Genomic DNA, 277,035 nt, shown 5'->3' on the forward strand with positions numbered 1-277,035 from the left:
CTGCAAATCCCAAGGAAAGTAGGTTCGTTCTGCTACAGATCATGGGACTTAAGTCAGCAAGCAAGGGGTGAACCCTTAAACCTGGTGGAGGGCTGTCACAATGCCGTACTGCTTTCATTACTGTGGTTTTGAAATGTAGTTTGAAATCGGGAAGAGTGATTCTTGCCCAAGTGATTCCAGCTTCGTTCTTCTTGCCCAAGATTTCTTTGGCTCTTTGACATATCTTGTGGTTCCACCCAAATTACAGAATTCCTTTTTCCCCTTCCCTGAAAAAGACCATTGGAATTTTGATGGGGATTGCATTGCACATATAGGTCATGTTGAATAGTACGGATATTTTAACAGTATTAATTCTTCCAACCCATGGACAGGGGATATCTTTTCATTTATTGGTGTGGGCTTCAGTTTCTTTCCTCAATATCTCATGGTCCTAGCCTAAAGATCTTTCCCCTCCTTGATGACATTTAGTCCAATTATTTTGTTTCTTTCTCTTTCTTTCTTTTTTTCAGAGAAGACTGAATTCTTTTACTTAGCTGTAAACAAGTTAGTTGCAACATAATTTCTTTTCCATGTGGAGAGCTCCCGATAGGTTCTTAAACAGTAGGAAAACATTTGCTGTTCAATTTCATTGAGAACCTTCCACAGAAACCATCCCAACAGAGTGAGAGTATCACAATGTTTCAGTCCCACTCTAAGTGTACTATTTTAAAGTACACTTGAAAGTTTAAATGTGTACAAATTCAGAGGTGTAAGAAACTTCAATAGATACAGAGTTTAGGAAGGTGAAGGCTGTGAATGTCTCTTTTCGTTCAATGCATCCTTTTTTTTTTTTTAAAGATTTTATTTATTTATTTGACAGAGAGAGACACAGCTAGAGAGGGAACACAAGCTGAGGGAGTGGGAGAGGGAGAAGCAGGCTTCCCTCCGAGCAGGGAGCCCGATGCGGGGCTTGATCCCAGGACCCTGGGATCCTGACCTGAGCCGAAGGTGCTTAATGACTGAGCCACCCAGCACCCCTCAATGCATCCTTTATATTGCACTCTTCACACATAAGCAGCTGTTCCTGCTATTTCCTGGGCCAAAAAAGAGCAGATCGTCCAAGGAATGGAATTTACTCTGGCATTCTCCTGGGTATGACACCTTTGTAAAGCCAAATGCCAAGACACAAGCATCTTGGGGCAGTACTCCAAAACTACAGGCTTTGCTTTCTTTTTTTTTTTTTTTTAATTTTATTTATTTATTTGAGACAGAGAGAATGAGAGAGAGAGCACATGAGAGAGGGGAGGGTCAGAGGGAGAAGCAGGCTCCCTGCCGAGCAGGGAGCCAGTTGCGGGACTGGATCCAGGGACTCCAGGATCATGACCTGAGCCAAAGGCAGTCGCTTAACCAACTGAGCCACCCAGGCGCCCAGGCTCTGCTTTCTTGATGGTGGCAAATGGGGACCTTAGTCTTGCTTCCCATGAGTAGACACTAAAGCCATTGTGCTTATCTTTGCTTCTCTTCTGGTTGAGTGGACTCTGCTTATTCCTTGACCCATAGTCTGTGGGGGCTGGGCGTTGCCTCCCAAGCAGCATCTTTGGTGCCCACAGAGCAGAGCTCCCTTGCCTCTGACCCTACAGACTGGACTAACTACTCCCTGCCTCCCCGGTGCCTGCTTCCACCCCTCAGGGCCCCGCCAGGGCAAAGCATTTCATTCTTTCTGATGCCATGGGACATGGGAACCTTTTATTTCTTTTCCAGGTAGTTTGCCATAGGTTCTTTGTTAGTGGATAGAAATGCACTGATTTCTGTAGATTGATTTTGCATCCTGCAGCTTCCTTAAATTTGTATATTAGTTCTGACAGTGTTTCATGGAGCCTTTGGAGTTTTCTCTATAGAAGATCCTGTCATCTACAAACAAAGAGAATTTTACTTCTTCTTTTCTGGCATGAATGTCTTTTATTTCTTTTTCTTGCCTAATTGCTCTGGCTAAGACTCTCAGTACTATGCTGAATAGAAGTGAGGATGAGCACCCTTGTCATGTTTCTGATTCTAATAGAGAAGCTTTCAGCCTTTCACCACTGAGTATGACGTTAGCTGTGGGCTTGCCATAGACAGCTTTCCTTCTGTTGAGGACCAGCATGGTAGATAGTTTTCTAATCTTGTATTTCTGTATACAAATTTGTCTTTGTACAAAAAAATGCCCACTGATTAGGAAGGAGAGCACTCCTGCATGTTGGTGGGAATGTAAACCGGGGCAGCCACTCTGGAACAGGGTAGAAAGGTTCCTCAAAAAGTTAAGAATAAAACTACCCAGTGATCAGCAAGTGCTCTCCTAGGTATTTACCCGAAGGATACAAAAATCCTAATTCAAAGGGATACACACACCCGGTGCTTACAGCAGGATTATTTACAATAGCCAAACTATGGAAACAGCCCAAATGTCCATCAGTTGATGAATGGATAAAGATGATGTGGTGTATATATATACATATAATGGAATATATATATGTATACATAATGGAATACTACTCAGCCACAATAAAGAATGAAATCTTTTCATTTGCGACAATGTGGGTGGAGCTAGAGTGTGTTATGCTAAGTGAAATACGTCAGTCAGGGAAAGAGAAATACGCTATGATTTCAGTCATGTGGAAATTAAGAAACGAAGCAAATTAGAATAGGGGAAAAAGAGAGAGAGGCAAACCAAGAAACAGATTCTTAACTATTAAGAACAAGCTGATGGTTGCTAGAGGGGAGGTGAGTGGGGGAATGAGTGAAATAGGAGATGGGGATTAAGGAGGGCACTGGTTGTGATGAGCACCAGGTGTTGTATGGAAGAGTTGAATGAGTATATTGTACACCTAAAACTAATATTACCCTGTATGTAAACTAACTGGAATTTATTTTATTTTATTTATTTTATTTTTTAAAAGATTTTAATATTTATTTGAGAGGGAGAGAGAGCACAAGCAGGGGGAGAGGCAGAGGGAGAAGCAGAATCCCTGTGGAGTAGGGAACCCAATGGGAGGCTGGTTCCCAGGACCCCAGGATCATGACCTGAGCCGAAGCAGGCCCTTAACTGACTGAGCCACCCAGGTGTCCCAACTAACTGCAATTTTTTAAGAAACCTAAAAAAATGTGCCCACTGAACTGCAAATTTTTAGGACACCTAAAAAAATGTGCCCATTTTTATGTCACTGAAATAGTTACACTGGCGTAAGATCTAGACAAGTTCGTATGTGCCTCTTGTGATGATGCAATATAAAACCCAGGAAGCATTCTTGCCACAAAATATAACCTGAAACTCTTCAATATTTGAGATTCATTTTACAAATTATAGGAAATACAGGGTTTAGAGAAGCCAGTGAAATGACGCCATAAGGAAACAAAGTCAGAATGTGGGCGTTCTACTGGACATCATGTCTGATCTGGTCTTTTCAAAGAGTCTCATGAAAAAAAATTGAGGGGGTAGAGGGACTGTTACAGAATGAAGTATTTTGCTTACTGAGTTTTCAAAAATCGAACACACCCATGTATCTAGCAGCTAGATCAGGAAACAGAACATTGCTGGCACCCTAGAAGTTGCTGCCCTCTTCCATTTATAAATTTCTTTTCTTTCTAAGATTTATTTATTTGTTTGAGAGAGGGGAGGGGCAGTGGGAGAGGGAGAGAAATCCTCAAGCAGACTCCCCGCTGAGCTCAGACCTGACATGGGGAGCAATCCCAGGACCCTGAGATCATGACCTGAGCCAAAATCAAGAGCCGGCTGCTTAACCGACTGAGCCACCCAGGTGCCCCCCATTTATAAATTTCTAATGTTGAATCACCTTACTTTGCTGGGACAATCGGAACTTAGTCACGGTGTACTGTCTTATTCTATATACTGTTGGATTTGGGGCGCCTGGGTGGCTCAGTCGTTAAGCGTCTGCCTTCGGCTCAGATCATGATCCCAGGGTCCTGGGATCGAGCCCCACATCGGGCTCTCTGCTTGGCCGGAAGCCTGCTTCTCCCCCTCCCACTCCCCCTGCTTGTGTTCCCTCTCGCTGTCTCTCTCTCTCTGTCAAATAAATAAAAAAAAAATCTTAAAAAATTATATATATATATACTGTTGGATTTGGTTTGAGAATTCCTTGTCTAGCATTTTTCCTCTATGTTCATGAGTATGATTGGCCTGATACTTTCTTCTTTTTGTACTTTTCCTGTTATTCCTATTTCAATTTAAAGGTTATGCTAACCTCAGAATGAGTTGGGTGGGGGATATTCCCTCTCTACTCTATGGATGACTTTGTATGTTTTTGAGATGATCTGTCTTGAAAATTCTGCAGAACTCTGAAAAAACTGTGCAGAACAGAAGACACCCCAGGACAGAACTATAGTGCCAATCCGACCAGGACCCCGACTGCAATGCCAATGATGGATGCCACAGGGAGGCCTGTGGTGCTTCTTCCATCTGAAATAAGAAGAAAAAGGGAGGGCAGTGAGTCCCAAGTCAAAGCTGGGGAAGCCAGGAGGGGCGGTGGGGGAAGGGCCTGGTTAGGGAGGAAGGAAAGGCCACTGAGGTCTGGGTGGCGTGTGTTTTCTCACCACAATGTCCCCACCCCCTTGACCACTGCATCGTTTCTGTTCCTCACGGTGAAACCCCTGGACTTGCTTCATTCTTCACTTTGTCCCCCCACCCCGGGCCCAGTGCCAGGGTCCTGTTCATTTTCCTCTCACATTATGCCTCTTCCCCTGGATCTTCCTTTCCATTTCTATCAATGCTCTTAGAGGGAGGCCCTTACCTGTTCACTCAACACTGATTAAAGAGAATAACATTAGCTGATGGCTTTTGAGGTCGGCCCTGCGCCAGGCACATGGGAAATACTTTATGTTTATCTCATCTGCTGCTTCCCTGTCAATGAGGGGCCAGGTGTCATCCCCACTGTGCAAAATGAGCATCTGAGTGTGTAAAGGGCTTCAGAAATCAGTGGGGGTCAGAGAGCTGGAACGTGATCAGACGACACTTAATCCCAATTCCCGGAGTCATTACAGCTAGTTACAAAACTGTTAATAACAAAAGAACAGTAGCTGCTAAGTTTGCTTGAGGCTGAATCTGTAAATGATGCTGTCTCAATTTCATCTCATGAAATCATTTTAACAACTGTCACAACAGCCCTAAGATCCAGCTGTTCTTTCCAGTTTTAGAGATGAGGAGACTGAGGCTCAGGAGGTTGAGCATCTTGCCCGAGGTCCAGTAGCTGGTACATATTAGAACCAAGATGCTAGCAAGATCCGTCTAATTCTGGGGAATTTTATCCACATTGCCAGAGAGGCTCTGAAGGTGGGTCCCACCTCCTCCAGGCCTGCATCCACTTCACACCTCCGCCAGTAAAATATAAAGAGAAGAAGAGGGAGAGGTCGAGGGTCACTCACAGTTCACATTCAGCCTGATGGGGTCACTTTTGCTGGAACCGACTCAGTTGGAGACCTCACACTGGTAATTCCCGGCATCCTCCCTCCTGACCAGGTCTATGGTGAGGGTGCTGTTGTCCTGGGACAGCTTCATCCTCTCTGTGAGCTTTAGACTCTGGCCATTGAAGAACCAGTGGATGGAGACCCCAGTGTTATCTGTGGAGCAGGTCAGGACCACAGAGTCCTTATCTTCTGTGACTGCGGTGTTGCTGGCATGGAGAGAGGGCTTGGATATTGGCTCTGTGGGGAAACACAGGATGTCACTAAATGAGAATGGGCCTGGGGCCCAGGGCTACTCTCCTTCCTTTGAGATCTTGGACACTTCAAGGGCCCTAGCGAGCTCTGTAAAGGTGCCCCCAGAGGATGGCCCTGCAGAAGGATGAGTGTCTTTGTTCAGGTGACGATCTGTAAGGAGAGGGCTTTACCTCCCCCTCGGACCCTCCCCCATGTGTCTGCTCTGCCTGGACATCACTGTAGTATCAGCACCTGGAACCTCTTAGCCCACGTGGCCAACAACATCACTATCATGAGGAATTTTTTCCCATGGATTTCTGTGTGATTTTCTTGAACTTTTATGACTTTAGAAGATCAGGCCTCATTCCTTATATACATTTCCAGGTATATTGGGTGGGTGGGGGGGAAGACACACAACCCTTCTATCTCTGTGTCCAAGGCAGCTTCATATAAAGTAGGGAAGGCATTTGCACTGTTTTATTTACTAGGGAATGAAAGCCGCTTGCCCCGTCTTCATTACCTCAGGAATCAAAGAGTTTTCAATCTACAGGATTTCTCACTCTGAAGAAGACTTTTACTTACAGATCTGTGGATTGACTCTCATAGTGAAAAGCTTCTGTCGAGTGGCGGGTACTATATACAGAATACTGGCACCCTTCCAAATAGAAGGAAACTACTGAATATCATAAAGGCCTTACACGAAACGCCCAGAGCTAACATCATCCTCCATGATGAAACACTGAAAGCCTTTCCTCTAAGATCAGGTAGAAGATAAACATCCCACTTTCACCACCCGTATTTAACACAGTACAGAAGTCCAGGCAAAAATAATTAGGAGGAAAAAAAACCCACAATGCAATCAAAGTGGAAGAAAAGTAAGTACAGTTATGTCTGTTTGCAGATGACATGAAATTTTATATACAAACCCCTAAAGATTCCACTAAAAACTGTTGAACTAATAAACAACTTCAACAAATTTGCAGGATACAAAATCAACATACAGAAATCACTGTGTTGCTAACACTAACAATGAAAAACACAAGAAAGAAATAGGAAAAGCATTTTATTTGCAATAACATTAAAAAGAATCAAAGACTTAGGAGTTAACTTAATTAGAGTCAATAGACTATATACGGAAATCTATAAAACATTGCTAAAAGAAATTACAGAGGACACAAATAAATGGAAAGACATCCCATGTTCGTGGTGATGAAACTTAGTCTTGTTAAGATGACAGTGTTATCCAAAGAGATCCACAAATTCAGTGTAATTCCTACCAAGTTCCTTTTTTTAAGATTTCATTTTTAAGTACTCTCTACACCCAACGTGGGGCTCAAACCTACAACCCCAAGATCAGGAGTCGCATGCTCCACCAGCTAAGCCAGCCAGGTACCTCCATATCAAATACTTAAGGAATTGCTTTGCAGAAATAGGAATTTCCAAAAATTCACACAGAAATTCAGGGGCCTCAAATAGCCAAACTTATTTTGAAAAAGAACCAAGTTGGGGTGCCTGGGTGGCTCAGTTGGTTAAACGACTGCCTTCAGCTCAGGTCATGATCCCAGGGTCCCGGGATCGAGTCCCGCATTGGGCTCCCTGCTCTGCGGGGAGCCTGCTTCTCCCTCTCCCACTCCCCCTGCTTGTGTTCCCTCTCTCGCTGTGTCTCTCTCTGTCAAATAAATAAATAAAATCTTTAAAAAAAAAAAGAAAAAGAACCAACTTGGAGGACTACTACTTCCTGACTGCAGAGCTACAGTAACTGATAATAATGGGGTCTGGTATAAAGACAGACACAGAAACCAATGGAATAGAATAGGCACCCCGGAAACAAACCCTGTCACATGTGGTCCAACGATTTTCAAGAAGTCTGTCATGACCGTTCAATGGAGAAAAATATCTACTCAACCAATGGTGTTGGGAACACTGGATAGCCATGCAAATGAATGAAGTTGGACCCGATCTTACATCATGTACAAAAATTAACTTAAATAGGTCAAACATCTAAACATTAGAGTCAAATAGTAAAAGTCTAAAAACAAACATAATGCAAAAATTTATTGAAACTGGATTTCCCAATGATTTCTTAGATACGACACCCAAAGCGAAGACAGTACAAGAAAAAAATAGATGAATTGTATTACATCAAAATGGAAAACTGTGCATCAAAAGACAGAATCTGGAGAGTGGTAGTACCAGTTATGGAATTAACAGGATATAGGGATGAAATGTACAACATAGGAAATATAGTCAATGGTATTTTAATGGGGCTGCATGGGGTCAGATGGGAGCTACATTGTGTTGAATAGAGCATAACATAGAGAGTTGTCCAATCACTATGTTGTACACCTGAAACTATGTCACACTGTGTGTCAACTAAAGTTCACTAACAAAGAAAATGTGAGAGCAATCCATGGATTGGAAGGAAACATTTGCAAACCATATCTGTAAGAGGTTAATATCCGGATTATATAAAGGACTTCTGCCATTCAAGAACAACAAAAAGCAACTTGAACCAGAGGCTCCTTCTTCTTCCCCATTTGCAAAGCCCCATTTTATGCATGGGGCTTTCTGGAGCCGAGAAGCTCACTCCCCACATTCCAGGCTGGACCCAAGGTCTGCCATGAAAAAATCAGAGAGCAAGGGAAGGAAGCATCTGCAGACATGTAATGGGAGAGTTCAGGGACAGATTTCGGATTTGTTTGTGACCTAAGCTAATGTCAATAACTTCTAGGCTCTTTGCTGAAAGCCAGACAGACCCTCACCACAGCGATCCAAGCAGATGCTCCAGGGATCCACTTACCAGAGACTGTGATTGTCTTGACTGTGGTCTTACTGAGGCGAGTGCCAGAGTTATAGGCGAGGCAGGTATACGATCCACCATCATTGGCAGTGATGTTGGGGATAAAGAGCTTCTGTGTGAATGGCTGGGGCCTCCCATTGATAAACCAAGAATACTGTGCAGGCGGGTTAGAGGCTGCGTGGCAGGAGAGACTGAGGGTGGCCCCTGGATGGTAAAAGGAGTCTGAGGGGGAAATGGTGGGGGCGTCCGGGCCATCTGGAGCAAACAGAATAAAGCCACAGGTGATGCAATCCGAGGGAAACCGAAGTTCCTGGTCTGTATTAGGGCCACAGTGTCCCACTAGGCTGGGTCCCAACCTCATTTTAAAAAGTCCAAAGCCCCCTGTGTTCACTGAGCCTGGGTCTGAGACATTCACCTGTTTCCCATCATAGTCTGGTGACCCTCCCAGGTAGGAGCAGGTCATCCCCTCCTAGTCTTGGCTTAGGCTGAGTCTGCCCAGGTTTGCCGGGGACAAGAAGCCATGGCCAGCCTGGGGGTGTAGCTGAGATTCATGGACTCGGACCCCAGAAGGATGGATGTGGCCTGGCCCCCGGCATGTGGATTTGGGCTGGCAGCCCGGGCCAGGTAGGAAGGGAGTTACTCACAGAGAACATTCAGGGTGAATGGGTCACTACGACCGGCACTCACTGGGTTCCGAGTTTCACACTCATAGGGTCCTGTGTCATTCCTTGTGACATCATGTATAGTGAGAGTCCTGTTGTCCAGGGACAGTTCTAGTGTGGCGCTGGCCGGGAGGCTCTCATTGTTTACTGACCACAGGTAGCTTGTGCTCTGAGTCTGAGGTCCACACGTTAATACAATAGAATCCACATTCTCCACGGGATCGGAGTTGTTGCTCGTGATGTTGAATTTGGGTAACTCCGCTGTGCAGACAACAGAAAGAACATTGCCCTGGGTGGTACCTGTGATTCCTCCACAAGCATCTTGAATCAGAGTTGGCATCTCTCACCTCTCAGCCAACCTGAGGCCTTCAAAGACTAGGCAGATGTGTGTAGCTCAGGACAAATGCATGAGCATCTGAGCGCTAGGAGAAAGTAAAGCCCCTGCTCTGTGTGCTGACAGCAAGGCTGTCTCCAGAGTCAATTACAGAGCAGCATTTGGTCCTGGAAGACACAGGACAGAGTCAGAGACAGCCCCGGACCTCTCCTGGCTCTGCACTGACCTGCCAGCCCAGCCTGGGGATGGGGGTCTGAGCAGAAATGACACCCGGGGACAGCAGGAACAAGCCCGGAGGTCAGTCCAGTACTCAGGTCCCAGGGCCTGGACGGCAGCTCTGCCCAGCTGTTTGATAATGAGTGACATGAGGCAGTGACCCCATCCATGGCAGAGCCGAGTCCAGTGACCAAGCAGAGAGCGAGGGGATGAGCAGGAAGCAGGGGTGGTGAGGGAATGAATGATGCATCATCTCTTCAGAGAGGCATCCTGGGTGCAGGATCCTAGCAGATCTGGCCACCAGGCTCCTCGCCCTCCAGCGGGAGAGACACCCGCACCGTTCACTCCTTCCCTCCTAACAAAAGCAACTGAGTTGCTCCCAGTCAGCTCTGCTCAGGAGCCCTAACCCCATCCTGGCACAGACTCTCCAGGGTCACTAGAATCAGCAGCCCCAACACAGGGGTCTGGGCAGGGGCTTTCTGGGCTGAGTTCTGGTGGGGATCCCAGAGGCCCCTCAGGACTTGTCCTGCCTGGGGCGCGCAGAGTTCTAGATCCCTGAATCTGGATTCTGGGAAAGGAATTCTAATCTAATTAAGTTGTCCCCACTGTGTGTGTCCTGTACTAAATGCTCGAACCCCCCACAGGACATAATGCGGAAGGGAATGGAGGCCCAGTTCAGGCCTGTGAATCCTGTTGTGTGAAGTAGAATCCACCCCACCCAACACCAGAGGTGAGAGAGGAATTACTCACGGAATACGCGCAGCTGTCCTGTTCCTTCATCAACTTGAAAATTTCTCTTTATGATTTGTATGGTGTAGTATCCTGTGTCCTTCAGGTTGATGTTCTGGAACAGCAGGGATCCATCTGGGTATATTGTCTCTCTGCCGCTGTGTGCAGGCCCTGGGGCAGTTACATTTCTGTCTACTGCATATGATACAATTTGACTGCTGGGCTCTACAATTTCCCCTCGGAACCAGCCATAGCCTATAGGGTCCCCAGGCAGATTGTGGACGAGCAGAAGAACATCCTTCCCTTCAGCAACATTGGATGGCACTGATTCCACAGTGACTTGGGCAGTGGTGGGCGGGTTCCAGAAGGTTAGGAGTGAGACTAGGAGGGAAGGGAGAAGACGGATCAGTGTTTGAACCTATGTGTTGGGAGGGAAAGCTGGGGTTCTGGAGAGAGAGCAGGTCCTAATCCCCCAGCCTCGGGGTGTGTATGTGAGTGTGTCTCCTGCTGGTCAAGGTCAGGGGCACGACCACACTACTTCAGGGCCTCTGAACTTACTTTCTCTGTTTCCAACCCTCTTCCTCACATGTCTGTCTTTCACTCCCTCCCTGCCCTCAGATACCTGCTCCCACTCAGAGGGTCCTGGGGAGAGGTCTGCCCTGAACGCCTCCTCTAAAGACCCTCTGTCTTCACGTTCTGACCTTTCCCTGCTCTGTTCCCTTCCTGGTGCTTCTCAGTACCTGACATCACATTCTAGACGTCTCTGCGTGTCTGTCTTCCTCCCCATCGAAGTGAGCTCGGGGAGGGCAGGGACTCGTCTGATCTGTGCTGTACCCCAGGGGTGGGGCAGGCTGCAAATACCCGGCGCTGAATGAACGTGTCCCCAGGGCTCTCCAAGTCTGGCATTTGTCTGTCATGATCTCAGGTGGGTGGGAAGGGGCAGCGATTAGGGTCCCTGGTTGTTGTGATCAGTTTTTAGAATTCAGTCCTCAGTGATGAGTAACTTGGGACACAGCCCTTGGCTCCCCACTTCCAGATGATGAGATTTTCCTGTTGCTGAGCCGGCTCCCCCGTCCTGCCCTGCTCCCCTGTCCCCTCTCAGAGCTCTGTCCTCCCCGGGAGACCCCAGCCAGCCTCTCTCTCCCATCCTCCCGCCCCCTCGCAGGGGATCATCCCTCTCACCTGCCAGCAGGACCTCCTGCCAGGGGACGCGTCCTCCTCGGGGAGGGGCCGACGGGGGCTCCATGGTGCCTGCTGCCCGGTGCGTCCCTCCCTCTGGGGGAAGAGCTTCTGCTCCAGAAACGCTCAGGAGCACTGCCGTCCTGTCCTGTCAGCTCTGCCGTCCTTCCTCCCTCTGAGCTGAGCGGCCTCTGGGGACAGGAGCGCTGGGCGGGGTCACGTGGGCCGGAGGTGGGTCCGCCTCTCCCTCTCCTGAGCCCACGGAGGGTCTGCAGATGCTGTGAAAATGCAGATTCTGACTCAGCAGGTGTGGTGTGGACCCCAGAGTCAGCCTCTAACAAGCTCCCAGGTGATGCTGATCGTCCTGGCCCGGGGAGCACACTCTGAATAGCCAGACAGAGGGGGATCCGGTTCCCTTAGAGGATGGCCCCTCTCCCTACTCCAAGTTAGTCTCTGCTATGTCCTGGCCTTGAGTCTGTGGGCACCACACACAGAGCCCCAGGGTCCCCAAATCCAGGGGATTATTTCCGTTTGTAACAGAGAATCCCAGCTGGGCACCGGTCTCCCCAGTGTTCTCTCCGCTCTGGGGAGGTTGGATTGACTCCTGGTAGTGAGGTCCCAGTGATGACGCTGGGGTGAGAAAGGAGCAGGCCAGGTGATGACTGGTGAGGGACGCACGGCCATCCTTGGGTGTCCCCAGCCCGGCCTCTGCTTCCAGGGACAGAGACCCAGGACCAGGTGTCTCAGGAGCTCAGTTCCCAGGTGGGAAGGGGGTTTCCTGTGTGTCCCAGGAAGAGAGGACATGGTGGGAGGTTGGGTGGCAGGGGCCCCCAGGAAGGTTTTGAGGAGACCCTTCCTCAGGGTCTGTGGCTGAACTGTGGCCCCGAGACTGTCCATGTGCCCTGAGCGTCCTGGGCAGCCTGTGTGCTCTGCCTGGGGGACTTTCTCGTGGTCACCCTGCCTCCCCCATGGGTGGAGCCCGGCAGGGAATGGGGAGCTGCACATGGACCCCTGACAGATCAGGGTGCTCCTAGGGCCCAAGAAGGAGCGGGCAGGACAGAACTGGCACGTGGGAGCGACCCAGAAGTGTCTGTTGGAGAAAGGGATGGAAACCAGGCTCCTTCTCCACGTCCTTAGCGGAAGCCCGCTTCAGGGTTTAACGTCCTGTGTGTTGTCTGCATGTCCCTATGTCGCCCCCTGGAGGCTATTCTCGGGGCTGCACCAGGGATGCTGACGAGGCTCCCAAGGATGTGAGTGGTTTCCCTCCTGCATTTAATGAGTATTTACTGGGCTTCGTGACGTGTCAGGCCCTGGGCTGGGTCGTGGGAGCTCCACCGAGAACAGGACAGATGTGGGTCCTGGACTCGTGGGGTTTCCCTTGGAACAGGGCCACGGGCAGTCAGGAAATCATGGCACTGAGGAGTCAATTAGAATCGAGAGAAGGGCCAGGAAGGGAAAGTGCCTGGTGCATCGGAGCATGTCAGGGGGGCTCAGCTGATGGGGGGTCCCATGGAGCACTCCTGGGAAAGTGACCTTTTGTCTGAGACCTGAAGCGTGAATAGACTTTCGCCCTCTAAGGACAGAGGTGTGGAGGGACGAGCTGCCCATAGAGGGACCAGTCTCAGCGGGCAGATGCCTGGTTGGCCGGAGGGGCTGACGGGGTCCAGTGTGGGGAGCCTGGAGAGCCAGGAGGACGGTGACTGGGTGAGGCTGGGGAGGGTCAGACCCTGCTGGGCTGTGGGTGCTGAGGAAGGCGCCCAGGTGTAGAGCAGCTCTGCCGTCCTCTGGTGGACTGTGCAGGAAATGCGGACGAAAAATTCCCTCTATCCAGTTTTTTTTTTTTAATTTGTACATTATAGACGTATAATTTTTAACCACTTTATTGAATTATAGTTGACCTATAAGAATTTCAACATATTGAAAGTATACAATTTAATATGTTTTGCCACGGGCATGCAGAGAAGTCATTCCTAGGTGAAGATACTGAATATGTCCCTTCTTCTCCAAAGTCTCCTCATGTCCTCTTTATTCTCTTCATTCCCACCCCTCTGACCCTCCTTCCCCATGTTCCCATGAAACCTTACATTAGCTTTTGCTGTTATAGATTAGTGTGCATTTTTTAGAATTTTGAAAATTTGAATCATACAATACGATTTGGGACCACAGTCAACATCTTTACTCAGCATGGTTTTCAAAAATAACTCATTGCTCCTTGTTATTGCAAATCTCCAGTTTTTTCCTTTTTTATCCCTTAGTTGTATGACATTGAAAGGATGCAGAAAGTTTTTTTTTTTAATTCACTCATTTATGGACATTTATGTTGTTTCCAACTCTGGGCGATTACAAGTATACCTGCCAGGAACTTTTGTGCAGGAGTCTTAGAAGCGGGCATGTGCTTTCATTTCTCTGGGGTAGAGTTCCACCCAGGAGTGCAGTGAGGGGATCGCTGAGGAGGCACAGGTTTAGTTTTTTGAAGAACACGCTACACTGTTTTCCAAAGTAGTTGCAATTGTACATTCTCCCTAGCAATGTAGGAGCGTTCCACTTGTCCCCCCGCCCCCCATCCTCAACAACACTTAGTTTGGAAAGTGTTTTTAATATTTTAGCCCGTCTACTGTATGTGAAGTGGCATCTCAGTGTGGAGTTTTAGTTTTGACTGTGAAATCATTTTTCATTTTCTTTTATCGTTCTTTTACTTTATGAACAGCTCATATGAGATCTGTCCTCTGAATAGTGTTCCACTGTATGTATTTACAGCATTTTCCTCAATCATTAGTCTGTCGATGGACATTTAGGTTGTTTCCATATCTCGGCTACTGTGAATAGTGTTGCAATGAACACAGCTGTGCTAATATCTCCTCAAGATCTTGATTTCAGTTCTTCTGGAGAAATGCCCGGAAGTGGGATTGCTGGATCTTAGTGTAGTTGTATGTTTAATTTTTTGAGGAACCTCCATACTGTTTTCCGAATGGCCACGCCAGTTTGCATTCTCACCAACAGGGTGCAAAGGTTCCAATTTCTCAACATCCTCACCAACACTTGTCTTTCCCCTCCCCCCAATAATAACCTTTGCAACCTGTGTGTGGTAATATCTCATGGTGGGTTAGATTTCCATTTCTCTTTTTACATATACCCAACTGCCATAGAAGAAATATCTACTCAAGACTTTAACCCATTTAAAATCAGGTTATTTGTTTGTTTGTGTCTTACTATCCAGCTGTAGGAGTTCCTTACATATGTGGGATATTAACCCCTTATCTGATACATGGTTTGAAAATATTCTCTCCCAGTTGGTAGGTTGCCTTTTCATTGTGCTGATGGTTTCCTTAGCTGGGCAGAAGCTTCCTAGTTTGATATAGTCCCACTTGTTGATTTTCATTTCTGTTGCATGTGCTTTTTGTTACCATATGCATGAAGTGATTGCCAAGACCAATGTCATCAAGCTTTTCCCCTATGTCTTCTTTGAGGAGTTTTATGGTTTGGGGTCTTATATTGAAGTCGTTCATCCATTTTGAGTTGATTTTTGTGTATGTGTAAAGTAAATGTGCAATTTCATTCTTTTGCTATGTGGATATCCACTTTTCCCAACATCATTTGTTGAAGAGACTGTCTTTTCCCACTGCGTATTCTTAACACCCTTGTCAAAGATCCGATGACCATATATGCAGGAATTTATTGAGGGCTCTCTGTTCTGTTCCATTGTTCTGTCTTTCTGTCAATACTCTTACCTGACTGAGACTGGCTCCAAACTCACGTTTGGCTGCTCACACCTCAAAAATCAACCCATGAGGGACAAGTGATGGTAGGTGAAGAAAGGTTGCTTTAATCAGGAAGCCAGCATGCTGGGAAGACAGTGGACTAATGTTTCAAAGATCATGTTCCCGGTCCAGGGGGTTTGGGAGTGGAGGGTGCTTTAAAGGGGAAGGCATGAGAAAAAGGGAGGGCGGCTGTGTGCAGGAGAAGCAGGTGCCCAAGCAGCTGGTAGTATGCGGACATGACCCTGAACAGACTTGCTGGCACCCGGGGCAGCTATTTTCCAATGTAGGCAGGCCTTATCTCCTGGGAAAGTTTGGTCCTTCACTCCTCGAGGCCAGTGGTCTGCAAATCCCAAGGAAAGTAGGTTCGTTCTGCTACAGATCATGGGACTTAAGTCAGCAAGCAAGGGGTGAACCCTTAAACCTGGTGGAGGGCTGTCACAATGCCGTACTGCTTTCATTACTGTGGTTTTGAAATGTAGTTTGAAATCGGGAAGAGTGATTCTTGCCCAAGTGATTCCAGCTTCGTTCTTCTTGCCCAAGATTTCTTTGGCTCTTTGACATATCTTGTGGTTCCACCCAAATTACAGAATTCCTTTTTCCCCTTCCCTGAAAAAGACCATTGGAATTTTGATGGGGATTGCATTGCACATATAGGTCATGTTGAATAGTATGGATATTTTAACAGTATTAATTCTTCCAACCCATGGACAGGGGATATCTTTTCATTTATTGGTGTGGGCTTCAGTTTCTTTCCTCAATATCTCATGGTCCTAGCCTAAAGATCTTTCCCCTCCTTGATGACATTTAGTCCAATTATTTTGTTTCTTTCTCTTTCTTTCTTTTTTTCAGAGAAGACTGAATTCTTTTACTTAGCTGTAAACAAGTTAGTTGCAACATAATTTCTTTTCCCTGTGGAGAGCTCCCGATAGGTTCTTAAACAGTAGGAAAACATTTGCTGTTCAATTTCATTGAGAACCTTCCACAGAAACCATCCCAACAGAGTGAGAGTATCACAATGTTTCAGTCCCACTCTAAGTGTACTATTTTAAAGTACACTTGAAAGTTTAAATGTGTACAAATTCAGAGGTGTAAGAAACTTCAATAGATACAGAGTTTAGGAAGGTGAAGGCTGTGAATGTCTCTTTTCGTTCAATGCATCCTTTTTTTTTTTTTAAAGATTTTATTTATTTATTTGACAGAGAGAGACACAGCTAGAGAGGGAACACAAGCTGAGGGAGTGGGAGAGGGAGAAGCAGGCTTCCTGGGGAGTGGGGAACCCAATGCGGGGCTCGATCCCAGGACCCTGGGATCCTGACCTGAGCCGAAGGTGCTTAATGACTGAGCCACCCAGCACCCCTCAATGCATCCTTTATATTGCACTCTTCACACATAAGCAGCTGTTCCTGCTATTTCCTGGGCCAAAAAAGAGCAGATCGTCCAAGGAATGGAATTTACTCTGGCATTCTCCTGGGTATGACACCTTTGTAAAGCCAAATGCCAAGACACAAGCATCTTGGGGCAGTACTCCAAAACTACAGGCTTTGCTTTCTTTTTTTTTTTTTAATTTTATTTATTTATTTGAGACAGAGAGAATGAGAGAGAGAGCACATGAGAGAGGGGAGGGTCAGAGGGAGAAGCAGGCTCCCTGCCGAGCAGGGAGCCCGTTGCGGGACTGGATCCAGGGACTCCAGGATCATGACCTGAGCCGAAGGCAGTCGCTTAACCAACTGAGCCACCCAGGCGCCCAGGCTCTGCTTTCTTGATGGTGGCAAATGGGGACCTTAGTCTTGCTTCCCATGAGTAGACACTAAAGCCATTGTGCTTATCTTTGCTTCTCTTCGGGTTGAGTGGACTCTGCTTATTCCTTGACCCATACTCTGTGGGGGCTGGGCGTTGCCTCCCAAGCAGCATCTTTGGTGCCCACAGAGCAGAGCTCCCTTGCCTCTGACCCTACAGACTGGACTACTCCCTGCCTTCCCGGTGCCTGCTTCCACCCCTCAGGGCCCCGCCAGGGCAAAGCATTTCATTCTTTCTGATGCCATGGGAAATGGGAACCTTTTATTTGTTTTCCAGGTAGTTTGCCATAGGTTCTTTGTTAGTGGATAGAAATGCACTGATTTCTGTAGATTGATTTTGCATCCTGCAGCTTCCTTAAATTTGTATATTAGTTCTGACAGTGTTTCATGGAGCCTTTGGAGTTTTCTCTATAGAAGATCCTGTCATCTACAAACAAAGAGAATTTTACTTCTTCTTTTCTGGCATGAATGTCTTTTATTTCTTTTTCTTGCCTAATTGCTCTGGCTAAGACTCTCAGTACTATGCTGAATAGAAGTGAGGATGAGCACCCTTGTCATGTTTCTGATTCTAATAGAGAAGCTTTCAGCCTTTCACCACTGAGTATGACGTTAGCTGTGGGCTTGCCATAGACAGCTTTCCTTCTGTTGAGGACCAGCATGGTAGATAGTTTTCTAATCTTGTATTTCTGTATACACATTTGTCTTTGTACAAAAAAATGCCCACTGATTAGGAAGGAGAGCACTCCTGCATGTTGGTGGGAATGTAAACCGGGGCAGCCACTCTGGAACAGGGTAGAAAGGTTCCTCAAAAAGTTAAGAATAAAACTACCCAGTGATCCAGCAAGTGCTCTCCTAGGTATTTACCCGAAGGATACAAAAATCCTAATTCAAAGGGATACACACACCCGGTGCTTACAGCAGGATTATTTACAATAGCCAAACTATGGAAACAGCCCAAATGTCCATCAGTTGATGAATGGATAAAGATGATGTGGTGTATATATATATACATATAATGGAATATATATATGTATACATAATGGAATACTACTCAGCCACAATAAAGAATGAAATCTTTTCATTTGCGACAATGTGGGTGGAGCTAGAGTGTGTTATGCTAAGTGAAATACGTCAGTCAGGGAAAGAGAAATACGCTATGATTTCAGTCATGTGGAAATTAAGAAACGAAGCAAATTAGAATAGGGGAAAAAGAGAGAGAGGCAAACCAAGAAACAGATTCTTAACTATTGAGAACAAGCTGATGGTTGCTAGAGGGGAGGTGAGTGGGGGAATGAGTGAAATAGGAGATGGGGATTAAGGAGGGCACTGGTTGTGATGAGCACCAGGTGTTGTATGGAAGAGTCGAATGAGTATATTGTACACCTAAAACTAATATTACCCTGTATGTAAACTAACTGGAATTTATTTTATTTTATTTATTTTATTTTTTAAAAGATTTTAATATTTATTTGAGAGGGAGAGAGAGCACAAGCAGGGGGAGAGGCAGAGGGAGAAGCAGAATCCCTGTGGAGCAGGGAACCCAATGGGAGGCTGGTTCCCAGGACCCCAGGATCATGACCTGAGCCGAAGCAGGCCCTTAACTGACTGAGCCACCCAGGTGTCCAACTAACTGCAATTTTTTAAGAAACCTAAAAAAATGTGCCCACTGAACTGCAATTTTTTAAGACACCTAAAAAAATGTGCCCATTTTTATGTCACTGAAATAGTTACACTGGCGTAAGATCTAGACAAGTTCGTATGTGCCTCTTGTGATGATGCAATATAAAACCCAGGAAGCATTCTTGCCACAAAATATAACCTGAAACTCTTCAATATTTGAGATTCATTTTACAAATTATAGGAAATACAGGGTTTAGAGAAGCCAGTGAAATGACGCCATAAGGAAACAAAGTCAGAATGTGGGCGTTCTACTGGACATCATGTCTGATCTGGTCTTTTCAAAGAGTCTCATGAAAAAAAATTGAGGGGGTAGAGGGACTGTTACAGAATGAAGTATTTTGCTTACTGAGTTTTCAAAAATCGAACACACCCATGTATCTAGCAGCTAGATCAGGAAACAGAACATTGCTGGCACCCTAGAAGTTGCTGCCCTCTTCCATTTATAAATTTCTTTTCTTTCTAAGATTTATTTATTTGTTTGAGAGAGGGGAGGGGCAGTGGGAGAGGGAGAGAAATCCTCAAGCAGACTCCCCGCTGAGCTCAGACCTGACATGGGGAGCAATCCCAGGACCCTGAGATCATGACCTGAGCCAAAATCAAGAGCCGGCTGCTTAACCGACTGAGCCACCCAGGTGCCCCCCATTTATAAATTTCTAATGTTGAATCACCTTACTTTGCTGGGACAATCGGAACTTAGTCACGGTGTACTGTCTTATTCTATATACTGTTGGATTTGGGGCGCCTGGGTGGCTCAGTCGTTAAGCGTCTGCCTTCGGCTCAGATCATGATCCCAGGGTCCTGGGATCGAGCCCCACATCGGGCTCTCTGCTCGGCCGGAAGCCTGCTTCTCCCCCTCCCACTCCCCCTGCTTGTGTTCCCTCTCGCTGTCTCTCTCTCTCTGTCAAATAAATAAAAAAAAAATCTTAAAAAATTATATATATATATATACTGTTGGATTTGGTTTGAGAATTCCTTGTCTAGCATTTTTCCTCTATGTTCATGAGTATGATTGGCCTGATACTTTCTTCTTTTTGTACTTTTCCTGTTATTCCTATTTCAATTTAAAGGTTATGCTAACCTCAGAATGAGTTGGGTGGGGGATATTCCCTCTCTACTCTATGGATGACTTTGTATGTTTTTGAGATGATCTGTCTTGAAAATTCTGCAGAACTCTGAAAAAACTGTGCGGAACAGAAGACACCCCAGGACAGAACTATAGTGCCAATCCGACCAGGACCCCGACTGCAATGCCAATGATGGATGCCACAGGGAGGCCTGTGGTGCTTCTTCCATCTGAAATAAGAAGAAAAAGGGAGGGCAGTGAGTCCCAAGTCAAAGCTGGGGAAGCCAGGAGGGGCGGTGGGGGAAGGGCCTGGTTAGGGAGGAAGGAAAGGCCACTGAGGTCTGGGTGGCGTGTGTTTTCTCACCACAATGTCCCCACCCCCTTGACCACTGCATCGTTTCTGTTCCTCACGGTGAAACCCCTGGACTTGCTTCATTCTTCACTTTGTCCCCCCACCCCGGGCCCAGTGCCAGGGTCCTGTTCATTTTCCTCTCACATTATGCCTCTTCCCCTGGATCTTCCTTTCCATTTCTATCAATGCTCTTAGAGGGAGGCCCTTACCTGTTCACTCAACACTGATTAAAGAGAATAACATTAGCTGACGGCTTTTGAGGTCCTCCCTGCGCCAGGCACATGGGAAATACTTTATGTTTATCTCATCTGCTGCTTCCCTGTCAATGAGGGGCCAGGTGTCATCCCCACTGTGCAAAATGAGCATCTGAGTGTGTAAAGGGCTTCAGAAATCAGTGGGGGTCAGAGAGCTGGAACGTGATCAGACAACACTTAATCCCAATTCCCGGAGTCATTACAGCTAGTTACAAAACTGTTAATAACAAAAGAACAGTAGCTGCTAAGTTTGCTTGAGGCTGAATCTGTAAATGATGCTGTCTCAATTTCATCTCATGAAATCATTTTAACAACTGTCACAACAGCCCTAAGATCCAGCTGTTCTTTCCAGTTTTAGAGATGAGGAGACTGAGGCTCAGGAGGTTGAGCATCTTGCCCGAGGTCCAATAGCTGGTACATATTAGAACCAAGATGCTAGCAAGATCCGTCTAATTCTGGGGAATTTTATCCACATTGCCAGAGAGGCTCTGAAGGTGGGTCCCACCTCCTCCAGGCCTGCATCCACTTCACACCTCCGCCAGTAAAATATAAAGGGAAGAAGAGGGAGAGGTCGAGGGTCACTCACAGTTCACATTCAGCCTGATGGGGTCACTTTTGCTGGAACCGACCCAGTTGGAGACCTCACACTGGTAATTCCCGGCATCCTCCCTCCCAACCGGGTCTATGGTGAGGGTGCTGTTGTCCTGGGACAGCTTCATCCTCTCTGTGAGCTTTAGACTCTGGCCATTGAAGAACCAGTGGATGGAGACCCCAGTGTTATCTGTGGAGCAGGTCAGGACCACAGAGTCCTTATCTTCTGTGACTGCGGTGTTGCTGGCATGGAGAGAGGGCTTGGATATTGGCTCTGTGGGGAAACACAGGATGTCACTAAATGAGAATGGGCCTGGGGCCCAGGGCTACTCTCCTTCCTTTGAGATCTTGGACACTTCAAGGGCCCTAGCGAGCTCTGTAAAGGTGCCCCCAGAGGATGGCCCTGCAGAAGGATGAGTGTCTTTGTTCAGGTGATGATCTGTAAGGAGAGGGCTTTACCTCCCCCTCGGACCCTCCCCCATGTGTCTGCTCTGCCTGGACATCACTGTAGTATCAGCACCTGGAACCTCTTAGCCCACGTGGCCAACAACATCACTATCATGAGGAATTTTTTCCCATGGATTTCTGTGTGATTTTCTTGAACTTTTGTGACTTTAGATGATCAGGCCTCATTCCTTATATACATTTCCAGGTATATTGGGTGGGTGGGGGGGAAGACACACAACCCTTCTATCTCTGTGTCCAAGGCAGCTTCATATAAAGTAGGGAAGGCATTTGCACTGTTTTATTTACTAGGGAATGAAAGCCGCTTGCCCCGTCTTCATTACCTCAGGAATCAAAGAGTTTTCAATCTACAGGATTTCTCACTCTGAAGAAGACTTTTACTTACAGATCTGTGGATTGACTCTCATAGTGAAAAGCTTCTGTCGAGTGGCGGGTACTATATACAGAATACTGGCACCCTTCCAAATAGAAGGAAACTACTGAATATCATAAAGGCCTTACACGAAACGCCCAGAGCTAACATCATCCTCCATGATGAAACACTGAAAGCCTTTCCTCTAAGATCAGGTAGAAGATAAACATCCCACTTTCACCACCCGTATTCAACACAGTACAGAAGTCCAGGCAAAAATAATTAGGAGGAAAAAAAACCCCACAATGCAATCAAAGTGGAAGAAAAGTAAGTACAGTTATGTCTGTTTGCAGATGACATGAAATTTTATATACAAACCCCTAAAGATTCCACTAAAAACTGTTGAACTAATAAACAACTTCAACAAATTTGCAGGATACAAAATCAACATACAGAAATCACTGTGTTGCTAACACTAACAATGAAAAACACAAGAAAGAAATAGGAAAAGCATTTTATTTGCAATAACATTAAAAAGAATCAAAGACTTAGGAGTTAACTTAATTAGAGTCAATAGACTGTATACGGAAATCTATAAAACATTGCTAAAAGAAATTACAGAGGACACAAATAAATGGAAAGACATCCCATGTTCGTGGTGATGAAACTTAGTCTTGTTAAGATGACAGTGTTATCCAAAGAGATCCACAAATTCAGTGTAATTCCTACCAAGTTCCTTTTTTTAAGATTTCATTTTTAAGTACTCTCTACACCCAACGTGGGGCTCAAACCTACAACCCCAAGATCAGGAGTCGCATGCTCCACCAGCTAAGCCAGCCAGGTACCTCCATATCAAATACTTAAGGAATTGCTTTGCAGAAATAGGAATTTCCAAAAATTCACACAGAAATTCAGGGGCCTCAAATAGCCAAACTTATTTTGAAAAAGAACAAAGTTGGAGGACTCCTACTTCCTGACTGCAGAGCTACAGTAACTGATAATAATGGGGTCTGGTATAAAGACAGACACAGAAACCAATGGAATAGAATAGGCACCCCGGAAACAAACCCTGTCACATGTGGTCCAACGATTTTCAAGAAGTCTGTCATGACCGTTCAATGGAGAAAAATATCTACTCAACCAATGGTGTTGGGAACACTGGATAGCCATGCAAATGAATGAAATTGGACCCGATCTTTCATCATGTACAAAAATTAACTTAAATAGGTCAAACATCTAAACATTAGAGTCAAATAGTAAAAGTCTAGAAAAAAACATAATGCAAAAACTTACTGAAACTGGATTTCCCAATGATTTCTTAGATATGACACCCAAAGCAAAGACAATAAAAGAAAAAATAGATTAATTGTATTACATCAAAATGGAAAACTGTGCATCAAAAGACAGAATCTGGAGAGTGGTAGTACCAGTTATGGAATTAACAGGATATAGGGATGAAATGTACAACATAGGAAATATAGTCAATGGTATTTTAATGGGGCTGCATGGGGTCAGATGGGAGCTACATTGTGTTGAATAGAGCATAACATAGAGAGTTGTCCAATCACTATGTTGTACACCTGAAACTATGTCACACTGTGTGTCAACTAAAGTTCACTACAAAGAAAATGTGAGTGCAACCCATGGATTGGAAGGAAACATTTGCAAACCATATCTGTAAGAGGTTAATATCCGGATTATATAAAGGACTTCTGCAATTCAAGAACAACAAAAAGCAACTTGAACCAGAGGCTCCTACTTCTTCTCCATTTGCAAAGCCCCATTTTATGCATGGGGCTTTCTGGAGCCGAGAAGCTCACTCCCCACATTCCAGGCTGGACCCAAGGTCTGCCATGAAAAAATCAGAGAGCAAGGGAAGGAAGCATCTGCAGACATGTAATGGGAGAGTTCAGGGACAGATTTTGGATTTGTTTGTGACCTAAGCTAATGTCAATAACTTCTAGGCTCTTTGCTGAAAGCCAGACAGACCCTCACCACAGCGATCCATGCAGATGCTCCAGGGATCCACTTACCAGAGACTGTGATTGTCTTGACTGTGGTCTTACTGAGGCGAGTGCCAGAGTTATAGGCGAGGCAGGTATACGATCCACCATCATTGGCAGTGATGTTGGGGATAAAGAGCTTCTGTGTGAATGGCTGGGGCCTCCCATTGATAAACCAAGAATACTGTGCAGGCGGGTTAGAGGCTGCGTGTCAGGAGAGACTGAGGGTGGCCCCTGGATGGTAAAAGGAGTCTGAGGGGGAAATGGTGGGGGCGTCCAGGCCATCTGGAGCAAACAGAATAAAGCCACAGGTGATGCAATCCGAGGGAAACCGAAGTTCCTGGTCTGTATTAGGGCCACAGTGTCCCACTAGGCTGGGTCCCAACCTCATTTTAAAAAGTCCAAAGCCCCCTGTGTTCACTGAGCCTGGGTCTGAGACATTCACCTGTTTCCCATCATAGTCTGGTGACCCTCCCAGGTAGGAGCAGGTCATCCCCTCCTAGTCTTGGCTTAGGCTGAGTCTGCCCAGGTTTGCCGGGGACAAGAAGCCATGGGCAGCCTGGGGGTGTAGTTGAGATTCATGGACTCGGACCCCAGAAGGATGGATGTGGCCTGGCCCCCGGCATGTGGATTTGGGCTGGCAGCCCGGGCCAGGTAGGAGGGGAAGTTACTCACAGAGAACATTCAGGGTGAATGGGTCACTACGACCAGCACTCACTGGGTTCTGAATTTCACACTCATAGGGTCCTGTGTCATTCCTTGTGACACTGTGTATAGTGAGAGTCCTGTTGTCCAGGGACAGTTCTAGTGTGGCGCTGGCCGGGAGGCTCTCATTGTTTACTGACCACAGGTAGCTTGTGCTCTGAGTCTGAGGTCCACACGTTAATACAATAGAATCCACATTCTCCACGGGATCGGAGTTGTTGCTCGTGATGTTGAATTTGGGTAACTCCGCTGTGCAGACAACAGAAAGAACATTGCCCTGGGTGGTACCTGTGATTCCTCCACAAGCATCTTGAATCAGAGTTGGCATCTCTCACCTCTCAGCCAACCTGAGGCCTTCAAAGACTAGGCAGATGTGTGTAGCTTAGGACAAATGCATGAGCATCTGAGCGCTAGGAGAAAGTAAAGCCCCTGCTCTGTGTGCTGACAGCAAGGCTGTCTCCAGACTCAATTAGAGAGCAGCATTTGGTCCTGGAAGACACAGGACAGAGTCAGAGACAGCCCCGGACCTCTCCTGGCTCTGCACTGAACTGCCGGCCCAGCCTGGGGATGCGGGTCTGAGCAGAAATGACACCCGGGGACAGCAGGAACAAGCCCGGAGGTCAGTCCAGTACTCAGGTCCCAGGGCCTGGACGGCAGCTCTGCCCAGCTGTTTGATAATGAGTGACATGAGGCAGTGACCCCATCCATGGCAGAGCCGAGTCCAGTGACCAAGCAGAGAGCGAGGGGATGAGCAGGAAGCAGGGGTGGTGAGGGAATGAATGATGCATCATCTCTTCAGAGAGGCGTCCTGGGTGCAGGGTCCTAGCAGATCTGGCCACCAGGCTCCTTGCCCTCCAGCGGGAGAGACACCCGCACCGTTCACTCCTTCCCTCCTAAGCAAGAGCAACCGAGTTTGTTAACATGTGGACACTGGTCTGGTTTCAGGGGCAGAGTCGGGAGGACAAGGCAAGTCCTTTCCCTGACACCCCAGTGGGAGTGACAGCAACACAGCAGGAAACAATCAGATCTCAAGTCCAGCACAGGGAGGTGAGGATGGGCCACCTGAGGGTCGCCGGATCATTCTGCCTCTGATTGCTGATGCAGGTCATATGGTTCTAGAGTAAACATGGAGTGAGCCTCCAGTTGCCGTCACTGCCCAGACCAGCATCCCTCCCTCTGCTGGAGGAGAGGACGGGGCTGTGTCTGCACACAGAGCCTGGGTAACTCTGATCTGCTGCTCACCAGTCTGTGTGACCCTGATTCAGTGACTGTGTCTCCCCGTGCCTCAGTTTCCCCTTAATGCAATAGGAATAATGGTAGATGATCTCTACTTGCCATGCTTGTGAATTAACCTTTAAACGTCCCGAAATACCTGACCTCAATTTGGTCTATAGCCGCTGGCCAATCAGATGACGGCTATTCCGCTTGTTTCCACAAGAGAAGGCTCCCTGGGCCTGATTCTTGGTGGAGGGGGAGATGCCAGGACGTCTCTCTGCTCTGTTCATTCCTGGGGGCGCTGCCCTTCCACTGGTGTCCCCCAAGCCCTCCACAGCAGTTGGCTAATGGACTGGGGACTTTTTTTTTAAGATTTTATTTATTTACTTGAAAGACAGAGAGAGAGCATGAGCAAGGGGAAGGGGAGAACCAGACTCCCCTGCTGAGCAGGGACCCTAACCAGGACTCGATCCCATGACACTGGGATCAGGACGTGAGCCAAAGGCAGTTGCTTAACTGACCAAGCCACACAGGTGCCCCTGGACTGGGGACTCCTGTGCCTGTGCTGTCCATACTGGGTCTCAGGTGAAGGACCAGGCTCTGCCCTCCCCAGATGTGGCTCTTGAGACTGAGCCCTGGCTGGTGACCAGCTCGGGCAGCTGGGAAATCATTGCTCCCAGGCAGCTCTGCCCAGGAGCCCTAACCCTATCCTGGCACAGACCCCCAGGGTCACTACAGTCAGGAGCCCCAACACAGGGGCTTTCTGGGCTGAGCTCTGGTGAGGATCCCAGAGGCCCCTTAGGCCTGGTCCTGACTGGACCCAGCAGGGTCTTTCTCAGATGGTCCCAGAGTCTGGGTTCTGGAAGAGGAATCTTAGGATGTTTGTCTCCACTGTGTGTGTCCTGCACTAAATGCTTGAATCCTACACGGGACATAATTCAGAGGGGGATGGAGGCCAAATCTCGGCCTGTCCATCCTGTGTGTGTGTGAAGTAGAATTTATCCCACCCAACACCAGAAGTGAGAGAGGAATTACTCACGGAATACGCGCAGCTGTCCTATTCCTTGATCAACTTGAAAATTTCTCTTTATGATTTGTATGGTGTAGTATCCTGTGTCATTCAGGGTGATGTTCTGGAACAGCAGGGATCCATTGGGGTATACTGTCTCTCTGCCACTACGTGCAGGCCCTAGGATAGTTACTTGTGTGTCTACTACATATGATACAATTTGATGCCTGGGTGCTATACTTTCCCCTTTGAACCAGGTAAGACCTACAAGATCCCCAGGCAGATTGTGGACGAGCAGAAGAACATCCTTCCCTTCGGTAGCATTGGGCGGCACCGATTCCACAGTGACTTGGGCAGTGGTGGGCGGGTTCCAGAAGGTTAGGAGTGAGACTAGGAGGGAAGGGAGGAGACAGATCAGTGTTTGGACCTATGTGTTAGGAGGGAAAGCTGGGGTTCTGGAGAGAGAGCAGGTCCTAATCCCCCAGCCTCGGGGTGTGTGTGTGAGTGTGTGTCTCTTGCTGGTCAAGGTCAGCGGCATGACCACACTACTTCAGTGCCTCTGAACTTAATTTCCTCTGTTTCCAACCCTATTCCTCACATGTCTGTCTCTCCCTCCCTCCCTGCCCTCAGATACCTGCTCCCACTCAGAGGGTCCTGGGGAGAGGTCTGCCCTGAACGCCTCCTCTAAAGACCCTCTGTCTTCACGTTCTGACCTTTCCCTGCTCTGTTCCCTTCATGGTGCTTCTCAGTACCTGACATCACATTCTAGACGTCTCTGCGTGTCTTCCTCCCCATAGAAGTGAGCTCGGGGAGAGCAGGGACTCGTCTGATCTGTGCTGTACCCCAGGGGTGGGGGAGGCTGCAAATACCCGGGGCTGAATGAATGTGGCCCTAGGGCCCTCCAAGTCTGGCATTTGTCTGTCATGATCTCAGGTTGGTGGGAAGGGGCAGCGATTAGGGTCCCTGGTTGTTGTTATCAGTTTCAGAATTCAGTCCTCAGTGATGAGTAACTTGGGAAACAGCCCTTGGCTCCCCACTTCCAGATCATGAGATTTTCCCGTCCTGCCCTGCTCCCCTGTCCCCTCTCAGAGCCCTGTCCTCCCCGGGAGACCCCAGCCAGCCTCTCTCTCCCATCCTCGCGCCCCCTCGCAGGGGATCATCCCTCTCACCTGCCAGCAGGACCTCCTGCCAGGGGACGCGTCCTCCTCGGGGAGGGGCCGACGGGGGCTCCATGGTGCCTGCTGCCCGGTGCGTCCCTCCCTCTGGGGGAAGAGCTTCTGCTCCAGAAACGCTCAGGAGCACAGCCGTCCTGTCCTGTCAGCTGTGCCGTCCTTCCTCCCTCTGAGCTGAGCGGCCTCTGGGGGCAGGAGCGCTGGGCGGGGTCACGTGGGCCGGGGGCGGGGTCTCTGCCAGGGCCCCTCCCCTGCCCTCCCCTCCCATCCTGACTCCCTTGTCCCCTTCCTCCCCTTTCATTTCGGTCTTCATTGCGGTTCCCTGGGAACAGCTGAGGCCTCTCCGTCTTCAGCTGTGGTTTCCCACCATATGCGAGAGCGCGCACACGCCCTTGTTTGGACAAACACAAGCCTGTGGCGTTGGGGTCCGGTGACCCCCACAGCTCGGGTTCAGGGTGCAGGGTCAGCGCCCCCACAGCCCTCTCTCCTCCCCGTGTGGCTTTCCCTTCAGGAGCCTGGGGGCTGCCTCAGGAACCCTTGTCACAGGGATGTCACCCCCACTGTGCGCTGGAATCACCTGGGGAACTTTATCAAGACTGTGGATGCCCAGGTGACACCCAGAAATGCTGCTTCCGCAGATGCCCAGCCGGGCTGAGACCCCATGATGTGGGGTGGGGCCGCCTCTCCCTCTCCTGTGCCCACGGAGGGTCTGCAGACCCTGTGAAAATGCAGATTCTGACTCAGCAGGTGTGGTGTGGACCCCAGAGTCTGCCTCTAACAAGCTCCCAGGTGATGCTGATCGTCCTGGCCCGGGGAGCACACTCTGAATAGCCAGACTGAGGGGGATCCGGTTCCCTTAGAGGATGGCCCTTCTCCCTACTCCAAGTTGGTCTCTGCTGTGTCCTGGCCTTGAGTCTGTGGGCACCGCACACAGAGCCCCAGGGTCCCCAAATCCAGGGGATTATTTCCGTTTGTAACAGAGAAGCCCAACTGGGCTCCTGTCTCCCCGGGATTCTTACAAGTCTCGGGAGTTTGGATTGACTCCTGGCAGCAAGATCCCAGAGATGACCTTGGGAGTGAGAAAAGGGCAGGCCGGGTGATGACTGGTGAGGGACCTACGGCCCATCCCTGGGTGTCCCCAGCCCGGCCTCTGCTTCCAGGGACAGAGACCCAGGACCAGGTGTCTCAGGAGCTCAGTTCCCAGGTGGGAAGGAGGTTTCCTGTGTCCTGGGAAGAGAGAAGGTGGTAGGAGTTCCGGTGGCTAAGGCTTCCAGGAAGGTTTTGAGGAGACCCTCCCTCGGGGTCTGTTGGCTGAACTGTGGCCCAGAGACTGTCCATGTGTCCCTGAGGGTCCTGGGCAGCCTGTGTCCTCTGCCTGGGGGACTTTCCTGTGGTCACTCTGCCTCCCCCATGGGTGGTACCAGGTAATGAGTGGGGGCTGCACAGGGACCCCTGATAGATCAGGGTGCTCCTAGGGCTCTAGAAGGAGAGGACAGGACAGAACAGGCACATGGGAGGGACCCAGAAGGGTCTGTTGCAGTAAGGGATGGAGAACAGTCTCCTCCTCCACCTTCTCAGCTAAAGCCAGCTTCAGGGTTTAATGTCCTGTGTGTTGTCTGCATGTCCCTATGTCATCCCCTGGAGGCAATGTTGGGGGCCACACCAGGGATACTGATCAGGCTCCAAAGGATGTGTGGTCCTGAGCCCTGGGCAGAGGTGAGGGACTGGCCAGCTGGGTCCTGGTCCCTGCGAGTCCTAGACTGCCGGACTCCATCTCAGGGCAGAGTGAGCCCAGGCAGAGTACAGGCATTATCCAGAAGATTCCTACTCCTGTGTCAGGAGAATTGTCCACCCAGAGGGATGGTGCTCCCTCCACAGGAGCTCTCTGTCCTTAAGATTTCAAGGAATGACCTTGTAGGGTCCCTTGAGACTTTGGGGAAAAGGCACCGGCCTGAGAGGCTGGACACCACAATGCCCTGTCTCCCCATCACTACAGGGAGGGGAGGCAGGAATGCATCCAAATCATCTGTGTCCCTGTCTCTGCTCTGCTCTAGGTCTCCCCATAGGAACGAGTTGCTGGAGGCGGCTCCATCCGGAGACTCAGATGAGGGATCCCAGGGCTGCCTCTGTGAAAGGGGAGGAGACCCTCAGCCCCGGGAAAACACAGGCACATCCTGGTTTCTTCTGTCCTGCCTGCCCAGGACTTCCCCCCTTGTTCCCCAGGACTCCTTGGGCTGCTGAGAAACCTTCAGGGAGACACAGCAGGAGTCCCCACAGACCAGGGGCCCTCAGGATGAGGACTTGCCTCTGGACGAGTTTGGAGGTCAGTGTAAGGCTCTGAACTCCCCTGGTAGTAGCTGCACCTGGGGTGGTGATCCAGAGTTTGTGGCAGGTCAGATCTCTGAGAGAAGAGGAAGGACACAGGCTGCCCACCCAAGCCCTCTGGGGAGAGAAGTCAGTCACAGACAGAGATGGGAGGGGGGTGTCCATGTTCTGGGAGTGAATGGGGGTCTGACCTCTAACTATAGGAGGCCCCTGTCGTCCCTCCTGAATCTAGGAGGGGGAAAGCCCTGACAGCCTTACAGGGACAGCCTCGGGCACGTGCTGCCCCCCTCCCATGCTGATGACAGCGCCCTTAGAGGACGACCCTTCTCCCTACTCCTCTGCTGTGTCCTGCCCTTGAGTCTGTTGGCACCACACACAGAGCCCCAGGGTCCCCAAATCCAGGGGCCCCCTGGTATCACATGGGGGTGACATTGTGTGGTTTCCCTCATGCCTTCAAGGAGTATTTACTGGGCATTTGTGACTTGTCAGGCCTTGGGATGGGTCGTGGGAACTCCACAGAGAACAGGACAGATGTGGGCCCTGGACTCATGGGGTTTCCCTTGGAACAGGGCCACGGGCAGTCAGGAAATCATGGCACTGAGGAGTCAATTAGAATCGAGAGAAGGGCCAGGAAGGGAAAGTGTCTGGTGCATCTGGACCATGTCAGGGGGTCTTAGCTGATGGGGGGGTCACATGGAGCACTCCTGAGAACATGACCTTTTGGCTGAGGCTGGAAGTGTGTGTGAGTGGACCTTTGCCCCTTGAAGGACAGAGAGTATGGAGGGATGACCTGCCCACAGAGGTACCAGTCTCAGCAGGCAGATGCCTGGCTGGCCAGAGGGGCTGATGGAGTCCAGTGTGGGGAGCCTGGAGAGCCGAAGGACTGTGACTGAGTGAGGCTGAAGAGGGTCAGACCCTGCTGGGCTGTGGGAGCACTGAGGAAGGCTCCAGGCTGCGGAGAAACTCTGCCACCTTTGGTTGACTAGAAGGGAAATGTGGAAGAAAAAGTCCTGCTATGCAGTTTTGTATTTTTAAAAATTTGTACTTTAAGTAATATTTCATATATGTATATATAATTTTTAACAACTTTTTTGAGTTATACATGACATATAAGAAACTCAACAGGAGTGCCTGTGTGGCTCAGTTGGTAAGAGTCTCCTTTTGGTTCAGATCATGATCTAATGGTCCTGGGATGGAGCCCTGTGGTGGGCCCTTGCTCAGCACGTAGTCTGCTTCTCCCTCTCCCTCAGCCCTACTTGTGTTCTCTCTCTCTCTCTCTAAAAATAAGTAAATAAATCTTTAAAAAATACTATTGGGAATGATTGTTAATTTTGTTAAGTTTGATAATGGTATTGCGGATATGTAGAAGAATATCATTCTTAGGAGAGGCAGCCAAAGTACTTAAGGATATCGTATCTTGATGTGTGCAACTTACTTTGAAATGGTTAAAAAAAAGAATCAGGAAAAAAGGGGAATAAAAGGAAAAAAAGAAATAGTTCAGAAAAAAAAAGTAAATGTGGTAAAATGTCACACTTTGAAACTAGGGAGGGGATACAGGTATTCTTTGTATTATTTTCCCAACTTTTCTGGATGTTCGAAGATCACCATAATAGAAAGTTGAAAACAGGGAGATGTGTAAGAACGTGACTTGTTGCAGCAGAGGTCATGGAAGGTGGCATCAGGACAAAGATCTGAAGGATGGCAAGGAGCCAGGCATACAAAGACTAGAGACCACAGGCAGAGAGAACAGTAAGTGCAAAGGCCCTAAAGTAGGAAATAGTGAAGCATCTTTAAGAAGCATAATGACTAGGACATATTCAACAAGGAGGAGAATGGTAGGAAATGAAGTTGGATGGGTTGGTAGAGTCTGGAGCATGTAGGACCCTGTAAGGACTTTAGCCTTTATTCTCCAGCTTATTCACTGGAGGAAATAAAGCCTGACCTTGGCATGATACGTATTTTTAAAGGATCTTTCTGGATTCTGTGTGCAGAAGAGATACACCACAGAAAGGCTAAGGGGACCAGTAAGGAGATTGTTGCAATTTAATCCAGGTGAGAGACACAGGTGTCTTGGACCAGAGTGGCCATTGGCGGAGGTGGTGACAAGTGGTCGATTCTGGGTATATGTTGAAGATGGAGTCAAACAGGATTTTCTGGAAGATTATATGTAAAATGCAAGAGAGATAGAAGAGTAGGGATGACTCCAAGGCTGTTGGCCTGAGTAGCTGGAGGAAGAAGTTGCCGTTTATCTTGAAATGAAGAAGACTGCAAGAGGAACAGGCCTGGGGTGGAGGTTGGGGGAGACGAGGAGGGATATTAGGAGCTTAGCTTTGGTTATGTTAAATTTGAGCTTATTGGACATCCAAATACTGATGATAAATAGGTATTTGGATATTTGAGGTTGGAGAGGTCCTGGATGGAAATAGAAATGTGGAAATAATCAGCATGTAGGTAGTATTGTATTTAAAGCCTTAAGATGGGATGGCAGGGCGCCTGGGTGGCTCAGTTGGTTAAGCGACTGCCTTCGGCTCAGGTCATGATCCTGGAGTCCCTGGATAGAGTCCCGCATCGGGCTCCCTGCTCGGCGGGGAGTCTGCTTCTCCCCTGACCCTCCTCCCTCTCATGCTCTCTGTCTCTCATTCTCTCTCTCTCAAATATATAAATAAAATCTTAAAAAAAAAAAAGATGGGATGGCAGCATGAAGTGCAGGTGGGGGTGGGTAGTAAAGAAAAGAGGGCTGAGAACTGAGCCTCAGGGCACTCCAGGGTCTAGACAGTGGGAAGATGACAAACATGACAAAACAGTGGAAACTTCGGGGAGCAACCGGAGAGGCAGGAGGAAAGTCAGTTGTGCTAGCAGGTAACACGTGCAGGTGTAATTCAGGTGAGATGAATGCTGAGAATCAGACATTAGCTTTAGCAACATGGAGGCTACCTTTCAAGGAGTTCTGCCAGAAAGGGGTGGAAGGCTTAGGAAGGAATGGAATCAAGACAGGATCTTTTTTTTTTTAAATAGGATGAGAGAATTGGTAGCATGTTTGCATTCTGATGGGAATGAGTCAGTAGAAGGGAACAGTGAGCTCCAGCTGACAACATCCCAGTCTGAGTAGCAGGAATCCAAGAAGAATGACCTCTAATGACCCACCCATGTGGGCATCCCCTCCCCACCCTTGGATGCAGGAGATACAGCCCCTTCCTCATCCTCTTCAGGAGCTAGGGCATTATAGACTTTGGCCATGTCTGTGCTCCTGACTAATGCACACCAAATTAAATGGAGTCTGACCCAAACAGAGTCATATTGAGAATGAGCCAAAAACACTATCACATTAGGCAGGAAAGTACTACACGGACAGAATCTGTGACAACTGTGATTCCTTTTTTTTTTCTTTTAAAGATTTTATTTATTTATTTGACAGAGAGAGACACAGTGAGAGAGGGGAACACAAGCAGGGGGAGTGGGAAAGAGAGAAGCAGGCTTCCCGCCGAGCAGGGAGCCCGATGTGGGACTCGATCCCAGGACCCCGGGATCATGACCCGAGCCGAAGGCAGACGCTTAACCGACTGAGCCACCCAGGCGCCCGACAACTGTGATTCCTGAGTAGTCACCCCATCTGGTGTAAACTGGCCTGCAGATTGGTGATAAGAAGGGAAGCTGGAACCCCTGAGCGTGAGGGGAAGCCATCAGATGGATGGGAGCCTGTGTCCATTCCAGCTGCCTCCATCTTGGCAGTGTGGGTGTCCTGCTGGTGAAGCTGGCGTCCTTTGGCACAGAGCTAAACACACACCTGGCTTAGGAGTCGGAGGAGCTGAAAGAAGGTGCACGGCAAGGTGAGCCAGCAGAAGAGCAACAACTGGGGAGAACCGCACAAGCGGCCGCCTAGATCTTCGAAGTAAAAATGCAAGATGGCTGCTATTTCCGGCAAAAATGTCTTCTGTGGCCCAGCCTCACGGAAACCTCTGGGGAAGGGAATTTTGGGAGTTGTAGTTCAGCCCTGCCAAGTCGGCCTGTTACAAAGTCACCTCAGCTTTCACAGGCCTGAGCACCCTGCCCTGGCTGTGCGTTCTTGGGACCAGTAATTCCACGAGGGCAGGGGTGAATGGCATTCATATTTGGGGCTTAGCACAGGGGAGGGGCCCAGGGAATAATCAGTGAATTAATCAGCAGTTCTTGAAGAGACACGGAGTCCTAGGTTCTCCATTTATTTTTTTTTATTTTTTTATTTTTAAAGATTTTATTTATTTGAGACAGAGAGCATGAGAGACAGAGAGCATGAGAGGGAGGAGGGTCAGAGGGAGAAGCAGACTCCCCGCCGAGCAGGAAGCCCGATGTGGGACTCGATCCCGGGACTCCAGGATCATGACCTGAGCCGAAGGCAGTCACTTAACCAACTGAGCCACTCAGGCACCCCCTAGGTTCTCCATTTAAATCAGAAACCTATCAGGGCACCTGGGTGGCTCAGCCGTTAAGCGTCTGCCTTCAGCTCAGGTCATGATCCCAAGGTCCTGGGATCGAGCCCCGCATTAGGCTCCCTGCTCTGGCCTGCTTCTCCCTCTCCCCCTCCCCCTGCTTGTGTTCCTTCTCTCGCTGTGTCTCTCTCTGTCAAATAAATAAAAAAGAAACCTATCTAACAGTATCATAGACTTTTATTACCTCCATGTGTGTGGGAAAATATGGACCCCTCCATGGCCTGAAGGGGATCAGGATATGAGACCCCCAAAACTGCTACTTTGGCATAAAGGTTATTTTGAGCTGAGGCCAACTGCAAATCAGCAGGTGTAGGAAGAGTTATCCATCCTCCCCTTATCTGCCTTAAAAGCAGGGCGCAAGTTTCCCCTGCGAAGGTGTGTCCCCATGCTGTACCAGAAAGAGAAGAGCAACGTGCGTTCCACCTGAGACAGGGAGTCAGCAATGAGACAAGTCTGCATAAACAGACCTCCCTACAATAACCCTATTGTCCATTCTTGCCCCCATTTATTTGTTGGTTGCTTCTTCAAGATTTATCATACCCTAAAGCTGAAACCTCCTTTCCTTTGTTAAAATAGTATAGAAGCCCCTGAGTCTAACTGCTTCAAATTTCACTTCTTTTCTGCCAACTCCTGTGCACATAAATACAACTGACTCTTGAACTGTGAAGATCTATTATATGTGGATTTTTTCAATAAATGTGGTACAATGCTGCAAATGTATTTTCTCTTCCTTATGATTTTCTTAATATCATTTTCTTTTCGGGGCACCAGGGTGGCTCAGTTGCTTAAGCAGCTGACTCTTGATTTTGGCTCAGGTCATGATCTGTGGGTCGAAGGATCGAGCCCCACATCGGGCTCACACTCAGTGAGGAGTCTGCTTGTCCCTCTCAATTAGCGTTGGCTGTTTTAAGTAACAACTCTCCTGATAATGAATGGCGAGTCATCAGAGGTCATGGTTACTGTTAGGATAGTTGAAGGAACACTAAGTGGGAGCACCCACCAAAGCCTCACTAGGACCCTTTGAGGAGAGTGGCTCTGTCCTGGAATTACAGTGTTGAAACTGAGGCTCATCTGGTCATAAAGGCCAGGGAATGATGGATTGGGATCCAGGCTGTGAGCTCAGCCACTTTCTGCAGTGCAGCTCAGGGCCATGGGGTGCATTCCCTCATTCACATTCAGACATTCTACCCATTTCTGTATTGTAAATATTCGGGAATATTTACAATCCAGACCCATGTGGCATGATACAGATGCACACAGAGTATATAAGAATATGGAAACCCAGACAAGGGGCAACCAGTCAAGGGTTAATCCAGTCTGTAAACATCTGAGGTGGCTTCCTGGAGGAGGTGACACTGGAACTGAGTCTAGAAAGGGATAGATGATGTTGGCAGAAAGAATTCCATGGAGAAAGACCTGGAGGGGAGAGAATACTTGATTCCTTGGAAGATAGATAAGAATAGGTAAATATGGAAATGCATAAGGAAGAAGGGAGTTCACAGAAAAGGAAGTGCAAATGACTCCTGATGCTTAGCCCTTTGATTAGAGACTAGAACTTAATTATTCCAACCACTAAAAAGAAAGGAGAATTGGGGGGCGCCTGGGTGGCTCAGTCGTTAAGCGTCTGCCTTCAGCTCAGGTCATGATCCCAGAGTCCTGGGATCGAGCCCCGCATCGGGCTCCCTGCTCAGCTCCCTGCTTCTCCCTCTCCCACTCCCCCTGCTTGTGTTCCCTCTCTCGCTGTGTCTCTCTCTGTCAAATAAATAAAAATCTTAAAAAAAAAATTAAAAAGAAAGGAGAATTATGTAATGTGATCAAGGTGCTAAATATCACTACAATGGCAATCATATTATAATATTTAAATGAATCAAGTTAATAATATATTGTACACCTTAAATTTATACAAGTTATAGGTCAAATATAGTCAATAAAAGGGGGGGGGACAAAGAAAAACAAAGTCTCCTCTCAACCCAGAAAACCTCTCCACAGGTGGAAGAGAAAAAAAAAATAAGAGTTTTATTTTTGAATAAGCATTAAACCAGAATGTGATGTGCATCACAGGTGACCCACTAAGAAATTGCACAGAGAGAAAGCTCACCCCCTTACATGGCCAGGCAGATACAACTTATTACATACATCTTCTCAGTCTGAACACTAACTAGTCCTCAAGCTGGAGGACTTGACAGCCCCATTTGTCACACATAGTTCATCCTAAATTAGCCTGGTTATTGGGGGGTGACCATCTGTGTTAGTTAATTGGTTTTATCCAAAGGAAAAATAAACTTTTCCTATCTTTTTTTAAAAGACTTGATTTATTTATTTGCGAGAGAGCATGAGCAGGGGGAGGGGCAGAGGGAGAGGGAGAAGCAGATTCCCCACTGAGCAGGGAGCTGATGTGGGGCTCAATCCCAGGATCCTGAGATCATGACCTGAGCCAAAGTCACTTAACCAACTGAGCCACCCAGGTGCCCCTAAACTTCTCATATCTTTATGACTGGAGGTAGTTCGGCAAAGTTGGAATGAGGTGCCCCCACCTAAATTAGGCTCTTACCCTTCCCCAGAAACTGGGAGATAATCTGGGGGCGCTATCTTTCTTGCTGATTCTGTTTCAAAGACATGGGTCCCATGTCCTTGAAAAAAACATCCCTGAGTTGTAAAGGGCACAAGAAGCCTATTTAGATATTTTCAAGATTTACATACATCTCGAAGGGACAGAGAAAGCATTTACTTACAACTACACATTTGCTAAAGAAAATACTTCTGAAAGAAAGCGGCGGTGGGGGGGGTCTCTTTTCCTTTTTGCACCAGGGAAAACTAATTTTTCTTTCTCTATTTGTATTTACCCTTTCAGGGGTGACTGCAGGGAGGAAGTGGTGTGTCCTGTCAAATGCTACAAAACAGTAGCCTGAGGAGCGCCTGGCAGGATGTGGTGACCTTGGTAAAAGCAACTCTGGTGGAAGGGGAAGATGGAGAGACGGACAGGTGAGTGGAAGGAAGAAATGTATCCAGAGAATGGAAGATGCTTGTCTGAGAAGACAACAGGCAGGATAAGGAATGCAAGACCAACAAAGTGATTTTTTTTTTCAATGAGTGGCTTCAGAGGATGTGTAAGATGGGGATACAGCCAATGCAGATGGGGGAGTAGAAGGCTGGCAGGATACAGGCTGCCTCAGCCACCGTTACCCCAAGAAGCACCATCTTGGGGGAATCTCTTGGAGGAATGGCCATTTTAGGTTCTATAAAGTTCAAGTCTACAGAAAAAATAACAGTGAAGATTTAGGTTCAGGGTCAGGGTTCAGCCAGGTCAGGGTCAGGAATTGGTTATGAGAAGATATTCATGGTCAGAATGTGGGTTTGGATGGGATGAGAGCTTGTGATTCTGGGGTCAGATTAGAGGTCAATGTCCAGAACACAGAGACCAATCTTCAGACACTATAAACCTGAACTTCACTCCATGTCTTCCTACTGTCTATTTCTCCTTCTCCATTCTGTAAGTTTCTTTTGCTCCCATATTTCATTTTTCTTTCTCCCTCTTCCTCTCTTTCCACCTCTCTCTTCTCCTTAAGCATGAGGAAGACAAGAAAGGGGTAAAGAAAAATTATCTCCCTCACCCTTATTTTTGCAACTCATGCCTGCAGAATTTAAACAGCTTTAAAAGTTGGTTCTTTGTTGATTGAAATTGACTTTAGACCCAACACTAATAATTTAGAAATCAAATGAGCATAATTTGGCTCAAGTCTCTTCAAATAAGTAAAATCTAAATTCCAATTCCTTTGTCTTCTGGAGTAGCCCACAGTTGATTTTTTTTTTTTTCTTTTTGCAATGGATCAGTTACTTGTATTCGATTTTTAAAATCTTGTGACTGGTCTCATAAATATAATGGGGCAAAAACCTTACTTCCTGTAAGGAAATCAGGCTTGACTAATCCTCATGCTGGCACTAAAAGAAGGAGAATTGCATGTTTGTAAGTGCAGATACATTTGAATATCAAAATAGTAGGGACAGTAAGTGATAGGTCATAGAGGAAATAGTCATAACTTATAAAAAGGCCAAACCATTAAAAACACAAAAGAATTATGCTAGAAATTAACCCTAGCCTTTTCCCACCAAAGTCTTCCAGTTGGAAATATCAAAATCTAAAATGACTCCTGGGTGATTATAGTTAGAAATTAATGAGAGTAAGAGCGTCTGTTTCAAACCCAGAACACTTTTTATGGAGTATTTTACAATCTCCAATAGAAGAATCACAGTGCAGAACTCCAGGTTTTGGAGAAAATCCATGTCTCCCTATGCAGATACTGATTTGGAAAGGGACTCCTGGCTTGTCACTGGGCCCGGGCGGAATCTGGATGCCAGGTGCCCTGGACTAAATGTGTGTGTCCCATCCCACAATATGTATGTTGTAGTTATTTATTTATTTATTTATTGAGTGCGTGAGTGACTGGGGGGAGAGGCAGAGGGAGAAGGAGAGAGAGAGAGAGAGAGAGAGAATCTCAAGCAGGCTCCATGCTCAGTGTGGAGCTTGACATGGGGCTCAATCTCACAACCCTGGGATCATGCCCTAAGGTGAAATCAAGGTCAGATGCCTAACCAACTGAGCAACCCATGCACCCCAAGGTGGTAACATTCTAATGAAAATCTCAGGCCTAAGAACCAGGGAGCCAGTGGTATAAATCCCAGTCCAAATCTGAAAGCCAGAAGAGAATGGGAGGGCTGATATCCGAGGGCAGGAGAAGACAGATGTCTGATCTCAAGCAGAGAGCAAATCCCTGCTTCCTCCACCTTTTTGTTCTATTTAGGACCTCAGTGGATTGGAAGAGGCCCACTTGACTGGTGTGGGCCATCTTTGCTCAGCCCACCAATTCAAATGCTATTCTTTTCTGGAAACAGCCTTGCAAAAACACCCAGAAATAATGTTTTACTAGCTATGTGGGCATCCCTGAGGATAAAATCAACCATCACAGCACCCTTATAGGAAGCAGCCAGAGCTGCTCAGTTTTCCTTCAGCCACGTGAAGACACAGTGAGAAGTCTGCCATCTGCAGCCCACAAGAGGGCATCCTGATCTTGGACTCCCAGCCTCCAAAACTGTGAGAAATAAACTTCAGTTATTGATAAGCCATGGTATCTTGTTGTAGAAGGCCAAACTGACAAAGTCACCTGGCCACAAACACCAAGGGCATTGTGACCTGAACTGCACGTCACATGCTGGGTGCAAACTACCAAACCATGACATTGGGTGTGCACAGCAGCATCCGTCATCCACGGAAAAGATGTGTATGGGATTAGATTCAAGTGGGGATGGAAGGTACAGGCGTACACCTCAGCAGATGGCTCAGATGCCCACGGTACCTGCTCCTGATGCATCTCCCTTCACCTACACCTACGGACTCATGGATATTCCCTGTGATCTGTTTACAGAGAAGGGGAACAACAGACCAGGTGTATGGACGGATCTGTATGATGGGCTGGCACCAGGCAATAGGTAGATGCTGGGTTAGCATTGCACCCATGTGGCCTTGAAAGAGTGATGTAGGGAAGTCCTTCAGGTGGTGAAACTTCAGGGGTCCACCTTGTGGGAGAGAGGGATGTCCTTAGGTCCACTTATGCATGGATCCACATGAGCCACCTGATCAAGGACTTGGAAAGAATAAAAGTATAAAGAGAAAAAAAGAAAAGAATAAAAGTATAAAATGAAGACAGGGAGGATATGTGGAGGTCCTCTGGGGGTGGGCACAGAGTGTGAAGATGTTCATGACCCATGCTGATGCCCACCAGAACAAAGGCACTGAGGAATGGCCATGTGGGCAGGTGTGGAAGCTCCACATGGTTACAACAAATAGGCTAGCTCTCCGCAAGGCCGACCTGGCTGTTGACAGTACTCAGTGCCCAAACCAACAGAGGCAGAGGCCAATGACGTTCTACAGCAGGACTACCCAAGACATGCCCCGTCATGGAGAGGACTGAGCTTTATCCTCACAGGGGGATAGACACATACCGTGGGTTCCCATTTGCCTTCCTTGTACACCCAATGCTTCCTTCAACACTGCCGTTTGGGAACTTAGAAAATGTCTTTTCTAGTGCTGTGGTATCCCATGAGGTAGTGAGGTCATTAACTCACAGCCACGGAGCTCACTGATCTTCCCAGTGCCCCATTTACACAGAGACAGTTGGCTTATCAGAGTGATAGAGTGGCCCATGAAGGCTTATGAGGGCACCGGGCGAGAGACGGTACCCTGGCATCCATCGGGAATGTACATCTCAGACCAGCGGTCAGTCTATTGTGCTCCATCCCCCACAGCCAGAAGGCAGGAGTCCATGAGACAAGAGCAGAATAAGAGAGAGCCGCTACCACTACTGCATACTCCCAGGGACCACCCACTTAAAGAATTCTTGCTGCTAGTCTGTAGCCTTGGGATTGGTGTGGGTGAGGAACCCATCGCAGCTCTAATCAACTGGAAGCCATGTCCACAGCCCAGCCGTTTTGTGCTTCCCCACGAGGCAAAGAGGAGGGGCATTCTGCTGATCACCAGATGGAACGTGACTGCCAGAGGGAGGTTGGGTCGCTGGGTCAGGGAGGACTGTGTTTGGCAGCCAGGTGACACGTGAGGGGTACATCTTCCTATTTCCATGGCCAGTGGCCCTGCTCCGTGGAAAACTGCAGACACTCAATAAAGATCATCAAACACCCAAACCTCCTAAGAATGAAGACTTATGCCCCACGACAATTGCTTAAACTAGGTGTTGGCAGGTAGTAAGCCGATACGGAATGGGTGGGGGAAGAAGGAGCATCCTTCCGCACACAGGACCTTTGCAGCTTTGTTTTTACTTTATTTCCTGGCCCCCGTCTGCCTCTCACCATGGCATATGAAGAACTGGCTATCGCCGTGGGCGTACAACTCATTGTCACCAGCACACCATGTTGCTGTGATTACATAATGGGTGGGAATGGTGTGTCCTCTGTACTGAGGACTCTGGTTTTCATCCGGACAAGGAGAAGGCATGGATGTGAGGAGGCAGAGCATGGACCGGGCCGGACACTTGGTTTCCTTCTCCCCCTGCTCTGTGCTGTGGGTGCATATCTATGGGGCTGCATCGCAGGAATGCCTGTCCTCCAGCTGGGTTCAGTCAAGAGGAGCCCCAACAGGAGACCAGAGGAAGGACACTGAGTAAAGCCGGGGTGCTCATTCCCCAGCTCTCTCCCTACGGTGTGGGCTGGGTGGCTTTTTCAGCCTAAGGTCAGAGCATGTAGCAGGCAGCCCTCTGAAAACCTCCCCCACATACCCTTCCCCCTACAGATTCCAATAATGGTAGACTTCTCCCCCTTCTCGGGCCTAGGATGGCTACAGAGACCCAAGGAGATCAGCCTCAGGAAACTGCACAAACCTTCTATGTCAAGTTTCTCAGGTAGGATGAATCCCTCTTTGTGCTGGGGCCCTGCCTGCTAAGAGGGTAACACCACCTCCCCCAGGTCATGGTGGTGCACACCTACCTTTGACCCGAGCATCCTGAAGGCTCTGCTACCCTCCACGCTGGAATGGGGACATGCACCAGAACAGTGAAGGAAGGTCCTGAGATGGTGAATCTCTCACCGGGCTCCTCCCCTCCCCAGCCAGATCTCTGCGTGTCCTGCCCACCCCCTCCAAACACACACACAGAGAAATCCCATCATTCAGGGAAAGGACGATGTCTTTATTACCAGACACATGTGGCCACTCTTGACCTCTCCCAGAGGTCAATTTCAGCTTTCCCCAGCTGCTTCTATATGTTGTTATCAGGCCATGAGGTATGTGGGTGTGCTGAGGGATGATGATTCACGGAGAGGACAAGGAAATAATTCAGTGTCCAAGGCTGTTTGGTTATGAGGTCAGAAGGAAGGTTGGTTTAGGGGGTCAGCAAGGAGTTAAGAATCATAGGGGAATGGGGTCAGCAGAGAGGCATCCCACACCAGAGGGCTAGGGATAGTCCAAGCCCCACCACCCAAGCCAGTAAGGGCACGGGGGCTGCTCCAGCTTGGAGAATAACATCCAGCTTTTCCTCAGGGTTCTCAGTCACAGAGAAGACCCCAATTTTCCGGACATGGTTCAACAAGGAGCTGGAAGCTTGGGTCACGCAGCCCTGAACGTTCAATTCAGACTGTATCCCACCTACAGAGTGAGTCAGAGAGGTTTCAAAAGACAGCACACTTAAAGTCCCAAGACCCAAGAATCCCAGATCCCCCCGGCCCCCTCAGACCGGGAGACCGCGCTTAGTCGTCTCCTCCCTCAGACCTAGAAATCTGAGTTTCCAGGCCCCCCACCCTCAAACCCTTGAGTCAGGGCCTCAAGTACCCTCCCACCTCAGAACCACTGAATCCAGGCCCCCAACCCTGCATTCCTGGGGCCCGGCCCTCAGCACTTACCCTCCTGGATCTGAATGTAACCACTGTAACACTGAGTGGTGCCACTGGGACACATAACATTTTGGGGGTTTTCTGGGCAGGATCCAAAGATGTTCACACAGACGGGACACTGCAAATTTCCCAGGGCAGGGGCAGCTGAAAAGTAGAGAGAAGGTTGGGGTGCACAGCTCGGCCCCTAGCTGGAACCATGCTCCTCGATCCCCGGAGTCTCTGTGTCTCCCCATCTCAGGGTGTCCCCGGTCCCACCCAACCTGCTGGGCTTCCATACCCGGACGAGGGAGAGAGTTCAGCAGGACGCTGGTATTGCTGGCCCTGTTGCACCTGTTGAAGGGGCAGAAATGGGCACAGGAGGCCACCAGCACTCCAGGGGCTCCCGAGTGTACGGTGAGGTAGAGGTATCCTGCCTCTTGCCCTTGCTGCAGCCTTTGCTTCCTCCTATGATTGATTTGTGTCCTGGGGGGAAGGGGCGAGAGAGCAAAAGCTGGGCTGGGGGAGTGGGGCTCTGATGACCAAAGGCAGGAGGCAGAGCCAGGGGGGCTCCCTGACGCTCAGCAGGCAGGCAGAGGGTGAGTGCAGGTGCCTGAGTTCTAGAGCCCGGGGCACACCGAGGGCAGGGGGAAGGCGGGGGCCAGGGCCAGCTCTGCCGTCCTTCAGTTCTTCCTCAAACGCCGCCTGCTCAGGACAGCCTCCCCGGAGCGCCCGCTTTCACGCGGGAACCTTCACGTAACTCCCTACCTCCTTTCCCCACGGGGTTGCTCTTATCCTCACATCCGTATCTTTACTCTGTTTTGTGTTTGTGGTTTGTTTTTTCGTCCCCACTGGCGTGTAAAGCCTGAGGAAGGAGGATGGAGGGGTCCACAGTGCCCCACAACAGCTGCCTGGCACACGGCGGGGGCTCAAGAAATCTCCAACGAACTCGGTGAGCTTACCCTGTGCTGGCTCTGTTCTTGCCCAGCGCCCCCACCCCGCACGGACCGTGACAACCCCCCAGCAAGGGAGGTGGTATCACTGCTGTCATTTCTCCCTGTTTCCAGAAGGGCGAACTAAGGCCCAGAAGAAGGAAGGCCTGAGCTTAGAACTTGAGGCATGAGGGGAACCCGGCAGGAAATTCAGGGGACAGGACCCAGGGTGGGGACGCTCGGGACCCTGAGTGCAGCCCACGTACCTACATCGACGAGCAGAAGTGTCTCCTGACACACCTCCCCAACGTTACAAAGCTCGTAGTGATCTGTGGTCCACCTGAGGGGCGTCTGAGACAGGTTTTGATTGCTGTACAACATGACCCCCTGTTGACAGGTCAGACTAACTGGGGAGAAGGAGTTGCTGTGTAAGGGTCTGTGTAAGCCAGGGAATCAGCCATGGCCGTCCCTCCAGGTCCCATGCTTGGGAAGGTGGCCACATTCTTGGGTCATTCTCCAGGTGACCCGGCCACAGAGTCTCTCAATATCAGATTTAGAAGGGACCTTGGAAGTCGGGGTCCCATTCACATTCTTTAACCTTTTTTTTTTTTTTTAAGATTTTATTTGACAGAGAGAAACACAGCAAGAGAGGGAGCACAAGCAGGGGAAGTGGGAGAGGGAGAAGCAGGCTTCCCGCCGAGCAAGGAGCCCGATGCAGGGCTCGATCCCAGGACACTGGGATCATGACCTGAGCCAAAGGCAGACGCTTAACGACTGAGCCACCCAGGCGCCCCATCTTTACCCTGTTTTTGCCTGAACACCTGCGGAAGCCTTTCTCAAGGGTCCTTGAGGAAGGCCCCTCCTCCCTTTGGGTGTGACAGGCACCATGGCTCTTCCTTGGCCTACGTCAAACTCTACTTGCCCTCTCTGGTGCTCGGGGCCCTCATCTGGATGAGGAGGGTAGCCTGCCACTATATGTATGTGTATATATATAAAGATTTATTTATTTATTTGAGAGAGAGAAAGGGGGGAGGGGCAGAGGGAGAGCGAGAGAAAGAAACCCAAGCAGACCCACAGCTGAGCGTGGAGCCCAACGTGGGGCTGGATCCCACAACCCTGAGATCACGACCCAAGCCGAAGCCAAGAGCTGGACGTTCAACCCACTGCACCCTCCGGGCGCCCGCACCATATATTTCTTTCCAGACCGAAATGCTCAGAAGCCTAGTGTGCACTGAGCGTCTACCACGTGCTAGGCTGTGGCAGTTGCTGTGCATGGACCAGCCCACGAGTCTCACAGGGAGCTCCCCTCGCCCGGATTACCTCATTTCCTCACGGCAACCTCCAGTGTAGATGGCTTAATCATCATCATCCCAACATCAAGTTGGGAAACAGAGGCAGAGGACTTGTGCAGGAGGCGCAGAAGCTTGCCCCATGTCCCAACCCAGGTGACTGGCAGAGCTGAGCTCAGAACGCAGGTGTTCCGGCTCCTTGGGGCAGGTGCCGACCATCCTCGGCCACCTCCAGCCCTCCGAGCCCTCGGGAAAACCACGAGTCTAAACCTTCTCTTTAGACCTCACATGGCCAGCAGGGATGGGTCCCTCGATGCAGAAGCACCCGGGCTGGGGAGGAGGCATCCACAAACGTGGCACCTTCACCACGGCCCCTCGAGGGAGGCCTGCTCATCTCCCAGCTACGCAGATGACAAAACCGCCCTCTGCTGCCTGCTCTGAGCCTCATCCCACTCCCTCGCCCAGCCCCCAGCCCCCCGTTTCCCCATCTTGCTCAATGGCACCTCCTTTCTTGCAGCTGCACCAGGAAAATATTGCTGCCACTTTGGACAACTGCCTTTCTCTTAGGTTGCACCCATCAGGAAATCCTGTGGCTTCAGCCGCAAAATACCGCCAGGACCTTGTGGGCTTCTCACCAGCTCCACTGTTTCCCCCAGAGACCACTGGCCCTCACCTGCTTCGCCCCGATTTCCCGGCCCCACCCCCAGCAGCCATGGGGGAATCCTCATAAGGGGGTAAGTCCATTCATGGCCCTCCTCTGCTCGGAAGACTCCAAAAGGTCCCCATCCCTCTCAGCATAAAATCCCTAGTCCTTAAACTCTGCCGCCAAAGGCCCAGGGATCTGGTCTTAATAACCATTCAGATCGCTCGCGTCTCCTCCCTGTGTCCCCCACCCCTGCGGGGCTTCTTGCGAGCTGATACTCACCACCGGGGCCGCAGTCCTCGCTCATTTGGATGGGCCCGAGTTTCTGAATCCCGTTGAGCAGGTTGCAGCCTGCTTGGGACGTGCATCCTTGGACTCTCAGAACGCTGAAGCTATCCCCAGTGGACCGGGGCAGGGAGGGAGATGCTGCTAGGACCACCCCGCCCCCGGGGGAGCCGCCCTCCTCAGGTCCCAGCTTCTGTCCCTCACCAGAGAACCCGATCTTGGTCCTCAGACTCCTCCTCCTGCTGCTTTAGTGCCCCACATCCCATGGACCACAGGGGACCCCCTGTCCTGGCTCACCTTCCCTGAGCCCGATTGCCCCACGGTAGCAGTGCGTGCTCCCAGCTGGGCAGGTCGTTCTGTGGCAGACTCGCAGTGTTCTGTAGACAAGCAGACTGGACACCTCAGGGAGCCCGGGCCTGGGGAGGCGAGGAAAGGGCTCTGGATCTGATGGGGGCCTGCTCTCCACCGCCCCCCCACCCCACCCCGCCACTTTGCTGGTCCCAAGAAGCAACCTCCCCAGTCTCCCACAAACGCGCCCTCCTTGGCTCCTCTCTTGCAGGCACGCCAGGGCATCAGGGACAGGTGGCAAGGGAGAGAGCAAGGGCCAAGGGGTGGGGCAAGAACCCCGGAGGGGTCACCTGGGCCTGAGTACAGGAGGGGGCGCGGCGGGGGAGGATTCAGCCACAGGTTCCACAAAACAGTCCGAGCACACTAGAGCCCGGGGTTCACAAACTATTCCAAAGAGTAGAGAAACAGGAAACATTGCCCCAAACCTGATCTGGGGATACCAGACAAGAAGGGTGTGGTCCATGCCACTAATAATGTTGTGTGGTCACACAGAACTACATTGCTGGTGAGCAAAGCGCAACACAGAGCTGTGCAATCACTTTTGTATTCCTGACTAATGTCACACTGTGTGTCAACTAGGCTCAAGTTTAAAAAAAAATTTTTTTTTTTTAAGTTCCAGGCTAATTTCACTTTGGAAGAGGAACTGCCAAAACCCTAAATAAAACATGAGTGAATCAAATTCTAACTCGAAGAAGAAAAAGGAGGAGGAGGAGGAGGAGGAAGGAGCCTGCACTAGGTTAAGGCCAAGCCCGAGTCTAAGTGAGGTGGCTGAACACCAGGAAATCCCTGCGGTTTGCGGCTCCAGGACCAATAGAAGAAGGGGTGCTGAGGGAGGGAGCCCCAGAGAGAGCAGACAGGGAGTCGGGAGGGAGGAGGGATCCAAATGGTCGCTCCCTCTGTGCTCACTTCCACTCCTCAGCCCTGCTGCTCCCCTGCGCCCACCAGCCCCTTCCCTCCCCCCCTCCCCCCTCCCACCTGCAGTGGAGGGTAGGTTCCAGAGTGGGAGGTTGGTGGACAGACTGTTGCAGTTGTCCTTCTCCCGGCACACATGGGTGTAAGAGAGGACAGTGAGGCCAGGGCCTGCACTATGCTCCCTGATGAGGACATCCTGATCCGCCACTGAGGTGCAGCCCTTGTTGATCACCACGCTCACTCGGGGTCCTGCATCAAAAGAGAGTCAGGCCCTGGACTCCTGGGTCTGAGGGAGGAGGGGCTGGGGATCAGGCTTCTTGGGTCAGAGGGAGGAGGGGGCTGGGGGCCTGACCCCTGGGTCTGAGGGAGGAGGGGCTGGGGGCAGGACTCCTGGGTCTGAGGGAGGAGGGGCTGGAGGCCTGGACTCCTGGGTCTGAGGCAGGAGGGGGCTGGGGGCCTGGACTCCTGAGTCTGAGGGAGGAGGGGCTGGGGACCTGGACTTCTGGGTCTGAGGCAGGAGGGGGCTGGGGGCCTGGACTCCTGAGTCTGAGGGAGGAGGGGCTGAGGTCTGGACTCCTGGGTCTGAAGGAGGGAGCTGCAGGCTGGATCTTGGGTCTGAGGAAGAAAAGGCTGGGGGCCTAGACTCCTGGGTCTGAGGGAGGAAGGGCTGGGGGTCTGGACTCCTGGGTCTGAGGCAGGAGGGGCTGGGGGCCTGGACTCCTGGGTCTGAGGCAGGAGGGGCTGGGAGTCTGGACCCCTTGTGTGAGGGAGGAGGGGCTGGGCGTCTGGACTCCTGGGTCTGAGAGCCTTGACTCTTGGGTCTGAGGGAGGAAGGCTGGGGGCCTGGACTCCTGGGTCTGAGGGAGGAGGGGGCTGGTGGAATGACTCCTGGGTCTGAGGCAGGAGGGGCTTCCGAGTCCCTACACAGAGTACAGTAGGACTGGGCAGGAAAGAATGCTTCTCCTGTAGAGGGTGGGAGTCAGGCTTGGGGCCCACAGGGCCTTCCTCACCGTTTTCAATGAGGATCAGCGTATCTTGGCAACCCCAACCATCCTCACATAACTCCTGGCCAGTTGTCCACTCAAGGGGCAGTTCCGATACATTCCTCAGAGACTTATGTGTCCCCCGCTGACAGACCAGGGCCTGCACTCCTGAGATGGGAAGAGAAATCCATCTGAGCCCATCCTCCAGGAAAATGCCCTCCCAGGTCAGGGTCCTCACTCACGGGGCAGCATGAGGGTGGCACCCAGGAGAGCCAGCTGCAGGGCAGGGCTCATGGTCAGGGTGGCTGGAACTCTCCCTCCTGTTCTTTTTCTGGGTACCCCACCCTTTTATATCTTGCCAGGAAAGGGCGGGAGGGAGAGCACTGATAGAGGAGGTCTGAGTCTACCCTCTGAGTCTCACTGGATAAGAAATCCGGGTCTCCCCTCCTTCGCCGGACCCAGGAGTCCAGGCTCCCTGACCCCCCAACACTTAGAAACATCCCGGCCCCCAGGCCCCACTGGTCCAGCTCCCCAGCCCCCTTTCCTCCTGTGCCCCACCTGGCAGGTGCCCACCCCCACACTGTTTCAGGGTAGTTTGGGAAGGAGGTTTCCTCAGGGCAGCCTGGCCACCTTCTGGCCCCAGGTGAGGATGTTGGGGATATGGTCCAACTGCCTGTGAGGACACTGTGCAGTGGGGGCTGGTTACTCCCTACTCGAACCTCTGCCCACTCCTTTCTCTTTCTTACATTGCTTGCCTTTTTATTCCCATTTTCCCCGATGTTCCCTCCTGCTTTCTATTCCTCTGTTCTCCCCACTCCTGAAGCAAGAGGAGCTGGGGTTCCTTCCGTCTGGGGAGGAGAGAAGGGTAGGGGGTGGTTGTGGAAAGTGAGTTTCTGTCAAAGACAGGATATCCCTTGACAAAGCAGAGTTTCTTCCCTGGGATGTGCCAACAACCAGCTCTGTAGAGAAACAGCATCAGTGCAATGTGCCTTGTAACAGGGGCCTATTTCTGTGTATAAAACTCAGACTTTGAGCTACCGATCATTTAACAATCAGCTCGCAACATTCTGAAATGTTTAGCCAACGGCTTTTGCAAGCCTGTACAAACCAGCTCCAGCACGCTGGGGAGGAGAGGGCCAGGGAAGAATAGGAGCCTTGGCAGTGACCGCAGAGCCGACAAGTGGGTGTATGAGGAAGAGGAAGGTAGGGTGGGGTGATGGCAGCAGCAGAGGGGGGAGAGAGGTGAACGTGTACCTTATAATTCTAAGTCTCTTCTTGACATCTTTATACATTCTGTTTTATGTTTGCAAGTGTAACGTTGCCACGCGGGCAGAGACACGATTCCTACCGCATCTACACCACTCATGGGACACACAGTGAGTACTCAATATGTATTGATTGACTGAACAAACGAATGAAAGGTGGGGGAAGGTGGGAACAGAGTATTTGCGTAGGTCGTGCACCATGGGAACACTACTCCCTCCCCAACGAGTCCCCTTGTTGCCGTGGAAACGGTGCCCTCTGGAGATGTGTGCAACGTGGAGCAGTGTTTCTGGAAGGAGAGGAGAAGGAAGGATAGGCAAAGACACACAGAGGGTCATAGGTGGTCAGTGAAACGTCTTGCTTTTAGTCCACAAATATTCACTGAGGCTGGGCTCTGTGCCAGGCACCATCCCCATTGCTGGGGGACTCGGGAAGACCAACAAGAATGAGGCCCAGCTTTTGTTGAGCTCACACCCGAGTGAGAGAGAGAGACACTGAGCAAACATGTGAGTGTGTGCGCGCGCGCACACACACACGCATACACGCACAGGGTGCTGAGTGCTGGGCAGGGTGAAGACCAAGTGATGTGAAAGAAAGTGAGTGAACTGGATCAGGGCAGGCCTCCCGGAGGAGGTGAACTATGAGCTGAGAACAGAATGCAAAGAAAGAGTTTGTCATGGAGGGCATGTGGGAAAGGCATTCCAGCCAGAAGGAAGAGCAGGTGCAAAGGCCCTGAGGTGGGGCCACTCTTGGCTTATGTGAGGATTAGAAAGAAAGCAGGTGGTTCGGCTGCAGAGAAGGAAGGGGGAATCGATGGGTGCTGAGGGTAGAGAGGCTGGCAAGGGCTTGGCAATGCAGGCCTGAGTCAGGATATTAAGGCAACTTTCCTGGGAGTCCCACATATTTCAAGGGGCAAATGCAAGGCTGGGCGTGGAACTATTTAGCAAAAAGGCTTACAGTTGTAGGTGTGTGAAACTCTGCTACCAGGCCGGATCTTGTTGCTCCCTGATTGTGAGGCCTTGGGTCATTCATTTCCCCTCTCCCAACTGCCTCATCCTCTTCTGTAAAGTAAGGCTGATGATTATCGGCACCTCATGGGTTGCTCATGGACCCAGAAGCTCAAGAATGAGCAAAGAGGGGGCGCCTGGGTGGCTCAGTCATTAAGCGTCTGCCTTGGGCTCAGGTCATGTCCCAGGGTCCTGGGATCGAGCCCCGCATCGGGCTCCCTGCTCAGCGGGGAATCTGCTTCTCCCTGTCCCACTTCCCCTGCTTGTGTTCCCTCTCTCTCTGTGTCTCTCTCTGTCAAGTAATTAAAATCTTTAAAAAAAAAAAGAATGAGCGGGGAGGCTGGGTTCATTTGAGAAAGACCCTGCAATGCAACCACGGGTGTAGACAGTGACTCTTCCCCTATACCAGAAAAACTGGGGGCCACTGATCCGGGGGAGTTGGGCACTGGCCAAAGGCATAAATGCTCAGGCCTTGCAGGGATTCTTCGGATGATGGCTCTGGACAGACATGAACCGCTGCCATGAAGGAGGTCAGGGCTCCTGCACCGTCCTATAATATAGTTCAGGGGGACCTGGATCATCTGAGTTTCTAGAGAACATCACACTGCTCCACTTCATTGACAGATTTATGTTATTTACTCAGACACAGTGAACAAGAGGTAGCAAGCACCCTTGATGATTCAGGAGGAAGACATGTGTGTGCCAGAGGGTGGGCAATAAGCGCCCCCGCCATCATGTTGGTGTAAATCCTAGGGGCCCAGAGGTCCAGGGCATGTCCCCCAACAGTAGCCCCCCTGTATCAGCGGAAGAGACTTTCCAAAGCCCTCAGTGGACGTCTGAAACTGTGGGAATACCAAGCTCCATATGTACTATGTGCCTTTCCTGTCCATACATACGTATGATAAAATTCGATTTATAAATTAGAGGCAGTAAAAGATTAATCACAATGACTAATAATAAAATAGACCGATTATAAGATACTATAATACAAGTTGTGTGCATGTGGTCTCTCTCTCAAAGTATCTTATTGTGCTGGACTCACCCTTCTTTGTGTGATGACAGGAGATGATAAAATGCCCACCTGATGGGGTGAAGGGAGGGGAATGATGCAGACCCGGTGACCAGTGTTCAGCGAGTCCTGGTCTTCTGACCATATGTCCGAAGGGGGATCATCTGCTTCCAGACCACGGCTTACTACAGAGGTGGGGGAGGGGGTGCCGCTGTACTTCTTCTGAGACAATTTGCTACACCTTTAGAAAAAAGATCCCTTAAGATTTGGGGTGGGGAGGGGCGCCTGGGTGGCTCAGTTGGTTAAGCGACTGCCTTCGGCTCAGGTCATGATCCTGGAGTCCCGGGATCAAGTCCCGCATCGGGCTCCCTGCTCAGCAGGGAGTCTGCTTCTCCCTCTGACCCTCCCCCCTCTCATGCTTTCTATCTCATTTTCTCTCTCTCAAATAAATAAATAAATAAAATCTTTAAAAAAAAAAGATTTGGGGTGGGGAGGGGGGGCGGATGTAGCACATTTTGACATGCTACTCCTACTCATTTCTGAGCAAACCCACAAGACTGCCAGTTTGGGTTTTTTTTTTTTAAGATTTTATTTATTTGACAGAGAGCACAAGCAGGAGGAGCGGGAGAGGGAGAAGCAGGCTCCCAAGACGGCCAGTTTTGAGTAGATCCTAGAGTAGGAAGGGACTCGAATGAAAGGCATGTGACCCAACAGACCCAACGTCGTCAAAAGCTTCTGTGATATAAAGAGATAATAGGATAATCACAGTGAGAAACTCAGGGTTTGGAGCAAAGATACGTCTCCTTCTACAAATAACTGTCTTCCATTTAGAAAGCAGCTCCTGGGGCACCTGGGTGGCTCAGTCAGTTAAGCGTCTGCCTTCGGCTCAGGTCATGATCTCAGGGTCCTGGGATTGAGCCCTGCATTGGGCTCCTGCTCAGTGGGGAGCCTGCTTCTCACTCTTCCTCTGCCCCTGCCCCCGCTCATGCTCTCTCTCTCTCTGTCAAATAAATAAATAAATAAAATCTTGAAAGCAAGCAAGCAAGCAAGCAAGCAAGCAAGCAAGCTCGTGGCTCCTTACTGTGTCCCAGGGGAGTCTGCATACTGGACTCTGGGCCACCAAGGGCATCCTGACCTGCACTGCACATCACATACTGGGCATGCACAGCAGCATCCATCATCCACGGGAGAGGTGTGTGTGGTGTGAATGGGATCAGGCTCTGGCAGGTCCGGAGGGCACAGGCGAATGCCTCAGTAGGTGGCTCAGATGCCCATGATGCCTCCTTCTACTGCCTCTCCCTCTGCTTGCCCCTATGGGTCCATACCCTATGATCTGTTCACAGAGAAGGGATGGAACAGACCAGGTTTATGCACAGATCTGTGCGGCGGGCTGGTGCCAGGCGGTGGGTAGCTGCTGTTTAGCCCTGCACCCCTGTGGCCCTGAATGACGTAGGGATATCCTTCAGGTGGCTAAACATAGTCACCTGAGGGCCTCACTGAGGGCCACACCGTGGCAGCGGATCAGCCGGAACCGTGAGGCACAGGTGGGAGTGAGCCTGCTGTTTTCAAGAAGCGTCTGCCTGAGAAGGGCTCATCAAGAGGATGGGGTGCAGCTGGGACTGGGGGTGATTCCAAGTCTTCCAGGTAGCCGGGGTGGGTGTGGGCAACCAAGGGAGAGCCATTCCAAGCAGAAGGAACGACGGGGCAAGGCCAAGGAGGCAGGAAACGCCCGGACACGTCTTGAGAATGGCTGCTGGCGGGGAGGGGGCCTGGGCTGATCAGGTACCTGCGAAGCCAGACCGAGGGGTTGGCCTGTGTCCTGAGGGCAGGGAGCCATGGAGGGGTGCGAAGCCCGGAAGGACGCTCTGCCAGGGAAGCCTTCTGACTGCCCATCCCTTTTCCATGTGGACATTCTCATCTTTTGGTCGCTCCTTTCCCCCACGTTTGCTCTCTAGGGTCATCCGAAGGAACCAACTGACCCCAGCATCAACATATTCACCTCTGCTACCTCGGTGGGGATGCTACAACCACCTCAGCATCCAATATGGCGCTCTCCACCCGCACTTCTGTCTCTGCCACCACCAGTGATCACTTGGGCAACTGTAAAATGATCACAGGACTCGCCTTACCTGTACTCCAGCTCCCCCCCACCCCACCTCCCACCCCCAGAGTTCTCTCTGTGCTGCTCCCATGTGGTGGAAACCAAATCCCCAAATGTAGTTTTGTTTCCTGATCCGAGTTATTGTATTGGTCATGCTCCCAGCAGGATAATGGATGCTACACCCAAACTGGGTAATTTGAGTAGAATTTATGGAAGGAACTGCTGTTTACAAACGTTAAGGTTGGATCCAGGGAAACACAAAGGGTGGTGCAGGAGTTGGGAGTCATCCTGTATTTTAGATATATCGTTTGTTGTGACAATATATAACAAAGAGTCAGGACCACTGGGAACGCAGGTCAGGTTGTGCACTGCACAAATGCTCTACACCTAGGGGGTGCCATGCACTTTGCAGATAACATAACTTGTAGGGAAAGGCTCAATACTGAAACAGGGAGAGAAAGCTCCCCTCTACAAAAACCCACACCTGGACACAGGCCACGCACATTTATGATATGCTGCTAAATGTTTAACTGCTTCCCTGAGGGGAGAAATAAAAGCTCTGATTTGTAGTGTTTGCCAATTTCCATGTTGTAAATATTCCCACTATGGCTGATTTCAAGCTACCATGATGTCTCAGACATGGAGCTGGCAAGAAACGCCCTGTGGCAACCGTTATATGATATTTTTACCACACTGATGCAATAGATGTATATAAATAATCTCAAGAGCATAGGTAATACTTGGGGCACTTGGGTGGCTCAGTCATTAAGCATCTGCCTTCGGCTCAGGTCATGGTCCCAGGGTCCTGGGATCGAGCCTCACGTCGGGCTTCCTGCTCAGCGGGAAGCCTGCTTCTCCCTCTCTCACTCCCCCTGCTTGGGTTCCTGCTCCTGCTGTCTCTCTCTCTGTCAAAATAAATAAACAAAATCTTAAAAAAAAAAAAAAGAGGTAATACTTAAAATGCAGTAAGATCAAGAGGAAGGGACAGATTTTTAAGTATTTGTTACCTTTGTCTTAATATGATTTGGTTGTAACTTCACATAATTTAATTTTTAATAAGGTTGTGTTTAGCCCTGGCTTGCAAACTTCCTGAAAATTTAAACACTGGTCTCATAAACCAGGCAGAGTCAGTTCCAGCATGACCCACACCCCACAGCCAGCCAGTGAGTATGCAAATATGGGCTTGGCTATATACCCTGCCCTGAGCGTGCTCAAGGATCCCCTGGGCTCTCAATCCTTTTTTTTTTTTTTTTTTTAAGTGGGCTCCATGCTGGACTTGACCTCATGACTATGAGATCAAGACCTGAGGTGAGATCAAGAGTCAGATGCTTAATCAATGGAGCCACCCAGGCACTTAGGCTCCCAATTCTTAAAGAACTGATTCTTGTCCTCCCTTCCATCTCTGAACCTGTCAGGGTACCCTCACCTCTGGGTGGGTGGGTGGGGGACCAGGTGTGGTCACTGCCAGAAGCAGGTGCAACCCAATATCCAAGGTGTGTGATGTGTGAGCATTGGGACCATCAGTACTGTGGGTCTCACTATTATGGCTGGAGAAGTCACCCAACATGACCAAGGGGCAGCCATGCGCAATCCCCAAGATCTAAGAAGGCCAGAATCCCCCTGGCAAGAGAGCAGTGGGAAAAGGGAAAGCAACGGATACTGGCTCTCACTTTGATTAAAATTAAAAAAAAAGAAACTGGAGCCAAGTATACAAAAAAACAAAATTCTTTCCATGATCTTACAACCAGCTTGTGACCAATCAGATGAGACAACTAGAAAACTCAATGACCAGAGGCATCAATTTGTCTGACTTTTTGTAACTCTCTCTTTTTTTTTTTTAAGTTTTATTTAGGTAATCTCTACACCCAATGTGGGGCTCAAACTCACGACCCCGAGATCAAGAGTTGCACGCTCCACCTACTGAGCCAGCCAGGTGCCCCTGACTTTCTGTAACTTTTAAAAACTTTCCAGTGAGAATGATTAATTAGGTTACTCAAATTTACATATGGACCCAGTCAAGAACCAATTAATAATTTTCAATCCCAAATACATTTAGGCTCAAATTGAAGATAAGTTCATATGTGTACTTCCTGTTAAGGCATTCTATTTGGTTCTATCCAACCTGTCCCATAGCTATCCCTCACCAGCAAGAACAACAGTGGTCACATCTCATATCTGAGATTTTTCTTTAACGCTACTTTTCCCAGGCCCAACAAGAAATGGTTATTTGGGTTTTGCAACAACATATTATGTCTGTTACCTACGGACGCATACAAAACCATCCCAAAAAGGGGCACCTGGGTGGCTCAGTCGGTTAAGCGTCTGCCTTCGGCTCAGGTCATGATCCCTAGGTCCTGGGATCGAGTCCCACATCAGGCTCCTTGCTCTGCTGGGGGCCTGCTTCTCCCTCTGCCTGCTGCTCCCCCTGCTTGTGTTCTCTCTCTCTCTCTGTCAAATAAATAAAATCTTAAAAAAAACACACAAAACAATAGCCATTTTATCTGTGCACAATCCTGTGGGCCACCAATTAGACTGGGCTTAACTTGTGCTTCTGCTGGTCTCACCTGGAGATGCTCATATGGCTGCATTTGTCTGGTAATTTGATTGAGGCTGGATGGTCTAAGATAATATCACTCATGTGTCTGACAGTTGGTGCTGGTGAGCTGGGCCTCTCTGTCTACGTGGTTTTTCATGCTCAACGTTCAGCCAGATTTCTTTAGGTGAGGGCCCCACGCAGCAAAATAGAGGAAGCCCCAATGTGCAAATGCTCATGTTTGTTAAGTTTATTCTAAACTTATTGTCTCATTGGCTAAAACGAGTCACACAGCCATGCCCAGCTTATTTTATTTTTTAAAAGATGTTATTTTTTTAAGTAATCCTATACCCAATATGGGGGCTCAAATTCACAACCTTGAGATCAAGAGTCATGCTCTACTGACTAAGCCAGCCCAGGTGCCCCTGTGCCTAGCTTTCAGGGATAGAGAAACTTACCCCGGCTTTGGATGGGAAAGGCAGCAAAGATACACTGCAGAGGGGTATGTGAACAGGGATGGGAAGAATCTGTAGCCATTAAGCAATTTATACTGACTATATAAGAGTTTTAGTTGAAGGGGTGAGTGTGTTTTCTGTAGTTGTCTCCTGACACAGAGGGCTGGCCATTTTATAGAATTCTCTTTGGCAACTTGAGTTGCAGGGATTTGGGAACACTTCACTCAGTCAAGGAACCTCTGATGGATCACCTTAGGATCTCAATTACCTGAGGGCAAATGAATTCATCAACTCTCCTTCTACCTCTTTGTCATCTTTGCTCTTAAGAATTTCCACTGGGGGTGGGGGGGCGGAGCAAGATGGCGGAGGAGTAGGAGACCTGGATTTCGTCTCCTCTCAGGAATTCAGCTGGATAGGGATCAAACCATTCTGAACACCTACAAACTCAACAGGAGATCGAAGAAAAGAAGAGCAACAACTCTCTCATCAGAAAAGCGACCACTTTCTGGAAGGAAGGACGTGCGGAGAAGTGAATACGAGGCGATATTCGGGAGGATAGACGGCGGGGGAGGGGCCTCCGTCGGCCGCTTCTGGCAAGTGATAGAACCACGGAGCACAAAATCAGAACTTTTAGAAGTCTGCTCCGCCGAGGGACGTCACTCTGGTGGCTAAGCGGGGGGTGGAACCCTCCAGGACAGTGTGGTCTCAGGACCCTCGGGGTCACAGAAAGACCGGGGGTGCCTGAGTGCGGCCGAGCTCCCAGGTAACGGAGCCGGGAAGCCGGCTGCAGAGGCGGAGCCCAGGCGCGGGCTCTCAGCTCTGGGTTGCCATACACCGTGATCCGCGGCACAGTCAGGACCCTGCTCCTCCAGCAGGGACCCAACAAGCGGCAGATCCGGGGAGACTCACCTTCCTCCCCCGGGAGGAGCCGCGCGGGAGTGCACCGCAGGGATCTGCTGGGTTTGGAGACAACACCCGGGGTCGGGTGCCAGAGGATAGAAACGCGCAGTCGCAGGCCGGGTGAGCACGGAGTGCGGCCGGAGAGCGGGGAGACGGGAGTGACTGGCGGCTTTTCTCTGGGGGCTCACTGAGGAGCGGGGCCCCGAGTCCTCGGCTCCTCCGGGGCGGAGATTGGGAGGCCGCCATTTTCACTCTCCGCCTCCAAAGCTGTACGGGAAGCTCGCAGGGAACAAAAGCCCGGAGAGCAAACCCGAGCAGATGACTTAGCCGGGAGGGGGCAAGGGCAGGGCCATTCCGCCTCCGGCAGAGACATTTGGGAACCACGGCAACAGGCCCCTCCCCAGAAGATCAGCGAGAACAGCCAGCCAAGACCAAGTTTACCGATCAGTGAGAGCGGCAGAACTCCAGCGCTAGGGGAATACCGCACATAGAATCCATGGCTTTTTTACCATGATTCTGTAGTCTCTCAAAGTTAATTTTTTTTTAACTGTCTTTTTTTTTTTTAATTTTTCTTTTTCCCTTTTTCAACCATCTTATCAATCCCTTTTTTAAAAAAACATTTTTATTTTTCATTTTTAGAGTCATATTCTATCCCTTCATAGTAGTTACCTGTATTTTTGGCATATATATATATGTTGTTCTCTCTTTAAAATTTTGAGATAGTTTCTTCTAACAGATCAAAATATACTCTAAATCTCTAGTGTATGGTTTTTTTCTACTCCCCTGCCTGATCACATTCTCTCCCTTTTTTTCTTTTTTTTTTAAATCCTCGTCTTTCTTCTTTTGAACAACTTCTTATCAATTCCTTTTATAAAATTTTTTATAATTCCATCTTTACAGTCATATTCCATCCCTTCATTATATCAACCCTTATTTTTGTACATATATAAGTTTTTCTTTCTTTAAAATTTTGGGAGGCACTTTCTTCTAACAGACCAAAATACGCCCAAAATCTAGTGTGTGGCACTGATCTATGTACCAGCCTGATCATATTTGATCACATTCTGTTTTTTGTTGTTTTGTTCTGTTTTTGTTTGTTTTTATCTTTATCTTTATCTTTTTCTTTTTTCTCTCTTTCGCTTGCTTTTCCCACTGCTTCAGGTCTTTTCTGATTTGTTTAGAGTATACTTTCTGGGGACGTTGTTACCCTGTTAGCATTTTGTTCTCTCATTAATCTGTTCTCCTCTGGACAAAATGACAAGACGGAAAAAATCACCTCAACAAAAAGAACAAGAGGTAGTACCGACTGCCAGGGACCTACTCAATACGGACATTAGTACGATGTCGGATCTAGAGTTCAGAATCATCACTTTAAAGATACTAGCTGGGCTTGAAAAAAGCATGGAAGTTATTAGAGAAACCCTTTCTGGGGAAGTAAAAGAACTAAAATCTAACCAAGTCTAAATCAAAAAGGCTATCAATGAGGTGCAATCAAATATGGGGGCACTAACTGCTAGGATAAATGAGGCAGAAGAGAGAATCAGTGATATAGAAGACCAAATGATGGAAAATAAAGAAGCTGAGAAAAAGAGAGATAAACAACTACTAGATCACGAGGGCAGAATTCGAGAGATAAGCGATACCATAAGACAAAACAACATTAGAATAATCGGGATCCCAGAAGAAGAAGAAAGAGAGAGGGGGGCAGAAGGTATAATGGAGCAAATTATAGCAGAGAACTTCCCTAATTTGGGGAAGGAAATAGGCATCAAAATCCAGGAAGCACAGAGAACCCCTCTCAAAATCAATAAAAATAGGTCAATACCCCAACATCTAATAGTAAAACTTACGAGTCTCAGAGACAAAGAGAAAATCCTGAAAGCAGCTCAGGAGAAGAGATATGTAACCTACAAGGGTAGAAACATTAGATTGGCAACAGACCTATCCACAGAGACCTGGCAGGCCAGAAAGGACTGGCAGGATATATTCAGAGCACTAAATGAGAAAAATATGCAGCCAAGAATACTATATCCAGCTAAGCTGTCATTGAAAATAGAAGGAGAGATAAAAAGCTTCCAGGACAAACAAAAATTAAAGGAATTTGCAAACACGAAACCAGCCCTACAAGAAATCTTGAAAGGGGTCCTCTAAGCAAAGAGAGAGCCTAAAAGCAACATAGACCAGAAAGGAACACAGACAATATACAGTAACAGTCACCTTACAGGCAATACAATGGCACTAAATTCCTATCTTTCAATAGTTACCCTGAATGTAAATGGACTAAATGCCCCAATCAAAAGACACAGGCTATCAGATTGGATTAAAAAACAAGACTCATCGATATGCTGTCTGCAAGAGACTCATTTTAGACCCAAAGACACCCCCAGATTGAAAGTGAGGGGGTGGAAAACCATTTACCATGCTAATGGACACCGAAAGAAAGCTGGGGTGGCAATCCTTATATCAGACAAATTAGATTTTAAACCAAAGACTCTAATAAGAGATGAGGAAGGACACTATATCCTACTTAAAGGGTCTATCCAACAAGAAGATCTAACAATTGTAAATATGCCCCTAACATGGGAGCAGCCAATTATATAAGGCAATTCATAACAAAAGCAAAGAAACACATCGACAACAATACAATAATAGTGGGGGACTTTAACACCCCCCTCACTGAAATGGACAGATCATCTAAGCAAAAGATCAACAAGGAAATAAAGACTTTAAATGACACACTGGACCAAATGGACTCCACAGACATATTCAGAACATTCCATCCCAAAGCAATGGAATACACATTCTTCTCTAGTGCCCATGGAACATTCTCCAGAATCGATCACATCCTAGGTCACAAATCAGGTCTCAACCAGTACCAAAAGATTGGGATCATTCCCTGCCTATTTTCAGACCACAATGCTTTGAAACTAGAATTCAATCACAAGAGGAAAGTCGGAAAGAGCTCAAATACATGGAGGCTAAAGAGCATCCTACTGAAGAATGAATGGGTCAACCAGGAAATTAAAGAAGAATTTAAAAAATTCATGGAAACCAATGAAAATGAAAACACAACTATTCAAAATCTTTGGGATGCAGCAAAGGCAGTCCTAAGAGGAAATTATATAGCAATACAAGCCTTTCTCAAGAAACAAGAAAGGTCTCAAGTACACAACCTAACCCTACACCTAAAGGAGCTGGAGAAAGAAGAGCAAATAAAGCCTAAACCCAGCAGGAGAAGAGAAATAATAAAGATCAGAGCAGAAATCAATGAAATAGAAACTAAAAGAACAGTAGAACAGATCAACGAAACTAGGAGCTGGTTCTTTGAAAGAATTAACAAGATTGATAAACCCCTGGCCAGACTTATCAAAAAGAAAAGAGAAAGGACCCAAATCAACAAAATCATGAATGAAAGAGGAGAGATCACAAGCAACACCAAAGAAATACAAACAATTCTAAGAACATATTATGAGCAACTCTATGCCAGCAAATTAGATAACCTGGAAGAAATGGATGCATTCCTAGAGATGTATCAACTACCAAAACTGAACCAGGAAGAAATAGAAAACCTGAACAGACCTACAACCACTAAGGAAATTGAAGCAGTCATCAAAAATCTCCCAAAAAACAAAAGCCCAGGGCCAGATGGCTTCCCAGGGGAATTCTACCAAACATTTAAAGAAGAATTAATACCTATCCTTCTGAAACTGTCCCAAAAAATAGAAATGGAAGGAAAACTTCCAAACTCGTTTTATGAGGCCACCATTACCTTGATCCCAAAACCAAACAAAGACCCCGTCAAAAAGGAGAACTACAGACTAATATCCTTGATGAACATGGATGCAAAAATTCTCACCAAAATACTAGCCAATAGAATACAACAGTACATTAAAAGGATTATTCACCATGACCAAGTGGGATTTATCCCTGGGCTGCAAGGTTGGTTCAACATCCGCAAATCAATCAATGTGATACAATACATTAACAAAAGAAAGAACAAGAATCATATGATCCTCTCAATAGATGCAGAAAAAGCATTTGACAAAGTACAGCATCCTTTCTTGATCAAAACTCTTCAGAGTATAGGCATAGAGAGTACATACCTCAATATCATAAAAGCCATCTATGAAAAACCTACAGCGAATATCATTCTCAATGGGGAAAAACTGAGAGTTTTCCCCCTAAGGTCAGGAATGCGGCAGGGATGTCCACTATCACCACTGCTATTCAACATAGTATTAGAAATCCTAGCCACAGCAATCAGACAACAAAAAGAAATAAAAGGCATCCAAATCAGCAAAGAAGAAGTCAAACTCTCACTCTTTGCAGATGATATGATACTTTATGTGGAAAACCCAAAAGACTCCACCCCAAAACTGCTAGAACTCATACAGGAATTCAGTAAGGTGGCAGGATATAAAATCAATGCACAGAAGTCAGTGGCATTCCTATACACCAACAACAAGACAGAAGAAAGAGAAATTAAGGAGTCGATCCCATTTACAATTGCACCCAAAACCCTAAGATACCTAGGAATAAATCTAACCAAAGAGGCAAAGGATCTGTACTCAGAAAACTATAAAATACTCATGAAAGAAATAGAGGAAGACACAAAGAAATGGAAAAACGTTCCATGCTCATGGATTGGAAGAACAAATATTGTGAAGATGTCAATGCTACCTAGAGCAATCTACACATTCAATGCAATCCCCATCAAAATACCATCCACTTTTTTCAAAGGAATGGAACAAATAATCCTAAAATTTGTATGGAACCAGAAAAGACCCCGCATAGCCAGAGGAATGTTGAAAAAGAAAAGCAAAGCTGGCGGCATCACAATTCCAGACTTCCAGCTCTATTACAAAGCTGTCATCATCAAGACAGAATGGTACTGGCACAAAAACAGACACATAGATCAATGGAACAGAATAGAGAGCCCAGAAATGGACCCTCAACTCTATGGTCAACTAATCTTTGACAAAGCAGGAAAGAATGTCCAATGGAAAAAAGACAGTCTCTTCAACAAATGGTGTTGGGAAAATTGGACAGCCACATGCAGAAGAATGAAACTGGACCATTTCCTTACACCACACACAAAAATAGACTCCAAATGGTTGAAAGACCTCAATGTGAGACAGGAGTCCATCAACATCCTAAAGGAGAACACAGGCAGCAACCTCTTTGACCTCAGCCGCAGCAACTTCTTCCTAGAAACATCACCAAAGGCAAGGGAAGCAAGGGCAAAAATGAACTATTGGGACTTCATCAAGATAAAAAGCTTTTGCAAAGCAAAGGAAACAGTCAACAAAACCAAAAGACAACCGACAGAATGGGAGAAGATATTTGCAAATGACATATCAGATAAAGGGCTAGTATCCAAAATCTATAAAGAACTTATCAAATTCAACACCCAAAGAACAAAGAATCCAATCAAGAAATGGGCAGAAGACATGAACAGACATTTTTCCAAAGAAGACATTCAAATGGCCAACAGACACATGAAAAAGTGCTCAACATTGCTCAGCATCAGGGAAATCCAAATCAAAACCTCAATGAGATACCACCTCACACCAGTCAGAATGGCTAAAATTAACAAGTCAGGAAACAACAGATGTTGGCGGGAATGTGGAGAAAGGGGAACCCTCCTACACTGTTGGTGGAAATGCAAGCTGGTGCAGCCACTCTGGAAAACAGTATGGAGGTTCCTCAAAAAGTTGAAGATAGAGCTACCATACGATCCAGCAATTGCACTACTGGGTATTTACCCCAAAGATACAAATGTAGGGATCCGAAGGGGTATGTGCACCCCGATGTTTATAGCAGCAATGTCCACAATAGCCAAACTGTGGAAAGAGCCAAGATGTCCATCGACAGACGAATGGATAAAGAAGATGTGGTATATATATACAATGGAGTATTATGCAGCCATCAAAAGGAATGAGATCTTGCAACGTGGATGGAACTGGAGGGTATTATGCTGAGCGAAATAAGTCTAACAGAGAAAGACATGTATCATATGACCTCACTGATATGAGGAATTCTTAATCTCAGGAAACAAACTGAGGGTTGCTGGAGCGGGGGGCGGGGTGGGAGGGATGGGGTGACTGGGTGATAGACACTGGGGAGGGTATGTGCTCTGGTAAGCGCTGTGAATTGTGCAAGACTGTTGAATCTCAGATCTGTACCTCTGAAACAAATAATGCAATATATGTTAAGGAAAAAAAAAAAGAAGAAGATAGCAGGAGGGGAAGAATGAAGGGGGGGAATTGGAGGGGGAGACGAACCATGAGAGACGATGGACTCTGAAAAACAAACTGAGGTTTCTAGAGCGGAGGGGGGTGGGAGGGTGGGTTAGCCTGGTGATGGGTATTAAAGAGGGCACGTTCTGCATGGAGCACTGGGTGTTATGCACAAACAATGAATCATGGAACACTACATCTAAAAAAAAAAAATTATTTGTTGCTGAAAAAAAAAAAAAGAATTTCCACTGGGGGGGGCGCCTGGGTGGCTCAGTTGTTAAGCGTCTGCCTTTGGCTCAGGTCATGATCCCAGGGTCCTCGGATCGAGCCCCGTGTCGGGCTCCCTGCTCAGTGGGAAGCCTGCTTCTCCCTCTCCCACTCCCCCTGCTTGTGTTCCCTCTCTCACTGTGTCTCTCTCTGTCAAATAAATGAATTAAAAAAAAAAAAAAAGGAATTTCCACTGGGTTTTTTGATAGTTAAAAAAAAAAAAAAACTGAACCTGGGGTGCCTGGGTGGCTCAGTTGATTAAGCATCTGACTTCGGCTCAAGTCATGATCTCAAGCCATGACCTGGGATTGACCCCTACATTGGGCTCAGTGCTGAGCACAGAGTCTACTTGTTCCTCTCCTTCCCCCACTGCTCCTCCCGCCACTGATGCTCGTTCTCGCTCTCTCTCTCAAACAAATAAATTAATAAAATCTTTAGGAAAAAAAGCAGATAATCTTCTAGATCTAAGGAAGGCTAAATCTAATGTTTTCATTAGTCTTAAATTTTCTGAACCGTGTCAACTTGGCCCTGCTGGTTTAAAATCAGAGCAATGGGCAACCATTCGCTGTGTTTAATTTATCAACAGTGATCTACACCTCGTCATTGGTTTAAAAATAAAGAAGTGTTCTAATCCGGTATGGTGGCCTTTATAACTTTTAAGACCAAGCGGCCATCTGAGTGTCTCCATAGCCTGTCCCAGGGACAGAATATCCAGCCCACTTCCACGGAGCTGCACAGCCTCGGGTGGGGTCTTTGAGTCCCTCAAATGACCATGATGGGGGCAGCACACTGAACCCCCAGAGACTGTCACTGTTTACAAGTCCTCGTGGGAAGGGAAAGGTCTGAGTGGTGTGGACACAGGGCTGGAGGAGATGAAGGTGTTGAAAGGGGACAGATCAAAGGATCCAAGGGAGCTGAAGGGAAAGTCAAAGGGCCAAACAGGAGGAAGGAGGAACAGGGAAGGATGGCAGAGGAGGAGGTTTCAGATGTGCCAGATTGCTGAATTCCCAAGGTGCCCCAATTAGCCATTAACATTCCCAAGGGTATCTCAGAAAACCTCGCCATTTCTGAAGCTTTGGAGCAAAAGGAGGGCAGAATGGTGAAGACTGTGGTCAGCGGGGCAGGGGGCAGGAAGATGGCAGTGGCCCATGGGATGAGCAGACTGTGAGGAAATCTTGAAAGGGACAGGGGAAATTGTCCCACAGCACTACTTTCCTCTCATACACAATCCCGGGGTCCTAGAGGAAAGGGAGCCCCACTGGCACGTGGGAGAACTGCAAGGTTCCTGTCAACACAAACAGAGCTACTGGTGTCCAGAAGATCTGGAGCACCAAGAGCCAAATGGTAAACCTGGGCCTCTCGGGGGCACCTGGGTGGCTTAGTTGATTAAGCCTCTCCCTCCGGCTCCAGTTGTGATCCCAGGGTGTTGGGATCAAGCCCCGCATGGGGCTCCCTGCTCGGTGGGGAGTCTGCTTCTCCCCCTGCCTGCTCCTCCATCGCACTTGTGCTCTCTCTCTCTCTCAAATCAATAAAGAAAATCTTAAAAACAAACCAAAAAACCAGAAACCCAAAACGTGGGCCTCTTGGTCACCCAGCTGGTAAACAGACTGCAAGTTCACGAGACATGCCTTGTGTTGTGAGAAAGGAAACCATGGTTCTCCTATAGAGCTTCCATATCAATAGTTGCTGGGATTCGTGCAACAGCTAGGAACCCTTCCTGCGTGTGAGAACGTGATGACAGAGAATGACTCAGTGCCAGGTTATAACAGGCTGGTGGGAAGCAGACAAGCACACACTCACCATGTCCGATAACGAGTCAATCATGTTCCCTATCAAACTTTGGGTCATGGAGTTCATGGTAGAAGCTGTAGCTACCTTTGTCCTGCATAAAGTAAGAAGGTATATCCCAGGTTTGTTCATGACATTTCTGGAGAAACAATGGAAATTCATGGATTGGTTTAAAAAGATGAGCCAATTTCTATTGAAGAGAACTCTTATGTCATTGACAAACTTATTTCTGTTGTACATAATATGACTGACGGAAAATTCTTGATAAATACGCCATATTGTTTTGCACACAAGATGTTTTCTAAACCGAATGATGTGATTGTGGTTTAACTACTTGTCTACCTGTATAATCTGAACTTTCTGTGAGAATTCTTGTCATTGAAAAACTTATTTCTGTTGTACACAATATGATTGATGGAAAAAAAATTTTTTTTTACAGAAAGGTCTTGATAAATATGCCATACAGTTTTGGAGACAAGATGTTTTCTTAACCGAATTTAACTACTCGTCTACCTGTGTAATCTGGACTTTCTGCGAGAATTCTTGTCATTGGAAAACTTACTTCTGCTGTACACAATATGATTGATGGAAAAAAAAATTTTTTTTACGGAAAATTCGTGATAAATATGCCATATTGTTTGGACACAAGATGTTTTCTAAACTAATCATTGAGCACTACATCAAAAACTAATGATGCGCTATATGAAGAATTTATATAAACCTACGGGTTTTTACCTTCATCAAATCTTTCTCCTCCCGCGCTCAGAGCACATTTCAGGTTCCTCCTGAATCTGTGCCTCCCAGATTTCAAAAAAAGTTTTGTTTTGCTTTGCAGCCTCAGTTCTTTCTTTTTTGGCACAAAGGAGCAAATAAACTTCTTATCAACAAATGGAGTGTCTGCAGCCTTATTCCCCAGCCCTAGGCTGACTTCTTTCTCCTGTGTGGCTCAGGCTCTGTGGCCAGGATCCGAGGAGGAGGAGGGAAAAACCACAGTGGATGAGAAAGAGAGCTCCATGCCATGGCGTAGGGTGGGCTGGAGAGGGAGGGGTCCGCGGCCTGGCTGGGATTTGCTGCGTGGAGGATGGGGGTGGGGATGGTTTCCAAGACGTAATATTGGGGGCTCAGCATCCCAGGGGGCTTTGGAGAGGACTCCTCTCTGAAGACTTGGAAAACTGGAGTCTGGGCTGCTCTGAAGCTTCAGCCTCCACATTGGAAACACAGCTTGGAAATGGCAACCTCGAACTCAGGCCCACAAGCCCCAGGCCCCCGCCAACAAAGAGACATGGGGGACTGGTCCATCCTCATGAATCTGTCTGCTCCCTTGGAGACCCCCACCCAGGGGTCTGTAAATATGCTTTGTAGCCTGGCAGGCAGCTGTGAGAGCTGGACGCCCCCCGCTCCTGGGGGCCAAAAGCCTTTCCCACCACCCCATCTGCACAGGTGACTTCACACACAGTTTGGGGATCCCATGGCTGGTGTCACACCCAAGGCACCCTTGGTGGCAAATGCAGGAACTCTGGGGGCTGTCTGCTTGACAGTTTCAAAAGCACCTACTAGTAGAAAGGCCCTTTTATTTATGAAGAAATAAAACTGGCTGCCAAGTGCCCTGAACCCCACAGAGCTCCCCCCCTCCCCTTTCAAGTTGACCCCCATCCAAGGCTCGGCAGATTCTGCCCCCTTTTCTCATTGCATCCGGGCTCTGCCCACTCTGAGGTCACCCGGCCTCAGTCCCCTTCCTGACGGACTCCTGTCCTCCCTGTGCCCCGCAAACTGCTCTCCCCATGTCTTCCAGTTACATCAAAACCCCCTGGAGGATCTTGATAATGAGTCTATGAGCTGAAGGGTCCTTGGGGAAGAAATGAGACCTTTGCCTTCTAGAAGAATCCCGAGTGACGCTGAAACTGCCCGACACAGGCTCTGCTTTGATCTGGACCCTGGGAAACCCTGGCCCTCCCTGCCCAAACCAGGATCCCTCAACCCCGTTGCCTTTCTTTCCCTTTGTGCCCTCCACCCCCTCCATTCCCCCCAGCCAACCACACTGCTCCTGACCCGAGACCCCTTCCTCCCAAGAATGGCCTCTGGCCTCTGCGTGATCCCTGTGCCCCACAATCCTTCCTGGCTCTCTGGACTCAGCTCCCCCACTGGACTCTAGCCTCCCCCTCCCTCCACCTCCTGCCCTATTCCCGCCGATCATCAGGGCCCCTCTGCCAAACCTTGAGCCCCCGCGCCCCCGTAGTCTCTGTCTGCAGTTCTCTGGGCTTCTACCGCTTAATGGCTCCCCAGTCGGCCAGGAGCTCTCCCAAATCCAGTGCTTTGTCTTTAGTGTCAGGGCACTCATCTCCATAACCATCTAACCTGTTTATAAACCTCTTCACGGGCCTGGCGCCCACAACCCCCTAATGGACTTCACTGTGCCCGAAAAGAGGTGTCTGTACGGATGCCCAAACTTCTCAGACTCTGGGAAAATGCTTTTCTTCTCCCTTCTAACTTCTGGAGGCTGTCCTCATTCTGGGTTCTGGTCCCCCATCACACCCATCTTCCCTCCTCTCCCATCTTCTCTTTTCCTTCCTAGGCCAACACTCTCTCTCTCTCTCTCTTCAGATGACAGACCACCCAGATAGTCCAGAGTCATCTTTCCATCTCACAGGTGCAGTGTCTTTGCCAGGGAATGGAACATTCTCAGGATCCAAGGATAAAACTCAGGGTAACTTTGGGGGCAGTTTTCTGCTGTACCACAGTACTAAAGAACCCCAGTAATTTTCTCTTCATATTAAAAAAAAAAAAAAGCTCGGGGCGCCTGGGTGGCTCAGACGTTAAGCGTCTGCCTTCGGCTCAGGTCATGATCCCAGGGTCCTGGGACCGAGCCTCGCATCAGGCTCCCTGCTTGGTGGGAAGCCTGCTTCTCCCTCTCCCACTCCCCCTACTTGTGTTCCCTCTCTTGCTGTCTCTCTCTCTCTGTCAAATAAATAAATAAAATCTTTTTAAAAATAAATAAATAAATAAAAATTTAAAAAATTAAAAAATAAAGCTTTAAAAAAACTACCCAGTTGCAGTCCTGTGTCTGTGATCATGGTAACATGCCATCCCCCCACTTGTATCTCCTCATGCTCCCCAGTCCCATTGCTTCCCATCAGAAACAACACCTTTGCTCCTTCTGATTTGCTCTTTTGCTGTTGGCAGATTATTCCAAAGAGGAGAACCTTTTCCTTTCACATCCTCTTATTCAAAGCAGACCAAATATCCAACAAAGTTTTGTCTTTGTAACAAAGAAAATACTGAATTCCACTTGGACATCACAACACTTGATACCAAAGGCTCTTGTCAAAAGTTCTTAGACATAAACCCAGGTAATCTCAGCCTGAGGGAACCAGGACAAATAAAATTGCCTGACCATGAAACATTTGCAACTGTCTATGTATGTGCATTCGGGCTCTGTGCTAGGCTGTCATCTGTCCTTTGCTGGAAACAATGCCATTTCACACTGGGACAAAACTGTTCTCATTAAACCCATGCACTATACCTTGCTCCCAACGTTGTTTTTCTACTCCCTGATTTCTCCTACCCAAGGATCATTCATGTGGAAGGATGATTATCTTTCCTACATAACTTTCGTTTTTTTAAGATTTTATTTATTTATTTACTTGAGAGAGAGAGAGAGAGAGAACATGAGTGAGGGAGGGGCAGAGCAGAGGAAAAGTGAGAAGTGGACTCCCCACTGAACAGGGAGCCTGATGCGGGGCTCAATCCCAGGACCCCGGGATCATGACCTGAGCCGAAGGCAGACACTTAACCGACTGAGCCACTCAGGCACCCCTATTTGGGATGAGATGCTTCTCCGTACCATCCCCAAATGCCCAAGGGTCAGGAGGAAGAGGAAGGGAAGGGAGATGAGACCTAACGCCCCAGTGACTATAGGGAGTTGAGGGGTTCAGAAGAAATGCACGGGTGTGCCAGTTAGGGATAAAGGGGTGGAGGATGTAGAGGTATCGATGGGGGACAATCAAAAGATTCAAGAGAGCCGAAGAAAACATCTAAGCTATAAAAAAGGATGAATAAGGATCAGGGGATGATGAGAACGGAAGTCTTAGATGAGCCAGGTTGGGGATTCCATGTTGCTAGAAATGCCCAATGAAGTCCCTCTGTGTCCTTAGGAGATGTTTGCCATTTCTGGAGATACTGAACTGATTTAGTGCCATAGTTGTAAAGCACAGTCAGTGACAGAAGAAAAGATGACAAACTACAGAATAAGATGACAAACTACCCATGGATTAATAGATAGTCAAACCAGAGAGAAAAAAGTTTGAAAAGAGGGGCACCTGGGCGGCTCATTAGGTTGAGCTCCCCCAGCTCTTGATTTCGGCTCGGGTCCTGGGATGCAGCCCCACATCAGCCTCCCTGCTCAGTGGGGACTCTGCTTGTCTCTCCCTCTGCCTTTCACCCTGCTTGTGTTCTCTCTCAAATAAAAGAAAAAAAAAATCTTTAAAAGGAAAAAAAACTTGAAAAGAGCAGGGAAAGAGTTCAGCTTGCTCAATCTCCTTCCTCCTGAAGGAAAGGGGACCAGAGCAACTGCTTCTTTGAAAATCCATCCTCTTTAGGAACAAAACCATGTCTCAGAAGACTTCATATTGTTAATATGTCCAAACCCCCAAAGTGATGTACACATTCAATGCAATCCACGTTAAAATCCCAATGGCATTTTTGGCAGGAAGTAGAAAAAAAAAATCATCCCTCAATTCATAACCCCAAGGAGCCAGAACAATCTAGAAAAAGAAGAAGTAGGAGGCTTGTACATCCCAATTTCAAAACATATTACTGAGCTACAGGAAACAAAAGAGTGAGGTCCTGGCATAGACACAGAGACACACATAGACCAAATGAACAGAACAGAGAGCCCCTAAATTTCAGAGCCTTCCACACATGGCCAAATGATCTTCCCCAGGGTGCCAATCCCATTCGAATGAGAAAGGACAGTCTCTTCAATGAAAAGGCTTGGGAAGACAGGATATCCACATACAAAGAAGGAATCCGGACCCTTCCTTTCCACCATACACAAAAATTAACTGAAAATAGATAATGCGTCTCAACAGAGAACCTAAGACCGTGACGCTGAGAGAGGAAAAGCGGAGAAAAGCTTCATGACATTGGACTTGGCAATGATGTCGGGGATATGACACCAAAAACACAGGCAACAAAACCAACGAGAAAACCAGGGCCATTTCAAGCTTACAGACTGTTGGCCCTCAGGAGAAACAATCAACTGAGTTAAGAGGGAACCTACATAATAGTAAAAGGATTTGCAATTCCTATGTCTATTAAGGGATTCAAATTGAAAAGATGTAAAGAAACTCTACAATTCACAACAACAAGGAAAACAAACTACCCAAGTAAACAACGGGCAAAATACTTGAAGAGGCATTTCTCCAAAGATACGCAATGGCCACCAAGCTTCTGAGAACAGGCTCAGCACCAGTAATCATTACAGAAAACAAATCAAAGAACAAAGACATATCATGTCACACCCGTTAGGATGGCCTCCATCAAAAACAATAACCAAAAGAACCCAAAACCCAAAAACCGTAAAACAACTTGTGTTGGGGAGGATCTGGAGGCATTGGAACCCTGGCCCCATGTCAGTGAAAATGTAAAATGGCCCATTGGCCGTGGAACACAGTGCAGAGTTTTCTCCAAATGAAGAAATAGACTTACCACATGATGGAGCAATCTCACTCCCGATGTTATATCCATAAGAATTGGAAGCAACGTTACAAAGGATACTTGCACATCCCCGTTCGTTGCAGTGTTCTTCTCCAGAGTCAAGCACCCACATGTCCACACACAGAGGAATGGATAAAGAACGTGTGGCATCTACATAACAGAATGTTATTCTATCTTAGAAAAGAAGGTAATTCTGGACCTTCTGCGAAGTGAAATGAACATGTCACAGAAAGACAAATACCCTGTGATTCCTCTTATATGTGTATCTAAAGTAGTGACATTTCAAAAACGGAAAGAACTGTGGGGGCAGTGGGGCAGACGGGGAGGAAACACAGAGCTGTGGGTACAGATCCTCAGTCACAAAATGAACAGGTGCTATAGAGATGCGTTGTACGGCAATGAGAATATATATACCCCTGCATGTACACTGGTTCATGGCTAATGGTAGTAAATATAATGTTATGTGTTTTTTACTATAATTTTTAACAGATTTCTTTAAGGGAGAAACCGGGGTAAAGAACCCTGGGGCCTTTGAAACCTTCCTGCCTTCAAAGAGGAAGTTCTGGGTGTGACAAATACAAAGTGTTGGTGGGTGAGGTTCATTTCCTGTTCTCAATCAGGCCATTTCACCCTAGATGGTTGCTTGTGGGGTCTCTGAGCCCCTCAAGAGCCCACAGTTGGGAAGAGGCTCAAAGCTCCAGTGATTATCGGGAGATAATCGGGAGATATCGGGAGAAGGGCCGGGCAGGGATGGAAACAGGGGTAGAGGAGGTAGCAGTGTGGAAGGGGGACAGATGAAGGGATTCAAGAAAGCTGAAGAATCAGGCGCCTGGGTGGCTCAGTTGGTTAAGCAACTGCCTTCGGCTCAGGTCATGATCCTGGAGTCCCTGGATCGGGTCCCACATTGGGCTCCCTGCTCGGCAGGGAGTCTGCTTCTCCCTCTGACCCTCCCCGCTCTCATGTGCTCTCTCTCATTCTCTCTCTCTCAAGTAAATAAGTAAAATCTTTAAAAAAGAAAAGAAAGCTGAAGAATCTAAAATGTGACATTAAAAAAGAAAAAGTAAAAAGGGGGTGCCTGGCTGGCTCAGTCCAGAGCATGAGACTCTTGTCTCTAGGTGGTGATCTCAAGCTTACTTTAAAAAATAAAAATAGAAGTTCTTGGGTGGGTCAGTTGGTTAAGCATCCAACTCTTGATCTCAGCTCAGGTTTTGATCTCAGGGTTTGTGTTCCAGCCCCGCGTTGGGCTCCATGCTGGGCATGGAGCCTATACTAAGAAAAATGTGTTTTAATTAAAAATGAAGTTTAAAATAATGGAAATCAAAAAAGGAAGAATGAGGACAGGGGATGGTGTGGAGGGAGACACCTTAGATGAGCAGGTTGGGAAGCTCCTGTGTCAGAGGCTCTATGTGGCCATGGAAGCTCCCTTGTGTTTAAGAAAACCTTTGCCTTTTCTGAAGATACTAAATAGAATTAGCACCCTAAAGGGGAAGCGTCTAGCAGGCAGTGCAGAGGAGAGAGGAGGAGAGTCCCTCATGGCGTTAACAAACGGTGAGGGCAGAGGACACTTTGCAGAGGCACAAAACATGTTTCTTGGTTCCTCCCACTTATGGGCTCCAGGATAGGCATGGAGGGAACCCCTCCGAGCGGGCAGAGCTGCAAAGTCACAGGAAAGGGACCAGAGAAACTGCTTCTTGGAATATCAACCATCCTCACCCAAGAGAGCCAGCTGGTGCTCTGGGGCCTGTCCTCTTTCTGGGCTCAAGGGTACCATTGGGGTTCACATTAAGAGACAGGATTTCTTACCACAGTTTTTGACCCCCACGCAGCCCTGGGACGTGGTAGCCACGCTGGGCTCACCAGGCCTGGGCTTACTGAGCGGACCTTCCCTTTTTGTACGAGTCTGCAGCTTGGGTCCACGAAGCCCCAGCCTCCCCCCTGCCAGTAGCCTGAAGGACCTTCCGTGCAGGGGCTGCCCTCCCAGGTACACGTGGGCAGGGATGAAGGCACGTGATGAATCTGAAGACCCAGAGGAAGGGCCTGGCTCAAGAGAGACCATGGAGGGGAGAGGGTGTGCGTGGAGCAACCACTCAGTGGGGCATCTCTCCTGGGGCCACCTGGAAATGTGCAGCCTGCCGTGTTCTGGCTCTTTTGCCTCATCATTCAAATGAGGTCTTTACAGAGGTAAAGAGCTACATGGAGGTTTGAGTCTTCATGATCCCACCACACAATTACAAGAAAGGGGATCTACCCCCAGGAATGAAAGGACAGGGAGACCCACCCTCTCTACTCACACCCACCTCCCCTCAAACCTGGAGCGGCCAGTGCGCCTGAAGCCTGGGGGCCCATCATGCAGGGCTTTGGAGGCCACATGAGGGACCCTGTGTCTCATTCGAAGTGCAGTCGGACGTGTCTGAAGAGACTGTTTATTCGTTGTTTGATCTGTTTTCTAGAAGCGACATGATCTATTTACATGACGTTATTCTAGTGGTATCGCTCTGCTTGCGCGCAGAGAAGACCCCAGAGAGAGGAGACGGTGGAAGCTGTCATAGGCAGAAGTGACCCCCAAGGATGTCCACACCCTGCTCCCCAGCGCCTGTGAATACGTGACTGGACAAGGCAACGGGGAATTAAGGTTGTTACCAGGCTGGCCTTTAAATGGGGAGACGGCCTTGGGCGATCCCTGTGGCTCTGTGTCAGGCTTCGGACCTACAAAACTCTAGGATTAACACGTTGTGTTGTGTGAAGCCACCGCGGTTGTGGTCATTTGTTACGGCAACAGGAGGAACCTCACGCCCTGCAAGGCTGGTTAGACCCTGCCAGGTCCACGGAGGAAATGACAATTTGGACTCATGGTCACGGTGGAGGAGAAAGTGGTAGAGAAATAGGAGAAATGGCGGGGCAGGTGGGGACTCATGGACTCATGAGTCACGGTGGAGGAGAAAGTGGTAGAGAAATAGGAGAAATGGCGGGGACCTGGAGAGGTGTGGGTGACAGATTCCACGTGGGGCAGGGGGACCAAAGACTCAAGAGTGACTCTCATGATTCTTGCTGCGGCCCCCACGTGGCGGGAAAGACCTTCAAGAGAAGGAGATGTGTGCAGGCTGAGCCTGTGTGGAGACGGGAAGTGAATGCTGGAATTATGTGTGCAGTTAAGGCGCTGAGAGGGGGCGCTGGGACGGGTTCGGCTTGATCCCAGCTTGTGCGAGAGGCCAGAGAGGAGAGGTGGGGCCGTCCATCCAGCAGGACACGATCCTCACGGTGTCCACCGGGGCCTGGAGGCATCCATCAAGCCCGACGTGTCCCCCACGCACTTGAAAAGTACATCCAGTGGGGTGCCTGGGTGGCTTAGTCAGTTAAGTGTCTAACTCTTGATTTCCGCTCAGGTCATGATCTTGGGGTCGTGGGATTGAGCCCCACATCAGGCTCCACGCACAGCAGGAAATCTGCTTCTCCCTCTCCATCTGCCTCCCACCCCCCCGGTGCGCACTCTCTCTCTAATAAATAAATGCAATCTTTAAAAAAAATTAAAATAAAAAATAAAAAACTGAACCTAAAGAAAGATTTACTATTACTTTGTGTACATCAGTGAATACAATTTTAAACCCACACTAACTCTGAATGCCTGCTTTTGTATTACTTTATATAGAAGTGGGTTGGGGCCATACAATGCCAAAAACGAATTAAAAACACACATGGCAAATAAAAATGCCATGCTCCCTCCCTGACTAGGGTCAAGCAAGCAGATACATACAGGCAATTTACTTTAGAATAGAAAAGGAAAAAAAAAAAAAAAAAAGCCCCTCATCTAAGCTTGTGAATTCTGGTACAAACTTAAAAAAACCTTCCAGGGAGCTATATGTGGAACAACGTCCAAAACCCACTCTGAAAGGGAAAACATTCAAATTCCAAGAAACCAGGGCAGAGAGACCTTGTTGAAGACACAGGACATTCAGTAGAGACCCTAGAAAAATTATACCTTAGGAGCAAGGCTAAACCAGCCCTAGAGTGAAGTCTATACCCAAGCTAATAAAATTTAAATATTCTATATTATTCTATACTACATATTCTTAAATATTTCCAGATATTAGCAATGAACAACTGGAAAGTGAAATATTTTTTAGATACCATTTGAGGGGGGTGCCTGGCTGGCTTGGCCGGTGGAGCATGCGAGTACACTATTCTGTACTCACTACTTCAACTGCAACACACATCTCTCTCAATCTATGATGGCTTGAATTGTGTCTCCCCCCCTTCCAAATTCATATGTTGAGGTCCTGACCCCCAGTACCTCAGAAAGTGACCTTATTTAGAGATAAAGTCTTTACAGAGGTAATCAAATGAAGATGAGGTCATTAAGGTGGGACCCAATCCCGTATGACTGGTGTCCTTATTCAAAGGGAAAAATCTGCACACAAACACACATAGAGGGCAGAGGATGTGAAGACTCAGAGAGAAGACAGCCATCCACAAGCCAAGGAGAGAGGTCTGGGACAGATCCTTCCCTCCCAGCCCTCAGAAGGAACGAACCCTGCCAACACCTTGACTTTGGGCTTCCAGCCTCCAAAAGTGTTATGATAATACCTTTCCGTTGTGTAAGCCTCCCAGGCTGTGGTACTTAGTAATGGCAGCCCCAGAAAACAAATCCACAGGCCAAGAGTCAATTTAGGATGATCTTCACTACAGGAGCTAGAAGCCAGCTGTGGGGTCAGGCCTGGAGGCAGGGCAAGTGCTAGTCAGAGAGACGGGAGGGGATGAGGGAGGATCCCAGGGCCTAAGGGACAGGGTCCTTGGGACCAGAACTACCTCTTCATATTTATACTAACTATTCTTAATGTTTTTGTTAATAATATATTAATAATTGGGGCACCTGAGTGGCTCAGTCGGTTAGGCGTCTGCCTTCGGCTCAGGTCATGATCCCAGGGTCCTGGGATCGAGCCCCGTATCGGGCTCCCTGCTCTGTGGGAAGCCTGCTTCTCCCTCTCCCGCTTCCCCGCTTGTGTTCCCTCTCTCTCTGTGTCTCTCTGTCGAATGAATAAATAAAATCTTTAAAAATAATAATAATAATATATTAATAATTATACTTAATATTAACTGTCCCCAACTGAAAGTTTTTAATATATTTTTATGTAAAATTAAGAGCTTTTACTAACACCATTCTGACTGAGGCATCTTCTCTATTAAAAATAAATATTCATTTATAGCTTAACTTCTAGGAATAGTACCAATTCTGAAAGTACACAAAGGGTACTTTATTTTGTTTGGATGCTGAGAGTTGAGGGGGGTAGTGACTTGGATTGCTGGGTCCAGATGACAGTAGGCTGGGACCTGGACCCCTGAGTCTGAGGGAGGAGAGGACCAGGGGCCTGATTCCTGGGTCTGAGGGAGGAGGGGGCTGGGGGCCTGGGCTCCTGGGTCTGAGGAAGGAGGGGGCTGGCAACATGGACCCACAGATTCCTGAGAGATGAGAGAACTGGGGGCCAGGCATCAGGGACCCAGTATTTGAAGTGAATTTCTTACTATCTTTTCTCGTACTTTGCTCCTGGAGGCCGTGCCAAAACCACAGTGAGCACTAAAAACTGTCTATCCTGTAAGTCTGTTCCTTGTTAAAGGGCATCAATCAAGACAGTCCCTTCGGTTATTCTAAGAACTGCCAAAGCTTCCAGAATGTGCCAGCCAGACAGTGAGGACAGAATCAGCCATGCTCACTACCATCATACAGAGAGACCTCCTCCCCTGAAATCTGTGGGCACTGCCCTGGTCAGGTTGCTGGGGGCAAGGATGGGATTGGCCATGGTCCTTTTGTAAGGTGCTTCATCCCTTCCTGCCTCCTAATGATCCCAACGCACCCTGTCCTATAGCCCCAGGATGTAAAGGCATCTGGCACCTAAATATTTCTCATCCCCTCCCGGAATCACATGCCGATTCTTAGTGTTTGGAATGTTAAAACATGAAATAATTGGGGGCTACGATATAACCTAATTGTAACTCTTTTGTCCTGGGTTATTTCATCTTTGAAAACATTTTTTGGTGGATTCTAAAAGGCCATAATATTCTTCCTGATCTAGCTAAATTGCTTTCTCTTGTATTTGTATTAACTCTCCCTAGTTTTTTTTAAAGTTCTAATTGTGCTATTTCCTCTATTAAAAATATTCATTTACACCACAGCACTCACAGAAACAGCACCAAGTCTGAGAGTACACCAAGGACCCCTTTGCTTCATGTTACATATAGATCTGGACAGCTTACATATGTATGAAACAGAGTTTTCAGCCACGAACAAGAAATCCGAATGAGGGCGCCTGGGTGGCTCAGTCGGTTAAGCGACTGCCTTCGGCTCAGGTCATGATCCTGGAGTCCCGGGATCGAGTCCCGCATCGGGCTCCCTGCTCGGCGGGGAGTCTGCTTCTCCCTCTGACCCTCCTCCCTCTCATGCTCTCTGTCTCTCATTCTCTCTATCTCAAATAAATAAATAAAATCTTTAAAAAAAAAGAAAGAAAGAAATCCGAATGAAAGCCACATCTTCCCGGTGGCAGTGGCACGGCCACGTGGGTGAGCTACAGCGGCAACCTGCGCCCTCACAGTCACTGCTCATGCCCACAGTCAGCGGGGCTGGAAGTGACTCTGAAGCCGGTATTTCTCTGTTCAGCCTTCCAGGAGGGGGCCGGCGCTGTGACGCGATCAGAGGGAGACGCCCGGCCTGGCCAGGAACCGCCGCGCGTGAAGGTGACGAGGGCAAGCTGCCTCCCAGGGACCACGGCCATCGGGCGGGTGCTGCGGCAGGGCCCAGGCTGGGAACACGGGAGGCGATTTGGGCAGGGAGAGTAGTTCAGTGGAGGACAGCCAAGGGTGTGACCTCCTAGCCTGGCTGGAGAAGCAGAGACTCCACCGCCCAACGAGAGAAAGCGATCAGGGAGGCCGTTTGAGGACGCACCGCCCGCCCTGCTTTGCTCACTGGGCGCTGCGAACACAGCGACCTCGCCGCAGCCCCAGCACGCTCGCCACTCGCCATTCTGCGCATGCGTGCTTTCTAGGCCGGGCCCCTCCAGGGCCAATGGGGTGCGGCGTTCCTTCGGGTTCATCCAATGAGCGCATCAGATGCTTTCACATTGACCAATGGGGCTTCGAGTAACCTGCTGGGCGAAGCTGGCCCCGCCTTCCGTGTGTCCGAGAGACGAAGCCGAGGCTGAGTGGAACGAGAGGGGCGTTCCGGGCCGTTCCTTCAGCACCGTGAGGTTCTTGTGAGGTTCTCTGAAAGCCAGGTGGAATTTGGGTCCCTTAAGGAGAAAAGGACCCAGATTCCTGGGTCCTGAGGAAAGAGGAGGGGTGGGGGGGGGCAGGACTCCTGGTCTGAGCGGGATGGAGGCCAGGGGGCTCAGAGTCCTGCGGCAAATGGCGGCTGGAACCCAAAGCCCTGGATCCCTCGGTAGAACAGGACTGGGATCTCAGAATTCCGAGTTCTGGGGGGCCGAGAATCCCGGGGCGTGGGAGAACATAGGCTTGAACCAGGCCTCCTGAGCCTGAGGCCGAAGGGGCGTCCGGGCCGCACCCGGGACCCCGAGGCTGGAGGGTGCTGGTCGTTGAACTCCTCTGTCTTCGCAGAATACGGGTTTGGGTCGCAGGGCTGCAGCTGGGGAAACTGAGGCACAGTAAACGTGCCAATGTGCTCACACTAGCAGGCCAGCCAGGGCCACCCCGACAGTGGAGGCCTCGGCCTTCCGTCGCGCCGGCTGCGCCCCGCAGTGACAGTTCTTGCCAGAAGGTCGATGCAGCCTCGCTGTGGGAGGCCGAACAGCCCCCCTTCTCTCTCAAATCGCAGATCCGTAGCCGCTCTTCCAAGCCGCTCAGAAAGACGCCATGGGAACCCGTCGTGTCCAGGGTTTGCTGTTCCTCCTCCTCCTCCTCCTCGGGGCCCCCTCCTTGGCCTGTAAGAACGGGGGTCCCGGGGGGCGAGCTGGTTCAGAGAGGATGCACCTCTGGGGAAGGAGGACTGGGGGGGGGGGGCAGGTGCTTAACGTGGTCTCATGTCCTCCCCAGCGGAGCAAAAGTTGCACTGTCACAAGGGCATATGGATGAGTGTAGAAGAGGACCCACGGAAGACGTTTAATTGGACCACAGAGAACGTTGAGACTTGTGACAGTGGGTCATTGTGCCAGGAATCCCTTCTGATGATTAAAGCAGGTAAAGCGAGAAAGGGCAGGTGGGTCGGGTGGGAGGAAGGGTATGTTGTGGCAGGGCTGTGCCCCTCCCCTGGGGCCAGGCCATAGGCCCACCATCCCCTTTCTTTCCTCCTGTCTCCGAACAGGGGCCAAGACAGCAGTTTTGGGCACTAAGGGCTGCGTGGCAGATGGGACACAGGCGATAATGTACGTCCAGCACTCCCCGCCCCCAGGCATAATCACCGTCTCCTACAGCAGCTACTGTGAGGAGCCCTTATGCAACAGCAGGCAGAACTTACTGGAGCTGTGGAAGGAGGAAGAGACCCAGGGGCCGTGGGGAGGTGAGACGTGCGCACTGAGGGAAACTCGGTAACCCCTGGGAAGACGGCGGGTCTTCCTTCTCTGTGTTCCTACGTGGCTCAGGCCCCATGGGGCCAGACACAGAAGAACCTCAGAGCTTTTGCCTGCCTTTTCCTAAACGGTTACCTTGGGGTCTAAACACAGCTCAGAGCACTGGGCTGTCAGTGAAGGCTGAGGTGTCAGGTTGGGTTTTGTGTTGATTAGGCAACAAAGTGTCAGCGGAGGTTTCCAAGCAGGATGGTGTGGCATTACCAGTCTGGCAGTTACTGCTTCCCCGATCTGGCCAGGCCCTACGGCAATCTGGCCCTGCCCAACTTCCCAGCTCACTTCCTTCTCTTCCTTCCCTGTTTGTTGTGTTTCAGCTGGGGCCAGTGGTCAAAATACTTAACAACGGGGGCGCCTGGGTGGCTCAGTCGTTAAGCATCTGCCTTTGGCTCAGGTCATGGTCCCAGGGTCCTGGGATCGAGCCCCGCGTCGGGCTCCCTGCTCGGCGGGAAGCCTGCTTCTCCCTCTCCCACTCCTCCCCCTGCTTGTGTTCCCTCTCTCGCTGTCTCTCTCTCTGTCAAATAAATAAATAAAATCTTTAAAAAAAAAAAACTTAACAACAGATATGGTACTGGCCAATCAGAATGGATGCTGGCCATAAAAAGAACCGTCCACCCCTATCTGTGCCTACCAGCTGAATACCAACACTGCAGTGTCTCACAGTCCCCGAAATCCACCAAGCTGCTCACACCTCCCAGCCTTTGTCCTTGCTGTTTACTTTGCTACCCACCCCAACCCCCATTTTCACTCCGCTAACCTCTGTTCACCCTCCACCTCAACTCAGGTGTCCACTCTGTGAAAATAGTTAGCAAATTCTTCCAGGTGGTTAGATACCCCTCCATTCCTTTGCCATCATACCTTGGACACAGGGCCTGCTGAGATGTACTATATTACTGGCATGTCCTTCTTCTAGATGGTGATCTCAGTGGCAGGAACTGTGTCCTTTTCATGTCTGTCTCCACACCTAAGCACACAGTTTGGAAGTCATGTGGGATGGGTTCTGATAGCAAAGAGTCAGTTGGAGAGGCATGGCAAGGTTGCAGTGATAGGCCTTGATTGTGGGGCTGTCAGCAGCAAAGACTTGGGGAAGAGAGGGAAGCAAGAAGAGACAAGTCCAGGGGCAGGACATACCCTAATTGCCCTCTGTTTCTCCCTCTAGCTCCCAGTATGTCTCCACGCCTCCACTGCCCAACCTGTGTGGCTTTGGGGACCTGTTTGAATGCTCCTTCTCTTCCCTGTCCCAATGATACAATTCAGTGCTATCAAGGAAGACTTCAGATCACTGGAGGTAAACTGAACATCCGGTGGTTTCAGAGGCTGGAAAACCAGACATCTGGGTGGATCCCAAGGGGTTCTGACACTCGGGGTTTGGGGAATGAGGAAGGACGGATTCCTCTCTGATTTCCTAAAACATCCATGTATCTCCCCATCCTTTCTTGTTCCATAGGAGGCATCAGCTCATTTTTGGAGGTCAAAGGCTGTACATCCATAATTGGCTGCAGGCTGATGTCTGGGATCTTTACAGTAGGGCCCATGTGGGTGGAGGAAATCTGTCCATATCAGTCTCTCCTTCAACCCCGAAATACTGAAAATGGGGCCACCTGGCTTCCTGATTCGGTTTGGAGGTTAGAACTAGTGCTGCTGATGTTACTGCAGTAACTTGTCCATTGTTCCTGAGGAGGTGCTTCTTGTCCTGGGCCGCAGGACACCCCTCCTGACTGCTGGCCATCAACAAGTTGAGGAGCAAGTGGAGAGCTAAGAACAGAGAGAGTTCCTGTGGATGTATTTTATATTTCCAATAAAGTTTCTGCTGTGATTGGTGTATAACCCAAGACTAGAAGTGGAATTTTAGTGCTGAAAGGGCCCTTAAAATTCATTGTCTCCAACCCACACATTTTGCAGGAAACAGAGATCTGGAAAACTTGAGCGTCTCACACTGACATAGCTATGGGCAAAGCAAGACCAGAACTTCGATACTTGGACCTAAAGTCTGGTTTTCCTTTCACTCTGATTGGTCACTTTTTCTTGTTAGCTGGGCAAGAGATCAGCATTAGCCTCCTTCAGAGCACTCTGAGCCCAACCGTAAGGCCACAGTTCGCTGTTTTGCTCTAATATTTCCCTGGGAGGTATGGCAGATTTTGAAAAATCAGACTCCACGTTCTGTTAAAACAGACCCCATCTCCTATGTCCTGTCTCTTGCCCCTTTACATCATTCCTTTCCTTCTCTGCTGCTTACTTCATGCATCTTCAGTGGACACAGGGCACTTAAGAGGCAGCTGGGGCTCAGCAGGGTATGAAAACTGGGGCCTAGGATTCTTGGGGGGAAGATTTGTTTTTAGTTTCTCCTGCTTATTATGCAAGAACACACAAAACCCATCTTATTATAAAAGACTCCAATGATATAGGAGCCACATAGGAAAAAGTAAAAGGTGGGGAGAGGATAAGGGGGAATAGACATTTATTATTTTATTTAAATAGTTTTATTGTGGTTTAACTGACATAGCCAGGGGTGGAAGAAGACTTAATGAAAACTACTGACTCCTACAAAGGACAAAGGACAGGGGAGTTTGGCCATAGTATAGTCTATCCAAGTTCTTTCTAGAAAGTTTTCTGGTTCTAAATCAACTCTTTGAGTTAAAGACGCACTCCAGCTAATACTTTATCTTGGTCCCTAGGCATCCAGTTTCCCATCATGTCAGTTTGCAGGAGAAAGCACAAACAAATCAAATTTGAATTTAATGAGGGGGCATTTAAGTCTCTGAAATAATAAGCATTCAGAACCATGACTGGTAAATGCCATCTAGGGCAAAAACAAAAACAAGCCAACTAGATGTTTCTCATAGAAGAATGGCTTTCTTTTTTTTTTTTTTTAAGATTTTATTTTATTTATTTGACGGAGAGAGAGAGAGACAGCTAGAGAAGGAACACAAGCAGGGGGAGTGGGAGAGGGAGAAGCAGGCTTCCCGCAGAGCAGGGAGCCCGATGCGGGGCTCGATCCCAGGACCCTGGGATCATGACCTGAGCTGAAGGCAGACGCCTAACGACTGAGCCACCCAGGTACCCCGAAGAATGGCTTTCTGATTGCACTGAAGAGAGTTACAAGAGAAATCCCTGAGTGAATGGAAGAATGATACAATTTTCCAAAATCTGGAAATTTTGTGGATTGTTTTGGTATTTTAAAAATTATATGTATCATATGCTGAAGAACTTCAGCGGCACGGGCAAATTTCTCAGGCCGCAAACTCAAGTATAATAATATATTTACATAAATATACATAATATAAAAGTATTTTAATATATTGCTTATTTTTATGATACTTTGGTTGTAAGAATCCCTCATCTGACCCAGCGGTAGGCAGAAACTTAACCAGTTTGAATAAACTCAGCCACCTCAGGGCTTTCTCCCTTTCCACTCTCCTTGCCCAGGGCTTGGCTACAGGACTGGTGGGAAGGAGGTAACTGTCTCATTTTTGCCTCTCTGCTGCTCATGTCCACATTCCTGCTGATGCCTGGTACTTGGCTCCCATTCCTGCTGGCGTCCACTGGGAACCTCCAACCCTGTCTGGGCACTGATGGTCATCCACATGGGCCCTCTCGGCTCTGCCATTCCTCTCTCAGCTACTTCAGGGCCCCTTCCAACAGCTCTCAAGTCCCACTGCAGTGCTTCAGGACTCTGGGTTGTGGAGGCGTCCCATTTGGCTGATGAAATTCCCCCCAAGATCTGGAGAAAAGATCATTGCACAGGGAACTGCTTCCTCCCTAGGTACTAGGGAAGAGATGGGGCCTAGCCCTTGGGAGTTATACCATCCACCTTACACAGACCACTATCACACATTCTTCTCAAATCTATGGTTTTGCAACAATCATGCCGTAAGGCCTTTCGAGGAACTTGAGAATTCCAGGTCTATCAATTCAAAAGTTAGGCCTTCAGAATTACTGTCTCTGTCTCACTTTACATAAGCCTACTTTGAAACTTCAAAGCTGAACGTTAAGATATTTCTGGCTCTTTGCATTTCTAGATAATGGCCCTACTAACTCAGGGACAAGGAGCAAGAGAAGTGGTATACAGAATTGGAGAGTGGGGAGACAACAGTTAAAATGAAATATAATCCTGCCATACACCTATTCGTTCATCTGTCTGGATTTAGCCTCTATCCTCACCCATACTGCTCTCTCCAGGGCTCTGGTTCATGTTCTTCCCTCCCTGAAATTCCATCTCCCATTCCCACCTACCTATCCATGAGAGCCCCACTAGACATCTCCCTGCCAATTCTAGCAGACCTTTCCTGACTTCTCTGACACCCACGCTCTCCCTCCACAGAAACCCAGCACATTCAACCATCTTACTTCAGTATTTTTCTGTTTCCCACACAAAGTATGGTCTCTCCTGACAAGGTAACAGCACCCCAGGCACAGGCCTTGTTTCCAACAGCTTTACAACAGCACCCATAAGATGTGACCAGCAAACTGATGCTGTGGTTTCTTCCAGAACTGCTTATTGAAGTGAACCAAATTTCCCCTAAACACATACACACTCCTCTCCAACAACTAAACTGACTACAATTACTGCAGCCAATTACCTTAAACTTGATGCTAATGGGGAGGAAAAAAGCAGTGAGTTTCTAGAGGGTAGAGAAGAAAAGAGGCAGAAATTTAGGAAGGGTGGGCACTGAAAAAAGGTAAGAATTTGAAGATCCCTCTCCCTATTTCCTTAATAGTGTTATAGTGGCCATGTGAACAAATCCTGGTTTGGGGCAGTGATGTCAGAGTAGGAGGTCAGTTTTGATCAGGAGCTAGGAAACTAGTTGTTTAAGTTGTTTTACTATTATTTAATGTTAACTAAAGTAATAATTTATTGGGCATTAAATCTGTTTCTTGCTCTATGTGCAGAACTTTAGGAATACAATTTATATAATCACACTGTATGTTTCTGGTGAAGAGCTGGAGTGACTTAAATATCCATTACTAAGGGAATGGATAAGCAAAACGGCAGGCCTCTTCTTTGGATGGTCAACACTTATTAAACCACAGCACTATGTTAAAAAAAAATTTCTTAAAAAAAAAAAATTTCTTTCACAACAAAATCACTTGTAAAAGTTAATACCACAATCAAAATACAAAAGTTCATTCACCCCAAAACTCCCTCATTCTACTCCTTTGTAGCCCCATCCTCCCCTCATCCCAGTCATAGACAACCATGGATCTGTTCTCTATCACTATACATTTGCCTTTTTGAAAATGGCATAGAAATGGAACCACACAGTATGGAACCTTTGAGACCAGCTACTTTCACTCACTATTCGTGCCTCTGGGATTCATCCATGTTGTATGTATATTGACGGTTTATTCCTTTTTATGGACAAATACCATTCCATTGTATGGACATACTCCAGTTTATCCATTAAGCCATTGAAGATGTTTGGGTTGTTTCTAGTTTGGGGCAGCAATGAATTAAACTGCTATAAACATTTATTGTACAGGTTTTTTGATAAACATATAATTTTATCTCCAAGATAAATACTTAGGAATAGGATTGCTGGGTCATAAGGCAAGAGTTTGTTTAACTTTACAAGAAATGGAGAAACTGTTTTTCAGAGTGCTTGTATAATTTTTTATTACCACCAGCAATGTATAAGAATCCTAGTTTCATAAGTTTTCAGGCTATAGATACTGTACATATATCATTAGATTCATATTCATTTCACCTTTTTGAACTATTGTAAATAGTACTTTTAGAATTTCAGTTTTCAATTTTTCATTGCTAGTATATAGAATAAATGCAATTGATTTTTGCATGTTGATCTATATACTACAACCTTGCTAAATTCATTTATTAGTTCTAGCAGTTTTTTGTAGATTCCATGGAATTTTTGTAGATTCCATGGAATTTTTCTAAACAATCATGTCATCTACAAGTAGGGACAGTTTTATTTTTTCCTTTCCAATACATAGGACTTTTATTTCTTTCCTTTTTTTCTTTTTAAGATTTTATTTATTTATCTGAGACACAGAGATACAGACAGAAAGAGAGAGCATGAGCAGGGGGAGAGGCAGACAGAGAGGGAGAAGCAGGCTCCCCACTGAGCCAGGAGCCTCATGTGGGGCTTGATCCCAGGACCCTGGGATCATGACCTGAGCTGAAGGCAGACACTTAACCATCTGAGCCACCCAGGCGCCCCCTTATTTCTTCTTCTGTTCTTATTGTACCGGTTAGGATTTCTAGTATAAATAAATAAAAGTAGCGAGAATGGACATTTTGCTTTGTTCCCAATCTTAGGAAGTTTCTTTAAAAATTAAACATACAGTTACCACAGGATTCAGCCTTTCCTTTCCAAAGTACTACCACTCCCCACCCAAAAAAACCAAAAGCATATGTCCATACAAAGATTTTTATACAAATGTTCATAATAACTTTATTTATAAGAGCCCCAAACTGAAAACAACTCAAATGCCCACCAACAGTGAAAGAATAAATAATAATATATCTTTATAATGGAATACTACTCAGTAAAGAAAAAAGGAATGAACAATTGATACATACAGCAACCGTTGTCCCTCTGCCTACCCCTGTCCCTCCCTGGGCTCGCACGCACTCACACTCTCTCTCTTAAATAAATAAATAAATAAATAAATAAATAAATAAATAAATAAATAAATAAAATCTTAAAAACCAATAATTGCTCATGTATTTTCCTTTACTGAGATCTTTATTTCTTCATATGGCTTTGAGTTACTGTCTAGTGTCCTTTCATTTCACTTTGCAAAACTCCCTTGAGCATTTCTTGCAGGGCAAGTCTGGTGGTCACAAACCCCCTCAGCTTTTGTTTATCTGGGAATGTCTTAATTTCTCCCTCACTTTTGAAGAACAGTTTTTCGGGATATAGGATTCTTGGTGGACAGTTTCTTTCTTTTAACACTTTGAATATATTGGCCCTCTGTCTTCTGGCCTCCAAAGTTCCTGATGAGAAATCTGCCGGTAATCTTACCGAGGTTCCTTTGTATGTGATGATTTGCTTCTCTTGATGCTGTCAAGATTTTCTCTTTGGCTTCTGAAAGTTTGGTTATAATGTGTCTCAGTATGAGTCTCTTTGAGTCCATTTTATTTGGAGTTTGTTGAGCTTCCTGGATGTTTATATTCATGTCTTCCATCTAATTTGGAAAGTTTTCAGCCACAACTTGGAAACAACCCAAATGTCCACCAATATTTCTTCAAATATTCTCACTCCTCCTTTCTCTGTCTCTCCTCCCTTTGGGACTCCCACACTTGAGTACTAGTTCACTTGATGGCATCCCATAGGTCTCTCAGGTTCTGTTTGCTTTTCTCCAACCTTTATTTTCCCTGTCTCAGACTTGAAATATTCCATTGTCCTACACTCAAGTTCACTGATTCTTTCTTCTGCCTGCTCAAATCTGTCTTTGAATCCCTCTACTGAATTTTTCATTTCAATTATTGTACTTTTCAACTACAGAATTTCTTTCTGGTTTCTTTTTAGGTTTTCTATCTCTTTATTGATATTTCCATTTTGTTCACACACACTGTCTTCTTGACTTCCTCCACATCTTCCTTTAATTCCTTGAACATCTTTAAGATAGCTATTTTAAAATCTTTAACATATCTGCCATTAGGTTTTGGTTTTTTGTTTTTTTTTTTTAAGATTTTATCTTATTCATTTGAGAGAGATAGCAAGCATGAGCAGGGGTGAAAGGGCAGAGGGAGAGGGAGAAGCAGATTCCCCACTGAGCAGGGAGCCCAATGTGGGGCTCCAGGGTCCTGGGATCATGACCTGAGCCAAAGGCAGACTCTTAACAACTGAGCCACCCAGGCACCCCATGGTCTTTTTTGAAGACAGTTTCTGTTGGTTTTTTTTTTTCTTCTTTGAATGCCACATTTTCCTGTTTCTTTGTATGCTTTGTGATTCTTTTGTTCAACATTTGAATCTAATAATGTGGTAACTCTGGACATCAGATCATCCCTTTCTGAGGGTTCATTGATTTTATTGTTTTTATTTATCATCATTATTGTTATTTTTATTGTTGTAGACTATCTCTGTGGTGCTGAGGATCAGCCTGAGGTATAAACTTAAAGTCTTCTCCTTCTTCTTTTTTAAGTAGGCTCCACACCGAGCATGGAGCCCAATGAGGGGCTTGAACTCATGATCCTGAGATCAAGACCTGAGCTCAGATCAAGAGTTGGATGTTTAACTGACTGAGCCACCTAGGTGCCCCAAACTTAAGGTCTTCTTAGGTCTTTCCTGAGGCTTTCCTTGGGCATGCGCAGTCACTCTCTAATATTCCCCGTATATGTAGTTATTTTTTGAATATCCTAGTCTTTAATGTCTAGCTCTGAAAGGGGAAAAAGCAAAAGTGAAGGAAGGAGAAAAGGTGCTAGCCCTTCACATCCCCTGGAAGTCACTTAAGCTGGAGAGAAAGGGGCTTGCGACAAAGAGGGAGGTGCAATAACCATGACTGCCCACCTCTTTGTCTGCACCTCTGTGATCAGAAGCAGTAATCAGCAATCAGAGCACAGATCCCCAGTATCTGGAGAACAGAGTCCTTATTGCCCACATGGGCTCCCACAGCTGCATGCAAGTTGCTCCTGGAACACATGCATGACACCCTGTCATGTGGCTGGGGGTGGTGGATGGGTAGCTGCTACTATGTTAAAAACCCAAATCAGGGGCACCTGGGTGGCTCAGTTGGCTAAGTGTCTGCCTTCAGCTCAGGTCATGATCCCAGGGTCCTGGGATCAAGCCCCACATGAGGCTCCTGGCTCAGCAGGGAGCCTGCTTCTCCCTCTCTGTCTGCCTCTCCCCCTGCTCATGCTCTCTCTTTCTGTATCTCTGTGTCTCAAATGAATAAATAAAATCTTTAAAAAGAAAAAGAACCCAAATTAACTACAATTTACCATCCAAGCCTTCCACTGGAAACTGAAAGCTTTCAACAGACTCCAGAGTTCCAAAATAGTTGTATCAGACAGATTCTGCCAAAGCAACTGTAGTCTAGATGGAGAGACAGATTCCTGGTGCTTCCAATTCTTCCATCTTCCCACTGTTTGCCATGTTTTTTTTTTTTTTTAACTTAGATCAGCAGTTCTAACTACCAAATTAAAGGGAACTCATGGGGCAAAGGAACATGTTAAATGACACCACATGTATACAATCAGCAAAATCCAGGCTGTGGGAACTCTGTATGACCTGGCTTTGTTAAAAATTATGTTTAGAGAAGAAAAAAAAAAAAGAGGTGAAGCTATAACTTAAAAGAGACTTAAAAACACAAAATCAAATGCAATGTATGGACCTCACTTGGAAAACCAGGAAAAATATTTTTATGAGACAAGAAAGGAAATCTATTAATCGACTGGCTATTTAACCGTAATAGGTATTTTAAATTCTATCTAACACAAGAACTGAAACCATGTATTTCAACGTGGCGATGGTTTGTTCCAAGAAAGTCTTGCCTAGAAGAAAAATCTGTAAAAGCTCACTTATCAGACAACAGCTTGCTTATCAAGACTGTTTCAAGACCCTCACTTTGTTGTGTTCACCAATCCTAAACCATTGTATCACAATCCTTGCCTAATCCTGGCCAGTTTCTTGGTATGAAGAGCCTGCCTCAAACAGCCTTCCTTGATTTTCCCTTTTGTGGTACCGCTGAGATTTTGGTGGTCTCTGTTAGAGAGTCAACTATTAACAGGTATAACAAATTTTTTTGTGTCGTGTTTAGTAAGAAAAGGGGAGGCTTATCTCCTTGAAGAAATATACTGAAGGATTTACATATTTTAGAAGATTTTACTTATTTATTTGAGAAAGAGAAACGAGCAGGGGGAGAGGGGAGAGGCAGGGAGAGAGGGAGAAGCAGACTCCCCGCTGAGCAGGGAGCCCCACCCAGGTAGATCCCAGGACCCCCTCCCCCGCCCAGATGATGACCTGAGCAGAAGGCAGATGCTGAACCAACTGAGCCACCCAGGCGCCCCCTGATGGATTTACATATAAAATGCAAGTAAGACTGAGATTTGCTTCAATATAGTAGGGGACAGAGAATGGGTGGGGCATAGAAAAAATGAAATTGACCATAAGGTGATAATTTTTGAAGCTTGTTGGTAGGTTGGTAGCTACCTGGGGTTTCCTACACGATTTTTGTCTACTTATGTACATGTTTGAAATTGCCCATAATAAAAGGTGTTTTTTTTTTAAGTGTGCTACTCAGACCACAACATTGGAGTTATGCTTAATCATCCTCTCTTCCTCTCTTGTGCTATATCCAATCCATTAGCATATCCTACCTATATTCAAAATTCCTCTAGAATCTGACCATTTCTCATTACCTCCACTGCCACTTCCCTGTCCAAACACCACCGTTCCCACCTTGATTCCTGCAATAGCCAACGGTTCAATGCTTCAGCCTTTGCCCTCCCTGATCCCCATTCTATTCTCAACACAGCAGCCAGAGTGATTCTTTTCAAAAATAAGTCTAAAAGCTCTTCTCAAAACCTTGCAATGGCTCTCCATCGCACTCAGAGTCAAAGTCAAAGTTCTTACAAAGGTCTACAAGGTCCTGCACTCTCTGTCCCACTCCTTGATCTCTCTGACCTCATCTCCTACAACACATCCTTTGGGTCAGTCCAGTCACACTGGCCTCCTTCTGGTTTCACCAATGCACCAGGCACGCTCCCACCTCAGGACATTTGCATTTACCGTTCCTTCTGATCTAGGGTGCCACCTCTTTCAGGTCTTTACACAAAAGTCCCCTTCTCAATGAAACCTTCTCTGACTGCCCCTATTACAACTGCTGCCATCCCCTCCCCACCCAGGCATTCCCTTTTCCCCACCTTTTTTCTCTCCTGTACTTACCACCATCATATGTCATACTTGTTTATAGTCTTGTCTCCCTCCTTAGAAAAATAAGTCCCACAAAAGCAGGGATTTCTGTCTGTTCTGTTCCCTCCTATAGACCCAGTGACTGAAACAGTGCCTGGAACAGAACAGGTGCCCAGTAACTATTCATTCTATGACTTTGGTCACTAGTGTTTTCCATACAGTGCCCTCCGCCACCGCACTATTCCTCCAGGGTTCAAACTTAGGTGTTAGGTCCAAATGGGATAATTAGGAAAGAAAATCTTGATTTTTTTTTTTTTTTAATTATCCTAAGGGAAGAGAAGTAGGGTCCTAGCACAGCAGTCTATGTAAATGATGCACTGCGGGGCAGCATCTGTGAACGGTGCTTCTGGGGTGAGGGTCGCCAATGGATCCAGGCCCTTAGACAATGGCATTACCGGTAAATCATCCCAGTGTGCTGGGAGACTGGAAATAATGTTCAATTTCTCTTCCTAGGAACCCAAGAAATGCAAAAACAATGTTACTTTGGCAGCTTTACAAACAAGGGAAGGAAATGGAAATGAGCAAACTTTGTTCAGGACAAACTTTCAATGCAGTGTTTGATTTTCTGTGTGTCTCAGACAAATGACTCCAATTTCTGACTTTTTAAAAATACTGAAAATAATCATATCATGGAATCAAAAATACCAGTACGCACTTTGGAAAAACTGTTTGGTAGTACCTGCTAGGACTCTATCTATGTATGCCTTATGACCTACCAATTCCACAACTGGATATTTACCCAAGAAAAGTGATTGCATATATCCACATACAAGAATGCTCCTGGCAGCTCTATTCATAAAAGCTCAAAACTAGAAATAGCCCAACTGTCCACCAACAATAGACTTGGGAAATAAATGTGGCATAGTCACAAAATGAAATGCTTTACAGGGATGTTTAAAAGTAACAATCCTGCCGCATGCAACAATATGGTGGACTCTCACGACATAATGCTGAGTGAAAGAAGCCAATGACAGAAGAATATATAATTGTACGATTCCTTTTATATAAATATCAGGAACGGGCAAACCTAACTTGCGGTGAGAGAAATCAGAAAGTGGTTAGCTCTGGATGGTGCTGACTGAAGGGGGCACATGGGAACCTTCTAGAACGTTAGAATATTCTATATCTTGACCGAGGTGGTTGTTACATATACATTCACGTGTATAAGTTCATAGATATATATGCATATATACAAATTCATTGAGCTGTACACCTAAGTTTTGTGCTCTAAGTTATACCCCAATAAAAAAGTTAAAATCCTTAAAGATTTTAAATAAAATAGAATAAATAACGTGTGTCAGTACTTTCAAGACCTGCAATACCAGAATGCAGGGCTGGTGGCCAGTGGAATGTACACATGGAGAATGGGGCCAGGTTCTCAGTTTCCCCCTCTCGCCACAAGGTGGCTCTCTCCCCTCTCTCAAGTCTTCCCCAGTCCTCTGGGAAAACTCAGGAAATGTCCCAGGAAGCAGAGGGTTGTGTGCTCCTGGGCACTCTGGACAGCCTGAGCCCCAGACTAAAAATACTGTGTAATGACGCCGGCCTCACTACAGAAGAGTGTAGCCCTTTTAAGGCAAAGACTTGAATCCCAGTTCTGCCATTTCCTAGCTGTGTGACCTTGGGACTGTTCCTTAACTTCTCTATGCCTCAGTTTCCACATCTGTACAGTGGAAATAATAATAGTACATACCTTGTGATGTGGTTGTTGGTGGTGGTGGTGCTGTTGTTGTTAGCGTGAAATGAGTTCACCCTTAGGAAACTCTCAGAACATCACCTGTCAGAGAAGAAGAGCTCAATGTCATTATCTGAGTTAGTATTAAGAGAGGAAATGTCAGTAACTGCAAGAGGAACACCTGGCACCTCACTTCTTCTGGGGGCCAAGCAGGTATTAGAAAGCTGATGAGCTGGAGATGAAAAGAGCCTGTTCTGGCTTCTATGTTCTTTTCTAGAACCTATGTTCTTTTCTAGAACCTTCTATGTTCTTTTCTAGAACCTGACGGCCCAAAGGGTTTCGCCAGTCTTTCTGTAGCTTTCAGAGCTCTGTACCTCAATGTGGGGAGGCAGAATAATGGTCCCCTCCCCCAAAGATTTCTACAGCCTCGTCCCCCGGGCCTGTGAATATGTTACCTTACCTGGCAAAAGTGACCTTGTAGTGACCTCATGAGTACCCTGAGATGGGGAGGTTATCCTGGATTACACCAGGCAAGAAGGACAGACGCAGGAGGATCGGAGTCACAGAAGCAGAAATGAGAACAAAAGCAGAAGTCAGAGTAGCTTAGCTAGGAGCCAAGGAATGCAGGCAGCCTCTGGAAGCTGGAAAACTCAAGGAGGGGATTCTCCCCTAGAGCCTCTGTAAGAACTGTAGGGACAAACGGCGCGCCGCCCCAAGATGCACCAATTTGGCATAAAGGCTTTTTGAGTTAAAAAAGCAATCGAAGGGCTCCTGGGTGGCTCAGTCAGTTGAGCATCCAACTCTTGATTTCGGCTCAGGTCATGATCTCAGGGTCGTGGGACTGAGCCCCTCACTGGACTCCCGAGAGCGAAGAGTCTGCTTAAGGTTCTCTCTCTCCCTCTCCCTCTGCCCCTCCCCATTGCTCACGCACATGCTGTCTTTCAAATAAATACAATCTAAAAAAAAAAAAGCAATCGAAACCCAGCAGATGCAGGAAAAGCTCTGTAACCACCACCCCCCAACTCAATCTAAAAGAATTTAGATAGGAGACCTGCCCTGGGAAGAGAGCCATCGCCATAGGTAACTACATTATGATATGAACTAGGCATGGTGCACAGCGGGGATCCTAGCAAGGCCACTCTGATCAAAGTCCTCCCTTTATCCCCTTGTGTCTAGTGGCCCGGCAAACATTTGTTTACCAAACATTTGTTTTTCATCTTTGTGTAAACTGTATTCCTTTCCTCTGAAGTCCCAGCCACCCACCCACTTCCCCATCCAGAAGGACATATAGACCTCTTTTTGCCTGAGTGTCTGGAATTTCCTTGTCTGTGTGGATCCCCCGTGTGTACACCTGTGAAATATGATTTCCTCCTGTTAACCTGTCTCATGTCAACTGGATTCTCAGTCCAGCTAGAAGGACCTTGAAGGGGACAGGAGTTCCGGCTCCCCGACAAAACACGGTCTTTGATGTTAGCCCTGTAAGACCTACTTCAGGTTTCTGACCTCCAGAAACTATAGGATAATAGGCGGATAATAGGTGTGTGTTGGTTTCAGCCGCTAAGCTTGTGGTCACTTGGTACAGCAGCAACTGGAAACGCACACACTCAACTCCACGCAGCGTCTGGGCAACTTGCGGGGGTGTCTGCCGTTGTGACGTGATTTTGGAGTAGTGTTGGGGTCCGGGGCCGATGGCCGAGAAAGAATTCTTACGACTTGAGATGTCTTCGGTACAAAAAGGTGGTTTTATTAAAGCAAGGGGCAGAAAGAGCTGCTGCCTCAGCATTGTGAGGAGCAACTGATTCTACCTTTCAGAGTTGAGGGAGGTAAAGACAAAGGGAAGTTCCAAAAGGACTTTCATATGCTAAAGAAGACTCACAGGATCCTGGAAGCCTTGCTGTTGTCAAACTAAGGTGGTTTTTCCCTCTAGCAAAGCATTAACATTAAGACAGTTGGGAGTTTCCGGGAGGAACATTATACTCTGCCTGCCTCAAGTATTTGTTAATGGGCTGCAGGTTATAAGGACATTTAATCTTACCAACATTTCCCTCTCTCTTTGTTTCCCACATCAGTTGTACATCTTAATTTCCTTCATCTATTTAAACAGGACAGGCAGGGGCGCCTGGGGGGCTCAGTCAGTTAAGCAGCTGCCTTTGGCTCAGGCCATGATCTCAGGGTCCTGGGACCAAGCCCCACATCGGGCTCCTTGCTCAGCGGGGAAGCTGCTTCTCCCTCTGCCTCTGCCCCTCCCCCTGCTTGTGCTCACTCTCAAATAAATAATAAAATAAACAAATAAACAGATAGGACACCCGATCTCATGGTTCAACATTCAGTAAGTACACACAACCACCTTAGCTGAACCCGATTCACACCCTTGGACCCCGCACTGCCACTTCTGCCTACATATTTGACAGAAATGCACAGGTGTGTCCACCCAAGGACCTTGACAAGAATGTTCCTAGCAGCACTATCTGTCATTGCCAAACACTGGAAGTGACCCAAATGCCTGTCAGCAGCAGAGTAGATAAATAAATACACTCATCATTTCCTACACAGCCACCTCGGGCCCTGAATCTGCCCTTCTCAGTGCTCACAGCAGGAAGGAGCTCCTGGAAGACTCTGATCACCCCCCCCCCCCCAGTAAGTACGTATAATATCAACAGTCAGTATTTGGGGATGTCTACGAGCACAGAGGGGTTGAAGCACCGTCCATGTGTCAACTGATCTCATCCTCACAGCAACACTCTAAGGTCAGGGCTTTTATTATCCCCATTGTACAGATGGGGAAACCGAGGCACGGGACATCTAAATAAGACACCAAGGCATGCTTGCTCGTGCAGAACGAGGATTCGAACCCAAGCAGTGTGGCTCTACTATAGGAGTAGGAGACATAGAAAGTCACAAGTGGACGTGGCCTGGGAGCGGCAAGCTTGTCCCCTCACAGCTGGGACACATGCAACCCTCGGGTCCCAAACTGCAAGGGGTCGGCGGCCTCGAGACTGTCTGGCAGCACTTTCTTTTTCTTTTTTTAACACTTTTTTTTTTTTTTTAAGATTGTATTTATTTGCGAGAGAGAGAATGAGAGACAGAGAGCATGAGAGGGAGGAGGGTCAGAGGGAGAAGCAGACTCCCCGCCGAGCAGGGAGCCCGATGCGGGACTCGATCCCGGGACTCCAGGATCATGACCCGAGCCGAAGGCAGTCGCTTAACCGACTGAGCCACCCAGGAGCCCCTGGCAGCACTTTCTAATCCTTGGGCTGGCCCTACAAGGGGGCAGCCTTCCCAGGAGGTTGGTGGGCCCAGGCTGAGGGTGCCGGAGTGTGGGGCTGATCATGTCCTTTCCAGCTCCAAACTGGGTGACAGGACACTTGCTCCTGGTCTGATGGCCAGTGCTGGGGAAGCCCTTAGGGGCACTGTGGAGGGCACGGCGGTGGAGGTGGGGGAGTCAGGAGTAACTTCGACATTGCAAAAGCCCAACACTTGAACCCGGTCCTTAGCTCTGGGCCAGAATACCACCTCTGAGTGGCCAGGATGTACTGGTTGTCCCCCTCTGTTCCTAGACCAAGGACCAGAAAAACTGAGTTCTGATTGGTAAAACACAGGGAAATTGATGAACACTCCAAAGGCACCATGAGAAACAATACCTCTTCCAACGGTGGAAGACGGGGTTTGGGTTTGCCGGATCAGCTGTAAAAGCTTCACTGTTTTTACAGGCATGAGCCTCTAAAAGGCTGTGAGCCCTGAGGACAGGGAGGCCACTCCAGGACACCAGGAACCAGGAGCCACCCACACCCAGAGTTACTGGAAGAATGACTGCTCCCGTCTGCGTACTGCAGAGACAGGCCCCCGTGCCAGGACGGCTGTCTCTAATCTGCTGGTGACAGCCCAGCCAGCCTCACTTTTCCCGGGGAGGGTCTAGAACTATCTGGGTCCAATTATTTTTATAAGCAGCAAAAGTCCTGGGAAACTGGCTTGTGCAAACCACTAAATTTCTCTCACTTGTAAACTGGAGATAATCATCGTTCTGGCTGTGACAATTAAGCGGCCTCCTCTTGTCACGTGCAAGAGCCAGGCGGGGAGACAGGTCTGCGAGGCCTGAAGCTTGCATAAGAGCTAGGAGGGGAGGTGTTGGAATTAACTCGAAAGATCTTGGGAGGAGGGGGTGTGCCTGGCTGGCTCAGTCGTGGAGCATGAAACTCTTGATCTCAGGGTTGTGGTTCCAAGCCCCATGTTGTCTACACCCCTGGTTGGGAGTAGAGATGACTTAAAAAAAAAACAAAAAACAGACGAACTATGAGAGATGATGGACTCTGAAAAACTAACTGGGTTCTAGAGGGGAGGGGGGTGAGGGGATGGGTTAGCCTGGTGGTGGGTATTGAGGAGGGCACATTCTGCATGGAGCACTGGGTGTTATGCACAAGCAATGAGTCATGGAACACTTCATCTAGAACTAATGATGTAATGTATGGGGATTAACATAAGAATTAAAAGAAACAAACAAACAAAAAACAAAAGATCTTGGGATGCATAAAACCCTTGCCTGCACCTTTACTTACAAACGAATTCTTCATTGAGCTAAAGACAAAAATCAAGGAAAACCTAGATTGATGTATATTTGATAGATCAAAATTAACTAATCTAGATTAAAAACCCTGGGGGACGCCTGGCAGGCTCAGTCAGAAAAGCATGTGACTCTTGATCTTGGGGTTTTGAGTTTGAGCCCCACGTTGGGTGTAGACAGGACTTAAAAAATAAATAAATAAATAGGGGCGCCTGGGTGGCTCAGTCGTTAAGCGTCTGCCCTCGGCTCAGGTCATGATCCCAGGGTCCTGGGATCGAGCCCCGCATCGGGCTCCCTGCTCGGCGGGAAGCCTGCTTCTCCCTCTCCCACTCCCCCTGCTTGTGTTCCCTCTCTCGCTGTGTCTCTGTCAAATAAATAAATAAATAAATAAATAAAATCTTAAAAAAACAACAACAGGTAATGCAGTGACTAATTACAATTAAATAATGTCAAGGTATTCGCTCATCAACCTGCAAATGTGGATGCCGTCAAAGCTTCTGGCCAGCCTCCTGCAGACAACCACACCCAAATGAGAAACGCAGACGCAACAGTTCTGCTGAGCCACCCTCTCCTGTTCTGTTCCCTTCCACCACACAAACCCTGTCCACTCTGAGCCTGAGGGTTTCCTTCAGAGAAGCCCCGCAGGGGAGCTCCCCGGGGTCCTCTCTCAAAAGGCCTCCCACCTCCCCTGCCCAGGAGCAGAAGGCAAGAGCCCCGAGCTGATGGGAGCTATGGAGATTGCGCCGCCGGCCGCGGTCCTTCCCGTAGTCACAGGACTGGCGTGGCCGCGTGCCTCGCTTTCGCCCACGGAATGAGGTGCAAGTGACAGAGTGCCGGTTGCAAGCCTGGGTCTCATTTGAGGGGCCTTGCACGTTTCCACTTGTCCTTTTGCACCTGCACGAGGACAAGCCCAGGCTAGCCCACTGGAAAGCGGCAGACACTTGGAGGGAAACCAAGTCTCCCAGCCACCCTGCAGACCTGGGAGCCAACACAGCCAACCCCAGGAGACCCAGCGGGCCAACGCTGCTCAAACCGCCGCCTGTGAAGTCAGCTTAAATAAAGGAGATCTCAGACAGAATGTCAGGTGGAGAGAACAGCGGGGAAGAGCAGCCCAGCAGAGGGAAGGGATGGAGGACCCGGGGGTGAGGGAGAAGAGAGGCTGCTTTTGACTGGGTGCTCAGGGAAAGCCCTGGGAGTGGGTGACCTGCCAGAGATGCAGGAACAAGAGGGAGAGGGAGCTCGGCACAGCTGGAGAGGGTGCAGCCAGTCAAAGCCAGGAGGCAGGCATGCGGTCGCGTGCACGAAGAAGGGAGCGAACAAGGCAGGGAGCAGGGTGGCAGGAGGTGGTGTCCGAGCGGCGGGCAGTGATGGGATCACGAGGAACGAGGACCGTGCATGCTGTCGTTGCAACAATTAAATGTGTTACTATGTGGAAAGCGCTCAGGACAGCGCCTGGGTCATGGTGAGCATCCAGAAAGTGTCGGCCCTTGCTTTACTGTTGGCACTTTTATCCACAAAATGCAGTGTCTCCCTCTCCCGGGGTCCTAAGAGGAAAATCCCCACAGGATGATTGCCCCTTCCTGGAACTAAGGAGAAAGAGGTTCATGCGGAGGGGTCGGGGTGGGGGAGGGCGGGGAGGGATCTTGACAAGGAAACTCACCTTTGACTCTATCTGAGTTGGTATCCTTTGAATCCTTATAGCAAGACTGAGTCCGTGTATTATTTATGATATTAAAAAAAATATCGCTGGGGCGCCTGGGTGGCTCAGTTGGTTAAGCGACTGCCTTCGGCTCAGGTCATGATCCTGGAGCCCCGGGATCGAGTCCCGCATCAGGCTCCCTGCTCGGCAGGGAGTCTGCTTCTCCCTCTGACCCTCCCCCATCTCATGTGCGCTCTCTCTCTCTCTCTCTCTCTCTCTCAAATAAATAAATAAAATCTTTAAAAAAAAAAATATCGCCAAACAACCCAGATGCCCATCACCAGAGGAATCGATAAGCCAGGTGTGGTATATCTATACAGCGGAATATTACATAGTTGTAAAAAGGAATGCAGTACTGATCCATGCCACACTGTGGATGAAAACGTGGTGCTAAGTGAAAGAAGCCAGAACCAAAAGGTCACATGTTGTTCGATCCCATTTTGATGAAATGCCCAGAACAGAGGACCCACACAGAAAGCAGACTGGTGGTTACCAGGGGCTGTGGGAGGGAGAGATGGGCAGTCACTGCTTCATGGGTACATGAAGTCCTTTTGGGGTGATGAAAACGTTTTGGAACAAGAGAGAGGTGGTGATCGCACAACACAGTGAATGTACAAAATGCTACTGAATTGTACACTTTATTTTTTTTAAGATTTTATTTATTTTATTAGAGAGAGAAAGCATGAGTGGGGGGAAGGGCAGAGGGAGAGGGAGAAGCAGACTCCCCACTGAGCAGGGAGCCCGATGCGGGGCTCGATCCCAGGACCCCAGGATCGTGACCTGACCCAAAGGCAGACGCCTAACCGACTGAGCCACCCAGGTGCCCCTGAATTATACACTATAAAATGGCTAGTTTGGGGGCACCTGGGTGGCTCAGTCATTAAGCGTCTGCCTTTGGCTCAGGTCATGATCCCGGGGTCCTGGGATCAAACCCCGCATCGGGCTCCCTGCTCTGGGAGAAGCCTGCTTCTCCCTCTCCCTCTGCCTGCCGCTCCCCCGCTTGTGTGTACTCTCACTCTCTGTCAAAAAATAAATAAAATCTTAAAAAAATAAAATAAAATAAAATATTTAAAATAGCAGCCAGAAGCGCCTGGGTGGCTCAGTCGTTAAGCGTCTGCCTTCGGCTCAGGTCATGATTCCAGGTCCTGGGATCGAGCCCCGCATCGGGCTCCCTGCTCTGCGGGAAGCCTGCTTCTCCCTCTCCCACTCCCTCTGCTTGTGTTCCCTCTCTCGCTGTGTCTCTCTCTGTCAAATAAATAAATAAATATCTTTAAAAAAATAAATAAAATGGCTAGTTTTATGCTATGAGAATTTTAGTTCAATTTTGTAAAAATACCAAAATAATTGGAAGTCAAGCCTCCTGGGAGGAATCACTCCCATCCTTTGTAACCTGGCAGGAAATCTAAAACCCAATCTGTTCCCTAAAACACTCATTTCGAGTTTCATGGCAATTCCTCCCAGAAACCATTGACAGGGAGAGGAAGAGCGAGCCAGACAAACCTCCACCCATCTCTGAGAGGTTGGGTACTTCCGGGGCACCCTCCATGCAGCCTGCCCCGCCTGAGCGTTTGTGGGTGCTGCCCCGTGGCTGAAATACCACCCCCTCCACTGTCCCCTCAACAAGGGCAGTAACATCTAGATGGTTAAAAACCAAGTTGGGGGGTGCCTGGGTGGCTCAGTTGTTAAGCGTCTGCCTTTGGCTCGGGTCATGATCTCAGGGTCCTGGGATCGAGCCCCGCATCAGGCTCCCTGCTCGGCAGGGAGCCTGCTTCTCCCTCTCCCACTCCCCCTGCTTGTGTTCCCTCTCTCGCTGTGTCTCTCTCTGTCAAATAAATAAATAAAATCTTAAAAAAAAAAAAAACAACAACCAAGTTGGTCCCAGAGCCAGATGGCCCCCTGCTGCAAGCTGTGCATTCTCAGGAAGGTGACTTCACCTCTCAGAAGCTCCACTCCCCCATCTGTAAAATGGGTCCAATACTAAGACCTTCCACTTCACAGAATTGGATGTGAGGATGAAATGACATGATTCGTGGATGGCACTTCGAACTCAAGAACTCCATACATCTGTTCCACGAATATACACAGAGCACCGACTGAATGCCAGTCACTGTCCCCAATACTGGGGACACAGCAGTGATCGAGACAGACACAATCTTTGCCCTGACAAACTTAACATGTTAGTGGGGAGCAGGGAGGACAGACGATAGACAGGGCAGAGCTAACTATACGATACGGCAGCCCCAGTGTTAAAATATGGTAGGAAAGTGTTAAAAACAAATGAAGTAGGGAAGGATAAAAGTGTCAAGGGGTGTGTTGTGCAGGGGTGAGGGGTGTTCAACTAGGACCGCCTGGGAAGACTTCATGAAGAAAGCGATTCATGGAGTTAATGTGTATAAATTGCTTAGAACTGTCCTTAGCGCACAGCAAACACTGTAAAGTGCAGGTGACACTGCAGATGGTGGGGGATGGGCATTCCAGGCAGAGGGAACAGCAAGTGCAAAGGTCCTGAGGAGGGAACAGGCCTCTGTTGGTATGGATCGTTGAGGGGGCCGGCATGGCTGGACAGGAGGGCAGCGTGCAAGCAGGTGGAAGGCAGACAGGAAGTGGGAGCTGGACCCCAAGGGGCCTGTGGGCCACGGTGAGGCCACGGGCCTCTCCCCTGAGTGAGAAGGGAGGCTGCTGCGGTGTTTTGAGAGCTCACTGTTTCTAGTAATAGTCTCATTTCCCTCATTCACCTCCTTTGTGAAAAGACATCTTCGCCTCTCTCCTTTTCTTCCATGGCTGAGTCCTCCTGCCCACACTGCCTCCTCCTCCCACATTTGGGGGGAGGATTTAAAGAATTTTTGATCACATAGTTCTGTATAACACACATGACATTTCTAGGAACCGGGAGTCTTCGGGTCTGGGGACTATGTGACTGGGAGTTTACGTTGCTCTGAATTTTGATAACTGTCAGATTGGAGATGAGCCTCTGACACAAAGATGCCATCAGACCAGGTATCCCGGTGTAAAGGAATGCCTACATAGTCAATAACACCCCTTGGGGAAAAAAAAAGAAAGAAAGAAAAAGGAAAAGCACCGGCTTAGGAGAAACGTGAAATTCTAGTAAAAGGTAATTTAAACAAGAGAGAGAAAGGATTAAGGGCTTGAGCCCGTCTGCTCAGGATTGAAGTCAGGACTTTGTAACTCACCAACCATCGGGCCTTCGCTGCTGGGCTCAGCAGGAAGGAGGCGCCCAAGGGCTCCATCTGAGAAGGCACCAAAGGTGTGTCCCAGAACGTACATGAATGATTTCATGGTTTATTCCAGAATCAGGTATTTCTGCTGTGTGATCCCCATCCTAAAACCCCAGAACGTAAGAAATGACCATAAAAATCAGATGACTAATTTTTTAACCTAATGCTATAGAGAGTTACTATTTCTCACTTTACTCCCCTCTGTCTCCAAATTTACCTGTAACCCCAAGCACCTCAACCTCATTCCCAGCACCTCAGTCCTGCCTGCATCATGCCCTAGCAAATATCTTTAGGTTTTTTTGTTGTATGTGTGGGTTTTTTTTAAGATTTTATTTATTTATTTGACAGAGAGAGACACAGCGAGAGACGAAACACAAGCAGGGAGAGTGGGAGAGGGAGAAACAGGCCTCCCGCAGAGCAGGAAGCCCAATGCAAGGCTTGATCCCAGGACCCCTAACCTCCTGAGCCACCCAGACACCCACAAATATCTTTAGTTTTATTCATTCCTTTCATTAGGGGCTTTCCATGACTCTGGACTCTGAGGGTACAACGGTGGACAAAACAGACTCAGACCCTGCCCCAGATCAATCCCTAATATACGGAAGAGGCTCCATAAAAGCTTTTAGAATGAACAGAAATGGTCTCTCTCTCTCTTTTTAGAATTCTGTACTGGCAGAAAAAAAGAGCTGACCCTCCAATTCTGTCTTTGAAATTTGCTGGCTCCCAAGCTCCAAACTGGGTTACAGAAAAAAATCCCAAGACCGGGCACCTGGGTGGCTCAGTTGGTTAAGCGACTGCCTTCGGCTCAGGTCATGATCCTGGAGTCCCTGGATCGAGTCCCGCATCAGGCTCCCTGCTCGGCAGGGAGTCTGCTTCTCCCTCTGACCCTCCCCCCTCTCATGTGCTCTCTCTCATTCTCTCTCTCTCAAATAAATAAATAAAATCTTTAAAAAAAAAAAATCCCAAGACCAGGGTTCTTTCCTAAATGGGCCACGACCTATTTCCACAGCCTCATCTGATGACTCCCTCCCACGCAAAGCTGCACCCTCTTCCCAGAACAAGGCGGGTTCTCTCGCGCCTTTGCTACTGGAAGCTTAAAGCCCTGCTCCAACGTCACCTCCTCCAAGAAAACATACCGGCACCCCAGCAGAGTCCACCCGTCAGTGTCCCTGCGGCAGGATTTAGTTGAATGTTGTGTCCCGCACCCCGCCCCACCCCCACCAGCCGCAGAAGGAAGCCAGGGGCGGGCAATGCTCCTCGCAGCCGCCAGAGGGCGCTTTCAAAACACCAACCCGACCTCTTGGTTTCAAATTCCCCCCAGCGTCTCCCAGGTGCTCTTAGAGTTACCAGGTAAGACGCTTGCTGGATTCAAATCCTGGGCGGGCCACTGATCCTGCAACTCTGAGCTAGTGGCATCACGTGTCCAGGCCTCTGGTTCTACACAATGTCGTCAGGGGGATGAAACAAATGGCTTCCTACAAAGCCCTTGGGAGAGCGTCAGACACGTAGGCCGTTCTCAGTTCGCGCTGGCCGCTGCATCGCTAGGCCACTGCTTCTCGGCTGGAAACGGCAAACTCAGATCGAGGGACTGGGGCGAGTTTAATAAAGAGACCATCACAGGAGCAGAGGCAAGTGGTGACACAGCTCCCCAGGGCTGGAAAGGAGGACTGACGGATAGACAGAGGGATGGAAAGATGAGGATGTGTTTCAGCAAGCATAGTAAAAACGTTAACTGTAGGGGCGCCTAGGTGGCTCAGATGGTTCAGCGTCTGCCTTCAGCTCAGGTCATGATCCCAGAGTCCTGGGATCAAGTCCCGCATCGGGCTCCCGGCTCAGCGGGGAGCCTGCTTCTCCCTCTGACCCTCTCCCCCCTCATGCTGTTTCTTTCTCGCTCGCTCTCTAAAAAATAAATAAAATCTTTAAAAAAACAAAACAAAACAAAACAAAAACGTTAACTGTAGAATCTAAGTAAGGGATGCATAAGCGTCCACTGTAAAATTATTCCAACGTATGTTCGAAAATGTTCATTAAAAGTGTTTGGGAGGGGCCCCAGGGTGACTCAGTTAAGCTTCTGACTCTTGATCTCGCTCAGGTCTTGATCTCAGGGTCATGAGTTCAAGCCCGCACTGGGCTCCAGGCTGGGCCGGAAACCCACTTAAAAAAAGAATGCTGGGGAGAGTGTTGAGTCAGCAAAGAAATTTGGATGGAACTGGTTAGAGAAGCCAAGAAACAAAGAATTTCTCTGGAACTTTCCACAGAAACCACAGCCCCTTTCCTGCAGCATTCAGGAATGAATTGTGCCAACTATCAAGCCTCGGCTCCTGAGAAAACAGCAGAAAAATGAAGAGAAGAAAGCAGCAAAGCCCGTGCTCCCACTTCTCAGGAATCCTGTCATCGCATCCTGAGATCTGTTTAACATCTGAGCTCATTTATTGCTTGACCAACAAACGTTGACTGAAACCCTCCTCCGTGCCTGGCCCTGAGCTGAGCAGTGCCAAAAACACTGGCTGGCCCTGCCCTCAGGGGACTCAGAATCCAGGGGCAGAGACAGACTCGTTCTTCCGATCAGACCATCTAGAGTGATTAGAACATTTATGGGGGAAGCCCAGGGGCCGTGGGAGCCCCAAACAAGGCACCTGATCCAGATGGAGGCCAGAGAGGGCTTCCTGCTGGAGAGGACATCTGAGTTGAGTCTTGATGGAGTTAGGTGTCAGCCAGGTAGAGAGAGGGGAGGACAAGAGAAAAGCATCCGGGGCAGAAGGAACAGCACATGGAAAGGCAGGAGGTGAGCAGAAGAGCATGATGCTCACAGTGAACCACAGGTCCAGTTTAACTGGAGTACGAATGTCAAGAAGGGGAGAGGCTGAAGTAAGCATGGAGCCATCAGCATGATGCGAAAGGGTGGGTATGGCCTCCCATGCCACAAAGCACGTGGACCTTATCCTGACAGCACTGGGGAGTCATGAAAGGGTTACAAACAGTGGGAGGATGTGAGCAGATGTGCAAACAGGTGAAGCAGGAAGGGAACGTCAGTCAGGACTGGCTAAGTTATGCTGCAGTAACAAACAGCCCCCAGAATTCAGCAGCTCAAAACAGACAAGGTTGATTCCTTGCTCATGCGACACGCGTCATGGATCTGTAAGGACCCTGTTCCACATCACCTTCATTCTACGGCCCTGGCTGACCAAAGCTCCAGCACTGGAAAAGTTGGTGGGCACGTCGGCAAGAGCAGAGAACACGGAGAATCACACACATCTGCTCAGATGCTTCCACCTGGGAGCACCTCTCACCGCTTCTCTGGCCACCGCAAGTCAGATGGCCATGCATTTCTTAAGGCATGGGAAAGCGTGATCCTCCCACAGGCCCAGAAATAGAGGAAGACTGACCACTGATGACCAGGAGCAATGGCCACCACAGGACATGAGCGTGGAAGCAGCAAGAACAACAAGGAGCAGGCAAGAAATGAAGAAGGTCGGACTTGGGTGGGGCAGAAATGGAAGACGTGAAGATCTGAGGGACATTCAGGAATCACATAGAATTCTGTATCTGCTGGCAATCTGTCCCAATTTCTTATTCTATAAACCAGCTGACACACAAAAACAATCGGACTAACAATCAGGTGAAATGGGGAGATGTTGGTCCAACGGTACAAACTTCCAGTTATAAGATGAGTAAGTTCTGGGATATAATGTGCATTACGGTGACTATGGTGAAAAACGTATTGTATACTTGAAAGTTGCTAGGAGAGCAAATCCCTTTTTTCTTTCCTTTTTTTAAAGTTTTAGTTATTTAATTAATCTCTGCACCCAACGTGGGGCTCAAATTCACAACCCTGACATCAAAAATCACACGCTCTTCTGACTAAGCGAGCCAGGTGCCCCTTTTTTCTATTTTTAATTGAAGTATAATTAACATAGAGTGTTATATGAGTTTCAGGTGTACAATACAGTGATTCAACACTTCTATACACACTTGGTGCTCATGGCCAAAAGTGCGCTCCTTCATCCCCATCTCCTATTTCACCCATCCCCAACCCACCTCCCCTCTGGAAACCACCAGTTTGTTCTCTGTATTTAAGAATTTTTGTTTGTCAAAGAGACTACATCTTTTTTTTTTTTTTTAAGATTTATTTATTTTACAGAGAGAAAGAGAGAGAGAATGCACAAACTCAAGGGAAGGGGCAGAGGGAGAGGGAGAGAAGCAGACTCGCAACTGAGTGCAGAGCCCCACAGGGGGCTCAATCCTATGACCCTGAGATCATGACCTGAGCTGAAATCAAAACTCAGATGCATAACCAACTGAGCCACCCAGGCACCCCACAAAGAGAGTAAATTTTTTTTAAAGATTTTATTTATTTGAGAGAGAGCATGAGTGTTGGGGGACGGGGGGGAGCAGAGGGAGAGGGACAGACTCCAAGCTGAGTCTGAGCTGATTCCAGGACCCTGAGATCATGACCTGAGCTGAAATTGAGAGTCAGATGCTTAACCAACTGAGCCACCCAGGCTCCCTGGAGAGTAAATCTTAAGTGTTCTCACCACACATACAAAAAATGGTTAACTAGGTGAGGTGACAGATGTGTTAATTAGCTGGAATGTGGTATATTGCACAACGTACATGTGTCTCAAATCATCATTTCATGCAGCTTAAATATATATAAGTTTTGGTCATCAATTATACCTAAATAAATCTGGGAAAACAACCAGGTAGCCATTGGAACAAAAATGGGCTCTTTAGGGGGCTCCTGGGTGGCTCAGTCGTTAGGCGTCTGCCTTCAGCTCGGGTCGTGATCCCAGGGTTCTAGGATCGAGCCCCGCGTCGGGCTCCCTGCTCAGCAGGAAGCCTGCTTCTCCCTCTCCCACTCCCCCTGCTTGTGTTCCCTCTCTCTCTCGCTGTGTCTCTGTCAAATAAATTAAAAAAAAAAAAAAATGGGCTCTTTAGTGCAGCTTGTAATAGGAGCGAAAATTCGTGCACCCAGCACGTCTACACCAGCACCATCCGAGAAAAACAGAATGCAAGCCACGTGTGTCCTTCTAAATTTTCTAGTAACCACATTAGAAAAAGCAAACAGGTGAGATTAATCACATTAACCCAACATCTCCAAAATATTATCATTGTAGAATGGGATCTGCATGGACATTACTAACGAAGTATTTTACGTTCTTTTATTTTTCCTGCTAAGTCTCCAAACCCAGCGCGTCTCCATTCGGACCAGCCACATTTCAAGGGCTCAGCAGCCCCATGTGGCTACAGTATTACAGAGTGCAGATCTAGACAAACTAGCTAATTACTATGTCTTCACAAGAGCCCTATAAAGCAGGTACTGCTTCTGTTTTATAGATGAAGAAACTGAGGCACGGGAAAATGAAGGGACTTGCTCCAAGTCACAAACTGGGGGAGAAGCTGGGCTGTGGACCCAGCCAATGGAGCTCCTTGCACACAGAGCCGAGATGGGCTCCTACACAGGCCCCATATGAGGCTGGGTGAGCAAGCGCGTGTGGAGGCCCCTCCCACACTCACTGGAGGTCTCCGCAGAGGATGAGGATGATTCTGGAGAATCCCGAAGAAACCCGCACTGGTTCCAGGCATGAGGGTGTGGGTGGGCATGAAAAGGTATGGGAAAGGATTGGATCATTGCCTTTCACTTGCCACAGACTGCCAAGGCCTTAGGAAAATCCCCTGCGCATCTGGCCACAGGCCGTGGGCTGCGATGCTCCTGACTCTGGTGGGATGGAGCAGGAAGTTGGGGGTGAGTCCCTGGGAAAGGCCCAGACCCAGGAGGGTTGGGGTGGCAAGGCCTCTCTTCAATGGCCCATCTGGTGTCCAGCTCCACAGTGAGAACCCCAGTGTCTCATGTAATGACCCTCCCTTTCCAAATGGGGAAATCGAGGCTCAGAGAAGTCCTGTGACTTGTCCAAGATCACACGGGAAGAACAGAATGGATGCATCAGGAAAGATAAAAAAGTCTCCCCTCACCCCCATCCCATGGCCACCCAATTCTCCTTCCAGAGGCAAGGGTACCGACTGCCTTGCAGTATTTTGAAATATTTTAGGCCATACAAGCATTCACACCTGGATCATTTTTTTTTTAAGATTTTTTTTATGTATTTGAGAGAGAGAGACAATCTGAAGCCGAAACCAAGAGTGAGATGCTCCACTGCCCAGAAGCCCCCTGGATCACTTTTTTTTTTTTTTTACACAGAAGTGGCACAGTGTTCTGCATCTTATTTTTATTTTTTCCTTAATAATATTATCTTTGCGATCTCTCCAGAAAATACATATGGACCCGCCTCGTTTTGTTTGTTTGTTTTTTTTAAATGCCCAGAGACCTCAAACTCTCTGAATGTAGCATGATGAGCTTAACCAGTCTCGTCTTAAGGAACGTCTGGGTTATTCCTCATTTTCTGCCATTATAAACACGACTGGAATTGGTATCTCTTGGGCAGACCTCCTGCCAGCCACAGGAGGCCAGGCCTGTGGTATAAATTCCCTGGAGGAAAATGGCCAAGTCAAAGTGATGTGCATTTGTCATACTGAAAAACATTTCCACACTGCCCTCCAAATTCCTACCTCCACCCCTGGTTGACTGCCCATCCCTCAAAAGGGCTCTTGGCTCTCTCTGTGCTGTTTAAAATTTCGCAGTGAGAAAGGTCTTCACATAGTACTTATGTAATTAAAATTAAATAAGCCCTTCGTTGAAAACAAACCTGGGGAGGAGAGAAACCAGCAGGGCCAGTTCAGGCCCTGCATGATGGTGTCCCCTGTCACACCGGCCGGGTCCCCAGTGAGCCCTGCCTGATGGTGAAATCCATCTCTCAAGCACAAACACAGGCCTCAAAGACCTTGGGGGAAAAGGCAGGGATGAGAGGATGTCATTTTGCCTCTGTTGCTTTTCATCAGAACTAGATTCTTCTGCTCTTCGCGTTCTTCTTCCTTCTCCTCCCTCTTCTTCTCTCTCAAACCTCTGTTTTGGTGAGCACTGTGCTGAAAACATCTCTAAGTTAATGTCCAGTTCAACGAAGGAACACTTAAGTTCTGCAGAATCTGGCATTTTTCTTTTCTTTTTTTAAAAAAAGATTTTACTTATTTTTTCAAGAGAGAGAGCGAAGAAAAAGAGAGAGAATGAGCAGGGGGAAGGGGTGGAGGCAGAAGCAAGCTCCCCACTGACCAGGGAGCCCCACGTGGGGCTCGATCCCAGGACCCTGGGATCATGGCCTGAGCTGAAGGCAGATGCTTAACCGACTGAGCCTCCCAAGTGCCCCGAATCTGAAAATGTCACCGAACGAAACATAACTTTGCTTCAAAAGAGAAGAGCAAATATGGTTTTATAAATTGTTAATATAACACAGGAAAATAACTTCCAAGAGCAACAAACCCCAGAAGAAACACTGCTGGAGACTAAATTGACTCCATGACCTACAATTTTTATCCAGTCTTTTTGCAAGTACGTTATAATAAGGACAAACACATACTGAGATCGTAGCACGCCCTGGGTGCTGTTCTAAAGACTCTGCAGATACTGCTTAATCCTTGCAACAGTCTTAGGAGGAAGGTAATCTTAATTCCCAATTTAAAGTTGATGCATCGGAGGCTGGAGAAAGGTGAAGTAACTTACCCAGGAAAAGGTGGGGCTGGCACAGAATTTTAGTCTGACTTCACAACATCCTGCAGAAGGGACATCATTATCCCCCACTTGACAGACTGGGTAACCGAGTTTCAGAGAAACTAAAGGGCCAGCCCACGGCCATGCTGATTTTGAAAAGCCCAGACTAGTCCCCAAGAACAGTCCGGCACAGTCAGGGAGACTTCATGTCAATGCTGAATCCTGAATTAGGAACCTTGGGCTGTCCATCGAGAGCTTTGCTATCCAGTATGGTAGCCACTACCCATATGTAGCTGTTTAATTCAAATTAATTAAAATTAAAACTTTGGTGTCTCACACCACTTTTATTTCTTCTAAGATTTGATTATTATGGGGCGCCTGGGTGGCTCAGTTGTTAAGCGTCTGTCTTCGGCTCAGGTCATGATCCCAGGGTCCTGGGATTGAGCCCTGCATCAGCTCCCTGCTCTGCGGGAAGCCTGCTTCTCCCTCTCCCACTCCCCCTGCTTGGGTTCCTGCTCTCACTATCTTTCTCTCTCTGTCAAATAAATAAATAAAATATTTTTTAAAAAAGATCTGATTATTATTTTTTTAAGTAGTCTCTACCTTCAACGTGCGGCTCAAACGCACAACCCCGAGATCAAGAGTCACACGCTCTACGCTACCGAGCCAGCCGGGTGCCTCTCACCACTTTTCAGCGTGTGCTCCTAGCTACCACACTGCACATCACAGACTACAGGACATCTCCATCATCATCATCGGAAGAGTCCTACAGAGATTGCTTTGCAAGGGCTCAACGATTATTCTTTCTTCCTTTTTCTTTTTCTTTCTCTTTCTTAGTTTCTTCTTTCTTTCTTCTATTTATTTGAGAGAGAGCACAAGCAGGGGGAGCGGCAGACAGAGAGAGAGGGAGAAGCAGGCTCCCTGCTGAGCAGGGAACCCTACGTGGGGCCTGATCCCAGGACCCTGGGAGCATGACCTGAGCCTAAGGCAGATGCCCCACCAACTGAGCCACCCAGGTGCCCCGATTATTCTTTCTTTCTTTTTTTTTTTTTTTTAGATTTATTTATTTATTTATTTGAGAGAGAGAGAGAGAATGAGAGAGAACACATGAGAGGGGGGAGGGTCAGAGGGAGAAGCAGACTCCCTGCCGAGCAGGGAGCCCGATGCGGGACTCGATCCAGGGACTCCAGGATCATGACCTGAGCCGAAGGCAGTCGCTTAACCAACTGAGCCACCCAGACGCCCCAACCGATTATTCTTTCTAAAGCGGGGATTGGAATATTCCAGATAGTCTTTAACTGAACGACAAATGCATGAGCACCTCCTATCAGGCTGTTGGTTAACAACCACATTTCATTGTGTTTTCACTGAAGTGGCACAGCCAGATTTTTCACATGAACCAGTAAGTCAGGAAAAAAAGCCCGTTGGCCCACAAACCCCAGCTGGGTTTCAGTCCATGGTCATGACACCTGATGGACCTGTACACTCTCACCTTGTAGATATCTTTTTTTTTTTAAGATTTTTTATTTATTTGGCAGAGAGAGAGCAAGCACACAAGCAGGGGGAGCAACAGAGGGAAAGAGAGAAGCAGGCTCTCCACTGAGCAAGGAGCCCGACGCGAGGCTCGATCCCAGGACCCCGGGATCATGACCTGAGCCGAAGGCAGACACTTAACCGACTGAGCCACCCAGGCGCCCCTCACCTTGTAGATCTCTAATCCACTGGGTCGAAACCCCAGATCTTGCTTTGGTACTTGGCATTCTGCATCCAGCAAGGTACGTATTGCCTCGGAGACAGACAAGTGGGAGAAAACAGAAAGCAAACAAAACGTCTGCCAATAACAGCAGTTACCAATAACTAAACACTCTTCCCAGCGAGGGCTGTTTACAGACCTCATCTTCATCATTCTCACGCTCCCCCGGGGAAGCACACGGGATTACACCCATTTTTACAAATTAGCCATGGCGGCTCACAGAAGCGAAGTCACTGCCCAGATCCACACAGGTCATAAACATAGGAGCACGAACAGGGGTCTGTCCCACCTCGAGCTCCTCATCCAGCCACTTCCCGGGAATGGATTTATTTAATCTAAAGCAAGCCCAGGAGAGACACCGATTCCAGCCTCCAAGCAATTCTGGCTCAGCCCCACTGCAAAGCTCGTCGGACAACTGTGGAAGGAAATAGGATTACAGGACACTCAGGACTAAATCCATGGTAATGACAGATCAGAGGCAGGGTGGAGATGAAGATAAGGAACAGGCTTAAAGAGGAGGAACAGAGGAGAAGTTTAAAAAGATTACAGAGGGGGGCGCCTGGGTGGCTCAGTCGTTGGGCGCCTGCCTTCGGCTCAGGTCATGATCCCAGGGTCCTGGGATCGAGCCCCGCATCGGGCTCCCAGCTCCACGGGAAGCCTGCTTCTCCCTCTCCCACTCCCCCTGCTTGTGTTCCCTCTCTTGCTGTGTCTCTCTCTGTCAAATAAATAAAATCTTAAAAAAAAAAAAAAAAAAAAAAGATTACAGAGGGAGGGGAGGAAATGTCCGGCTGGCTAAACTTCTCCCCAGTCTGTCACTGTGTTCTCTAGCCGGGCCCCAGTGCTCGCTGCTTTCGTGGCCGCCACGTGGATTGAAATCGTAGGTCTTTTCTCTCACCCCCTGGGGTCCAGTGCGGTGATAAGAGAAATTCTGATATCCGCACCGTCCACCAAGCGGCCCCGTGTGGCTATTTGAGTGCTTGAAAGGGGACTGAGGAACTGAATTTTAAATGTTATTTCATGTTAATGAACTTGGACTCAAACGTATACACTACCCGTGGCTAGTGGCTACCATATTGAACAGTACCAGACTACACAGTGAGCTGCAGAAGGTGAGGGCAGGGCCTCCCCAGGTGCGGCCCCCACTGTCCAATAGGGGAACTAGGTGTTTTGGGGGCACCCTCTGGGGTCAGACTCCCTGGGTCCAAACCCCAGCTCTGGGAAACCTTGAGGAAGTGACGTAATCTTGTTTGTACCTCAGTGTTTGCAGCTGTAAAATGGAGCGTTGTGAAGTGGGCCTGAAAAAGCATTGCAAGCTATTGAATCAAAGGGCAGATCAAATGAATGTGCATTGCGTGATCTTTCCAACGCGTCTGCATGAGATTTTTTTTTTTTTTTAATAATAAAAGTTGGAAAAGTAAATGCTCGTTCTATTCTACGAGACTGCTCTGGGCATTCCGGGGTGCCTGTAAACACGTGCTTACCTCAGTGCCTGGCACCTAGAAACAATGGAGGCCTTAAGAAGCTGAGCAAGCATTTACCTGGCAAACATCTCTTCTCTGTCACGTGCCACAGACATAAAGACAGAAGAAACAGTAACACGAAGTGAGCACCTTCTAGATGCCCGGTACCATCCTAACCATTCCATGTATTAACTCATTTTAATCTCCACAACCCTCTGAGGCAGATGCTTATTATTATTTACTTTAGGACAGTAATATTGTTGCCTCTTAATTTTTTTATTTTTTAAATGTTTGACATTGACTTTCTCTTCTATAAGCAGATATTTTTATCTAAATCAGGCAATTAACATTGGACTTCAATTATCTAATTTGTGGGCTTTCTTGAGATTTTTTTTTCCCCAGTTACTTAAATCATGTCTCTTGTAGCAAAAGAAAATTCTGGCTCATGCACTGCAGTCTGTGGTCAGGGCTCCTTATTCCCCTTTCATCTGGAACACGGTCTCTGTCATCCTTTGTTTCATGACATGGATATTTCTGAGGGGCAGAGGTGATTTGCTTAGTAGAAGGTCCCTCAGTTTGGGTGCGTCTGATGTCCCCACACGGTTAGGTTCAGGATGTTTTGCCCAGTACCATGGAAAGCGATGCTGTGTCGTTTCTTGGGACGTCGTATCAGGAGGCCCAAGATGTGTGTCTGTCCGTTACGAGTGATGTTAACTTTGATCACCCGGTTAAAGTGGTGCTTCCAGGGTCTTTCTTTCTTTTCTTTCCTTCCTTCCTTCCTTTCTTTTTTAAGGATTTTATTTTTAAGTAATCTCTATGTCCCACGTGGGGCTTGAACTCACGACCCTGAATCAAGAGTCATAGCTCCTTGGACTGAGCTAGCCAGGCGCCTCCCCGGGCGGTGTGTGGGGGCGGATGTCTTTTTATGTCAATATTCCTTCCTATGAAATTATCTCATGGGGAGAAGCTCACAGGACTCAGAGAAACATTTTACTTACTACATCACCGGTTTATTATAAAAAGATATAACTCAGAACAGCCAGATGGAAAAGACACATAGGGCGAGGTATGGGGGAGCCTCCATGCTCTCTGAGCGCACCACTCCCCCCACATCTCCAGGAGATCACCGACTCAGAAGCTTTCCAAACCCCATCCTTTGGGGTTTTTATGCAGTACATACTGATTAAGTCATCGGCTACTGGGGACTGATTATTCCATCCCCAGCCCCTCTCCCCTCCCAGGAGCTCAGACGGGGTGGGAATGAATCTAATCACCTGACTGGTTCCCCAGGCAACCAGCCCCCACGCTTCGGTGCTTTCCAAAAGTTGCCTCATTAACATAAACTCAGGTGTGACGGAAAGGGGTTTGTTATGAATATGAAGACACTTTTATTGTTCTTATCATTCAGAAAATTCCATAGGTGTTAGGAACTCTGTGCCAGAAACCAGGCCAAAGACCAAATATGTATTTCTTATTTTAAATCAAAATATAGCATCTATTACTGGCTCCTGCCTGAATCAGTTATTCTTATGAAGGTTCCTAAATGGTGATGTTCTGATTCCATCACTCCCTCTACATTCACTTGTTGACTTGTGACTATAAGAAAGAGCTTTCACTTATTTATTTATTGACTTACACCCTTTTAAAAAAAGATTTTATTTATTTATTTTGAGAGAAAGAGAGAGCAGGGGCAGGGGGTGGATAGCAGAGGAAAAGGGACAAGCAGACTCTGCGCTGAGCATGGATCCTGACATGGGGCTCAATCTCACGACCCTGAGATCATGACTTGAGCCGAAATCAAGAGTCCGACGCTTAACCAACAGAACCACCCAGGCGCCCTGACTTACTCACACCCTTAATTATTCAATGGGTTATAATCCTTTACTATCATTTAATTTGGTGCTCAACTTGCCCCAGATTTGGTCATAGACAGCCCCTTTCAGATGTGTCCTTTTGACACACTCCCATCATTCTTTGACTATTTTCTTACTTTGTGGGTCACCTGTTTTAAAGATGAAGAAACTGAGGCACAGGGACTTGAATAACTTGCCCACTTTATACTGATGGTAGCCACGGGATCAAGATTTGAAGGCTAACATTGTGGATCCAGATCTAAGCTCTTAGCAACTCAGCCAGGGTGCGTCTTTACCGGGGCCCAAACCATGATTTCATGTTCACAGCTGTATCCCCACCACTCAGCAAGATGCTTGACCCATGGTACATGTTAAATAAAAATGTATGAAGGGGCGAGTCTGCTTGCTTCCCTCTGCCCCTCCCCCGCCTGCGTGCATGAATTCTCTCTCTCTCTCTCTCAGATAAATAAATCTTTTTTAAAAAATGTACGAAATCTGGAGTGCCTGGCTGGCTCAGCTGGAGGAATGTGAGACTCTTGATCTCAAGGTCATGAGTTCGAGCCCCAAGTTGGGCGTAGAGCCTACTTAATTTTAAAAAATGTATGAAATGAATAAATGAATGAATGACCCCTCTGTCATATCCCTAAGGTCCCACCTTCCCTCCTTTCCGACCTTAAATCCATTCTGAATCACGATAGTCTCTCTTTTGCATGCACGCTCGAGCCCCCAGCTTTGTTCTATTGACAAGGCAATCTGGCAATGTCCCCCTTTCCACCTGCTCAATGCTTGTACCCATGTAAGTGACCAAAGCTGGAGAAAAATCACACAACCCTGCTGGAAAGTCTTACTTTAAATTCATGACTCATAACCTCCAGTGGGCCCTTAATTCTAGAAGTCAGCCTACACAGTCAAGTCCATTCCCTTGCCTGCGCTCTGATGTCATACCTTCTCAGCTCCCCACAAAGTGACTCCTGTTACCCCCTCGGACATCAAACAAGTGAGGAACGACTCAACATGATTAGTCTTCAGGGAGATGCACCCGAAAACCACCATGAGATACTACATCACATCTACAGATGGGATAACTTTTAGAAGAACTCTGAACGACACCGTACGTTGATGAGAATGTGGAGTTACAGGAACTCGTATTCATTAGCAGGACTGTTTTTAACAGTCCAACCGGTTTTGAAGAGGGTCTGGTAGTTTCTTCCTAAGCTGAACACATGCCAATCCTCTGACACAGCAATTTGGCTGCGGAGAATTTACACATGAGCAACGAAAGCTTACGTCCATAAAAGTAAGTGTACAAGAATATTCATAGCGGGCTTTATCCATAATAGCCTCAAACTGGAAACAGCACAGGTATCCATCAATAAAAGAATGAAAAAAACAAACCACGATTTCCACATTCTGTGGAATGAAAGAAGCCTTACACAAACGAGGATATGCCGTATATTTCTATTTATGCAAAGTTCTAGAGCTTTAGATGTTGAGTACTTGACACATAGCTTGCGCGAGTTGAAATGTGATGTAAGCATAAATACACAAGGGATCCCAGAGACTGGGTACAAAATCCCCATAAGATATCTCATCAATAATGGTTTTATATGGATAACTTATTTAAGTGATGTTTGTATATATGAGGTTAAAATATACTATTAAAATTAACCACACCTTTTTTTATTTTTTTAATGTGGATACTAGAAAATTTCAAATTACATATGTAATTTAAATATGTCTTGCAATATATTTCTGTTGGGCAATGCTGATCTAAAATTTATAGGTAAGTGCTCACTTCGGCAGCACATATACTTAAATTGGAATCATACAGAAAAGATTAGCATGGCCCCTCCTTCACAAGGATCACATGCAAATTCATGAAGCGTTCCATATTTTTTTTTTTTTAAGATTTTATTTATTTATCTGACACAGAGAGAGAGAGACAGCTAGAGAGGGAACACAAGCAGGGGGAGTGAGAGAGGGAGAAGCAGGCTTCCCGCTGAGCAGGAGCCCGATGCGGGGCTCAATCCCAGGACCCTGGGATCATGACCTGAGCCGAAGGCAGATGCTTAACGACTGAGCCACCCAGGCACCCCCCCATATTTTTAATATATGTGAGAAATAGATAGATAGATAGACAGATAGATAGATAAAGTTAAAGGTCTTGGCATTCCTGCCCTTCGGCTCAGGTCATGATCCCAGGGTCCTGGGATCGAGCCCCACATCGGGCTCCCTGCTCTGAGGGAAGCCTGCTTCTCCCTCTCCCCCTCCCCCTGCTTGTGTTCCCTCTCTCGCTGTGTCTTTGTCGAATTAAAAAAAAAAAAATCTAAAAAAAATAAATAAATAAAATAAAAGCAGAGAGAAGCCTATCTCAAGTTTAGTCAAGCTGAAGGAAAAGTTACAGCCATCTTGGGCACGCTCTGTAAAGCTGATCTGCTTGGGTTCAAATCTGGGTTCCAGGGCTTATTAGCTGGGTGACCTGGAGCAAGTTTCTCAACCTCTCTGGGTCTGGTTTCTTCATCTTGTAAAATGCAGATGATTAATACTTATCTCATAGGATGGTTGTATAAGTTAAGTATGTTTATCCAAGTACAGCACACAAAACAGTACCTGATACACGGATTACTTGCTGTAGGTAAATTACTTTACCATTCGGAGCCTCAGTTTCCCCAATCATCCCATCTGAGAATGTATATGGAAAATTAAATGAGACTCCAGGTGCAAACACCCTTAGTACAGGCCTGGCTGTGTGGTAAGACTTTTAAAAGTGATTAACATTCCTTAACTATAGTTACTATTACTGTTGTTCATGCTCTTATTAATTTCCTATTTTGTTCCTATAATCATCATTTACTATTGTGTTGTCATACTCTTTCTCATTAATAATGATACTGGAAATATTACTATTATTATCTTGCTCTTGCCCACACCTGGTCGCCCTTCCACCAAGCAGTCCCAAAGCCAGCCAGGGCCTCAGTCCCAAACCAGGCGTTCCCTCCCAGGGGCCTCTACGCCTTCATCTGATTGGAGGAGTTGGAGGTGGAGCTCAGACCCCAAGTCCCCAACATGAAGCAGAGATTGACAGCAGCACCCTTGAGACCTCTGGACAAGTGGGACGCAGTGGCTAAGCCCACAGAACGATTCTTAAGAAGCCAAACAGAAGACAAGGTGGGCGGGGCCTGGGGAGGGTGTACGACCCATTAAACAAAGCTCCCCTCTGCTCCCAAACGTTGCTAAAAGCCCCATTCACCCTCGTCACCGCTTAATGGTTTCACGGGGCATCCCCCTCGTCAGTGGGACTGCCCCACAAGCTGGCTAAACGCCAGGAGATGAAAGGAGTTCAAACCCCAACTTCCCCCAGGGCTATGGTTCTAGATCTCAGCTTCTCTGTTAAAGGTCTTGGCATTCCTGCCCTAGCTCAGCTAAGAGGTTACACTAAGAAGTCAGCGTAAGAAATGAATCCTTCAAAACACTATACAAAGGAATTAAACTTTTATTGAGACCTTTCTGTGCCAGAAGCTGACCACACAGGGGCATAAGGCCCGGTCCCTGCCCTTGAGGAGCTCACAGTCTAGTAAGGAAGTTGGATGCCAAAAAAACTGCCACAGAGATGGGGGGCAGGGGCAGCAGCCAGCAGAGGAGGGCATGATTAGCCCGCTCCACCCCCCATATTCCAGATTGGCTATAAGAAGGCGAACAGGAAGCTTATCATTGTTTCTCCCATTTTCCCTGTGACAGCCCTGACTTTTCTCGGTCCCAGGCACCAAGAGGAGAGGAGGGAGAGACAAAGGTGAGGGAGATGCATTTGCTGCCTTCGAAAAGCTGCAACACCCTGGCAGGATATATACAATGGTAACTTTATTTCCCAAGGCCGCAAACCAGTGCAGCAGAAGCTGGGGAGAGTGGGGGAGATTGGAAGAACAGACGCTGGGCCAGCCCAGTCCAGTCAGGGAAAGGGAAGTAACGGCAAGAGAGGGTGCCCAGGGCCAGGGAATAGGGCAAGATGGAGGTTTCTAGATGGGAAAACTCATAGTAAGTTGCCAGCAGTCACAGCCAACAGAAGTGACGCCAACCCAATGGAGAAAGTTGCAGAGCCTTTACCATAGGCCACGTCTTTTGTAGAGTACTGCTCCATATTACTACGGTCCTGGTGGCCAGCAGCACCTGCGGCCAAGCTAGATTCCTCTTTCCACGAGGTCTCCGGATGTACTTCCTGTGCAGAAGTCTGGCTGGTTGGCGCTGAGGCGGGTTTGGTGGTAGAGACAGGAGTGGTTGGGGCTGGGGTGGAAGTAGTGACAGAGGTGGTTGGGGCCAGAGTGGTGGGCTTATGAGCGGGCAACAGGACAAGGGGTGGGATTCGAGGGGAGAAAAAGGTCTTGTTGTGGAGGTCCGAGTTACAGCGGGACCCCTGGCAGCAGGAGCCACTGAGTGTGAACCCTGGGCCTGTCACCGCATCCCGGGTGCAGAACTCGTCCTGGACACAGCCCCGAACAGGCAAGGATACAGTCACATTCGCTGCAGGAGGGAGACACAGGTAGGTCGGTGGGGGAGGGTTGCAGATAGGGGCAAGACAAGGGCAAGACAAGGGCAAGACAAGGGCAAGAACGCCCAAAACGGGGGCAGAAGGGCTCGGCATCCATTAATCCAAAGTCTCCACTCAGGCCCCACTTTGAGAAACTCTGTCCCACTGTCTCTGGCACATGATGAACCACATTTCCCACTTTTGAGAGGAAAAGTGTGCAGGATGAACTACAAGTCCCACAATGCCTTGGGAGAAAAGTTGGGGAGGTTTGGACAGGGATACACCTCTCACAAGACCAAAGAGCCCAACAAACTTTCCCTACAGCCCTCTCCTCATTTTTTTCCCCATCTCTCTCCACCCCCACCCCTGCCAAAATTTTGTCTTAAGAGTTCAGAACTACATCTCCCAGGCAGAAGAGGCGTCTGAGAAACATCCCCCAGGGCTCCCCGAGGCAGAGAGAGGCCAGCAGGATGAACTACCTCTCTCCTAAGTGGTTGGGGCGGGGGCGAACCCCTTGAGTTTTAAGGAGTCGGAACTAGAGTCCCTGCAATCTAGAAGCTTGGAGGCTTCCATTTCCCATAACACATCGTGCCATTCTGCACCTGGCACGCCTCTACGGAAATGTATTTCCCCCAAAAACCCTCTAGGGCAAAAGCATCCGCAGCCCCGTGCTACGTCGGGGATAGAGCTGCATCTCTCCCGACGCTCTAGCATCAGACAAGAACTTAGGCCTACAGTTTCCAGAACGTGTTGGAGGTGGGGGAACTCTTCGGGTAAAGGGCTACCCACCGCCCATGAGGCCTCAGAGAGGCCACCACAACTCCCGTGGACCCCGAGCTCCCGACTCGCTCACCTGCCGTCAGGGTGACGTTACCGTCGAAGCAGCCCTTGTAGACGCGGTCGCTGGCGTTGTAGCAGCTCACGACGGGCGGCGCCGTGCCCTGGCACGCCTTGCGGCCCAGCCCCACGCAGCTGTAGCACTCGGCACCGTTGGGCGGGTACGCACTCTCGTTGCCTGCGAGGGCAGCGGGTTGGAGGGAAGGGGTCCAGAAGGTTCCGGAAGCACGTCTCCGCCCCCCGACGGACGCCGGGCTCAGTCCCCCTAGCCCCGCCCAGGGTGTGGCCCGCCCCCACCCAGTGGCCTCCCTCCCTCCCCATTGCCCCGCCCCCAGCGCCCCACCCCACGGGGCCTCCCGCGATGAAGCCCCGCCTGCCGCCGCGTGGCCCCGCCCCCAGCCCGTGCCGCGTTCTCCCGCCTCCGGGTTGGGATCACCTTAGTGGCTCAGCGGCGGTGTGGCTCCGCCCCCGAGCCTAGGGCCCCGCCCCCACCGACCTGAGGGGTTGAGCGCTCGCGACGTGAGGTTGAGTTTGGTGTTGCAGCGGTCCTGGGAGCACTGCTGCAGCTGAATGAAGGCCAGAAGCCCGTGAAGGTCCAGGCCGCGGTCATTCTTGCCCGGGAGTCCCGAACCGCAGCCCCGCACTGCCACCGAGAACTGCCCGTGGACTGCGGAGAGGGGAGGGGGCGGAGTCAGGGGCGGGGCCTCGGGGCAGGGCCTCTAGTGGACCCCCTTTCCCCCCCAGAAGACAGCCGGGCCAGGGTCGAAGGGCAGGGGCCTCAGAAAGCCGATCGAACGACAGGCGGAGGGGCAGAACCTCAAAGAGCTGAGTCCGAGGGAACAGACAGGCTGACAGACTCTGGACACAACCGAGGGGGGAGGGCCAAGAGTGGAGTAGGACGGGGCCGGGCGACAGAGGGACGGAACCGCAGAAAGCATCCTAAGAAGGAACTGGGAGACTGACAGAAAGGGCACAGGAGCAGAGACAGGTGGGGACTCCCAGGAGCTGTAGCCTTAGATAGGGGCGGCATTCCCCCCGGGGGTGAGCCAGCGGGGCGGAGCCTCAGTCTAGGGAACCTAGCAGGAGACCTCGAGAGGGGTCTGCATGATCACGGGCCTACCTGGATAGAGGATTCTGGCAGGGACAGGGTGAGTAGGGAGGTCTCAGGAGCGGGGCGGAAATGGATAGGGTGTGCCCTCGAAGGGGACCGGGTCCCAAATCCGGGCTCTCCCAGTTCACCCACTCACCCCTCAGTCCCGCGCCCTAACGGCGTGGTTGTGTTGAAGGGCTTCCAGCCAGGCTGAAAGGGACGCTTGGAGGGCGCGGAATGGATGTGGGCCCATTCAGAAGGGGCGGACAAAAGGAGGCAGGGCCTGGCTGGGGGAGCGTGTAGGGGTAGGAATGGACCAGAGGGCCCCACTCACTGGTCTCCACCGCCCCCACGGCCTCTGTGCAGACGTCCACGCCCGGCGCGCACTTCACCGTCTTGGTCTTCTGCGGAGAGCATCCGTCATCCGCTTTCTGCACGCAGCTGTAGCACTCCAGGGCCTGCGCTCCTGGGGATGCAGGGCTGAGTAGAACTAAGGGATCCCTACTGAAGCCTCCTCCCGGAAAGGAGAAATGGTCCTTCCCATGCCCTCTGTCCCCGGGACGGGACAATGCTGTTGCCCACTGTTTTCCAGGACAGGAGTAAGGAAAACCTCCCCACAAAGCTGGTGCCCCTCTTCTTCAAGCCCCCTATGTCTGCAGTGGGAGCATCCTTCCCACAGTCCCTTACGCTCAAGATGGGGGATCCCGGCTCTGGATGGGAGGGACACCTTTTCACAGTCCTCCATTCATGATGGCAGAACTCTTCCCACAGTCCAGGCAGCTCAGTGAGGAATCCCTTCCCACTGCCCCTTTTGACCAGGGCAGGGGATCCTTCCCACAGCCCCCATCTACTCAGGATGGAAGAACTTGTCCCACGGTCCCCCAGGGCAGGACTCATCCCCCACAGCCCCCTCTGCCCAAAGTGGGGGATCTCTCCCACAGCCCCCTCGACCAGAGCAGATGATCTTTCCCACAGCCCCCTCTGCTCAGGATGGGAGATCCTCCCCACAGCTCCCCCTGTAGGAGACAGCTCCTTTCTAGAGCCCCTACTGTACCCCCTCCATCCCCTTCTGGCCACAGACCCACCTCCTCCAAGAAGAAGCAGAAGCAACAGCTGCCCTGTCGCCCGGATCACTGCCTGGGCGCCTACTTTCCTGGCAGGGTCCATGGCTCCGTCCTGCTCCCTCGGCGTCCCCCCTGAGTGTGCCGCCTCCCAACCTGGGCCCTCTTACCTGAGCCCAGGATGAGTAACCTCCCCCCAGGCAACCCTGGCCTTGCCCAACCAGGCCAAATCAGCGTCCGCCGTGGGGCGGGGCACCCACCCCTGGGTGTGTCACCCACAGCTGCTGAGGAGGGAAAGGGCAGGAGGCAAGTTTCCCTGACAGTCTCCAGGAGAAAGTCTGTGGGTTTGGGGGGGGGGTAGAGGGGAAAGTACTGAGGTTCAGAATGGGTCTACTCGACACTCAGCACTCCGGAAATATTTCATGAGTACTTAACGGGGGGCAAGCTTTGGTTTGGGCGACTGTTGGAGGGCAAGACAGAACCAATGCCTGTCCTCATGGAGCTTACTGTCTGATGGGGGAGACAGATATTAAGTGATCACACAAACTGTTATATACAAGGAACAATGAAGGGAGAAGTGTAGGGAGCTCCAAGGAGGTATGGAGTCTAGGGGTGGAGGCTGGCTGGTCAGTGAAGCTTGCCGGAAGGTGTCCTTCGAGCTGTGGTTCAAAGACAGGGGGCAGAGCCGATTACAAAGCAGAGGGAGCTCAGAGGACAAAGAGGAGGAAGGTGGACCCTGACGCCCAAGAGCCAGGCAGGGGCTAGACCGGTCAGGACATTACAGGCCCCGTGAAGAGATTTCAGTGAATTCTGAGAAAGGTGGATAAATGTTAAGAGGGTCTAAATCAGCCAGAGGTGGGGGAAGAGGATACAATCAGACTTGCTTTTTAATAGGATCAAAATCTGGGAACGAATGCAAATATCCATCAAGAAGGGAATGGAAAAGAATGAGTGGGTCATTCACCCCATGGGAAATATCACTCAGCAGTGAAAACAAGCCAACTACTGGTGTCTACAGCCCCATGGATGAATCTCGAAATTTATGTAGAGCTCAGAAGCCTTATGCAAATAAACCATACCATGTAACTCCATTTACATGAAGTTCTAGAACAGAACAGGGATTCCATTGTCCCAAAGGAGCGATGGTGATGAGCCCCCACTATCTTCCTCCAGGCAGTAGTTATATGTGTGTACAAATTTGTAAAGAATTACCCAGCTGGGGACGCCTGGGTGGCTCAGTGGGTTAAGCATCTGCCTTCGGCTCAGGTCATGACCTCCCGGGGCCTGGAATTGAGTCCCACATTAGGCTCCTTGCTCAGCGGGGAGTCTGCTTCTCCTTCTGCCTGCTGCTCCCCCTGCTTGTGCTCTCTCTCTCTCTGACAAATAAATAAATAAATAAAATCTTTAAAAAAAAAAATTACACAGCTGTATACTTATATACTTCGCTAAATGTAAATTATACTTAAAAAAAGAAAAGAGAGAGAAAAAAAAGAAAGACTGTCACCGTGGCCTCTGTGTAAAAAAGGAAAGGATTCTGGAAGGAGAGAGAAGGCCAGGAGACCAGTGAGGGAGCTGGGCAGTCTTCCAGGTAAAGAAGAAAAGCAGCCCCTGACATCAGGGAGTTGGCCAGGCACCCACAGTGAGGCCGTGGGGTTCTATTACACACCAACACTGAACACCAACCCCAGCCAGGGCCACACTGTGACGTGCTGGAGGGGGACACACTCAGAACCACTGCATGACCGCGTCTGAATTCTGAAACAACAAGAACATCCTGCGAACCGCAAAATGACTAAGCACCTCCATATCCAGGCTCATATAACTGACTGCCTATGTTACGTTATGCTGTGTTATATTATAGTATTTATATAGGTTATGTTTATTATATAATAACATTTATATTATTATGCTATATTATATCATTATATAAGCTACATCTCTAACCTTCCTTTGTTTTTCCCGGCTCATAGATAAGATGTTTCTGTGCCAGGGAAAAATAGCGGCTGTGTCCATAAAGATATTATCTATTCCCCCAGACCCCATTGGGCACCCCTATTCCCAATAATGACTAGCACCTCAGTCATATAGGTGACGTCACTTGGCATCATGCTGAGGCTCACAGAGAGAAAGCGAATGACTACTTGTGAAGTCATCCAGCACTGGGCCCCTGCCTCCTTGCCTTCCAGCCTTCCAGCCTTGAAATCCCAGCCCTGCTTAGGGTTTGCTGTGTGACCCCAAGGAAGTGTCTTCACCTCTCTGAGCCTCTGAGAGATCTGTTTTATAATAAAGGAAGGAGCATCAAAGTATCAATTCTGAAATTGGACAAGACTGAAATTTTAATCCTGCCTGTGCCATCCTCTTGCTGTGTGACTGCAAGCAACTGGGACTCCCTCTCTGAACTTCAGCTGCCTCTTTTGCCAAAAGGACCTGAAAACACCTATCTCCTGAGGGATGGAGCGAGGCAGGGTAATAATACTGTAACTATTGTGTGTTTGGGACCAGAGGCCCTGCAGGCCCCAGCTGCGTGGGAGAGTTTCAGGGAGGAACCCCAACTAGCCAGACCAGAAGAACTAGCATCTTGGGAGGGAGTGGTACCCAGGGTGGGGAGTCTCCTCTTGCTCAGGCCTGCCTGGATCCTGGGTGCTGACCCCAACCTGGCCCAGGCCCAGTGAGCAGAGGGAAGGTTGAATGTGGGGCCTCTCCTTACACCTGCTCTGTGATTCTTCACTGCTCCTGTTCCCAGAGGTCACTGCAAAGTGATTCTAGAAGCTGGTTCCCCAGATATGCGAACAGAGAGGTCAGTGTGGAGGCAGTCCCCAGCTCTGGAGGTCAGGCCAGGGCCTCAGACAACCTTGGGGCCATATCCACTATGGTTTCCTGTCCCCTGGGCCAAGGCAGGTCCAGAGCCCGGTGACATTCCCAGCCTATCTTCAGACCCACTCCCTCTGGGACATACAATCTGGGATGTGTCAGGGAAGGGGTGGGGTTAGGGGCAGGGCCGGCTACATAATTTGTGGGGCTCGGTGCAAAATGTAAATATTGGGGACCCGGTTCAAAAGGCAGGGAAGAGTGCCATTAAAGGTATTAAAATAGAAATGCATTTTTCCTTTCTTCTGCCGTCTTTCTCCACTCCTCCTGGTGTTTAATGTCATATTCCCAAAGGCAAACACCTTGGACGCTTGAGAGCACAGACCCTCACAGACCTTGTCTGCAGACCTTGTCCCACAGCCAGAGCAACTGGGTGGCTGGGCTCCCCTTCCGGTCAGCAGCTACCCACTGCCATGCCCCACCCGAGATGCCTTGAGGCATGAGTGCATGACCCTGCTCTTCCCGGCTGCACCCAGGCCCTGCTGAAGTTTGAGGTGACAGTGGTCACGGGGCAGGGGCAGGGAGATAAAGGCAGACAGAGCCTGTCCCAGGGACGCGGGAGGTGGCAGGAGGTGGAGCCGTGTGTGAGCCAAGGCTCCAGTCCCCTCTAGCGCATGCTTGACATCCCTTCAGACCGCACTTACAAAATCCAAATTCAAAAAGAAAATTAAGAATTTCCAGATGGCAACCACAGAGCATCACACCTGAAAGGGCTCTCGGCACAGGGACCTGTCAACTACACTGATCACATGTCTGAGAGGCTGGCCTCCGTGAGCACTCAGTTTGCAGAGGGGCTGGGGGATGAATTGATCCAAGAATCCAGATGTCTGGCACCCGGGGGTGGAGGCCAAGGGACACAGCGGTCCCCCGAGGGCCGGGGGGTTGAGGTGTTTGTATTCCCAAGACTTAGGAGCACCGCATCTGGAGCCCTAAGAAATCCTGAAACAGGACCCCCAGGCCCTGAGCAAATGGGAACTAGAGAGACTGAGTGCCTCATTCAGTGGGCGAAGACCTGTCTCTACACAGTGAGGGCCTAGAGTGGTTAGGGCTGTAGTGAGCAATCCCAGGGGACTGTGGAAGCCCAGAATAGGCACCTGATCCAGCCTAGGGATCAAGGAGAGCTTCCTAAAGGAGGGGACACCTTGAGTAAGACTGAAAGAATTAAGAGCCCTTTCTTTGTCTGCTTTATTCTCTGCTGTCCTCGATCCTTAGCAGCTCTTTCTCATCAGTTTATTCAGCCAGCAAACGTTCCTTCAGCACCTAATTTGCACTTAGGCCTTTCGCTGTGTGCCAAGGACAGAAGAGTAACTCGAACAACCTCCTGGGGCTCCCATCCAGCACAGAAGACACACTCATCGACAGTGATGATCCAGAGTCGTCAAGGCTGTGATGGGGGAGGCACAGGCTGGATCAGGGCTGGCTGGCACAGGAAGTCCAGAAGAAGCACCTTGCTCAGCCAGGAGAATAAGGGAAGGCTTCCTGATGAAGGAAACATCTGAGCTATGACCAACATGAGTAGTAGGGTGGAGTGAGGAAAGGTACCTAAGCAAAAGGAACAGTATGTACAAAGACCAGGAGGTGAAAGGGAAGCATTTTTTCCACTTTCATGGAATGAATGTGCCCTGTGGTGCTGAGGATGTGGTAGTAACCAGGACACCACTGGCTCTGACCTCATGGGACTCCCAGTCCATATGGGACACAGATCCATTACCAGTGATGACCTAGGGTGTTCAGGGATGGGACAGGGAGCTCAAAGTGGGGTGCCTGATCCAGGGGAGCAGGAAGGGCTTCCTGGAGGAGGAGACACCCCAAGAGCTGAGGAACGAGGAGCTAGCTGCTTAAGGACAGGGCAGAGGGAATAATTATGTGCCAAGGCCCGGAGGGCAGGAGCCTAGAAGTTCTTCAAAATTGCCAACTGCCCAGTCAAGTCAAAAAGGGTGGAAGCGGGGCGGGGGGGGGGGGGGCCCACAAACTAAAAAAACAAAATTGCCAAAGATTAAGGACGCATGCCTCCCCACCTCCCTCTCTGAGCCTTGACCTTAATGTTGAAGCCTCCATTCCTAAAGCGAGGAGAGCGGGCTGTGGGACGCTTGACTCTCAGAGATACCTGTAACTCGGATGTCCTGCCGGGGCTAAGGGGCCCCGGGACGCCTGCGCCAGAAATACACAGCAGCAACTGTCTTCCTCCGTGTTTAATTCGGTATTGCGGGAGCACCAATAAATAGTTCCCTCCCGCCCCTGCAATCTTCCTCCTAACCGGGGCAGGGCCCCAAGGGCTGGCTTCCCGTCGCGGGAAGGCACCCGCAGCCCAAAACACCACGGCTCAGGCCCGCCGAGCCGCGGCACCTGCAGGATTCCCGGAAGTTCCAAAGGGGCGGACCCAGGCCTTCCCACAGTGGGCGGGGCCTCGGGGGGAGGTGTGACGCTATGGGGGCGGGGCCTCGCCGGGACGTCCCCCAAGAGGGCTGGCCCCTCAGGGGGCGTGATTCTCATCAGCAGCTGTCACAATGACGTCCATCCAAATACGCATGGCCTCGGGGCTGGGCGCCACCATGTAGAATAGGCGTTCGTAGGTTTTCACGCAGAACGTCAGGCGAGGGTTGGGGCTCTGGGTTAAGCAGCAGAGTGAAGGTGGTTAAGAGAACATATGGGTTCGAATCCCAGCCTTGCTACTTACGTGCGGTATGGCATTGGACAAATTACTTAGACTGTCTGAATCAGTTTCCCCATCTGCCTTCCTAAATAATGCTACCTACCTCCTTGGGTTATGAAGATTGAGTGAATTAACATTTGGGGGCTTACGATTTGGGGAGCAGGAGGAATCTAGAAGGAAGACCCATGTCCCCTTTCTAGCCTATCTTCTATATTAGAAATACAAGCATTCACATCCCCCCAAATCTAGGTCCCCCTGGTTTGTAACTGGAGAAAGCGAGTATTTACACTCCATTTATTAAGTAGCTACTTGCCAACCCTGAATTGAGTATATCCCTTAGACCCATTCATTACTTTCTGTTAACCTTCTCAAGTCTGAGAAAATGGGTTATACTGTGCCCATTCTGCAGGTGAGAAAATGAAGGCTGGCTAAAGGAAGTCACTTTACTGATGTCCCACAGCTGGGATTCCAACCTAAGCTCTAGAAGGCCATAGTTGGTTGCTCCCCAGAGCTTTCTAAATACCGTACCAGTTGCCAACATTTAGATTTCTGGCACTGCCCTTGTACAAATTTCAAATTCCTGAGTTCCTTAGGGCAAAAGAATATGAAGTAACACCGTGTGGCCCATTCCCATTTGGCAACCATGGGCAGAGGCTGAGAAACGATCGCCTCCTCTAGATGCTCCCAGGCATCCCAGGATGACGTCTTCATCCATTTATTCCCAGCTTGGCATCAGAGCTTGCCAAAATTTTTGCTCTCGATCTTTTGCTCCAAGAAAAGTTAACAGTGGCTGATGAGAGCCAGGGACTGAGCTCTTAATTTGTGGTCGCTGCAGTGAAATGACCCGGTGGGCTCCTTCTGGGCTGGATGGAGGACCCTGATGGTGCGGTCTACCCAGGGGCAAGCTAGGGTCTGACTGCAGGGGCTCTGACCAGGAAGGCGGGGGGGGCACCAAGCGGGGGCTTCACCTTGAAGGCACAGCGTAAGTGGTCGTAATAGACTTCCTCGATGGCCTGGAAGTAGATGACGCCTTTGAGCTTGGTCTCTTCCTTGTCTAACGGAGGGAGGTGAGGGAGGAAGACAGCTAGTGAGAGGTGTGCGTCTGTACATCCGGGCAGGGGTCGCTAGACCCAAGTCCTGAGACTGGTGTTGGGGTAAGGGAATGGTGGCAGAGTCTGGAGTTCCCTAAGATACCCTGGTTGGGAGGTGAGTGAATGTTGAGGTTGGAAGGGAGACTGGACAAGACTGGGGAATGGGGTCTGGGGAGCTGGAATCCTAGGTCCCTGACTGCCTTGGTCCTGGAGAAGAAAAGAGACTCAGGAGAGGTTCTGAATCACTGACTGCCTGGGAGAAGAAGGGTGAGGGGCCTGGACTCCTGGGTGTTGAGGGTGCAGGGAGGGCGAGGACAATGCCAGTTCATATTCCTTCCAGGTATCTTAGGAAAAAATGGGGTTTGGGGAGCCAGAATTGTACGAAAGTGTTACCCATGTCACCAAGGAGGGCTGGGGATTTGGATTCTGGGTCGCTAACAGGGCTGGGGATCCAGACTCGTGGGCCTGAGCGAGAAGGGGGCAGGGGGCGGGGTCTCTTAGGTGTCTGGTGGGGAAGGCCTCCGGAGGCACCACTTCCAGAGTCCTAGGGGCCCAAGGACCCAGGTGGCCAGGCCGGGCTTACCGGCGTAGTAGGCCAGACGGCGGGCCTGGCGGTCGAAGCAGAACCACCGCTTCTTCCAGGTCTTTATGCGGCCACCCATCTTCACCAAGGATCCGCGGCAGCAGCCTCCCGACACCCTTAGGTGCGGGCAGCTTTCGGGATGGTGGCCCCAGCGTTCCAGGTGCTGCCGGAGATCCAAGACCCGAGGGCCTGGGGGGCGGGGTGGGGGCGTGGGCGGGGCCTGGGGAGGGAAGAGAAGGGGGCAGCTGACATCAAAGGGTCACGGAGGGGGTGGTCCAGCAGCCGGGGTGGGGGGTCCTGCTCCCCTGTTCCCCTGTAAGGCCGGCCACAGCCTTTAACCAGCCATATCAACAATGCCAATCATGAGAATGATTCTGGCAGCTCCATTCAGTGACTAGGACACCCTGCCCCCGTCTTACTAGCAGCAACAACTTGACTCCCCATGATTGCCCCTGGGACAGGGCTACTGGAGCCCCATTTTACAGATGAACAAACTGAGGTACAAGAAGGTAAAATGAGGGGCGCCTGGGTGGCTCAGTTGGTTAAGCTACTGCTTTCGGCTCAGGTCATGATCCCAGAGTTCTGGGATCGAACCCCGCATCGGGCTCCCTGTTCAGCTGGAAGCCTGCTTCTCCGTCTCCCACTCCCCCTGCTTGTGTTCCCTCTCACGCTGTCTCTCTCTCTCTGTCAATTAAATAAATAAATAAAATCGTTTAAAAAAAAAAAAAAAGGTAAAATGATCCACCCGAGGTCACCTAGAGCTTCTACGGGGTAGAGCTGAAACCCAAACCCAGGTCTTCCTGCCCCCAGAGCTCACCCTGAAGCACAAGAGGTATGGCAGAGAAGTGAGGGAGCCCAGTGGGACCCTCATATACTGTGAAACAGGGACCAAGTAAGTGATCCCTACATGAGAGTGGTTTCCATTACTGTTGTTGTTATTCTTGTTGTGATGAAATCAGCGATTATTTCCTGTGCTAAGCACTTTATAGGTATAATCCCTCTGCCCTCTCAAACTCTCTTGGGAGGTAAGTTAAAAAAAAAAAAGTGGAGGGGGGAGGTAAGTACATCATTACCCCCATTTTACAGATGTGGAAAGCAAGACTCAGAGAGGTTAAGTCACTAGGCCCAAGTCACATAGCGAGAGCTGACCAAGCCAGGACTCGCCAGCAGAGTGTCATCTCAGGCCAGAAAGGGGAGAACCAAGGCAATGAAAGTGTCTAGTGTGTACGAGGCCCAGCCTGATTGTACCTGTTCTGATCCCTGCAAAGAACGGTAATGATCCCCATGGTCACACTGAGGCTCAGAGCAGTGTGCCTCAGACTTGAGCGAACAGGCAGACCCACAAGGGATTTTGTTAAAATGCAGCCTCGGGTTCAGCCAGGGGTTGGGGGGAGGTTGTGCAGGTCCAACAAGCTCCCAGGCCACCAATGCTGCTGGTCCACGGACCACACCTCGGGTATCAAGGGCTGAGAAAATGAGTTGAGAAAACAGAGGCGAGGGCAGGGTAAGGAGGGATGAGAAACAGAGAGGAGACTCACTGGATGGAGATGGGAAGAGCTAGGCAGAGGGGAGATGCGTAGGAGGGGAAGGAGCAGTTAGCAGTTAAAAGGGCACCCACTGGGGCCTGGAATCGTCTGTGGGTCCTGTGGCCAAATTAAAAAGTTACACTAAGGATCACCAATGTGTATGAAAGGTCCCACTCCCTGTTGGGCACTGTGCCAAGTGATCACAGTGATCACCTCCTTTCCTCTCCCAAAACAAAAACAAACAAAAAAACCCCTATCTCTTGTCCCCATTTGCCAGGTGAGGCAACTGAGGCTTCTAGAGAGGCAGTGGCTCACCAAGGTCACCCAGGTAGGACGTGGCAGGACGGGGGCTTCAATCCAGGAGAGCCGGTGGGCTCGGGACTCTCGACTCCACCGTCGCCCACCATGTCACCCCCACGGAACCCCTGCCCCTCTCGGAGCCTCAGTTTCCCCGTCGCTGAAATTCGGGGGCTATCACAGTACCCTCCTCACAAGACTGTTTTCAAGGACGAGCTCGAGGTCAGGCTCTCCAATCCCGGGACGGCGCTTCTAGGTGCGAATCCCAGAGAAACACTTGCGCGTGCGCAGAAGAAAACAGCTTGGGGTGAAATGGGGGTGGGGGCGGGGGCGGGGGCGGACAGAGCAGGGGGCTGTTTAATAAGTGATGATGCTCCAGAGCAGGAGTGCTTCATTTTTAATGAGGTAGAGCTTATGCCTGGCAGCCCGGAAGGCTCCACTGCCCTGCCTGCTTTATTTTACTCCCTGCTGCTTATCAGCACCTGACAGGCTACTTAAAATTTCACTTACTGAAGCTGCTTTTTCTGTCCATCTGCCTCTAAATGCCAGCTTCCCCCAGGGCAGGGATTGCTATTCGGGTCACTGTTGTGACCCTAGGCCTGCCACACAGTAGGCACTCAATAAAGGAAACATTAAAATAAGAAGAAGAAGAAGAAGAAGAAGAAGAAGAAGAAGAAAAGGACAGATGGTTGAGAAAACAAAAAGCAGATTGAGAACAATGTGCTGGCTTACGGGAAAAATAAATTCACAAAAAAGGGTTTGATCAGTGTATGTGGAAAAGTATTCAAAAAGATTCGAAGGGGGCGCCTGGGGGGCTCAGTCGTTAAGCGTCTGCCTTCGCCTCAGGTCATGATCTCAAGGTCCTGGGATCGAGTCCCTGCGTTGGGGTCCCTGCGTTGGGCTCCCTGCTCAGTGGGGAGTCTGCTTCTCCCTCTGCCTCTGCTCCTCCCCCTTTCGTGCTCTCTCTCTCTCTAATAAAATAAATAAAATATTTACAAAAAAAAAAAGATTTGAAGCCTTTTCAACAAGAGGAAACACTTGTGCCTCCTGAAGTACAATGGGGAGACCCTTGCTTCCCCAAATTCAGTAGCATTTGTTATAACAAAAATGTATTCATGCGGGATGCCTGGGTGGCTCAGTCGGTTGGGCGTCTGCCTTCGGCTCAGGTCATGATCTCGGCGTCCTGGGATCGAGTCCCACATTGGGCTCCCTGCTCCGCGGGGACCCTGCTTCTCCCTCTGCCTCTGCCTCTCTCTCTGTCTCTCATGAATGAATAAATAAAATCTTTAAAAAAAAAATGTATTCATGCTATTAGCAGGGGTAAAAATAAAATTTTAATAAGGAGCAGTCAGCTAAATCCAGAATGTGCAAAACTCTGCAGGATAAATGACTCAATTTTTTTCCCCCACAAATAAATGGCATTTTTTTTTTTTTAAAGTAGGGAGGGAGGACTCTTCATCTCAGAGATTTAGAAGACATTTTAAATGCATTATGTGGACTTTCTTGGATCCAGATTCAAATAACCAACCATAAAAAGACATTTCAGAGATAATTAGGGAGATGTGAATGTGGATCACATATTAGGATGTAACAGAATTATTAATCATCTCCTAAAGTATGGCAATGGCACTTTTGTTACGTTAAACAGAAAACTTCTCTATCGGAGATACACAGGTGAGGTATGGAGGAAATGATACAATATGTGGAATCTGCTTTAAAATATTCCAGTGCACGGTGGGAAGTAGGTGAGGGATCAGTACAACAAAGTTGGCAACTGAGACAAGATTCGAGACTGATAATCACTGGGGAGCCCAGCTGGCTCAGTTGGTGGAGTGTGCGTCTCTGCGACTCTTGTTCTTGGGATCGTGAGTTTGAGCCCCACGGTGGGTGTAGAGATTACTAAAAATAAATAAAAATCTTAAAAAAGAATGGTAATCATTGAAGCTGCATGGTGGGTACACAGGGCTTACCAATCTATTCTACCTCTGCATATGCTTGAATATTTGTATAATAAAGATTTTTAAAAGAATCAAACAAATTTTTAAATGTTTTAAGTGATTTTGAATCAAATTTGAATTGAAACCAGCATATCGTTGCCCTCATTTTACAGTAACTGCTGACTTTATCACCCATTTATAGAAGAGGAAACTGAGGCACAGAGAAGTAGAGCATATTACCCGAGGACATGCCATGGATATAGATAACCATAATGGGAACAGAAACCAGGCCTTTTTAGTCACCCCCCCCCCCCCACCCCTGGCCAAGCCCCAGACACTTTTCTTTTGGAGGAGAGGAGAGGCTGAGAGAAGAAAGAGCAGAGGCCGGGGCAGAAACAGAACAGGGAGGTGGGGCTGAGGGCAGAGGTGGACTGACCATGATGGCAGGTACAGCAAGGCCCGAGGAACCTTCTTTGCTTCTTCTCATCCCTTCCTGTGGGGTGAGGATGAAGGAGTCAATGAGGATGCTATGCAATAAGAAGTGGGGAGAAGGGAAAAACGTAGTGGGTTCCTGGGTCTGAGGGAGGAGGGGGCTGGGGGCCTGGACTCCTGGGTCTGAAGGAAGAGGGGGCTGGAGTAGGGGCTCCTGACCGTAAGGAGGAGGGCCTGGGGTCTCACCCTGGCCTTGATCAGTCGCTCCCTCTCTGCCACAGCCTGCTGCAGGAGCCGCTCCATGCGGGCGATGTCTGGATGGAGGGCCCCACAGCTGGGAGGAGGGAACAGAGACCTGGGCGGGTTACAGTGGCCCAGCCTCTTCCCACGTCCCCACCTTCTCCCTCCCTGACGTCTCACCTATTCCCAGGGCCACCGTTCAGCAGCTGATAGAGCGGGTGTCTTCCAGAGTCTCCTGATGCTGGTGGGAGGGCCGAGGACTCGAGGGGTCCTGGGGAAGAAGGGCTGGGGCTAGGGGGCCAGGATTCTCCCTTGTCCAAGCCCCTCCGCCACTACTCACAGGCACCCGGATTCCTCCATCCCTGCTGCAGGAAGGGCAGTGGTGGGGGAGGAGGTCCACGGGATTGGGAGGGACCCTCACCAGTGTAGTGGAGGGACAGAGGTCGGGGGGATCCCCTCTGGCTCGCTCTCTCTCCCCTCTTCCGGGGCAGGCTTCCAGTCCTCTGGAGGCCGATGGAGCCCTGAAAACACACAAGGCCCATGCATATGGGAGAAGGGGCTCAATCTCGACTGCCAGTCGGAGGGCTGCCAAGGAAAACCAGTGGTTCCTTGGCTCAGATCAGAAAGCTACTGTAAACATGATGCTGGGCGAAAGCAGCTAGGCACACAGGCCCGCACAGGGCAATGTGCAGAATGGGCAGCTCCAGAGACAGGAAGGAGATGAGTGGTTGCCAGGGCTCGGGGGGAGGAGGGGGGTTGAGGGGGGACAGCTGGAGGATGCAGGGTTTCTTCTGGGAGTGATGAATATGCTCTAAAATGGAGTGTGGGGACACTGCACCACTCTGTGAATATATGAAAACCCACTGAATTGTACACTTCAAATGGGTGAATTGTAGCGTAGGTCAATTATATCTCGATAAAACTGTAAAAAAAAAAAAAAAAAAAGCCTATCACGTTGGCTCTCCCCACAATGCTGGGGGAGGGGGAGGTTTCTACTGGAACAACATTCCTAGAGGCCACTTTGGCTTTCTGTATTTTTAAAACGGCAAATGCCTAAACGTTTGAGCCCCAACTCCACTTCTAGGACTATATCCTATGGACGACACTTATTCATGTACAAAATTACTTGAGTTTGAGGTGATGCCCTGTAAAGGCCAGGGAACGACCTAAGTGTCCATCAGAAGGAGGCGGAGTATATAAACCAGCCATCATCCACACCCCAGAAAGCTCTCCAGCGTATAAGAGGAGGATGCTCTCTCTATCCAGACAGATAATAATCTCCAAGATAAAATCAAGTGCACAGCAGCATGAAGAATATACTAGCTCTGCATAAAAAGATGACAAAAGTATATTCATGACAGACTGTATAAGCACTGAATACCTCCAGGAAGACTCGAGAAACTGGTAACCCGGGGCTGCCCCCAGAAGGTGAACGCAATGGATGGAGACAATGAGGGAAGCGTCATCTCTCTGAATATCCTGCCATACCCTCCAACTTTGAATGAGGGGAATGTTGGCTTTTTAAAAAAATAAACCTGACAACCAAATGTATCCCTCGCTCCTGGGCCAGAAAAAAAACAGGGGCTTTGTTTTGGTTTGTTTTTGCTAGAAAAAACAATAGGGGAACAGCTGACAAAATATGAGTATCTGGTTCTTTCAATAATATTATCTCAACGTTAGTTTCCTGAATTTGATTACTGCAGTGTGGTTATGTAAGAGAGTGGCCTTGACCTTGGGTAATAAATGTAGAAGTATTTAGGGGTAAGGGGAAATCACGCTTTGAGAGAATAATAAAATGTCTGTGTGTGCATGTGTGTGTGTGTGTTTATGTATAGAGAGAGTAATAAAGCAAATGTCCAGTGTGGTAAAATGTTAATTACAGAATCTGAAAGCCACATATACAGGTATTCTTTCTACTATTTCTGCAATTTTTCTGTAAGTCTTACATTATTTTAAAATAAAAAGTTACCAAAAGATGAAAATTTGAGAGTAATTTATAATTTATAATAATACTCTTGAGAGTAATAAAGAAAGAAATAAGACTGACTTTTAAAAAGAAAAAAAAAAAAAAAAACTCTGCATGGACAATGAAGAATAGAAATGGGGCGTGTGACCGGCTCAGTGGGAAGAGTGTGCGACTCTTGATCTTGGGGTTGAGTTCGAGTCCTATGTTGGGTGTAGAGATTACTTAAAAAAAAAAAAAAAAAAGAATAAATAATAAAAATAATACCTTGCATAATTTGAGCACCAATAAGGATACTCACTGCTATAGATCACAACTCATCAAATAAATTTAATCCATGAGTTGATAACAGTAAAGGAAAAATAGAATTGGTTACCTTGCAACCGAAGCAACTCTTTTATTTTGAAGACAGGTGAATAAAGTGAAACCAGCAAGTATGTGTCCTGCATTTTGTATAAAAACCATACCCCTGGTTACCCAGGAAGGCAAGTCTCTCTCTATGGGAGTATTTCGATGAATAGATGAGGAGGAAAACAAATTTTATTTATTTATTTGAGAGAGAGAGAGAGCACGAGCGGGATAGAGAGGTAGAGGGGCAGAGGGAGAAGCAGGCCTCCCGCTGAGCAGGGAGCCCGATGGAGGGCTCCATCCCAGGACCCCGGGATCAAGACCTGAGCCAAAGGCAGACGCTTAACCCACTGAGCCACCCAGGCGCCCCGAGGAGGAATAACAGATTGGAATTTTACCGCTGGAGACCTCTCCTAGACCAACAGATGAAGGCACCCATGCCAGAGAAAGAGAAACAGGCACACCGCCCCCAGCGAGGTTTGCAAAATGCTGACCCTGCCTCTGCTGGGGCCCCTGCAGCTGACTTCCCGGGAAATACGAAGAGGCAGAGAGGTGACAATGACCCCCACAACACAATCAGCAAACCCTGCCTGGGAAACTCTACAGGACAGCCATCTGGTTTCTTCACCAAGTAAGTTGCAAGGGGGACAAAAAAAGAAAACAGAGGGGAAGTCTATAAAGACTTAAAATATACAGCCGCCAAAAAAAAAAAAAAAAAAAGAGTAAACTCGTGTTTAGGGACAGACACTGAATTGATTGAACTTTAAAGAAACGTAAGGAGGAGATTGCTAGGAACGTCAGGCCAGTGGTCCTCCCCGGGAGGCGGGTGGGGTCATCATTCAGGGGCATGTGGTGTGTTTCCAGAGTGGCTGCCAGTCCTGCCTCCTGACATAGTTGGCAGCTCCAGAATGTTCCCACGTAATAATTAAGCTGGGTGTGTGTTCCGCGTGACTTTCTATATGCGTGTTATCTTTAATAAAAAAAAAAAAAAGTTGGACAAAATAGTAACAGCCAGGACTTGTCAAGTGCTCATGCCATGCCTCCCGGCATACCTGGCACCCTGTAGGGCCACCGAAGCTTCTAGAAGCCCGGGGAGTCGGGAAAGTTTCACTCCCCTCCGCAGGGAGGACACGGAGTCCCGAGCCCCTGGGCCTCTTCACTCTTTCCTTGCTTCAGCCGCTATCCCCAGCATGTCCTAGCTTGAGATGCCTGGGAGAGGAAACGTCCGCATGGCGCTCATGTTGTATGAACTGAATAAGCCATCGTACAAATAACTATATCATCAGAAACAGCTGTGAGCAAAGAGAATCAGGTGTCCTAAGAGAGGATCAGCTTCCGACTGGAAGACTGGGGGCAGCCTTCTGGACACTGACCCTAAGGCCCAAAGAATGAGAGTGGGTCAGGGAAGATTGAGGGTAACAGTGTTCCAGGTAGAAGGATCAGCAAATGCAAAGGCCCTGAGGCAGGAGCAAAAAGGGAATGTTGGCAGGTCAGGGCTCCTGCAGCTAAAGCAGAGCGTATGTGGGGGACAGTGGTGAGAGATGGACAGGGGCCTGATCATGCAGGGACCTGCTCGCTGAGGTGAGGAGGCTCGGGGGACCACTGACAGCATTAGGTGGGGGAGGATTGAAGTAGGGGGTGTTGAGATCACTCTGGCTGTTGTGTGGGGAAGAGACTGTTGGGAGACAAAAAGTAAAATGGAGACATTCAGGAAAGAGGCTGGTCTAGGGTCACAAAATCAGAGACGAGGGTGGAAGTGGGTAGCAGAAGGGCGCTAATAATTGTAATAACCCTAATAATTGTAATGATAACCACAGTAAGGGCAGAACATTCACTAAACACCTATGTGCCAGGCACCATGCTAAGCACCGTAGCCATCAACCAGTGGGCGCTGTTATTACTCCCATTTGGCAGCTAAGTAAACTGAGGCAAAGAGACGCATCTCAGTTCAGCCAGCTAGGAAGCAGCAGAACAGGTATTTGAACCCAAGCAGGGTCCATACGCTCTCGGGCAACACCTGATCCTGGAAAGAAGGGGTGGAGTTTGAGCCTTAACAGGACTTGGAGGGAGGGAGAGAGAGAGGGAGAGAGAGAAAGAGAGAGAGAAGGAGCAAGGAGTCATTTGTTAATTCACACACTCTGCATCCCCTTGTGTTTGTTTACCTGGCCGAGTAAATAAATCCCCCCTGCGTTCTTCCTGTGCCCTCCAAGCTGGGGCCAGCGGCACTGCCCACCCGGACTCTGAAGGATTCCTGCGACCCCCTGGCCTCCTGGAAGGCACTGGTCGTGGAAAACAGGCAGACTTGGCCCAGACCTAGCTCTGCCACTTCCTGAGGCTGTGACTCGGGAGTGACTAGTCCCGCCACCCTGCGTGGCTGATGCAAAGATTAAGTGAGTGGCCTGGTGCAAAGCACCCAGGAGAGTGTCCGGATCGGCCCCCCAGGTGGCACCCAGGTGCCAGGTGGGTACGGGATCCCTGGCCATAGGCACAGGGTCCGCGGGAGCCAATAAGTCAGGTAACAACTCCATAGGAATGGATGTGGCTTCCCGGCAAGTATTTATAGGTCGACAATTTACTTCTAAGGGTCATATTTACCATAAGTCATGTTGCCTGGCAACGCGGCTGACCCTTCCCCTTTATCAGGCTGCCAGGGCAACCAGCTGGAAAGTGAATTTCCCAGACGGGAAGTCTGCAAACCCTTTACCCACACAACAATGGGATCTACTTTGGGGGGGCTCCTCTGAGCAAAGAATGGAATATTTTCACTTTATAGATAGATTTCATGATACAGATATGAGGTTGAACCACGTCACAGAGCCAACATATGGCTGCTTCTCACGTCCAAATAATAGCAACTCCATGCTTCAAAATGATAAAATGGGGGATGCCTGGGTGGCTCAGGTCATGATCCCGGGGTCCTGGGATTGAGTCCCGCATCGGGCTCCGTGCTCAGCAGGGAGCCTACTTCAGCCTGCTTCTCCCTCTGCCTGCCGCTCCCCCTGCTTGTGCTTGCTCTCTACTCTCTCTGACAAATAAATAAATAAAACCTTAAAAAAAAAAAAGATAATGGGGCGCCTGGGTGGCTCAGTCGGTTAAGCGACTGCCTTCGGCTCAGGTCATGATCCTGGAGTCCCGGGATCGAGTCCCGCATCGGGCTCCCTGCTCGGCAGGGAGTCTGCTTCTCCCTCTGACCCTCCCCCCTCTCATGTACTCCCTCTCTCTCATTCTCTCTCTCTCAAATAAAAATAAATAAAATCTTAAAAAAAAAAAAGATAAAACAGCTTAGAGCAGACCCTGGCCTACCTTAAGCTCTCCAAAATCATGATCGTTATTAATATTGACTAACATTAAGGGGCACCTGGGTGGCTCAGTCCTTAAGCGTCTGCCTTCGGCTCAGGTCATGATCCCAGGGTCCTGGGATCGAGCCCCACATTGGGCTCCCTGCTCAGCGGGAAGCCTGCTTCTCCTCTCCCACTCCCTCTGCTTGTGTTCCCTCTCTCGCTGTGTCTCTCTGTCAAATAAATAAAATCTTTAAAAAAAAAAATTGACTAACATTAATTAATAAATAATATATAGTACATATTATAGTAATATACATGGTATATAATGACATCGGACAATACATTAATAATAATTAATATTAACTAATATTATTATTGGGTATACAAAAAAGGACATATGCACACGCAGGTGTTCATAACAGCATTGCTTAAACTACAAAAGCCTTGAATCCCCATCGGCAGAGGGAGGGCTGGGTCAGTGCCTGGTAGAGACTCCTGTGCCCCGCCCCCCGCACCCCACCAGGAGCCTGGAGTGGTTAGAGTACTGAAACCAGTGCCTAGTTCAAATCCAGCCCCGCTGCATTCTAGCTATTTAAATACCTTCACCTCTCTGCCTCTGTTCTTTACCTATAAAATGGACGCAAGAACCTAGTTGGTAGTATCATTGCAAAGACCAACTGAGTGAATCCGTGTGAGTCACTTAAAACAGTGCCTGGCACACTCTAAGGACTCAACAAATATCAGGTGTCATAGTCTTCCTGTTTATAGTGTTACCATGAGAGTTATTAAAAATGACGAGGCAGCTCTAAATGGATCAACAGAAAACAGTCTCCACGATAAAGTGTTAATTAGAAAATCAAAGCCGGGGCGCCTGGGTGGCTCAGTTGGTTAAGCAACTGCCTTTGGCTCAGGTCATGATCTTGGAGTCCCGGGATCGAGTCCCGCATCAGGCTCCCTGCTTGGCAGGGAGTCTGCTTCTCCCTCTGACCCTCCTCCCTCTCATGCTCTCTGTCTCTCATTCTCTCTCTCAGATAAATAAATAAAAAAATCTTTAAAAAAAAAAAAAAAGAAAATCAAAGCCAATGAATAGCTTATCTACACATTTCTGAAAAAAAGTTTGCATCAGAGCTACCAATTTTGGGGCGCCTGGGTGGCTAAGTCGGTTAAGCATCTGTCTCGGCTCAGGTCATGATCCCAGGGTCCTGGGATCGAGTCCCACATCGGGTTCCCTGCTCAGCAGAGAGCCTGCTTCTCCCTCTCCTCCCCACTCCTGTTCTCTCCCCCTATCTCCGTCTCCTTCTCTCAAATAAATAAATAAGATCTTAAAACAAAACAAAACAAACAGCTACCAATTTCTAAGTGTTTGCCAAGCATCCACACAAACTGAAACAAAACTTTTCATCTAATATTCACCCCCTGCCTCCTGCACAGGCTCTGACATTCTCTACTCTGTTTCAGTTTAAAGAGTTAGTAACAATGAATGTTGTAACCTGTTAATAAGTGGGGACCCCCTCAGCCCCAGTCTCAAGGAGATCTGGAAGGAGGGGTACTGAAGAAACAAGTAGCCATGCTGGGCATGGGGGCTGTGGGCCCGTGGGGTGGAGAGAGGGGGCCTTCCTATCCATACGCCCTGTTTGGCTGCTTTTCAAATTTACTGCTGGGTGCACCCAGTTCCATTCTGCCAGGGGAGTGGTGGGGTGTTAGGCAGGAGAAAGAAAATCAATAAGTAAAGCTTGAGCCTATTAAAAATCAAAATACCCCTCGTTCATCCTTCCCTCTCCCCCAGACCCCCATGGTGGAGAAAGCCACAGGGCAAGTTCTGGAGATGCGAGTGACAGCGAGACGGTGGCGTGGGGAGCCGAGGTACCTGCAGGGAGCTGTGGACCGAGAAGAGGCAGGAGGAAGTGTTAGAGGCAGTGTGGGTGGTGGGGTCCTGGAGCACCAGCAGCTGGCGGTCCGTCTTCTGGGTGAACAGGAGCTTCAGGAAAGGGGTTGATGGTTAACGGGAGCTGGAAGGATCACAGAGGGCCCACCCGTTCCCAGGAGCTCTGGCCCTTGTATCCAGTGTCGGCCCATTTCTCAGATGGAAAAACAAAGGCTCCAGGTCACAAGGGAGCTGGACCGTGGTCTTAGGGGAGCAAGGACTGTGGGCGAGACCACAGGTTCCCTGAGGGGTAGGGGCTGGGGGCCTGAACTCCTGGGTCCCAAAGGTAAAAGGGTTTAGGGGTTGAGAACTGTGGATCCCAAGGGAAAAGGTGTCTGTGGGCCTGGACTCCCGAGGGAGGAGGAAGAGGTTGGGGGATGGACTCCTGGGTTGGAGGGCGATGGGGCTGACAGGGGCATGAAATCCCCATACCTTTGTGAGGGCCCGGTTGGACTCAGAGAAGTCTCCACCTGGGGTTCCTTGGAGGCAATTAAGCTCGAGCAGGCGGCTCCGTTCCTAAGGCAGAGCAAGTTATCACAGGCTAGCACATCACAGACTCAGAATGGGCTGTCCCAGCCTTCCCTGGTACCAGGAGGCATCTTGGGGTGCAGGGTGGAGATGGATTGCCCCAGGGGGATGTGAGGACAGTTGGACAGGTCTCCCAGGAGAACTCACCTGCGTCAGGGCCTGAAGGGCCTCGTCCTTCTTCCGGCTCAGCCCCCTGCTCTCAGCCGCCATCTGCCCCCCCAGCGACTTGAGCTGCTCCTCTAAGACCTGGATCCGGTGCTGCAGGGCATGGCCCAGGGCCCTGGTTACTCAGGTGTCCCAGGGCTCCCAGCTGGCTCCCACAGAGCCAAGTCCTTCTCAAGAGCCTGGGGTTTGCTGCACCCCGTAACAGAGATCCCCGGGACCTGGGTGCCCATGAGTGGGTGGGGAGTTAAGTTCCCTGGTGCCCTCTTCCCTTTTGGGGATTGGGAAGAGACCTGGGGTGGCTTGGGGGGGGGTGGAGGAGCTGATGTACAGACAGAGATGGAGAGAGACAGACCCAGAAAGAGTTGTGGAGAACAGAAAGGGAAAGGGACAGAGAGACCAACTAGAACAGATACAAAAAAGAAGGATCAAGACAGTCCCTGAGAGGAAGATGCGAGCAAGGGAGGAAGATGCAAGAACAGAGACAGATAGAAGGGAAAAGAGAGTGACAGGGAGAAGATCCAGAAATGGAGGTGGAGAAAGGAGCCCCGCGTCCTAACCGAGTAGGTTCAGATCCCAGCTCCACCCTCTACAAACTGAGCGACCTTGGAAAAGATTACTTGAGCACCTTGACCTTCAGTTTCTTCATTATAAAGTGGGGGGGGGGGGAGTCAGATTGGCCTCCCCAGATTCTTGTAAAGATTTGATGAGTAAGGACTCATGAAACATTTAGGACCATGATTGGCACATAGTAAATGCTCAATAAACATCAATCATTGTTGTTACTCTTCAGAAGACGGTGAGGCGGGTGGGAAAGGATGACAGAGAAAGGGCCAGACGGGGGAATGGAGGAGTCAGAGGGTAGCGGTGAGGGAGGGCAAGCCCTGCCCGACTCACCCTGTGCTGTGCCACACTGGCCTGGAGTTCCCGGACCTTGGGGTCCAGTGCCCGGGCCCCAGGGCTGTCCCGGTCCTCCTCCTCCCGCCTGCTCTCCTGCTCCAGCTGCTGGAACTCGAGGTCCTCGTAGGCACACTGGGCCACATCTAGCTGTTCCCTCATCTGTGGGTGGGAATGCAAACACTGGAGGCCTGGATCCTGGGGGGGGGAGGCGGTAAGTGGGTTGGGGCCAGGAGTCCTGGGCAAGGAGGGAAGAGGGGCTTGAGGACCTAGACTCCCAAGTCCTAGGAGTTATAAGGCTGGGGCCTGAACTCCTAGGTGAGGGAACAGAGGCCTGAGGGCCTGGACGTCTGGGTCCTGAGGAAAGAGCAGCCTGGATACCAGGTCCCGGAGAGGATCTGGAGGACCCTCACCTCTTGCACTCCCTGCAGGAGCCGCTCTCGCTGGTCCTCCGGCTGGGAGTCGAGCTGTCCCTGGGCCTCCTGGAGTCTTTGGCGAAGACCCTCCACTCGATCCCGCTCCTGGCTCAGCCGCCTCTGTTGCTGAAAGAACAGCCAGGCTCTCAGCCTTCTCAGTCCAGTCCAGTGTGGACACAGGAAGAGAAACAGAGTCCAGCACGGGCGACGCTAGCTGGATCCCAAACCCTGCCTGGGTGCTGGCTCCAACACTGCAGGGACCCTGTCTGTCTGGTTCACTTTTTTTTTTTTTAAGATTTATTTATTAGAGAGAGAGAGTGTGAGCATGAGCAGGGGAAGCAGCAAAGGGAGAGGAGGAAGGAGGCTCTCTGCTGAGCAGAGAGCCCGATGTGGGGCTCGATCCCAGGACCCTAGGATCATGACCTGAGCCGAAGGCAGACGCTTAACTGACTGAGCCACCCAGGCGCCCCCCTTAACTACATTCTTGGCAATTTTTTTCCCCTCCAGAAACAGAAGTCTCACTTGCTTGCTTTTGCCAACCCCCTTCCTCTGGCCACACTCTAATTTGCCAACATCTTTCTTTTCTTTTTTTTTTTTTAAGACTCTTTTTTAAAAGATTTTATTTATTTATTAGAGAGAGAGAGCTTGAGCATGACAGAGAGAGAAAGGGAGAGAGCAGGAACAGGGGCAGGGGGAGAGGGAGAAACAGACTCCCCGTGGAGCAGGGAGCCCGATGCGGGGCTCGATCCCAGGACCCTAGGATCATGACCTGAGCTGAAGGCAGACGCCCAACTGACTGAGGCACCCAGGTGCCCCTGTCTAGTTCACTCTTGTACAGGCTGGGACGATCAGGGCAGTGAAACACAGAGACTACAGAAACCGAGACTGGAGAGCATCTTCCTGGATGGGAGGATTTTAAGATAAGCCTCAAAAATCAGGGAACGTTTAGACTCAGGGAGCTCGAGGGAGCCGGAAGGGCGCTTTGGGCTGAGGGAACAGCGCAGCACAAATGCACAGTAGTTGAAAAGCACAGGAAGTTTCGGGGGTAAACTCTGGTCAGAGGGTAGAGATGAGGAGCACAGAGGGAGGTGACAGAGAAAGGCAGGCTCGGCGCAGCTCCTGTCTGGTTTGGCCAACTGGCTGAGGAACCCTTATCCTGGGGCACTGGAAGGACTAGAGACAGAGGTTCAGGGAGCAGAAAGGACAGGACATGTTGACTGACCACAGGTTTGGGGGTGAGAGAGAGGGAGGTGTGTAGAGCTAGGCCCTGTTTTTTTTTATTATTATTATTATTTTTAAAGATTTTATTTATTTGACAGAGAGAGAGACAGCAAGAGAGGGAACAGAAGGAGTAGAGTGGGAGAGGGAGAAGCAGACTCCCCACTGAGCAGCGAGCCTGACGTGGGGCTCGATCCCAGGACCATCAGGACCCGAGCCAAAGGCAGACACTTAACCACTGAGCCGCCCAGGCGCCCCAAGGCCCCTGTTTTTAAAAACACCATCCCTGTTTCGTTATCAGACCTGAAGAATGAATAGGTTGTTAAAGAGTTTACAGACAGTATCATGTCTGGTACTGGCTTTTAAAACGGGGGAGAGGGAAGCAAACTGGGGGATATGAAACGAGAATGGAAGATTGATTACTGCTAAAGGTGGTGAACACACCACAGAGCCACCCGTTTGACTATTCTGTTCGTTGGTTTGACATTTTTCACAAGATGACATTTAAAGAGCAAAGAGAGGGCCAAAGGAAGAGGCCCCAGAATCATGGTGGGGGAGGGAGAGGGAAAACAAGAAGCATCTGCCCACCCCTCACTCCCCCAGCCCAAGGATCCCCCTTTGGGGAATGAGGATAACCCTGGGGCTCAGGTCCCAGGAGCACCACCAGGAATATCGGTCCGATGAGGAAGGAAACTGACGGTGAAGATCGCGCAGGAGAAACTGACCTGTTCCTGCTGCTCGTGGTTGCCCCGCTTCGTGTCCCCCTGCTGTTCCAGCAGCTCCCGGAGCTGCTCTTCCTCGCGCCGGGCAGCCACCCGCTCCCCAGCCAGCTCGCCCCGCAGAAGGGCCACTTCCACCTCCATCTGTGGGGAGAATGTAAGGGCTGGGGCCCGGAGGTCTGGGTCCGAGGAAGGAGGAGGCTGGGGACTTGGACGCCTGGGTCCAAGTGGGGTGCCTGGGAGTCTGGGGTCCTGGATTCGGAGGGAGGGAGGATAGGGCTGGAGGCCTAAGAGTGGGATCCCGGGAGGCAAGGCCCAGGAGCCTGGCCTGGAGGGCTCCCCTTGAGCTGGGGGCCAGACTGCCCACGAGGTCCGCAGCCTCACCTCGATCCTCAGCTCCTTCCTCTGGCGCTGTAGTTCCTTCACTCGCTGCTCCATCACGGCCACGCGGGTCAGTGCCTCCAGCTGCTGCTCTCGAAGCCGCCGCGCCGCCCCTCGCACCCCCTCCCCAGGCTGGGTGGATGCGGGGGGCGTGGCCGGGGTCTGTGCCGGGGACCGAGCCTCCCGCTGAGGTCGGAGAGGGGCGTGTTCAAGAGGAGAGGCCTCGCCACTGCAGTCATCAGGCAGGTCCGTTCCCCACCCCATTCTCGGGTCTGGGGGTCTGATCAGCCCCAGTCAGTCGCCACGCCCGTTTATTCAAGTGGGGGAGGGTGCAGGTGCGGGAGCACCCCGGGCGGGGCAGGAGGCCCAGGGGCTTGCAGTCGGGGAGGGGACGTACGCAGCCGACTCAAGGAAGGTCCCTTTTTCGCTACCCAGGTCCCATTCTCTTGGCATCGCGTCCTGGTAGACCCGGATCTCTCTCCCGCTCTCCCCGGGTCGCTCTGAGTCTTTTCCCCGTTTCTCTGGGTTTTGTCTCTCCGACTCAGTATCTGTCTCTCTCTCTGAATCGCTAGGTCTCTCTCCCTTTCAGAGTATTTCCCTTCTGAGCATCTCTGTCCTTTGTTTCTGGGTTTCTGTCTGTCTCTTTAACCCCATCTCTCCGAGGCTCTGTCTCTGGTCTTTCTGTGTCTCTGTCTCTTTGGTTCCCTTGTCTCTCGGTCTCCCTGTGTCCAGGTCTCTATCTGGTCTCTCTCTACCTGTCCCTTTGTGGCTCTGTCACCCGCTAGCGCCTGTCTGTCTCTCTGGGCCCCCCGGGGCCCCCTCCTTCGCCCTCCAGGTCCCTCACCGCGTCGCGGCTGCTCTCCGTGCTGCTGCCTTCTTCCACTTCTTCCTCTTCCTCAGCCTGCTGCTCAGCTCCTCGGCCGCTCGGAAGCTCCTTCACTCCCTGGGGCTCCTCCGGGGCCTCGGGCGCCTCCGGCTCGTGGGGGTCCTCGGGGTGCACCTGGGGCTGCGCAGCCCCTTGGGGCGGGACCTCCGCGTCGCCCTCCGGGACCGGAGGCGGCTGGCACCCCTCGTCCCGGCCGCTCGGCGTCCCCATGGCCGCTCGGTGCTCCAGCGGAGTGGGCGGGCCCGAGTTCCGGGGGCGTGGCCTGGCAGCGTGAGGATGCGGCCCAGGAGGCTCCCGAGCGCTCGGGCGCTCGGAAAGAGCTCCAGGAGGCGGGACCTAAGAGATCAAAGACTGGAACTGAGCGCTCCGGGGGCGTGGCCTGGAGTTTCTAGGGGCGGGGTTCGATGGCTCCCAGGGCGCCACACCCCCGAAGGCCCGACCGGAATTTGAGTTGGGGGGGGGGTCTTCGCACGCCCCCTACTGGCCTCTCCCTCCTACCCAGGTGTCGAGGCTTGTACCCTCCCAGCAACCCCCCAAAATCCCTTGGAGCACCCTAGAGCGACCCCATCTCCTTCTCCCTCCGGGACTCCCTCCTTTCCCGAGCCTGGTAGACTTGGCTCCGACACCACTGTAGGGGGGCGCAGCGTCCATGCCGTCTCACTCAGAGATCCAGGAGTCGGGGCTCCTACTTTCCCTCCCTGAGCAAACCAAGAGTCTGCGTCCTCTGCTCGTCCCAGGGCTAGATTCCCAAACTGCAGCCTCCCTCCACTCCCGGGAGCCCAGAAGGCCGTCTTCAGCTCCCTCCTGCCCCGCAGCCCCGGCCCCCTCACCGGCTCAGGCTTCGGCGGGCTTGGTCGCTCTGCGCTCTGCGCTCTGGGCGCTGCCTTTTCAGTCTGCGGGACAGGTGGCTGGGGAAGAGGGAGGAGAGAGAAGCTGCTCTGTCCCCCTCCCCAGCATCCCGGAAGTGGAGGGGGGGGACAACAGGTCCAACAGCTCCCCGAGGGAGGAGGGAGCGACCAGTTTGCCCCGCCCGCGGCCGCGGCATCTGGCCATCCCGGCCCCACCGGCCCCACCCTCGGAAAAGCCAGCATCGCGACCCCTCACTCAGCCTCCAGCGCCTCCAGCGCCTCCAGCGCCTCCCGCCCCGTTCCTGCCCCCTGGAGGGCTAGGCGTCTTCATCACCTATGTATAAGCGTCTCCCTAATGCCCCGACACCGGGAATCCTGAAAGGAAGGGGGAATGGAGATAGGGGCCTCTCCCTCTAATGAGCCCTTTAGAAGGGCTCCGACCGGTTTGGGGAGCTGGGCAAGGGGAGGGGGTGCCCTGGGCTGAGTCAGAGACCCGCCCAGAGACAGTGGAAGTGTGCCCACCCCCCTGCCCCACTCTGCTATGGGGTGGAGGGCAGAGGTTAAAGGTCTAAGCCAGACCCTTTCCTCTCTGGGCAAAAACAGGAAAATAACTGGCATGTGAGACAGGATTATTGGATGTCAGGAGCTGTGCTAAACACTTGACACACGTTAATTTCATCCTTATGGTAGCCTAATGAGAAAGGGATTACTATCTCCATTTTATAGTTGGGGAAACTGAGGCTGAGGGGGTTAAATGTGCCTGGAAGTCTAGACATGCTGTTAATCTCAAGGCTGGATTTGTTCTCTGGAAAGTCCATGTTCTTAACCATTGGGCACACTGTCACTCTGGTGCAGCCAGGAAGTGCCTGGAAGATCATTCCAAATGATAGTAACAATAATAGTCACCACTGATAGGGCACCTGCCATGCAGGCAGTGTGCCAAGGCACCTCATACATGTGGACTCATTGGATCATCACAACACCCTATTATTAGTATTATTTCCATTGCACAGATGAGGAAACTGAGACGTGGAGGAGTGAAGGACCTTCTCCTGGGTCTTACGTGTGTGAATGGCTCCAACTCAAGATAGTATTCTAATCCAAGGAGGTGAGAAGCCCTGCCCCAGATAGGTTTGTTTCTGATCTTGTGAGTTAGAAAATGTCCTCCTTCCCTGCACCCTGCATCTTCACCCTGCTCTCTCCTCCCTGGCCTCTTCAGACCAGACACCTCAGATCAGAAAACCAATGGCTTCCCCCCCAAAAACAGACAGAAATGAGATTCAGAGCAAAAAATATATATATATATATATTTTATTTATTTAAGAAGCTCAGGGGCTGGTGAGGGAGGGGAAAAAGAGAGGCGTGGCGATGGCACCTCTCTGTACCCCACCTAGTGCATTCTTAACAGAAATGAGCACCTGACAAAGCTGGGTCAGGAAGGAGGAGTCTGGATCCCACAGCGCATGTTGGCTGGAACAGCAAAGTCTGAAAGGAAAAACCCAGGGCTGAAACTAAGGGGCCCTAGCAGACCCCCTCATGCCCCATTGGGGGCCCAGAAATCCGAGGAGCCCTTCTTCTTTGGGAAACATAATTCTGGCCCTGAGCCCCCTCCTCCCTCAGACCCAGGAGTCCCAGCCCCCAACTGCTCACCTATCTGCTGAGGCTTGGGCAAGTTCAGGTTGTCCATGACCTTGACAAACTCCTCACAGCTGAGGGTGAGCCGCGGGTTCAAAGTCCGCTCCTCCTCCACGGTGGACACTGTGAGCCCTAGCGGCCAAGGGAGGAGAGGAACGTCAACCTGGCAAGTGCCTGGGGCCTCCTAGGACTACATTTCCCAGGAGGCTTAGGGTGCATCTCGGGCCTGGGACTAACAGGCTCTTCCCAGAATGTTACCAAGATCGCCTGCTCTCCTCGACTGGCACTATGGGAAATGTAGTTTCCCACGTGCCCTAAGCTCTCTAAGGAAGTTCCAGGAAAACGCATGCCCTCCGGAATTCTAGGAGTCTTGTTTCTACATCCACACTCAGCACACCTAAGCACTTGATCTTTTTGGCCAGAGAAATTTCTGGGAATTGTGGTCTCCATGCCCCACATGGACTACAGCAGTTTGGTACTCCCTCTCAAATGGACAGTTATATGTCCCACACCTCCTCCAGGAAGCCCTCACCGCGGTAATCATGAGCAGGGTAGATCAGACAGTCTCCTGGAAGCGTGAAGATCTTTTCGTGGACTGAGTGGTACAAGGTCTTAGCACAGCCTGGGAAAGGAAAGCTCAGAGGTGAGTAAATCAACAGGAGAGAAGCCTTCTAGCCCCTTTCCTCAAGAAAGGGTGGGAGGATAAAATCAAGTAGCTAAACCCTCTTCCTCATTTCCTGCCAGTACCCCTTTGTCTAGGCACAGAAAGAGAGGGAAGGGCATTGTAGGCAGATGGAACAGCAAATGCAAAGAATTGAGGAATGGTGAGAAATTCACCATGGTGGTAAATAAGGTTGGGATGAGATCCTGAAGCACCAAGGAGCTGTGCCCTCAGCCTGGGGATGCCAAGAAAGGGTTCTGGGCTGGGAGGCTGGACTAGAAGGTAAGAAACCGAAGACATGAGGCCAAAGAAGAAAACGGGCCCATGGTTCCAACATCAGGCTCTGAGTCCTAAATTAGGACAGGGGCAAACCTCTCTGGACCTCCCTTCCCACAGTGAAACTCCTGAATCTAACTGCCCCCTCCCAGCTAAACTCCTGAATCAAACTACACACCCCTCCCCCTGCCACACCTCCAGCACCTAAACTCCTTACGTTCAGGTTTAAAAATATGTCCACAGTGGGGGACGCCTGGGGGGCTCAGTCGGTTAAGCTTCCAACTCTTGGTTTTGGCTCAGGTCATGATATCGGGTCATGGGATCAAGCCGCCCCCCCCCCCCCCCCGCCAGGCTCCCTGTTCAGGGCAGAGTTGGCTTGTCCCTCTCCCTCTGCTCCTCTCCCCACTTGCACACACACACTCTCTCTCTCCCTCTCTCAAATAAATAAGTAAAATCTTAAAAAAAAAAATGTCCACAGGGTGCCCGGCTGGCTCACTTGGTAGCGCACGCGCCTCTTGTAAGTTTGAGCTCCACAACGGGTGTAGAGATTACTTAAAAAAATATATATAATTAAAAAAATATATATATATATAAATATAATCTTTAAAAAATAATAATAAAAAGTGCTCACTTCAGCAGCACCAAACTAAAATTAGAACAATACAGAGAAGATTTAGCATGGCCCCTGCACAAGGATGACATGCAAATTCGTGACGCGTTCCACATTAAAAATAAATAAATAAATAAAAATTTTAAAAATTAAAAAAAAAAAGTCCACAAACTCACTGACACTTTTCTGTTCAAAACGTGACAATTCTCCTCACCTTGGCTCAGTGGTCTGGACTAAGTGACTTGCAACTAATAAATAGCATATTGCGGAAATGACAGAGTTTAACTTCTAAGACTAGGTCATTCAAAAAAAAAATTAGGGGCACCTGGGTGGCTCAGTAGGTTAAGCATCTGCCTTCGGCTCAGATCATGATTCCAGGGTCCTGGGATCGGGTCCCGCAGCGGGCTCCCTACTCAGCGGGGAGTCTGCTTCTCTCTCCCTCTGATGCTCCCCTGCCCCCCTGCTTGTTCTCTCTCTCTCAAATAAATAAAAATCTTTAATAAAAAACTAGGGCTTCTGTCTGCTTGTCCATCTGTGTCTCTCTGACCATTCCCTTTGGGAGAACCCAGCTGCTGTGTCAGGAAGACAAAGTAGCCCCGTGGGGAGGTCCATGTGGTAAGGAACTGAGGCCTCCTGCCAACAATCAGAGCCAGATTGCCAGCCATGTGAGTGAGGCACCTTGGCAGCAGAACCCCCGGTCCCGGTCAAGCCTTCAGACGACTGCAGCCCAGGCTCTAGCTTGACTATACTCCCACGAGTGACGCTGAACCACCCAGCGAAGCTGCTTCCAGAGTCCTGAATCTCATAAACTATGTAAGATAGTGTCAATCATTGCTTTAAGTCATTAAGTTCTGGGGTAATTTGTTTCACAGCAATAGATAATGAATACACCTTTGCATCTAACTGTCTCCCAACAAGGTAAACCGCTGAACTGCCCCGCAGTAGCTAACCCATGAATCTAACTCTCCCTCACTCTAGCAGCGAAACTTCTTCAATCTAATCCTGACCCCCTAACAGTCTAACACCTGTTCATTCATTCTTGCAACAGGTACTTAAAACCCTGGCACACACATAACCATACTAAGATCTCAGGCTAGGGAAAAGGGCCTGTGACCTTGCTGGAAGTCCGTTCGGCCACACCCCCGGATGAGCAGGGCATCTCCAGTGAAGGCCATGCTGTGGTCATTCAGAACAAAGGTGACACAGCCTGGGGTGTGGCCGGGGCTCGCCCGGGTCTCCAAGGCCTAGTAGGGAAGGAGAATACAGACAGTTACTAATAAGCCAAGGGCCCTGGCCTCATGATGAAATTGGCCTGAGAAGCCCCCATCTCACCCTAGGGTCACATCTAGCTAGGGTGTTTTTTTTTTTTTTTTTAATTAAAAAATTAAGTTTGGGGCACCTGGTGACTCAGTCAGTTAAGTGGCTGCCTTCGGCTCAGGTCATGGTCCCAAGGTCCTGGGATCGAATCCTGCCTAGGGCTCCCTGCTCAGCAGGGAGTTTGCTTCTCCCTCTCCCGCTCCCCTTGCTTGTGCTTTCTCTCTCTCTGTCAAATAAATAAATAAAATTTAAATTAAAAAAATTAAGTTAGATTCCCAGACTCAAACCTTGTACCAGGGTAAACTCCCAATGAATCTAAACACTTAAAGCAAGAAAATAAAACCATAAAACTGTGACGACAACAAAAATACAAATGAATATATATGATCTCTGGTTAGGGAAGAGCATTCAAATGTGATCCCAAAAGTTGTAAATCATTACAAAAAAGATCAATGGTTTGACTTTAAATAAATCTGAAGTTTCTGAACGGCAACAACACTATAAACAAAATTGAAAGGGAACCAACTGGCTGGCAAAATGTATTTATGACACATATGCACCACGTGGTAGTCAGTATACTTCCTATACAAACAGATCTCCAAATCAGTAAGAAAAAGATAAGCACACTAATATAAGTATGGAATACCAAACAGTCATTTAAAAGTATGTTATTGAAATGACATTTGACGATGCTGTACACAAATATTTACTGACATGAAAAGATATTTACTATCTGGTAAGTGCTAAAAGCCGATTACAAAGCAATTGTACAGTGTCATCTTTTTTTTTTTTTAAAGATTTTATTTATTTATTTATTTGAGAGAGAGAGAGAGAGAAACAGCATGAGAGGGGATAGGGTCAGAGGGAGAAGCAGGCTCCCCGCTGAGCCGGGAGCCCGATGTGGGACTCAATCCCAGGACTCTGGGATCATGACCTGAGCCGAAGGCAGTCGCTTAACCAACTGAGCCACCCAAGTGCCCCAGTGTCATCTTTTAAAAAAGTTTCTTCGTTTACTCAAAACATTTATTTTTTCGTTAGGCTTTGCCTACATTACCCTTTTTTTAAACAGAAAGCATCTCATTTTATAATTAAAAATAGAACACAAGATTCAGGATAAACTAAAGATCTAAACATTTAAAAAGCAGAAGAAATCTAAAAGGAAATATATAAGGATATACATAACCTAATATAAGGAGATGTGTGTGTGTGTGTGTGTGTGTGTAATCTTGCTTCCCTGAACTGGGTGTGGGGATTTACATAATGAGGATTTCCTGGGTGGGCATTTTTGCCCATGTTTTTAAGGTTTTTCTAAGCATATTAAATTTAGGGGTGCCTGGGTGGCTCAGTCGATTGAGCATTGGCCTTCGGCTCGGGTTATGATGCCAGGGTCTTGGGATCAAGCCCCACATCGGGCTCCCTGTTCGGCGGGGAGTATGCTTCTCCCTCTGCCTGCCACTCCCCCTGCTTCTGCTCTCTGTCTCTTTCTCTGTCAAATAAATGAATAAAATCTTTAAAAAAAAAGCACGATATTAAATTCAGAGGACATAAGGAAAAACAGTGACAGGGATGACCACATAGTTTAACTTCATTATAGAAAAGGACAAAATAAGAGTTAAAAGACAAAAAACTCAAGAGACGGTAGTAGCAGCATGTATAAGAAAGTATCATAAAGTATGAATAGCCATCATATATAAACAGCTCCTAAGCATCAATAAGAACCCCCCAAAGAAAAATGCACAAAAGGAAAAAAACAGGCAAATCATGGAAGAGGAAACAATTAGTCAAAAAACCATCTGAAGGGGCGCCTGGGTGGCTCAGATGGTTGGGCGTCTGTCTTCGGCTCAGGTCATGATCCCAGGGTCCTGGGATTGAGCCCCACATCAGGCTCCTGGCTCAGCGGGGAGTCTGCTTCTCCCTCTCCCTCTCCTTCTCCCACTGCTCATGCTCTTTCTCTATATATATCTCTGTGTCTCAAATGAATAAATAAAATCTTTTTTTTTTTTTAAGATTTTGTTTATTTATTTGACAGAGACAGAGACAGCGAGAGCAGGAACACAAGCAGGGGGAGTGGGAGAGGGAGAAGCAGGCCCCCCGCCAAGCAGGGAGCCCGATGCGGGACTCGATCCCAGGACCCCGGGATCATGACCCGAGCCGAAGGCAGTCGCCCAACCAACTGAGCCACCCAGGCGCCCGAATAAATAAAATCTTTAAAAAAAAAAAAAACACATCTGAAATGATGTTTGATCTCCCTTTTAGGGAGAAAGGGAGAGAGATTTAAATTTTTCACCTACCAGATTGACAACTGTTAGAGTTTCTCAGGGTGTCTGAGGCAAGCCCACGTTTCCTGGGATGCAGGTACGACTCACTGTAGTCATTTTATTTATTTATTTTTTTTAAGACTTTATTTATTTATTTGAGGGAGAGAATGAGAGAGAGCACATGAGAGGGGGGAGGGTCAGAGGGTGAAGCAGACTCCCTGCCAAGCAGGGAGCCCGATGCAGGACTCGATCCAGGGACTCCAGGATCATGACCTGAGCCGAAGGCAGTCGCTTAACCAACTGAGCCACCCAGGTGCCCTCACTGTAGCCATTTTAGAGGGCAAGTTTGCAGTGTCTACCAATACCTCAAATATGGACTCTCTGACCCCACATAGCTACTGCTACGACTCTGGACTCTGCCGTTAAGAACTTCTGACATGTGGGCAAAAATGCCCACCCAGGAAATCCTCATTATGTAAATCCCCACACCCAGTTCAGGGAAGCAATTGTCATGGAAAAAAAAAAATTGTTACCCTCATGATCTAACAACCACTTATAAGATTAGTTGCCACTCACACAGCGCTCCTCCCACCAATTAGCATCCTGGTCCAGGTCAGTCATCTGCTGATTATAGAAGGACACCATGTGCAGATCCTGCGTCCACACCTACCATCCATTCTGCCCTTCCCCACTCCAGGTCTCTGGTTTGGTTCAGGGCATCAGTGTGCCCAGCCAAGCACTTCCTTACCCTCCATGGTAGCCTGGGTGGCTTCTGACACGGTTCTCTGGCCACTGAGATCTCAGTATGTCTCCTGAAAATGTCTGGGAAAGCTTTTCCCTTCCCGATAAGAGAGTCTGGCACCTCTCCTTCCTACTTTATCTGGCTCTGGACAATGGTGCGATGGACGCAGCTACAGACCACCTTGCAACCATGAAAAAGAATCCCCCAAATGGGGTGCGTGGGTGGCTCAGTCAGTTAAGCATCTGCCTTCGGCTCAGTTATGATCTCAGGGTCCTGGGATCCAGCCCCACATCCGGGCTCCCTGATCAATGGGAAGTCTGTTTCTCCCTCTTCTTCTGCTCCTCTCTGTGTTCATGCTCTCCCTCTCTCAAATAAATAAAGAAAATCTTAAAAAAAAAAAAAAATCCCCCAAATGACAGTGCTACATATCAAAGAGAATGACTGGCTTCTTCCAGACTCCTGTTACGGGAGAAAACTGAACCAAATATTTAAGCCACTGTTTGGGTTTTTCAGTTACTTTCAGCCAAATGTTTTCCTAACTCATATATAACAGGATATACGTGCAATGCAAAACAAATGCAAAGCAAAAGTCACAGATTTTGCAAAATCTTGTGGGAAAAATCACAACCCTCCCCCCCCCCAATTAACATAACCTTTTGGTGGCCCAGGGATGATCTTTCACTTTTTGTCTGTTTCCATACTCTCTGAATTTTTTTTTTTTTAAAGATTTTATTTATTTATTTGACAGAGAGAGACACAGCGAGAGAGGGAACACAAGCAGGGGGAGAGGGAGAGGGAGAAGCAGGCTCCCCGCAGAGCAGGGAGCCCGATGTGGGACTCGATCCCAGGACCCTGGGATCATGACCTGAGCCGAAGGCAGTCGCTCAACCGACTGAGCCACCCAGGCGCCCTGAATTTTTTTTTTTTAAACAGAAAGCATGGGTGTCTTTCGAACTAAATATTGTGGATGTTCAAAACAGCCAATCACAGTTACAGCAATGGGTACCGACCAATCAGAAGGACGTCAGCTATAAACAACCAGTACATTTAGACAGTATATATACGGTACAGTTGAAGTATACGTATGGTATATATAACTGTGTATATGTATAAATTGGACAAAATTTTGCCAGGCTCTCTTCTAAGTGCTCGACATGACTGAACTCATCCAGTCCACACACATCCTTATGAGATAGGTACCATTCCTGTTCCCATTCTATAGACGAGGAAACTGAGGCACAGAATAAGAATAGGAATGAGCAAACTATGGCTATACGTGGAAGTATGGATGGATGTCACAGATAAGACAAAAGCAAAAAGAAAAAAAGGATGCTAGACACGGAAGAGCAGAGAGGCGTGGAATGGAATAGAATGGAATGGTGGGGGAGGAGATGTGGGATGAAGCGGGAAATCTCAGGGTGCCTGGTATACAGTAGGGGGAAGTGGTATTTCATGTGTGGAGGTTTCAGTTATGAATCCAGATGTACAGTATCTATCTCTTGGAGAGGGCGCACGGACTAGGAGTTAAGAATAGCCTTTGGAGCCAGGTGACATGGGTTCTAAATTTGCCTCTGCTATTTATTACTAGCTGTGTGGCCTTGGACACGTCACTTCACCTCTCTGTTTCTGAGCTTCTCTGCTCATTTGTAAAATGGGGATAATAACTGTTCCCACCTCATAGGGCTATTATAAATATTAAGTTACTGGAGCACCTGAGTGGCTCAGTTGGTTAAGCGTCTGCCTTCAGCTCAGATCATGATCCCAGGACCCAACGTGGGCCCTGCTCAGCGGGGAGCCTGCTTCTCCCTCTCCCTCTCCCTCTGCCCCTCCCCCTGCTTGTACTCTCTCTCTCTCTCATAAATAAAATCTTTAACAAAAAAATATTAAGTTACTTTGAGTATGTAAAGCACTTAGAAAAATGCCCAGCACACAATAATCACTAATCAAAGTAACATAATAATAATGTTTTTTTTTATTTGTTTGTTTTAAAGATTTTATTTATTTATTTGACAGAGAGAGAGATAGCGAGAGCAGGAACACAAGCAGGGGGAGTGGGAGAGGGAGAAGCAGGCTTCCCGCTGAGCAGGGAGCCCGATGTGGGACTCGATCCCAGGACCCTGGGATCATGACCTGAGCCGAAGGCAGACGCTTAACGACTGAGCCACCCAGGCGCCCCCATAATAATAATGTTTTAAAATTTGGTGTTTTTTTAAGATTCTATTTATTTATTTGACAGAGAGAGCACAAGCAGGCGGAGCAGTAGAGGGAGAAGTAGGCTCCCCGCTGAGCAGGGAGTCCAACTCGTGGCTTGATCCCAGGACCCTGGATCATGAACTGAGCCGAAGGCAGCCGCTTAACTGACTGAGTCACCCACGCGCCCAATTAATGTTCTAAAATTTGTAAAAACACTGATCTAGTTGGAATCACAAGGCCTCCTGGGTCCAAATCCCGACTTGGCGGGGTGCCTGGGTGGCTCGGTCAGTCGTGTCTGACTCTTGGTTTCGGCTCGGGTCATGATCTCATGGTCTGCTTGGGACTTTCTCTCACTCTCCCTCTGCCCTTCCCCCACCCCCAGTCTCTCTCTCTCTCTCTCTCTCTCTCTCTCTCAAATAAATAAATAAATCTTTAAAAAAAAATCCCAGGGCGCCTGGGTGCCTCAGTCGTTAAGCGTCTGCCTTCAGCTCAGGTCATGATCCCAGGGTCCTGGGATCGAGCCCCACATCGGGCTCCCTGCTCTGCGGGAAGCCTGCTTCTCCGTCTCCCGCTCCCCTTGCTTGTGTTCCTGCTCTCACTCTCTCTCTCTGTCAAATAAATAAATAAAATCTTTTAAAAATAAATAAATTTAAAAAATTAAATTAAAAAAATCCCGACTTGGCCATTTTCTCAGTGTAATTTTGGGCAAGTCACTTTTCCTCTCTATACATCCTTCTTTGTAAAATGAGAAAAATATTTCTGATCTATGTGGTTATGAAGGTTTAATGAGATCTGTTTGTCAGAGAAGACGCAGTGGAGGCCCAAGGGCCAGACTAAGCCAGAGAAATGTTTTGTTTGGCCCACTCAGGAGTTATGAGAACTGAATTTGTAGTCTACCCTTAAAAAGTGGAAGATTTCTCAAAAATGTATATTTGAAGCTCCTATAAAAAAAAAAAAGGTTTGGCAGTAGACAGATTACATTCTTTTTTTTTTTTTTAATAAAGCTTATTTATTTAAGTAATCTCTACACGCAACATGGGGCCCAAACCATGACCCCAAGATCAAGAGTCCCACACTCCTCCAACTGAGCCAGCCAGGCACCCTGACAGACTACACTCCTAAACATGAATAATCAACTTGAATTGTGCCGTGGGTGTCCCCCATAAATGGAACATGCACCCCAACATTTGCCACAGGCCCCACCACTCCCTGCAGCAATATTTGATTATGAAAATCCTTCTAGACAAACACTGATAAAAAACACTTACAGAGCTCAGCACAATGCCTGGCAAGAAGCAAACCCTCAAAGCTTGTTAACTATTGTTAAATTATCATCATTATTATTAACCAATTCAAAATACATACAATCTACTTCAGTTGATAGCAAAGAAAAGAGTAGGCTGAATGACACCATGAGAAAACAACCAGACACACCCAGAAGCGGGACGTCTTACAATAGACTAGAAACTTCAAAAGTCAATGTCATGGTGCAGAAAGGGTATGAAACTGTTCTAGATTTAGAGACTAAATAGACCTAACAGCTGAATGGATTGTATGAAGCTCAATTGGGTCCTGGTTCCTAAAAACCACCATAAAAATGATTCCTGGGCACCTGGGGCAATTTGAACTTGGGCTGGATTTAAGAATTATTTCAGGGGCACCTGGGTGGCTCAGTGGTTAAGCGTCTGCCTTCGGCTCAGGTCATGATCCCAGGGTTCTGGGATCAAGCCCCACATCGGGCTCCCTGCTCGGCGGGAAGCCTGCTTCTCCCTCTCCCACTCCCCCTGCTTGTGTTCCTGCTCTCGCTATCTCTCTCTCTGTCAAATAAATAAATAAAATCTTAAAAAAAAAAAATTTCAGAATTATCATATATTTTCTGTGATAAAGATTTTGCAAAAGAATTGTTCTCGAAGTACAGTTGAGGGAACCCTGAGGGTCTGCAAGGTGAAAACTATTTTCATGATAGTAGGAAGAACTCTTCTGCCCTTCTTACTCTCATTCGCCTGTTTGGTGGCGTTTTCCAGAAGCTCCATGACTGGTGATGATGTCATTGCTCTGCCAGCAGATGGAGTACTTGAATATTCTTGTGTTTTAAAAAGAGAGTCTTGGTTTTAACTTCTAATGCAGTAAATTTTTAAGATTTTATTTTTTATTTATTTATTTGAGAGAGAAAGAATGAGAGACAGCATGAGAGGGAGGAGGGTCATAGGTAGAAGCTGACTCCCTGCTAAGCTGGGAGCCCGATGCGGGACTCGATCTTGGGACTCCAGGATCATGACCTGAGCTGAAGGCAGTCGCTTAACCAACTGAACCACCCAGGCACTCCCTAATGCAGTAAATTTTTTTTGGCATCTCTGAATAGAAAGGTTTTATTTATTTTTACTGAGCTGTAATTGACATACAGCTAATAAGTAAATATTGATAGCTGGAACCCACATAAATAAAAGCTTTGAGGGCCCTCCTGTAATTTTTAAGAGGGCAAGGAGTTCTGAGACCAAAAGGTTTGAGTTTGAGAACCTCTGCTACAGGAGAACATTGTTACTCTCAGAAGAAGTCGTTAGGGTTGACATATCTGTCACGTAGCTTTTTTTTTTTTAGATTTTATTTATTTATTTATTTGAGAGAGAGAGAGAGAGAAACAGCATGAGAGGGGATAGGGTCAGAGGGAGAAGCAGGCTCTCCGCCGAGCCGGGAGCCCGATGCGGGACTCGATCCCAGGACTCCGGGATCATGACCTGAGCCGAAGGCAGTCGCTTAACCAACTGAGCCACCCAGGCGCCCTGTAATGTAGCTTTTTAGTGGTAAGAGAGGAAAACAGTATATACACACAGAGAAATAAAGCAAATGTAGCAAAAATGTCAGCAACTGGGGGCGCCTGGGGGGCTCAGTCGATTAGACCTCTGCCTTCGGCTCAGGTCTTGATCCCAGGGTCCTGGGATTGAGCCCCCACATTCCCCTCAGCTCCCTGCTCAGAGGGGAGCCTGCTTCTTCCTCTGCCCCTCCCCCCTGCTTGTGCGCAAGCACACACTCTGTCTTTCTCAAATAAATAAATAAATAAATAAAATCTTTTTTTTTAAATGTCAACAGGACGCCTGGGTGGCTCAGTGGGTTAAGCGTCTGCCTTCGGCTCAGGTCATGATCCCAGGATTCTGGGATCGAGTCCCGCATCGGGCTCCCTGCTCAGCTGGGAGCCTGCTTCCCCCTCTGCCAGCCACTCCCCCTGCTTGTGCACTCTCTCTCTGACAAAGAAATAAAATCTTTTTTTTTTTTAAGATTTTATTTATTTATTTGAGACAGAGAGAATGAGAGACAGACAGCATGAGAGGGAGGAGGGTCAGAGGGAGAAGCAGACCCCCCGCCGAGCAGGGAGTCCGATGCGGGGCTCGATCCCGGGACTCCAGGATCATGACCTGAGCCGAAGGCAGTCGCTCAACCAACTGAGCCACCCAGGCGCCCCAGAAATAAAATCTTTTTAAAAATAATTAATTATTTAATCAAAAACTGTCAGCAACTCATGACCTTTAGGTGAAGGGTATGGAGGTGTTAACTGTCCCATTATTTCAATTTACTATAGGTATTAGAATATTAATAAAAGGTTGTGGGGGGAGCGCCTAATATCTGGACTTCACGCAGCAGCCTCCACCGGTCCTGAAACTGGTTGAAACATCTCAGCCGCAGAACAGTCTGCAGGGATTCTGTGGAGCCTGACTAACCTCACAGTCTTCCAAGAAATTCCTTCTTCCCTTCCATGGCTTCAAATACGTGACACAGCTCAGCAGCTGTCCCCTTCACCTGTTTCCAGGGGCAGCGGCACCTTCTCCAACTACTTCGCATCAGCTACAGGCAACGCGAAAGGGGTCTGCGCACGCGCACTCGCCACGCAAGGCCCACGGCCCACACTGCCCCCTGGTGGCAAGCAGAGGCGGGCCATCTATTCCATTTGGTCCCAAGTTCACTCCTCCGCTCCGTTATTCAAAAGCACCTAACCTTGGTATAACCAGCCACTGTTTCTGTGCACTCTAAGCTCGAAAACCCAAAGTGTCTTCTTCCATTGCGGCTAGACAGTCTGAACCTCCGTCAGCTAAACCTTCCTTTCTTTTGTGAAAGAAAACGACATTAGTTGTTCTAACGTTTAGGGGACAGTGTACTGATGTCTATAACTTGAGGATGCAACAAAAAATAAGATAGGTGATGGATGGATACGTGTATGCTGTCAAATCTTTTCAACTTTTCTGTATGCTTGACATTTTTTGTAAAATGTTGCGAGGAGGGAAGATTTGTTGCACAATTCAAATAATTAGTTCCAGGGGCGCCTGGGTGGCTCAGTCCGTTAAGAGGCAGACTCCTGATTTCCGCTCAGGTCATGATCTCAGGAATCTGCTTGTCTCCCTCTCCTAATGCCCCTCCCCCTGCTTCTCTCAAATAAATAAATAAATCTTTAAAAAAAACAATTAGTTCCTGGGACGCCTGAGTGGCTCAGTCGGTTAAGCGTCTGCCTTCGGCGCAGGTCATGATCCCCGGATCCTGGGATTGAGTTCTGAATCTGGCTCCTTGCTCAGCGGGGAGCCTGCTTCTCCCTCTACCTCTGCCTGCCGCTCCCCCTGCTTGTGCTCTCTCTCTCTGACAAATTAATTAATTAATTAATTAATAAAATAATAATTAGCTCCAAATAGAAGGAAGCACTGAAATTCCCACCTGGACCACATGAGAATCACCTATGAGCTTTTATTTTATTTTTTAAAGATTTTAAGTCATCTCTACACCCAAGGTGAGGCTCGAACTTATAACCTCAAGATGGAGAGTCCCATGCTCCACTGACTGAGCCAGCCAAGCGCACCCCACCTGTGAGCTTTTATTTTTATTTTTTTAAAGATTTTATTCATTTGCGAGAGAGAGAATGAGAGACAGAGAGCATGAGAGGGAGGAGGGTCAGAGGGAGAAGCAGACTCCCTGCCAAGCAGGGAGCCTGATGTGGGACTCGATCCCGGGACTCCAGGATCATGACCTGAGCCGAAGGCAGTCGCTTAACCAACTGAGCCACCCAGGCCCCCCACCTGTGAGCTTTTAAAATAGACTGATTCCCTGTGTCTGCCCCGAACAATGAAATCAATCTCTAAAGTGGGATCTGGGGGCTCCATATCTGGCAGCGCTCTAAATTAACATACTTAACAGGCAAGACTAACTTTCCGACTCTGCCACTCCTCACTGGAGATAAAATGTTCAAATCTCATTGCTCATTAAAACAGAAAATTCACTGTACAATGAAACCATCCAAATCTGGCCTGCTGTGAGTGTAAAATACAACCAGCTCAAAAAACTGCAAGTTCTACTAAAGTTAAGCATAGGTCAGTCCTCTGACCCAGAAAGTCCATTCCATGGAATTGAGAGTAAGGTCCACCAAGAGATTTGCATAAGAGCCTTCATAACAGCATTTTTCTTAATAGCCCCAAACTGGAATCACCGATCAAAAGGAAAAATGGATAAATTTTCATAAATTCACACAAACAAATGCTCCCCAGCAGCATTATTCACAAATAGCTCCAAACTGGCACCAACTCTCAAAAGGAGAATGGACGAATTAACATAAATTCACACAATAAAATGCTCTCCATCAGGGGTTGGCAAACTACCGCTGGTACACCTAGTTTGGCCTGTGGTCTGCTTTTGTACGGCCTGAGGGTCACGAGGGGTTTTTAAGTGGTTTTTAAGTTTTTTCACAGTTGAAAAAAAAGAAAATCAAAATGAGAATTACTGAAATTAACACTTCAGAGGCCAGAATTCGAGTTCTATTGGAGTACAGCCATGCTTATTCATTTATGCATTGTCTCTGACTGCTTTCACACCAACAGGGACCATATGGCCTGCAAAAGCAAAAATATTTACTGTCTGGTCCTTTACAGAACAAGTTTGCCAATCTCTGCGATAGAGCAACAGAAGGAAAGAACTGCAACTATACACAACATGATGTGGAGTGAAAGAAGCCAGAACACAAAAGAGCCCATATGGTATGAGTTCTGTTTATGAGGTCCAGAACATGTAGAACTAATCTATGATTAAATAAATTGGAAGAGGGGCCCCTGGCTGGCTCAGTCAGTAGAGCATGTGACTCTTGATCTCAGGGTTGTGGGTTCAAGCCCCCTGTTGGGCATGGGACCGACTTAAAAAAAAAAAAGTTGCTAAGATTGCAAATCTTCAAAGTCTTTATCATAAGAAAAAAAAGAAAAATTTTAAAATAAATAAGTTGGAAGCTGGTTTCTTGATGGGGGTGTCAGTGGCCAGGAAGAGGGGCAAGGAGGCCTTCTGGTGATGAGTATGCTCTGTATTTGGATCTCGGCGGTGGATACTCATATGTAAAAATTTAACAAGCGGCGCACATACAATATGCGCACTTTCTACTATATAACATGCATGTTACAAGTCAATTTTTTTAAACGGGGGGGAGAAAATGAGGGAGAAGAAGTGTGACCATCTCTAAAGGTTTATAAAGAACTCAGATGAAAACCACATGAAACATCGAATAATCATAAAGACAGATGCTAACAAGTGTTGGCAAGGATGTGGAGAAACTGGGACTTTCTTTTTTTTTTTTTTTTAAAGATTTATTTATTTATTTGAGAGAGAGGGGTGGGGAGGGGCAGAGGGAGAGAGAGAATCCTGAGGCAGACTCCCCGCTGAACACGGAGCCTGACGCAGGACTTGATCCCAGGACCCTGAGATCACAACCTGAGCCTAAATCAAGAGTCCGCCGACTAACTGACTGAGCCACCCAGGTGCCTGGAAATTAGGCCTTTCATATGCTGCCCGTGGGAATGTAAAATGGTGCGGCCACTTTGGATAATAGTTGGTCAGTTCCTCCAACTGTTGTTTTGTTTTTTTTTTTTTTAAGATTTTATTTATTTGAGAGAGAGAGGGAGAGAGAAAGAGAGAGCATGAGCAGGAGGAGGGGCAGAGGGAGAAGCAGACTCCTTGCTGAGCAGGGAGCCCCATGTACGGCTTGATCCCAGGACCCTGGGATCTTGACCTGAGCCAAAGGCAGACACTTAACCGACTGAGCCACCCAGGCACCCCCCTCCAACTGTTTTATAGGTAAGCTCCACACCCACCATGGAGCCCAACATGGGGCTTGAACTCACAACCATGAGATCAAGACCAAAACTGAAATCAAGAGTCGGACATTTACCCGACTGAGTCACCCAGGCACCCCAGTTCCTCTAACTGTTAAACACAGAGTTATTATTGATCCAGCAATTCCATCCTATATAGATATCCAAGAGAAATGAAAAACAGCCACACACAAAAAACTTGCACGTGAATATTTATAGCAGTATTATTCATAATAGCCAAAAAATGGCGGGAACGGAAATGTCTATCGGCTGACGGATGAATGAATTAATGAGGTATATTCACACAGTGGAATATTACTCAGCCATAGAAGGCATGAAACACTGACACACACTACAACAAGGATGAACCTTGAACACTTATGGTCAGTGACAGAAGCCAGTCACAAAAGACCACATAATATAGGATTCCAATCATTTCTATGAAACACCCAGAATAGGCAAAACCTGTAGAGAAAGCAGATTTGTGAATTGCCTAAGGCTGTCAGAGCGAGAGGGGAGGGGGCTGGGGTGACAGCGAAGGAGAATGCGGGGTTTCTTTCAGAAGTGACGGGAGATATTCTACAATTCCCTGTGGTGATGGATGGACTCAACTCTGAATATACTAAGTCACTGAATTGTACACTTCAAATGGATGAACCGGACGGTTCGTGAATGATATCAATTAAGTCGTTTGAAAAAAACCAGACACTGGGGCGCCTGGGTGGCTCAGCTGGTTAAGCGACTGCCTTTGGATCAGGTCATGATCCTGGAGTCCCGAGATCGAGTCCCGCATCGGGCTCCCTGCTCGGCAGGGGGTCTGCTTCTCCCTCTGACCCTCTTCCCTCTCGCGCTGTCTCTCATTCTCTCTCAAATAAATAAATAAAATCTTTAAAAAAACAAAACCAGACACTGAAGCTAAATCTGCCACAGCTACACCCTTTGACATTCATTCAAACATCGCTCATCCAATCTAACAAAGGGCTCATCTTGACACGAAACCCCAACCATTTTTCACCCTTCTAAGCCTGCTCAAACTCAATAAATGCTTGTTAGCACCTCACACTCACGGACAGTGTACATAAAGGTGCAATGCACTTTTTTACCTGCTTCCAAAAAAGGGCTTGAAATAAAGAGGCTGCCACCATTGTAGCTCAACCCTCCGATCCCACACACAGCTCTCATTTCCTCTAAATGCTCTGACTCAGATAAACTGTCCCCATTTAGCAAAATCCTCTAAGCTGGAGGTCAAGTCCCCCCTCTATCACTTGCCCATTCTGTCCCCAAAGTCAGCCAGACTCTCCATAGCTTTAGCAAGTCTCATCAGAGAAAAATCTGACCAGCTGTTTCTCCTCCCTCTGAGGGCAAAGCCCCCCCCCCCACCCCACCCTGATCTATTGCTCTGGGTTGAAATCCTGGCTGGAAACCTGCTGACCTTGGCCTGTGACAAAGACCAGAGAGGAGGTAGGAAACTTCAGGCCCTTCCTGTGTGAGGCAACAGCCCCAGCAAGGGTGAGGCCAGCAGGCACAGAAGGGTGAACATTTAAGGAGGGGCTGACTCACAGGTGCCTACCCTGCCTTTGCATGACCCTGAGAGTGAGTGCCTCCTTAAATGTTGCACCCTAGGTGCCTTGCTCGCCTCACCCTAGTCCTAGCTCTGGGCAAGGGGATGCTCCTTCCTCCAACAGTGGCTCTAGAAGACTGAGCTGGGTCTCTCCTTCAGCCCTGGTCTCAGATTTCTAGCCCTCAATCAACTTTTTTTTTTTTTAAAGATTTTATTTATTTATTCGAGAGAGCGAGAATGAGAGAGACTACATGAGAGGGGGGAGGGTCAGAGGGAGAAGCAGACTCCCTGCTGAGCAGGGAGCCCAATGTGGGACTGGATCCCGGGACTCCAGGATCATGACCTGAGCCGAAGGCAGTCGCTTAACCAACTGAGCCACCCAGGCGCCCCATCCTCAATCAACTTTTATGGAGATGCCAGGCCAAAGGAGCTGCCCCAAGGCTATAGGAAACTCCACAAATGCTGTTGACTTATGGGCCTGGCCAGAGACACACCTGCCCAGAGACTCTTTCCCCAGTGCCCCACCTGGGTTTATGGCGCCCTCCTCCCAGAGACAAACTCAGGGATCAGGAGCCCAGGTCAGAGTTCCCTCCTACCCCGGGGCTCAGGAGCCCACGCCCTCAGCCCCCTCTTTCCTTAAGTGCAAGAAGTCCAGGCCACCACCCTCTCGGGACCCAGCATCCAACTCACGAAGCGCCCGAAGTGGATGGAGTCTCCATCCTCAATGTGCAAGTCAGCCTGGGCTCCACTAAGGCGGGAGATGACAGACTGGCAGCCGGGGAGTAGGGACCGGAGCAGCCCTGAGCCCGTAATGTGGTCCGCGTGGCAGTGGGTATTCACTGGGAGAGAGAGGAGGACCAGGTCCGGGAGGGCACAGAGAGGACGCAGGATTCCCAGCCCCCAGCCCCCTCCTCCCCCAGACCCAGGAGTTCGGCCTCCACACTGACCAGCATACAGCAGTCGCAGCCCCAGTTCCTTGACCAGCTGGGCATCCCGAGGCGCTGTCTCCAGAACCGGGTCGATCAGAATGGCCTCACGGGACTCTCTGTCACCCAGGAGGTACGTGTAGGTGCAGCTCTTGGGCTCAAACATCTGGGAAGGGGGCGTGGGACAGGTGAGAGCGAGGAACGAGACTGCCACTCACTGGGGCCCCAAGAGTCCGAGCCTCGCTCGATTCTCTTCCTAAGATCCAGAAACAGAAAACCCAGACCCTTCTTCCCCCTTGGTGTCAGGAATCTGTTCCATCTGAAACAACGAGTCCCAACTTCCAAATACCCCCCAAATCAGGGTCTCCAGCAACCTCTTCCGTAAAGGACTCAGCAGTCCGGCTCCAAGCCCAGGGGATCCCGGATCTCTCCGCTTTAAAGGACCCCGGGGTCCCGCCCCTGCCGCCGCCCAGCGCCCAGTAGTCCCGCTGCGGGCCCAGCCTCCTCGCACCTGCCGTAGGAGGATGGGGACTCCAGAGCCGCTGTGCTGGCTGAGCTGCCTCCCGGCGACCCTCAGTGCGGCCCCCGCCATCGCGCCCGCGGCCGGGTGGGGACTGAGCCGACGCCAAGCGCGGGCGGAAGCCGGGTGGCCCCTGGCCGACGAGGGGCGGGGCGGGGCGGGGGCGGGGCCCGCCTTAAAGGGGCCGCGGGCGCTGGGGGCTCGCGGCGGTCAGGCGGAGAGAACACGGAAAGACCGAGAAGGCATTGAGACCCGGAGAAACGGCGAACAGGGAGACACTCAAAAGGCTCAAAAGGCGAGGGAGAGACACTGGGACAAGCACCGACAGGGAGAGAACTAAAAACCCAACAAGAGGCCCCAATACACTGATAGCGGGACTCCTAACGTATTCCTAGTGGTTTTTATCAGGAGAGAGACAGAGAGAGCCACTCAGAGACAAGGGAGATGCTTAGAGACTTGAGAGAGACTTGGACTCCGAGATACCAAGAAGAGAGACCTGGAAAGACTTTCAGAGATTCATGGAGAGATATAGAGTTGAAATGGGATGTCCATCAAAGAAATATGGTCAGAAGGATACACTTGGAAATTCTAGACGATTACGATAGGAGGAGATGTTGGGACATTAGAGTAAGGAGAAATGAGCAGAAAGAGGGAGAGAATCTCTCAGAGAGGAGAGAAACAGACAGAAAGGAAAGTTCAAAGTCAAGGAGATAATATTGCTCATTTATTTTTTATTTTTTTGAAGATTTTATTTATTGGGAAGCCTGGGTGGCTCAGTCGTTGAGCGTCTGCCTTCGGCTCAGGTCATGATCCCAGGGTCCTGGGATCGAATCCCACATGGGGCTCCCTGCTCCGCAGGAAGCCTGCTTCTCCCTCTCCCATTCCCCCTGCTTGTGTTCCCTCTCTTGCTGTGTCTCTCTCTGTCAAATAAATAAAATCTTTAAAAAAGTGGGAGAGGGAGAAGCAGGCTTCCTGCTGAGCAGGGAGCCCCATGTGGGACCCGATCCCAGGACCCTGGGATCATGACCTGAGCCGAAGGCAGACGCTTAATGACTGAGCCACCCAGGCGCCCCAAGAATATTGCTCATTTATGCCTCACTTGAGGGCTCCTGTGTACCTGGCCCAAGCTGGGCGAAGCTGGGGACCCAGAGGTGAGTCCTGTCCGGTTTGGTGGGGAGAATGGTGCAGACACTGGGGCTGAAATAGGTTCGGGGATTGCCAGGAGCTCAGGGGCAGGAGGAAACAGGAAAACAGAGATCCTCAGGCCCTCTTTACTATCAGGGTCCCCCAAATAAGACCTCCTCACCCCTGGGGCCGATTCCTATGATTTTGGCAGGATTGTTAGACCCTTGAAGGCATGCACACCTTCTGGGTCAGCTGTGAGATCTCCTAAGAGGTAGAAATCTGAGCACCACCCTTCCCAGCTGTGTGACCTTGGGCTCAAAACTTAGCTTCTTCTGGGCTTCAGTTTACTCCTCTGTAAGATGAGGTTGAAAATAGCTCCTTCCCTCATTGGGAAGATCTAATAAGTTCAGACATGTAAAGAGTCCGGGAGAGCAGATGGCACAGAACAAGCTCTCGACAGGAGCTGGCTATCATTCTGTCCTCACCGTCCTTGACTCCTTCCTCCTCTGTTACCTCCTCCCCCTTCATCACTAGGCCCGGTTAAGTTAACCTCTCCAATAAGGCCACTTCTCCGCCATCACTCCCTCAGCCTCAGTCAAGAAGCAGCAAAGCATACATGCAAATGGCATGGATTCCAGGGCCTGGCTGCAGGAGTTCAAATCCTGACCCTGCTACCTCCAGGCTGTGTGAGTCCCCCCCTTGTGCCTCATTTTCTTCTTCTGAACAGTGGGAATAATGGTAGCGCCTCCTCTTAAAAAGTTGCTGCCGGGATGAAATGAAAGAATGTATACAAAGCGCCCAAGACAGTTTCAGGTATATAAAAAGTGCTAAATAAATGCTGGGAATGAATTGTGTCATTAATATATAGCAGCCACCTCACTGGGCTTCTGGCTTCCACTCTGCCTCCCTACAATCTATTTTAGATTTTGTGTTTTTTTTTTAAAGATTTTATTTATTTGACAGAGAGAGACACAGCGAAAGCAGGAACGCAAGCAGGGGGAGTGGGAGAGGAAGAAGCAAGCCTCCCGTCGAGCGGGGAGCCCGATGCGGGGCTCGATCCCAGAACCCTGGGATCATGACCTGAGCCAAAGGCAGACGCTTAACGACTGAGCGACCCAGGCGCCCCCCTACAATCTATTTTATGCAATAACCAGAGAGAGCCTTTTAAAATATCAATGACAAAGAGACTGAAGAATCACAGACAACAAACACAGCGTGTGGATCTTGTTTAGGTCCTGATGGAGATACACCAAGTGTAATAAGAAAAAGATATTTATGGGATAAGATGTCTGGCATATAGCTTCAAAATCATCTGGGAAGAGTGGGTGGGAGAAATGAAACAACATCGGCCATGAGTAGGAAATTGTTGATGCCAATGCCGCTGGTATTATTAATGCAGAGAACAATTCTGTTCTCTCACACTTTCTGTATGTTCGAGAGAAAACATTGTTCAGGAAAGGAAAAACAAGATATACATGGGACCATGGGGGAAATGTGATAATGTAAAGAAACGACCCCAAAGTTTGAAAGTTTGGTAATGATACTTTGGGTTGTATTTAAAAGATAGAAAGAAAGTCCTTATATTTTAGAGACACACACTGAAGTGTTTCTGGATGAAATGTGTGGAATTTGCTTCAAGGACCTTAAGGGGCAAAGGGATGATGGAATAAGATTGGTCATGATGAAGCTGGGTGATGGGCTGGTGAGGGGCTGATTATACTCTTCCTCTTCCTCTCCTTTTGGTTATGTTTGAAATTTTCCATAACCTAAAAAAAAAGAGTATATGGAAACCCAAACTCATTCATGTCACTTCCCATATTAAAAACCCTCCCTCGGCTTCCCACTCAGCTAGGCCTCTTTCTAACTCCTTGACCTCAAGTTCTCCATGGTTCCCATCAACGTATCTTCCCATCCCAGAGAGTTTCTGGCTGTTAATTCTTTCCAGCATTTATTTGATACAGAGTTATTGGACACCGACTATGTGCTAAGCTCTGTCCTGGACAGAGTGATAAACAAGACAGACAGGTTGTTCATCTTAACAGAGCATATAGTCTAGAGGACAGGTATGCTGTGTTATGTGCATACAAGGGAGATGCGACAACAGAGTAATGGAGGGAAGGGGGCTCCATGAGCTAGGGTGGACAGCGTAGGCCTTCTGCTGTGGTAATATTTGAAAGGAGATCAGACGGAGGAGTCAGACAAGCAATTTGATGGAGGAATGACCTTGGGGGGACAGAGGGAACCGCTAGTGCAAAGGCCCTGGAGTAGGATGGACCATGGCATATACCAGCACTGGAAAGGAAGGTGAGTTTGGAGCATCGAGGTAGGAAAGATTCCCAGGGGCGCCTGTGTGGCTCAGTCGTTAAGCGTCTGCCTTCCACTCAGGTCATGATCCCAGGGTCCTGGGATCGAGCCCCGCATCAGGCTCCCTGCTCCGCAGGAAGCCTGCTTCTCTCTCTCCCACTCCCCCTGCTTGTGTTCCCTCTCTTGCTGTGTCTCTCTCTGTCAAATAAATAAATAAAAATCTTTTAAAAAATTAAAGAAAGATTCCCAGAACACAGCATGCTCCTTCCCATCTTGAGCTCTCTGCACTTGCTGTTCTGGGACGACCTTGATCCCATCATGGCCTAGTTCAATGCACAATAAAAACAAGAAGTAGTATTGGTAACGTGTACTGACCACTGTAGGCACTGTTCTAAACTTTCCATTGATTACTGAATTTCATCCTAACAACGCAGAAAGGTGGAGAGACTTGGCCAACCTTACACAGCTAGAAAGTGGCCGAGCCAACCAGATACCCAGGCAATCTGGCTCCAGAGCTCGAATAACCCCACCGTCTAACTCCCACGGCTCCCAGGACTCACCAGACCTTGTGGGTTATCAGACTGAAGACCCACCCAATGCAGGGCATTTTTATGGGCACTTCACGGTCACTCCCGTAGTGGGCGGAAAAGTGCACCATCACGGCCCGGGGAAAGGTGCCAAGCGTGCCACCCTGGGCCTGGCACCAGGAGCTCCAGCCCTCCCAAGAACTCGGGCTGGGATGCTTCGGGAACCGCCGCCTCCATCCCCACACCAACACGAGAACCATGGCATCGGGGTGGGAGGGGCTGAGATTCTTGAATCACCCAATGGCGAAGGGTGCCGGGGCGCTATGCAAATAACATGTTTTTTATTGGGCGTCAGCCTGCTCGAAGCCTCGCGTCCCGCCCCGCCCTCTCACTAATTGGCCTGCCTTCTTTGCAAACGCTTTGCGGGGTGAAATGGGCAGCCGGCTCTTCAAACTCCCTTCGGAGAGGGAACTCAAGCTCCCAACGGAATCTCGAAAGGGAGGGGGACAGAGAAAAGGAAGGCGCATATGTTGGGCACTGTCTCAGTGATCTCTAAGCGCGGTTTCTCCGAGTTAGGTCCTGCACGTGCTTGACTCCAGTCAGCCACCGTAGTCCCCGCAACCCGCAGTATACTTTCTTATGGCCCTTCTACCCGTAGCTCGGCGCTTGCTCACCAACTTGCCTGCCTTGCGCACTCACCCCTCCTTCCATTTTTTCTCCCCCGCAGCCCCCTCCGCTGGCCGCGACTGCGCACGCGTACTGACGCCCCCACTGGCCCCGCGTGGGAGGAGGGGATAGAAATGAGTCTGGGCCGAGAAGCTCACGCGCGCTCCCTCCCCTCCCGTCGCTGGGCACGCGCCAGGCCGTGCAGCTTTGCGCGTCCGAGGGCAGCGCAGCAGCTGCAGCGGCCGCTGCGGGAGGGGCCCGGAGCCCCGCCCCCGGGGAGGGGCCTTCCGCAGGTGAGGCGGGCACGGGTCCGGGCCTGGACGCCTGGGTCTTCGGGAAGTGGATTGGGGGCTGGACGCCAGGATCTCCCGGAAAGGAATAGATTGGCGTCCTGATGCATAGGTTCTGGAGGGGCTGCATTGGTGCCTGAGCCTTGGTAGAGTGCATTGGTGCCCGAATGCCGTGATTCGAGGCGTGCATTGAGGCCCGGACGCTTGGGATCCCGAGGGAAAAATCCAGTAGGGGTCTCTGGATCGCAAGACACGCCACGTTCTTTCTGCATTTCCCTCTAGGTCTCCCCTCTATCCTCCACGCTGGGGATGAAATTTAGCAACAAGAAGGAAGCGGTTCACGCGGCGTCAATGGACTGAGACTAAACCAAGACTCGGGTAAAGCTACCTATTGGAGGTGAAATCCCGCCCACTGAGCTCAGGCTCCTCCCCTGAGACAGTTGTAAAAGACCCGCCCTCTCCGCTCGAAGGCCCCTCCCCTGGGTCTGAGTTGCTTTGGGTCCTGTCTATATAGCCCCGCCCAGTCCCGTCTTTGCTTCCACGGCTGGGAGGTTCTGTTGGGGGGAGGTCCCGCCCACTCGATGTAGAGGCCTAGTCAGCTCCGCGCTCAGGGCGGCCCCTGAATTTTAGTAGAGGCCCGCCCACTCGGCTCGAGGGTTCCAACCCCGGGTCTAAGTCGCAAAGGGTCATGTTTGCATAAACCCCGCCCGTTGTGCTCTTAGGCTCCGCCTTCGCGTAAGGCCCGCCCTAGCCTTTGGATCCCAGGCTTAAAAAGACCTTGCTCCTGAACAGACTGGTCCCTGATTTTAGGCCCTACAGCCCTGTCCCCATCAGCCTGGTAATCACCGGCATCGCCTACCTCCCTCTGGGTTCCTGGGCCAGCAAGATGCTGGAACGAGATGCAGAGTCCGCGGCCGGGGACACCGATCCTAGTCCCACTTGCAAGGAACCAGTAACCAAGGGAAGAGGTGAGAGCGGTCCCGCCCGTGGGTAGGGGGGCACAGGAATTGGGGCTAAGACAATCATATTTTGAGGGAATCTCAGGGTGAAAGTTTGAAGGCCTAGGGTGATGACCATTTGGGATACTCACAAATATGTTCTGGGGAATCCTACTATTGGCTTTGGGGAACCTCAGTGATTTTTTAGGACTCAGAAAATTAAGGGTCAGGGGGTTTGATATGCGGAATTTCAGGGTGATCACTTGGGAATATACTAGAAACGGACACCTTAGTAGCTTTGGGATTCCAGCCCCTTTGGATGATGCATGGCATAAGGTGGGGAACAGAGACGTGTCATTTGAGGAATCCCAGATGACCCCTGAGGTGTCAAGGTTGGGGTGGGGGAAGGGAAGCCTGGCCTAGATTCAGGGTGTTGGTTGATGCCTGGAGCCCACCAGCCCTCCTGTCCTGTAGCTCCCCACCAGGGCTCGCCGCAGAAGCCCAGCAAGTCGGTTCCAGGGCCTGCCACGTCCGCGGGGGCGCCTTCTCGACCCCGCCGGCGGCCCCCGCCCCAGCGCCCGCACCGCTGCCCTGACTGTGACAAGGCCTTCTCGTACCCGTCCAAGCTGGCCACGCACCGGCTGGCACACGGCGGTGCCCGCCCCCATCCGTGCCCCGATTGCCCCAAGGCCTTCTCCTACCCCTCCAAGCTGGCAGCCCACCGCCTCACGCACAGTGGTGCCCGCCCACACCCGTGCCCGCACTGCCCAAAGGCCTTCGGCCACCGCTCCAAGCTGGCAGCCCACCTCTGGACCCACGCGCCCGCCCGCCCCTACCCGTGCCCCGACTGCCCCAAGTCCTTCTGCTACCCCTCCAAGCTTGCAGCCCACCGCCACACGCACCATGCCACCGATGCCCGCCCCTATCCTTGCCCGCACTGCCCCAAGGCTTTTTCATTCCCCTCCAAACTGGCCGCCCATCGCCTCTGTCACGACCCCCCGACGGCACCAGGCAGCCAGGCCACAGCCCGGCATCGCTGCTCCAGCTGCGACCAGGCCTTTGGCCAAAGACGCCTCCTGCTCCTTCACCAGCGCAGCCACCACCAGGCTGAGAGCCAGGGGGAGCGTGAGTGAGTCTTCCCCTTGGCTCACGGCGCCCTCTGCCACCAGCCTGGGTCAATAAAGAGGCGGCATTTTTAAGCTGGGCTGTATGGACTTGCCTTGACCAGACAGCTGGCAGGGAGACTGGCCCCACACTGGGCTCCAACTTATAAGGCTGAGGAACTCTTTGCTCACCTGTTTGGGGGGAGGGGAAGGTGTCACCCACAGAAAGTTAGCGCTGGGCCCCAAACCATGGGCTTGGAGCTGGGGTTTGAAAGCAAGCCCTGGCTCTGGTTTTTCCCTATTTATAAGGCAAAAGTAAAAAGTCTGCTAGCATCGTTGGTTGCTGAGGAATGTGGGGAACAGGGTCTCTCCTTATTGTAAGTTAAATTGGTGCCTCCATCTTGGCCATTTGACTGTCCATAAAAAATTTAAAATGTTCACATGCCCGTGTCAACTATTCCACTTCTAGGAACTTATCCTGTAGATAAACTCAAGCACTGAAAAAGGCATAAGGATGTTCCTATGTTCAAAAAGGCATAAGGATGTTGGGAAACCACCCAAGTGCCCATCAAGAGGGGACCAGCTAATGAAATACAATACAGCCATAGAATGGACTATGTTGCTATAGGAAAAAAACTCTATTTGTACAGATGTGGAATGAGTCCCTAAATATACGAAATGATAAAAGCAAGAACAAAGGGCATGCTGCCAATAGTATAAACATTTTTTAAAGCTCAAGCTTATGAGCCGGGGGGCCCTGGACAAGCTTTGTCACTTCTCTGGACTCAGATGCCTTATCTAGAACATGGGAGTGCTAGGAGGCCTTTGTAAGGGCACAAGCATCATCTCTGGCATCACTTCCCTTCTCGGAGCCTGTTTCTTCTGCTATAAAATAAGAAGGAGCTAACAATGGACTGCGCTTCGTTCTTCAGATGTGTATTAAGCACCTATAATGTGCTGGACTCTGCCCAGGGTGGTAGGCACACAGCAGTGAACAAGACAGGCCTGGTCTAGCGAGGGGGAGTGGGTGCTAATCAAGTAGTGGCCCAAAAAAGAAAGAAAGGAAAAAAAAGTAAAGGAGCCAAGTCCATCTTAAAGAACAAAGTAGGGGAGGGAGCCTTGCCCCCCACCCCCACCCCCAGCCCAGGTACCAAGAATGATTTCAAAGTCGTAGGAATGACATCTGTCGTGTTGGCATGGGAACAGGCGAGTGGAAGAGGACCGAGGGCTCAGAAACGGCCCGGTGCTCACAGGAGGTCCTGACAAGTGACAGTCCCCATGACTAGATTAGGGGTTGGCACACTTTTTCTGGAAAGGGCCCGATGGTATGTACTTTTAGGTTTTGCAGGCCACGGTGTCTGCCACAACGACCCAGCTCTGCCCCTGGAGTCCAAAAGCAGCCACACACATTATGATACACGAATGAATGTGTGTGGCTCTAGCCCAGTAAAACTTTACAAAATGGTAGCTGAGCTGGATTTTGCCTATGGGATGTAGTTTGCAGATCTCTGCTGTAGGTGAATGGGGCAAGGACGGGCTCATCTGTGAATGAGCTGAGAGATCTGGAAAAAAATTAAGTGGGATCCTGTGGAGGCAGAATAATGGTCCCCCAAAGAGGTCCACGTCCTAATCCCCAGAACCTGAGTATGTTAGTTTACATATGGCAGAAGGGGCTTGGCAGATTTGTGATTAAGGATCTTATCTTGAGATGGGGAGATTATCCTGATTATTCCAGGGGGCCCGATGTAATCACAAGGGTCCTTATATGGGAAAGAGGGAAGCAGAAGAGTCAGAGGGGATGTGACAATGGAAATGGACACCAGAGGGATGCAGGGCCATGATTCAAGGGACTCAGGCAGCCTCTAGAGACTGGAATAGGTAAGGAAATGGATCCTCCCCGGAAGGGACACAGCCTTGCAGACACCATGATTTTAGGCCACTGAGACAAAAGTTGGGACTACTGACCTACAGAACTATAAGCAAATACATTTGTGTTGTTTAAGGCTACTAAGCTTGGGATAGTTTGTTACAGCAGCAATAGGAAACATACAGATCCCGATCTCATACCATACACAAAAATAAGTTTCTGGTGATTTAAGATCTAAATTTGAAAAACAAAATGGAAATAATAAAGGAGAATATCTTTGTAACCTCAGAAGTACAGAAAGAATCCTTAAGATACAAGGAATGTACATCATAGAGGAAGAGACTGGTAGATTTGACCATAAACAAATCAAGTTACAACTATGGCGAGAGATACAGTATTATGAGTGTATACCGGGCACATACTATTATATAGAGGGTTAGCAAAGACCTTTTTGAAGAGGTAGAGTTTTACTTGTGATCTGAAATGTGCAGATGGAATGAGAGATGGTTTGTGGAATCAGGGGTGGCACCGGGCAGGCGAATGCAAATTAGCAGGCCGCTAGACCAGCCGCTAGCTAGACCCAGTGCACTGGGCAAGGCCTTGGGGAAGGGGTGGGCGAGGAGGAGGATTAAGTCCCTCCATGCCAGAAGTGCGGTTGCTATCAAGGTTTACATACAGAGCGGACTTGGAAGATTTCCTCCACAGCAACACACCACCATCAAAGTTTCAGGGACAAATGCATTTGCGAGGTGTCGATCTGGTCCAACCGTTGACGTAGAGATGGGGCAACAGGCCAGGAAAGATGGGATTTGCCTGCGTCCACACAGCAGGCCAGTGCTGAGCCAGGGCGGACCCTGAGTCTGACACGCTGACCTCCCGCTGCTCCTTGTATAGGTCAAGCCGGTTCCTGCCTGGGGGCCTTTGCACCTGCTTTTCCTCCACCTGGAATGGTTCCCCCAGACTCTCCCTTATTTCTCCCAAGTCCCTGCAGAGGGGTCAGTCCTCTGACACACCTTCCCCACTGACCCTCTCTGAACCACGCCACCCTGTCCCATGGCTCTGTAACACTGCCCTGTGTTCATGCTCAACGCTGCATGACACACTCACGGTCTCTCCACCAGCGGAATGTCAGCCCTGTGAGAACGGGGCCTCGTGTCTCTTTTTCACACCGTAGTCCCACCGTCTCACACATGGTGGGCGCAGTAGGCAGAGTAACAGCCTCCTAAAGATGTCCACATGCTGATCCCTGGAACCCATGGATCTGCTATGTGGCAAAGGAGAATTAGGGTGGAAGGAATCAAAGTTGCTAATCCGCAGACTTTAAAACAGGGAGATTATCCCAGATCATCCAGGCGGGCTCGGTGTAAACACAAGGATCTCTGAAGGTGGAAGGAGGAGACAGAAGAGGGCGTCTCAGAGTGAGGTGGCGTGAGGAAGACCACTGGCCACTGCTGGCTTTGAATACGGAAGGGGAACTGGGGAAAAGACAAGAACGCAGATTTCCCCCAGAGCCTCCAGAAGAAGCACTGCCCTGCCTACACCGAGTTTCAGTCCCTTTTGGACTTCAGACCTCCAGACCTGGAAGGTTATAAATTTCTGTAGGTTTAAGACATAAAGTCTGTGGTAATTTGTTACTGAGCTCTGACTGCCCTTTGCTCTGCTCCAACCCCCTCCTGACCTCCCCAGCTCCAGGATAATGTCCAAGCTTCTCAACCTGGCGTTCGAAGCCCCTCAGGACAGCCCTGTCCTTTTGCTTCGACAGTGACGTGAATGTTCTTCATCTGTGTGCTCTATTACAGCTGCCAGTGGGCACCTGAATGTGGCCAGTGTGACCGACAAAGTAAACTCTTCCCTTCACGTCACTGTATTCATTTAAATAGCTACCCGGGTCCAGGGGCTATCGTGTTAGCATAGCTGCAAGGACTATGTCCCTCCTTCCAGACAGATCCGCCCCTAAAGCCTCTTAAGCAACTGACCCCGGGGAGCCAGGCTGGTTCCCACGTCCTGGCCTCTGCCCACACCATGGCCCCTGCCTAGAACTCCGTCCTAGCTTCCGCCCGATTCCCTAACACCCCGCTCAGTTCCCAACTTAAATGTGGTGGATGCTCGAAGGGCGTGATTAAAATACCCCTCCCCCTGTTCTACCACTGCGCTGACAGTTCTACAGCCACTTCTGCAAGCCCTGGAGAAAGGGATGCCTGGCCCAGGGGAGCTGAGACGGACTTCAAGAGAGAAGCACACCTCACGAGCATCCAGACCTCCAGCCCAGGACCAACAGAGGGACAAACAAGACCCAGGAATGGGCTCAGAGGGCGGGAACCCCAAGTCCCTGCCACCTGCCCCACAGGGGAAAGTGGCCAGGGAGAAGTAACAAAGAGCTCCCTCCCTACCAAACCCCTGATAGAGAGCCCGTCAATTCTTCCCAGGACCCCAGGGCAGCCAAGATACCTGACCCTCAGAAGAGAAGCAAAACCCAAACACATGACAGAAAGCTGGGAGCCTCTAGGAGGTTCAGGAGACTTCTGAGTAAGAGGGGCAGCTGCTCCAAACCAGGTCACCTTTATTAAGCTCATCTTGTGTGTGTGCGTGTGTGTGTGTGTACACGCATGCATATGCATGAAAGCACATACTTTAGGCCTGGGGCACCACCCCATAAAGCTGGTGCGGAAGTAACTTCTGCTTCTCGTTGCAACTGTAGATCCATCGGGGGCGGACAAACACCAAGGAGGGGTTGTCCATCAGGGCCTGCAAGGTGGAGCGGGGTGCATATGGGAACATGTGAGTGAGGAGGGGATGGAGGTGAGTGAGGAGGGGATGGAGGTGACACAAGGACGGGTTGGGTGTCCCTTTCCCTGCCCCTCTGGAACTCACCTCTTCAAAACTGGGGTCCCACTCCTGTGCTGTGATCACAAACTGGACCCTGTCGCTCATGTAGTCCTCAAGCTCCCTGGCAGGAGAAGGAGGGAAGCAGAGAATCAGTGTCCCCTCTCTTGACATCCTGGTCCCCAACCACTCTCCAAGGCTACCTGCGGGCCCCCGTTATTCTCCCCTGTGCCAGCCTTGCCACAGCCACAATACCGAGGGCTCCCACTGCTGCTGCGCCTTCCAGAGGCCGGGCCGGGGGGAGCCTCATCTTAGAGAAGAGGAAGAGAGGGAACGCTGCTCGTCCAGGGCGGCCGAGCAGAGCGAGCAGGGCCTGTGCCCATCCTGCAGGGCGTGCCCCTTCTCCGTCTTCCCGATCACTTTCCTTCCCACAGGCTAGCACCACCTCTCCCTACCCGCGCCCCCACCCCTGCACACTGACCCATTGAAGGCTGTGACATATCGGCTGAGCTTCCGCCGCTCGTCCCCAGGGAACTCTCCGTACAGGAAGAAGTGTTTGCCCTGGAAGAAGTCTGCAGGGGAGAGGGTGGAGGAGGCAAGTGTGAGGCCCCCGGAGTTTCAAAGCCCCAGCCAGGAGCCACAGAACACTCGGAGCAAGACGGGAAGGAGGCCGGTACAGCGGCTGGAGAGGGGTGTTCATGCAACCCTGGCAGAGCCATCCAGGACAAACGGTGCTTCTCAGCCAGGCCTGTCAGAACCTTTCTGGGAGCTGGGTGTTTTCCAGTACCTTCTCGGGCTCTGACCTTTAGGACGGCTCTTTTCTTTGTTCCATTTTAACATGGTTCTCCAAACCATCAACTTGCTGATGCCACTTTTGGGGCTTTGAAGGATCAAAGTACTTTCCTGCCCATCACCCACAAGGAGCCGGATGGAAACGGCCTCTTCCAATCGCCATTGACCCTCACCTCTGTTCAGACCCTGGCTGCCCAGCTTCTCCCTCCATGCTCTGCTGGTCAAGGCTCTGACCCCTGCCTCCATCCCATGCCCCCTGCATTCGTGTTGGGGTGACAAACAGCAATGCCATCACCACCTAGGTCGCAACAGAGATCAGTGCCCACATCATCTGTATGCCTGGGTGACCTCCCATTCCAACAAAACCAAACCTGCGGGGCAGGTGAGGGAGGTGCTGTTCGCACTTGGAAAGCCAAAGGGGGTCACACCCGGCAGAGGACTGTGATGGATGTGGTCACACCAGGAAGTCAGGAGGGGAACAGAGGGAAGGCATGAGAGGATGCCTGTTTCCTAAGGCAACAAGAAGGTAGCAGAGGCAGGGAGTATGGGCGAAGGAGGTGGGGAGACAAGTCACAAGTCGTGGGGAGCAGCCACGATCCGAGAGCTGGCTGGGGGGCCACAGCTGAGAACTGAGAAAGACAAATCCCACTTCGGGAGGCAGGGAGGGATTTCCTACCTGGGAGCTCAGGAACTGGCAGGTCAGGAGACTCTGGGGGACCCTCGTTGTCTGTGTTCTCATCTGTGGATCCTGCATACGGGTCCTCGCCATTCTCCCCCTGGTCAGGGGGCTGCTTTTGCTCCCTTTGCTCGGCCACCCTGGGAGAGTCAAAGGGGGTGGGGGAAGAGCATGAAGACCAAATCGCCCTCCACCCAAGCCTGGGGCCACCTCGACTCCCGAGCCCCACCATACCTTCTCAGCTCATCCTCGGTATCCCCAGAATCTTCTGCCCCATTGCCCTGTTCTTCTGTAAGTGGAAGCTTAGTCAATGCAAGGCACGTGCTTGGCAACCCTCCCTCCCAGCCTTTTTCCCCAGCACAGATGCAGGCATGCCAACCCCCAACCTCAACTGCCCTCCAGATCCAGTTATCTCAGACCCTCAGCCTTCCCTCCCCCAGATCCATTGTCTGGGATCTAGCCCCTCCTCCCTTAGATGCAAGAGTCTGGGTTTCTAGCCCCCTCCTCCCTCAGACAGGAGTCCAGGCCCCCAGGCCCTCCTCCTCCCTCAGACCCAGGAGTCCAGGCCCCCAGGCCCTCCTCCTCCCTCAGACAGGAGTCCAGGCCCCCAGGCCCTTCTCCTCCCTCAGACCTAGGAGTCCAGGCCCCCAGCCCCTCCCCCTCCCTCAGACCTAGGAGTCCAGGCCCCCAGGCCCTCCTCCCTCAGGCTCTGACCTGACTGCTCCCCCTCAGTGTCGGTATCTTCCTGGGGCCCTGGTGAGGCTGGTTTGGTCTCTTCTGGGGTTTTGGGTCTCTGAGGTGAGCTGGGTCCTGCTGCCTGAGGGGGCTTGGTTTTGGTCTGGGGGCGCTGAGGAGGGAGGGGGCAGCATGCGTATGAGTGTGTGTTCTTGCAGAAGGCAGGAGTGGAGAGTCTGGGGTACCACAAGAGACCCATGTCCTCCTCCCACTGCACCCTCCCCCACGCCAGGGCAGGAGGCATAGGACCTTTTGGGGAAGCTTGGGGGCTTCATCCCCGCTGCTGCCGCTGTGGGAGCCCCCTTCATCCTCACTGCTGGAGCTTGGCCCTGCCATGAGATACCTAGGGGAGGAATCCGGCCTCAGACAAACAGCATATCATGCCCTTCAGGGGAGATGGGGTGGGGGGAGGGTGCTCAGGAAGCCACAGTGACTGGCATGTACTAATCGCTCAGGATGCCCTGGCTTCCAGCTCTGGAAGGGCCCCACTGAAGCTGTCAGGCACCGCAGCCACCCCCAACAGAGACCTCACCTTCGGGAGGGCAGCCGCCGCCGCATTCGGTGACAGTCCAGCACCCACTCTTTCCGCACGATGCGGCCTCCGAGGCCTAGGACCTGGCTGTACTTGGGGGTGTTGGCAAAGGCACAGCTGGTGGGGAAGCAGAAGGGAGGGTGTGGTCAGTCAGGTGTGGTCTGAGCGGGGAAAAGGGAAAGAGAGACAGGGACAGGGGGAAAAAGAGAGATAAGTCAGAGACAGAGAGAAAGAGATGGATATGAGAGAAACAGAAAAAGACATTAGGAGACCAAGGGAAAGATGTAGGAATCAGAAAAAGAGGCAGAGGATACAGAGAAATGAAGAGACAGAGATAGATGGGTAGACAGGCAGACAGGGAGAGAGAGAAAGCAAGATGGAGGAGCCAGAAGGAGAAGAAGAAGCAGTGGGGAGCAAGGAGAGGAGGAGGGCATAGGCCTACATGAGGTGGGTGCTGTCTGGAGTCCAGTCCGGCCGATACTTGGCCCCCAGCTCTAGGGCCTTGTCCCGGAGCTCCGAACGGAAGGGGTTCTGGAAGCCACTCAGCACCACCACCACACCCTGAAGGATCTTCCCCAGCTCCTGCGGGCCAGCTCGGGATCCCCTGGGCTCAGTGCCTTCTCGGGTCTTCTCTGGCACTGTGCCTCGTGCTGGGGCAGGGACTGGGGTGGTGGCCGGGGTGCGGGTGGGAGCTGACACTGGGGAAGACAAAGAGTGGATTCATTTAGTACTACTGGGACTAAACCCAGCCCTCCTCCCTCAGACCCAGAAGTCCAGGTCCCCAGCCCCTCTTCCCTCAGACCCAGGGGTCCTGCCCCCAGCCCCTCCTCCCTCAGACCCAGGAGTCCAGGCCCCCAGCCCCTCCTCCATCAGACCCAGGAGTCCAGGCCCCCAGCCCCTCCTCCCTCAGACCCAGGGGTCCAGGCCCCCAGCCCCTCCTCTGTCAGACCCAGAAGTCCAGGTCCTCAGCCCCTCCTCCCTCAGACCCAGGGGTCCTGCCCCCAGCCCCTCCTCCCTCAGACTCAGAAGTCCAGGCCCCCAGCCCCTCCTCCCTCGACCCAGGGGTCCTGCCCCAGCCCCTCCTCCCTCAGACCCAGGAGTCCAGGCCCCCAGCCCCTCCTCCCTCAGACCCAGCGGTCCAGACCCACAGCCCCCTCCTCCCTCAGACCCAGGGGTCCTGCCCCCAGCCCCTCCTCCCTCAGACCCAGGAGTCCAGGCCCCCAGCCCCTCCTCCCTCAGACCCAGCGGTCCAGACCCACAGCCCCCTCCTCCCTCAGACCCAGGAGTCCTGCCCCCAGCCCCTCCTCCCTCAGACCCAGGAGTCCAGGCCCCCAGCCCCTCCTCCCTCAGACCCAGGGGTCCAGACCCACAGCCCCCTCCTCCCTCAGACCCAGGGGTCCTACTCCCAGCCCCTCCTCCCTCAGGACAGAAGAGCACAGGCCCGTACAAGAACAAGGAAGCCAGCACTCACATTTGGGTCTCTTGACGGCAGGTGGTGAGGGCTGGGCTGATGGTTTGCTGGGCGTCTTCCCTTCTTCTTGGTTCAAATCCAACTTTCTCTTCCCTTTGGGGGACTCCTGAGGCTGAGGGGTTGGGATGAGTTGAGGCCCCTAGCCTCTCTCCGCCCTCTCCACCCCCCAGGGTCTGACTACGTCACCTTGGAGGTGCTGCCCACTGCCCTGGACACGGGAGAGGCTGAAGAGGTGGCGCTAGAGGCCTGCAGAGTAGCAGCGGCATAGCTGGGTCCGGCCGGGTCACCAGCTGCGGCTACCGAGGGAGAAAGTGGAGCCAGGGTGAGAGGGCTGGGCCCTGAGAGCCTTCCGCTCCTACCCAGGGGACAGAATGTTGTTCCCAAAGCCCAGTAGTGATCCGGTCAGTCCAGGCCCCCAGCCACCTCCTCCCTCTGACCCAGGAGTCCCTAGGCTCCTCCTCCCTCAGACCTTCAGGTTCCAACCCTGGACTCCCTGAGGACTCAAGCTGCCACACTTACCTGGGGAGGTCTTATTGATCCGGCTGAAGAAGAGGGCCCCGGGTCTCAGGGAGTTGGCACCCTCATCCTCCTCCTTCACGCGGAACTGGCCAAGCTTGGTCACCTTCTAAGGTCTCACAAGGTCAGCACAGTGAGTGGCTGTTGGCAGGTGGGGGTGAGGCGGTAGGGAGAAGGCTCTGGGGGTAGGTGGGTAGAGCTTACCTGGGGTGAGGCCTCTGCCTCCTCTTTGTCTGGGGGGCTGTGAAACCGTATAAAACTCAGGCCATAGGCGGAGTCCTGGGAACAGAGGGTGGGGGTCAGGAAGTCTGGCCAAGGACAGAGGCCTGACCCCAAGCCCCTTTCACCTGGCTCTTTCCCTCTTACGGACACACATGTCTAGGGAGGTGCCCAGAGGACAATGATGACAATAATAACATCAAGCTGCTAGTGAGCCCTAACTCTGGGCTGGGCTCAGCTGTGAGCCCTTTATGTGCACCAGCTCCGTTAAGCCTCATGGCAAGTGACAGAGGCTTGCTGGGGGTCCGAGTGAATCCTCTCCCGCATGCCCGAATTCCTGACCACAGAATGGGAGGGAGCACTGTGTGCCACTTCTGGAACACAGAAATGCTCCAGGCTCTTTCCCACTCTGCCGGCTGGACACAGAGCCTGGGTCCCTGGATGACCGGACAAACATCCCCCAAGACAGGTCCCTGGGTAAGAAGTCTACCTCCACTGTGTGGTGGACATATGTCATGACATACTCAAGTCTTGCTGTTACCAAAGCTTAGCATCCCTACCTCACAGCAACCCTATGAGGAGCAGGAAACTGAGGTCAGAAAGGTTAAGTCACTTGCCCAAGGTCACATAGCTAAGAAGTGGTGGACTCAGCGTCTGATTCCAGATCCCGTGATGGTAACTGTTAGACTGCTCCTCTGCCAAGACAGCTGCCCCCTTTCCCCATTCCCCTCTGAGATCCTGCAGTTCGCCCTTCCCAGACATCCTCTAGGGAATGAAGCATCACCTATGAGAAGGATCGCAAACCCCTTCAGAGGCCTCTGGGACCCAGCCTCCTCCCAATCCCCTGGGGAGATCAGCTGCCCCATCCTCCCAGCCCTCTAGGACTCAATGCTGGCCCCTCACCTCGCTCCTTGCCCAGGACCGAGGACCCTGCACCCCCAGTTCCCGCCCCAGGTACCTTGCTGTAGGGCTGGCTGCAAACGATTTTGATGCGGTCCCAGCGCTTCTCCGCTGCTGCCCGGACCAACTTGTCGGGCCCGAAAATGCGAACACGGTTGGGGTTTGAGCCACTGCGGCTCTCGGAAGGGGACATAAAAGATGAAGTGACCAGCAGGACCTGGAAGAAGGAACATCGAAGGAGAACCAGGGCTGGCTGCCTTAAATGACACCTCCTGGGGCTGGGAAAAAAGCAGGGGCCTGAGCAGGGCTTAGGGAGTCACCAGATCCAGCCTGCACCTCCACATGTCTCAACGCCTCTCTCTTCTCTTGCTTCTGGGCCTCAGGTCAGTTCCTCCCTGACACAGGCCCCAGAGGGATCCCTCCACTTCCAGGTCTAAATGAACCCCCTCCAAATTCTTTCACAGGGTCTCCTCTATCTGGCCATAGAGCCCGCTACCGGGCCTTAAAGAACCCTCCCAGCGGAGAATAATCACAGTGACTGGCATAATGTTCAAACACCTTTTGGAAATGCACAGCTGAGTTCACGGAAAGCAGAGGAAGTATCGGGGAGTCCAGGCACAAGAGAGCGGAATCCAGAGAGCTAGGAGAGTTGCACCTGTTATAAGTGATTCTCTTGGGGCTCAGCGCTGGGATGCTGGGTGGGGACATGGCTGCCTCTTCGACTGCTCCTTCTCGGGCCCTGCCAGTAGGGGGAACTATGGAGAGGCTGCGAGGCAAAAGGAGGGAGGACGGATGTGCTCCCCGCTTCTTGAGGCTCCAGTGAGCATCACCCCTGGTGTGCTTCTGTAGCAGCCCCTCCCCAGGGCAGCCAGCGAATCTGGTTTCAGCGTCTTATCACCTGCGGAGCTAGCGTCATCTGGCCCCTCTCAGGGATTCCGGCGCCGGCTCCTCAGGGTCTGAGTTTCAGCTCTGTGGAACCCCACTTCCAAGCTTCTAAGCATTGACGTTTCAGGAATTCCAACAATATCGCTGTTTCCCTGACCCCAGGCGTGGCAGTTGCTCGCCGCATTACTCCTTCACCACACCTCGGTCTTCTTGCCTCTCGGGTTCAATACGTAGCTGCTAATTCTTTAGGTTAAATTCTCAATTTCAATAACTGGTGTGGTTTCAGTCTCTTGGCAGGACCCTGACTGATAGGGTGGGTGGCACTGAGGTTGGTGTTTGCCGGGGCTGCTGACTCTGGGTGCCAGAGAACATAATTTTAATGGGGGGGGGCGGGTAGTGGAGACGGGAACAGAAGACAAAGCCGGGGCTCCAGCAAGGAAGAAGAGTAGCTCAGAGACCATCACCAATTCATATGGAGCTTAGCCCCCTCAAAGGGCAACACCCTCCGTGAGTAAATTAGGGGAAAATGTGCCTTGTGGAGTGTCAGTGGGAGGCCCTCACTCTGGAGGACAACAGAGAAAACATGAAAACTGCTCTGGAGGAATCCTAAGCACAAGTCTGTACTCTCAAGGATTTGGAGCAAAAAATTCACATGAGCTATCTGCATGGAAAAACCCAAGCTGAAGACTTTAAGTGGTCCTGATGTGGGAAACAAAGGCAGGAAAAAAATTATTAAGTTTCCTTACTACCTACAGCCCATTGACAAGTCCTTGAGACAGGCAGAGTGACATTCCTCTAGGGACTCAGCTGCCTCGATGTTAATACTTTGCTAAGGGCAAAAGGCAATCTTAGCCTGACCCCTAGGATCCTGTAAATCTACTTTAACATACAAAAATTCCTTTGGAAACTTCCTTTATCTCTACTCCCCAAGATACATGTTGGCAGTCATCCTCCAAGCATATGACCCACCGATATACATCTGAAGAGTCTCATGACTGAGTTTTTACTAAAATAAATGACCTTTTCCTAACAATAGCTAGCCTCCTCAGGATCCTGGAAACCTTGTTTCCAAAATAACTGGGAGGCTTACGCTCTCCCTAACCCCTTCCGAACTTGAAAGTATATATTGGGCCACTCCTCATGACCCCTTCTGCCCCGGGGTCCTGTCCCTGTGCTTTAATAAAACCATCTTTTTGCACCAAAAACATCTCAAGAATTCTTTCTTGGCCGTCAGCTTTAAACCCTAACATTTTTCCTACAGCAGACCCATGTATACAAGATCACCTGAAACCGTGGCGGACCCTCTTTGGAGGAATGTACTTCAAACCAAGTCCTCAGAGATTTCCCACAGACACATTCCTAAAGAACAGCGGTTAACACACACACACACACACACACACACACACACAAAACCATGAGGCATATGGAAACAAGCAGCAGAAACCACAAACTGCAGCGCGCCTGGGTGGCTCAGTTGGTTAAGCGACTGCCTTCGGCTCAGGTCATGATCCTGGAGTCCCGGGATCGAGTCCCACATCGGGCCCCCTGCTCAGCGGGGAGTCTGCTTCTCCCTCTGACCCTCCTCCCTCTCATGTTCTCTGTCTCTCATTCTCTCTCTCACAAATAAATAAAATCTCAAAAAAAAAAAAAAAAAAAAAAGAAACCACAAACTGCAGACTCAGACTCATGAAGGCTGCATACATTGAAATTCTCAAACACACAATATAAAAGTATATTTAATAGTTTAAAGAAATAAATGGAGTTCCTGATGGTATGATGAAGGGACAAATGAGAATCAAACGGACCAGGCAGTTCTGAAAAAGAGTGGAAGAGCTATGTGCCCAACACTAAGGGATAAACCATGATTGGTCCAAGCCGTGCAATTAATTCCCTCTGCCAATGGCCGGTCGGGGTCGGGCACATGACCCAGTTGGCCAATGTGATGGTAAGAGGAAGGCTGCTGGCGCCTTCTGGGAAAGATCTTCCTTCCTCATTACTGAGAAACAGGATGGAAGACAGCCACTGAACTCCTGCCATTCCACTTCCTCCAATCCCTGCTTTGGGTGCTACTAGGTGACGGATGGAGCAGCAGCAATCCTCTTGTAACTGTGCGGACAAGTCCAAAGAATCAAGAGGTGCCAACCAAGCACCCCGACTGCCAGATCAACTCTGGGTCTGCCTAATGCTGGACTTCCCTCCCAAGGAAACAATAAATATTCTTACGCAGTGAGCCAATTTGAGTTGGCTATGTTCTGTTTTACTTTGTGTTTTCTCACAGACATGCTGTGAACTTTGGTGAAATCAGAAAAGAAAGCCTTTTGCTGAGAAAAACATTGAATCTAACTATTGGCCTCTTTGTGCTCAGCTCTGATTATGAAGAGGAAACAACAAAGACAAAGACAATTCTACAGAAAGAAAGCTGTCTCCCTGGCCTTGACTTTTTTATAAAAGGCCTGACTTTGAGCCGACAGGGGAGCTGATTTGATCACCCAGTGACAACAATGAAGGGGCAATGCGAACTATGGCGGGCAGCTGCTACCCATACCACCAGGTAGATGTCCTCACTCCTCCCATTCGTTGGAAAAAGAAAACAACTCTAGTTACCCGACTTTTATTATCCGACACTGTATTTAAGGTTCTAGGGCTAAACCTTTATTCTCTAGACTATGTTAACCTTGAAAGCTTATGTATTTCCCTTGTAGAATTTGGAGGAGGAAGAAAAGAACAGGTTGATCTTGCAGGAAATGGTATTAGTTATTACACGAGGTGCCTTACACTTGATTTGTACAGGCAACCCCAATGTGGACCAGCCCTGCTCTGCCCTTCAATTTCATTTTCTTTCTGGACTCCTCCAGCCCCATCTGTTCTCTGGGTGGAAGCTAAACAACACAAGTCCCAGGGTCTTTTTTTTTTTTTTAAGGTTTTATTTATTTATTTGACAGAGAGAGAGAGAGAGAGCACAGGCACGGGGAGCGGGAGAGGGAGAAGCAGACTCCCTGCTGAGCAGGGAGCCCGATGCAGGACTCAATCCCAGGACCCTGGGATCATGACCTGAGTCAAAGGCAACCACTTAACTGACTGAGCCACCGAGGCATCCCCCAAGTCTTTAATTCAGTCTTGGTTAGAAGTTATAATAAAAATGCAGGACTCCAGCAGAAGTTTAATCAAAATTCTTGAAAGAATGGGAGACTTTTGGGCATCGGCATTTTCAGAATTTGAAAAGATAAAGCCCCGACTGCCATTCCACCTTGCTAGACAGATAAGAGGGCTAATAATAAACATTCACCTATAAAGATATAATAAAACTGTAACTAAAAACGCACTTATTCAGTTTTCATCATTACAAATAGAATTTTGATCCAAATCTGTTTGCCAAGAACAGAGAATTTTTTTTAATAGTCCCCAAAACTGCTGACTTTGTTAAAACAGTTAACAAGCAGGGTTTCTGGGACTGGGTGACTCTAGTGCTTAGGGAGCCTCTGTAAATAAACCCAAATCTAAGCCAGAATCAGAAAATGAAATGCAAACACAATGAATCATAAACAGCCAACTAAATTTCTCAAGTCTGAGAAAATGAAATTCAAGAACCACTATTTTAACAGCCAAATAACTAGACTTTCCCAAACAAGACAACTGTTTAAACTCTAGCCAATTTGGTTTGCTTCAGCGTCTTCTCTATAAAAACCTCTGCCCTAGCCTACCCACAGAACACCCCTAATCATTTTCAGTTTGAGCCCCCGAGTTGAATTGTTTGTTCAAATAAACCTTCAAAATTTCATGTGCTTCAGTTTTTTTTACAACTTATATAACCTTTGAGAATGAGAATGTTTGCCAAAGGAAAACCGCATTTGTGAAAATGTACCTCACAGATCAGAAAAAGCACTTGACAAAATTCCATGCATGTTCATGAAAAAAGCTCTCACCAAAGTAGTCTAGAGAAGAATGTCCTCAGCCTGACAACACACATCTATAAACAAATCTCCAGCTGACATTGTATTTCATGGTGAAGACTCACCACTTTGCCAGTAAGATCAGGAACAAGACAAGGATGTCTTACTCTCACCACCTCTATTTGACACTGTACTAGAGATACTAAGTGTGATAAAATGAGAAAAAGAAAAAAAAAAGCATAAAGATTAGAAAGAAAGAAAACTGTCTTTATTCACATACAATGTGATTGTCTAGGAAAAAAAAAAAAAACCCCAAGGGATCTACACAAATCCCATGGGATTCTCCTATAAAAATTAATCACTAAATTTAGCAAGGTCACAAGATACAAGGTCAAAATATAAATATCAATTTTATTTTTATTATGCTATCAACAACTGGGAAATGAAATTTAAAAACATATCATTCAGGGGCACCTGGGTGGTGCAGTTGGTTAAGCGTCTGACCCTTGGTTTCGGCTCAGGTCGTGGTCTCAGGGTCATGAGATCGAGCCCCACGTCAGGCTCCCTGCTCAGTGTGGAGTCTACTTGAGATTCTCTCTCCCTCTCCCTTGGCCCCCCCCCAAATAAATAAATAAATATTAAAAAATGTATCCCTCAAATAGCATCAATAATTTAGGCAAGAATCAATAACAGATGCTGAAATTAGTGCATACAAGTTTGTGGAGTAACAAGATATTTATATAGCCTCAAAGTATTTCCCCATAATACTTATTCATTACAAAGGGCAAAAGAGTAATTTTACAGTGAATGAGCCTGGCCCTCACCACCTTAACAAAAGGACCCAAGTTACCACCATCAGTAATAGAGCAAGTCAGTGGCATGTGCTCCTATCTGATGCACCGAGAAAAACACAACATTACTTCTGTGGTGTTCTGGCCAAAGGTGTACAGCCTACATGTAATCATCAGGAAACATCATTTTGTACAATGAGTGATATTTTACAAAGTCACTGACCTCTATCATTCCAAAATGTGAGTGGCATAAAATGACAAGAAAGTCACGAGAACTGTTCCCAGGGAAAGGAAACCAAGCAGACATGACAAATCAATGCAATGCATGATTCTGAATTTTCTTTTGCTATTAAGAACATTATTGGGCTGATGAAGAAAATCTGAATAAGGTCTGAGATCAGATGACAAAGTACTAGATCAAGGTTAGTTTCCTAATTTTGATTAATTGTACTAAGATTAAGTAAGAGAATGTCTGTCTTTTTAGGAAATATCCACTGTAGGGAATAGGGATAACACAAAATCACGTATGCAACTTACTTTCAGTTCAGTAAAAAATATGTACCTATGTGTTAACACTTGGGGAATCTGAGTGAAGGTTATAAGGGAATGCTTTGTACTACTTTTGCAACTTTTCTGTAAGTCTGGAATAAATGAAGTTATTGACAAGCTGGTTTTATAATTTACATGAAAATAAATGCTAAGGATCTAGAATAGTTAAGAGACTATTGAAGACCAAAATTGGAAGTCCAACACAATCTGATTTCAGTATTTACTATTAAGACAGTGTGGTATTGGCACAAAGATAAACATATGTATCAATGAAACAGAATAGAAAGTACAGAAATAAACCTACACATATATGATCAATTAATTTGCAACAGAAGAGCCAAAACAATTCAGTGGGAAAAGGAAAATCCTTCTTTCCTTTTTTTTTTTTTTAAAGATTTTATTTTTAAGTAATCTTTACACCCAATGTAGGGCTCGAACTCACAACCCTGAGATCAAGAGCTGCATGCTCCACTGACTGAGCCAGCCAGGCACCCCAAGAAAATATTTTTTTAGAGTATTTTTAATAAACATTAAAAAACAAAACAAAACAAAACAAAAACAGGAAAAAAAGGACCTTGTCCTCTACTTCACACAATATACAAAAATTCATTTGAGATGGATCAGAGATCTAAATGTAAAATCTAAAATTATAAAGCTTCTAGAAAAAAACACAGAAGATGGTGGCAGGCAGAATCATGGTGCCCCAAAGAGCTCCATGTGCTACTCCCTGGCACCTGTGAATATAACAAGAGAGACCTGGCAGATGTGATTAAGTATCTTGAGATGGGGAGATAAGCCTGGGTTATCCAGGTGGGCCCCGTATCATCACAAGGGTCTTTATAAGAAAAAGCGAGGCAGGAGAGTCGGAGTCACAGAAGTGAGGATGGAAGCACATGTTAGAGTACTGTCATCGCTGCCTTTGAAGATGGAAGGGGCCACAGGCCAAGAATGCAGGCGGCCTCTAGAAGTTGTCGTAGGTAAGGAAATGGATCCTCCCCTAGGGCCTCAGGAAGAAACCCAGCCTTGCTGACACTAAGATTTTAGCCCACTGAGACTGATTTTGGACTTCTGACCTCTAAAGCTGTGAGACAGTAGGTTTGTGTTACAGTTTTAAGCCACTGAGTTTGTGGTCATTTGTAATAGCAGCAATAAGAAATTAGTACAGGGAATATCATTATGACTTTGGGACAGGCAAATATTCCTTACAGAACACAAAAGGCACTCAGCAGTAAAAAAGAAAAGAGTAAAAAAAAGAAAGTAGTAAAAAAAAAAAGAAAAAGGAAGGAAGGAAGGAAGGAAGGAAGGAAGGAAGGAAGGAAGGAAGGAAGGAAGGAAGGAAGGAACTTTAAAAAACCTAGATTGATTGGACTTCATCAGCTCCATCAAAAGGCACTGTTAAGATAATGGAAAGGTGGGGTGCCTGGGTGGCTCAGTCGTTGAGCGTCTGCCTTCGGCTCAGGTCATGATCTCAGGGTCCTGGGATCAAGCCCCGCCTCGGGCTCCCTGCTCAGCGGAAGGCCTGCTTCTCCCTTTCCCACTCCCCCTGCTTGTGTTCCTGCTCTCACGATCTCTCTCTGTCAAATAAATAAATAAAATCTTTAAAAAAAAAAAAAAAAGAGGGGCGCCTGGGTAGCTCAGTTGGTTAAGCGACTGCCTTTGGCTCAGGTCATGATCCTGGAGTCCCGGGATCGAGTCCCACATTGGGCTCCCTGCTCAGCGGGGGGTCTGCTTCCCCCTCTGCCCTCTTCCCTCTCGTGCTGTCTCTCATTCCCTCTCTCTCTCAAATAAATAAATAAAATCTTAAAAAATAAATAAATAAATATATATATATATAAAAAAAAGATAATGGAAAGGTAAGTGCCTGGACCGTGATGAGCACTGAGTGAGATACAGAAATGTTGAATAATTACATTGCACACCTGAAACTAGTATAACACTGTATGGTTGTTTTTTTTTTTAATTTAATTTATTTATTTGACAGAGAGAGACACAGCGAGAGAGGGAACACAAGCAGGGGGAGTGGGAGAGGGAGAAGCAGGCTTCCCGCGGTGCAGGGAGCCCGACGCGGGGCTCGATCCCAGGACCCTGGGATCATGACCTGAGCCAAAGGCAGATGCTCAACGACTGAGCCACCCAGGCGCCCCAACACTGTATGGTAATTATACTTTAATTTAAAAGAATTTTTTTAAGATAATGAAAAGGCAAGTCACAGACTGGGGGAAAAATCTGCAACACATGTATCTGAAAAGAAAAAATAAATAAACCTATGCATGACAAAAAGACGTACAACCCAATAAAAAACAAGCAAAAGACCTGAACAGACACTTCATAAAATAAGATAAATGAATACTAGTAAGTCCGTGAAAGGTAACACGATGTCACATTACTTGTCAGGAGAATGCAACTTAAAGCCATAATAAAATACCACCATGTGGGACACCTGGGTGGCTCAGATGGTTAAGCGTCTGCCTTCAGCTCAGGTCATGATCCCACGGTCCTGGGATCGAGCCCCACATCGGGCTCTGTGCTCAGCAGGGAGCCTGCTTCTCCCTCTCCCTCTGCCTGCCTGTCTGCCTACTTGTGATCTCTCTCTCTCTCTCAAATAAATAAATAAAATCTTAAAAAAAAAAAAACCCACCACCACATGCCATCTGAATGGCTGAAATTTAACAAGTTAACAACTGGCAACATCACGGACAGATAAGGATACGGGGCAACTACAACTCTCAGCTTCTGCTGAAGAAAACGTAAAACAGTACAACCACTTTGGAAAACTGTCAATGTCCAATAAGGTTAAGACATACATCTACCCTAAGACAACGCAATTGCACTCTTAGGTATTTACCCAAAAGAGATCTCCATGCAGAGGCTTGTACAAAAATGTTCACAAGCAGCTTTCTTCATAATCGTCAAAAAGTGGCAAAAGCCCAGGCGCCCATCCACGAGAGAATGGAGAAACAAATTGTGGTCTCTGCCTGAGGTGAATGCTACTCGGCTGACATGCAGTATGGAAGAATCTCAAAAATACAGGACATTGACTGAAAAAAGCCAGCCACAAAAAGAGTACGTACTGTAAAATTCCATTTATATGAAATTCTGCAACAGGCAAAGCTAGTCTGGAGTGACGGAAGAGACCAGAGGATGCCTGAGCTGGCGAGGGTGGGGGGACGGGGAATGACTGCAAAGGGGTGCAAGGGACCTCCCCGGGATGCTGGCAAGGCTCCACGTCTTGACTTGGGGGCCGGTCACACAGGTATACAGTTGTCAGAGCTCCTCGACCCATACACTAAGATCTGTGCATTTTACTGTTTGCAAAATACACTTCAACTAAAAATAGTTTCTCACTGCAAGGAAAAAAACTCATCTTGTAAGAAACTGGTTTACTGTTTACTTAAAATTATAAACTTGCTTTTCCAAGTACGTTTATTTCTACCCCAAAACATTTTGTGGATTAGCCAGCTGGTTAACTATGATGTCACCAACCCAGCTCTAATGAATTCAACCAGTAAGAAAAGGATTGTGCCAACTTTTAAAATATTTGTAATAGAGCAGGGCGCCTGGGTGGCTCAGTCAGTTAAGTGGCCAACTCTTGATTTTGGCTCAGGTCATAGTTTCAGGGTCCCGGGATACAGCCCCACATCCGGCTCCAAGCTTAGCAGGGAGTCTGCTGGAGATTCTTTCCCTTCCCCTCTGCCCCTCCGCTCCTCACGCTCACATTCTCTTTCTCCCAAATAAATAAATCTTCAAAAATAAAATAAAATAGGGGCGTCTTGATGGTTGAGTCGGTTAAGCATCTGCCTTCAGCTCAGGTCGTGATCCTGGGGTCCTGGGATCGAGCCCATGTCAGGCTCCCTGCTCAGCGGGGAGCCTGCTTCGCAGGGAGTCTGCTTCTCCCTCTCCCTCTGCCCTTCCCCCCGCGCTTGCTTTTTCTCTCTCTCTCAAATAAATAAAACCTTTAAAAAATAAATAAAATAAATAAAATAAAATATCTTTAATAGAGCAAAAGGCATTCTTTCTTGTCAACATTTGTCCCATATAAAGTGACTAACGGGGCGCCTGGGTGGCTCAGTTGTTAAGCGTCTGCCTTCGGCTCAGGTCATGATCCCAGGGTCCTGGGATCAAGCCCCGCATCGGGCTCCCTGCTCAGCGGGAAGCCTGCTTCTCCCTCTCCCACTCCCCCTGCTTGTGTTCCCTCTCTCACTGTGTCTCTCTCTGTCAAATAAATAAATAAAATATTTTAAAAAAATAAAAAATAAAAAAAAAATAAAGTGACTAACAGAGGCATCCCAAACAATGCGGAATCTCGATTCGCCAGGACATCTGTGAGAACCTCTGGGACCACAGAAAAGCAGGTTTGCCCTCAAGCAGTGGCTGCCTCTTAGACCAAACAAGTGTGCCCGGTTGTTCACAGCCCCCTCCCCGAAGCAAACGCGGGTCTCTGCCCTGGTGTGCGGTTTATCACCCGTGCCTGCTCCTCCAGGGGGCAGAGGGCAGTGGGACTCACCCAGGAGGCCCTGGCGGGAACGGGGCTGAGGGCACCTGGGGCAGGGATCAGCATGGGGCTCAACTTGAAGCCCTGCTTACCTCGTAGTCTTGCTCCCCAGCCCCTGCAGCCGAGCTGCCCACCAGCACCTCCACGAAGGCTGAGCCGTCATTGCCGATGTCCACGCTGTGTATCTTTTCCTCCTTCTCCAGCTGTGGGAGGGGAAAGCCCACTGTCAGGGCCTGCTCTGCCCCTGGCCTCACTGTGGGCCCTCGGGAGAGGTCTGACCCCCAGCTGGGCTGCCACGTCCCCTCGCAATGTCCGCTCTGTGACAGTGGGAGCCAGGGTAAGGGGTGTCACCATGTCCCCCGTGTGTAGCACAGGGCATGGCCCAGAGGTTGGAGCTCAGGAGATCTTCCCTGGATGAATGCATGAGCCCCCATGCTTGCCTCCCCAACACCTCCAGACTCCGCCAGATCGGTGTGGAACCTGCTGCATGGAGCTCTCCGTGGTAGCACCTGCCAGGGTTCCAACTTCATTCAAATAATCATGCACACAAATGGCACATCTATCCCCTCTCCCCCCCAGTCACACAGGACTCTGAGGAAGCTCCCCCCAGGTAGGGGCCTGGTGTGGTTTTGCTCACCATGGCTTCCTGGGTTTGAATCCCAGCTCTGCCATACACTAGCGAAATGGCCTTGTCAGCCAGTCTCTGGGAGCCTCAGTATCCTCATCTGTAAAATGGGGATAATCACCAAATCCAGGAGTATACACACAAATACTATGGCCACACTACACAGCATGTAGTAGACACTCTGCCCCGGTCAATCAGGAGGCACTGTTAGTCAATGCTCCATAACTACTTTCTAAAGGAAGGAAAGAGCTATCTATGTGGAGGAAGGCTCCCCGAAAAAGGGTCTGCCATTCCCATCTTGACAGTTAAAGGCACAGAAAGCCGTGTGGGGGTGGAAGGCAGTTAGGAATGGAAGATGCAAGTCGGCTCTCCAGTTCGGGGCTCTTCTCTTTGGCTTCTAGAATGACAAGTTATTACAGCACTCAAAGGTACCTAGTCCACCGCCCCCAGGAGCATCCGATGCTCCAGTCGGCCCTGTCACTCGCCCAGACTTCGCCTACATGCCGCCACACACAGAGACATCCCTACAGGGGAGGAAGGAGCCTGGACTTGGGGTGATGCGAGCCTGGGTTCAAATCCAGCCCTGCCATTTCTAAGCTGAGCAAGCCCGGGGGCCGTGCAACCTCTCTGAGCCGCGGTTTTCTTCCGTGTGGGATGGGCGGGCTGTCCTTATAACCCTCCTCCTGAAAGGAGCTGAGATGACTCACGAAAATAACAGCCACAGTAACACCTGCAGCGAACACTGAAGTGCTCACGTCGTACCGGACACGCAATACATGCATCCCCTCTCCTCACAATGGCTCACTTAACACACGAGCGAACAAAGGCAGGAAGCGGTTATGTAACTTCCCCAAGGTCGCACAGCTGGTGAGTGGCAGAGCCGGGCCTGCAGCCCAGGGAGGTTGGCTCGAGTCCACGCGTGCTCCTCCACCCCATCACGGGCACGCTGGAGAAGGAGGCAGTGCTGAGGGAAGGGGCTTCCCATGGCAGAGCCAAGCTGGCCTCCTGACAGCTCCCGCTGCCTCCACAGCTCTGAGCCCTGGGACGGTGTGTGGTGCTGCCCAGGTACACAGGTCCTAGTCTGACTTCTCAGCCTCCTGCCACACTTGATGGCTCCCCTCCAGCCACGCCAGCCTTCCTTCCGTCCCAAGAGCACAATGGCTCCTTTCCACCACAGGGCCTTTGCACCTGCCATCCCCACTGCCTAAACCACTCTTATTTTTCTTCAGTTATCACCACTTAATTATGTAACTACACTTTTTATTTGCATCTGTCTGGCATCTGTTTCCCCCACCAGACTTTTAAACTCCATGAAGGCAGAGACAGTATCTAAGTCATTCCCCACTGTGTTGTGAATGCTGAACAGTGTCTGGTCCTTCCCAGCTCTGCATACTTAGTCTGTGTGACCCTGGAGCAAAGAGTTTCATTTCACCCCTTGTGTCTCAGTTTCCTAACCTATAAAATGGGCACAGTGACAACTTCGAACTCAGAGAGTCGTTGTGAAGATTCAAATGAGGGATACATAAGAAGCCCCTGGAATAGTGCCTGCCATAGAGCAAACGCTCCTAAATGTCACCGGACACTGTTCCCACAGGAACTTCAATACGTTCCTGATGGATGGATGGACAGATGGACGGGAAGCGCCTAGTAACCATTTGCTGAAGGAACCAATGCCCCGAGTTGTAACTTGGGCTCTGCCCTTCCTGACCAAGTGGCTTTGGTGAGGCACTTGCCTCAGTGTCCCCATCCTGTCACAAAGGAATCATCGTGGCCAACACTTTCAGATTCTCACTGTGTGCCAGGGGCCTGGTGTATTCGTGTCCCACTGCTGCTGTAACAGATGACCGCAAACTCACTGGCTAACAACAATACCTCTTATAGATCTGGAGGTCAGAAGCCTGAAACTTGGTCTCACAGGGTTTCAATCCAGGTGTCAGCGGGGCTGCATTCCTTCTGGAGGTTCTAGGGGAGAGTCTGTTTCCTTGCCCTATTTCCAGCTTCTAGAAGCCACATGTGTTCCTCAGCTTGTGGCCCCTTCCTCTGCCTCCGAAGCCGGCGACGGCATCACTCCGGCCTCTGTTTCCCTCTTCATGTCTCCTTCTCTGGTTGTCCTGCCTCCCTCTTTCCTTATAAGGACCCCTGTGAGGATGCTGGGTCCCCTCCTATCCTCCAAATAACCCAAGCTAATCTCACTACCTCAAGATCCTAAACTTCACCACGTCCATAGAGTCCCCTCTGCTGTGTAAAGTGACACATTCCCAGGTTCTAGGGATCAGGACGTGGATGTCTTTTAGAGGCCATGACTCTGTCTATCACGATTGGCTAAGCTCTTCGTGGGCCGGGCATCCATGAATCCTCACCTCACAACTACCCTTAGGAGGAAGGGCCTGTTACTCTCCCGGTGTTACAGATGGGCAAAGAGGCTCAGACACGTTAAAGAAATAGCTCACATGTCACACGTGGCTAATGACGGAGAGAAATTTGACCCAGCAGCTGCCTGCCTACAGCCCCACACTCCTTCTCAACTCCCCTATTCCAACCCTCGAGGTAAAAAGCCAACATCTTTACCTTTCCCACGTGACAAAGCACAAGGCTCAATCTGTATTGTGAGTGAATGATTTTTTTTTTGCATATATTAACTACTTGTACTTTAAACACGCACATGTGTTTCTTCTTTGTGTATTTCTTGTATTTCTTCTTTGTGATAAAGAATTTCCGGCCACAGTGTTCACATATCGAGACAACCCAAACATCCATCAATTTATGAGCGGACATGCAGCATATGGTGTACCCATGTGATGGAACAGAAAAGGCTGACACACATGACAACACATAGGAATCTCGGGTGTATGCTCGGTAAGAGAAATCAGACACAAAGGTCATAGCGTATGATCCTGTCTATGTGAAAGGTCCAGAACATACAAATCTACAGTGACAAAAAGTGGATCAGTGGTTGCCGGGGGGGCAGCTTGGGCAGCGGAGGGAACAGGGAGTGACTGTTGAATGGTGATCGCTGGGCGATAAAAATGTTCTCGACTAGTGGTAGTGACTGCAGAACGCTGTCAAGATGCCAAGACCCACTGAATTGTACGCTTTACATGGCTGAGATGGTGAATTTCATGGTATGTGAATTTTATCTTAAAAAAAAAAAATTGGGGCGCCTGGGTGACTCAGTCGTTAAACGTCTGTCTTCGACTGAGGTCATGATCCCAGGGTCCTGGGATTGAGCCCCGTGTCGGGCTCCCTGCTCCACGGGAGGCCTGCTTCTCCCTCTCCCCCTCCCCCTGCTTGTATTCCCTCTCTCGCTGTCTCTTTCTCTGTCAAATAAATAAATAAAATCTTTAAAAAAAAAAAAAAAGCGAGGCGACCAGCCTCAGTTGGTTAATCGTCTGACTCTTGATCTCAGCTCAGATCTCAATCTTAGGGTTGTGAGTTCAAGCCCCACGCTTACTTAAAAAAAAAAGTAAGTGTTCAGCGTCAGCGGTTAGGAGACGAGCTCAAGCATGAAATGCCGGTCATCCGTGGCCAGGTTCATGTGCACCTTTCTCAGGAAGACATAACTCACGACAGGAAAACAAATGGGGCTGGGAAGGCTCGCAAAGTTCCTGAGAGACATTTTGTTAAAAAATTGTTCCACGTCCAGGAAAGGCAAGGTTATGCACCATTTAAAGGAATCAGGTATGGGTGCCTGGGTGGCTCAGATGGTTGGGTGTCTGCCTTCGGTTCAGGTCATGATCCTGGGGTCCTGGGATCAAGCCCCACATTGGGCTCCTGGCTCAGCAGGAAGCCTGCTTCTGCTTCTCCCACTGCTCATGCTCTCTCTCTCTCTGTGTCTCAAATGAATAAATAAAATCTTTATTTATTTATTTATTTATTTAGAAAGAAAGGAATCAGGTAGAACTTTACCCCATGCCAGTGGATCTCCAAGATCTATTGTTATTTGAAAGAAAGCAAGGGGGGAGAACGGTGCATATACTATGTACTTGGTGGAAGAGGTGGACAAACTTGTTTATGGGTGCTCAGTGACCCAGGAGGGCCACGTGAGAAACTGTCAACAGTGGCTGCCTATAGAGGGAACAGGACAGGGTGGAAACAAGCAGGGAGAGGAGGGTGTAAACCCTTTTTGCCTTTTAAATTTTGCACCATATACATATAATACTCATTCAAAAAGTTAATAAAACTGGGCGTCTGGGTAGCTCAGTCAGTTAAGCATCTGCCTTCGGCTCAGGTCATGATCACAAGGTCCTGGGATCAAGCCCTGTCGGGGACTCTGCTCAGCGAGGTGTCTGCTTCTCCCTCTCTGTCTGCCCCTCCCCCTGCATATGCTCTCTCTCTCTCTCTCTCAAATAAAGAAATAAAATCTTTTTTTTTAAAAAAAAGTTAATAAAACTGCAATGGTATTCTCCAGCTATGGAGTACTACACAGAAATGAGAACGAGCCATCCACAGCTACACCCACCAATGTGGATCAGCGTCACAAACATCAGGGGCGCCTGGTGGCTCAGTTGGTTAAGCGTCTGCCTTCAGCTCAGGTCATGGTCCTGGGGTCCTGGGATCGAGCCCCACATCAGGCTCCCTGCTCGGAAGGGGAGCCTGCTTCTCCCTCTCCCTCTGCCTGCCGCTCCCCCTGCTTATGCTCCGTCTCTCTCCCTGTCAAATAAAATCTTTAAAAATAAAAAAAGTCACAAACATCAGGCTGAGTGACAGCAGCCACAGACATCTATCCTGCGTGCTTCCATCTATATAAAATTCAAAAAGAGGCAAAACGAATCTGTGCTACTAAAAATCAGGACGGTTGCTACCCTGTGGGGCGAAGGGACAGGAAGGAATGCAGGGGGCCTGGGGCCCGGGCCCGTTCTGTGACTCGGATGTGGATGGCGTGTAGATGGGGAGTACGTGGCTTGCAGTCTGTGAGGATTCACTGAACAGTGTGCTTCGCTGTACACCTGTTACAAATCAAATAAGCGAAAAACAATTGAAAACGCCACGAGGGCAAACTGAATGGTTAGCAAGCCACTGAAAAACCACCACAAAACGTGCACCACGCTGCTGTTAAGCATTTCTTCTAAAGAACGCATGTCAGCGGGGCACCAGAGCTACCTGGACCTCGTCCCAGCCATGCCCTCCGGCCCAGGAGCGGTTAGCCAAGAAGCTGGAACTCCCCTCCTGGGAGTAGCTGATGGGTTATCCTCGGAGCCTCCGTCAGCTACCGCAAACAAAAAAGGTGTGTGGCCGTCACGAGCAGAGGGTTGAACCCTGTGTGGCAATCCAGATGTTGCATAACATGGTTGGGAGGAACACTCCACAGATTAATCCACACGCATCTGTGTCCGGAAAGGTCTGCCTTTCCACTCACTTGACAAGAACCAGAATTAGCATTAGATGAATCTGGAGTCACCCTGAATCCTGGCCATTGCCAAATGCAATCAGATTGCCCAAAGTGGGGGTGCCTGGGTGGCTCAGTCGTTAAGCGTCTGCCTTCGGCTCAGGTCACGATCCCAGGGTCCTGGGATCGAGCCCTGCATTGGGCTCCCTGCTCCGCGGGAGGCCTGCTTCTCCCTCTCCCATTCCCCCTGCTTGTGTTCCCTCTCTCGCTGTGTCTCTCTCTGTCAAATAAATAATCAAAATCTTAAAAAAAAAAAAAAAAAGATTGCCCAAAGTGTCTCTCATGTGGGATAAATTAACAGTCGCTGCGATGCCGCTTGCCCCCTGCGCTTTATTCTCAATGCGGAAAGCAGGATTCCATGAGAAGCTAAGTTCGCTTCTGTTCCTCCTTTGCTCAGAGCCCTTCAGTGGCTCCCAACTCATCCAGAGTAAAAGCTCAAGTACTTACGGTGGCTCTCAGGCCTTCAGCGTGTTGGGGGCCCTCCACCTCCGCCCCATTAGCTCATCTGCTTCTCCCCACCTTGGCTAACTCCACTGCACCCACACTGGCCTCCTTGCTGTTCCTCCAGCACGCCAGGTGCCAGGCCGCCGCAGTCTGTGTTTCCTCCCAGATCTTTACATAGCTCACTGTGCTCAATGTCACCTGCTCAGGGAGGCCTTCCTGGATCCCTATTAAAAGAAAAACCTCTTGGAGCGCCTGGGTGGCTCAGTCGGTTAAGCGTCTGCCTTCAGCTCAGGTCATGATCCCAGGGTCCTGGGATCGAGCCCCGCATCGGGCTCCCTGCTCCGCAGGAAGCCTGCTTCTCCCTCCCCCGCTCCCCTGCTTGTGTTCCCTTTCTCACTATCTCTCTCTGTCAAATAAATAAATAAAATCTTTAAAGAAAGAAACACTTCCTGTCACTGCCTCCTCCTCCAGCTGCAGCATTCCCCTTTCCTCTTAAGGGTTTAATGTTACTCCACAGCACTCACCATCCCTCTGACGCTCTTTACATATTGGTTTGTCAGTCTTTCCCTCCTAACATGAAAGCTCCACACGACTGACATATTTTGGTCTCGTGCTGTCTGCTGCTGTGTAGCTCCAGGACCTAAAACAGTGCTTGGCCTATAGAAGGCGCTTCATAAATAATTAGTGAACGAATGAACATAAGAATCCATTCACTCCTGAGTCTATAGGTCCTGCCCCTGTGCTGGCAACTTCCACACCTCTGTCTCCATCCAGGTCCGGTTCTGATTCCTAACTGCCACCTGGACCTCAGTCCCAAAGTCACGGCACGCCTGGACATTCCAGCTGAAGGTACACCTTCTCAAGCTGCCCCTTCTCTGGGTTTCCCATTTCAGTGACAGCTGCAATATCTCCCTCAGTCTCCCAGACCAGAGAACCCTGTGCTTTGCTCTGGCCCCTCTGGTTCCCGCATCCCCCTGTCACGTCTCTCTTCCCTCTGGTCTCTCTGCTCCCACTGCAACTAGGGTACAGAATGGAATGTGATTCTCCCAGGGTCACCTGATCCTAAGAGAACCCAGGAGAATCATCACCCAGTAATAAAAACACGAATCCCTCCCTTTACACAAACATCTACCTGTTGACAGAGCACTTTTGCAGACGCTATGTCACCTCATTTTCACAATGACCCCGGGCTTAGATCTCATTATTCTCAATGGACAGGTGAGAAAACAGGTTCAGAGAAATGGAAAAATGTGCCTGAGGTCACAGAATGAGTAAGAGGAAGAGATGGGGACTTGAATCCAGGTCCCAAGACTAAATTGTGAGCAACTTGTCCCTCCCTCAGTTTATATATTTATTTGTTTTGTACCTCCTCAGTTTTAAACACTGGCTTTAAGCAAGTGGCATAACCTCTCTGGGACTCAGTTTCCTCATCTCTCAAATGGAGATAATACTAGACTCTAGGTCATGGGGTTTTTATAGATTCAATGAGTTGATCCATGCGAGGTGTTCAAAAACATAACTGGCAGTTGCAATGTTGAACCAATGTCAGCTCTCATTATTATTACTCTGTTAGGGACTGAGAAGATGTTTAAACTTCTAAAATCAGAAAGTCTTATAGGTCTGCGTATTTTTCCTGGGGAGAGAATCCTCAGCTTCTCTGTAATTCTAAAAAGGCTCTGTGAGCTCCAACTTTTTCGGAACCACTGGGCAAAAGAGATATCAAGAAAAGGTTCAACACAATCATGTAAGCCTTGCTCCGCAACATCCCTCCCCAGGGGCGCCTGGGTGGCTCAGTCGTTAAGCGTCTGCCTTCGGCGCAGGTCATGATCCCAGGGTCCTGGGATTGGGTCCCGCATCGGGCTCCCTGCTCTGCGGGAGGCCTGCTTCTCCCTCTCCCACTCTCCCTGCTTGTGTTCCCTCTCTCGCTGTGTCTCTCTCTCTCTCTGAAATAAATAAATAAATAAAATCTTTAAAAAAAAAAAAAAAAGAAAGCCAGTGTGTGAACACAAAGCAGTGTGACAAAGTGTTCAGAGCACCAATGTGGGTTTGAGTCTTAGCATGCCATTGACTGATGGTGATAAGGGCCCCTGCGTCACACTGCACCTGTGAACAGCGAGATCATCCAGGCCAGTACCCAGCACAGAGCAGATGCTTCAAATATGCTTAGCTCTCTCCTCCCACCAGTTTCTTATCCGTGACAGGAACAGCCCGCTTGGAATTCTGTAACCATATGGGGTCAAACCACACTTTCCTCCATGCCTGCCTCCAACTTCACAGCACTGGGGTGAAGAGTGGGTGAGAGCACTCAGAAGAACCTGGCAAGCATTCTAGAATGGCACTTAGCCTAACCACGTCACTCCTCCCCACTTCCCGCTTCAGTTTCCCCATCTTTAAAGTGGGGTTGATTGGTTTCCATGAACTTCGGGGACACTTTCCAGCCCTGAGCCCACTGACTTCAGGAGGCAGGATAGTGAGAATGATGCACTCTGTTCCAGCTGAGGAAACTGAGGCCCAGAAAGTAAAAACAACCACACATTGATTCCTATGGTCATCCTGGCCTAGTCCTTGGGCCACCTGTGTCCTCTGCTAAGGGGCACAGCAATCACACTGCCCATTTTCCAGGTAAGGAAGCTGAAGTCCAGAAGGGAAAGTGTCTTAACCCACTGCCAGTTGGCTCAAGAGCCGTGTCTGAACCTTGAGTCTCCAGACTCCTATTAGGAAGGAGACAGGGGGAGGGCAGGATCACCTGGAGCACCACAGAGATGGTCTTCTCGCCTGCCTTGGCTGCTCGCCATTTTCGGTAAGTGTCCGCCTTGAGGAGGTTTTCTGCACAGTGGGTCTGGAGATAAGCGTGGAAAAAGGAAAGTAAGGGTACAGGGAAGAGAGCTCGGTCCCCGGCTCTCACATTATTCCTTTGAGTCCTCCCGAGCCCTCTGCGCTGCCCCCGATTTAAAATTCCCCGTTAATCCCACCACACCCTGCCTCGAGTCCCCTGTAACATTTTCCCCTGGATGCTCCCCAGTGCCTCCTTTCCCGACCGGAAGTTCCCCTATTCCACATCTCTCCCAGAATTCCCTCATAGCCTCCTGGAATTCCCCCATGACCCGCCACAGACTTCCGTGAAGTTCCCTTTCACTCTCCCAAAGTTCCTGTGGTGCCCCCGCATGGATTCCCTGACGTCTTCCAACCTCCTCCCAAGCCAGCTCCTCACCGAGTCCTGGCTACTGCAGGACACCACATGGCGGAGACGGATCTCCGGCATGTCAACGTCTTGGGCTTCGCCTGGCGCGAAGGATGAAAGAAGGTCCGAGTTTGGGGGGGGGGGGGGTGGGGGGGGGGTGCTCCCTGCGCGGGCTGAAGTGCGCAAGCGCACAGGCTTCGGGCCTTTCAAACCGCGGCGCGCCGGCTCACGCGTCGACGCCGCGCATGCCCAGTCTCGCCTCTCCGGAGCGAGGCGCTTAGTTCCCTAGCAACGGGCTTTCCTCTAAGCTCCGCCTCCCGGTGTTGTTCACACCCTGCTTTCTGGGCGCCTGGCAACAGGAGCGGCCTCCGGGATTGGCCCCTAGAAAAAAATTCGCCATTCTCATTGGACGATGCAGTCACCGCCCAAACTGAAGCCTTAGAAAATAGGAGAACGCAGACCTGACTGGTTTTTCCCAGGTAACCTGGAGCATACTGCTACGGGATCCTCTCCACGGGTTCCTGCGGTTACACTCCTCCCCGCTACCCCACCACCATGCACACACGAACAAAATCTCCGATCTCTCCAGGATTATGCCTGAGGCCAAGAGAGAGTGGATCAAAGACTTATCTAAATAAGACCCAAAGCATGCATCCAAACCAGATACACCCAACCTAGAATGCTTTCACCGATGCCTCAGTTTCCCAATATGTGACCTGTGGGCATCTGTCTCCTACCACGCCCGCCCCTGCCTGTTGACAGTCATCCCTCTGTTCGGTCCCCGTGAGACCCAGAGGTGCAGCCCCAGGCGGGATCGGAGCTGCGGACAGCCCAAACACAGAAGAGGGAATATGAGCCAAGCGCACGAAGAAGGAAGAGAGACAGGGCGCCTAGTCCCCCGCAGAACGAGCCTGGACATGCTGGGCCCTCCCAAGTAGGGCCCCACCCACGCTGGGCGCCTCCTTGGAAAGAGAGGGAAGAGAGAGGGGATCTCAGTCCTAGCAGCCACCCTATACCTAGAGGGAATCAAGTGACCCGACTCTGACCTTGGGCTTCAGGCCAGAAAAGAGGGGGAGAGGAGGGCGGTGGGAATGTGAGAAAACAGGAAAGTGACCTTCTGGGTCTTGATGGAAGAGGGGGCTAGAAGCCCAGAGTCCTAGGGTCCCTGTGGAGCAGGTAGCTGAGCATGAGATGCCCATGTCCCTTTTGGATTCTGGTTCCGTATCCCCAACGCAGAGCCACAAAGGCCTGCCCTGAGATCTTACCTCAGCTATTTCTCACCTCAGGGTGAAGGTGGATCCAGACCCGCCCCTCCTCAGCTTCCTATAAGGGCTGGGGACCTGGGACTACAGGTTCACTCACCATGAGGACTCCCATGAAACCGGGGACCTTCCTGCTGGCGTTTACGCTGCTCTGCACCCTCCTGGGTCTGGGTAAGTGAGAAGGGATCTGGACCATGAGGACCATGAGAGAGCACTCAGCAAGGTCTTGGAGGGGGACAGAGGTGGTGTCCTGGGAATTCAGATTCATGGTGAAGGCAGGGTCTGAAGGAAGAGAAAGCCTGGGGCCTCAAGGGAAGAAAAGCTCAAAAGTTCATGTGACTGGATCCCTGAGAAAGGAGGGAGCTTGGTGGGCTCTGAATCCTCTGTCCCCCCAGGCAAGGTCTCCAAATAAGACAGGAAGTCTAGGAAATTGGATGAGAGCATGACTAGAAAGGGAAGGAAAAAAAAAAAAAAGCTGGGGGGAGGGCAGCATGGGGGAGTAGAGATTTCCTTTCTTCCTGGATTCTAGAGTTCAGACCCCCAGCCCCCCTTCCCTTAGAGGTGGGAGTTCAGACAAGCTCCACCTTCCCCAGGACCCATGTCTGGGCCCCCAGTTGCCTCCTCTCTTAGGACCAAGGAGTCCATGCCCTCTGCCCTCTTGGTCTTGACTCTCCCTTCTTGATCTGGGATGAAGACCCCAGGCTCAGGTTCCCCTGCCTAAGCTCCTACCATCCCCAAGACCTACACCTGGTCTTGTGTCCAAGAAACAGCTGGACCTGAAGCTTCACAAAAGCCCTTGGAAACCTTCACCAGGACCCCTCCCTGTCCCCCAGCCTTCTCAGAGGACCCTAGCGTTCCAAGTCCCCAGCCTTGTAATTAGGGAAACAGGCTCCCCGGTGGAGTCGCTTCCCGCCCCTGGAAGCGGCCCTGCTGGCTTCCCCACCGCGTCCCAGCAAGAGCCCTGGACAGCTCCCTGGACAGCGGTCAGTGCTCCACCCCTGAACAATTAGGGAGACACCTGTCCCTCCTCCCTCAGGACTCCAAATCCGGCCCCCTTTGCCCCATCTCCCTCTGGACCCTGAAGTCTCATTGGTGGTCCGCTGACCATGCCCCTCATGTCGACAGCCTGGCTCTCTACACTGCAGGGTGCCCGCTGAGCTGTGAAGTGTGCCGGGGCTCCGGGCCCACGTGCAGCGGAAAAATGAAGGCCTGCGAGGCCGGCAAGGACGCATGCGTGGTCATCGTCGGGGAGTCGAGCACAAGTACGAAGAGGGTCTGGCGTCACACCCTGGGGAGGTGGTTGTGCCTTCAAGGGTAGAAGATAGCTTCACGCCAAGGGAGGGATCATCACGGTGCTCATGTGGGAGGTCAGGGAAGAGGGAAAGACTATCCTGAGGTGGTGGGTGGAAGGAAGCGAATTCAATGGGATGGTAGAAACCACTGTTCTCAGGGATTTCGGGAAAACGAGACTCTGCAAAATATTAGATTGGGGGGGCGGGGGCAGATATAGAGACTTTCTTAGGCAGGTGGAGATGAGGAAAGGAAAGGACATGGGGAACAGAACAGGTGAGAGGGGTAGAATCTAATAGGCAGGAGGTAGAATGGGGGTGGGGGAGGAATAAAAGAGAAAGAAGAGGCTGGTGTGGGTTGGGAAGAATGTGATCAGGTTGACCATTTAGGGTGAGAGGGAGGAATCGTCCAAAATGGGAGGAAGAGACCCCACCCCCACCCCCCGGGGATGGTGGGGGTGGTGCGGGATGGAAGGGACCATTCCCGACAGGAGGAGGTCGAGGGAGAGACATAAAAGGGGCCATGCCAGACAGGAGAGGAAAGAGAACCCTGAAGTATGAAGCAAATCGTCGTGAAGAGAAGTAGATGGAGATGGGGAGGCAGGTGGGTGAATTGGGAGAGGAGGGCGTGACTTCAATGGAAGGGACCGCCCCAGACCCGAGAAAGGATAGGGGAGAGGTGGAGAGACCACGGGGGCGGCGGGGGTGGGGGGTGGAGCGCAGGGCTTTTCATTCAAAGCTGAAAAGGACCATTCATTAGACACAGGAGGGGAGATGATGGGGCCGAGGCAGGTGTGAAGGCGGCGGAGCTGAGGGCCACCTGGAGTGTAGGAAGAAACCACGCCCTACCGGAGGGGGTGTGTAAGGAGGGTGGGATAGAGGATTGCACGCTGCCCTATCTAGCGAGCAGGCGTTGGCAGGTGGGCGAAAGGACCTGAAGGCCTTGAAGAGACGACCCCAGGCTTATAGGAGGGAGATTCAAACCCTGGGACTGGGGGAGAGGAAGGTGGGGAAAAAGCACCTTTTAGGAGGTGATGAGGAAAATCCTTGGATTGGGTTGGGAGAGACCACCACTTGGTCGCGAGAGGGAAGACCACGGAGACTGGAAGAGACCACTGCAGCCAAGACGTGGGGGCAGCAAGAGACCACCTTAGGGGATATGGGTGTTGCAGGGTGGGGTTGGGGGTGGCCTCCCAGGGTTTGTTGGATGGGATTTGGAAGGTGCAGGAGGAGGGCGAAGATGGAGAAGGCTGGGAGAGACCATTTCGCACAAGCCTAGACAGGACCTAGACAGGAAGATGGCAGTGGGGCGGGGCGGGGCAGAAGGGACCCGGTCAGGCAGGCACCTGGGCTTGGCAATGGGGAGCTGCAAGAGGCCATCAGGCAGACTGGGGGCTATGGTAATGGGGCGGGTGGCGGGGGCGCCACTTTATAAACTACTCCAGACCATACCCCAGGCAAATAAAGGGGCATGGCTTTGGGGCGCTGGAAGAGACCACCCTAGGCAGTCGCAGGGGTGTGAGAAGTGCAGGGTTGGGAGACCCCCCCTCTCACGGAGGCAGGGTCCGCGCTGGAGTGGGGTCAGCAGGCGCAGCGGGGGCCCTCCCTTCCTTGCCCCCCATCCTTCAGAGGGCCATCACGCTCTGAACACCTACAAGGCCTGCATGAAGTACAGCGACTGCTACACGGGATTCGTGTCCACCACGATGGGCCCCAAGGACTACATGGTGTCCAACACCCGCTGCTGCCAGAGTGACGGCTGTAACCATGGCTCCGTGCCCCGTGAGTGCCAGCTCAGCCCCGCATCGGGACTCGCTTCTTCCAGCCGCCCCTAGAGAGCCCACTCTGTGTGCCCCCGCCTGCCTCTGCCCCGCGCTCAGACGCTGGGCAACTTGCTTGCCGTGCCCCTCAGTTTGCTTACCTGGAAAGGCAGTGTCCATTCGCAGCCCATGTCCCTCCCCCCGACCCCCCCCCCCCCGGTTTGTTGTGAGGTGAGGGAAGGCTTTCATCTCTGCACCTTACACTGCACCTTCATCCCCAGCTCCCCAGAACAATCGCACTGAGAACGGTCTCCAGTGCCCAGCCTGCATCGCGCCCTTTCAGGAGACATGCCCTGGGACCCAGGCAGCCCGCTGTGTTGGCCAGGAAACCCACTGCGTCTACTTCGCTGGCAACGTGCAGGCTGGTGAGGGGAACCTGGATCTCTAGAGGAGGGGACAGGGCCCCAGAACTGGAAGCCCATACTGCCAGGTTCTAGGGGAGATGGTGGCTCCGGGGAACTGGGTGAGGACATGCAGAGTGGGGCAGTGGAGGGGTGGGGGGGAGGGAGACCCCTGGGTGGTGAGGAAGGCGGGGGTAGGGGCCGACTCCATTCTGAAATCCCCTTCTCAGGTCTCATCAGCCCCAAATTTGCCACTCGGGGCTGTGCTACAGAGAGTGCCTGCTACGCCAAGGCTGGGGCCCAGGTGCCTTCAGCCTCCTATCTCTACTTCCTCCACCGAGCAGACTGCCTTCCAGCCTCCCAGCCCCCTAGCAGGGCAGAGTGAAGAACTGAGGAATATGTGGCTTGAGCCACATATTTGTCCTCAGCCTACACCTCCCCATGTGCCTGAGTTCTTGTGATATGATGCATCTCAGGAAGGTAGGGTGCAGAAAGCAGGGGTCCTAACCCTTGGGAACTTCCTCTTTGCAAGGAAGGGAGAGAAGACCCTACTGTTTATTAAAGGAGTGCTCCCTGCTGGGCTGCTGTGCAGTGTTCTCCATGCTGTACCTCATTTCAGAATCCCAACAACTCTGTGAAGTGGATATTATTATCCCAATTTTACAGATGAACAAACTGAGGCCACAGGTTGTGGTCACTTCCCTTGGGTCAAACCACTAGGGAGGGGCAGACCCCGCGTCCATGATCACTTCTCCTGACTAACCTCTCCCTCTTTTTGCCTGTTTTCACGTCTGCAAAATGTGGATGGTAATAGTTATAACCTCGTTGGGTTGTTATGTCAAATGAAAGAAAACTGCAAAAGCATTTGGTGCGGTGCCTAGCACCTGTAAGACAATGTTGGTTCTAGAGACTATATGTCTGTAAATGGTAATCATCATAATAGCTGCTACTCAATGAGTGGCCATTACTTGGAAGGCGCTAAACACTCTCCTCAATCAGATTATGCTACAGTAACAAGCAAGTCCCTAATCTCAGTGGTTTAAAGCAACAACGTTGTATTAGTCGACTAATGTTGCAGCCATGCTGTGTAACAAACCATCCCCAAACTGAACCATTACAACAAGCATTCTTCTTTCTGAGGGTTTGTGGGTGGCTGGCTCTGCATTAGCTGGTTTGGCTCCAGTTTGGGAGGAGGATTCAAGTTCTGGGATCAGTGGCTAATAATGTTCTTACAGCAGATCAGAAGAGCACAAGAGCCCAAGTGCATTAAAAGCCCCTACTGAGGTCCAGTGTGCTAACATTCCATTGAGTCAAGTAAATCATATGGTCAAAGCCAACATCAACTGAGCAAGGAAGGGTGCTCCGTTTCCAGTGGGAGGGAGGAGAGCAGTATTTGCTGAACAAGTCCCCATTCACAAATAGTCGAGTCTTCCCTCACCCTACGTGTCCAGCACCGTTCACAGAGTGTTCTGCTCATCACAATCGTGGAGCAGCCACCAACTCGAACATTGCTGTGTACAGGAAAAAGCACAGGGATGTCTCATGTGGGTGATTAAATGCCGTGACCCAGAAGTGACTTGACATAACTCATGGGATGGAGCTAGTCACATGGCCCACCAAACCCAATGGGGTTGGGGGGTGGGGCGGCTAGGAAGTGCAGTCCTGCTTGGTGACATTGACCACGGACGTGTTTTGTAAACAGCAAGAATGGCTGCCAGGGCCTCTAGCAGAGAGTTCTCATTTTATCTTCACGACAACTCCCTGTGATAGGCACTGTTATTCTCAGCCCTGTTTTCAGAAGAACCTGAGGCTCAGAGGAGGGATGTTACATTGGAGTTCACACAACTACAAAGCGGCAGAGCTTAAGATTTTAATCATTGCGTCACATCGAGGGGGGAAAAGGACCACAGCACACAGAGAGGGAACAAGCCTATATCCATTATCTTTGGCTGTATCTTTCTGTAACCACCCCAAAACTTAGTCGCTTAGAACACTCAATCCCCTTTTATTTAGCTCATGATTCCGCCAGGCCACACTTTGGCCTGGGATCAGCCGGGTGGCTCTTTTGCTGGGTTCAGCTTGTCAGCTAGGCAGCTCTGCTTCAGAAGGTTGGCTGGCTGTCGCTTGGGGTGTCAAGACTGACTGGGCCACATGCCTCTACTCACCCAGCAGGTTAGCCTGGACTTCTTGGCGTGGCAGGGGTTCCAAGGGCAGCGAGAGAGGAAGCCCTGATATGTGAGCACTTTTCAAGCGTCTACTTGTATGGTGTTTGCTGTTTGTTGTTCCTGTGGCCAGGCAAATCACACGGCCAGCTCTAGAGTCAGAAGGGACTCTCCAAGAACAGAGAGAGGCATTAATGGACCAAGCTGCTTCCAGAGCTGGGATGCTTTACTGTCACAAGCCCCTAAGGTCTAAATGTCACTTTTCCACCTGCATCTACCTTCCCCCACCCCATCCCGGGAGTCTCTGGATTCCAGCTCAAGGGGTTCTTTCCCAAACAGACCCTCACCATCCAGCACTCCTCTCCCAGGACCCAGGAGTCCCCACCGTTGGTCTCTTCCTCCTTCAGACCCAGTACTATCTCCAGCCCTTTCCGTCCCCAGACCGAAGCAAAATCCCAAGCATCTTTCCCTTCAAATCCCCAAAGAAGAGACACAGAGTGGGATTTCTACACATTTTTATTCACTCCTTCAAAAAGCACCACAGGCCAATCACACCTTTGATTAGCCTTCCCAGGTTCCCCACCCTAGTGGATACAAGTCTCTTCATCATTATCCAGAAATGTATGAAATTCGGCTAAGGTGATGAGATCATCTCTGGCAATGGCAGGGCCAAGACTTAGCATCCATTTCCTTGAATTCTTGCCTTCAAGGGTCTTCCAGCCTGGAAGTATGATGTCGACACACCCCGAGGGCAGCCAGCAATCAGTTCTCAAGGGAGTCTTAAGTCTTTCTGCTTGGATGCTCCCAGAGACAGATGCCTCGCTAGCAACATGATGCCTCCCATCAAAAGTCATAATTTAAAAGACAACCCCCCCAATTAGTCACGACACCCAAGAGTGTCGATACACAACGACAGAAACACAATCAGCACTCTCCAACAAAGACACAGGCAAACAAAATCAGGTTTTGCTTTCTCAGATATGATCTCTGGCACCACCCTCGTTGGCATGAGGGCAGAGGGAATTTGGAGCAGGGCAGCATGGGGCAGAGGTGTCAGGCAAGACCAAATCAGAGATGGCGTGAAAAGTGGCAGAGAAAGAGGAGGGCACTGTGAGCAAAGGCATGGGCGTGAGACAGAGGTGCCCAGACTAGAGCTGTCTGGGTGCTGCCTGGGGCCCAGGGCATAGGCAACAAGACTTATGGTTGAGCTCCCCAGGAGCCAAGCTTCTCCCAAGGGCTGCAGTGTGAGCGGACGGGTGTGTGTGTGTGTGAAGATGCATGTACATACGTACATACATATTCTTACAATTACCCTGTGAGGTAGATGCCATTTGCTGAGTGGCTTGCCCAAGGTTACCCCAATGTCTGGAGAACTGTCTGACCCTAGAGCTGTGCCAACAGGATTTCCCGTGATAATGGAAGTGTCCTAGGTCTGCGCTGTCCAACGCTCTAGCCACACATCACAGGTGGCTACTGAGCCCTTGAAACGTGGTTAGTGTTAACTGGGAAGTGGAGTTTTAAACTTTATTTACTTTTAATTGAAAATGGATAGATACACACCTCAGTTATTGGGAAACTGGTCAATATAATCGGGACAACTTGGGTAGAGGAATCGATTTCTCCACCGAATTTTTCGGAAAGTTAAATAGAGGTACTTCTGATGAAAATTTATCATCTGAAGGTGATGTACGCTAAGTATAAAATATCTCATGCTTTTCTTGATTGACTACACGTTGAAATAATATTTCGGATTTACTGGGTTACGTAAAACATAACTAGCTTCGCCCTGTTTCCTTTTACCTTTTTTAATGTGGCTGCTGGGACATTTCAAGTTACAGATGCGGCTCACATTCCGTTTGATGGACAGCACTGCTGGGCGCCTCTCCCACTTCCCCACGGGGGGTACGCCAGACTGAGAGGCAGATCGTGTTGTACTGGATATTACAGATATGGGCAAACACCTTTCCCTGAAGCCCAAAAGGCCTTTGAGGACACTGCCTGAAGCCGTTTTGTATGGAGCCAAATGCTTTTCCCCACCTCAGCCACCTCAATTCAAAGGGGACACATTGTGCCAGTGGTAGGGGTTCAAGATGGACATGGGGGTACCATCTGGCAGGTATATGCCCCTCAGATGGGTCATCCTTGTCTCCTGCTGTCAAAGAAAATAGGATCTTGGAAGTGTTTAGGGTTCTCGTCCAGCCCTTTCCTTTCGCAGATGGGAAAATAAGGCACTGGTCCAAGTCACCCAGAGTGCCAGTGGCAAGGCCTTGCTTGCTTCCCAGATCCCCTGACGTCTGACAGGAGCTTCTCTCCCACCAGATGCTTGTTTCTCCCTGCCTCGCTCATTTCCCCTGTCTTGTGGCAAGAGGCCGACAATCTAAGTTCCAGTCTGCCACGGAATAATGAATTCAGTATTTACTAAGCACCTACTGTGTTGTCAGGCACTCTTCTAGGTGCTGGGGGTACAGCAGAGAACAAGACAGGTAAGAGTATCATAGCTATTAAATAGGTAAATAAATAAGGTAACTGCTTACAGTAATAACTGCTACAAGAGAAACACTGACAGGCTGAGATGAATAATGGGGATGTGTGAGCTACTTCAGTTACACTGGTCAGGGAAGGCCTCTCTGAGGGGACATGTGAGCTGAGACCTGCTTGACAAGGAGGAACCAGCCATGGGAAGATCTGGGGGCAGAGCATTCTACGCAGAAAGAACAGCAAATGCAAAGGTCCTGGGGCAGGATCCAAGGTGGCCCACCCAGGCATCAGAAGGAAGATCAGGGGCGCCTGGGTGGCTCAGTTGGTTAAGTGGCTGCCTTCAGCTCAGGTCATGATCCCAGGGTCCTGGGATCGAGTCCCGCATCGGGCTCCCTGCTCTGCAGGGAGCCTGCTTCTCCCTCTCCCACTCCCCCTGCTTGTGTTCCCTCTCTCGCTGTGTCTCTCTCTGTCAAATAAATAAAAATAAAAAATCTTTAAAAAAAAAAAAAAAAGAAGGAAGATCAGGCTGGTTGGGGGATGGGGTGGGGGCAGGGAATGCGAAGAGGCAGGGGCCAGACCACATAGGACCTTGCTGTGTGCTGTTGGGCCTAGAGCCTGCCCTCCCTGGGCTTTGCTCTCCCCAGCTCTCATAAAAGAGATTCATTCTACTTAATGGCCTTTCGGGTCCCCCCTTTCTGTTTGTTGACACTGAAGAATTCTGTGACCTGTGGCGTCTTTTCTACCTATAGTTGGCAGCCTAGAACATTCCAGGCACTGTGGTTTCTGGCTTTGCTTCACTCATGGCACACTCCCACGGTCTGGAACGCTCCCTAGCTGTTCTGTGGGTCTCTTGCCCTCTGCAGCACTGTGTGTACACCAGAAGGCAGAGCCTCTTGGTGACACCTGAGGTAGCCAACACAGAAATGTCTGGATCACTGCAGCACGACAGCTGCTTTTCCAAAAAAGGCAGGAGTTTAAAATACCAAGGCCAGAAAGGGTTAGGCTTAATGACAGAACAAATCAAGACCAAAAAGAGATAGAAACCACTAAGGGAGAGAGGGACAAAGGAAAAGACTCACCAAAGATCCCCTGAATCACTCAGCACCTATGAAATGGGGCAGTCATATCCCTTCCCAAACTCACACAGAGCGACAACTGCCAGGGTCCAAATCCATAAGGGATTTGTGGGAGGTACCTCTGAGGTATGGGTTCCTGCCCTTCCACACCTAGAAGGCCTCATTCCTGGTCTCTGGCTACCACCAGGGCCCACCATGCCCAGACCTCTTGCCTCCTCCCCTCATTTTTGTGGGACCATCCTCCCCACAACAGCTGGGGAAGGAATCTGGGTCATTAGTCCCCTGGAACAGCAAATATTAGATATCTCTCTATTCCTCAAGGGGGACCAAAGGATCTCCAGCTCTTTTGCACAGCCCCCTGTTCCCTCCTGTAGATGGAGACCTCCCACCACCCAGGAATTAGAAACCAAGGTCCACTGAAGATTCAAAGCCACCGCCTCTTGAGGAACTGGGAGGCTGGATGCAGACCCATTCCCTCTGGGAAGCCTGGATCCTATACCCCCGTGTGGCTCAGCAGTTCCAAGGATTCCGGCTCCCTGGGGTACCCAGACTCCTTCCTCCATACTGGAATCTCCAGGATGATGGAAGACCCTCTTCATCAGGAACCAGGGCTTTCACCTCTTCTCCCCCTTCCCAGGGCCAGAGGACCAACAGATCCAGTTTCTACTCCCCTGGAGACCAGGACAGAACCCCTTCTAGGAGTCCAACCCCTCAACTTCCTTCAGGACACAGTCTGGCGTCATGCCCTGTGGTCCCCAGGGAAATCAGTTCTCTCCCCCAGACTCCATTCCCCTTCAGGACCTAGGGATCCAGGGGACTACAAGTCACACATCCCAGTCAGTAGTCCTAGAGCCCTCATCCCCTTCAAGCACCCAGGATTCCGGGTGGTGGCCCCCAGCTCTGTTACCTCAGAGGCCCAGACATCCAACTCCACCCCCCCACCCCACGCGGGACTTGGGAGTCCTCAGCCCCTGGCGGAGCCAAGCAGCACGGACGCTGAGCACCCCGGAAGCCCCGGCCCTCATCCCTCCCCTCACTGCGCGGGCCCATGGGGTGCCAGCACCGCCTCGGCGTCGGCCTGCATCTCGTCGAGGGCCTGCAGCAGGACGCCGTGCGCCGCGCGGTAACCCAGGCCGCCGGTGGCCGCCGCCCCGCCCGCCGGCCACAGGAAGGAAAGGGCGCCCAGCGCCGCGCCCCCCGCAGTGCCCTCGCCCGCCCACGCGCCCAGCCTCGCCTCCACCTCGGCGCGCGTCACCGGGCCCGGGAAGCGCGTCCGCTCTGCCAGCTCCCCGGGAGCCAAGCCTAGCGCGCGCTCGCGTCGAGCCAGCGCCGCGGGTTCGAGCCCCAGCGCCCGTCGCCACTCCGCCAGCTGGCCCCGCAGCAGCGCCACGTCGCACGCCCAGCCCAGCCCCGGGACTGGGGCCGCCGCCGCCGCCAGGCTAGCCAGCAGAGCGGGCCGCCACGCCCCGGCCCGCAGCGCCGCAGCCTTCATCCGGGCCCCGTGGGGAGACGCGGGTGGCAGCGCCAGCAGCAGCGCCCCCGCCTGGGCCGGGGGGAGCGCGCGCCGCAGCCACTCGCAGAGCCCGGGGAGGCCGCCAGGCCGCAGGGGGAACACGGGCGGCGGTGCCTCCTCCAGCACCTCCCACGTCTCATCCTCCGGGCTCGGTGCGGCCGCACGCTCTGAGTCCCCACTGCCCGATTTCTTCGCGCCGCCGCCAACACGCGGCAAACTCTCACTGCCTGCTTTCTCTGCCCCTTCCCCGCTGCCTGCTTTCCCGGACTCTTCCCCGCTACCTTTCGGCAATCCAGTGCCACGGCTCTCCCTTCCCTCACTGCGTGCATTCTTCAACCCCTCTCCGCCTGCGTTCTCTAAGCTCTCGGAGCTGGGCTTCTCTGCCTTCTCCTCTTCCTCCGGGTACTCTGGATCCTCGCCCTCACCGTCTGTTCGCACGCAGACCAGCGGCGCATCTGGCAGCACGAAGGGCCGCACCTCAGCCCAGTCCTTCTCAGTAGGGGCCCCCGGGGTGACGAGGATGAGGGCGTCGTAGTGGGTCGGATGGGGGGTGGCGGCAGTGCCCGCGGAGCCCAGAGGCACCTTCCAGAGCACCACGTTGGGACGCTCTGGCGCCGGGCAGGGCGTGGGCCCCGGGGGCGTGAAAACAGGCTCGTCATCTGGGTCAGGGGGATCCAACCCAAGTAGCATGTTCAGCACAAGGCTCACATCAGCCTTGCCGGTCACGGCCAGGTCCAGCCGCGCGCTGCCCAGGCGCTCCAGGCCAGCGCGAACCCACGACAGCGCCGCCTCCAAGCCACCGGTCTCAAAGGCCTCACGCACAGCCTCCAGCTCTGCCGCACCCAGTACCTCGAAGCCATCCTGAGCCGGTGGAAGGAGCCTGAAGGAACAGGAAGAGGGAGGGTTTACACGCTAGAGGGCTGTGCTACGGGGACAGGACTAGGCTAGGATGATAAGGGTGGAATTTTCCGAATGATCCCTGAAAGAAGATGGAGGGGTCAGACTAATGGTACAGCATATAGAAACCAGGGCTTAAAACAGGGATGGGGCAGGTTCGTTGAGGCCAGGTTTCCAACAAAGCCTAAAAGGGGGAAGCTGCTAAATCTCTGGGATTCAGTCTTGGGGCGGGGCGGGGGCGGGGGGCGCTTTTCCAAGGGACCTGCAGGGTTAAGAAAGGCCAAGCAAAACTTAGGGAAGGTCGGGCTCAGGCAAAGACAGGCTTGCAACTGAATTGTGGACTAAAGAAAAGTCAAGCACCTTCCGACCAGAGCAAGGTCACCCAGGGTGCTCTTTGCTGAGACTAGGCATAAGGAAGGGAATAAGGACCAAAGAGGGGAAAAGCCTCACCTACCAGTGCTTACCAAGGAAGGAAATGTGGATAAGGAAAAAAGATGCACACTGAGCCTCATTTGACTTCTATGAAATAGGCGGCCAGGGGTTGGGGGGAAAAATTCAGGAAGTATCCAGCAAATGGGCATAGAAACGAGACGGGATTAGAGAAAGGAGGTGGGGGAGCGATCCCAGAAATAATAAGGCTCACTGAGGGTGTGGCTTTACAAGGACTGGTGTAGCTGGAGAACAAAGCTGATGATGGGGAGGGTGAGGAGGGCTCAAAAAGTGTGAATCCTAGGGTAAAATCTTCGCGGGCATCACAAGCTTGTATGCTGAATGGGCCCTCCTTCAAACTTTTGAGGGGGAGGGGGGTAGTATCCGGGCTTTAGGTCCTGGCCTCTCCTAAAATTCTCACTGGGGCAGGGCTTGTGACCTCAGAACACTGGCAGGAGAATGAACCTGGAGGACAGGTCGGAACCTATAGCCCGTGGGGCGAGGCCTAGAAATGGGGAAAGGGTCCAGCACTGAGCTTGGGCTTGGGGTGGAGCCTCGCTGACCTCAAAACCTGCGCTGAGGGGTGGGATCTGGACGAGAGAGCAGGGCCCCCAGCAGCTATCCTGTTTTTAACGCCTGCCCCAAGCTCGCTGGGGGGAGGGGTCTCGCGGATCTCAAAGAACATTTTCTAAAAGACCAGGCCTCCAACCCACCCCAACTCCTCGCTCACCTTTGCAGCACCTCCGCCTGGCTCCGCAGCGCCACCCGCAGACGCTCCAATTCCTTGCAGCCATCTCTGCTGCCGCAGTCGGCCGGCAGCACGAAGAGAGCCGCGGCCCCCAATCCTGCGCTGTTCAGCAGGGCCTCTGTCTGATCCCGGGCCTGGGCTTCATTTTCCGAATCTCCAGGACGGAGCTTCCGCACAGCCAGCAACGGGGTCCCTCGGGCCAAGGCGGCCCGCGCTGCCTCTCCCAGCGCTGCGGCTAAGGGCTCCCCGTTCCCTTCGGGGCCGGGCAGCACCAATACCAGCACATTGGCCTCCGCCGCCCAGGGCCCTGGCGCTGCGGGTGGACAGCTCAGCTCGCCCAGGAAAAGGCCAGGGCCGGCAGCTCGCAGGCTGGGGATCCCGGAGTCCGGCCGTCCCTCGGGAATCTCTATCGTCTCCACATTCCCATCGCACAGCGCTGCAATAAGCGCGGACTTGCCACAGCCCGGAGGCCCCAGGAACAAGGCGGTCACGTCACCCCGTGGCAGTGGCATACCTGGAAAGCAAGGGGGTGGGGCAGACCCGGGTCAGGGAGCACTCAGCCTTTTTTATTCTTTGTCATCCCACTGGGGTCTCAGACTTCAGTCCTTCACCCCGTCCCCTTCCCTTCTTGGATGTCACTCCCAGGGAAAAATCCGGCACCCACGCCCTACCTTTTCCCCAGGGATAAGGGCGTCTTGCCGGCCCTCTTTCTGGATACATTTTTCTCTGTTTCAAATTCTCAGAAATCGGGCCTCCAAGCTCTCTCCTCCCTCAGGGACATAGATGTTTCTATCCCCCACACCTCCCTTCCAAATCACTAACCGAGCAAACCGCCGGCACAACCTGAGAGCTCAGTCGGCGGCGACTTATCAGCCGCCGAGAAGCCCCGCCCCTGGGGTCGGGCGGATGGAGGCCGAAGAGGTTAGAGGGCCGGGATTTGGGGACGCCCGGACACGTTCCGGGGGCTCTAACCTGGCGTCACTCTTTTAAGGAGAGGGTGTGTCTTGGAAGCGTGACCTCGGGGCTACAGCCCTTCACGGCGCCTGCGCAAAGCGAAGTACGCCCGCTCTCCATTGAAGTCCTGCTGCCGCAAGGCTCGAACAATGAAGGCGTCAAAGCGCCTGCGCGCCAGGAGCGCCTGGCCACAGTTGCGCAAGAAGCTGAGGTCTGTACGGCACGGGGGGCTGCAACGTCATCATAACGCACCCCAGGGCAGAAAAGGACCCCTCCCGTTACTCTGAGGACCCGGTTGGCGCGACTGCATCACTGCCGGATAGCATGCCGGGCCTGGGCTTCGAGAGGCTCATCAGGCGAAAGGGCGTGGAAGCCACTGGGACCTTAAGACTCGGTGGGCCCTACCCCGCTTCCCTCCGGGTGGCGGCGCTGTGACGAGCGACTGACAGGCGCAACGAAAGGCAGCCCTCTGCCGTCTGGAGAAAAACGGGAGGCCTGGGCTACCCCGCCTCGGGAGGAGGGAACCGAGGGCAGTGCTTGGGGCGAAGGCTGAAGGCGCGCGTGGGAGGCGGGGGCCCTGGGTGGAACGAGGGTTACAGGATGTCCGAGAAAGATGCCTCCCGGGAAGAGGCGGGCTAAAGCCTGGATGCCATCACCGGCCTCAAGACACGTGGGAGACGGGGATGAGGCTGGTGTCAAAGCTCAAGGGTTCCATGCCCGGAGTTCAGGGAGTTAGTTTGATGTAGGAGGCCATAGGTCTCATACAGGTGAGAAGGCTCGAAGGGGTGTCACAAACCTAGGGAGTCGAATCTTTTGGGAGGGTCGAAGCTTCCCTAGGGAACAGCTCCATCAGGTTAGAGTTCAAGAGGATGGCATCTTATGGGGGCAAGGAGAGCCTGTCAGAAGTCACGGGATTAGCGGGCCCTTTCATGCTGTCGATAGATGAGCGACTTCACTCGATTTACTATTCTGTCATGCGTGCTACTCTCTTGACCAGAGGGATCCCAGTCACCATGGAGGACCCGCATCCTGAAGAGACCATGGAGCAGCAGGATTCGTCCAAGGAGAGGAGTCCCCGCAGTCCAGGAGACGACATCTGTGAGTGCTGCTGGCCAGAGGAGGGTGGGGTGCTGGAGCTGATGCTACCTAAAGGGATTTCTATAGCTTTTAAGTGTCCCAGGCGTTACAAGCACTTGCCTGCTGGGAAGGGGCTGTAATAAATGGCTTCTAAGCTGCCCTACCAGGAACTGCCACTCTCCACCCTTACCCTCATTCTGCTCAGATGTACCCACCCTGCTCTGTCCATGTAAGTTCGAGTGGGCCACAGTTCAGAGGGACAAAGTGGCATCCAGAGAGGCTTGGGGTGGGAGATGTGGCTGGGAAAAGTGGGGCACTGGCAGAGGAGCCCCAAGTTCCAGTTCCAACTCTGCCCCAGACTTTCAGTGTGACTCGGGCTTGGGTTTCCCTGTCAAAAGAAGTTGCCACTCCTCAGGTGACACGGCTGTAATGGGGATTAGGGGCAAAGAAGGGGAAGGTCTGTTTGACAGCATGATAGCAACAGCTTCTACTGAAGGCTCATGATGCTTATGGGCACTTTGTAAGCATTTAACCTTCGTTATCTCAGTCCTCCTGACGGACCCTAGGAGATTCCCTCAGATAGGGGAACGGAGGCAAGGAGAGGTTATCTGTGACAATGACAGCCCGTGTCAAGGCCCTCCAGCCAAAGACCACCAGGAGCACACCCTACACTTGAACGAGTTGGGTTTATTGCTCTTTGCACTGAGGAAGCACACACGCCCTGGGGCGCTGTGGGGCATCTCAGTGTTAGAAAGGATTTATTTTAGGTGGTTTTGGGAAGGGTTCAAGAAAGGGTTTTGTGCCAGAATTAGATGCTGCCGGTAAGCAGGGGCAAAAGATAGGGTGGTCAGATCTTATCTGGGAAGGAGGCATGAAGGCTCAAGCTGCGACTGATAAAGCGGCAGCAGCCCCTCCTGGGAGCCAGGATAGCGGGGTGTTTGGTCTTTCTTGTGGCTTTGACAACGTTCGTGTTTTGTCTGTGTTCAGACGTTATTCTGGCATGGTCTTGACTTGATTGAATCATCTCAGTCACAGCATGGCCTTGTCTGACGAGGTTCTGTGAAACTGCTTATGTTCAACAGGAGAACACCAAGGCCTAGCTGTGAGCGCCAGGCCGGCCCCCGGCTGTCAAGCTGCTTTTCTCTTTCTCAATACTAATAATTGCAAACCACTGTGTAGCACTCTTCTAAGCACTTTATATGAATTAATTCATTTACTCCTTCCAACAACCCAATGAGGTAGTAATAACCGTACTGATCAGTTATAACCATACTGATATGGTTAGGACCCCATTTTCCAGATGAGGAAACTTGTAGTTGCCTAGGAAGTGGTAGATCTGGGATTCAGTGCCAGGCAGTCTGGCTCCAGAGGCTGTGCTCTAATCACAGGGCTCTGTTGGAAGGGCAGATTCCCTGGGTTCCAGTCCTGACTCCACCATTTCATTTCCTGGCCTCGTGACTGTAGGCAAGTTGCCCGGCCTTTCTGAGCCTCAGCCTGCTCATCCATAAAACAGGTCCTGTAATAGTTTGCCTGTGCCACTGTCCAGCCCTGGCATACAGCCTGGCACATGGTAAGCCCTGAATGTGAATTGTTGGCATGACTCTGGGGCTCGGGAGAGGTCCTGGTGACTCTTGCTGGCTTCCCCTCGACCTCTCCCCACGTCCCTCAGGCCACCTGGGGGCCCCGCAGTGCACCCGCTGCCTCATCACCTTCGCCGATTCCAAGTTCCAGGAGCGTCACATGAAGCGGGAGCACCCAGCGGATTTCGTGGCCCAGAAGCTGCAGGGGGCCCTCTTCATCTGCTTCACCTGCGCCCGGTCCTTCCCCTCCTCCAAGGCCCTGATCGCCCATCAGCGCAGCCACGGTCCAGCCGCCAGGCCCTCCACGCCAGTGGCGCCCACCGCTGCCCAGCCTACATTCCCCTGTCCTGACTGTGGCAAGACCTTTGGGCAGGCTGCTTCTCTGAGGCGGCACCGCCAGGCGCATGAGACCCGCACCCCTCCTGGCCCCTTTGCCTGCACTGAGTGTGGTCAGGACTTTGCCCAGGAAGCGGGGCTGCATCAACACTACATCCGGCATGCCCGGGGGGAGCTCTGAGTGAGGGCTAAGCCCTCCCTAGGGCAGTGGGTGTGGGGGAGGGTTCTTTGGCTGCTAGAACCCACCTCTGATATGGGACGGGGGCCTTGGAAGGATTTGCTTCCCTCCCTGGACAAGCAAAGGACTCCTGATAAGTAGGACCCAGAAGATGCTCATCTACAGCTTCAGTCTTTGGAGGACACAAAGGCCTTCAGGGATATAGTGAAATTAGTGAAATCTTTTGTTTAAAAAAAAAAATGAGCAAGCAAAAGGGAAAACTGTTATTTGTATCTCTCTCATTCCCAATTAAATAGTTTGAAATCGGGTGCCTGGGTGGCTCAGTTGGTTAAGTGACTGCCTTCGGCTCAGGTCATGATCCTGGAGTCCCGGGATCGAGTCCCACATCGGGCTTCCTGCTCAGCGGGGAGTCTGCTTCTCCCTCTGACCCTCCTCCCTCTCATGCTCTCTGTCTCTCATTCTCTCTGTCTCAAATAAATAAATAAAATCTTAAAAAAAAAAAAAATAGTTTGAAATCACAACTAGCTGCAGATTGTGTAATCACCTTTAATTCTTCCCAAATGGGTGGCATGAGCTGTAGGAGCAAATTCCCCTGGATGTGTGCCTGAAAGGGGGCGGGGAAGGTGAGGTGTTGCGGGGCCTGTAATGGCACTGGAAGGGTCCCAGATGTGGAGTGACTTGGGCCTTTAGGGACAGGATAGCAAAGTTGGGGGCTGTACTCTGAGTCACGTGGGGGTTGCAATTCAAGTCCTTGTCTTCTCCCACCCGTCAGTCTTTCCCACTCATGGAGGGGCCATGGTATTGGATGGATTTGGGCTCCCCCCCAATAATGTATTGCCCGCTTAAATAATTTTATGTACTATTCTGGTCATGGAATATTTTCTATATGTATAGGTGAGATGACATGAATAAAATAATAGCATCTAAAAACAGAGAAGACTTATATTAAAATGTCTAAACAAGGAACTCTGGCTCTTGAGCAGGAATTCCCAGAAAATATAAGAAGGGCACAGGGTGGGGACACCTGGGTGGCTCAGGTCGTTAAGCGTCCAACTCTTAATTCCAGCTTAGGTCATGATCTCAGGGTCGTGAGAGCCAGCCCGGTTTCGGGCTCTGCGCTGAGCATGGAGGCTGCTTAAGATTCTCAATCTCCCTCTCCCTCTGCCCCACACCCCTCTGCGCATCCCTCTCTCTCACTTTCAAAATAAATAAAATAAAAAGAAGGGCACAGGGAGGGGGAAGCTCAGGTCAGAGCTGGCCTGGCCCTGCAGGGAATCTGGTTTGAAATCAAACAGAGATACCTTCTGTTTCCTGTTGTATTTGGCCAACATTGGGAGAGCTCCCATTAAGATCCTATTTTCAGCTCTTGAAAAGCCTAACCCTGGGCGGAGTCCCACCGGGCCTCGTGCTGAGTGTGGTCAGGACTTTGGATTACCTGTCCTGCCCCCCTTAGAGACAATGGTTGATGCCCTGCATACAATAATCACAGACTCTATCTGAACCGAGGGATGTTTTTAGAGCCCATAGCTGAGATAGATATGGTAGAGACTGATAGATGTCTCCCAATTTTTAGCTAGGTACATGGTAGCTACAAACACTCCCATTTCCCAGGGTCCCTTGCAGCTACGTGTGGCCCTGTGACCCGAGTTCTGGCTAAATTCTGGGTAGAGTTCTCAGGCTTCAGAGAGGGACATGCCTTTTCCTCTACTGCCTGCCTAGAGTGTGGACATGGTATCCAGCCATCTTGGACCATGAGAGCAAGATATGGCCTGGCAGAGCAGCAAGACAGCAGAAGGACGGATCCCTTGACCATGGGTCCCTGGGACCATGATCACTTCATGGAGCAGAGTCATCATACCAGCCCTAGAATTTCCACTTCCATACTATCATGTAAGAGAGAAATAAGCCTCTATCTTGTTTAAATCACCCTTATTTTGAGTCTCTGTCACATGCAGCCTCATTTAAAGCCTGTCTGCAGCGCAGAACTGCAGATCTGAGTAGTCGCAACGGAGACCGTATGGCCCACCAAGCCTAAAATAAGAAAGGGCCATCTGGCCCTTTACAGTAAAAGTTTGCCGACCTCTTGTCTAACCGACAGACAAACAACCTACTCTGAGCCTCGCAGCCGGGATTCCCACCCTGGGAAATACTACCTCTAGTAGGGGGCTGTGCGTGCATGTGTTTGTTTGTGTAGGATTTGGGCGGGGCTAGCTAGCCTGGATCTCTTTGCTTGGATGACTTATGGGGAAATTGGTTTGGAGTTAGTTGGCCATCACTTATTCCTAAAATACCGACTTCACCAAAGTCAAATATTTCCTCTGCACCTGGTGACAGCTCAGAAGTTTCCAACCCAGATGTTTTACACCTCCCCCACAGCGGTTCCCTCCAACCCAAACCTAAGGCTCAAATCACACATGCTCCCCTGAGATAGATAGCAGCCTGCCTGTGTTCTTCCTGTTCTCTCCACTCTCCAGATGTCATAGATTCCCAAGACTTTAAATAGCATCACTGGTGACTTCCCAATCTTTATCTTCAGCTCAAACCCCAGACTTCTACCCATGAGAAAGTCACCTGGATGACGAATAGGCGTCTCAAAAACATAAAAAGGGTCGACGTGACTCCTACAGCCCCCACCTACACCACTACTATGAGATTGGTCAACTGTCTACTCTACTTCTAAATTCCCAAGTCTTGGGGCGCCTGGGTGGCTCAGTCGTTAAGCGTCTGCCTTCAGCTCAGGTCGTGATCCCGGGGTCCTGGGATTGAGCCCCGCATGGTGTTCCCTGCTCAGCGGAAGCCTGCTTCTCCCTCTCCCACTCCCCCTGCTTGTGTTCCCTCTCTCGTTATGTCTCTGCCAAAAAAAATAAAAAAAATCTTTAAATTCCCAAGTCTGACCGGCCCTCCCCACAGCTGCTCTCCTAACTGCTCCCCCCACCATACCCCCGGACCTGCCACCACTGCTGGTCCACTACAGTCCACTACAGACCACCCCGTCCACTACAGACCACTACAGACCACCCCGTGTACGTAAGTTGGCACACATCACTCATTTAAAATCCTCAAATGGCATCCCATAGATAACATCCCAAGACCTTACCCAGGCCCAGAAAACCCAACAGTGATGGGAGCCCCTGCCTGCTAAGCAATCTTAACTCCCTCCCAGCTTTATCTTCATTATACTCCAGTCACACATGCCAGGCTGGCTTCTGCCTCAGGGCCTTTGCACTTGCTGTTCCCTCTGCCTCGAGTGCTCTTACCCAGAATTTTGCAACACTCTCTACGTTATTTAGGACTCAACAGATGCTACCTCCTCAGAGAGGTCCTCCTTGACATGCTTGGCTAAAGTGGCACCTGCAACCCTTACCCTGACTTAATTTCTTCTTAGCACTCTTCAATACCTGGGATTATCATGCTTTAGTTTGTCATTATCCGTGTCCTTACCCTGGAATCCACACTCTCGAGGGCAAGTGTTGTGTCTTCCTCACTTCCCCAGCACCTAGGACACTGCTGATCTCAGAGGCTCAAAGAATGCTCAACTGTGCCCATTGTTTACCTAGTGTCTCTTGGCATCATCCCTGTGATGCTCTGTGATGCTGGGCTTTCTGCAGTTAGGTTTCCCAGACTCCAGAGCTGGCTTCCTCAAGTTCTGCCCACGAGAGGGATGGGCATAAAGAAGGTAGGAAGAGGGAGAAGGGACTCACCTTGCTTTGGACTCCCTCCAGCAGCAGCTCAGGCTCCAGTGCCGTTCTGTACTGGGCACAAGGTACTGTGCTAAACCTCTTGAGGTTTAAACCTCTGCACATGGCCTGTCCTCCAAGCTCCTGCTGGGCCTGGGACTCCAGGCCTAGAGGTGGGAGCTTTGTGCAGACACGAACTGCTCAGTTGCCTCAGTTTTCCACATTTGTGCTCTCAGACTTCTAACAGCTGCGTGACCACTCCCCTGCGTTAAGTCCTCTCTTTGGAATTCCTAGCTTGGTGTCCCTATCCTGCCTGGGCCCCGAGGAATTGAATGACCCCACTGGCAGCAGACTAGGTGTCTGGATCCCCAGTCTCTCATATCCTTAGGAATTTTTGCTGATGAATGGATGGTTCTCTACATCCATGCTTAGAAAGCCCCATCTTAGGGCAGAAGAGCACTTAAGCATGCTGCTCCAGGAAATAAAATCCATCTGTGGTGTTTTAATGAGCTGTGAATTTCTGCTTTGACGATTCTGAGAGTCATTGATGTTAAGCTACAGTGGTTAGGAAAGTCTCAAGTTGAAGAGTGGATAAATGTCAGGTTTTCAGATTCTGAGCTTCTAGGATGAAAAGTGTGGGTTTTGACAGATGCTTTGGTATAAGATCCTGTAACAGGCATCAAAATGCAAGTGTTCTTTGTGGCCAAGCAGGTACCGTCATCAGGGAAGCAAGCAGGGCGTGAGGGGTCCACATGCCAGATGGTGGGGAATGGGTGTGTGGGCGGGAATGCCCCATTAGCAGAAGGTAACCCTTACTCAGCTCCAGCAAGCTACTGTCCCATGGGATTGTGGGTTCAGCAATCGAGATCTCACAGTTTTCAAGAGAAACCCCAACCCTCCATTTTGATGTGAAATCTGCCCATTTTTTAAATGCTGGTAACAAACATGATTAAAAAACCTCCGTAACTCTGTGGAGACCAAACACACTCCTGCCAGTCAGATGGTGGCTACGGACAGCCAGGCTGCCATTTCTGGAATGTGGCTTAACGGTGAAGGACGTATGCCCTGCACCCCGTCGTCTGGAGTCAAACCTGGGCTCTGCTTATTAGCTGTGTGACTGACCTGTAGCAGGCAAGTCAACCTCCCTGGGCCCGAGCTGGAACCGCTGTAAAATGGTTGTGATAACAGCCCCTATGCCTCTAAGGGTTATGACAATGACTGGAGACATGGAGACACAGCCCAAATTGGTAGAATGGCTTAGAAGGCCTGGCCCTCTGCCCCTCCCTGACTTTGCCTTCCCACCAGTCTTCCCCTGCCTTCGTCAGCAACTGCCTCATGCCCTAAGTGTTCTTCCATTAATATCCCAAGTAGGGCCCCACTTCAGGGCCTTTGCACTCACTGCCCCTGCAGACAGGAGACACACACACACACACACACACACAAGCCTCCCCACTCCGTTTTCCTCCACAGCACTTACTACCTTCTAACGTTCTCTACGTTTTATATATTTTACTCAACTATCTAAGTATCTGTCTTCTGCGTTGTAAGAGGGGTTTCCAAAAAGGTAGGGAGTCTTGTTCATCATGCTCACTGCTCTACTCTCAGCTCCCAGAATAGTGCTGGTATCTTGCAGGTGCTCAATACATCACTGTTGAATGAATGAATGAATAAATAACAGCCCCTACCTCATAAGGATCCGATGTGATTGTCCATATAAAGCGCTTTAGCCCAGGGCCTGGTCCACCGTGAGCGCTGATTTAATGATGGCCATTACGGTAATTCAGGTTCTATTCTTGAAGGTTCTTAGTTGCCAAGCTTCTATGAGTTAACACATGTAAAGTGCCTTAGAACAGGGCTTGGCATACAGTAAATGCTCAGTAAATGGTAGCTATCATTATAATTAGGCTTCTATTTTCTAAGGAGCTTTGGTGCCAAACTTCTATGAATTAGTACTTCCCATCTCCAAGCAAGAGCCAAGTTCCAACAAAGCTCTAACCAGCTGGCCCTCCGCTCCCCTCTGCCCTCACCCCTCCAGCTCTGCCCTCTCTGACACCCAGCAGGCTCCTGCCTCCTCCCGCCTGGACCGCTCGTCCCACCGAAGTATGCAGCTCCAGCTCCCTTCCTCCCTCCGACTCAGCTCAGGTCTCTGTCACCTCCTCAGGGAGGGCTACATTTAAAATGGCAGCCCCCTTCCAGCACTGTTCTCCCTCCTCTGCTTTGTTCTTCTCCACAGCATCTACCCCCATCCAGCATTCGCTCCATCTTACTTATTTACTGTCTGTCCTACCCTCCCCCCTGCAAGCTCCATGAAGACAAGGGTTTTATTTTGTTCACTGGTATATTCCCAATGCGCAGCATACAGCAGGGACTTGGAAGATAATACCTAAATGAATTAATGGATCACAGTCCTTACTTCACAGAGTTATTCTAAGGACCTGATGATCTCATGCAAATAAAATGCAGCACTCTGTAAGCGCTGGGGAAATGGCAGCTGTAATTATAATTAGGGTTCTATTTTTGGAAGTTCCTAGATACACAACTTCTATGAGTCAATATATATAAAGCTCCTGGACCAGCACTTGGCACCCAAGAAGCACAGCTCTGATTATAATTAATGTCCTCTTTGTGAAGGTTCTTAGGCAGGGGCAGAGAACATTAGCTGTCCTCCACCATCCTCCACGAACTGTTCTCTGCTTCCCGGGCATTGGCTAGACTGTCTCTCCCAGATTCCCCTGCAAGGAGTTGTGGCCATGTGACTCATTTCTCAGCAGAGGGATGTCAATGGGAGCAGTATGTGCCCCCTTGGGGCTGGGGCTGGTAAGACATCACAGGTACCTCGCCAGGCTGGCCTTCCTCTTCCACCAGCAGGACCCAGGCCACGGCCACTTGGCCATGACCATGTGGATGACAGTCGACTAAGGGATGGCCTGGGTCCTCGAATCACTGCATGCAGAAAGGCTGTCCCCCAACCTGAAACACCCACCCTGGACTATGATGTGAGCGTGAAACCTCTGTAGTGTTGAGTCCAGCCTGTACATCATGGGGTCTGTGAGTAAATATAAGGAAACCACACTGAACAGAAGTACTCAGGAAATATTGAAAGTCTTGATGACGATGATGTTAAGGGTCCCCCCAGGGAGGAGCCCCAGGGGATGGGAGGGGATAAACGCCCAGGCCCATGCCTCACACACTCAAGAGTCTACACACATGCACGCACGCACACACACACACCAAACACGCTGGACCGACACACACAGAATTTGGCTTTTATTCTGGCCTTCACACATCTACTGCTAAGACGACACAGATCGGCGTTACCCCCATCCCCCATGACCATTATGACCCCCCCCCCAGTTTCCTCTGCCCCCTCCTCCCACCCCACCCCTTTGGCCAAGCTCCCTGGGTGGGGTTTCTACCTACACCTCCCCCCGGGCATGCAGCATGAAGTGCCCATGCAGCTCCCCGAGGTTGTCGAAGGAATCCTCACACTCTGTACAGTGGTAGGTGCCCTCCTCCTCCTCCTCATCTTCCTCCTCCTCCCTCCCAGCTGGTCGGCCCTCCCCAGCCCGAGGTGGCTCCTCCTCTTCCTCCCCGAGGGCCCTGCCTTCAGGGGCTGGAGCTTCCTGGGGGGCTGTAGCAGGACAGCAGAGCCGGCAAGGCGGGGTGCCTGGTGGGGCCTCCCCAAGGGGTGAGCGGCCACAGAGCTGGCAGGGCTGGGCTGGGGGGCCTGGGGGCTGGGCTGCACGGGGGGCCCGGCGGGATGGGCCCCCCCGGCCTCCCCCCAGGCGCTGCTTCACCTTGTAGCCAGGGTCATATTCAGGATCATCAGTGGCCTCCTCCTCCTCCTCCTCCTCATCTTCTTCCTCTTCGGAGTCTGGCTCTGAGAGAGTGTATTCAGAGTCAGAGGAATGCTCAGGGCCTGTAGGGGGATGGACGGGGAGAGACAGAGGCATCTGAGGACGAGGGCTCTGCCCCCTCCCTGAACCTCATTCAGACTCTCGCCACAACATGGAGCGGGCAGCCTGGACACAACCCTGCTCTTCCTCACAGAGGAATCCCAGTCGCATCTAACATGGCCTGGCACGCAGTAGGTGCTCAGTGTCTAAGCAAATGGATGTCTTGCAAGAACTGCATCTTAGGGGTTTAATAAGGACAAAGTAGCAGTAATAAAAACAGTAACAATAACAGTGTTCCTTGCTATTTTAAGAACCCTGTTCTTGGGGCGCCTGGGTGACTCAGTTGGTTAAGTGTCCGGCTCTTGATCTTGGCTCAGGTCTTGATCTCAGGGTCATGGGATTGAGCCCCGCACCGGAGTCTGCACTCAGTGGGAAGTCTGCTTGGGATTCTTTCTATCCTTCTCCTTCTGGCCGCCCGCCGCCCCCCCTCCAGCGTACGCGCATGCATGTTCTCTCTCACATAAATAAATCTAAAAAAAAAAAAGAACCCTGCTCATATATTAACCTACCTAAGGCTTATAACAACCTTTGGAGGCAAGTACTATTATTAACCCTAAGTGACAAATGGGAAACTGAGGTACAGAGCAGTTAGGTGACTCACTCACCTCCAGTCACACAGCTCTAACAGGAAAAGCTAAATATGGGTAATGACCTACACTGGATCATTTTAGGGAGACAAATAGGTCTTCAAGCAAATTAAAACACACGTATGTGGTGTGTATATACCTATATAGTTAAGTGAATTAACTCTCTTTTAGAGAGAGAGAGAGCACATGATCTCATGACCCTGAGATCACAACCTGAGCTGAAACCAAGACTTGGGTGCTCAACTGACTGCACCACCCAGGCACCCCTAAAATTTTTTTAATTTAATTTTATTTATTTGAGAGAGAGAGAAACAGAAAGAGAGAAGGGGTGTGTGTGTGTGTAGGAGCAGGGGGGAGGGGCAGAGGGAGAAGCAGACTCCCCGCTGAGCAGGGCACTCCACTCGGGGCGCGATCCCAGGACCCCAGGATCATGACCTGAGCCGAAGGCAGACCCTCAACTGACTGAGCTGCCCAGGTGCCCCTGCTAAAATATTTGTAAGTACAGATATATTACTGTGATTTCATGAGCATGCAGGACATGTCTAGGACAAGTGTAGGTTAAAAAAAGGAAAACAATTTGCAGTCGATGACAGGAAAGGGTGCCATCAGCAGTCATTACGGGGGGTGCAGACAGAGCACTGGTCGGGGGCGGGAAGGAGGCCCCCCTACAGCAGCAGCAGTGTGGGAAATACCCACAGGCAGGCACCTGTCAAAAGCACCCCCTCGGACTGCTACAGCCTTGCCCTGCATCCATCCTGGCCCCTCTTCCTCATTTTCCTCCAGCAGCCTGGAAGGGTTCTATGACAACTGAGCCAACCACACTGGGCTCCTCATGGCTCCTCGACCCCTCAGGCGTGCACCTGCCGCAGGGCGTTTGCTACCCCCTTTTTACAGGCGGACTAAGGCTTGCTCCCTCCCCTCGCCAAGTCTCTGCGCAAGGGTCACCTTCTCAGAGACCCCCTCACCACTCTGTCTGATCAGCAATCCTTCCCCAGCACTCCCTATGCCCCTGATTCTGCTCTGTTTTTTCTCCTCAACTTCCCGTATCCAACATTGACCTGTGTGTTTACTGCCTGTTCCCCAGAGCAGGGACTTTGTCTGGTCCATTGCTGCATCTCTAGCATCTAGGACGCCTTCTTTGTGCCTGGCATTCAATTTAGCAAACCTTTTCTGAGGTTTTCACACATGCTGTTCCCTCTGCTGGGACAGTCTCACCCTGGTTTTCCCCATCATTCTTTAGGACACAGTAGGAAGCCTCCCTCCTTGGTGACGCTGTCCCAGATCTCCTCATCCTAGGCAGCCACTCACTGTCCTCCGGTTGTCCTCACCCTGAGCCCTGAGGGCTGTGCCTGTACAAAGCCCTTTCCCACCAGACCAGGGGGCAGGCCTGCTCTGACTCACTGCTGGCTCCCTGGCATCCCTCAGATCAGGAGAGTAGGTGCTAAATGTTGGCTGATTGTCCCTCCCTGCAGCTCTCTCTCTACTCGTTCCTGCCTCGGTCTTGCCGTCCGTCTCTCTGCCATTTAACACGTTTCCTGAGGCCCTGGTGTGGGCCGCTCCCTCTGCCTGGAGGTTGTCCCCCACTCTATCCGCCTGGTGACCTCCTACTCATCCTTCAGGCCCCAGCACAGGCTCTGTCCTCTATGACGGCGGCTCCCTCCACCCCGGCTCCCACTGGCCCAGCCCTCTCCCCTGGCTGCAGCCATCTGGGCCCTAGTACGTCTTCCCCATCAGACTAGGACTCCTTGAGGGCAGGTCTGGCTCATCTTGGGGTCCCCAACATTGCCCAGCCCAGGACCTGTGGGTTGAGTGCACAAGGGTGCCCTGAGGCTCTGATCTCCCTCCTCCCTCCAGGCCTTTGCCTCTGCTCTTCTCCCCCACCCCACCCCTGCCCCCGGCCACCAGTTCTTCTCCCCTAGCAAACTCCTGCTCCTCTTTAAGGTCCCAGCTTACACATCACCTCCTCTGTGAAGTCCTTCCTGACTCCTCAGGTGGTTAGTGTCTCTCTCTCGTCTGGGAACCCTCTGCCCCTGTCCCCCCGCCCCCAAACTCGAACATATCCTGACTACCTGGGTAGTGACCTGGAGATGGGGGACTCCTGGAAGACAGCACCTGGGTCTGGCCCATCTCCATGTCCCCAGCAATGCTGAGACCCCTGTCAGCCTCAGCAGACATTTGCTGAATGGCTGCAAAACACAGAGGAAAGCCCTCTGTCCTTGGGCCGGGACCCCTTCCCTCTTTCTCCTCCCACCTGACTTCACACCACCTACCCTCCAGAGCCTTCAAGGCCCACTATGACTTCATGCGGTTGGCTTGGTAAAGGCAATGAGGCCGTCGTCCACGGCAACCAGGTCTTTCCTGTCCACTGTGATTTTAAGGACCACAAGCCCTTTTGCGCCTACCATGCCTTCTCCACCTACAAGATCCTCAAAGCCTGGCATGTCTCCAGCATCCACTGAACCCTCGATGTCCACAGTGCCCCCCAAGCCTCCCGCCTCCTTGAAACCCACCAAATCGGCAATGCCCAACAGCTCCTCGGTGCCCACCAAGCCATCAACGGCCCCCAACTCGGCCCCAAGCGCAAGCAGTTCCAAGTCTACCAAGTGGGCCAGTACAAAGACAACCCCTTCTAAACAGCCCGGCAGCAAGTCCCGAGTCCACAGCAGGGCAAGGACGCCCAGCAAGGCGAGCACTGACACCAGGGCCAGCCAAGTCAGCAAGGCCAGTGGGGTAAGACGCCACCAGCGGAGGGGCACACACAGCCGGGGCCGAACTCCTGGCAGAAGGGGAAGCCGCAGCTCCAAGAGGTCACCCAGCAGGGCCAGCACCATGACCAGGATGAGAACTCACGGTGCCACACCAGGTGTGCCTAACAGGGCAAGAACTCCTACTTCCCAGAAAAAACAGAGTGGGGGCAAGAGTTCCAGCCGGCCTAGAAACAACAACCGGGAAAAAAGTAAGAGCCAGCCTAGAAATATGAGCAGAGAGGAGAGTTACAGCCCACCAGGAGCCTCAGGCACGGGGAAGAGTTCCGAGCTGGCTCTAACCCCAAGTAGGGCCAAGAGTTACAGCCCCACTAGGATTCCCTTCAAGAAGAAAGGTTACAGCCAGTCTCCATCATCATCGAGGAGGGTGAGGAGTTATAGTCAGATGATCACCCCTAGCAGGGAATGGAGTTACAGCCCAACTGAAGTATCTAGCAGGGGCAAGAGTTACAACCAGGATAGTGCACCCAGCAGGACCCGGAGTCATAGCCGGTCTAGCACCCCCAGCAGGACCCAAAGTCACAGCTGGTCTAGAAGAGCAAGAAGTCGCAGTCAGAAGAGAGCCCACAGTAGGATGAGAAGTCACAGTTCGAAGAGAAATCACAGTAGGGCAAGAAGTCGTACCCGGAAAGGAACTCCCAGTCAGATGAGAAGACATAGCCAATCCAGAACCCACAGCAAGGGAAAAAATTATAACCAATCTAGAACCCCCAGAAGGGGAAAAAGTCACAGCCAGTCTAGAAGCCCCAGCAAGGAGAGAGATCACCAACGATCTAGAACACCCAGCAAGGAGAGAGGTCATAGACAATCCAGAAGCCCCAGCAAGGAGAGAGATCACAGACGATCTAGAACACCCAGCACGGAGAGCGATCACAGACGATCTAGAACACCCAGCAAGGAGAGAGATCACAGACGATCTAGAACACCCAGCACGGAGAGAGATCACAGACGATCTAGAACACCCAGCAAGGAGAGAGATCATAGACAATCTAGAAGCCCCAGCAAGGAGAGAGGTGGCAGCCGATCGGGAACCTCCAGCAAAGAAAGAGATCACAGCCAATCTAGAACCTCCAGCAAGGAAAGAGATCACAGCCAAACCAGAACCCCCAGAAAAGAGAGAAATCGCAGCCGATCCAGAACCCCTAGAAAAGAGAGAGGTCATAGTCAATGCAGAACCTTCAGAAAAGAGAGAGATCACAACCAATCCAGAACCTTCAGAAAAGAAAGAAATCACAGCCTATCCAGAACCCCCCGAGAGGAGAGAGATCACAACCTATCTAGCACCTTCAGCAAGAGAGGTCACAGCCAATCTCGAACCCCCAGTGAGGAGAGAGAGTACAGCCGATCTCGAAGCCCCAGTGAGGAGAGAAACCACAACCGATCTAGAACAACCCCTATTAAGGAGAGCAATCCTAGCCAATCTACAACCCCCAGAAGTCTCCGCCGGAAGGATTCCACCAGCAGGGCACACAGTCCCAGTCAGAATGGAACACCCAGTGAGACAAGGGGCCACTCCTCCTCTAGATTTCTCAGTAGAGCCCCAATTCCAAGCCAGGATGATATTCAAGGCAATGCCACCATCTCTAAGGCTGCCTCACCTGGAGAGAGGTCCTCATCGTCTTCTTCCAAGCTGGCATAGCCCCCAGTCTCAGCTGGCTCACGGGTCTCTGTCATGGCCAGGGGAGGGGACAGGAGACAGGAGAAGAGCAGCAGCTGGGCAGCGTCCCTCCCCGGCCAGCTCTTCACAGCCACACCTGGGTCACAAGTTCTCCAATGCAGGATGTCGGCAGGTAGAGCGGGATGCTGCGCAGGGGAAGGAAAGGCCTGTGGTGACTCAATAAATTTTTACATAGCATCTGCCTCCCCAGGCCCAGCTGTGTGCTCAGTGCTGGGGGAAAGGAAAAGAAACATAGCCCCAGCTCTTCCATAGATCTTAATTTCCCCATCTGGGCAACAAAGCTGTCAGTGGTGTGGGGAAGCATCCCAAATATTTAGCAGCAGGTATCAGCAGGGGCACCAATCAGAACTGAGGGGAACATGGTCCTATGCCAAGAATTAACCCTTTAGTTGCTGGTTTGTGAGGAAGTCCAGGGCTGGGGGAGGGTCCAAAGTGGCAGCTGAGGGTAGGGAATTCCTTGATGTAGTGGTGATCAGTCTAGAAGGACTTCAGTATATAAACGACTGGTATGACAGCACTAGTTTGTGTCAGACCTAATTCTATACCTTGGCAAAGTGGTGTCTCAGTCTGAACCCTAAATCTGCCATATTCTAGCTGTGTAGCTTCAAGCAAAGGACTTAACTTCTCTAGCCTGTTTCCTTCTCAGTACCAAAGGACTCCCAGGGCTTAACCCATGTAGTCCTTGTAACTATGTTGAGAGATTATCACCTCCTCTGTACACGAGGAAACTGAGACACAGAGAGGATTAACAAGCAGTTCAAGGTCACACCAACTAGTTGGTGGGTGAACTAGGATTTGATGTTACCCTCTCTCTCATAAAATAATCCCTCAGCTGAAAAGACTTTTTGAAGATTCAGTGGGCTGATTCAATATAAACTGCCGGTATGTGGCAGGTACTCCCATTAACAGTGGCTGTTGGGCGGCTGGGTGGCTCAGTCGTTAAGCGTCTGCCTTCGGCTCAGGTCATGATCCCAGGGTCCTGGGATCGAGTCCCACATCGGGCTCCCTGCTCTGCGGGAAGCCTGCTTCTCCCTGTCCCGCTCCCCCTGCTTGTGTTCCTGCTCTCGCTATATCTCTCTCTGTCAAAAAAATAAATAAAATCTAAAAAAAAATTTTTAAAAAAATTAAAAAAACAAACAGTGGCTGTTAATACACCCACCCACAACCCTTTCTATAAACCCCAGCCACTCCAGACTTCTCACCTCTCCCCATGCACACCAGGACTTTTCACATCTGTGTGTCTTAGCCAATCCTACTATTGCTGTCTAGAATGTCCTCGTCTGCCTGGAGAACTCCTACTCGCTCTCCAAAACCCATCTCAAACACAAAAACCTCTGTACTTCTTCGAGCCCAAATACCATCTCTACCTCTGCCAAGAAGCCTTCTCTGACTCCTTTCCTTCCTATCCCTCTTCACCAATACCTCCCTTCACACACACACACACACAAACACACGGCAATTCTTTTGTTTCCCATTGCACTCCCTGGCAGTAAAGAGCCAAGAAGAGCAAGCTAGTGAAAGGGTTGGCAGCCTCAGCTACACCTCTTTATGCCAAGACTTGTGCTGGGTACTGGGGATACAATGGTGGAAAATACACAATCCCTTCAAAGCCTAGAAGTCAAGTTTAATGCTGGGGACTAAAGAAAAAAAAAAAAAAAGCGAAGCCTGGAGGAGGCTGGTGCATGGGGGGGGGGCGGGGCTGGTAGCAATGGCAGGAGAGCTTTCTAAAGACACCTGGATCTGGGCTTTAAGGACAGGAGATTCATAATTGGCAGAGAAGAATTGTCCTAATACCCTATTGCTTGTAGGGTCCCATTTAATTTGGGATTTCTACTTCATGCCAGGGTAAGTTTGCCAGATTTAGTAAATAGAAACAGAACATGCCTGGTTAAATTTTAATTTCAGATAAACAGAAAATTATTTAATATACATAGGTTCCATGCAATATTTGGGATAAACATTTCTAAAAGTTATTCACCTGAAACTCAAATTTAACTGGACGTTCTATCTGTTACCTGGCAAGCACACACTAGAGACCATCAGGACTTCCCATGAGATTACCAGGAGACATTGCTCACCAGGCTAGCCTACCTTCCCCCAAACCCACATCACACAAGGACCTTCCAGACTATTCCAGATGTCAAGTGGAGACATTCTTTGGTGCACAAGTCCCATTCCTACGACGACTACGGTGGCCATACTGGCTTCCACAAATTTAAAGGGACACAAATGAGGCTCCCTCACTACCACAAGGAAAACACTGTGCCTAGGCCCCACCAAATAACCTACAGCAACAAATTCCCAGGATGCCCTGCGTGAACATAATAGGCACCCGTTCCCACAATGCTAGGGCAAGGAGGCCAGAGCAAAACCTTACACAGGACAATAAGGACCAGTCCCCACAATGCCCTGCGACAATCCTTCCCAGGATGCCTCGGGCCTATAATGACCACCTTCCAAGGTGTTCTGCGTCGAAGCACTCCGAGCTTCCAGGATGCTTGGCGGAAGGTGTGTGACAAAAGGGACTGCTTCCCCACAAGGAGCTAGGATAATGCTTCCCATAATGCACTAGGCCCATAACGACTAGCGGACCGACTCCCACAATGCCTCAGGGCCGAGCGTCCCGTTTCCCCAGGATGCCCCAGGGCGGCATGGAGCCGCGCTGGGGGAGAAAAGGGAGCCTGGGTCTCGCCCTCCGGCCATCACGGGCCAAGACGGCTGCCTGCTCGCCCCGGTGACGGGAGCCGTCACTCCCATCATGCAGCGGTGCCGTAGCGCCCGCTTCCCAGCATGCCCCGCGCACCCCCATCCCGGACACTCACCGGCGCTAGCTGCCCCCGCTCTGGCTCGGCGGCGGCGGCTGCACGCCTCGGCTCTGCGCCTGCGCTGCAAGTCGGGTAGGAGGGAGTGCAAAGCGGCGTGAAGAGCCTAGGGCGCTTGCGCGGCGAGATGGACCATTCCCGTCGCACTGTGGGAAGAGGGGCTCTCCGACTTGGGCCATCGACGAGGCCCGCGCAGGGGGTTACGGGCTTTGCCCCTCGCTGTCCGGGTTTACTTGGTACAGTCCGCAGCTAAACGGAACAAGAAACTGCAAGGCTTGCGCGTGCGTGAGCGAGCAGGAACGCGCCTTACAGAAAATGGGATGAGCTAGGGGATGGGAGCGTCAGCTAAACCTGGATCCTGGGCCTGAGGCTTGCTTATTTGCATAATCTTAGTGAGGGACAATAGGAGCCCTACGGCGCTGAAGGGGTGATTTGCATATTCCCCGGAGAGGCCGTACTCCGGAACGCCGTGAATAGCATATGGGGGGGCGGCGGCTGGGGGCGCTCCTGAACAAAGCGCATGCGCTGACGGATTGCGGACTAGCGCGGAGCGGGTGGCCTTGTTTTAGTTGGCATCAGTTTGCATCGGAGAGGGGGCACGAGCGCCAAGACACTTACCAACCCCACAAGCCCTCCCCCCCCAGCATAAATATTTACTGCTCTCTTCTGTGCCAAGGCCTGTGCTGGTGGGCACTGTGGTTTCCGCAGTAGACAAGACACACCTGGCTCCTAACCTCATGGCACCCCAATCAAAGGAAGGAGAGCCACAAAAGTCAGAACCACAACCCAGAGTGGTCAGACTTGGGATGAGTGGAGTATAGGAAACTGGGAGCCAGAGGAGGTGCCTGCCCTAGCCTGGAAAGGGTTCCAAGAGATGGTGATCTTTAAGCCAAGGATGAATAGAAGCCAACTGGAATAGGAGTTTTTCTGGCAGAGGGAACAGCAAGGGTAGAAGCCTATAGGCAAAAAGTAGTCATGGTTTGATTGAGAAAATGATAGCAGCTAAGTATCCCTGAAACAGAATTAAGAGAGGGGAATGGCACCTACAGGCGAAGTTAAGACCTCAGACTACGCTGTATAGGAAGCTATTGCAGCATTCCAGGCTTCCTGGAATTGACTCAAATTCCCGCTCAGAACTCTCCAATGAGCTCCCATTACACTTAGAAAAAAATCCAAACTCTGTCATGGCCCAGGGGCTATACACATAGTCTGCCCCTCCTTGTCTCTGACTTCACTCACTTCTCTTTATCCACTCCACCGCTCAAACACTGCAATCTCTTTACCACCTCAGGCCTTTGCCCTTGCTATTCCCTTTGCCTGAAAATGCTTTTCCCTCTGATCTTTGAATAGCTGATCTTATGCTCATCATTCATTTCTTGGCACAGGTGTCAATCAGGCAAGCTCTCCTTGATCTTTCAAAGATGGCACCTCCAGATTTGCTTTAGAGAAGTGAGTGGTGTTATGGATAAAGCAGGTTTGGCCATGAGTCCATGGTTGTGGAAGCTGGGGTGAAGGGTGCATGGGACTTCATTGTCCTGTTGTCTACTTCTGTGTTTGAAGTTTTCCATTATAAGTTAATAATACCCCACATCGCCTTACTCTGCATTTTATCTTAAGGGTACTTATGGCAATCTGAAATTTAAGTTTTTTTGCTTCCTTGCTGCAGTCTGTTCTCTTCATAGAAGCTTTGTGAGTGTAAGAATGGAGTCATCCTTTTTCTTTGGGCCCTCAGTGCCTAGACTAGGATCAAGTTTCAGATTAGAACTAAGGTGTCTAGAACATCTAACATTTGCTTTTTTTATTCACTATGGCATCTCCACATCTTTTGAGTAGCACCTGGCACAAAGTAAGAGATCAATATATTTTTTAGTCTAAAATTAGAATCACTCATCTAAAATTTAGTGGCGTGAGGAGGAGGGAGGAGTCAGGAATGCCAAGCTAAGGGGGTTTGACTTGACCTAGAGGTGATGGGGAGCTAGGGAAAGGTTTTGAGCAGAGCAGGGACAGGTGTTGCCAGGAAGAGATGTGAGTCTTTGAAAGGTCCTTTGGAGATCGATGTCAGGGGTAGGAGTAAGTCAGGGGAAGGATCCAGGCCGTTGGCTGGGGATGGGGTAGCTCAGTGGCTACTGAAGAGACAAGACTCAGTGACTTTTGGCTTGTGGAATGGCCAGGAAAAAAAAAACCAATTTCTTGGAAGAGGGGAGGTGCCCTTGAAGAGGTAAGGACCCTCTCCTGGCTTGTACTGTCCACCAGCAACCATCTTACTCCTCTCCCTCCTCCCTCCCTTAGTTCAGTTCCCCTCACAACATAGTGCAGCTCTGGGCAGAGGGACAGACACACAGCCACCCCAGACACTTGTTCTCTCCTCAGTTTAATGGTGGTTAGTGGGATTGCCAAACCCCCTCCCCGTTCCCTCCCCATACAAAATGTGTTTGTTTGTTTGTTTGTTTTTACAAGAAAAAAGGGGCAAAAGCCAGGAATGAGGGGAGGGGGGTGCAATCTGATATTTTCATACAGATTTTTAATTTTTTTTTAATATATTATATATAAAACCATAGAGAGCAACGCACCCCCCAAACTCCTTTCCCTCTCCCTGGAGGGCCTGGAGGAGAGATGGGGAAGGCCCCCCCAGGAGTGGGTGGAAAGAGAGACAAATATGGATAGGACAGATATGGGGGGAGGAGGTGGAGGGAAGGGGAGCCCAGGAACCTGGGAATTGGAGAAAAGGGTTGGGGCTGTCTCCCTCACCGCCCCCATCGAAGTTATGACACAAAGACACAGAATCCCTGTTTCCATGCCCTCCCCCCACCCTTACCCCCACCGTGCAAACATGGCTTTGCAAAGAGGTGCCCAGAGTTCTGTGGAACTCCTACAATGGCTGGCATGGGGTCTGGGACCCCCAAAGAAATCTGTGTTCCCCTTCCCTGCCCACCCCACCCTTCCCAGAATCTGACCCCTTCCCCACAAGACCTGGTTCTGCAGCCTAGGGGCCCTGGCCTTCCCCCAGTTATCTTCCCCCAACCCAATCCCTACCGCCCTCCCTGGACTTGGGGGGTCTGGACCTTTGGCCCCTGCCCCCTGGGGGGCCCAGACCTCTGGGCCCTTGCTTCTGGCCTTTGCAGAGACCCAGGATCCGACACTCCCATCCCTGCCCAAGCGTCTGAGGTGTTAGTGGTGGGGGGAGAGGCCCACCATCCCAGACTCTGGTAAATGTCTTTGCAGCTGGCAGTGGGGTGGACCCCAGCCCAGGACCAGGCCCAGGCCTGGGTGGAGGTGGGGTCAGATGAAGAATTCTTCTTTCCTCTTGTGTCCGTCGCTGCCATTGAGAAAGGCTTCTCTTGCTTCTCCCTGCTCATCCAGGCCACTGGCCTCATGGGTCAGATAGGAGCCTGAGGGGTGGCAGACCCCCAGGCACAGGCGACACATATGTGGACCCAGGAGTTGGGCAGAAATACACGGGAAGACGGAGACAGACAAGACATACCAGGCGAAGAAAGAGGGAGAAAGGGAACATACAGGGAGAGGTCATCAAGTCCAGGGGATAGCAAAACAGGGGCAGAAAAGAGGTAAAAGCAGAATTAGGAAGACTCCAAAAGTTCACAGAAAGACCACCCTTATCCATTCTCTTGGCGGTGTCCCCTTGCTCTGCTCCCAACGAATCCAACAATTAGGAAGATAAATGTTTTATTCAAACCCACGGCCTTAATTGGCCTTCAACGTTTCACCCCTTTTAGAGTCGTGGCGGAAAGGTCCGCCCTTTTGGAATCTTGGCCTCAGGTCCCGCCAGATCTCGAATCCCGGATCTGGGCTCCGCCCCCTTATCACCTCGGCTGTACGCCCGCCCTCTTTCCAACCCGGACTCTAGGCCCCGCCCCCTTCCGGATCCCACAACCAGCCACACCTCTCGCTGAATTCAGACCCCGCCCCCACTCACCCTTCTGCCGTACTGAGCACCAGACCATGCCCACCAGCACACATATGATCAGAAACACCAGTAGCGCCAGGATGCCGCCCACAATGGCGTAGGGCACCGACGTCTGAGCCTCTACCACCGCACCCGGGTCTGCCAGAGAGACAGGGCGCAGGACCAGGTCATCGGAGGACGGTCCCAGCCCGGCCCCATCGCTGTGGATCGCTTAAACCAGTCCACACACTAACCGCGCTTTTACGTGCCACGCCCCTCAAGTTATTGCCGCTCCTGTCCCCTTGTCCTGGCTCCACTCTTTCCTGATGCTCCACTTCCACAAAGAATGCGCGCGTGTTGGTTTGCACACTGCCCGACCCAGCCCCTGAGTTCTTTTGCTAGTACTATCCCACTTTCTTCCCCCACCCCATTCCCCACAGAACAGAAACAGCACATCCCTTTTCTTTGGACGCCTTGACCCACAGAACCTCAGGTCCAAGTCCCTTTCCCCCTTGTCTAAAACGCTCCAGGTATTTAAAATGCTGAGCTATAGGCCCAACAACTTCCAAAATTCCTGCCCCACCGTTAAAAGGGCTAACCACATAACACTTATTTTGTGCTAGGGGCCATTTCAACCCCTTTATATATTTAGCTCATATAATCTTCACAACCCTATGAGGTAGGTGCTATTGTTTATTTCCACTTAACCGATGAGGAAACTAAGGCGCAGAGTTACCCGCAATAGGATGCTGCAGAGCCCAGTGTGAACCCAGACGGTCAATCTGGCCGCAGAACTCCAGGAATTCTGTTGGCTGTTGACCCCAAGGAATCACCCTTTGCACAGGCCCCTCAAACACCCCTGGCAGGTCTTGAACCATCCAATCCAGCTCGCCCATTCCCAAGGCCCCGCCCCACCCAGGACACCCGGAGACCTCCTCCGAGGCCCCGCCCCTGCCTTGAGCCCCGCCCCCAGGCCGGCCGCTGCCTGCCCTCACCGTAGACCACGAGTACATAGAGCGCCCTCGCGTGGCCGTGCTTGTTCGATGCCTCGCAAGTGTAGGTGCCATTATCGGCTGATACCAAGCCTGGCAGAGTAAGCGTCTCCCCGACCGCCTCGGCCCGCTCTGGCAAAGATTCATTCCCGCGGTTCCAGCGGATCTGGTTTGGTCTGGGCATGAGTAAAATATAGTGAGAGTTAGGGACACAGGTGCCAACATCCAATTCTGAGTTCTCAGTAATCTAGATATGTAGCATCTCCAAATAAGAGGGTCCTTACTAGCCAGCCCTATCCTTCCTGCAGTCCTGGGCCCAGCTTCCACCCGACACCAGTCTCAAGAATCCTAGCCTCCCGCCCCCCGCCCGTTCCACCGTCAGAATCCAGGAGTCCATGGCCCCACAGCTTCCTTCCTCAAGATCCACAAGCCCAAACGCCAGACTCCTCCTCCCTCAGGGCGCAGAAGTCCGGGCCCAGGCCCCTCTGTTCATCCAGTCCTCTCTTTCCCGAGACACAGGTGTCCAGGTCCCCGGTCTTCTTCTTGTCAGGACCCAGGAGTCTCGGGTCCAGCAGCTCACCTGGGGTTCCCTGTTACAGCACACGTTAGCACCAGCGTGTCTCCCTCCCTCACCACAGCTTGGGAGGCATGGATCCGGGCCGTGGGAGAGTCTGTGGGCGGAAATGAGATGGGAGAGAGGTGGTCCGGCTCATCACGCGGGGCTGGAAACCCTCCCGGGGGCAAGCGGCTGGCGTTGGGACCCTCCGGCCCCCCGGGTCCCGACCCGCCGGGCACTTACACTGCACGTCCAGCACGTACTGCGTCTGCTTGCTGTGTCCGGAGGGCAGCGCCTGGTTCTGCGCCTCGCAGATGACGATGCCGCCGTCGTCCTTGCGGTCCACCCGAAACCGCACTGTGCTCGCCACGCTCCAGACCTTGCCATTTTCCTGGCCGCTGCTCACTCCTGCCAGGCGGGGCGGGGAAGTTGTCAGGCCAGGGTTCCGGCTCCGCCCACCGAGGGTGTACCCACCCCGCCCCCCCGCCCAAACCAAGGCATGTCATTTGCCAAGCTCCGCCCCTTATCCACAGGCCTGGCTATGAGTCCTCCAAGCCACGCCCCTCCCCGAACCAAGCCCACCGCCCCAGGAGCCTCGTCCCAAAGCTCCCTTTCGCTCCCACGCCCTCTCCTCTATCAATTCATTCCGTAGAGGCGTATTGAGTGGCCAGTGTCCGCCTGTGCGCTCTTCTCCAAGCCCCGCCTCCTCTCAGTCCCACCTCCCGCCGGCACCTCCCCTCCCACCCCGCCCCGCCCCGCCCCCCACCCCAGGTAGTACCTTTCAGCTCCTTGCGGTCGCGGTACCAGCGCAGGACCGCGGCAGGGCGGGACCGCGGAACTAGGCAACTGAGCTCCACCTCGCCTCCCTCCACCGCCTGCTCCCGAACCTCCACCACGGGATTCTCTGGGGCCACTGCCGTAGGGAGGAAGGGGTAAGGGGAGGCGGTCAGCGGAGACACCGAGGGAGACTCACAGTAACTAGGTGGAACAAGGATCCCGGGTGGCAGAGGTCAAAAACAACCAGGTAAAAAAAAAACCAGGTTTCAGGATAAGAGAGAAGCAGAGGAGAAAGGAGGGGATGAGTCTGAGGAGGGGGGTGGCGTTACCCAATACAGTGAGCGTGGCAATCTGGTGGTGGGTATCCTCCGTGTAGAGCTGGCAGAAGTAGCCCCCCTCGTCCTCCAGGCGGGCATCTGAGAGCCGGATCCGCACGCGGCGGGGGGAGAACTCCTCAAGCTGGAAACGCTCGTCTTTCAGGGCTAGACAGAATGAACAGGAAGGGATGAAACTGGGGAGTCCTGGCCTCAGGGGCCCCGCCCTTCCGCCAGGAGCTTAGAGACCTGCTCTTGGCGTCCTCTCTCCAGCCAGCCATACCTGTGCCTCTAAGGGGCCCACCTAGTTACTCCCTTGGGGACCCAGAACGATTCAGGCCCTCCTGCCCGCAGGACCAGGAGTCCAGACCCCTAGCTCCATGCTCTGTCAGGACCCAAGAGTCCACACTCTCCGCTCTGTCCTCTTTCAGGACACAGGGGTCAGGCCCCAGCCCTCCTCTTTCAAGACAGCATTCCCTACCCCAGCACTCACCGCGGGTGCCGTTGAAGAAGAGGGTCTGCCTCGCTGGGTTCTGAATGACAACTATGGACCCATCATACTGGTGCAGACGGCAGGTTATCTCGGCCACCCCTCCCTCAGCCACGGTCACATTCTCTGTCTGTACTTCCTGTCCAGCCCCTGGGCCAGTAGACAGAGAAACTCGTTGAGGGCTGCAATTCCATCTTTTCTCTCTCCCTCTGTTCCTCTCCCACCCAAACCTCCATTTCCCTCTCATTCAGTTCATTGCACCCAACATTTCCTGAGGACTGGACTTCGGGAGATGGAGAAAACCTGCTTGAGAGGGGCTGTCAGTCAAGATCCAGTGGTATGTGCTCTAATGGGGGCAGCACAGGGCACACTGGGAGCCCAGAGGAAGGGGAGAGACTAAGGCCACCTAGGGAGATGGGTGATTAGAGAAGGTTCTGGAAGGAAGCTCCATTGGATCCAGATCTTACAGTGAGCAGGAATCACCAGGTGTGGGAAGCTGCTATGTGCTCACCAAATCCTGTCTTTCACACCTGGGCACACATTGTAGTTTGCCTGCAAAGATGGCCACAATATTCTTCCCATCCCTGTGCATGTCCTTTGTAAGGTGACTTCTCTCCTCCTCTCATTAAGGAGGCACTCCCACCAGGGGCGCCTGGGTGGCTCAGTCGTTAAGTGTCTGCCTTCGGCTCAGGTCATGATCCCAGGGTCCTGGGATCGAGCCCCGCATCGGGCTCCCTGCTCCGCGGGAGGCCTGCTTCTCCCTCTCCCACTCCCCCTGCTTGTGTTCCCTCTCTCGCTGTGTCTCTCTCTGTCAAATAAATAAATAAAATCTTTAAAAAAAAAAAAAAGGAGGCACTCCGACCCTGTGAATCTGGGCGGGCCCTGTGACTTGCTTTGGCCAACAGAATTTCCTAAAAGTGATATTGTCTGAGTTCTGGAGCCCAGGCCTTGCAGTTTCCATTTGTGCCCTCTTGCTGTCCTGAGACCATCGGGTGAAGATATCCCTCCTAGCTTCCTTGAGGGCAAGGGACCACATGGAGAGAGAAGCCCAGCCAGGAGCCAGCACCAACTGCCAGACATGTGAGTGGGGCCATCCTGGGCCCTCCAGCCCCAGGTGACTGCAGGCACATGAGTGACTCCAGCTGAGACCAAGAGAAGAACTGCCCAGCCAATTCAGTCCGAATCACTGACTCCCAGAGTCATAAGCAAATAACGCGACTGTTGTTTCGAGCTATCACGTTTTGGAGGGTCTGTTACACCGCTAAAGTTAACTGGTACAACACACGATTGGGCTCCATTTCCTAGGATCCCTTATACTTAGTTGGGGCCATGTGACCGATTTCTGGCCAATGGGATGTAGGTGGAACAGAGAGACACCCCTTCCAGCCTGGCTTCTGTCACTCAAAATCCTCCTTGCTGCCTGAATGGAGAGGACCCCGAGGAGCCTTAGGAGGACAGGATCACAAGCTGGAAGGAGCCCGGGGCCCTGACTGACTGTCCCCTGCAACCTGCATGCACAGGACTGTGACACGAATGAGAAATACACTTTTTTGTTAAGCCGTTGAGATTTCAGGGCTCATGTTATTGCAGTAATCCTAACATGATTAATCCATCAGAGGAGCAAGGTAGGGGATTAGTAAGGGGGTATTTTCAGCAGAGGCAGTAGCCTAGAGTAAAGCTCAGAGCTGGGATTAATCAGCATCAGCATCACCATCATCATCGTCACAGTCATCTTCAAAATCAAATAACCACAGAGTGGTAGCTGGTGTTTATTAGGCACTTGCAGTGCCAGGCTCTGTTCTAAGGGTATCAGCTATACAATTTCCACCTCATCATCACAATACCCGGATAAGGTAGGCACTATTATCAATCCCCAGGTTTTTTAAATTCCCATTTTAGAGATGAGACAATTGGTCCAGAGAAAGAAAATGACTTGTTCAAGGTAGTAGTCAGAGGGGCAGTGGGGAGGGGGGCAGGATCTGCATCCAGAGCTCTCTCTCATTCTACAGTTTGCTTTCACATCCCCTCCTGGCTGTCTGGGTAGAAGGAAATGTGCAAGAGGGGTTGTGGAATTTGCTAGTGAAGGGCCACAAACGCCAAGCTCGGGAGATGAGCTTTTATCCTGAAGGCCGGGGGAGGGAGGTTTTTAAACAGGAAAAGTGCCATGATCAAATGGGGTTATTTCCCTTTAAATGTGGGATAACTGTAGCTTCATGTCTCTGACATTCTGGCCCATTCATTCAAGTGTTTCCTGAGCGGTAGGTAGGTGTTTAGGGGCCAGGTGCCCAGAGATGAGTCAGATGAGATCCCTGCCCTGGAAGGCCTTCCAGATTTACAGGGAGGTACACACAAATCACTGTAATAGCCCATCAGAAGTGTTATGTTCCCTGTAAGAGGACTAGGTAACCTGATTTGGCTGCCGAGGGGTAGAAAAGATTAATTCTGGAGGATGGAGGCAGAGACAGCTGGCTTTCTACCTGGCATCCATAATTCCCTTTTCTTCTTAGTAAAAGAACCCTGATTGTATTTATGGATGCCCTATGACCCTCAGAAAGAGATATTTCCCAGACTCCCTTGCAGCTAAGTGAGGCCATGTGATAATGTTTTGTCCAATTTGATAGAAGGAAAAGTAATTTCTCTGGTAATTCATGTGGTAATTTTGGGAGGACTTCCTCAAGAAAGGCGACAAGTCCTTTTTCTTCCAGGTCACCTTTATGCTGCCTGGAAGTAGGATGTGATGCCTGGAGTTCTGGCAGCCATTTTGACAAGAGGACAAGGGCAGTAGGGATGGTGGAACTAAGAGCCAGAAGGTGCCTGAGTCTCTGGTGATGCTGTGGAGCTGCCTCAAAAGCCCTGGATGCCTACTTCTGGACTTCCCTTAGGTTTGAATATCATGCTTTGTGTATTTAAGCCACTATTAGGGGTTAATTTAGCACCTCCTGGCACATCAAGCTTGACATGTCCAATCCTGGCCCCAAATATTTTCCTCCCCATGTTTTCTCAATCTCAGTAAATATCACAACCATCCATCCAGTTGCTCAGGCCTAAAAACCTTTCCCTCACTCTCACATCCATTCCATCAGCAAGATCTATCCATCTACCTCTAAAAATCATATCCCAAATCTATTCATCTTTGTTTACCTCCTCTACCACTACCCTAGCCTGATGACACCATCTCTTACCTTGACCTTCAAGAGCTACTCATGGGGCTCCCTGCTTCCATGCCTGCTTTCCCTCAGGCCATTCTCCACACAGCAGCCAGATGGATTTTTCAAGAAGGTAAATCAGATCAAGTCACCTCTCTGCTTAAAACGCTCTGCAGGCTGCCCATGACACTGAGAATAAAATCTGGTCTCCTTCCCTGGGCCTTCAAGGTGCTATATGGCCTGGCCCCTCCCTGACTGCAGTTCCAACCACCCTCCCGCTACTTCTTCACTCCAGGCTCATTGGCCCTTGATGTTCCTCAGACTCACTGAGCATGGCCACCTCAGGGCCCTTGCACTTCCCTCTGCCTGGAATGTTCTTCGCCCTTGATCTTCCACGACTCCCTCCCTCCCACTCTCAGTTGGATCTCTGCTCACATCCACACCTCCTCCCGGAGATCTCCACTCACACCCCGTCCCACCACCTCCAGAACACTTTGTCATTACCATTGGCTCTATTTCTTCTACAGAAATGTCCCTGAAGTTATTTTGTTAATTTGCTTACTTGTTTATTGTGTTTGTCCCCCATCACTAGAATACACACCGCACACACCCCATGAAGGCAGGGGTGTCATCCGTTGGTTTTACTGCTGCACCCCTAGTGCCTAGAAGTGTACTGAGACTTGGTCCGTGTCTGGGAGATGGATGAATGAATAGCTTGTGCCAGGCAGGATTTCATTTCCACCTCACAACGACTTTGTGACATCGTCATTCTCCTCCTAAACATCTGGGTTGATCCCAGCTGGACCACTGGCCGTCTTTGTGACCTTGGGCAAGTGGCGTGACTTTTCTGATGCCTTCCATTTAAAAGGGGGTCGATGCCAGTGCCCGAAGCTCAGTGAGCCCTTCCTGCAAGGCTGCTGTTATTACAAGTCCAGAAACATGCCCGTGCACATGAAAACTGGCCTGTCTGCACATTTTGGTGCTTAAAAAAACAAACAAACAACAACAACAAACAAAAACCATCCTGAAACCTATCCATGGGTTCTGAACCTCTGGGCTAACCCAGTGCTACCCCCCATTTTACAGATGTGGAGAATGAGGCTCAGGGTTCCCAGGCAAGTCAGTGGCAGAAACTCAACATTTCCTGGGAGCCATCAGGACCTCGGTATCTCCCCCCCCAATTATTCCTCTGCTCTCTGCTTGAGGGTGCACATGGGGTGAGGGTGGGGGGCTTTTGTCTTGTTCCCTCCCCCTCCTGAGGAGTCAGTAACCAACAGTGTCTGTGCCTGGAATATTAATGTCCCAGGAGCTTTTGTTTCGGGGTTGGGGGGTTGGGGGGTGGTGAGGCGGGACTTTCTGGTCTGAGAGGGCTAAGCTTTTGGGACTGGGGCACTGGCCCTTTAAACTGTGTTGACAGCCTGGAGTCGTCATGGGGATGGTGCCTGGAAAAAGGGACTGGGGAGGGCTGGGGAAAGAGTGGCCGAGCAGGTGATATGCAGAGACCCAGAATCCAGCCCTCTCTTCCCTTAGACCCAGGAATCCAGCCCCCCAACTGCCTCTTCTCCCAGGATCCAGGAGTCCAGGCTCCTAGCCCCCTTCTCCAATCAGGATCCAGGAGTCTGGGTTCTTAGCCTCCTTCTCCTTCAACTCCAGAAGTCCTGAGCCCCAGCTTCTCCCCCTTCAAACCCAGGAGTCTGGGCTTCCAGCCCCCTCCTCCTTCAGGACCCAGGAGCCATGGGTCCAGAGTACACAGCTGCTGGATGTTTCCATGGAGACTAAACGGGGTGGGGGGAGCACTTCCTGGGTCCTGAGTCAGCGAATACCCAAGGGAGTCTCAAGGTCATGGTTCCGGGAAGGTCACAACCACCCCTTCTGTATCCGCTCCCCAGGGGGCTCATGGCTTCATGCCTCCTTCCCCCACTTCCTCCCCTAGGGAGGTGGTACATCCCTGCGTCCTGAATGAACCCCCCCTCGGCCCCCCATCAATGGCGGAGTCCGAACATCCTAGCACAAAGCATCAATTCTTCCCCAGCTCAGCCTTGTGAAGGCGCCTGTATTTGCAGGACCTAGGCATCAGGGTCCCAGCCCCTCCTCCCTCTGAAACCTGGAGTGGGACCCCCCAGCCCCTTCCTCTCCCCAGGACTCAGTAGTCTGTACCTCCATTCCTAGGAGTATGGACCCTCAGCCCTCTTCTCCCCTTAGACCCAGAAGTCCAAGACCCCAGCCCCCTCCTCCCTCTCACACACATGTCCAGGACCCTTAGCCTCCTCCCTCAGACCCAGGAGTCCAGGCCCCCAGCCCCTCCTCCCTCAGACCCAGGAATCCAGGCCCCCAGCCTCCTCCTTTCCCAGAAACTTGACTCCCGGGCCACAGTCCTCAACCCTCAGAACCACAGTCCTGCCTTCCCCCAGCCCCCTGTCCCCCTCCCATCTGGGGACCAAGCATCAGGTGGGGGCGTAGGGGTGAGTCAGCAGCCTCACACACAAAGTGGCCCCTGTGGCCCCCACGTTCCTGAGATATTCGGAACTCCCTAGATTCCAGGCCTCAGGCCCAGCGGGGGGGGTGGGAGATTACCCCTGGGTGTGGGGTCATGGGGGAGTTCTTGCTCCCTCCAGGAAGGGTGCACGCTGGCACTGAGCCCTCACTGTCCTATCCTCCAGCCCCAGTGCCCTCTATTCACCCCCTCCCAGGAGAGCCCAGGCTCTGTCACTGCCCTCTTGCCCCACTGAGTGCCTGCAGAGGAGCCTTGGGGCCCGGTTCCCAGAGGACCTATGGGCCTGGGATGGGTCTGGGGTCCACACTGGCAGGAGCCAGTGGGTGCTTGGGTCTTGGTGCCACAGGCCATTGGGCGCTGGCAAGTCTGACTGTCTCCAGTCCCCCCCCCACCTCCCCCACCCAGAGAGAGAAAGCTGCCTTTGTGTTCCCCAAGACGGGGATAGGCCAGGCTCGCACGACATTAACCCACCCCAGGCCCCAGCCCTGCTGTGTCTAAGGTCTTGGAATCCATTGCAGAACCTGACCCCTGCTCTGGGGACTCAGGCATCTGGCTCATGGGTGGGTGGGGGTCAGTGACAGAAACCTCCCAAGACCTGCACCCTGGGGTGACTCATAATTGGAGGGGAAGGTCCCCCTGCTCTCAGAGTGGCCTGTCAGAACTTTAGCAGGGAAAAGTGAATCACTTGGGAGGAAAACATTTGGGATCAACAAGCCCCCGCCCCCCCCTACAAAGCCCCCTAACTCTTAACAATCTCTCTGTCTTGTCTTTGTATCTGGATATCTGTTTCCTCAGTCCCTTTCAGTTCAATCCAATCCCTGGCCTGTGGATCTCTGGTTCTGCCTGCGTGCATCTGGGCAGGCAACGAATCTCCCTCTTTCTCACTTCCTCTCGCCTGCCCACCCTGGGCCCTTCTTTCCTTTGGCATAAATCTCATCATCCTTCCCCGGTATTCTTGGCAGATATGTAAGCCAGGAAAGAGAGAGAATTCGTTTTTGAAAGGGCACAAAGGGACCCCATCTTCCATCCCCATTCCTGCTGGCTGGCCAAGGACAGAAAGGGGGTGATGAAGAGGAAGATGAGGTGGGGACCATGGGCAACCCCTAAGATCCGGTGGCCAAGGTCATTCAGAAATATCCAGTGAGAAGGAAAGCAGACAGGGCCCTCTGACAACATGTACTCTGGCTCCCTAGCTCATGCTATACAGAAGTGGAAAGTGAGGCTCAGGGAGTGACAGGGGCTGACATAAAATTACACCAGGGAGGCCTAGTCCCTCGGTTCCCAGTCCAGAGGGCTCCCCATGACACCCAGCTCTCTCCCAACTTGTAAAGCCCTATGCCGTTTAATTTAGAGAAAGTTTACAGAAGGGATTAGGGTGCCAGGAAGCAGTGACTTTAAAATGAAATGAGAAACAAGCCTATCGAGCTACCTCCCAGGAATGCTGGAGAAAAGATTCTTGAGCCGGGTAGGCAGTCATCTTAGTCCACCTTCTGATTCTGAGAATCCATCCCCATGACAGTCTAAACTGTCAAGATTCCAGATGTCAGAGGTGTCAAGATTCAGGATCTCCTGGAGGTCAAGATCTCAGACTTCTAAAGATGTCAAGAGGCTAGAACCCTAATGCTATCAAGGTTCTAGAATTTTAAAGGTGTCAACATTCTAAAGACTTTGGGATTCTAGGATCCTGAAGGTGTCAATGTTTTAAGATACCCATAGGTTCTTTGTTTCCTGGACTCTTTGGTTCTAGGATTCTATGAACCTGGTTTGGGGGGCCTAAAAAGGAAAGAAAGAAAAATAAAACTGGATGGCAACGTAGTTAAGGTACCAAAGCGCTCATCTGGGAAATTGTGGCACGTTTGTTCCAAAGAAGGAAGAAATGAGGAAAGTTCCGAGCAATGGCAGAAGACTGTAGAATGAAGCAAAGTGCGGCACGAGAGGTCAGCTTTGCCCCTCGCCTTGTCCTGAGGAGAGGAAGGCTCCTTCTCAAACCCTGCGGGGGGGCAGGGGGGCGGGTGTTGTAACCTCATCCCACTTGCCAGAAACCCCTTGGGAGGTCTGAGCTGGAGTTCCCTTTCAGGTCCCTGAGTTCAAAATCCTCCCTTTACAGAAAGGGGAACTGAGGCCCAGAGAGAGAGAAGGGTGCTTGACATCCACCGCTGGGGCAAATGGCAGGGGGCGGGATGTAAATAAACTCAGGCCCCCCAGCCCTGTGCCATCTGGCTACAGGCCTCTCCCAAATCTCTGCACCGCTTCCTGCCCTGCTGCTTCCCAGTCCTCCACTCCTCCTAAGAGCGGCCTTCCCCATCAGGGAGGAGGGGGTGACCTGTCGTAGGTTTGAGGCACCCGCACTGTGAGAGTGTGAGTGTGTGGGTGACGTTTCCTGACCTTGTCCCCAGCCTCAGGGTCACCCTCTCTTGCAGGTCTCCGGCTTTTCACAGAGTGTGATGAGGATATGCGGATGGACCCCTGGATGTCCTGGAGCAGGGGGGGCTTCTCTGGAAGTTATGGCCTGGGTGTGTGAATGGTTGGGGAGGGGCAGCATTTGCGAGGCATTTGCTGAATCCACGTGTGTGCCCACATGCCAAGGTTCCTCACACACTTCCCCACACACATACATACACACACATTTCCCTCCAAGGCCCTTCAGGGTGCCCTGTCTGACTCAATTCCTCTCCAGGGGCACAGAGGGATAAAGGGATGGAGGCATGAAGGATTGAGATGGGGGAGGTTGTAAGGGTAGAGGGGGGAGGCAGAGAGACAGGGGACAGGGACATCCTGGGACAGAGAGGGGGATAGGTGGGGGGGGGGAGTGAGGAAGAGAGGTGACAGAGGGGGCTAGAGAAACAGGCAGGAAGGATAGGGGATAGAGACAAGGGGATGGGGCAGATGGGGGACAGAGAAAAAGGGACAGAGAAACAAGGGTGACAGTGAGACAGGGACAGAGAAGGAGAATGGGGGCAGAGAGGGAGGGCAGAAATATAGAGGAACAGAGAAGGGGGAATAGAGAGGATGATGGGGGGGCAGAGTGACCCAGTAAAAAGGGACAGAGACCAAGGGACAGAGGTGGGGGACAAAGACAGGATGGAGAGGTGGGAGACAGGGAGGCAAGGAGAAAGGGGGACAGACAGGGGGACAGGACTTCCAGACTGAGGGACAGAGGACAAGGGTAGGGGGACAAGGAGAGAGACTGAGGGACTCAGAGACAGGCGGACAGAGGGACGCAGAGACCGGACAGAAGGACCGCGGGACCGGCCCGGAGAAGGCGGGCTTGTGTGTGGGGGGGTGTTCTCGGTCCCTTTGTCCCCGCCGGGATCAGGGCCTGTGCGGGGTGGGGGGACTGCGGCACAGCGGCCGGGGCCCGCGCCCCCCTCCCCCCGCTCCCGGCTCCCGGCTCCCGGCCCGCGCTGCGCTTTGTCCCGGGGAGGGGGCCCGGCCCGGCCCCGCGCGCATTGTTCGGCCTCTGCGGCCCCGCGGCAGCCGGGCTGTCACCGCAGCGCGCCCCCCGCCCCGGCCTGGCCGGCCGACCCCGGCCCCCGACCCTACCTGGCCCCGCCGCGGCCGCCCACAGCAGCAGCAGCGGCCACTGGAAGCGCCGGGCCCGGCCCATGGTGCCGCCGCCGCCGCCGCCGCTCGCTCCCGGCCCGGCACCTGCACCGCCCGCGCCGCCCGCCCCGCCCTAGCCCCGCCCCCTGCCCGCCCGGGGGCGGGGCTCCGGGGGCGGGGCGGGGCCCAGGCCGGGACGAGAGAGGCGGGAGACCCAGGGGGGCCACGAGACGATGGGGAGGGGGATGGTGGGGGTGCGACCCCCAAGAGCTGGCGGTGCAGGGGGTGCGGGAGAATGGGAGGGTGCCGGGTGAGGGCAGAGGTTGTGGGTGGTGTGTGAAGAGGTGAGTGTGAGGGTGTTGGTGGAAGGGTGTGTGAAGGTGCAGGTGTTGTGTGAGGGTAAGGGGAAAGGGGAAGGTAACTGTGAGGGGTGTGTGTGGAGGTTTGGGTGTGTGCGGAGGCGAGTGTTGTGTGCGATTGTGAGCATTGAGGGAGGAGGAGGGTTTTGTGGGAAAGGTGAGTGTGAGAGGTGTTCTGCGGACAGGTGAGTGAAGGTGAAGGTGTCACATGACCGGTTGTGAACTGAGCCACCTCGAGATCCGGGAGGCAGCAGAGGGATGTGTGGGCAGGTCCAAGAACTCCCAAGGCAGGGCTGGGCGGGGCTGGGGTGAGGCCCCACCCTTCCAGACCCGGGAATCCAGTGTTTCCATATCATGCATCATTCTCCCAAAAGGGGCCCCTGGAAGTGAACCAACTGGAAGGAAGCCTGAGTCCTGAGCCCCAGAGAGGGAGAGGCTCCTGTGGATGCCTCCCAGGCCCTAGCGACCAGCTTCCCCACCCAGCTTCCCTGCTCTTCCTGCCCCAATCTCTTTGAGTCCCCCACACTCCATGTGCCCTTCCCATGTCTCTCCCATCACTGTTGCTGCCTCACCCCTCCAGACTTGGGGCCCTTCTCCCTCCTGGGAATGGGTCTCCCTGAGCCCACTTCTGTGGGACCTTGTAGACCTGGTCCAAGTTTATCACCCTTAGGACCCGGGAAGAGTGAGAAACCATGGAAAGTAGGAGATCTCAACCTCTCCCATGCCCTTTTGACAACTAGGTAAACTGAGATATGCTGACTATGAAAATTCTTGCTCTTTATCTCCGTCACTACCAAAATAGTCTACATCCAGGCCCACCAGGGAACTTCAGCTCCAGATACCCTTTCTGTCCTCGGTGTCCAGCTCCCAGCATCCTGTCTGTCTTTGGGACCCAAACTCCCATCAACCCCCAAGTCCTCGGGACCTCTAGGATCCTCACTGTTCTCGGGACCAAATCTCCCATCAACATCTGTGTCCCCAGGACCCCAGCTCCAAGCAACTCCTTTCCTTTTCCATTCTCAGGTTACCCTTCGGTAAACAGGGAAAGAGGCCTCACATTTTCTGTCTTAGGATAGGTGGAAGAGAGGTGTCTGACCTAGATGTAGGATACTGGGTTAGGGGGTAGGTAGCAAATAGTTGTCTTTCCCCCAAGAACCTATAGGTCCCCTTGCCCTCATGGTTCTAACCAATGTCTCCTGCTCCAGCTGAAGAGAATCCAACACCCGGGAGATGTTGGTTTGATTCTCATCTGTCTTCTTTGGGACCCACCATTTCTCCCTTCTGAGGACACCAGGAGAGTGGTGGTCGTGTCCCCATCCTGTCAAAGACCAGGGTGCTTTATCCATTAGAATTTTCATGCAAGTGACAGCAAATCCAACCCAAGTGGCTTAAGAGAAAAAGAATTGGGTCACATATAAAAAAGTGTCAGCACAGCCTGTCTCTCTCTGTCCTAAGGGTAAATGGCTGCCCTCATGTTGCGAGATGCCTGGGGCCACACCTTTCCTTCTTATGTGGAGAGGGGCAGAGAGAGAAAATGGCAAGACGGATGGAGAGAGCCAGACTGAAGGAGACTGAGGGGGGATGAGAGAAAGGGGGGGCAGAAGCTTTAAGAAGCTCCTTCAGCAGAGTGGGGAGATAACTTCCCCCAGAAGCTTCTAGAAAACTTTTCATTAGGTTTCATTGGCCTAGATGATGCCACCTACCTATCACTGAACCAATATCAATGGCCAGGGGATGAGATTATGCTGATTAAATTAAACATGAACCACAGGCTCCCTCCACCCTCAGGTCAGAGGTGAAATCAGCTTTTTTTAAAGAGAAATTATATTGGGGAGCCCCCTGCTGGGCTTGCTATGGGGGGTGGGATGGGTACACCATGAGTTGACCATTCTTGAATTTTTGGAAGTGTTGGGATAGTGCAGACTTTGTTAGTTGTTTACTCAATATCATTCTGGGAGATACTAGAAGTATGTATTTGGTCTCTGCCCCTGGTTCCTGGCACAGAACTCCTGAAATCCTTATAATTTCCTGGGTGATAGGAGTGTCTTTTATTTTCTTTTTAAAGATTTTATTTATTTATTTGACAGAGAGACACAAAGAGAGAGGGAACACAAGCAGGGGGAGTGGGAGAGGGAGAAGCAGGCTTCCTGCGGAGCAGGGAGCCCTATGTGGGGCTCTATCCCAGGACCCTGGGATCATGACCTGAGCCGAAGGCAGACGCTCAACGACTGAGCCACCCAGCTGCCCCAGAGTGTCTTTTATTTTAATGAGGAGACTCTGGGTGGGCTTCTGGACGGCTCCTGGAAGAGAGCTGGTGACCCAAGAGAGCAAACTGTGATTAGAAGCTTGGAATTTTCAGCCCTGCCCCCCATTCTCTTGAGAAGGGAGAAGGGTGGAAAATGGAGTTAGAGAATGATCATGCCTATGGAATGAAGCATCCATAAAATTGCAAAAGTTACAAGGTTTGGGGGGCTTCCAGGTTGGTGAGCCTGTGAAGATGCTGGGAAAGTGCTCGCCGTGGAGAGTTCCACGCCCCTTCCTGCATACCTTGCCCTACGCCTCACTTCTGTCTGGATGCTCATCTGTATCCTTTGTCATATCCTTCTATAATGAACTGGTAAATGTAAGCACACTGTTTCCCTGCGTTCTGTGAGCCACGCTAGCAAATTAATCCAACCCGGAGAGGGGGTCATGGGAACCTCTGATTTTTTTTTTTTTTAAAGATTTTATTTATTTATTTGAGAGAGAGAATGAGAGAGCATGAGAGGGGGGAGGGTCAGAGGCAGAAGCAGGCTCCCTGCCGAGCAGGGAGCCCGATGTGGGACTCGATCCAGGGACTCCAGGATCATGACCTGAGCCGAAGGCTGTCGTTCAACCAACTGAGCCACCCAGGCGCCCGGGAACCTCTGATTTTTAACCAATGGGTCAGAAGTACAGGCGAGAGCCTGCACTTGTGATCGGCATCTGAAGTGGGGAGAGGAGTGTGCTTGTGGGCCTGAGCCCTTTGCCTGTGGGATCTGATGCCTTCTCCAGGTAGATCGTGTCAGAGTTGAGTTCAATTGCGGGACACCCAGCCCATGTCACAGAGAATTGCTGGGCGTGGGAGAACTCCCCCAGATTTGGTGACCAGAAGTGTTGTGAGTGTGACAGTGAAGGTAAAGGAGGCACACAGGAGAAAGACACAGTGGGAAGAACTGGGTTTTTCCATCTATGGGAGAAAAACTGGGTGTTTTCCCCCCTAATACACATTCCCTCCCCCTTTTTCCTTTTTTTTTTTTAGATTAATTTATTTTTTTAAAAAGATTTATTTATTTATTTGAGAGAGAGATATATATGTATAGAGAGAGCACCACTGGAGGGAGAGGGAAAAGCAGTCTCCCCACTGAGCAGGGAGCCTGACTCAGGGGGCTCGATCCCAGGACCCCAAGATCATGACCTGAGCTGAAGGCAGATGCTTAACCGACTGAGCCACCGAGGTGTCCCTATTTTTTTATTTTAGAAAGAGAGAGAGCATGAGCAGGAGGGGCAGAGGGAGAGGGAGAGAGAATCTGAAGCTGACTCAGCGCTGAGCGCTAGCCCAAGGCAGGGCTGGATCTCAGGACCCTGAGATCAGAACCTGAGCCAAAACCAAGGGTAGGAGGTTTAACTGATTGCACCACCCAGGCGCCACCCCCCCACCAACCTTTTTCCTTTTTAAGAGAATCCTGATTTTGTTCAGGCATCTCCCTTTCTTTAGTAGCCAGATGACGCAAGGGAAACCTCAGGAGTGGGGTCTGAATATATTTTGCTCAGTATGATGGTTCCATGCCCCCTTCCAGTGATTGTTGTAGGCATAGGTGTATGAAACAAGTCAGGCAAATAAAATGTGAGGGCACGTCGGCTTGCAAGTGTTGGGTTAAATTCTCTTTGTTTTAAAAAAAAGAGACCCAAGAGGAGATGGCCTTTTGTTATTGCCTATGAATGTGGCTATGATATCTGGAGTTGCAGCAGCCATCTTGGGGCCATGAGGTGGACAAGCCTGAATGGATCCTTTAGGGTATGATCTCTTGTCATTTAAATAATCAATTTCTTCTTTGTTTCAACCATTTTGAGTTGGGTGTCCGGTTGCATACATCCCTGGCCTCTGTGTTGTTTCTGATTCATATAGAATATAAGGAGGCAGCCCTGCTTGCAGATTAAAACACTCCGAGTGACAGTTCACTTTTTCAGCTGGTCTCCCATCCTCATGGTAGGATTCCTCTCAAAGAGATTGCTTTTCCAGCTCTGGCTGAGTGGGCTGCATACCATGTACCACGAGAACTGCAGGAGCAGTGGATGCCTGTTCATGACCTGAACAACTGTCCCAGCTTCCTGACTTAGGTGTGAACTTCCCTGGCTGTAGCAGAGAGGGTCAGAGGCAGAGGACTGACCCCAACTAGACCCCATCAGGGTCTGTCTGCTAGCTCAAGTTTTAGAACTGGGACACCAGGAGTTCTTGGTACTTGACATTTCAAGGGCATATTTGGCTACTGTGTGTGAGGCGGAAGAAGGGGGTCTATGCGGAGACAGAAAAATAAAGTGGAAGCCCAGGAGGGAAACCACACATTCAGAGAGAGAAAGAGAGAGAGACAGAGACAGAGACAGATTCTGCGAAAGGGAGACAACCTTGATTTCACACAGCTTTTCAATTCTATTTCTTGTCCCTAGTGAGGCCCAGAGACCTAGCTCTTGCTTGGATTCTAAACTTCCAATAATGTCGTTTTGCTTAAGTCAGCTTAAACGGATTTTATTTCTTGCAGCCGAAATCCCTGAACAAAAACTTGGGAGCCATTAACGATGAGGTCCTGATCACAAACTCTGTTGTAGAACATTATGAGAAATGTATCCTGAGCCTCAAGATCTGCTGTAAGACATCATGGGACATGTATTTCAAACCTCTGATCCTCACTGGAGGGCATGCTGGGAGATGTAATCCTAGCCCCCAGTCTCTGCCACAGGGTCTCATGGCAGATGCAGTCCTAGCCTCCATTCCTGCTGCAAGGCATCATGGGAAGTGTATTCCTAGCCTCCAGGCTCTGCTGGAGGGCATCCCCGTGGATATAATCCTAGCCTCCAACTTCTGTGGTAGGCAATCATGGGAAAGGGGAAACTACCCTCAATTTTAATTGTAGAGCAGCTCAGAAAATGTTATCTTGGCCTCATCTCTGCTGTAGGGCATCATGAGAGAGAGAGCCCTAGCGAGTTTTTGTTGTAAGAGACTAAAGATGTGATCTTTCCTTCCTCCTGTCCTTCCTTCCCTCTTTTCTTCCTTAATTACCTGCCATGTTCCAGGCATTATTCATCTCGGTACTGTGGATACAGTAGTAGTGAGCAAATAAAGGTCTTGCCCTTTATGGAGATTATAGTGGGGAGGGTTAGCAAACTACCAAACAAATGACTATTCCCATTAACATTGCAGCATAACAAAATGCCCCAAAACTCAGTGGTGTGAAACCATAACCTTTTTCTTTTCTTTTTTTTTTAAAGATTTTATTTATTTATTTGAGAGAGAGAGAATGAGAGAGAGAGCACATGAGGGGTGGAGGGTCAGAGGGAGAAGCAGACTCCCTGCCCAGCAGGGAGCCTGATGCGGGACTCCATCCAGGGACTCCAGGATCATGACCCGAGCCGAAGGCAGTCGCTTAACCAACTGAGCCACCCAGGCGCCCCCATAACCTTTTTCTTTTACCATTCTGTGGGTCAGGAATTTGAGCAAGGGACAGCAGGATCAGTACATATCTGCTCCACGATGAACCGGGGCCCAAATGGGCTGGCTGGAACAGCTGGAGGTGGGTGCGATGGTTCATATGGGGCCACTTAATCTGAAACCTTGGCTCTGGCTGCTGACTGGGGTTGTGGATTGAACTGTGTCTCCCCCCCCCGCCCCCCCATACATTGAAGTTCTAACCCTTAGAACCTATGAATGTGACCTTATTTGGAAATAGGGTCTTTGCAGATAGGATTAAGATGAGGTCGGGCGCCTGGGTGGCTCAGTTGGTTAAGCGACTGCCTTCGGCTCAGGTCATGATCCTGGAGTCCCGGGATCGAGTCCCGCATCGGGCTCCCTGCTCGGCGGGGAGTCTGCTTCTCCCTCTGACCCTCTTCCCTCTCATGCTCTCTGTCTCTCATTCTCTCTGTCTCAAATAAATAAATAAAATCTTTAAAAAAAAAAAAAGGATTAAGATGAGGTCACACTGGATTAGGGTAGGTCCCTAAATCCAATGAGTGGTGTCCCGGTAAGGAGAGGGAGAGATCTGGAGCTGCACAGCCACATTGACTGAGAAGGCCACGTGAGGACAGAGGCAGAGATTGGAGTAGCGTGGCTGTAAGCCCAGAAACACCAAGGATTGTCAGCAACCCCCAGGAGCCAGGACGAGGCCAGGAAGGATCCTTCCCCAGCGACTTTAGAAAGAGCACGGCACTGCCAACACCTTGATTTCAGACTTCTAGCATCCAGAACTCTGAGAGCATACATTTCTGTTGCTGGAAGCCCCCCAGTTTGAAAATTGGTTACTACCGCAGTCCTGGGAAACAAAAACAGCTGGGCTTCCCGACTCTCCTGCATGCTACATCTGCTGGGGTTGCGACGTCTAGGGCCCCTCCTTCGCCCACGTGTCTGGTGTCTGGGCTGAGATGGCTGAGACATCTGGGCTCTCTCCCCACATGGCGTCCATGCAAGAAATAGTGTGGGCGTCCCCAGAGCACGGCAGCCTCAGCACAGGAAGCTTTTGACATGGCAGCTGGCTTCCCCAGAGCCAGTTTCTTTCTTTCTTTTTTTTTTTTTAAAGATTTTATTTATTTATTTGAGAGAGAGAATGAGAAAGAGAGAGCACGAGAGGGGGGAAGGTCAGAGGGAGAAGCAGACTCCCCGCTGAGCAGGGAGCCCGATGCGGGACTCGATCCCAGGACTCCGGGATCATGACCTGAGCCAAAGGCAGTCGCTTAACCAACTGAGCCACCCAGGCGCCCGGTAAGTTGTTTTTTTTTTTTTTTTTTTTTTTAAAGATTTTATTTATTCATTTATTTGAGAGAGTGAGAGAGAGAGAGAGAGAGAGAGAGAGAGCACACGAGAGGGGGGAGGGTCAGAGGGAGAAGCAGACTCCCCGCTGAGCAGGGAGCCCGATGCGGGACTCGATCCCGGGACTCAAGGATCATGACCTGAGCCGAAGGCAGTCGCTTAACCAACTGAGCCACCCAGGCGCCCCATAAACAAGATTTTATTTATATGTGAGTGAGAGAGAGTATGAGTGGGGCAAGACGCAGAGGGAGAGGGAGAAGTAGACTCCCCGCTGAGCAGGGAGCCCGACGCGGGACTCGATCCAGGGACTCCAGGATCATGACCTGAGCCGAAGGCAGTCGCTTAACCAACTGAGCCACCCAGGCGCCCCAGAGCCAGTTTCTTGAAGCTTAGAACGTGGCAGGGTCAAAGCAGTCCCGGAGCCACGCACGTTCAAAGAGGTGGAGACACTGAGGCCACCTCTTTAAGCCGCCACAGTGACGCTCAGTGCTATGTGATTTGAGGAGGTCCTAAAAAGAAACCCGTCCCTTCCCTGCCCTCAAATACCATGGAAGATGTCTTATCTTTTCTTCATTAGCCATAGGGTCCTGGGGAACGTAATTTTGTCTCTTTGGGCTTGCCTCAGCAAATCATAGGAAACGTGAATTCTTCAATATTGTGCCCCAAGGGTGCCAATGGAAATGAGAGTTCTTTTTCTCAGTCAGTCTGAAGGCATCCTAGGAAAAAGAGCCCAGCTTTTATCTCTTGCCACCGGGGCATCTGGGGAAATGTAGTCCTGTCCTGATTCCTCACTGCAGGGCCCCCAGGGAGTTCTGGCCATCAGATTATCCCTCCCATTCATCTCGGGTCTCAGAACCCCCTAGGAAATGCAGATGCCTCTCCTTAGAACAACAAAGTAGTCTTGACCTTTGGAGCTTGGGAGAAGAGACTGGAAAGTTCGTGCTTGAGTGAGTGAGTTGGAGCCCAGAAATTGATGTGGAGGTGGCTTAGGATGGAAGCCCATGGAGAACTGCTCCCAAGGCTGGGGCCCCAGATGCCTGGGTCCTACAATGTGACCCCCAATTCCAGGAGGTGGGTGAAAGGTGCCCCCCCCACCCATTCATCCTCCCAAAGAGAGATGCTACGGAGAAGGGAAGATCAGGTCTTGTTCGCTGGTACAAAAATCTTTAAGTATAAAATATTAAATAAAACAAATATTAATTAATAATAACAACAATGGTACAACAATGCTAACATAACAAGACCTCTTCTGCTGGCCTGCAGTCTTTCTCCAGCTTTTCTCCCCTGGTTCTGCAACTTCGTGAGACAGCTGGGAAAACTGAGACCCAGAGAGGGCAGCACACTGGCCTGAGGTCACACAGCAAGTCTGCAGGGCTGGGGGCTGAGGGGAGGGCAAAGGGCTCCTCTGGATCCAGCCAGGGAAGGGGGAGTGTGGGGGGTCAGGTCCAGAGGAGAGTGCCTCCCCACAGTCTGGCAGTTATAAGCAGGGTGGCCATGAGGCTGAGGTGGGCAGGACCAGGCCGGGGGGCGCCGCCCATGTGGGGCTGGTGACCCAGGACTGGGTGGTTACAGCCGTTTCCAGTACAGCATGAGACATTGAGATGGGTCAGTCTGAAGGCTTCAGCCACGTGGAGACTCTGGCACCATGAGGAAGTTGCACAACCTCGTACTGTGTAGCTCGGGTTGCCCAGCCCTGAGGAGAGAGAAGACTGCGTGAGACTCCCAGCTCCTGGGGATGGGCCTGCAGTGCTCACCGGGTGACCTGCCACCTTCTGGCGGATCCCACTTGAAGAAAGCAGCAGTTTCAAGTGTGGTCCCTCAGACCCTTCTGGGGGAACCAAGAAGTCAAAACTAGTCTCATAATAATGCTAAAGCATCATTCGACTTTTCCACTCTTGTGAGTGTACAGTGGGGGTTTTCCAGAAACCCTGGGACATGTGATCTTGCAGCCGACTGAACGCAGAAGCCCATATGAGGATGAGGATCCAGCCATCTTCTATTAAGCCAGACATGAAAGAGATTTGCGAAATGGTAGAACAACAGCAGTCTTCTTGTTAAATGTTTTCATTGTGGAAAATGTCATTTTTTTTTTAAGTAAAAAATGTTATGTTCACATGGAATGAGGTTTTATTTTGTATTTTTCTTTTAAATTAATTTATTTTAAAATAAATTAATAGGGGCACCAGGGTGGCTCAGTCGGTTAAGCGTCCAACTCTTGGTTATGACCTCAGGGTCATGAGATCAAGCCCCGATGCGGGCTCCATGCTGGGCATGAAGCCTGCTTAAGATTCTCTCTCTCCCTCTGCCCTCTCCCCATCCCCCACTTGCGGGCTCTCTCTCTAAAAAAATAAGTAATAAATAAATTAATAATTTGCATCTCTTAAAATATCTCAGTTTTAATCCTAATGCAGTAAATATCTATAGATATATCTGCCATAAGTAATAATTTTTAAGAGCACGAAGGAATTTTGAGATGAAAAGGTTTGAGAACCGCTGGAACAGAGACCTGCCCAGGATGGCACAGGATGGGAGCCCGCCACGCCCGCAGGAAGTCCCACCCCCTCGTGGGAAGTCCCACCCCTCGTGGGAAGTCCCACCCCCTCGTGGGAAGTCCCACCCCCTCGTGGAAGTCCCACCCCCTCGTGGGAAGTCCCACCCCCAGAGAGGTCCACATTTCTGTGGCGGGAACGCTCATTTCTTAATGAAGTCCTCATTCCTGACGACACTTTGCACCCTCCTGAAGGAAGTCCTACATTTTCCACAGGAAGACCCAGCTCCCTGAAGTCGACCTGTGGCCCACAAGCCCCCACCCACAAGTATACCCTCCCAGCCTCCTGGAAGGGCTCACCATTAGTTCCCGTGGCTTTCAGACATTGATTCATGGGGCCTTGGCAGGCGGTCAGGGCAATCTCTTCGGAGGAACATCCATGGGTGCTGTTCCCCTCACAGCTGTAACACTGGAGGCCATTCAGAGGCAGGTTTTGAAGCTCCAGGACTTGGGAGAAGACAAGTGACACAGAAACCAAGGAAATTAGTATGGGGGTGCGGGCAGGTGGGGTGAGGGGTGTCCTTCCTTGCATTACCTCCCCTAGAACGGTCAACTCGCAGCCTGAGATGTCATGGAGCCACCTAGTGGTCAGGCATTGGAACAGCAGTCTTCAGAGGGGGAGGGCTTTTTTTTTTTTCCCCCAAAGATTTTATTTATTTGAGATAGAGAGAGCAGGAGAGAGAGCACGAGCATGAGCGGGGGGAGGGGCAGAAGGAGAGGAAGCAGACTCCCCGCTGAGCTGGGAGCCAGATGTGAGACTAAATCCCAGGACCCTGAGATCATGACCTGAGCCAAAGGCAGACGCTTAACTGAGCCACCCAGGCGCCCCTTCTGGGGGGTTCTTTATAGAACCTGTGAGAGAAATCCCACCTCGCCGCTCCTCCTGAGCCCCTATCTGACCAGGCACTGGGCGAGCAGCTGTGGAAGACGAAACAGTCCCTGCCCTACAGCACTTACCACTCAGACCTACACTGTCCAATATGGTAGCCACCAGCCACGTGTGGTTGTTTACATTTACACGGAAATGAATTCGTATTAACTAAAATTCAAGGTTCAGTTTCACATTTCAAGTGCTCAACAGCCATATGAGTTAGTGGCTACCATACTGGACAGTACAGATATGGAACATTTCTATCACCGTGGAAAGTTCTGTTGGACGGTACTGGTTTATGGAGACAGAATAACACCAAGGAGTGAGATTATAGTGGAGGGGAGGGACAGAGAATGTTTCCCTGAGGACAATACTTTAAGCTGAGACCTAACAAATGAGAAGTAGCCAGCCCGGTAAACTCTTGGGGGAGATGTGTTCCTGGTGGAGGGTACTGAATGCACAAAGGCCCTGAGGCAGGAGAGAGGTTTTTTTTTTTTAAGATTTTATTTATTTGAGACAGAGAGAATGAGAGACAGAGAGCATGAGAGGGAGGAGGGTCAGAGGGAGAAGCAGACTCCCTGCCGAGCAGGGAGCGCGATGCGGGACTCGATCCCGGGACTCCAGGATCATGACCTGAGCCGAAGGCAGTCGCTTAACCAACTGAGCCACCCAGGCGCCTGAGGCAGGAGAGAGTTTGGCAGTTGCAGGAACTCAATGTAGACCATGAGGCAGACAGGTGCTGGATTACAGAGGGCATAGGATGGTCTTTAGATTTTACTCTGAGAGCAAAGAAGAGTTGCTGCAGTGCCTGAGGAAGGAGAGTGACATGCTCTGGTTTACATTTTTAAGAAATCACCCTTGCTGCTGTGTTGAGCATCGGCTGTAGGCGGCAGAAGCGGAAGCAGGGGGACCAGTGAGAAGGTCATCGCAACAATCTAGGCAAGAGCTCCCGGTGGCATGGACCAGGGCGGTGAGCTGCGGAAGGATTCAAGGAAGTATAAAGCAGGGGTCTTTGGAAAAGGTTTGATGGGCACGATGAATTTCCACACAAGCCTTCTTTGAGGAGGGGCTTTCAGGGGAGATGGACACCTAGAGAGGAGGGGTGGCCTGCGAGTGAGGGGCAGCAGCCCGGGTACACCTCCCTGCCCCGACCCCAGCCTCATGCTGTGTGGGTCCCCTGCCCCCTCACCTGGGCCTCCATTGCATTTGGTGGTGTTGCAGCACCGCAGGAAGTGGAAGGTGTGGTTGTTGTGGAAGCCGGTGGGGCCTGGGCAGCCCGGAAGGTTGCCACAGCCGCGGGTGTGGTGCTCATCCCTTGGACTGCCTGTGGGGGGCAGAAGAGAGAGGTCAGATTGTTCAGGGACTGAGACTGGCCTTGCCCACCACCGCAGCAGTCATCTGTCCATTTCCTGCCTCACTGTTCATTATAGGACCCTCATTTTATTTGGGGCAGCCATATATCTAGGCAAAACCACATTTTCCAGCTTCCATAGGTATAATCATGTGGCTAAGTTCTGGTCAATGTGATGTAAATAGAATGGTTTTATGGGACTTCCAGAAAGGAGAACCCCCACAAAAGGAGGGGTGCCTATTTTTTGTTCCTTTTCTTCTTTCTCCTTCCTGGAACTTGGACATGAGGTTTAGAGCTCTGGCAGCCATGTTGGACTATGAGGCAATTGTGAGAATGGAAACAATAGTCAAGAAATGAGAAAGCATCTTGGTTCCTGGTGATGGTAGAACTGTCCTAGTGGCTCAGGACTTCCTACCACTAGACTTTTTTGTGTGTGAGAGAACTAAGCTTCTACCTTGCTTAAATCCTTGTTATGCTGGGGTCCTTGTTAAGTGCAGCCTTGGGGAGGAGCAATGCAGGGGGGAGATGCTGCTGGCAGGTTGGAGCTCACCTTCCAGGCTCTGGTGGGTCACCACTTCCACGCACTGTTCTGTAGGGCTGCGGCATTGCAGGCTCTGGTCCCAGCCCCTCTCACAGCTCAGATCTGATGAGGCGCAGGAAACACATTCGAGGTAACGGCTTCGGATTCGGGGAAAGGTGGAAGTCCGACCTGTTCGGGGAGGGGCAGGAGGGTGAGACTCCATGGGGAGAGTTCCGGAAATCTAGCTCCTTTGAAGACTCAACTTAGCATCAATTCCTCCTTCAGCCAATCATCAAAGCCCTGCCCATCCCACCTCCTGAATCTTTCTAGCATCCATCCCCTCCTTTCCAGCCCCATGACCAGGTCAGAACTTCTTCAAATACCTGGCTTCCTGGTTTCCATCCTTGCCCCCCAACCCCACCCAGTGCAGCCCCACATGGCCCTAGAAGGATGTTTCTAATACTCAAATGTGACCCTGCCTGCTCTGCTCAAAACCTCTCCATGGCTCCCCAGTGCCCTCAGAATAATATCCAAGCTACTCCGTGTGGACCTCTGGGTCCCGGCCACCTCTCCTGTCTCATCTCCCTCCACTAGCCCCTCAAACTCTACTCCCCATGACTTCCCACAGTTCCTGAACGTACATGCTGACTGGCATCCAGCCCTTGCCTAGAACATGCTCCCTCGGCTCCTTACTTTCCCTGTCTCCTCCTACTCATTCTTCAGGCATCATCTCAAATTTCACATCCTCTAAGAAGTCCTCCCTGACCTCGGAGGCTGCATCAATGTGCCCCACTGGGCTCCCCAATCCCAGCCACATCCACTTTGGGTCATCCCCGTCTGACTGGACTCTGAGCCCCAGGAGGTGGGGCCAGGACTGTCCTGATCATTACTGTGTCCCAACACCACCCAGCACCAGGGCCAGAGCCAGAGAAGACATCCAGTAAATATTTGTTAAATGAATGAATGAAGAATTGCTTAAAACCCTGCTATTGTTCTCTGTGGTAGCCAACCTCCGAGATGGCCCCCAGTGACCCCTGTTTCCTGGTACGCACACACAAAGAATAGGGCTGACCCGTGTAACTAATGGGATATTGCGGAAATGATGGTGTATGATTCCTGCGCTAGATCATAAAAGGCATTGCAACTTCTTCCTGGCTCTCTCTTGGATTACTTGGTCGGGAGGAAGTCCATCTGTCATGCGGTTAGAACACTCAGACACCCCATGGTGAGGTCTCCGTGGCGAGGAACTGAGGCCTTTGTCCAAGCCACGGGAGGGGACCAGCCACGTGAGTAAATCTCCCTTGGGAGCCTTGGGATGATGGCAGCTCTGCTGTCATCTTGACCACAACCTCATGAAAGACCCAGAACCATCCTACTTAAGCCACTTCCAGATTCTTCAGAATCTGACCTTCAGAAACTTTGTGAAATAATACCTGCTCATTTTTGTTTTAAGTTTTGGGACAATCTGTACTGAGGCGATAGATAATTAATGCACTACCCGATTGGGTCAGGGATCCAAGCCTCGCTTGATTGATTGATCTGTGATAAGCCTCTCACACCTGCTGGTCCAGGCCAAGGGGGTGAATTATTTTTCCCCGGAAACACTAGAGTCATTCCTCCGGCCAGGCCTTGACTCACACCATGCTGAAGCCTGGTATGCCTTCCCCTTCCTGATCCCAAATATCCAAGTTGAGTTGGGGCCAAGTCCTACATAAGGGAGAGGGCTGTCTCAGCCACTTTCTCAACCGGCAGGCCAGCTGCTGGAATTAGGTGAATCACTTACATCCAAGGCCAAATCTTCCCCAACCCTAAAGAAAGAATAATTAAAATGCCAACAACCCATGTCTTCTCACATGAACTTCCATGAAAATGAAAACACGGATTGCCATCACCGCCATCATACCACCCTCAGGTCCCCTCATAAACTCTTGTTCTTATGTCGCTCTTCTAAATGTGGGTCATCCTCAGGGTTCTGTCTTAGGCCCTTTTCATTTCTCACAGTGCACACTCTCTCCCATGGGGATGTTATCCATTGACCTGGCTTCATTTCCACGCATCTGCTGGGAACTTCTCTCTGAGCTCCACACCTGTACACCCAACTGCCTCCTGGAGAGGCCGTCTTGCTATCCCTCAAACACCTGAATCTCTACATGCCCCAAAGGAAGCTCTCCATCTTCTCTAAACTTCTTTCTCTCCTGAATTCCATATCTCTGCGGTGGTCCCATTCAGTACCCCAGGGCAGAAACCTGGCAGGTTCCTTGATCCTCCACATTTAGGCACCAATCTGGAGACGTCTCCTGCCCTGTCTTCTAGTTCTTTAATCCTTTTGCCCCACTGCTTCTGGGCTCTATTAAGCACATCTATTGAGTTCTTAATTTCAGTCACTATTCTGTGTTTCCTGTTTGACTCTTTTTTTTTTTTTAAGATTTTATTTATTTATTCATGAGAGAGAGAGAGAGAAAGAGAGAGGGAGGCAGAGGGAGAAGCAGGCTCCCCAAGCGGCAGGGAGCCCGATGCGGGACTCGATCCCAGGACCCTGGAATCATGACCTGAGCCGAAGGTAGACGCTTAACCATCTGAGCCACCCAGGCGCCCCTCCTGTTTGACTCTTTTAAAAAAATGGACTCCTGGGGCGCCTGGGTGGCTCAGATGGTTAAGCGTCTGCCTTCGGCTCAGGTCATGATTCCAGGGTCCTGGGATCGAGTCCTGCATCGGGCGCCCTGCTGGGTGGGGAGCCTACTTCTCCCTCTGCCTCTCTCTCTCTCTGACTCTCATGAATAAATAAATAAAACATTTAAAAAAATTTTTAGAATTAAAAAATAGACTCCACATTTCTGTTAAAGTTTATCCTCTCCTCTATTTTTTTGGACTATATATATATATATATTTAAAGGTTTTATTTATTTATTTGACAGAGAGAGACACAGCGAGAGAAGAAACACAAGCAGGGGGAGTGGGAGAGGGAGAAGCAGACTTCCCACCGAGCAGGGAGCCCGATGTGGGGCTCGATCCCAGGACCCTGGGATCATGACCTGAGCCGAAGGCAGACGCTTAATGACTGAGCAACCCAGGTGCCCCTTTTTTGGACTATATTGATCATGGCTATTTTAAATTTCCCTATCTAATAACTCCACTATCTGAATCATTATGAGTCTGTTTCTACTGTTGGATTTGTCTCTAGGTTTCTTGTTAATTGGTCCTTTCAATTTTCTTTGGGGTACCTTGTAAGTTTTGATTAGATGCCAGACATCACAATGAAAATTTGGAAAGGCTCTAAATAATGTTATTTTCTTCCCAAGAAGGTCAGTTTTCTTCCCGCTGAAGATCAAATGTAGGAATCTTTAGGGCTGGTCTCTCTCAGTTTTGCCCTTACACCTAGGGTATGGTCTTAGCAGAAAGCTTGGGGTGGTTACCAAGGCCTCTCTCTCCAACTTTGCAACTTTGGTTTCTCCAGCATCATATGGCTGCTGGAATCCTTTTTCAGTTCTGTAGCTTCCCAGATACTATTTTCTGCTGAGTTCCTTGGAGTCTCACCCTGTGCATGTACAGCTTGCCAATGACTTAAAGGAAATATGCAGATTTGGGGACTCCCTTTTCTGTGGTTTCATACGTTCCCGAACTCTACCTCTCATTCTTCAGACGCTCTGGCAGCCAGAAAGACTCTAACCCCTGGCTTCTCAGTCTAGCAATGATCTCTCTTATTTGGGTTTTATTTCCCCTTCACAGCAGTGAATTGGAAAGTGCACTCAAGGATAAAGCCAGCTTTCTGCATAACTCAGTTTCTGTGCTTCCCTTATTTCAAAGATTGTAGCACCTCAAGGTCCTCTCTTCATTGGCTGCTCTCCAGTGACCTCGAGTAATTGTTTATAATTTGTCCAGCTTTTCTGGCTTTCACTGGCAGATTAGTCTGATACATGCGACTCCATCATGACCAGAACTGCAAACCCACCCCCATGTCTAATCCATCACTAAGTCCTGCTCATCTACCTGCTAAAGAGTTCTTAAAATCCACCCACTTCTCTCCATGAGCATGGTTGACATTCTAATGCAGTTACTCTCTTCTTCATCTGGACAACCTCACCCACCTCCAAGTTGGACTGCCCTCGTCTACTTTCCCTCCATCATTGCTCTCCTCTGAGGTCAGAATCATTTGTTCAAAAGTACAAATCTGATCGTGACACTCTCTGCTTAAAATCCTTTTATGACCGGGGCGCCTGGATGACTCAGTCGATTGGGTGTCAGACTCTTGGTTTCCGCTCAGGTCATGATCTCATGGTTGTGGGATCGAACCTTCTCCCCCGCCCAACCCGTTGGCTCCACATTCAGTGGGGAGTCTGCTTGAGATTCTCTCTTTCCCTCTGCTCCTCCCCCTGCTCACGCTCTCTCTCTCTCTCTCAAATAAATAAAAAAAAATCTTAAAAAACCCCACAAAAACCCTTGGGACACCTGGGTGACTCAGTCGGTTAAGCATCTGACTCATAATTTTGGCTCAGGTTGCAATCTCATGGCTCATGATGTCAAGCCCTGCATCAGGCTTCTCGCTCAGTGGGGAGTCTGCTTGAGATTCTCTCCCTCTGCCCCTCCCCCCACTTGTTGTGTGCTCTTCCTCTCAAATAAATAAATAAATCTAAAAAACAAACAAACCAACAAAGAAACCTCAACCCTTTTATGACCTCCCCCTGCCGCCCGTATGGTCTATATTCCTCACCACAACCTAGAAGGCCCTGTGTAATATGACCCTGCCAATTTCCAGCTCCTCTTGCCCTGTTTTTTCCTTCCTCCAGTCATACTACTTTCATCCACCTTTGGGCCTTGGTGTCTGTTGCTCTTCCTAGAAAACCCTTTCCACTGTCTTTTTAACAGTCTGACTCCTGCTCATCCCTCAAGATCCAGCTTAGTTGTTGCTTCCTGGAGGAAAACTTCTTTGACCAGTTATCTCCCCTAGGGTCTCACAGCCCCTATTCTTCATTCATCCCAGCCCTGATCACTCTGGCCTCTGTTTTCCTTATCTCAGCCCTGAAAATTCTGGACGTGCTTCCCAACTACAGCTCTGGCCCCTCTCAGACCAGAGGTCTCATGGTCCTGACCCCTCTGCTTGTGCTTCCCCATCCTGGCTCTGACTAATCTGAGCAGTCACTGCTTGGTGATGGGTCTGTCACCCCCACTCCCACCCTACTGACTGTAATCCCATGCTAAGGCCCAAAGTGTCTTGGTCACTTCTATATCCCCAGTATCACATAAATACAGGATGTGGTTTTATCAACTATTCCAGTCGCCACAAGCAGGGTAAAATGGCCTGAGAAATGGAGGCTGATAATCGCTTTACCACTTATTAAATTACTGAATTGACAGCTGCGCTCTAAGCTTGCTGGTGGACCCCTGACCACTCCCAAGTCTTTCTTTAGAACCCTATGTCTCCAAGATCCATCAGCTAAAGAGGGGGGTCCAGGATTGATCAATGCCTTCTGCATTGACTGATATTGTTAAATCTTCTGAATATTATCTATGATTCGAACTTAGACTCGATTATCAGTGCTTTCCTTAAGCACATCTAACAGAAAGCTGAAGCCAGCGTCCCCTCTCTTGTCACTTCCTTGAAAATAAACATCTGATTCAGCCTCCGCCAAAAGACGAAAGTTTGAGGTCAGCATGGCTGAGCGAGAAACAGGTTGCGTAGGTGCTCTGCTTACTGACGTCACTGGGACGGGCCTGGCCTTAACCAATTTCCTTTCTTGCCAGGCCCAGAAAGAGGAATCTGCACACATGACCATGCAACATGGATCTGTGGCTTCCTACCCTCTCCTGTGGGAACTGGAGAACTTGAGCCTCTCTAAGTCTTTTTGTTAAACTGGCATTTGAGAGTCGGGGCTGGTGGGGACAGGATCAGGAGAATGATGTGTGCGGGGTTGGGGATCGTGAGGGCTGCCCAGCTCACCAGGGGTGGGTCGGTTGCACAAGTCAGTCCCACACAGGGTCTCTGTAAGAGTGATGATCTGCATGCCTGTCCGATAGCTCATGGTCCTGTTGCTCTTCTCTGGGTGGGCACAGCCTCTCTCCACCACCTCCAGCTCTTCACCTCCTGTGAAGAATGTATCTTTGTTACCCCAAAGGCTGCCCTGGACCCAACCAGCCTCTGATGCTCCTGGTCCTAAGGTCACCCTCTTCCAGGGCTGATCCTTGCCAGGCCTCTTCTCTGGGGTCCAGCTGTCTCCTCTCCTCGCCCTCCCACCACAGGGAGCCTACCCCTCTTAGTGACCACACTGTCACTGAGGCTGTCTGGATCCACCTACCCCTCCCTCCCAGCTTAGTGATTTTAGCAGGGAGATGCCTCTAATAGGAATCTTTAAAGGAAAAATGTTACAAGCTTGCCAAAAAGCATAAGAGAATGATACAATAAATAACTGTGCATTCATCACCAAATTTTATAAAATATTAGAAAATTTTGCTATATTTGTTTCAGATATTTTTTAAAAGAACTTAAATTTAAAAGATAGAGTTAAAGCCTCCTGCTCACCCCCCCAAATCCCATTCCCCTTATGCCCTGTCCAGAAGCAACCACTGGTGTAGGTGATTTTCACACTAGGTACACATAATAATGTATACTATTATTTATTTATACATTATTTATTGCATATTGTTATATACTATTTATATTAAAAGATATCATACCCTGAAACATGCTTTTTCCCCTCTCAACCTGATGTTTTTGAGATGTATCCACTTTAATACCTACAGCTCAAGTTCCTTCATTCAAACTGCTGTGGAGCAGAGCGCCTGGGTGGGTGGCTCAGATGTTAAACGTCTGCCTTCAGCTCAGGTCATGATCCCGTGGTCCTGGGATTGAGCCCCACATCGGGCCCCCTGCCCCTTGGGGAGCCTGCTTCTCCCTCTCCCACTCCCCCTGCTTGTGTTCCCTCTCTTGCTGTCTCTCTCTGTCAAATAAATAAAATCTTTAATAAATAAATAAATAAATAAACTGCTGTGGAGCATTCCATTGTGTGATTATACCATAATGTTTCTCCTCGACTGATGACTAACCCGTATCACAAACATAACTGCTAAGAACATTCTTACACGTGTGTCCCCGGGCATGTGTGTTCAAGGTTCTTTGGGGTTTCTATATTCCTAGAAGTTGGATTGCTGGCAGGAGGGTATGCTAATCATCATCTGTACTAGATATTGCCAAATTGCTCTGTGCAGTGCATGCACGAATTTATCCTCATTAACGGGGTCTGCAGCTTCACATCCTCATCCATCCCTGCATTGTCAAATTGTTTAAAAGCTTGTCTATCTGGTGGGTATGAAATAGAGTCTCCTTGTCTTTTTCGTTTGCATTTCCCTGATTACTGGTGAAATAAGGTTCCCTGTCGCGCTGTAGTGGGGAATCTCACCTTCCCATATGCGCATGATCGTGGTCCTGCAGAGGTCCTGGCCACTGGCACACTCTTCCACCTGGCATTTCCCGATCCTCCCACACAGCATGCACTGCAAGCTCCAGGAGGCTGCAGGGTAAGAGGGAGGAGAGGAGAGATTGTTATAGCTCCGAGCGGTGCTCCCCCTCCCTGCTCCTTCATGCCCCAATACCAGAACCAAGTCTCCAGGCCTTGTGCACTCAGGTTCGCGCTCCACATTCTGTCCGCCCTTTGGTTCCAACACTGGGTTCGGGTCAGCAGTACTTCCGGCCTATGTATAACCCCACGTTTTATCTACACCCCCTACCCTAAAGTTCTATCCCTTCCAACAGTCTTTCCCTAAAGTCACGCCCTGGCTCATTTTCCCTTGAATTCTGTATCAGCGCGGGGCCTATCCTGAGTCCAATCCCCACCCTCTCTGTCCATCTGGACATTCCAGCCCAGCTCCAGTTTAGGTCCTTTCCCCCATTCCACCGGCCCTCGGTCTATTCGGCTTCGCAAGCTCTCCTAAGGGCGTTCTACCCTCACCCAACTGCAGCTGATCTTTACGTTCTACCCCAGTTCCCGGTGACCCCCACTGACTATCCCCCCCCTTCATGCCCCCAGACTCTACTCCTTTCCCTAGCTTCTCCCCAACATTCTCTCCCCGCCCATCAGTCCAGGCCAAAGTTTTAACTGCACCCATCACCCTCGGGAAGTTCTAACCCCAACTGCTGTAGCTTCCCCGAAGTTCTCTCCCGGCACCTCCGCTCCTCGCCGGAGGTTCTCGCCCCGCCCCCAGCTCCTTCCCCGAGTTTCTCGCCCCTCCCACAGCGCGTCCTGTGGTTACAAGCTGGCCCACTAGCCCCGCCCCAACACCTTTACCCGCCCACCCGGCCTTCCCTGCTGGGGTCCATTCCCCAGCACAAATTCGCAGTCTTCTAGAGTCATTACTCATTCCTGGCCGCGAAAGATCCGGAGACCTTCCCGGGTTATTCATGCCTGAACCGCCCCGCCCTGACTCCGTTCCTTGTCAATTTCCTCTCGCTTTTCAACCCTCTCCTGTACATTTCCCGGGAAAGGAGTTGAGAGGGTGGCTAGGGGACAGTGAAAGGGAAGGGTCCTCCGGGGACAAGCCCTGGCTTCCCCCAGCCCCTGTCTCTGCGACGTTCGGCCTCTCTCTTTAGATCTTTTGTAACAGGAGGCTCCGTGCTCCCGGTCCTTCCAGGGGCTGGGTGGGTGCGGGGGCGGTGGGGAGCCCCGACCGCGCGCAGAGAGCTGCGGGCCAGAAGCCCCCTTACTCCAGGACCGCTCTGAGCCTGTTTCCTTCTCTGTGAAACAGGGCTCGAATAGTTCTGCCCGTCCAGTTTGAAACTGCAGGGAAGGAGCTTAGAGGAGCGCACCCACTCGGCGGCCGTTAACAGCCTTCGCTCGACGAGCATTCCCGAGCACCGACTGCTGGCCGGGTCCTGTGCTGCGTGGGGCTGCAGCTGGCTGGAGGATTACTCCGCGAGGGGGAGGGCTGGGGGCTGGGGGCTGGGCCGCCCTCCTCCAACTCCTCCAGCTCGGAGCCCCCCGCCCCTCCCCGCTCTTCACTGCGTTCGGGCCCCGGGGTCCCCGCGCAGGTGTTTTGGGCGCCCGGTCCCTACCTGGAATGCAGGTCTGAAGCGACAGCAGCAGCAACGGCAGCAGCCCCGGGCGGCCCATGTCTGGCCGCAGCTCCAGTCCGTGTGGCTCCCTGCCCGTCTCAGTCTGGCCCGGGGAGCCAGACAGTTTTGTGCCC

The 277,035-nt window shown here is 50.4% G+C and overlaps 13 protein-coding genes, 1 long non-coding RNA gene, 2 other non-coding genes and 1 pseudogene across 44 annotated transcripts in view; 6 read left to right on the forward strand and 11 right to left on the reverse strand.

Annotated features, from left to right (window-relative positions):
* Window positions 1-5,437: 5,437 nt before the first annotated feature.
* Window positions 5,438-28,175, reverse strand: LOC123842645 (carcinoembryonic antigen-related cell adhesion molecule 5-like; annotated as a pseudogene).
* Window positions 28,176-42,546: 14,371 nt separating this feature from the next.
* On the reverse strand, window positions 42,547-72,452 carry LOC123856066 (CD177 antigen). The gene is given in 14 exon segments (XM_064581624.1): window positions 42,547-42,939; window positions 43,194-43,328; window positions 43,462-43,584; window positions 43,587-43,849; window positions 44,123-44,217; window positions 44,306-44,536; window positions 46,200-46,416; window positions 46,481-46,487; window positions 46,607-46,660; window positions 46,663-47,020; window positions 47,083-47,087; window positions 47,633-47,818; window positions 48,580-48,720; window positions 71,821-72,452. Coding segments are annotated over 14 exon segments (2,157 nt in total). The 5' UTR covers window positions 71,942-72,452; the 3' UTR covers window positions 42,547-42,718.
* Window positions 72,453-78,420: 5,968 nt separating this feature from the next.
* On the forward strand, window positions 78,421-82,246 carry TEX101 (testis expressed 101). Of its 5 annotated transcripts, none has more exons than XM_045891657.3 (6): window positions 78,421-79,088; window positions 79,646-79,753; window positions 79,864-80,007; window positions 80,132-80,326; window positions 81,550-81,678; window positions 81,838-82,246. In XM_045891657.3, the coding sequence occupies exons 2-6, from the start codon at window positions 79,684-79,686 to the stop codon at window positions 82,047-82,049; spliced, it is 750 nt and encodes a 249-aa protein (XP_045747613.1). In that variant the 5' UTR covers window positions 78,421-79,088; window positions 79,646-79,683; the 3' UTR covers window positions 82,050-82,246. The 5 variants fall into 5 exon arrangements, with proteins under 5 accessions (XP_045747613.1, XP_045747612.1, XP_045747614.1 ...); XM_045891656.3 differs by having other exon boundaries at window positions 78,421-79,072; XM_045891658.3 differs by having other exon boundaries at window positions 78,421-79,067.
* Window positions 82,247-90,227: 7,981 nt separating this feature from the next.
* LOC129046308 (uncharacterized) lies at window positions 90,228-102,531 on the reverse strand. The gene is made up of 3 exons (XR_010408046.1): window positions 102,388-102,531; window positions 92,958-93,041; window positions 90,228-91,716 (listed from the first exon to the last, which is right to left on the reverse strand). It is a non-coding gene; the product is annotated as an uncharacterized LOC129046308 (long non-coding RNA).
* A 14,354-nt stretch (window positions 102,532-116,885) lies between these two features.
* Window positions 116,886-116,995, forward strand: LOC123856287 (U6 spliceosomal RNA). Its single transcript, XR_006793691.1, has one exon. It is a non-coding gene; the product is annotated as a U6 spliceosomal RNA (small nuclear RNA).
* A 1,607-nt stretch (window positions 116,996-118,602) lies between these two features.
* Window positions 118,603-127,504, reverse strand: LYPD3 (LY6/PLAUR domain containing 3). Its single transcript, XM_045892170.2, has 5 exons — window positions 122,633-127,504; window positions 121,882-122,010; window positions 120,954-121,124; window positions 120,474-120,635; window positions 118,603-119,613 (listed from the first exon to the last, which is right to left on the reverse strand). Exons 1-5 carry the CDS (start codon window positions 122,712-122,714, stop codon window positions 119,126-119,128), a joined length of 1,032 nt encoding a protein of 343 aa, XP_045748126.1. The 5' UTR covers window positions 122,715-127,504; the 3' UTR covers window positions 118,603-119,125.
* Window positions 127,505-127,650: 146 nt separating this feature from the next.
* PHLDB3 (pleckstrin homology like domain family B member 3) lies at window positions 127,651-148,005 on the reverse strand. Of its 7 annotated transcripts, none has more exons than XM_064580627.1 (16): window positions 147,789-147,994; window positions 146,917-147,294; window positions 146,076-146,258; window positions 145,698-145,835; window positions 143,752-143,880; window positions 143,339-143,536; window positions 142,427-142,537; window positions 142,184-142,267; window positions 141,695-141,805; window positions 134,657-134,756; window positions 134,416-134,506; window positions 134,242-134,350; window positions 134,000-134,056; window positions 129,804-130,023; window positions 129,098-129,183; window positions 127,651-128,084 (listed from the first exon to the last, which is right to left on the reverse strand). In XM_064580627.1, exons 2-16 carry the CDS (start codon window positions 147,166-147,168, stop codon window positions 127,950-127,952), a joined length of 2,004 nt encoding a protein of 667 aa, XP_064436697.1. In that variant the 5' UTR covers window positions 147,169-147,294; window positions 147,789-147,994; the 3' UTR covers window positions 127,651-127,949. The 7 variants fall into 7 exon arrangements, with proteins under 7 accessions (XP_064436697.1, XP_064436698.1, XP_064436699.1 ...); XM_064580628.1 differs by having other exon boundaries at window positions 134,242-134,329; window positions 147,789-147,991; XM_064580629.1 differs by having other exon boundaries at window positions 143,339-143,500; window positions 147,789-147,985.
* Window positions 148,006-149,099: 1,094 nt separating this feature from the next.
* On the reverse strand, window positions 149,100-171,794 carry ETHE1 (ETHE1 persulfide dioxygenase). 2 transcript variants are annotated; one of them, XM_045891653.3, is made up of 7 exons: window positions 171,598-171,794; window positions 167,110-167,254; window positions 166,853-167,001; window positions 152,103-152,232; window positions 149,974-150,063; window positions 149,457-149,573; window positions 149,100-149,291 (listed from the first exon to the last, which is right to left on the reverse strand). In XM_045891653.3, the coding sequence occupies exons 2-7, from the start codon at window positions 167,252-167,254 to the stop codon at window positions 149,239-149,241; spliced, it is 684 nt and encodes a 227-aa protein (XP_045747609.1). In that variant the 5' UTR covers window positions 171,598-171,794; the 3' UTR covers window positions 149,100-149,238. The 2 variants fall into 2 exon arrangements, with proteins under 2 accessions (XP_045747609.1, XP_045747608.1); XM_045891652.3 differs by lacking the exon at window positions 171,598-171,794 and adding an exon at window positions 167,600-167,756.
* On the forward strand, window positions 151,003-151,108 carry LOC123856286 (U6 spliceosomal RNA). Its single transcript, XR_006793690.1, has one exon. It is a non-coding gene; the product is annotated as a U6 spliceosomal RNA (small nuclear RNA).
* Window positions 171,795-171,921: 127 nt separating the features above from the next.
* On the forward strand, window positions 171,922-176,254 carry ZNF575 (zinc finger protein 575). Of its 3 annotated transcripts, none has more exons than XM_045891662.2 (4): window positions 171,922-172,135; window positions 172,803-172,898; window positions 173,331-173,488; window positions 173,933-176,253. In XM_045891662.2, the coding sequence occupies exons 3-4, from the start codon at window positions 173,407-173,409 to the stop codon at window positions 174,589-174,591; spliced, it is 741 nt and encodes a 246-aa protein (XP_045747618.1). In that variant the 5' UTR covers window positions 171,922-172,135; window positions 172,803-172,898; window positions 173,331-173,406; the 3' UTR covers window positions 174,592-176,253. The 3 variants fall into 3 exon arrangements, with proteins under 3 accessions (XP_045747618.1, XP_064436704.1, XP_045747617.1); XM_064580634.1 differs by lacking the exon at window positions 171,922-172,135 and adding an exon at window positions 172,142-172,523 and having other exon boundaries at window positions 172,803-172,917; window positions 173,933-176,254; XM_045891661.3 differs by lacking the exon at window positions 171,922-172,135 and adding an exon at window positions 172,142-172,523.
* Window positions 176,255-178,971: 2,717 nt separating this feature from the next.
* XRCC1 (X-ray repair cross complementing 1) lies at window positions 178,972-205,483 on the reverse strand. 3 transcript variants are annotated; one of them, XM_045891645.3, is made up of 17 exons: window positions 205,366-205,483; window positions 204,901-204,993; window positions 195,792-195,902; window positions 185,151-185,309; window positions 184,178-184,252; window positions 183,977-184,082; window positions 183,644-183,753; window positions 183,458-183,569; window positions 182,429-182,684; window positions 181,987-182,103; window positions 181,704-181,797; window positions 181,434-181,566; window positions 180,954-181,008; window positions 180,720-180,859; window positions 179,733-179,823; window positions 179,300-179,375; window positions 178,972-179,173 (listed from the first exon to the last, which is right to left on the reverse strand). In XM_045891645.3, exons 1-17 carry the CDS (start codon window positions 205,414-205,416, stop codon window positions 179,060-179,062), a joined length of 1,893 nt encoding a protein of 630 aa, XP_045747601.1. In that variant the 5' UTR covers window positions 205,417-205,483; the 3' UTR covers window positions 178,972-179,059. The 3 variants fall into 3 exon arrangements, with proteins under 3 accessions (XP_045747601.1, XP_045747604.1, XP_045747602.1); XM_045891648.3 differs by lacking the exon at window positions 195,792-195,902; XM_045891646.3 differs by lacking the exons at window positions 204,901-204,993; window positions 205,366-205,483 and adding an exon at window positions 185,651-186,331.
* On the forward strand, window positions 205,320-211,158 carry PINLYP (phospholipase A2 inhibitor and LY6/PLAUR domain containing). 3 transcript variants are annotated; one of them, XM_064580635.1, is made up of 7 exons: window positions 205,327-205,458; window positions 205,695-205,814; window positions 206,622-206,768; window positions 207,743-207,859; window positions 209,516-209,668; window positions 209,928-210,071; window positions 210,278-211,158. In XM_064580635.1, the coding sequence occupies exons 3-7, from the start codon at window positions 206,699-206,701 to the stop codon at window positions 210,430-210,432; spliced, it is 639 nt and encodes a 212-aa protein (XP_064436705.1). In that variant the 5' UTR covers window positions 205,327-205,458; window positions 205,695-205,814; window positions 206,622-206,698; the 3' UTR covers window positions 210,433-211,158. The 3 variants fall into 3 exon arrangements, with proteins under 3 accessions (XP_045747606.1, XP_064436705.1, XP_045747607.1); XM_045891650.3 differs by lacking the exon at window positions 205,695-205,814 and having other exon boundaries at window positions 205,320-205,458; XM_045891651.3 differs by lacking the exons at window positions 205,327-205,458; window positions 205,695-205,814 and having other exon boundaries at window positions 207,723-207,859.
* A 1,549-nt stretch (window positions 211,159-212,707) lies between these two features.
* On the reverse strand, window positions 212,708-228,964 carry IRGQ (immunity related GTPase Q). Of its 5 annotated transcripts, none has more exons than XM_045891643.3 (3): window positions 228,838-228,964; window positions 219,333-219,864; window positions 212,708-218,156 (listed from the first exon to the last, which is right to left on the reverse strand). In XM_045891643.3, exons 2-3 carry the CDS (start codon window positions 219,860-219,862, stop codon window positions 216,797-216,799), a joined length of 1,890 nt encoding a protein of 629 aa, XP_045747599.1. In that variant the 5' UTR covers window positions 219,863-219,864; window positions 228,838-228,964; the 3' UTR covers window positions 212,708-216,796. The 5 variants fall into 5 exon arrangements, with proteins under 5 accessions (XP_045747599.1, XP_045747597.1, XP_064436703.1 ...); XM_045891641.3 differs by lacking the exon at window positions 228,838-228,964 and adding an exon at window positions 220,323-220,457; XM_064580633.1 differs by lacking the exon at window positions 228,838-228,964 and adding an exon at window positions 220,194-220,328.
* Window positions 220,382-223,783, forward strand: ZNF576 (zinc finger protein 576). Of its 3 annotated transcripts, none has more exons than XM_045891665.3 (3): window positions 220,382-220,515; window positions 221,302-221,402; window positions 223,051-223,783. In XM_045891665.3, the coding sequence occupies exons 1-3, from the start codon at window positions 220,454-220,456 to the stop codon at window positions 223,476-223,478; spliced, it is 591 nt and encodes a 196-aa protein (XP_045747621.1). In that variant the 5' UTR covers window positions 220,382-220,453; the 3' UTR covers window positions 223,479-223,783. The 3 variants fall into 3 exon arrangements, with proteins under 3 accessions (XP_045747621.1, XP_045747622.1, XP_045747623.1); XM_045891666.3 differs by lacking the exon at window positions 220,382-220,515 and adding an exon at window positions 220,636-220,834; XM_045891667.3 differs by lacking the exon at window positions 220,382-220,515 and adding an exon at window positions 220,642-221,071.
* ZNF428 (zinc finger protein 428) lies at window positions 223,707-239,278 on the reverse strand. Of its 2 annotated transcripts, none has more exons than XM_045891668.3 (4): window positions 238,961-239,278; window positions 236,059-236,263; window positions 228,838-231,071; window positions 223,707-227,819 (listed from the first exon to the last, which is right to left on the reverse strand). In XM_045891668.3, exons 2-3 carry the CDS (start codon window positions 236,132-236,134, stop codon window positions 230,569-230,571), a joined length of 579 nt encoding a protein of 192 aa, XP_045747624.1. In that variant the 5' UTR covers window positions 236,135-236,263; window positions 238,961-239,278; the 3' UTR covers window positions 223,707-227,819; window positions 228,838-230,568. The 2 variants fall into 2 exon arrangements, with proteins under 2 accessions (XP_045747624.1, XP_045747626.1); XM_045891670.3 differs by lacking the exon at window positions 238,961-239,278 and adding an exon at window positions 238,516-238,662.
* A 2,037-nt stretch (window positions 239,279-241,315) lies between these two features.
* Window positions 241,316-255,285, reverse strand: CADM4 (cell adhesion molecule 4). Of its 2 annotated transcripts, XM_045890397.3 has the most exons (9): window positions 255,177-255,285; window positions 245,997-246,143; window positions 245,519-245,671; window positions 245,191-245,325; window positions 244,656-244,820; window positions 244,437-244,527; window positions 243,860-244,032; window positions 242,895-243,023; window positions 241,316-242,349 (listed from the first exon to the last, which is right to left on the reverse strand). In XM_045890397.3, the coding sequence occupies exons 1-9, from the start codon at window positions 255,238-255,240 to the stop codon at window positions 242,240-242,242; spliced, it is 1,167 nt and encodes a 388-aa protein (XP_045746353.1). In that variant the 5' UTR covers window positions 255,241-255,285; the 3' UTR covers window positions 241,316-242,239. The 2 variants fall into 2 exon arrangements, with proteins under 2 accessions (XP_045746353.1, XP_045746354.1); XM_045890398.3 differs by lacking the exons at window positions 241,316-242,349; window positions 242,895-243,023 and adding an exon at window positions 243,319-243,676.
* Window positions 255,286-263,698: 8,413 nt separating this feature from the next.
* PLAUR (plasminogen activator, urokinase receptor) overlaps window positions 263,699-277,035 on the reverse strand; it is a 13,362-nt gene continuing 25 nt past the window's right edge. The window contains exons 1-7 of one of the 4 annotated variants that reach the window (XM_045891671.3): window positions 276,902-277,035; window positions 275,253-275,363; window positions 273,797-273,940; window positions 267,892-268,050; window positions 267,180-267,314; window positions 265,420-265,566; window positions 263,699-264,264 (exon numbers count right to left, since the gene is read on the reverse strand). The exon at window positions 276,902-277,035 is cut by the window's right edge and continues 25 nt beyond it. In XM_045891671.3, the coding sequence (XP_045747627.1) occupies window positions 264,011-264,264; window positions 265,420-265,566; window positions 267,180-267,314; window positions 267,892-268,050; window positions 273,797-273,940; window positions 275,253-275,363; window positions 276,902-276,959 (1,008 nt within the window). In that variant the 5' untranslated portion in view covers window positions 276,960-277,035 and the 3' untranslated portion in view covers window positions 263,699-264,010. Of the gene's footprint in view, window positions 264,265-265,419; window positions 265,567-267,179; window positions 267,315-267,891; window positions 268,051-273,796; window positions 273,941-275,252; window positions 275,364-275,464; window positions 275,774-276,901 lie in introns of those variants that run through there. The other 3 variants (XM_064582012.1, XM_064582013.1, XM_064582014.1) reach the window with 3 other exon arrangements.

This window comes from Mirounga angustirostris, unplaced genomic scaffold, assembly GCF_029215605.1.
Source record: "Mirounga angustirostris isolate CCGP_5_RB_7025 unplaced genomic scaffold, mMirAng1.0.hap1 SCAF_16, whole genome shotgun sequence".
Classification (NCBI taxonomy): Eukaryota; Metazoa; Chordata; class Mammalia; order Carnivora; family Phocidae; genus Mirounga; species Mirounga angustirostris.

Bases quoted from the DNA above. Each gene is read 5' to 3' on its own strand.
- TEX101 (XM_045891657.3), top strand. From the start codon at position 79,684: ATGGGAACCCGTCGTGTCCAGGGTTTGCTGTTCCTCCTCCTCCTCCTC. The intron at 80,008-80,131 runs GTAAAGCGAGAA...GTCTCCGAACAG, and splicing joins CCTTCTGATGATTAAAGCAG to GGGCCAAGACAGCAGTTTTG. The intron at 80,327-81,549 runs GTGAGACGTGCG...TTCTCCCTCTAG, and splicing joins GACCCAGGGGCCGTGGGGAG to CTCCCAGTATGTCTCCACGC.
- LYPD3 (XM_045892170.2), bottom strand. From the start codon at position 122,714: ATGGACCCTGCCAGGAAAGTAGGCGCCCAGGCAGTGATCCGGGCGACA. The intron at 120,636-120,953 runs GTCGGTGGGGGC...CTGCCCTCGCAG, and splicing joins GCGAGCGCTCAACCCCTCAG to GCAACGAGAGTGCGTACCCG. The intron at 119,614-120,473 runs GTGAGCGAGTCG...TCCCTCCTGCAG, and splicing joins TAACGTCACCCTGACGGCAG to CGAATGTGACTGTATCCTTG.
- PHLDB3 (XM_064580627.1), bottom strand. From the start codon at position 147,168: ATGGGGACGCCGAGCGGCCGGGACGAGGGGTGCCAGCCGCCTCCGGTC. The intron at 143,537-143,751 runs GTGAGGGTCCTC...TCCCCCCCCCAG, and splicing joins TCCTGCAGGGAGTGCAAGAG to GATCCAGGCCTCCAGTGTTT. The intron at 142,268-142,426 runs GTGAGTTCTCCT...GCTCTGCCTTAG, and splicing joins CCCTTCAGGCCCTGACGCAG to GAACGGAGCCGCCTGCTCGA.
- ETHE1 (XM_045891652.3), bottom strand. From the start codon at position 167,680: ATGGCGGGGGCCGCACTGAGGGTCGCCGGGAGGCAGCTCAGCCAGCAC. The intron at 152,233-166,852 runs GTGAGTTGGATG...CTTCCCTACTAG, and splicing joins CCATCCACTTCGGGCGCTTC to GCCTTGGAGACCCGGGCGAG. The intron at 149,574-149,973 runs GTGAGGGCTTCC...CTTGGCCGCTAG, and splicing joins CCCTGCTCATGATTACCGCG to GGCTCACAGTGTCCACCGTG.
- ZNF575 (XM_045891662.2), top strand. From the start codon at position 173,407: ATGCTGGAACGAGATGCAGAGTCCGCGGCCGGGGACACCGATCCTAGT. The intron at 173,489-173,932 runs GTGAGAGCGGTC...CCTGTCCTGTAG, and splicing joins ACCAGTAACCAAGGGAAGAG to CTCCCCACCAGGGCTCGCCG.
- XRCC1 (XM_045891645.3), bottom strand. From the start codon at position 205,416: ATGCCGGAGATCCGTCTCCGCCATGTGGTGTCCTGCAGTAGCCAGGAC. The intron at 184,253-185,150 runs GTACCTGGGGCG...CTCTGTTCCCAG, and splicing joins GCAGCCAGCCCTACAGCAAG to GACTCCGCCTATGGCCTGAG. The intron at 181,798-181,986 runs GTGAGGTCTCTG...TTCCTCCCCTAG, and splicing joins CGGCGGCTGCCCTCCCGAAG to GTATCTCATGGCAGGGCCAA.
- PINLYP (XM_045891650.3), top strand. From the start codon at position 206,699: ATGAGGACTCCCATGAAACCGGGGACCTTCCTGCTGGCGTTTACGCTG. The intron at 207,860-209,515 runs GTACGAAGAGGG...CCCATCCTTCAG, and splicing joins CGTCGGGGAGTCGAGCACAA to AGGGCCATCACGCTCTGAAC. The intron at 209,669-209,927 runs GTGAGTGCCAGC...CTTCATCCCCAG, and splicing joins TAACCATGGCTCCGTGCCCC to CTCCCCAGAACAATCGCACT.
- IRGQ (XM_045891639.3), bottom strand. From the start codon at position 220,070: ATGTATCCAGAAAGAGGGCCGGCAAGACGCCCTTATCCCTGGGGAAAA. The intron at 219,865-220,021 runs GTAGGGCGTGGG...CTTGCTTTCCAG, and splicing joins CCCTTATCCCTGGGGAAAAG to GTATGCCACTGCCACGGGGT. The intron at 218,157-219,332 runs GTGAGCGAGGAG...CTGTTCCTTCAG, and splicing joins CAGGCGGAGGTGCTGCAAAG to GCTCCTTCCACCGGCTCAGG.
- ZNF576 (XM_045891665.3), top strand. From the start codon at position 220,454: ATGAAGGCGTCAAAGCGCCTGCGCGCCAGGAGCGCCTGGCCACAGTTG. The intron at 220,516-221,301 runs GTCTGTACGGCA...TCTCTTGACCAG, and splicing joins CAGTTGCGCAAGAAGCTGAG to AGGGATCCCAGTCACCATGG. The intron at 221,403-223,050 runs GTGAGTGCTGCT...CACGTCCCTCAG, and splicing joins CAGTCCAGGAGACGACATCT to GCCACCTGGGGGCCCCGCAG.
- ZNF428 (XM_045891668.3), bottom strand. From the start codon at position 236,134: ATGACAGAGACCCGTGAGCCAGCTGAGACTGGGGGCTATGCCAGCTTG. The intron at 231,072-236,058 runs GTGAGGCAGCCT...ATCCCCCTACAG, and splicing joins CGATGAGGACCTCTCTCCAG to GCCCTGAGCATTCCTCTGAC.
- CADM4 (XM_045890397.3), bottom strand. From the start codon at position 255,240: ATGGGCCGGGCCCGGCGCTTCCAGTGGCCGCTGCTGCTGCTGTGGGCG. The intron at 246,144-255,176 runs GTAGGGTCGGGG...CTACTGGCCCAG, and splicing joins GGCGGCCGCGGCGGGGCCAG to GGGCTGGACAGGAAGTACAG. The intron at 243,024-243,859 runs GTGAGGGCAGGC...TCTCTCTGGCAG, and splicing joins CTATGTACTCGTGGTCTACG to ACCCGGGTGCGGTGGTAGAG.